Genomic DNA, 217,618 nt, shown 5'->3' with positions numbered 1-217,618 from the left:
GTGCTGAAAACTATCTTTATTTTGGTTTGGGTTTAAAGCACAGCACTTAGGTTCCAGTAAAATATTCCTGCTGGTAGAACCCACACATTTTAGGAATAAAGCCAGCATTTACTCAAATGTAATTGTAACCCACTGGTTTGGGTATGTTATGTTCCCCTCTGTGTCCAGACCAGGTAAATCTGTAGCAGCTTTGCAGAGTCTGTCCATTTAGTTCAAGCTGCAGGGGTAAGTGTCTAGTTCTTGGTGATCCCTGGTTCTATCCCCAGAGGTGGCTGTCACCGAACATTGAGACAAATTAATAGAAAGACACAAAATGCAAGTCATTTCTTGTGGGAGAAAAAATAGTCAATCTTTATCATCCAAAAAATTAAAATGGATTATTTTCAGGGATTGCTCTGTCCCAGCTGTCTGGTGTCACTCCCCTCCACACCAGCCTGTGGAAGAGGATCAGCAAGGGAGCAGTGTAAATCCAGGGTGTGGTGTTTCAGAGACATTCCTCTTGCTCCTGGGAATTCAGTCAAGGAGGCTCCAAACTGCCCCTTAATCTAGTCTGTGTCTAAATAACATGATCTAGCCAAGCATTTCTCAAATTTGGCCACTGTAGCCGCATGTGGTCACCAGCAGATTTTTTTTGTGGCCAGGACAACCTCCAAAGCCTAGGAGGCGATTGGGAGTGGCAAGAGCCCTCTTTGCAGCTCCCAGCTGTTGCTACTGAATAGCTGTTACCGAGGGCAGAGAGATGTGCCATGGTTGGTGTTGGCACCGCCAGCAGGGATCAGTGTCCTGCACAGTGCAGCCTCCTCAGTGGCTCTGGGAAGCGCCTCTGGAGACACGTGGAGCCAGTGTGGCGTTCGGTCACCAGAGTGCTCCCTGGATGGTTCCCCTGCTGGGGCACAAGAAGCCTGCAACTCAGCAGGTGGCCAGTGAGTTCCCGACTCTGAGGCAGGCTCTCACTGAAGGTCCAGGGGAGGCAGGTACATAGAGATGGATTTGTCAGAGCAGTCATGGCTGCAGTGGCTGCATTCTGAGACCACCAAAAAATTTGTTGTAAGAACCCCTGATTTAGCCCATTTTGGTTTTTGTCCATGTTTCTAATCTTTCTAGGATGCTTAGTGTCATTTCTGTATTTCCACTGGTGTTCAGAATCCTTTACGTGTCGTATGATCTAAGAATTTTATTAGTAAGCTTTTCACACTCTCTTCTACAACATTAAAGAAGAGTCTTGAATAAGACGAGGCCTAAAACAAGCAATACTCCTGTGCACAGCCTCCACCCATACACCAAGATAATACTTTGTCATTTTATTTATCACAAGCTTTTGTTGATAATACTTGTTTTCTGTTCACATGATTGTGTTTCAATTCAAGCCAATTTGAATGAATTTTGAAAGAAAGATTTTTGTGAGATGCTATATCAAGTACATCACTAAGCCAAACATATCAGACACTTTCCTTTACCTGCTCATTTTATAATTTTGTCAAAGAGGCAGCCGCAACGTTATCTGGCAAGATTTGCTTTATAAATCCATTTTGCTTATTGTTAGGGTTCTATTGTCCTCTCAGAGCCTCCGCCCAGTCCCATAGAAACACAGAGAAATTTTGGTATTGAAAGCGTGGTGTTTGTGGGTCGGTCCTCCTCCAATATTTCTTCCATTATTTAACTAGGAATATTAAGCCTTGATTGTGTCCCTTGGGGGAAATATGTTTAAAACTGAGCATGTTCATAAGTGTTTGCAAGAATGGGACTTAGTATTCAAATTTCTTTTCTTATTGGAAAAACCAAATGTAGACTTCTGTTTTGTCTCAGTGCCCTTGATTTTTCATAAATAATCGTAAGCAGTTAATTATGTCCATTTCCCTGTTCTCTTATATGTCTGTGAAAAGCACCTAACACAATGAGGCACCAATCTCCATGGGGGTTTGTAGATGCCTCTTTAATACAAATAAGTTATAACTGTGCTGTGTTAAAGTGTAATTTAAAAATCAATCCAGTAGCTTTCAGTTATATGCTATCATTCACCTTCATTTAATAATAGTTTTGGTCTTTGATTGTCTCCCAGTTGCCGTGCATGTAGGTACTCTCTCTTCTCTCCCAACCCAATGGATGATGTTGCTGACAAACACAGATAGTGCAAGAGAAAAATGAACAAAGACACAGTCACAAGGTGCTACTTTGCTTGTTTTTGTAGTTTCTCGTTCACAAACACATGCAGTCTGTTTCTTCTCACCACATGTACCTTTTATCCTCACTTTCTAAACATGGCAGGATGTAGGACAGATATGCAGCAGGTAAAGCCTTTCACACAGCTTTCTCTCCTCCAGCCTGTTCAGCCATCAAGCTCCCTCCCTGGTGCATTTTTCATTCTAGGCCTTGCCCATGGCTTGCTCCTCCTGAGAGCAGACTGAGCCTCTGCCCTCCCACTCTGCTAGGTGGCTCTGATCTGTCACTACTGGATCCACCGCCCTCTTCTCAAGTACTTTTCTCGCCGCCCCCAAGTCCTCTAGTGTGTTGATTCTCTGAGCTTGCTGTGATATCATTAAACAGTGCCTCTGGAGAGTTACCTGGAGGGTCTACCATCAGGATTTCTTTACACAGACCCCAAAGTTGAAAACTTCCTCGCTGTCCTCAGTTCTTTTTACTTAAGGGAAACTGAGTCCAGTAGTACAGGGAGATTTTGATGGCCCATTAAAAGAACCAAGGACCACTACCGACAGTGTAATATTGATTATCATGCTTGCTGCTAACAGCATCCAAAATCAGTAGGTCTTGGCAGCCTCTGCAATGGCCTTAGCATGACTAAGCCAAGAGGGAAGGGAGCTTCTTGCTCAACCTTTACCTGAGCCTCCATCCCTCTAAGAAGAAATCTCTGTTGAACATGCTGGGGTCTGTGTTTTAGGAGAAAAACAAGAAACTTATCTATATTTGCCTTCTGGGAGGTGTCTGTTGGGTCCTCAAGGCATGCAGACTCTGCAGGAACACATCTGGCTAATTAGTGATCTGAGGAGAACTCGTGCTTAGCTTTTGAAACGGTTTGCCTAACAAGTTTTTTACTGACGTATTATTGTCTACTAACAAGGATAAATATGGGGGGAAGAGGTTTGGACAAGTGGGATCACTTCATGGACACAGTTTGGGATTCCCAACGGCAGCTGAAAGACAGGCCAATTGGAAGGCTGCCACTGTACTACTCAAGCACCACACCAAACTTGGTAATTATTGAGGGTGTTTTACTAACCTGTTTTGGACATGTGTAAGTGCTTGAGACTAAATTAAGTATAGCTTTGAGTGATAGCACTCTTGTATCACACTGTTTGTGCCAGTCATCTATCGGTCAGACAGACAGGTCACCATTGATTTATTTCCTGGCATCACCTCACACGGAGTAAAGTTACCAAGAGCTTTGGGTTGAAAGAACCACAGGTAACACTGTCAGTTCCTATCATCACTGCAGAGTGCAATGACTTTACCATACCCACTCTAACAAATTTTCCTTACTTCCAATGGAATGACTGCCATGGGGTATGTATGCGTTTCCTCCCCATGTACACAGTGGATCATCATTCTCTCCTGCTTCTATTGACACTGCGATCTAACCAAGGTGCTCTGTACAAGAGTACATGCAGCTGCCGAAAACATACCCCTTCTGGTTCTCCAGTCTACTTTTGTCTTTATCCCACCCCTGCCTTTTATATTCGCTCACCCATAGAACTTTGCCAACCCACAGTCCATGCATGGGTAGTTTTCCTAGTGTTGGAGCCACTTCAGCACCTTGTCACTACAGCACACTGTCACAGACACCAACCACAGGAAAGAGTCACAGTCAAGGTATATGCTTCCTAAAGAAATCACTATAGACTACATTGTTTCTTTTAAAAAAAGGGGGGGGGGGGGTTGGCAAATAATTCCCTCTTTTGAAGACTCTACCAGTGAATATGAAGATCTGATGAGCCATACCGTTAAGGATATAAAAGAAAGAGGTCAAGTCATACTTGGAGTTGGAGCTGCTGTCAACTCCTGAATCTCATTAAATTGTATACTTTACAGAGAGTCATAATAAAGTGCTGATGACAGAATCAAGACTCAATCTTTAGTTTTTGCCATGTAACAAAACATACCAATAGAGTGAATCACTATTGGTATAATTAGATTATAGCTGATTTATAAATACCAATTATTTTCAGTGGGAAATTTTGGAAAAAATTATTTAAGGGTCCTGTGTAAAATCTTAGATTTTTTTAAAATATATACTTTTTTAAAATAGGGTTTGGATACCATTTTCAGTTTAAAAAAAAAAAAGCAAAAACATGGGGCTTTTTTTGTTCTGTTTTGGGGTTTTTTTGTTTGTTAAGGGGAGGGCGCCAAAAAACTAGAAAATCTCATCAAATGAAAATTTGCAATGAAAACAATTCCTTTCTGATGAAAAGCTATTTGACATAAAAAAAAAAAAAAAAAAAAAAAAAAAAAAAAAAGTTTGACCAGTTCCACGTAGGCTCAAGCAGCCTGATTTAGAATAAATCCTTCTTTGATCTTTATGATGGCAAAAGGACGTGTATGGGAGAGAAGTGAATGAAGCCATGGCATAGTGGGTCATTTTGGTGCCCAATGCAGATTGAGGCCTTGTCTACACTAGAAAGCTAAATCAACCTATATTAGGTCGACTTACAGCCACCACAGTAATTTTGTGTGGTGCATGTACACACTACCCTCCTTAGGTCGGTGATGTGAATCCTCATGAGGAGGATTTCCACCGACTTAAGAGGGGCAGTGTGGGAAGCTGAGAGACTGGTCTCTGAGCTCCCTGCCAGGAGCCCAGCTGCCCCACAGGCTCCAGAGCTCCTGGCAGGCTGCCACCCTCCACTCCCCATTCCCCAGCGGGAGCCGGGAGAAGCCACCTAGGGCTTCTTCCCTCCATACTCCCCTGGCTTCTGGTGGGGAAGGCTCCCGGGGCTTCTCCCCTCCCTGTTCTCCCCAGGAGCTAGGCAGCCCCTGGGGAATGGGGTCCAGCTACCCCGGTTTCTCACTCCTCCTCCCCCAACTGGCTCCCCATCACTGGGAGCCAGGCAGCCTTTAAATTGACAAGTCTGTCCTGGCTCCCGGTGGTGAGTGGGATGAGAAGCCACCTGGGGCTACGCCGCTCCCTGTTCTCTCCTCCCCTCCCCCCCCCCGCACAGGAGCCAGGGGAAGCCGCCCAGTGCTTCTCGGTTTTTTTATGTCAGCATAGCAAGGGAGTTACATCAGTGGGAGGAGCATTTGAATGTGTACACCACCACTGTTTTGTCCACAAAAGCTGATTTTTGTGGACAAAACTCTAGTGTAGACCAGCCCTAACTTGCAGTGTCCATAAGGGCAGCTCTGGTCATTTTGCTGAGTGGCATCAAAACCTAGCCTTCTCCCAAAGTTTTTTTAATTACACCACACTGTAGGAATGATTGTTTCAATTTAACTGAATGAAAACAGCTTGCTACAATTCTAATAATGATTAATACCACAGCATGGTCATTTTTATATAGAAAAATTTTTTGAAAATGTGATTTTCTGTGTTGTCATTGTAATACAATGTTACAAATGCTATCATTTTCCAGACAACTCAGATGCCACAGTAAAAGATTACTGTACAGTAAAACCATGTTTTTTTCAAATCAGCCCCATCTCACTGAAATTGTGTCCATCAGATGAATAGGAGAAAATTAAAATTAAAATAAATAAATAGAGAAAGAAAAAAACTAAAAATACAATGAAATGCAGAAACAAAGTCACTGGTTGTGTATTAGTTTCAAAAACAAGAAAGTCAACATCTTTTTTTCCTTACTAGAATAAACATAGGCCAAAATTCAGCAAATTTGCATCAAAATTCAATTACAACAATGGATGTCAACACTAAACATCTATTTGCAGTGTAAGACACCATATTTCGTGGTCCGGGTACAGTAAAGGGCTATCAGTTGCATCTACACACATGAGAAGTGAATGAAGCCATGGCATAGTGGGTCATTTTGGTACCCAATGCACCATCACATCTGTAGTCCAAGAATATTGAAAAGTTGCTTTTCAAGTAAAAAAAACTAGTTGCAGGCATTACAAAAAAAACTTAGCTCCTGAGCCTGTGAAGCAGTTAAACACATGCATAATTGTCTTCCCATGTATGACTGATGAGATTGCCTCTTGTTTTCTTGTACTTTGAGCACTATTACAGCCATGTGATAGGTTCCTGTAATTTCTCAATAATGGGTTGCTGTTTTAGACCCCAATCCTGCAAAACAGTTCTCATGGCAGACAAATTTATGCATGTGCTTTCCTGTAAAGCACCCACTCAACTCAAAGTTATGTATGTGTTTAAGTAATTTGCAAGATTGGAGACTAAGAAAGCAAGACTGTATTGAGCAGTTACAAGAATTTATCCCTTGTATAATTACAACCATAGAAGTCCTCAAAGCACAAGAGGCAATTCTTCTCATCCAAAATATAGAAAATAAAGCTATTATATTTCACCATCTCTGGAGGCTGTGACAGAGTCCCTTCATTGTGCTACATAACTCTTAAAAGAGGACCTTGACAAGGGTTCCCATCAGAAGGAGTTAGATCCTGACTCCAGATACATCACTACATTTTCCACTCAGGCCTCTGGTTACCATACAGATAATCAAGGACAGATCATTGTTTGCCTAGTAACCACTGACAGCACAACTTGTATGAAGTCACAATGTATAGATGAAAAAACAATGAGAGTCCTGTAGCACCTTAAAGACTAACCGATTTCTGCGGGCATAAGCTTTCGTGGGCTGCAATTCACTTCATCAGATGTATAGATGACTTTGCTTGCATGAAAAAAATGAAGATGAGGAAACACTATCAGAGTGCAGGAATAAAAGTTGCAAGCTACTTGATAGTAAAGAATAAAAATGTAATCTAGTTTAAACATAACACTAGACAAAATGAAGGTGGATGATTCATTATCTGCAATAAGAGTCTTGGCAGACAGATCACAAGGCTTTTTTCTGTTCCCCTCCCTTTCTTGTAATAAAAACAATGTATCACTGTTCTATATATATTTGGTGAATTGAAAAGCATACTGTAATTGTGCTATTTGACCTTTTCAGAATTCTGTAACTTGCCTGGCTTTCCGTTACATGTCTGCATCAGTTTTTAGCCTGTGTAGAATAAATAATTTGGAAGGTCTATCAAAATAAAATATTCTTAAAAAGGTCAGGATAATAAGGCAGACCTCTACAGTTCAGAAAGTATACTTGACATTAAAAAAAGAAACCCAAAATGGCACAGCTTTAATCCACTTGTCCACTAGGAGGAATTGAGGAGCAGTGCAAAACAAGCCTGCTTTACTCCTAATGAAATCTTACCCTAACCCATCTGGGAAGTTGGATAGAATGTTTTTCTTATTTCATGGAGGAAGCCATTTTACCATATTGAAAAGGATTACATTTTCAAAGTGTGCAAAGTGTGAAAGGCACACAGAGCATAATTTCCTTCAGGCTCTGCTGCATCTAAACCCTGTATCAAAACTTCACTCCTGCCCTACAGTGGTTCATTATGGGCCTGATATTTCTCATTGATTTAAATGAGCTTTAGATCAAGCACTAACATAGGAGTGTTTTATAAGCATTAATGAACACACTCAAAATATGGATTTCCCCATAGGGAGGAAATAAGACACAGAGAAATTAAGTCACCTGTGATTACCCAGGAAGCCTGTGGCAGAACTGAAATTAAAATATAGATCTTCTGACTCAAAGTTCTGTGCTTCACATACAAGATCATCCTTTTCCCGAAGCACTGAAAAAGAGGAAAAAAAACCCAAGACTCTATCTGTAATGTATGCTGAAAGAGAACTCATCTGGATGTGCCTGCCTTTCCCTTTATTTGAAAATGAGCCTCCCACAGATGTGTTAGGGCCCAAACATGAAAAGTGCAGGGCTTCCTTAGTTCCCACTCATAAGTGCCCTCAGCACATGGCAGGATTGTCCCACTAAAGACAAAATGAATGGAGTTAGCTTTAAGTAAACACACGCACATTCCAACTACAGATGAGCAAATGGCAGATGTATTTGCTTTGCATATTTTTAGAGAGTTGTGCTACATAATTTAATATCTGAGGTTCCTTTGTGAGCTTTTTTTGTCAATGTTATGCAATAGGTTATGCAAGGAAGGAGCAAGAAGGCTTTTGAAAATCCCACTAGGTGTCTATCTGCATCTTTAGGTGCTTAAATGCCTTTAAAGTTGGATCCAAGCTGACTACCCAAGGATTCAAAGACACATCCCCAAAACTCCTCTCCACACTAGCGCAAATCACGATTGCTTGATTTCACCCACTGACCCATGACCAAAATTTCTCATCTAGAGGTGGAACGGCTGTGCCACTTTGAGTATTTAGGGTGGCTTGAGCACCTAGCTCATCCCACTGTTTCCAATTAGTCCCTATTTTCTGCCTCTGATTTTCTCATCTAATCTAAATGTTCCTCTTGTTTTCTTATTTTCTTCACTGCAGGATCCTAAGATCCTAGGCAGCAAGAGCTATTCTCCTTTCCCCAGAAGCGGCAGGGTGTGTGTGTGGGAAGAGGAGGCATGGCATTTGGCAGCATTGTATTTCACAGTTCCTCCCACCTAGGGCTGGATGGATCCCAGTGAAGGGATCTCTTCCCAATTACTTTCATTGTGACTATATGTGGGGGTGGGGCATCAGTGCATTCTGTCATTATTCAGACAAAACACGAACTGGTCCATAGTGAGCAGGTTTCTTACTGTTTGAACCATCACCATCTATTTCTCCACATATTTTGCTTTCATCTCAAATGTTTATGTAGCTCTGGGAGGTCATTAGTCACCAGGGCTTTGTGGTGGGAATCCATAACTTCTGTGCATAATGGAACTGGACTCCATGGTGGCTCCTAGCATCCCAGTGTGTAGGGTGGTTTTGTGGATGAAGACGACCAAAGGGTCAGGGCTGGTAAATCTGTGCTAGTCTTTCTACACCACTCACTGGGGTACTCAGGATGTATGGCAAACTTATGGCTGCAGTAGCAACCACAAAGTGTCTCCACTATTGCTTTGCGGCCTGGGAGAGAAGATTAATTGTCCACCACCCACACAGACACCTCAGATCCTAGAGCTTAGCATTTGCCTCATTAGCATCTAAATAAATCAGTTTCTGACCTGAAAAGATCTGATAAAACCAATTCAATTTCTTGCGTGAAATTCACAAAATATAATCTACTGATTGCTGTAACTTCTTCGTAAGTGAATTCTGTATTATCGTTTAATTAGACAAACAAATTACCCTGGATAAAAAAATATGTATTGACTACAGAAAAATAAATTAGCTTTTGATTAGAATCAATTGATATCCCATTTTGTCCCCAGGTATTCAGCAGGATCAAATAATCTTGCCTTGTAAACGACTATATAGAAAGAAAAGCACTGTAATGAAATGAGAGATGGAGAGAGAGAGAGACTATGAAGCTGCAGAAGCAAAACAAAATTAATAATACTTAGAACTTTTAGAAATAAGTGGAGTTGGGGGTTAATAATGGACAGTAGTGGTCTCTTTCCTCCAGGGAAAGCTCACACTTTCCACCATCTCTCTCTGGCTTATAGAAGCCCTGCTCCCCTTCCACTGGCTCATGAAGTAAGATCTCACCAGACAGGGGAATCTGAAGTGGAAGCAGTAGGATGAGTTGGTTCTTAACTGGGGATCACCACTTTGCTGCCAGTAGGTGGAACAGCTGCAGCACCTAGTGGGAGAAAAAGAGCTCTTCCATCTGGAAGTCTTCTGTCCTCATCCACTCTTCTATGTGAAGGAGATGACCACAAACACCAGCTTCCCTGCAGGGGGGAAAGGAAAAAACAGCACCCTCCAGTCTCACAGAGAATATATCTGACCCAGAGGATGTAATACGAGCCTATTGGTTAAGACTCACCAGCAGCTCTGCCCAACATGGACAAGTTACAAAAACTCAGTAAATAGTTTGATTAGTATAGTGGACTATAGCATGTGGTAATGATTTCCAGTATAACAGATCTCACCCAAGCAAACTCAAAAAGACTGATAAAGGCTTTTCTCTCAACAGTCCCTGGATGTCGCCTGACAAAGGTAGGAAGGCAACCAAGGAGCAGTTATTTTTCACTGATAACAATATCAGAGTATTACTAACAGAGTGAAGTTTAAGTTATGTTTACACAGTTATTTGAATGGAATGTTAACAGCAGTATAATATATTCCTTCCTCCCTTCTCCACACTGCTCCCACTTTTATTTCAGAAAGCAGAACAAATAAATAAATCATACAATCTGAATGTCAGTCTTTACTCAGCCACTGAATGAATGCCTTCCGCTCATTCGCATACACCCTGGTCGTACTATAGAGAGACAGGATCTGGGTCTATTAATAATCTGCCTGAAGTTTCAGTCTTTAAATTTAGTTTGTTTCTATCTGCAAGCATAGCTTCTGCTAATATGGTATTTTCATTGAGGACTGTCAGGATTAACATTAGACCATCTGTTCAGTAAATTGAGTACCATGTGATTGACAAATATGATTGACCTAAACTGGACTCTCCCGTTTAATGGGGCATGCAGAGTAGAACTGCGTCACTCCATGTCTAATTCCTTCTTCAAGAAGCTGTAAATCAAACCCATTACCTGTATGATGTTAAATTGTACTCCAGGTCAATACGGCAGAAAGGCCGCAGCAAACTGCAAGAGGTCCAGACATTTGCCCATGTGTGTAAGGGAAGACGTTAACTCTATGCTGTTGTCATTCAGCGCAATGTTTGGAATTTGCTTCTGTTTCCTAGTTAAATAATAGTGCTTTTCCAAGAAAGCTCATTGTGGAATCAGATCGAGGAACAGCTCTTTATAACAATCAATATGGAAGCAATATTTGCACCCCTTTAGGGCACACAGCTATAATGCAGACAGTTCCAGGAAAAGGAAACCCTACAGAATGAAAATGAGGAAGACTAAGGAAGCCTGGCAGCTTTTTAAGATAAGAACAAGCCCAAAGTTATCCAAACGTCTTTAGGGAATAGGAAAAGGGAATGTCTGAAGAGAATTAGAAAGCATGGATATGTACATTCACACCAACAGAGTGTACTTGTCACTTAGAAGTCTCTCATTTAACTTTCCCTTATTACGAGTCTAGTCAGCTGCAATCTCATCTCCAGCATATGTTGTAATCGCAATGAAATGGAACTGATGAGTTTTCCCCCAAATTTTCAGGGGTTGCTTTCAAACAAATTAAACATAATTGTTTCAGGAAAAAGGATTACGCTTTCAGGAGCTAATCTATCGGAACAAATTGAGGGGGAATAAAATGATGTATGGCGGTCTAGGAGAATATATAGTAAAATAGAGAGATCCTGATTTTTTACTGGCATTACACCAGATGTGTTCTGTTCATACTTGTCAAGAATATAGCCTGGAGGGAATGTATGAAGACAACCTGGTACATGGGGTGTTTTCAGATATGGGGTAATACAGAAATCACTCAAGGGTGTAATATTAACAATCCTTTTGTAAAACTGCAGAGCTAAAGCATTTTTCTTTAGTTAAAAAACAATTCCCAGAGGTGATAGTTGTCTGCCATAGGTTTGAAAGCTGACTGAGGGTGTGAAACAACGTTATCCCTGAGGAGTGTGGGTGTGAGTGCAGTTGCAGAGGAAAAAGATGGGGAAGAAGGGTCAAATCCTTCTAGCGCTCTGGTGCAGTTCCACGGCATTGTAGAGCAGACAACTTGGTTCCTGGAACACATGCAGGGAATCCATACCTTCTTTGCATTGCAAAGCCCACTTCATTGGACTCACCAAGCACCACTGAGGCAGGAGAGAGTTTGGAGACAAGATGTAACGGAGTGGAGCCAATAGATCATGGATGAAATAGCTGTTTCCATAGTCAATGCATGTCCTAGACTTATATAAGTTAGAGGTGGAAATGGCTATTATATTATCCATTCCATCTTCCTGGGGCCAATGCAGGATTGTTCCCTACAGTATATTTTCCTGTCTGTTATCCAGACCACGACCCAAGACCTACACAGCCCAAATCTGCTGCTGTATTTTCTTGTAAAACTGATGCCCTCACTATTGTTAGTCATGTAAGAAAATGACTTATACTGTCAACAATTTCATTTACCTACAGTACAAATACACAGTAACTAAACATCCCAAATGTTAGTGCTTCCACCACTTCCCTGAGGAGGCGATTCTACAGCCTATGTCATCAATGGGAGGATGCTTTTCCTGGTACTCCGAAAAAAATTTTCCTATCATAATTTCATGTCGTTATTCCTAGTTATATGCCCACAGACCAGTCTATTAATTATTATTGTAGTGCCTAGGAGCCCCAGTCATGGACCAACATTCTGGTAGCATATCACATATTTGGGAGCTATTAAAGCTTGGAGGCCACAGCAGCAGTCAGAGTTATTCCACAGGCATTTTGTGCCCTGGAGAGAGAAGAATTCCTTCTCTCTAAGCCTACAGAGAACCCCCTGTGCTAAGCCGATGTACTCTAGCAGGGCACAGAGTTTGACACATAAAGGTTTAAGTCTTCATATATGATAACAGAGCTATTATCGCTAGTTAGAATATGATCTTTATTAGCCTGCAACTAACGTTGATATCAAAAGGAGTTGTCTGTTCAGGCACTGCAGGGTTGGATTTTTTCAGTGATATGAATGTAGGAATTCCCATCGTCACAGATGGGAAACTGAGGCATAGAGCCATTAAGTGGCTTGATTAAGGTCACACAGCCTGTGGCTGGGCTAGGATGTAAATCTAGATTTTATAAGATTCAAGACCAGCCCTCCGATCCTCAGGATAGGCCAAGTCAGGTTTTGGTTTTGTTTGTTTGATTTCTACAGTGACACTGAAGTCTATAGGAAACTATAGATGATTTCTCTCTGGTAAAAGCTTGCAATGATACTTATCATTAACTAATTTTTTTTTAATTCTCTTAATCTGGTTCACTATTGTTTGAAAAGGATAATAGGACTTCGGAGTTTGATCAGTGCTATTTTGCAGTGCTCACTAACTCTTGTTCTTTTTCCTTGCTCTGCCAAGACGTGTATTTCAGCCTTCAATGAGTTCTCAAACTTTATTCTTCCTAATGTGAACACTAGATATTTCTAATGCTAAACTGTCATATGATAAACCATTTAACAAATGGGACTTAAAATCAAAATGGCTCATGAGCAAGTAGTTTTTATATATTCTTGCTGATGCTTCCAAAAAAAAAAAAAAACAAAAAAAACCCAATTAAATGTATTTGAAAAGTGCTAGGCACCATTTAAAATACTCATTGTGACACTTCAATTAACTCTGTGAGCTGTTTATTTCTAGACTTTATTTGCAAGTGCTTGAGAATTCTTTCCCTGACATGTTTTGCCATGACAGTCTTGTAAAAGCGCTGACAGACAGAAGGGAAACTCACAAGAGAATAAGTCCCTTCTTGTCAGTCTCACAAGAAAGGTGAGAGAAATTATTTCATCTAGCACCTTCATGCCAATTCTGCTGTGACCACGAAGTGTGGCAGAGTCCACTAAACCAAACTACAGCCCACAAATGTTACATTGCAAAAAGGTTGAAGGAGGTCAGTTAAAATTCTTCTAGCTACAATATTTGGTTTAATTTATGTTAAACAGAACACACTGTCACAATGGAGAATCTTTAGAAAAGGAATGAGATTTCTTGGAGACAACAGTCTTACATTTTCATTAAATGTCCGGGCTACCACATATAGCTAGGACAGCATTATTTATTTTCCATATATTAGTTACTGAAGTTATGATTTTGAATACAAGTTAACTTGTGGTTTAAGTTTCCAATCTGAAGCCAAATTGCTCAGCTTTAAGTGAATGCCACACCTGGAAGGTGGATATTTATACACAAGTACAGATACGGACACAGTGGACAAGTACAGATATGACAGCAGCAATGGAATCTCCCTCTTCTAGTATTTCTTACCTGCTTACACCTCTAGCCTCCTCTGAGTCAGCAACTTCTTCACTGAGTTGTGCCACAAAGACGAATGTGCCAGAGAGTGGGTACCAAGAAGATCAATGTGCCACAGATTGGTGCATGCCACAGATGAGCAAAGATGTGAAATGGTATCAGCACTGGTGAATGGAGAGGATCCTCCCTATAAATGGCTTGATCATGCAAAAGGGATTATTCAATGGGAGATTGCAGGATACACCCCATAATTAGGAATCCAGATTTTAGCTTGTAACCTTTTTAATCACCACTCTGACCTTGGCTGTCCCTCTTCCACATCAGAGTGCGGCTCAACTACATCAGCATCGCCATTTCCGCCTTGCACAAGTCTGTGTGATCTGAGCTGTACTTGGGGAACAAGGTGGAAATTGGGCAGGTTACTAGAGAGATGAGTTGTATGGGAGTGGAGCCAGAGAGAAACGCATCTCTTCCTACCCTCACCTCCAGCTCCACAGAAATCAATCAAATGATACTACAGCTTTGTGAGTTAGCTGGCTCATCACACCTCCTTTATGATGAATGATAAATAGCTTACAAGCAACCTGTGACTGAGAAATGTTCATCCAAATTATCCAGGAAGTAGTTACAAACATATTTGCTGGAATTGGGATCAGTTCACAATTCAAGAACAGCAACAACAACAACAAAAAAAGGCAGCAAAATTTACAACAGATGTTATCTGCAAAGAATATGCCAGCTGTAACAATGCTTGCTCTTTTTGGTACAACACTTTAAGATCTTCAGATAAGGGCTAACTGTTTATTCATTATTGGTCCCATTTAAGTCAGTTTTGCCATTGACTTTAAGACCAGAAGAAGGCCTGACACTTCTGAAACATGCCGTAAATTTAGCCATTCACTAAATCACACCCATGTAGGTTACTGTGTCAAGGTATTTATTTAATTAAATGTTTCCTGAAAGGTATAACTTATTAGATCCACAGGATTTCTTGAGTGTCATAACATTGTGGATGATGATAGAAACTTGCTAAACACCAAAGTCTAGCAAAAACACACCCATGTCCATCCTAGTAAATAAATACTGGGTTTGAGTTAAACCATGTGCAACATTGTTTTGAACAGTCAAGTTTCTCTTATTTCCATCAAATTGTTTTGCCAGAGACACCCAAGAATTGCAAGCTACATTTGGGTAGACTCAGTTACTTACCACCTAATGGTCTTTCCTTTTACCAATCACAATTATTCTTTTTGAGCACACCAAATTTCCTATGCATGTGTGATGCTTTCAAGTTTTATCCACAAGCAACTGTGTTGCAGTTGAAACCAGGCTTCACAAAAGAGGGCTAGAGGAATTATGTGGAATTGATCTGGATATTGACATATGGGTATCCAATGCCTTAATAACTTCTTTAAAGACACAGGGTATTTATAGGTAGGAAAATGGATGATGACTATACTAAGTGGCTTCTAGCTTGAATTAGGATAGGAGGCAAAACAGTATGTAACTGATTTTAGAGACAAAGTTACTCTTCCTAGGACCAAAGAAAATTAAATTTTCTCTCAAACTGGTGACATTTTCATCAATTTTCTTCTGTGCAGCTAGGACTGTATATTTTCTACAAACTATCCCTTCACAGCAAAGATTTAACTTGCCATCCAAGTCATTTTTCTTTGTTAAAGAGTTTCTCCTGGCTATTTTTAAAGGACTACAGAAGTCGTCTGGGATCAAAAACTTACAGTGCCTGCAGCATACACTAGACTACAAATATGAGTGGGCACCTATCTTGTAAACAGATAGGTCAGGAGGACAAAGGAATATCAGCCTGCTAGGAATGGACAAGGGAGAATCCGGCAGTGGCTGATGCAACATTAGGGGTCCAAGATTTCCCGAAGAGGCTTAATTAATTACTGTTCTAAAGTTCTTTGAGATCCTCAGATGACAGATCTTTCTATGAAGTGTGAAGCAGTATTAATTCATGACATGACCTTTGATAATTACAAGGATCATATGGGCTGTAATAACTCTCTAACATTCAGTTTGGGTTCAAGTCACACATTTCAGGATTTTTATCTGAAGTAGGAAGGGCCTGTAAAAGAGTGTGTTTTCCCTGTAGGGCCCCCAAGGGCTGAAAATTGCTCTGTGGTGCCCTGCCTCAGTTTCTCCTTCACAGGTTCCCAGGAATAATCCACAGAGGTTTATGAACAATGCTACACCCCCTTTTGGGGAACTGGGTTATCAACATAAAATAAACCCAAAGTAAAGTTTCTTCCACCTCAGATTCACACTAGGCACAGCCCCTCCTCCCTAAGGTCTGGCTGGCTCCAAGCTTCTCCATTAGGTACAGCTATTAGCCCTTCCCAGGCTCTGCTGATTCAGTCTGTCCCCTGGAGATCAGGGGGTTGCATAGTCCCTTTTCTTGGGCCTGTGTTTGTTGAACTTTCAGTCTGCTCTACCAGCTGCTTCCTTCCTGAGTATTTCAGCAGCAACTCTCCTCCTCTCTTTCCTGACCTCCCTGGGCTGAGAGAGGTTCACAGGTAGCAGCCCCTCCCTGCTGCTGTCTCTCCCTTTGCAAGGCCCAGGTGCCTTTCCTTAAGCCCAACTGGCAGCAGGTAGGTAATCAGTCACAGGTGGATGGACCCCCCTGCTCTCTCTTAAAGGGGCCAACCACCATGTGGCGAGGCCATTTGCTTAATTCTAGCATACATAAATATCACAATCATTTTTCATCTGAGGCCCTTTTCATTCTCAAAACCTCTAAAAACATTGGGGCACAATGTCTTCCTCAGGCATAGCTCATTAACTTCAGTTGGAGTGTTTTTTCTGAATAAGTGAATGAGCAGGGCCTAAATTAAACCTTATAAAATCCTTATGAGATGACTGTGCCTCAGTTTGCTAAGTGACTTGTCCAACGTGACACACCAACTCAATAGCTATGTTGGGAACAGAACCCAAGCATTTTGAACTCAGCTCTTACCACTTAGTTGCAATCCCTGTACAGATAGATTTCCAACACACTTTTTGTCTCAGTGTGCTCTGTATCCCAATGTATTCCAGTCAAGTGAAACAGTTTAATTTTAGCTCCTTAAAGAGTGATGATGCACTTTGATCTTTCGTACTTCTGTCTGAATGCAAGAGCTGAGGTTTAGCTTTATTCAGGAATGATTCTATTAGGCAGAAACAAAGAGAGAGCTCACCCCAGTTTCTTTTTTTAAAGCTATTCTACAATTGCAAGTACAAAAAAAATTAAACAAAAGACATTTTGATTCACAAAGGCTTTTTCTGTAGCATCAAGAAAAACTGTTAGGAGAGATTTTAAGACTATATGTACTGTTCAAAGTAGCTTGAGAACCTATAATAATTATACAGGCTACATTTAAAAGGCAATTTCTGCATAAATAGTCACAGGAATAACTTATGCACATTAATGGGCAGAATACTTGCATGGTGATAAAGTGAAAGTTATCAAACCTTCAGGACCATTTTGTACAAATTTGCAATCTTGCTTTTTTCCCAATTTTGTGATTGATGTACTTTATCTTTGCAATAATTCTCTCCTCTTGCCATGTACCTTTGAAATATAAATATGCTAAATCCTTAATTAGGATAATACTGTCAAAGAATGCAAAAAATATAACCCTCTTTCATGCTAATTCAGACTTCTGAACAAGACTTCCATAAATTATTCAGCAAACCATTCCTAGACTGGCCTGTATCAAAGGGGTTTATGTTTTCATGACCATAAGCAGGCCTATTTAAGTGAAACAAAATATCATGTCAGCTACTGAATTCCTCATTCAGCCTCAATTCTGAACTGACTAACCATGGGTTATGGAAAATCTAAACATTCCTTTCCACTAACATAGGGAAAGGGAAGCAGGAATCAGCAACATTGAGTTAATTGTTGGGGGAAGGTGGGAGATCAGCAGCTCTGCTGCTTCTTCCTGTCTTCACCCTGAAACCATTGAAGTCCCTCCTACCTAAGTCTGCCTGTTGAGCATCCATGAGTCCATGGCCAGCCAGTGGATAAGCCACACTGTGTGGCAAGCTCCTCAGAGCTGGGTAGATGGCTACAAGGGAGTAAGTTGTGTTCAAGGAATTAAAATCTAGTACCTTTGTGTATGTCCCATTCCCATTCCATCCCCCAGGAACTAGGCCAGTTTTATGCCTTCTGCTCCATGTCAGCTTTACACCAGCCAGGTATTTCTCTGTGACAGGGAAATTCCTACCTGCCTTGGTAGGGTAGCTTTCCATCCCCTTTGCTCTGCCAATGCAGTGCCACAGCAGTGCAAAGGGTCCAGAATAGGGACCAAACATACGGGCCATTCTGCTCTTTTTAATGAGTCATTTCAATAGCCAAAGCAAAGATGCTAGGCAATACTTGCTTGTAAGCAACACACTTTGGCTAGTAACTGCTTTCCATGAGCCTTACAAATATAGCACCGGATTTCATTTCCTCTGTCAGATTCTTTCCACAGCAATTCCATAAATATTAGGGGAATATAGGTGCTGAATTCAAGCCATTATAAGCTTGACCAGCACATCTCAGCAGTGCTCACTCATTTAGTTTAATAATATGGTGCCCCTTCCATCCCATCTATTTACAGTTTAAAATTAAAAAAAAAGATGCATCTCCATTTGCCTACTCAAAAGAAAAGGTGCAAGGAGAAACAGGAAATTCTAACAACAAAAATCTTAGTTTCAAAAGCTGTTAAAGGTTGCTTAGTGACAGCTGCATATATACCTATCACATCATGTACAAGGTCAGAGCGCTGGAAAGCCAGGAAATGAAGAGTTAAGGCCACCATAAATCCTACACAGACCACACATTAAGTGAAAACACATTATTTAGATCAAGTATAAGGAAATACATGTCTTCACAATTGAAGAACCTTAACTCTGAGTCAAACTGAATACTATGCTTTCATCAATAACCTCAAAAACAAAGACAGCATGAAACATTTCTGAAGAAAAAATTAAAAAGAAACATTACAATTTTCACAATGATCAGCCTTAGTGCAAGTATAGATACATATAAAATTTCACTAATTATACACAAATTATTCTAAGGAAAGAACCATTATAAGCACAACATTTCCACAATCAATTGAGAAATGTATTAACTGACTACAATAGACCGGCACTGCTTGCCTGACAACTCCATCCCATTAGAAGGGATGATCTTGCTGGAAAATGTTACATTTGTTTTGCTCACTTACTGTGTCAGGTGCTTCATTACCCCACCCACATATTAAGAAGCTGGGAGTGCCTCTCCAGAAATTGAGATCTAAGGTGTGGGCTGACTAGCTCACATGGAGGAATGTTAAAACCAGTCAAGTCTAAGGGAATGGCTTGGCCCAGATTTTGTCTCATTAACTTTTCAGTTCCTTCTGTGAATGAAACCAAACCCCCAAAAGAGGGCAAGTTTTGGTCTTCTATAACCTGGCCTGCATTATATTTTGGAGCAAAGTGGGGAAGTCACTTGCTCACAGTGATATGTTCTGCTTAATTGTATTCATTAAAGAAAAATATTTAGACACCAAAGTCAAGATAACAAGATCAAAAATCCATAAGTCACAGTTAGGTTGTTGTGTTTTGAGGAAATATAACCTTATTTATATGTGAATAACAAGCCTGGCCTTTACTGTGAGTGATGTCATCTTTATGATATCCTTAACTATTCATTTACATGTTTTCAGTGCTTGTTTTTTGTAAATGATGTGTTAGATTATTGTCTCTTATTAACCTTAAGAGATTTTTTTTTTTTTTTTTTTTAAAAACAAGAGCCCAGATCATACTTCTCACATGAACTCTCTTATGGAGTTCCTCACCAATCACTCACATAAAAGGAAAGTTTTTATGACTTTCAGGCCTCCTAGGGAATATGCTGTGCAACTCTGCAAAGGGTGACCCTCACAATTAGTGCTGCCTAGTGGTCAAACAGGGAAGTGGTAAGTGGTCCCCCCTCCCTGACATCTCCCCTTTCCATTGCAACTCTGTCCTGTGAGGCCAGTCCCTTCTTTTGCAGCTCAGCCCTCCAGCTGGGTCCCACATCCAATCTACTCCTTTTATACAAAAGAAAGTCCAATAATGGAAAAGTTTTTGGTGCCCACAAGGGCTTCAGGGCTTTCTCCTTAAACTCAGACTCATAGACTCTAAGGTCAGAATGGACCAATATGATCATCTAGTCTGACCTCCTGCACTATGCAGGCCACAGAAACTCACCCATCCACTCCTGTAATAGACCCCTGACCAATGACTGAGTTATTAAAGTCCTCAAGTCATGGTTTAAAGACTTTAAGGTACAGAGAATCCACCAGCGAGTGAGCTGTACCCCATGCTACAGAGAAAGGCAAAAAAACCCCAGAGCCTTTGCCAATTTGCCCTGGAGGAAAATTCCTTCCCGACCCCAATTATGGCAATCAGTTAAACCCTGAGCATGTGGGCAAGATTCACCAGCCAGATACCCAATAAAGAATAACTGAGAACCCACCCCATCAAACGTCCCATCACAGGCCATTGGCATATGTACCACCAGTAGTCAAAGATCAGTCAACTGCCAAATTAGGCTGTCCCATCACACCATCCCCTCCATACATTTATCAAGCTCAGTTTTGAAGCCAGCTAGGTTTTTTTGCCCCCACTGCACCCCTTGGAAGGCTATTCCATAACTTCATTCCTCTGATAGTTAGAAACCTGTGTCTTATGTCAAGTCTAAACTTCCTGATGGCCAGTTTATATCCATTAAGTCTTGTGTCCACATTGGCGCTGAACTTAAATAATTCACCTTCCTCCCTGGTATTTAGCTCTCTGATGTATTTATAGAAAGCAATCATATCTCCCCTCAACCTTCTTTTGGTTAGGCTAAACAAGCCAAGCTCTTTGAGTCGCCTCATAAGGCAGTTTTTCCATTCCTCGGATCTTCATAGTAGCCCTTCTCTGCACCTGTTCCAGTTTGAGTTTATCTTTTAAAATATGGGGGACCAGAACTGCACATAGTATTTCAGATGAGGTCTCACTAGTGCCTTGTATAATGGTACTAACACCTCCCTATCTCTACTGGAAATGTCTCATCTGATGCATCCAAGGACCACATTAGATTTTTTCATGGCCACAGCACATTGGCAGCTCATAGTCATCCTGTGATCAATCAGTATGCCCAGGTCCTTCTCCTCCTCTGTCACTTCCAACTGATGCATTCCCCGGCTTATAGCAGAAATTCTTATTAGTCTCTAAATGCATGACCATGCACTTTCCACTATTACATTTCATTCTATTGCTATTACTCCAGTTTACAAGGTCATTCAGATCTTCCTGTATGATATCTTAATCCTTCTCTGTATTGGCAATACCTCCCAACTTCGTGTCATCCACAAACTTTATTAGCACATTCCCACTTTTTGTGCCCAGGTCAGTAACAAAAAGGTTAAATAAGATCCGTCCCAAGACTGATCCCTGAGGAACTCCTCTAGTAACCTCCCTCCAGCCTAACAGTTCACCTTTCAGTATGACCTGTTGTAGTCTCCCCTTTAACCAATTCCTTATCCACTTTTCAATTTTCATATTAATCCTCATCTTTTGCAATTTAACTAATAATTCCCCATATGGAACCATATCAAATGCCTTACTGAAATCTAGGTAAATTAGATCCACTACATTCCCTTTATCTAAAAAGTCTTATCTTCTCAAAAAAGGAGATCAGGTTGGTCTGGCACAATCTACCTTTTGTAAAGCCATGTTGTATTTTATCCCAATTACTGTTCACCTCGATTTCCTTAACTACTTTCTCTTTCAAAATTTTTTCCAAGACCTTGCATGCTACTGAGGTCAAATTAACAGGCCTGTAGTTACCTGGATCACGTAGTTCCTTTTTTTAAGACAGGGAAAAATGTTAGCAATTCTCCAGCTATACGGTACAACCCCTTAGTTTACCGATTCATTAAAAATCCTTGCTAATGGGCTTGCACTTTCATGTGCTAGTTCCTTTAATATTCTTGGATGGATATTATCTGCCCCCCCGCGTTTAGTCCCATTAAGCTGTTAGAGTCTGGCTTCTGTCTCGAATGTGGTAATTTCTACCTCCATATCCTCATTCCCATTAGCCACCCTACCACTATCCCTAAGCTCATCATTAGGCTCAGTAAAAATGGAGGCAGAGTATTTGTTTAGATATTCGGCCATGCCTAGATTATCCTTAACCTCCACCCCATCCTCAGTGTTTAGCAGTCCCACTTCTTCTCTTTGTTTTATTCCTATTTATATGGCTATAGAACCTTTTACTATCGGATTTAATTCCCTTTGCAAGGTCCAACTCTACTTGGCTTCTGGCCTCTCTCACTTTAACTCTGCATGTTCTGACCTCCAAGAGGTAGCTTTCCTTGCTGATTCTTCCCATCTTCCACTCGTTGTAGGCTTTCTGCTGTCTCTTAATCACCTGTCTGAGAGGCTTACTCATCCAGTTTGGTCTACAAGGTCTTGCCTATAAATTTGTTCTCCTCCTTTGGGATGCAGGCTTCAGATAGTTCCTGAAACTTTGACTTGAAATAATTCCAAGCCTCCTCCGCCTTTAGATCCATGAGTTCTTCAGTCCAGTCCACTTCCCTAACTAATTCCCTTAATTTTTTTAAAATTAACCCTTTTGAAGTCAAAGACCATAGTCACAGATCTATTTTTGTTTATCCTTCCATTTAGTTTGAACTGAATTAGCTCATGGTCGCTCAAACCAAGGTTTTCCCCTACAACCAGTTCTTCTATGAGGTCCTCACTATTCACCAATAGCAAATCTAAAATTGCATCCCCTCTTGTTGGTTCAGTAACTATTTGGTAAAGGAATCCGTCAGCTATCACATCCAGGAAAATCTGGGTCCTATTATTACTACTAGTACTTGTCCTCCAGTCTATAGGAAGTTAAAGTCTCCCATAATCACAGTTTCCACTAGTATTTACTTCATTAAAAGCCTTAAAGAGGTCTCTATTCATGTCCAAATCAGATTCTGGTGGTCTGTAGCACACCCCAAACACTATCCCAGGGGAAGCTCTAGTAGCTTTCTTCACCAATTTGATTTTCTCCCAGACAGACTCTGTCTTATCAATTCCATCATTTTTTTACAGTCTACCTCTTCATTGATATACAATGCTACTCCACCACCTTTGCCTTTATATCCGTCTTTCCTAAATAGCACATACTTTTCAATACTTGTACACCAGTCATGACTACTATTCTACCTTGTTTCTGTTATCCCTATATCATCTGGTTTTACTTCCTCTACCAGTAGCTCTAGTTCCTCCATTTTGTTACCCAGGCTCCTTGCATTGGTATACAAACATCTTAATTTTTGCTGTTTGGCTTTGCTCACATTCCTTACCTGATTTGGCACAGTCACTCTACTGACAATATTGTCTATTACACTGGTATCTACACTACCCTTCCTCTTAATGTCCATTCTGCTCCTCACTTCTGTGTCCTTTCTTACTTCATTTTCCTCCCTCTCAATGCTAATATCAGGCATGGAAATTACCAGAGCATCTCCCAACCATCTAGGACTAGCTGCTCTTCTCTTCTTCCTTGCCCTCCCACCTTCAGCAACCACCTTCTGTGCCCCTTCCTCCTTTTCCAACTCTGCAAAAATATTTCTGAGCTCTATTTCTCCTTCACTAGCCTGTCTTTTCTTCTGCTACGTTCTCGCAGTCACGTGCTTCCACTGGCCACTTTCCTCATCCAGCATTCGCCCCTCAGAGTTCGTTGGTCCTGCTTACATCTGCAGGTCTGGGTTTTTCCCTTCAGCCTCCTCATTCCTTTGCTCCATCATCTGCCCAAACCCCTTTCTAAACTCAACCAGAGTTTCCACCTGCATCTCCAACTCTCAAATCTTTTCTTCCATCAGCTCTATGAGGCGGCACTTTATACAAACGAAGTTCTTTTGAGGTACCCCCTCCAAGATCATGTACATCCCACAGCTTCCACATCCAGTCATCTTCATTGTCTCTTTCATTGCGTGAGTGACTACCATTACTGCCTCTTTATCTGTCATAGCCTTTCCCCCTAGTTCCTGTCAGTGAGAGACACAAAAACAAACACCCCACCAAAACAACCCCCAATGAGCCCCCCAACAATACCAGAACACCACACCCCTCTCCCCAAACTCCCCTTGCAAACTCCCCTGTTTTCAGCTCTTTTTGCTGGCTCCTGTGCCACTGCAACTGTGCCAGTGACTGAGTGGCTGCCTTTATAGGGCCCCTAATTAGGGAAGTCCTGACCCCTAATTAGGATCAGCTGATCTCAGTACACCACCCAGTACCCACTCCTGCAAACTGAAGGGAAAAAAGTTAAAAAGAAGAACAAAACAAAACCAAAACAAACACACACACACAACTCTACAAAGTTCACCCACTGCTCCTAAGGCCCACTCAAACTCCTCCGTTTTCAGCTCTGTTTGCTGGCTCCTTGTGTATCCACAGCCTTCTCCAGCTGGATTCCCCTCTGAATGGTAGACTTCTAGCTGTCCCATCTCTAAGGATTGGGAGGAGCGCTCAGGCCCACCCTCTCCACCAGGCTCCAATGGTGTGCAGGCGAGTTCTGCACCTTGGGAAGCTAAATAGCTGCCTCCCTGGATCACTCCCTAGCTGAGCTCCCCTCATTCACCACACAGAGTAAATTAAAGAACTGAATCAAAAATTAAGTTTCCCACCTCCCCTGACAGTCACCAGTCTCTCCTTTGCAAGCTTGGTCAGGTCTCAAGCAAAAAGAATTCCCGAGCTATGATTTCCTCAGCCCAGAGATCCGTTTCCTTCCACTACTTCCCTTCTTCTGAACTGCTCTGCTTCCCCTTTAAAGCTCTACCTCCAGCTTGTGCAGGCTCTGCAGGTGCAGCCGGGCAGAGACGCCTGGGCTCAGAGCTACTCTTTAACCCCTTGTTCCCCAGAGTTGCATTTGTACACTCCATCACAGACTCAGCCCCAATCCTGGCAGATTTTTGGCTCCAGTGACATCAATGGTATCAATTAGGGAAAAGGTCAATGTATATTAATCTGTCATGCGCCTCTCGCTCCTTTTTATACCTGCCAACTCTTGTTCTTTTAAACAGTTAAAGTTGGTCATTTAAAAGGCCTCACCTCAGTAAACCAGGTGTCTGTAGCATGTGACTTAGGCCCTAAACAAGAGGGCAAAAAGAGTCACTCAGTTTACATCCAGATTCTCTGAGCATGTAGTAGGGCAGCTCATTCCCCAGTCGAAAGATTCATATGTGTCTCATGGTCCTGAATGCCAAGGATGTTTCTTCAAAGTGAAGTTTCCACTGGTTAGTTGGAATATTTGAGTTTGGACATTGGTTGTCATATGTTATAACTGATTGCCCTTCATGGAGGTCCTGATTAAATAAATCACATAAGCATGTGCTTAATGTTAAGTCCATGAGTAACATATGCTTCAGTGCTTTACCTGATCAGCACCAGAGCGCTTACGTAGTATACTGAGCTATCAAAATCTTACAACCCCAACCCCTCAAATCATCACATTCGCTTAATGTCTTTAGTCTCTCAATGCCTGATTTAAATACAATCCTTGGTTGTAAACAGCTACATATACAAAAGCAAAGCTCTTGTGGGTTCTCGCCATCTTCTCCAGCCCCTTGGGGGACGTTAGTATTAGCTACTGCAGATAGAGAGGTTGATTTTTGGTCTCACCCTGGCTCCTGTACACTATTCTGACAGAATATTGGGGCTAACATGAGCCACAAGGGGCAGGGAAGAATTCCCCTAGTTCAGGAAATAGGACCAATGTAAGTGACCCTACACTACTTTCCCCCTCCTATCCCCACATAGACACATGCATGCAAACAAGTCCTGGCACAGGTGAGACAGTATCCATAGCACCCAGTGTTATGGACGTTTGGGCTGCAGTACAGTTCAGGAAAGGAGACCAGAAGTTAGATCACATTGGACATATTTCAGCTCTGACAATAGCCCAGAACCCAGGTGGACTAAAGCTACCTTTGTTCCCACAACCCAACGGTCTGCATTTCTGTCGTCCATCTCTCAGAAGCCACCCAGAATTTGGCCTAGAACCTGTAGGAATGTACTTTGTGTGTTCTCTCATGGTTAGGGAAATACTGAAGCGTGTTCCAGCAGCAGCCATGATGAGAGGCACCCCTGACAGAATGATTCTAAGATCATGTTCAAAGATATGTGTGTGGCTGAGCAGCTGTGAGGAAGCAAAGGCCCTCTTGACTCCAAAGGATCCCTTAAGATACATGTGGATCTCAAAGGAGACATCAAAGACACTGCCTCTCATTGAAAACTAAGGGAAGAACCTCAGCTGGCAAAACTTCTCATAGCTCTGTTGACATCAGTGGAGCTCTGACTATTTATACCAGCTAAGGATCTCCGCCAAAGTCTATGACAAGTATGAAACAATACAAATACAATACAAAACACTGTCTTTTCTACTTCTGCATAATGCAAATATGGTTTAAATGTAATGAACTCCCAGTTTCTTTGTGTGTGCATGGGGAGGGGCAGGGGAGGCATACCCTGCCAATCTATCCCTAACAGAAAAAAGATCAAGAAACCCTGCTAAGGGAAACTTAAGGAGCTGCCACTCTCCTATGCACACAAAGGGGAGAATTTGGCCCATTATCATCGGTGTTGTTCAGTTCAGTCATTCTCTTAGTGCTTAGCGTTCTCTTAGAATCTGCAGTGCTCACTTTTCCCAAGCATTATCTTAGCTGCTCTTTATCATTATCCTGACAGGATCTTCTGTATTTCCTGCGGTGTTACCAAATTTGCCTGTCACCTTGGGGTACACTCATTTTTTAGGATTACTGTCCTGGAAGGGGGTGTGTGATTCTGTTAATGTACTGCTTGTGTTACTTGTGTGTTCAGATGGCTACAAGTCCCCTCCCAATAGAGCTATCCTGCAGAACCTAAGAATTTCAGGGCTGGGTTCCTCTAGCCCCAGATTCAAATAAACCCTCCACATACACACACACACGCTAGATTAACAGAGTGCCTCTGAGCGGACCGAGCTATCAGCACTTTCAGCTGACCCCTTATATGTCCCTGACCTCAGCAGGCTGGGTGACACAGCATTTTCAGAGGCCACCCTTATATGTCCCTTTGCACCGCACCAGAATAGAGCACACTTCTGAGCAGGCTGGGTCCAAACAGCACTTTTCGCTACCACCCTTATATGCCCCTGGACTCCGCAGGCTAGGCAGAGCAGCACTTCTCAGCTGCCCTGCCCCCCCATACGCCATTCAGCAAGTCGCTATTCCCATTCTCACTCTACAATTTTTCTAATAGTAACCCCCTTGATGAGCAAACCCCATAGGATTTTTGGGCACTCCAGGGATCTTTGGCTTAGGTAAAAGAAGCGTGGCTGCAGAGCAAGATAGGGAAGCCAAGAACACAAAGGAGTAAATGAAGTGTGAAGAGAGAGACTGGCAACCAGCATGATTATAACAGTTTTTTTATTGCCAGGTATATAAAACTTATGATACTAATAGTAATAACCGTACAAGGAGAGAAAAACAATCAAACAGTTACAATATTACACAATTTCAGTTGTGGTATTGGAGAAAACTAGCCCAGGTTTGATTACAAAAGTCATGTGTAGAAAGTTATACCTGGACTAAAAGAGAGAGAGAGAGATTAAATTAGATCTAATGGGAAGAAGTAGGCTTAACCGGAGAGAGAGAGAGAGAGAGAGAGAGAGAGAGTTGGAGGAAGAGGGGGGTCTCATCATTCCATGAAGCTCAAAGGTTCCCAGGAGACAGGGTCCAGAGCACTTGAGACAGGCAGAGCCCCCAACACAATCAGTGAGAAAAAGGTGAAGTCCAGTGGAACTGATGCAGCATTTGGATCCAGGCATCAGAACCGAGGTTTGAACTTGGGTAGGGTTTTGTAGGGCTGAAACAATGGTTCAAGGGAGAACACTAGGTTTGTTTATGGGTAAACGATGACTCAAGGGAGTATACCAGAGTGGTTTTCTTTATGCTGGACAATAGGAACTGATCATTCCTGGCTATGGGCAGTGTTCCTTCCAGGGAGCTCACAATGCAATCGGGCAGATTCAGTGTTTTGGAGATCAATAACTAGAATGGTCTGATAACTGCGGAGCTGGGTGTGTGCAGGGGTGGATTCATTAACATCAGGAGCAGAGATCTCCCATCATGCAGCGCGTCCCTGCTTTGCCAATGCCAGAGTTCAGTGCGGTTCCTGCTTTGGAGCTTGGTTCTCCATTCGGTATGCTAATTCTTGTTCCATCTTCGATGTAGATGAGGCTTCTGTTCTCCATTCGATGTGCTAATCAGGATGTCTCCTTTTTTACATCTTTGATGTAGATGAGGCTAGGGGAGTTGCCTTAATCCTGTCACACTTGTTTGGAAGGTTTTAGGTGTATCTCCCACTGCCTTTTCATTGCTTTTGGTTTCTGGTTCAAGCAGAGGCTGGGGGAGGGGGGATTCAGGTGAGCCAGAGAGAGAAGGGGTTTTGTGCCCTGGTTCCCCAAGAACACAGAGCTGACAGGTAACAGCAGGAATCATTCAAACTTCTCTTTTAAACATGTTAAAGTCACATTGCAAGGCAGAGTTCAGAATCACACTGGGGAGACAATAATGTGGCTTTGTTGTGTTCCTCCTGCCAGACTTCACCGATTCTGAGTATTCCTGTTTGTTTGCCTTTGCCTTCTGCTTTTTAGATTCTGCTATAGTTTTTTAACCTCGAATCTTTAAGCACTTCCTCATTGGCTACTGCTCATCCTATCAGTCTTCTTTTTCAAGTAATCTAGTATATTTCACTGTAGTTGTGGTGTCTTTTACTGCTCTCCAGCCACCTCCCACATGAGTGAATTATACTTCCTCCCATTGCACACACCTTGCTGAACTGATTGATTTCAGACATTTTGGGAAATGAGCCTGTTCTTGCTCTCATTTAAGTCAGTAGCAAAACTCCCATTGGCTTCTGTGGAACAGCAGCAGGCTCCAATACCCTTGTACTGCTAAATTCTGTCGTTGTGTTTTCAACTAATTCTTTGCTGTGCTAACTTCAGGTTCTCAGGAGCACTGGTTCCAAAATTGCTCTGTTATTTTCATTTTCTGAATAAGCCCTTCCCTAACAGGAGTAGAGCTGGGATAGCTTCTGCTTTGGTTGGAGTCTACTTTCTGGATCCAAAATTTGACATCCTGTTAATTTAGGAACTTTATTTAATAATGTATTTGGCTGTATTTATTGCTTATCAGCTATTTGAGTAGTTAAAATAGTTTATTCTGGCCCAGAGAATTGGTCTAGAAAATGTATATCCTACTTCTCCTCTTCTCTTGGTGATCTTAAACAGATACCCATCATTTCCCTTTGCATTCCTTGTGTGCTTAACCAGTGATTTTCACCACTATGCTCTTTGTTCCTGTTGTCACTGTAGATACTTTTGTAGTTCCTCCTCTGAATTTCTGCCTGTACTTTCTCACCTACGCAGATTATACTCATACAAATTGATATTTGGTTATGAGAATAAGCATTGCAGGTACGCCCAGTAGAGCATGAAAGGATATATTGTATACATCTACCTGTTCGGATTTAATTATATGAAAGATTTTTATTATTTTTTTTCCAATTAGCTATGAAAAGAGAAAGTGCTCTGTTCTCCCCTCCATCAGCACATAACTCCCATGGTATTTAGAGGAAAAGAGGCCCCCTAGCAGTACAAGAAGGAATAGTACGATGGCATAAAACTTCATTAATCCTCAACTGATTTTTCTTCAGAATTTAAATTGTAGACCAATAGTGACACCTGCTGGAAGTTTGTAATAAGGGTTATTTAAATTAATAGCATAATATAGTCCATGAGCTGTTCTCTAACAGTCTTTTTCTTTATTGTCAGATTTTTAAAGTAAAAAAGGTGTTTTCTGACCATATTTTGCCAAGATCTTTACTATAATATTTGATGCCATTAGGGCATTCTAACAAAACTTTGCAATAATAGGAGAGTGTGTTTTAAAGAATCTTAACTTAATCTACAAAGTTTTTTAATGGTCACAAAATCCAAAAAGGAAAATAAAAAGGGTAGGGTGCCACACATGAATATAACAGTTTTTAAAATATAACTGCATTACATATTTTAAACTATTTTATTTATTGAAATGAATACACAAATAAGAACTTACAAATTGCTACTAAACCTATCAGGGCTTCTATTTTACAAATATAGGAAATGCAGTGAAAGGAATAATATTTTATGGTGTTGTACCTAGTCAAAGATTCAAATTTTTAAAAGGCTCTGGGTGCAATTTCTCAGTAGACAATCATCTCCTGAGTAATCTAAACTGCAGACTTTGGGGTTTTTCTGTCAGTCTGCCAGATGCCTGTATTCAATCAGTATTTAGCACCTAAGCAGTTCCATGAACCTGGCTTAAAGTTATTTCCATACTGAACTGCTCAGGACTGAGGCCAGAATAAGTAGCACAATAATCATCATCATAGATCAAATTAACTCTTCCATTCTAAAACCCTACATTCGCTATCCATAACATTCTAAAATATTTGTCTTTTGAGGTGATGTTTCTTATAGTTAGTTTCTGGTCAAAGGTTTGTTTTGTAAATTTCATAATCTATTTGTGTTCTGCAGAAGTGAGAAAGACACTATTTTGTGACTGAAGACAGAGAGGTTACTTCTCAAATTTTGCACTTGCCATAGACTTTGGGAGAGATGCCCCGCTGGTGTAAATTGTCAGAGATCCGGTGAAGTCAACAGAGTTATGATAGTTTACGCCAGCTGTGGCTCAACCCTTAGTTTTCAGTGCAAGCTAGTGTTTTTGATGTATCTAAATAAATTTGTTTTACAAGTGACAGTTAAAGATGATTAAAAATGCACTATTATAATTATTATGTTGAATGCATGATGTGTGCAGATTTGCATCTTCCCATACCAATCTCTGGATATCAATCTCTGGAGCAAAGGCAAATTATTATGTAAAAAGAAATTGGTAAGCAAGAATAACAGAGATTGCTGACTTTGACAGAAATGTTTAATTGGGGCTGGTCTACACTGAAAAACTACCTAATGCTAGAACACAACCTTGAAAATTCATGGCAACTAATCTCATGTTAAACACTCAGGGTAACATCTTGGCCCTAATCAAGCCAATGGCAGAAACCCCTGTCTACACTGAGTGCTAAATCATGGTTAACATAATAATAGTTACTATGATTCCTCAAGGTCATGTGCTAACACAATGTAATTTCCCAGTGCAGACAAGCCCTTAGGGTGAAATTTACCCTAAGCATTGGCCTAACACAAGGCCTATGCATCACATTAGTCCCACTTATGCCTTGTTTTGAGACCAGTTGGCCTTGCACTTGGCTTCTGCACAGGGGGTGAATTTCACCCTTTGAAAACAAAAGGTCTTTTTTCTAAATAAGTCCTTATTCCAGAATTGATGCATTGGTTCTGGTTGTTTTTCTTTGTGATTACAATGCTTAAGAAAGTAAATTCCTCAGGCATAGTGTAATCCCTAGGTGTGCAGACTACCTCACATAGTTCTGCTGCTTGACTGTATAGGCTAGATCATTCAATCCATTTGCAAGATTCCTGTTGAGTTTAATGGGAATTTGGGAGTTCCACTCTAATATAGTACAGATTTTAAGATTATTATGATCTCTGACTCAGGGTTTTATACCACCAACCATCATTATTGTATCCAAGTGCCTTCCATGTAAAATCAGTTAGCAATAGATCCATTAAGGAAGACAGGACACTCTGAATGTTACTAGCTTTGATGAAATGCAAATGTTAAATACACTCAGAAAAGTGTTTCTCGAATTATCACATGCAGTTATGGTAACTTAAAACACACTCTTAAAACTGTACTTATATTTTATGTATTTATGATTTCACTCATGAACAAAGTAACACATATAAGAAAGAATTGCTGACACACAGAAAGTTCTGGATTCAATTAAAATACCTTAGAAACAGATTTTAATTCTGAAAGCTTTCATTTCCCATTTAAAACCTCATGTCAATTGTTAAAGTGATTTGTGATAAAGGCACTTTAATGTCTACCTAAATGGACAAAATCATGGCTCCTTAGTTTATGTTGAAATAGTTACATAAATTCACTATGAATCATCTTAAATTAACTAATCTAGCCAAATAAGAAATATTGAGAACTGGCTAGTTCCTGCAAAGACCCAGTCTTGTTCCCTTCATTCAGGCACAAGCCAATAGGGAGAAAGGGAGAAGTCAGGTTTGAGCCCCAGGTAGCTATACTAAAACTATTAATGCAAAAACTAAGGATGCTATGCTGTGTCTTGAAGTGTGATGGATTGAACATTAAAATACATCAGAAAGTAATACAGTAATTAGAATTATAGATTCAATTTCTGTATTATCCTATTCAGGATCATCTTGATTTTAAGATTTTCAGCTAGCGACAACCAAGGGATTGTATATATACCATGGAATAATAATAATTACTGAGATTTGCAAGACCAGGAGGAGCTAATGATGAAAATATATTGACAGTTTCACCTTTTGTGGACTGAGCCAGATAGCCTGAGTATAAGGAAAACATATACTGGTGTAGCTTTCAGTCTAGTGATAGACCATTTGTATCTGTTCCAGAATAGAAGAACAGGGCTGTATCCTAAAACAAAATTAAATTCCAAGTTATTTTCTAAGTGTGTATCACTAGCTTGTGTGAATTTAGTTGTTAATGTTCAGCAAAGTTTTACAGAGGGATTTTCTAATACTCTTATAGAGCTGTTCTTTATTATTCATTAATACCGATGTTGAAACTGAGTCCTGATCTAATATTTACCTTGAATCTTGCAAACTATCAATATTGGATTATGATGATGTTTTAGTAAAAATACAATCCATGTGTGATGACTCCATTTCTAAATCTTAACAATCTAATAATGCAAATGGGGGCCCTTGGTTCCTGGATATTACAGTAGATGGAGAGCACCACCAAAGATGCACCATTACTTCATTGAAGAGCTGAAACCTGAAGACAGTAAGGGTCTATCTACAATGGGAGAATGGGTAGCCTTTCAGGACATATTAACGAACATCTTTCTATGCACTAGGTATAGTGTTGACAAACATGTCTTGTTTAAAAATGTGTTAGCTGATGATGGTCCACCCTAGGAGAAAGACTAGGATGAAGTGTGACCAGCAAACACATTTTAAAGGTGTTAAAACTTCTTTACACCAGTATTCTTTAAAGCAGATTAGCTAACGTTTAAAAACACAACTTAGTTTCTGAGGCCTTATCTACACTAGCACTTACGCTGGTAAAAAGTTTGTCACTCAGGGGTGTGAAAAAGGCATCCCCCTGAGCAACATAAATTTTGCCAGCATAAGTGCTTCTGCTACTCATTTAGGTGATTTTATTATGCCAGAGGAAGAGCTCGCTCCCATTGACATAACACGGCTACCGATACAGCTGTGCCACTGTAAGTTTTAAGTGTAGACTAGCCCTTACTCTGGATAGGCTTAAGTGAAACACTTCAGCTAGTGCTAAATGCCACTGTCCATGAATGGTCCCCACAGGTTGAGTGGGGATCTGATTCAAAGTCCAGTGATGTCAGCAGGAGTCTTTCCACTGGCCTCAAGGGACTTTGGATCAGGCCCTAAAATAATCTCTAGGGCATATTTGCTAAACCTTTCCCTGTTTGTTTTTCCTCACCATCTCATCATACAGGCTGTGTTATTTAATCATAGATTCACAAACTTTAAGGCCAGAAGGGAGTATTGTGATCATCTAGACTGACCTCCTGCACATCTCAGGCCACAGAACCTCACTCACCCACAACTGTAATAGATCCATAGCCTCTGGCTGACTTATTGGAGACCTTAAATCATTATTTAAAGACTTCAAATTACTGGGGCTCTACCACTTACTCTAGTTCAAACCAGCATGTGACCCATGCCACATGCTGAAGAGGAATACAAAAACAAAACCCACGATCCCTGACAATCTGACCTGGGGGAAAATTCCTTCCCCAACCTCAAATATGCCCATCAGTTAGACCCTGAACATGTTGCTGAGATCCATTAGCTGGACACCCAGAAAAGAATTTACTATAGTAATTCAGTGCCCTCCCCATCTAGTGTCCCATCTTCAGCTGTTGGAGATATTTGCTACTAGCACTCACAGATGGGCCACATGCCACTGTAGGCAATCTCATCATACCATTGCCTCCATAAACTTATCAAGGTCTGTTATCACTGGTGTCAAGCAACCCTAAGTGCCAGTAAAAACTCTCCATGTAGGATCAACAGGTGACAAGTAGGATTTAATAACTGTGGAGAGAGGTGTGATTAACATCACAATGGTGAGCTGTGCTCCATATGAAGTAGACATTATGGAGGGGTTTTACAGAGGCACTTTATAGAGAGCAGAGTTTCTTTGGGATCATAAAGGAGAAATATTAACATGGTTAAAAAAAACAAGCTCTATTATTTTCTCTGGGGAATATAGTCCAACCCATTCTCCCACACCCTTTGATAAACGATGTATTGGATTGTTCACTGTAATGCCCAACCAAAAAGGTATGGCCAATATAGTGGTGCAAACCTACCACCATTCTCTCTCAGAAAGATAACTCAGAGCTACTTTAGTTTCTTCACAAGACATGCACAGCAACACCTCTGTGGAAGGCCTATGAGCTGGAACAGCATTTTGAGCCTTAACACACAGATGAGTTCACCAAGCATCCCTCTTCTGTTACTGCCTTTTCCTAACTACTCCAGCCTGACAAAGAGAGATTCACTATAATAACCAACAAACGTTTGCAGATTTAGGAATATTAGGTCTCTCCTTTCCACCAGCTCAGGGGTCCTTAAGGAGAGTTCCTCTCCTTTGCTAACAGATTGTCTGGAGTTCAGCAAATTGGGGCAGAAATCAATGGCTTAAGTTTCTTGTAGCCTTCTTCAAGCTGCTTTCTGTTCTCAGACACTTATTCTGCCCATTTGAAGGCGTTCTTCCACTAGTTTTCGGCCTCATCTGGGCTCCCAGAGATGGGTCTGATTACGGCTGATTCAGCAGTGTGGGTTTTTTGTTGTTGTTGTTGTTGTTTTCAATCTTAGCCTTTCCCATACCTAGAAGAAAAGCTTTGCTGCTAAGCAACCACAGGGTTCCTGTGAATGTGAGAATAGCAGCTTTCCCTACAGTTCTCAAATCTGGCAAGCAGCTTTACCTTGTAATAACAATATCGCAGCCATGTTCTCCTGCCTCATTAATGAATCGATAGGCTTTCGATGTTCCCTCTGCGCTGAAAAAGGGTAACCCTGAGCACATATCCAGGTTTGTGGGGAGCTTCAAGTGGTGACTTCACACTTTAAGGAAGTTAAGTTTCTCCAGCTCCAACAGAATATGTGAACACGAGGATCAGGATTGAGGAGGGGTTTCCTAAAGCACTTCTAGGCTTTGACACATTCGGAGCTCGGATTAGGGAAATACAAGAACTCTCTGCTACAAAAAGAAGAAAGCTCGGATGTCACCTGGTGATGCAGCTGCACAAAAATAAGTCATTATAGAAAAGCCCCATCCCCTACCCTTATAGCAGAGATCTTAGTTAATTTGGTGATCCAATGCTATTTCAAGGCTCCCAAAAGCAGGATATAATGAGTGTTTGTTAAAGTTTTAACCCTGAAGCAATAGCATAGGTAGCAGTTTTCAGCGAAGAGCAAATAGGCATGTGCCATGTGTCAGCTTCAGGACCCTGGATAGCAGCTCTGCAACTCTGCTATTGCTGGCAGCATTCAGAGCGGCCTAAATTCCTTAACTCTGGTTGCTTCCTCCTCTCTTTTTATTCGCCTTTCTCTTGCTTCCTTTTCATGGCATCATTTCCCATTTCTCTTACCTTTCCACTGCGGCTTAGCATCAGTTGCGTTGTGTCAGGGAAGGATTGTCTATAGCGTTGTGCCAATGTTGACCACCCATGAGGTTCAGTGTTAGTACACTCACTTCTGGAACAAGCATGAGACTGACTTCTTCGGATGGTTTTGCAAAGTTTGTAGTTTCTTGATATATGTAGCTATCCTGAGAAAAAGTTATCTTAGAAAACGTCAGTCCCACAGGTCAGAAAAAGGCAGCGTTAATTATATTGTGAACTCGGTGTCTGCTCCCATGCGCTTGTCCAGTGCCGAGCACAGGGGACCGAAGCTGAATTGGGGCCTGTAGGCGCTAGGGCGAAGAAAACAATGCTAATGGATAGCTAGAATAACATTAAAGAAAAAGGTGAGGCCCTATTTCAAAGCCTCAAACCCAGCTGGAAAGTCAACCCTTCACGACCTGCTCACGCCTGGATTTATCTGTAAATACAGTGGAAAGCACAGGAGGAAAGGCCTCCTCTGCTGCCAATTCCTCCGGCTGGTCCTGAGCGGTTGTAGCCCGTTTGATGTGGCACCATCCGACCCTTACCTGTCCGACCCACAGTTCTCTCCCCAAAGCCGGGCACTGGGGGGTGGAGAAGGGGTTGCAGAGGCTCAGGCCGGATCCCCTTTATATTCTACAAACTAAAGCTGAACTAGAAGCGAAAAAACCAAGGCGCGCGAACGCCCTGCAGCCTTGCAGAAGTGAGGTTGCAATGGACTAACGAAGGGGGAGGGGGTGTTTCCCCTGCCGATAAGTAAACGGCGTTTTGGGGGAGGGTTAAACCGAAATCCGCTGACTGGGCGCTTGTCTATTGGGACGTGGTTGGGTGATCCCCTTAGTCATCTTTGTTTTGTGTTTCTCTCCCATTCCCCTCCCTGCTCTAGCCTCCAAAGCCTCCCAGGCCCCTCTCTCTACTTCCCGGTTTTTCTCTAGTCTCTAACCCCTTCTTTCATCCTTGGCTTGCCGCTCCCAGGCTCTGCCCTAACTTTGACACCGCCCTTTCCCCAGCTCTGCCAGCTGCCGGATCTCTAACACCAGCCTCTTCCACACGGGGATTCCCGCGGCAGCCCCGGGCCAGCTGTGCGCGTTACTAGAAGGCCGCCGGGCAGGGCTGGCATTACACAGCTGCGTCTGAGATGCCAGAAATGGAACGAAGCCGCGGTCAGGAAACATGGAAGTTTCCCACCTGCGTTCAGGGCTGTGAGTACCACTTGCTCAGACAGGTTCCCCTCCCTCTTTCTCCTCCTCCAGATGCCTAGCTGCATGGGCAGACCTTTGTCTACCTTTTTTAGAGGAATCCCTGGCCGCTACTGCTAACGAGACGTAGCACTGCGATCGCTGACGTGACTGGAAGAGCGAGGTGGGGGCAGGGCGGTGCAGAGGGAATCACATAAACATTGGAAGATAAGAGCGAGGACAGCTTCAATCCTTCCCCGCCCCTTACTGGCCAATGGCAGAGGCAGGACTCCTGTGATCCACCGGCTGGCGCAGGCAGCGTCCCCTGTGGTCTGGGTTTTGGGGACAGAAATGAAAGCTGTTTACGATGGCGCTTCTCCTGTCAGGATCTCGGCTCCTAGTGCCCGTGAGAACGGAAGGGGAGCTGTCATAATTACCAGGGCTATTTGTGATCTCTCTCTGTAACCAAGGCGCCCTGATTCCTGCTCCTGAGAAGTGGGAGGAAGTGACGTGCATGTTATTTATGTATCAGATCAATTTCGGCTTCAGGGAAATGTTGCATCCTCCCCTTAACTGCTGCCCAGACAGAGCGGTCGCAAAGTAACAACAGATTTGCAAGTCGCCAGCAGCCAGCCGCAGAAGGCTCTCCGTGGCGAGCCTTTACATCGGTGCCTTCTTGCTACTGTGGTTTCCTCCGGAGGGAACGGTGCCTGAATGAAATCTTGCACGTACATATGTACATGTTTCCCTGGGACACACACAGTCTAGAGCAGGAAAGATCTCCACATTTCCCTAATCCGGCTGCACTGCTGCCTGGTTTAGCGCTTGCCGTGTCTGCACAGCACTTTGATATATTCCGGCCGGCATAAGCCTTTCTTTAGAGCCGATTGATCTCGAGTTTCCTGCTCCAGGGTAATGTATTCGAATAGAAGAGTTCTTTTACATACAACTAGGAAGTGAGATGAGGGGGGAAATACACCCCTGCAATTACCTGAAGGAGCCAATCCATACCCATGTAAAGACGAGCCAGATTTAAGAGGGCCTATTAAAAGGAAACCCAGATGTCGAACACACAACCGTCTCCTCCCCGGGCAGCCCCTCCCGCCTGCCCCCAACACACCCGCTTGTCTATCCCCGCCTATCTCCCCCCTGCAACCGGGAGGAACAGAAGTTGGATCCGTGGAACTCTCCACCCCCTGGCCTTCCCCCTCCCCCAATCTGTTGACACAATGTGCTTGTTGCACATGTTGCCCCAGATGTAGACTGCCTGTGATTCGCACAAACACGTGTGTGTGTCACCACCTGGGAACTGATTGGGTTTAGGGGAAGGGGAAGGTCGTCTTCCAGCCAGCCAGCCAGCCAGGCAAGGTGTTGTGCAAGGGACTGAGCGAGGAAGAGACGCTGCTTCCGAGAGGCGCCTGCTAATCAGCCTCTCTGGCGTTCACGGTTCATTTCTCCTTTACTCCGGTCTAGTCCCTTCCACCTTCCCGTCCTGTGCCGTTGCTCTTCCCGACACACAGCAAGATCAGGGGAAGGCCGGGTGGACGCATATCCCGGGCATTTTGGTGGCTGGAAGGGGGGAGGGAGAGAGACTCAAACCAGGGGAATAGACAGTAAAACAAGCATCCTATAAAAGCTCGGGACGCATGCGCATGGCTGGCGAGCCGCCGTCCCTGGGTGAGGAGCCCACTGCGAACGGATGTGATCAAGGCAAAGATTTCCATCTGGCTCCCGGGACTGATGCTGACATCGTAAGTACTCTGCAGCAGCCCTCCCGGGCTGGCTGTGAGCCTGGGCGACCCGGAGGCTGGGCACGTGGGGGAAGCGCCAGAGGCGGGCTTGGCCCGGCTGGGGTTGCAAATGAGCGTGTTTTGGAGCGTGAGACAACCACCATCGCCCCTTTCCTGGTCTGTGCGACCGAGGGGCGCTTCTGGGTGGCACTGGCGGTCCCTCCCTACACCGGGGGCGGGGGGGAGGGAGGAGAAGGATGTCTCGTTTGATCACTTCCCTCCTCCTCTCCCCCACTGGAGTTTTGGGGCGTTCACGCCTTTCCTCCCCTGTGCGCGCTGGCGAGTCTCGCTCGGCCCGGGATCCCCTGCCGAACTTGGCACTGGCCCTGGGCGCAGGGGCACTGGGGAGGGGGGAGAGGCGGGGGAGCTTGTCTGCGCGGCTGGGTGTGATCTCAGCCGGGCGGCGAGGGCCGGGCCAGCATGGAAGGGCTGCCCTGGTTCCTGGGCATGGGGAGGAGGGGGGGAAGCTCCCTTCAGCATCCGCTGGTGGCGGTGGCTGGAGCCGGCTGTGCTGGCCAGGCGGGCTCAGCAGCCGCGGTGGGCGAGTGCCAGGGGTCGCTGCCCCGAGTCCGCCCCGGCGGGCTGCAAGTTTGCTGCGGCGAGGCTGAGACGGGCGCGGGGCAGGAGTGGGGGGTCTCCCGGCCAGTCTCCACAAGCGGGGGAGGGGCGCGAGGGCAGCGGTCCCTATGGGAGGCTCCCAGGCAGTGCAGCCGCGGCCAGTCCCGGGGCTGCCGCGGGCCGCTCCCAGCGCGCGGCAGGGAGTCCGGGGAGCCTCCTGCCTGGCGCAGCCCGGCAGAGGCGAGGGTTCCTCCGGCTGGGGAAGGCGGGACCCGGCGCGCGGCGGAGGGGACTCCGGCCGAGGGCGCAGCCGCGCTGCCCTGGACAGGCGCCGAAGCGCGCCCCGCCGACTGCAGGGCGGGGGCAGGGGCTGAGTCCGGGCGGGGGCAGCTCCCGCGCCCTCGCTGTGCCCCTGGCGCGCGCTAGGAGGGAGGCGAGCCCCGCGGCGGGAGCGGTGCGCGCGCTGTCTGGCAGGCGCCCGCCACACGCCACTCCTGCGAGGCGCTGGCTTTTCGCGCCACCCGCCTGCCTCCCCCAGCTCGAAGCCAGCGAGGGCGGCCGGGCACAAGCGCCGAGTCTGGGGCTGACCCCGAGCCCAGCGTCTTGGCTCCTCTCCTTTCCTAAAGCCAGGGGGCGGCGCTGAGCGCTGCTGTGAAGCAGCCAGGGACAGGGATTCCCCTGCGATCCCCCAAAGTAGCGGTTTCCAACCTTTTTGGCTGGAGGGTCACAGATATCATTTTTTTACAACCCTGAAGGGCCAACAGTCTCAGCCACTGCAGCCAGACTGAAAGAGTTCAGCCAGGAAGCTGCAGCCTCACTGATCTCCCATCCCCCTGGCTCCAGCAGGAAAACCACAAGCCTCCTCTAGCCCCATGAGCTCCATCTGGGTCCCTAGGTAGTGGCTCCCTTCTGCAGCCAAGGGGACAGGAGATCCGTGATCCCCCTCCCTCTGGATCCAGCAGGGACCCCCGCTCCTACCCACCCAGACGGAGTACTTAGCCTTGCTCTCTGGTGGTGCCAGGAGAGGGAATGCCCATCTCCTGTCCCCTTGGCTACAGTAAGGAGCCTGCACTGCTTTTGTACCCAGCAGCAATGCGCTCTGCCTGGGTCCTTAGGCAGCAGCTCCCTTCTGCAGCCAGCAAGAGGAGTGGCAGGCCACTTTGAAAGACCCCCAGGGCCATGGGTTGGGAACCACTGCCCTAAAACCTAATGGCTATAGCTGGGGGGAGGGGTGGAGTCTTCTCCTCCCCCTGCCCTCTCCCACCCACTGCTTTTCATTGAGTTTCCTAGGAATGAGGGAAATGGTTGAATTACACGTCCCCTCCCCTAGAGATTCCTACAAACCCCAGCAAGCCTGATCCTTCAGTCTTTAGCCTCCTCTCTCCATGGATTTCAGTTCACGTCAATAGGATTTCTGTCCCATAAGGACAGCAGGACTGGCTCATTACCGAAGTGCCCACTCACTGCCTGAGCCCCAAACTAAGGCAGTTCTTACTAGGCATGTCACAAAACAATCAAGTAATAAAGTAAACATTTGTTCCAGGGCAAACAAGTGTTTCCACCATCACAGACCCTTTAAATAGGATTCTGACATATACATTCTGTGGGCAAGAAAAAGACCGCTGAGATCGGTCATTTCTATGTCATTAAACAGAGGGAAAGGGTAATGAAAATTAGTCGACTGCAGAAGTTCAATATGATTATCTTTGCACATGCCAGTAGAAATTACAGTAATTTAATATAGAGGTAATTTCTTCTTTACAATCACTCCATTATTTCATGTTTGTTGTTGCAAAAGAGATGCCAAACAAAAATATATGCTAGATTGTCATTTGTACAACTCAAAGGCAACTTGCCTATCACTCACTTTTCTGTATACATTGTATCCACAATAGGGCTAAATACTGCGTGTGTCGGTATTCTACATTATAACTATGTAGTATGATGAAAGCCAGCACACAGTACAAAGCATCACCAATATGTACTGATAGGAGCCAATTTAAAATTAGGAATGACAGTGTGTTTCTAAACTCAGAGTGAAATCCTAATTGAGAAGTATGTTCAAGCCTCCTGTATAGTTTGATTTAAACCATAGAGCTATACCACCCTTAAATATTATGACATGCTACAGAAATAACAAGATATGGGCAATCTTATTTAGCCTTTATGCTCATGTCTACCTACCCCATCAATATCTATATTCATAGTACCACCTGCATTTGAAATAATTATGCATGGAAGCACTACTTTTTCTAAATCTGTGGTTTTACTTCAGAAATGTCATTATACACACACACATATCCTTGGAGTCAATGGTCTAAATTTTCAAAAGTAACTTGTGATTTTGGGTGCCTCAATTTTTGGCTGCCCAACTTGAAATGCCTTAACATCTAATTTTCAGGGCATAGAGTTCTCAGCAGGCCTGAAAATGAAGCCTCTTTAAGACATCTCAAGCTGGGCAGCCAAAAATTGAGACAGCCCAAAATCACTAGGCACTTCTGAAAATTCAGGCCAATCTTTCAGACACTAAGGAAATTTTATCCTCGCTGGAAGCAGTGCCTCTGGGAATTATGGCTGAAATATGGCAGCACTAGACTGGATAAGAAAAATCAGAGTGATCAAACTCAACAGCGTTTGGATAGTGTGACCCTAAATTTTTGTTTACAGGTTGGATTTTAAACTCTTTCTAAGGTTACCAACCATTTTTTTGTATGAAGCCTACAAGGCATTATCACTTGATTTATTTTCTTGTATTACACAAACAGTAATTCTGATCCTGATCGCATATCAGGTTTACACTGGTAACTTCATGGACTTCAATGATGTTACTCCTGTGGTCCAGTGGTGCAAGTGAGATTAGAATTAGGCTTTGTGTGTCCAATGTAGCTGTAGACATATATGCAGGAATTTTACAGGGTGGTCAGATTCCAGTATGGTACAATCTGAAATGGACTGCAACAATCGGATCCAATAGGGAATGGTGTGTGAATCAGTATTTAATGCACTACAAGATGAGTCACCCTGCTGCAAACCAGCTTTCAGACCAGTACAGTGTCAGTCAGTTCCTAACACAGTTCAATATGAGTCAGATCCAAGCACCTAGTACAATATATGACTCACTGACTAAAACAGCACCATGTGATTCCAGTACCCAGTATGAGCTGTCAAAGCTGTGTGAAGTGAGTCAGTTCATAGTACAGTAGAATGGGCTTTTTTGGAGGCCATTCATAATTAAGCATGATGTGACTGAGTGCTCAGTAGGCTCTGGTGTGATGGGAGTCAGCAGACTAGATCAGGTTGACTAGCAATCTACTGCATGCAAGAGTTCCATCCTTTGTATAGTAAAGTGGCTTGTCAAATATCAAGCCGAATGAACTTCTTTTAGCCAACTGTATTAAAAAAAATTGAGGCATATGCTTTCATCGGATATTCAAGCTGGAAGTAATAGGATTGGCCAATTGCTGTATTCTCTGCATTTGGGATGCTTGGTTCCTTACTGTTTTACTACCAGTTGTCACATGAGATAAGTCAATGGAACTACGACATTTGATACCAGCTGAGGATCTGCCCTGCGATGTATAGTAGGGGCCTGATTGTGATTTACCCTTAAGTCAGTTTACACTGCTCTGGTATTGTGAAAAGGCCTTGAAGTGGGAGTAAATTATATTTCTACTTACTCTAAAGCCTCTTTGCACTGCTGGAACAGTGTAAAGTAGCCTTAGTGTAAATGAGAATCAGGCCATAGATATTTATCATATACTTTACCTATGGGTATATCAGCATACATTATTTTTCTGTATGCTCAATATATGTAAGATTCTATCTCCAAAAGCAATAGTAATTTCTGTTCATTCTCGCTGAACTGGTATGTAAATGCCAAGGTAATAAGTGTGTGACAATTACATACTGTATCTGAGGTCTCATGCCACAGCTGTACCCCAGAGAGAAGTTCTGAGTTTACACAAAGCTGGTGTGGTACATACGGGGCATCCTCTGAAAAAAGGAACACTGACACATGGAGAAAAACCTGGTCTACATAGGGTAACATGTTTCTTAGAAAGAATGGTAGGTTTTATGTAGAGGACAGTGTCAATAGGAAAATTTTTCTGAGGCTATCAAACTGATCATGCTTAGGTGCTGAATATCTCCTGTGCAGTGCTCTAAAGCAATGGAAACAGAGGACACTCAGACCATTACAGGATCAGACCCTAAACTATAAATGAAATGAGCCCTGAGTTCCCTGTTACTCTGTGTGTGTGTGTGTGGGGAAAGGGGGAGTGTTACATTTCTAAGTATTCCCTTTGAAATGTAGAGGAATGCTTTAATCTGTATGGATGAACAGAGGTTTTTTGTAGCTGCTGCTGCTCTGGAAAACTAAGCCACAGATGAAGGCAAACAACTTAGTTTCTCTCCATCTATAAATCATTATATATAATACTTCTGAGTTTCCCCTAAATCCCATGTAGAGGGAGACTACTTTATTTTGTAATCACAGTCACTGATCTCCTATTGGTCTCTGATCCAATTCTATTCCAACACTCTCTGTTTCAGCATGCTAGGTAGCTGCTAATATCACCTCTATGGAAAGCTGGTCTTATTTTCTTCCCTTCCCACCACCTAATTATCACTACAGCATGCCGTAACTCCAGTTGTACAAAAAGAGAAGGCCCAAGTGTTTTACCAACCCTAGTTCGTCAAAGTGACTCAAGGTGTGTGTGTGTTTATTAACATTAATTATAATTACTCTCCATTTAAAACATTGTCCTTTTTGATGCAGAAAGCCTATTTGTCACATTAATCAATGGAGAGGCAGTGGAGTCAACATCAAGCTTTCTAAAGGATCAGTGCTGCTCCCATTATGATCAACAACAATCTTCCACTGACTTCAGTGAAAATATATTCCAGCCTTAAACACTCCCACATTGCAAGTATATAAAACAAGACTTTTGAATGCAAGATTTGCCTTGAACCTACACCCACTCAACTTTCTTGTGACAGTGGTAAAGAATCTCTTTCTTCTAACTCATTGATGAGCAGCGTGGAAAAGACTATGAATAAAAATAGTGAATGACAATAGAGAGATTTACATAATATTCATAGTGGGCCTAATCCAAAGGCCATTGAAGTCAACTGGAAGTTTTTCATTGTCATAATGGGCTTTGGATCAGGCCAAGTATAATTACTGAAAAATGACTGTACTGTGATTATGGAAATCTATGCACTCTGATTGGCTATCAGCCATTATTAGACACACAGAGTGCAGAGATTCACATACTGTATAATTATAGTAAAACAATCATACAGTAATACTAATCAGACCCCCAGAACCAATCTGAGTTCAGGGAACTGCATAACTAGGGAAGGAGTGGGGGAGGAATATTGTACTTCTGCTTAGGTAACTGTACAACATCTTTGCATTGTGGCTAGCTGAGAAAACTCTGTTTTGTTGAAATCTGAAACATGGGAAGGAATATAAAAGCCTCAGTCAATTTTAGGGCAATCTTGATTTTAAAAATCTGACCCTGACTATTTATAATTCACATATCCCTCCTTTGGGTGGTGATTGCCATTGTAGGAAGCTCACATTCCTGATACAGAGATTAGTAAACATTCTAAATGTAATAACTCTCTCAACCAAACGGCAGTTAAGCAGCTTTTAACTAAGGATATAACTTTCATCCCTGATCTTTGTACTCATTTATGTCCAAAACGTTAAACATAGAAATGCCTTGTAATCTGAATGCCATATAGGCATGCACTGGGGATGGAGAGGGGTTCATATCCAATATCTCAGCATTGGAGTTAGGGCATACATTTTAGCTTTCCATTATTTTCAGATATGTATTTTGCTCATTTTAACCCTTGACTGATTTTTAGCAACAATGAGCAGCCAGCAATTGATTACTGTTAGTTGCACATTTATACATGTTACACACACTACCTATCTTGGTAGGAAACAGGTATCTATCCGATTATTTTTTTTTATATGTGGTTCATTGTTTTTGGGGGACACTTTCATGATTGAGTAGGCCTTTTTTAAAAATCCATGCTTGGGAAGGTGCCAGATTAACAGGCCTGGAAACTAAAATCTTCCACTTTTCTACAAAGCAAGCACACTATGACCAAGACTGTCAAAAATAGCTAGACTCCAAAATCCTTATTTAAGCACCAAATGCATGATCCCAAGCCAATTGAAATCATTAGAAGTCGTTCCCTGGGCTTTGGTTCAGACCTAAAATGGCCTGATTTTTCAACAATACTGAGCATCCATCAGTGAAGCATTTGGAAGTGGTGTACTACACTTTTGCAAATCAGGCGATTTACTTACCCTCCTAAATATGGATTTTAGGAGCTTAATGGTGGGCTGTTACTTTTTGAAAATCTTGATCCATGGCATTGGATCCCCAAGCTTCACCATCTTGCCAGTCAATTTGCCTCAGCCCTGACCTGAGTTTTAGCTTGTCAGGTCTAAGACTGGCTAATTAGAGGTGAGGGTTTGTGATGTGGATACCTCTCTACGAATTGCCCGAGTCATCCAGTCTCTCCCAGCAAACATAAGATGCTGGATTAAATGAGAACTGTTTTGATTGATTATATTGGTAAAATTGAATACAGATGTTTAGAATATTTGCTGTGACATTTCAAAGCTGATAGTTTGGATGAAGAACAGCTGGCTGAAAGACAAAGGTGATGCTGGTAGGCAGAGGAAAGCATTCTGAAGAGTTTGCAGCCATAATCCAGTCTTCTTTGGTAAAAGGTACATCTCCACAATTGGTCAATTTGGCCTACAGTTTAGGAATCCTCTTGGATTTCTTGCTGATGTTAAGCTTTCACATGGCAGCATCCATGGAGAAGGGCTGTCTATGCTCTCCAATTGTTTAGGAGACTTTGTCCCATCCTGGAAGATGATGACCTGGCCCCAGTTATTCATGCCTTTGTCACGTCTCAGCTGGACTACAGCAATGCAATATATCTGGTCAGCAGGCCTTAAGCACTTAGGAAACTCCAACTAGTACAAAATACCACAGAACATCTCAGCAGGAAAGGCTACCAGGTGCACATCAGGCCTGCCCCATCACTCTGTACACCGGTTTCCTAGAGGATGTCAAATCAAGTTCAAGGTCTTGGTCCTTATCCTCAAGACACTCCATGAACTGGGTCCAGGATACCTCAACAACTGTCTAAAGCTCCAGGATGAAAACTGTGGTTGGCAACTTGGCTCCTCTGGCACAGTGGAACTCTCTGCAGTAAGGGTACAGCTCATCTGTGTAGGAGACAGGGCTGTCTTGGGAGGGTGGGGCAACAGTCCTTGACTGTGGAATGAACTCCCCTCAGAACTAAGGACCATCCCAAACCTCACCATCTTCCACTCCAAGTGCAAGGCACGTTTCTTTGACCTGGCCTTCTCCACCATAAATACATAGCAACGTGTATATTGAAAGAAAAAAACCCAACCGCTACCAAAACAAGTCACTCCACTGCACATACTTTTCCCCTGGGGGAGAGGATGAGAGAGCAAACAACATGTGACAGTCAGTCACATATCTTAATACACCGCTGGAAGGTACTCAGACACTACAGTGATGAGCATGGTCTGAGAACCTGTATAGAATAGACTAGCTTCCCCTTTTCTTTTCAGATCTATTTTGTTGGGTTGTATCTCTTTGATTGTTCAGCATGTAAACTTCCATTTAGCTAAGAGAAAACTTATTTTGTCAAACTGTAACCAGCATTGCTGAGTCTTCTGTTGCCTACGAAAAACTGCAGAGTAAGGTGTATTCTTTTCAGGTCACATTACAGTAAGTCTTACAAGTCTTATTGCCTTGTAACCCTTTTTAAGGAATATTCCACCGTGATTGATTCCAGCCTCAAAAAAAAAAAAAGTGTTAATATATTGTTTGGCTGTGTTCCATATTTTTTAGAAGCAGTCCCAGATTCACAGGCACGTTCCAGCTGTTCTGTGTTGCTTTGTTGATGCAAAGCAACTGTAAAGACAGTTTAACTGGCCAGTTAATAGGGGTTTACAGCTGTTTGGTGTTGCATGAGTAGAACAAAGGAGCTGGAGTGTACCAGTAAATCTGGCCGATTGTGTTCAGTGCCACTGTGAAGAGAGTACTGCGGTTGTGTTGCATTTACTGACACAGAACATCATTCTGTTATTTGCAGTTTCCCCTAAAGGAATTCTATGCAAGGGAGGGTTTGATGAACTCCAGGAATATTTATGTAGGGTTTGTTTACACTTCACCCTGTAGGTCTTACACAATACTCCCATTGACTTCATGACATTTTCCCTTTGTGTCCATCCTCACCAAATCTGTTTACATTAAAAACATGAACAAACTCTAGAGTAAGGAATAGTATCCTATAGATCCAACAGCAGGGTATGGATGTCCCCCTTTCCTATGGAAGGAGGTCTCATCCACCTTTGCTACACCATTTCTTTCTTCTTTCAGAACTTTGTGACATTTCTCCACTGCTCTGGAGATCTGTGTGGGAGAATAGGGCAGGGACTAGGCAGAATGGGGACAAGGCAGTGAGGTAATGTCATCACTTTAGTCTTGGGGAGATTACCTGTGGAGGAAAACTGGAAATTGAGATGACTGTGTCCAGATAACAAGGAAATGTTCTGACGAAATAAGGGGATTTTATAAAACAACTAAATGAATTTCAAAGAAAGGGGATCCACAGCCTTGGACTAAGACAATAAAACAAGAAAGCATCCACAATCCCTCAGGTTAACATCTTTTCTGTATTAAGTCTGGCCTATGAGATAGGTTCACTTTTATTTGCAGAGTTAACTCAGGCACTGGGTCAGATTCTTAGATGATGTAAATCCCCATAGCTTCACTGACTTTCAATGAAGCTACGTTGCATGCCACCAGCTGAATATTTGGTCCACAAGCAAATATAATCATTGTTAATTATTAATATTTCATGTATGAAACAGAGTGGATTTTTCTCTAATCACACAGGATACAAACATTCATGAAGAAAAACACCTTTTTTTGTTGTTGTTGTTGATGGACATGTACTTCATCAGTCAAAAAAACAAAAAACAGACAGCATTGCTGTTAGCCAAGACTACACCCATGTAAAAGCAGATATTAATAAGTAGCATCTAGTAGCTTTGCAGATGAACACCTCATGTTTTAGTTCTAACAAGTGTCTGATGATCAAATGAATGCTTATTCTTGGTGTGCTTATGTCACAGAAAGCTGTATTTACCGATTGCTATTTTCAGAGCATGCACCTGGGAATAAGTAACCATAATGTTTTAGCTGAGGGAGCCACATTTGCACTGATATTTAAGGAAGCATGAATGTGGTTTATTCATCTGCTAACTTCATTGTGTGACTTTCGTATGAACAAGAATCCAGCAAGTGTTGATTACTGATTCTTTCCCATTTCAATGGAAAATTGTCTAATATATATTCTTCTGTCAGGTTTATGTGTAATCCATCCTTCAACAAGACCAGGTGCATGAGGATGTACGTAAATGTTATTTTCTCAGGACTGTGGGCTATGGATCCAAGCTGTGGCATTGAAGATGCCCTCTCCCACCCTTACATTCACTCTCATGCCCCAATGCTCAAGGCCATTCCTGTTTAAAAATGAGCACTGAGAGGGCTGAGCTCTTGGCTGTAGTGCTTCAGTTAGCCAGAGATCATGACTCAAACTTGGATCTGCCACATAAGGCAGAGTACAGCAACTAGTCTGGCTGAACTGTGCCGGCCAAATTTAAGCCATCATTGGTGCAGATGTAAGAAAAGAAGCAGCCAGCAGGGGAGCAACATTTGGGCCTCACTCCCTCTCTCCCACCTTCTCCACCTGTGGAACTGACATATTGTCAGTAGCCAGAGTGCTGGAGAGGATATTCTGAACTGGAGGTGAACAGTATTTGTGTATGTTAATGTTCCTTGTCTTGTTAGGATTAGTCGTGTCCCTGGGAGGAGTAACATCCACAGGAGATTTATGGAAAGGTTGTGTGCCTACTTTTAAATACAGGCCCGGTCAGCACTAATGAACACTACCTGGACAAGTATCACCTAGGGTCTGAACTTCATCCCTGACCTTTCATTTAGTTGTAGTTCAGGAGCTTAATAATACAATTGATTTCCATGCTTGTTGTGCAGTGGAAGGCACTTAGACCATTTGTCTTACTCCTACTGTTCATACATTATCTACCAGCAAAAACTTGGCATGAGATTGTGAGGTATTGTTATTAGGATTTGTCTGGGAGACTAGGAAGGGAATAAATCAAAGCAAATGAAATCTAATATAATCAGTGAGAGCTATGCTAAGATTTAGACCCAAATCCAGCAAGGCTCCTAAGCAGATGTTTAAATTTAAGAACAATATTTTCTGTTTTTGTAAGAAGATATGATGATGTGCTATACTTGTGTGACTGTGCCTGTACTAAGTTCAGCAGCTGAGATAAATTTAATAAATAGGATTATTCAAATTCTTAAATTTAAGCCTGTACTTGAGCACTTTGCTGGATCAGGCTATAGGGCTAAAAACTCAGTGGATCATCACTGAGCATAAAAACAAAGCCTGGTCAAACATAGTGTTCCAATCCAATACTGAAGAGTTGAGTGCGACAGCAGTGTCTATAGTAAATACAAATTTGTTCTGTACCGAGGGGTTTGTTTGCTTTCTTTTTCTGACTGTTTGTATGGGAATGTAATGTTTGAAAATGGTGCTGGACTGACAAACTCTGAAGGCTGAAGTTTGCGTGAATTTCCTATACCTCCACTGCATGCTGCATTTCTCATAACATAAGGGCTAGGAGTCACCCAATGAAATTAATAGGCAGCTTGTTTAAAACGAAAAAGAGGAAGTATTTCTTCACACAATGCCCAGTCAACCTGTGGCACTCCTTGCCAGAGGATGTTGTAAAGACCAAGGCTATACCAGGGGACAAAAAAGAACTAGATAAGTTCATGGAGGATAGGTCCATCAATGGCTATTAGCCAAGATTGGCAGGGATTGCTGTTTGCCAGAAGCTGGGAAAGGACAACGGGATGGATCACTTGATGATTACCTGTTTTGTTCATTCCTTCTGAAGCACCTGGCATTGGCCACTGTCTGAAGACAGGATACTGGGCTAGATGGACCATTGGTCTGACCCCATATGGCCATTCTTACATTCTTATGCAAAAGAGAGCTCTGGCTTGTAATGCAGGGACTATTGACCAATTCAGAGACATGGATAGGGACATAACCAGTGGGTGTGTGTCGAGTGCAGGGGCACAAATCCCACACCCTCAGAAGTGAGGGAGGAGGCACTACTACTCTTTCAGATAGCTAGGCTACAAATGCTACTGGGGGCTAAGGCCGTTATTGCACTGTTGGGAGTCAGGAGTGAGAATTGTATCTCTCATCTCTGCACTTCTTGTGCACATAGTCATTTTTCTTAGCATATAATCCATTCAATTGGTTTGTATGCTGATCTCCAGGGTTTAACCCTATATGCCTATAGCAAACGTGTGCTTTCCCTCTGAGGGCTATAAAGTTTTCAGAATTCCAAGCATCACAAGCTCTTAATCTTAGTCATAGGGCTGAATTTTCATTTAAATCATTTTTAGCTTTGCTATGAACAATTTTACACAGAGAAAATTGGCATTTCCATAGTGCTGCAGGGGCAAGAAAGACAGCAGGCAGACTCTTGAAACCGTTACGGCTGTAGTGGTGATGATTCCTGCTGCTTTCCCCACTTATGTGTTATAGTTGTGTATGAAATTCTAAGGCTAGAGTCACACACTGCTATATTAGAAACATTTTCTGCACAGTGCTTTGCATTGTTCATTCTCTGTTCCACTACATTCTCCTTTCCTCTCTACATTTTAGATCATGTTGAAGTTGCATATTATGCTAGTTGTATTTAATGTCAGTTTTCCATAAACTATTTATAAAGCCAACAATTTACACAAAACACAATTTCTAATTGAATTTTTCATTGTTCAGAAGATCTGAGGTTGGCAAATAAGCATTCGGGCCCAATCCAGAATGCAGTGGCAAAGTTTCTATTGGACTTCAATGACAGTAGAATTGGGCCCTTTGACTAAACTATTTTTTCCCCCTGAATACCCTTGTGGAAAAATAACCTTTACAAAATACCAGCCATTGATTCTGGATATTGTAGCAACATTCTTCATAATTAATATCTACTGCTAGTTTCATCACTGATTAAAAGATCATAAACAGTAGCTTATCTGCTGATAAAAAGCTTAATCCTTTCACACCAACTGCATAATCCAGTCAACATCAGTTGATACCCTAATTAGCAACTGTAGCATTGCACACAAATATAACAAAACTGCATGACATAACAGCAAGAAACACAAACTTTCCATACTGTCTAGACTATCTTAGTTTACCAAAGTTAAAATATGAACTGGCTCAAAGTAGTAAATGCGTAACTTGTAAATCAGAACATGTTCTGAAAATATATCCCAAACAAAAAGAATATATACATTTAATTCTAGACAATGTTGTGGCAAAGCTCTTCCTCTACCTTGGAGGGTCCAGCACTTCCTTCTAGCTATAGGTCAGGGAACTGCTTCACCCTTTAGTGTTCTTCTACCCTCTAGTGGTGGGGGAGGGTAATACAACCTCTCTACGATGGCCGCTCCCTGCTGGCTCCCAGTCCTGTCTCTGGTTCTCCGAGGCCCTTGCCTCTTCACTGGGGCTCTTGGGCCTCCAGTGAATGGGCAGTATGGGGGGTGGGGGGTGGTCCCACTCTTGACTCCAGGCCTCAGCCCAGGGACCTTACAAGTAGCAGCCTTGCACTGTGGCTTCAGGAAGGCTGCTAAATTCCCTGGGTTGCTTCCCTGTGTCCCTTGACAATGTTCATACCCTGCTCAGACAGGGGTCCTTCCTGGCCTCCTTGCCAGGGAAGGCTCTTAATCCCTGACAACCCCACAGGTGTGGTAGTGCCCAAACCAAATGTTCAGTTCAATCTTTCCCTTCTGGCAGGGTTTCTTCCCTTAGGCCTCCAGACCTGGGAAAGGTCCTTTGCCCTCTTGGGGCAGGGTTTTTCCCTCCCCCAGTCTTTGCACCTGCAGGGTTCTCTTCTGCCAGCGTTCTGCTCCTTCTCCAAAACCCTCCTGGCTCTTGCTAGCATCTTGCCTGCTCTCACACACTGGTAGCTCACCTCACTCTCACAACTCCAGCCACCCCCTTTCTTTGGAGGGGAGACTTAACAATTCCTGGGCAGGGCCCTGATTGGCTCCAGGTGTGTTAATTAACCAGGAGTAACCCCTGCTCAGCTAACAGGGGAAAAGGGACTTACTGATCCTGGGGCTGATATAGGGGCCGTCTAGCACTCTCCAGTAGCCATCCGGTCTGACCCTGCCACAGTGTTCAAAATCTTCCTGCAGCCAGGCATTCTATCACAGAATATGTTTTTATAGGCCTGGCTCAAATCAACCGTTCCTATGGTGAAGCCAACAGAGGGGGCAATGGGGAGGAGAAAAACTCTTGGTGCTCCCCGGTGGTTTAATTGTTCCTCTGGAAGTAGCTGTGGATCCCTAGAGCCTATGGGTTCTGCATGGATATTAGCGAACAGAGCAGGTATAAGGGGACTTTTGCAAGTGAGGTCTCCAGGTGAAGGAGGAGTGACTACATGACCCTTGTGGTGAGTTTGTTGTCTGTAGTGTGTGTCTGTGGTGTGCTTGCTGCTTAACTGAAGTATACCATGTGGTCTGTTTGGGGGACTGATTGCTGATCCTAGAGACTTGCTAGGCAAGGTTAAGAGCTTCTTACTGAGGCTTTAATCCCCAAGTCCTTTAGCTCTCATCAACCCTTAATCAGTGGATGGGGCGATTCAGGAAGAACCAGGGTTTTAAAAGCCCCTCCTAAGCAACCAGTAGCAGCCAACAGGGGAGTTTTGCAAGTGAATGGAGTGGGGGAATGGAGAGGTGCGGGGAGAAGATACACTTCATTAACATTCTGTAAACTGAAAACAACACACACACACACACACACACACACACACACACACACACACACACACACACACACACACACACACACTAAAAAACAAACAATAAAAGAAGGAGCTGCAGGAGTGAAAAGAGAATGCAGGAAAAAGTCCAGCAACAGAGTGGGGGCTTTCCATTTTATTGCACTGAATGCATCATGTATGATTACCTGCCCTATGGGCAGATAGCGCATGTGTGTATTCAGTACAAGGAGCTCCTGGTCCTCAGAGACCTCATAAGGGTGTTGGAGACCAGGTGGCTGAAATAGAGTAGCTAAGGAAGACAGAGATACACATAGATGAGACTTTCCAAGACACAGTAGAATGATCCCACCACCAGTACAACAGCCTCTGTACTGTTGAGAAGGATGAAAGTCTCAGGGAAGGAGAACATCAAACTGGAGCAGAGGGAAACAATCCCATAGTTGGGACTCTCCTCCCAGATGATCACACCAAGGATATCTCTCCAGGGGAGGGGACGCCAGTTATTAGGAAAAGACAGGTAATAGTAATGGGGGACCCAATCATTAGAAACATAGATAGCTGGGTTTGTGATGACCGGGAGAACTGTATGATGACTTGCCTGCCAGGTGCAAAAGTTGCAGGTCTCTTGAGACATCTAGCCAGACTTATGTGTAGTGCTGGGGAGGAGCTGGTGGTTGTGGTACATATAGGTACCAATGACATAGGGAAGGATAGGAGAGAGGTCCTGGAGGCCAAATTTAGGCTGCTAGGTAAGAGATTGAAGTCTAGAACCTCCATGGTAGCATTTTCTAAAATGCTTCCCGTTCCACACGCATAGCCAGTTAGACAGGCAGAACTGCAGGGTCTCAATATGTGTATGAGATGGTGGAGTAGGGTTTAGATTTATTAGGAACTGGGGAACCTTCTGGGAAAAGGGGAGCCTGTATAGGAAGGATGCATTCCACCTAAACGAAAATGGAACTGGATTGCTGGCATGTAAAATTAAAAAGGTCATAGAGCGGTTTTCAAACTAAAGGCTTGGGGAAAGCCAACAAGTGCAGAGGAGCACATGGTTCGGATAGACACATCCCTTAGGGGAGAAACTAGTAATTGAGATTCTCTATATCCTAGTAAGGAGGAGAGGATGGAAGATGATAAAATATGGGTAGGATCTGATGAGAAACAGTCAAATGAAAAGTTCCAGAGGGGTAGCCATGTTAGTCTGTATACAGCAAAAACGAGAGTCCTGTAGCACCTTAAAGACTAACAAATTCCTGCAGGCATAAGCTTTCGTGGGCTGCAACCCACTTCGTTTCCATTTCATGCATCTGACGAAGTGGGTTTCAGCCCACGAAAGCTTATGCCTGCAGGAATTTGTTAGTCTTTAAGGTGCTACAGGACTCTCGTAGTCAAATGAAAGAGTCACATTCAATTACATCACATAATGGCAGACAGCTAAAAAGTGACAATGTTTTAAAGTGATTATATATAAATTCTAGAAGTTTAAATACTAAGATGGGTGAACTTGAGTGCCTTGTATTAAATGAGGATATTGATATAATAGGCATCAGAGAAACTTGATGAAATGAGGATAATCAATGAGACACAGTAATACCAGGGTACAAAACATATCAGACTGGTGGGGGGGTGACATTATATGTGAAAAGAAAGCATAGAGTCCAATGAAATAATCTGAAATGAACCAAACTGTTCCATAGAATCTCTATAGATAGTACTTCCATGCTTGAATAATAATACAGCAGTAGCAATATACTACTGACCACCTGACCAGGATGGTGATAATGACTGTGAAATGCACAGGGAGATTAGAGGGGCTATAAAATAGATAGATAATAATAATAAATGGGGGATTTCAACTATCCCCATGTTGATTGGGTACATGCCACCTCAGGACAGGATGAAGAGATAAAGTTTCTTGACACCTTAAATGACTGCTTCTTGGAGCAGCTAGTCCTGGAACCCACAAGAGGAGAGGTGATTCTTGATTTAGTCCTCAGTGGAGCACAGGATCTGGTCCAAGAGATGAAAATACCTGAACTGCTTGGTAATAGTGGCCATAACATAATAAAATTTAATTAAAAAAACATAGTAAGAGGACCAAAGAAGTGTCACCCTGGCTAAACAACAAAGTAAAAGAAGCAGTTAGAGGCAAAAAGGCATCTTTTAAAAAAGTGGAAGTTAAATCTTATTAAGGAAAATAGAAAGGAGCATAAACCCTGGCAAGTGAAGTGTAAAAAGAATTTGAAGAATATCTAGCCAAAAACTCAAAAAGTAACAGCAAAAAAAATTTTTAAGTGCATGAGAAGCAGGAAGCCTGCTAAACAACTAGTGGGGCCACTGGACAATCAAGATGCTAAAGGAGCACTCAAGGAAGATATGGCAATTGCAGAGAAACTAAATTAATTTTTTGTATCGGTCTTCACGGCTGAGGACATGAGGGAGATTCCCAAACCTGAGCCACTCTTTTTAGGTGACAGATCTGAGGAACTGTCCCAGATTGAAGTGTCATTAGAGGAGGTTATGAAACAAATTAATAAATTAAACAATAAGAAGTCACCAGGACCACATGGTATCCACCCATGAATTCTGAAGGAGCTCCAATGTGAAATTGCAGAACTACTAACTGTGGTATGTAACCGATCATTTAAATCAGCTTCTGTACCAGATGACTGGAGAATAGCTAATGTGACGTCAATTTTTAAAAAAAGCTCCAGGCAATTACAGGCCAGTAAATCTAACTTCAGTACCAGGCAAATTGGTTGAAACTATAGTAAAGAACAGAATTATCAGACACATAGATGAATACAATTTGTTGGGGGAAGAGTCAAAATGGTTTTTGTAAAGGGAAATCATGTCTTACCAATCTACTAGAATTCTTTGAGGGGATCAACAAGCTTGTGACAAGGGTGATCCAAGGGATATAGTGTACTTAGATTTTCAGAAAGCTTTTGGCAAGGTCTCTCACCAAAGGCTCTTAAGCAAAGTAAGCTCTCATGGGATAAGAGGGAAGTCCTCTCCTGTGTCCTCAGTGACTGGTTAAAAGAGAGGAAACAAAGGATAAGAATAAATGGTCAATTTTCAGAATAGAGAGAGGTAAATAGTGGTGTCCCCCAGGGGTCTGTACTGGCACCAGTACTGTTCAACATATTCATAAATGACCTGGAAAAAGGGGTAAACAGTGAGGTTGCAAAATTTGCAGATGATACGAAACTACTCAAGATCATTAAGTCCAAAGCAGATGGTGAAGAGTTACATAGGGATCTTACAAAATTGGGTGAGAGAGCAACAAAATGGCAGATGAAATTCAATGTTGATAACTACAAAGTAAAGCACACTGGAAAACATAATCCCAACTATACATATAAAATGACGGGGTCTAAATTAGCTGTTACCACTCAAGAAAGAGATCTTGGAGTCATTGTGGATAGTTCTCTGAAAACATCCACGCAATGTGCACCATCAGTCAAAAAGCTAACGGAATGTTGGGAATCTAGTCTATGCTGGTGACTGAATCTCTCCCTGGGTGGCCTTCAATATAGTTGAACTAGAGCATACATAGCTGTTAAACCCAGAACTGATCCTCTGAGTTCCTGCACTGTCAAGGTAGTTAAGCACTGGAATAAATTGCCTAGGGAGGTTGTGGAATCTACGTCACTGGAGATTTTTAAGAGCAGGTTAGACAAACGCTTGTCAGGGATGGTCTAGATAATATTTGGACCTGCCATAAGTGCAGGGAACTGGACTAGAGGACCTCACGAGGTCCCTTCCAGTCCCACAATTCCTATTTTATACTGCCAAAAAGTGAGGCTGGAACAGAGAATTGCACCCTTATCTTATTTACCAAAATAACTTCAAATATGTCAAAGACTCTTGTACGCAGTGATGACTAAGGCAATGGAAAGCATGATGTTGTCATTAAATAAGCATTTTTGAGTACTAGGAGCACAAGAAAGTTACCCACCCCTTGAATAACCTAAAAGAGACCAAAGGGAGTTTAAAAAAAAAAACAACCAAAACATTCTAGCCCCCTCTGCATTTTTGGTATGAATTTCAGCCCAAAGAGTAACTCTTTCAAAAAGTTATAACTGCATGTAAATAAGTTAATTCACTAGGATGTCTTCTCAATAATAGATGCCACAGCTCCGAGTAATCACGAGTGAGCCTTTAGCACAAGCGTGTCAGATTCTCAGCTGATGTAAGTCAGAACAGCTCCACCAGAGTCAGCTGAGAAGCTAACTCAGCATTTCTATTTGACCTGTTTGACCTGAAAGACTTATACATTTTATATGGCTGATCACTGATCTTTGAAGATGGAGTATAATGGAGCACACATCTCCCCTCCCTAAAGTGAGATACCTACTCTTTTGAACCAACAGAGCATAGGAGTTTGAAGAAGAAAGAAGGACTTGACTTTCCCCACCTGGGGCTTTGTGCAATCATTTACTCCAGTACAAACTGGGTGTAAAATGCTACCAAGTCAGAATGAGAACATTTTACACCCACCTTGTTTAGGTGGAATTGATTGCAGCAAGCTTGGAATGCACTAGTAGTTTGATGGGTTGTACATTATTTGGGTCATATTTTGATTAGAAATGGGCTTGAGCTTCTGCATTCAGATCCAGAATCAAAGTTCTTCAAAATTTAAGGTGTTCATATGTAAGATTGGGTGTCTGGCTCATTGCTAATATTGACATTTACATAGAATCATAGAAGATTAGGGTTGGAAGGGACCTCAGAAGGTCATCTAGTCCAACCCTCTGCTCAAAGCAGGACCAACCCCAACTGAATCATCCCAGCCAGGGCTTTGTCATGCAGAATAGAAAAATTGGCTCTTTTGCAGATTCCTACAAGCAACCCTTGGTGGAACAACTGATATATCTATCTGGGCCCCATCACTACAGTAGCGGAGAATCTATATAAGATCAACTTTTCTCCAAAAAATAATAGAGCAAATGGCCAGAATCATAATGGTCCCTTCGACCTTAAAGTCTATGATCAAGGCATTCTGACGTTGATATGGCTTGGAAGCATAATTGCTGCTCTATCTCAAAAGGGTCTGATTGTCTCTGTGATAGTAGTGAGAATCAGCATGGTCCAGTAAATAGGGCATGAGACTGGGAGTCTGGAAGCCCTGGGGTAAAATCCTGGCTCCATTGCAATAAATCATAAAACTTCTATTGACTAATGGAGCCAGGATTTAATTCCTGGAGTCTATTCCTAGCTCTTCCACTGACCTGCTGTGTGACCTTGGACAAGTTACATGATCTCTCTGTGCCTCAGTGTCCCCTTAGACTCTCATAGTGTGTAAGCTCTTTGGGGCAGGGACTGTGTTTTAATGGCTCTGAGCACAACAGGGCCCAATTTCAGTTTAGGCCTCTAAGCACCACTGTAACCCAGACTAATAATAAATACTGTGATAAGGTAATTGTGGGCATTTTGTTTCACAGTGAGGTTATGATCAGAAAAGTGACTATGAAAAACAGCAGTTTTAATTTAAGAAATTTGCTCCCTGCCTGTATTTAGAATGCTTTAGTGACCAAAGTAAGTGTGAATGAAGTGATGTACTACAGTACCACCTGCTTTATTACAGTTTAGTTCATTTTTAAAGCCAAAGTGAGGTTAAAAAGAATATTCAGGAGCCCAACCATCTTGTCAGTTGCATGCACACAACTGAAATTGATTCCCATAGTAGCTGCAGGGGGACTGTTCATTGGACTTTCCCTAAAACAAAGTAACTGCTTTGGACTGACTACCTTTAAATCAAGAGATTCATTCTTGCAGGAACTTCCACCTTTAGTCTCCATATGTTTTTTAACACTTTTGTTTCAGCTTAAAATGATGTTTTGTAGTCTAGAAACATCTACAAAAATCATTATTTAACTATGAGTAAGAAAATTACTTCATATTTATTAAAGAGGAAGCCAATGTTCCAATATGTACATCTGCTAATGAAGTGTAGAAGAGTTTAAATGAGCTGTCAAATTGTGCCTTTATTTTTTCCTTCTTCGTAATCTATAAACTGGGATAAAAATCATATATGATGAATATTGGCTTTATGTTCATAAACCTCTACAGCTTCCAAATAGCCTTTGTTACAATGAGCGTTTCCCTCACTCTAAAGCATACCAGAAAATATCTTGCAAAAGAAATCAATCTGAAAGTATAATGAATCTAAAAATATTATATAATAAAAATCCAAAACTATAATTTTATAAATATAATGGATCCAAATGAGGATTTTTTGAAATAAGAGATATTTAGGGTGGGTGAGTGGGTACACTTAACTTTCCACCTTTTTCTCCTAAGCCCCTCCAAACAAAAAAACAAAAACAGAAGGCTAGCTCTGCTAATCTGATCATATATCAGTTCAGTTGTAAAATGGGTTAGACATATTTATGTGCACAGAAGCCACATAAACCATCTACTAAATGAAGCTGGATGAATTATATAAATAGCACTCATTTGATTCCAATTATAAATTACACAGTTTTCTAATTGATGATAAGAAAATGTTTACTGTCTACCAGGAACTGGGAATATATCAGATATACTATTGTCTCCTGTGATTTTGTGTATATAGTTACTTTTTATTGTAAGCACAAACATGCTTTATTTTTTAAAAATGGTTCTGAGAAGGAAGCTGAAAATATTCAATATTCCTTCTATTGTAAGGAACTTGAAATCTAAACAATAAAGAAACCGGAATGTACAGATGTATTTTCCTTTCCATATTTGTTCTTCCATATTTTACAGCTATCAAGCTGGTATTTTAGGAAGTAATGTTCCTGCTTATGTTTTAGATTTTTGGTCACTTAGGGACTGGTTGTCAAAGGGGGCAGATGCATAATGGGGCATCATTTTGTCTTTTCTCCCTATCATAGTATAGCTATGCTGGTCTGATGTTATCCTGCAAAATAGGTGCCTCTTCTGCTGTGCATGACATGCACATTTTCTCTTGAATTGGGGATGGTTCTAGCCAAAAACAAAACAAAACAACTAACCTATATAATACCATCAGTAAAAGAAAGATCAGTAGAAAAAGCATTGAGCATGAATCAATGCTGCGTTGAGTTGGAATAATCTGCAGTCTTCTAAATACATGATTCTGTAGTAATGCCTGCTGCCTATGACTGGAGCACCTTTCTTGCCACCAGTCATGCAGAAACGTATCTGAACACATATAGAGGGAGATGATTTTTAACATGAGGCTCTCCAGCTCATTAGTTAACGTCTCATACCTGTTATTGAATCAGGAACAACTCAAAAATCTGCCATTGTTAATGGTGTTTAAACGCCTCTGCAATTTTGATGGACTCAAGGAGCCACCTACAATGAATACCCAAAAGTATCACTTTTCACAGGAGATAAAATAGCTAAGTATCCAAAGTTCATCTAAAATCATAATGAAGTAAGGTGTACTAGTCCCGTTAGGATTTGATAGTTCATCAGTATAATACATGTAGGGTATAGGTCAATAATCAGCAAATCATTCACAGGGAGCACACACACCAAATTCTGCAAACCATAACTTCAGTCTGCAGAATGTTATGTACTTACATAAGAAATTGCAGTGACTCCAGACAGACCAGTCACATGGTTTTAAATTGCTCATGTATCTACAAGTTTGTAGGATTTGGGAATCAAGCAGTTTTTCTAGAACAATCTAGAGGCATCCTATGCTGTCCCCACTATGAACTATCACATGTAGTCTGTGGTTATGATGGGAATAGACTGATTAAATCTTAAATGGTGCCTGGCTCACATCTGTGTCTCCTCAGCAAGTAATTTCCTTTCTCCTCTCCCCAAACCATGAAGCTTCTGATTCTTCTTTGAAAGAAAATCTACGTTAAAGAAATGCAGAGTCAGACCCATGACCAATCAACTCCTAGCCTTTCCCCTTTACTATGGTCTAAGAAACAGATTTTCAAAATTTTTCAATATCCACAATGGAAGCCAAATTCTTAAAAGAGCTTATCTCCCATTTATACACTCTAAGGCAGCATGCACATTCACCAGCTGGGGACAGAAAGGAGGCAGCATAAAAGTCCCAACTACAGGTCACTTCACCCCTTTTTCCTTAGAAGTGGTTTTATTCCCAAAAACAAAACTCAGAAGCGCAACAGATCAACACCACTACTGGATAATAGCCACTGGGAGCTTCCCAGCTACAGTTAGCTGAGAGAAGAGAGAACACACCTATTCCTCATAATAGCCTTCTTTGAACCCACTTCTACTCAAATCAGCTACATCATAGGGAGGAATCTGTTAACCCCTTACATGCTGGAGTGCCTTTACACCTTGTCACAGAACCTCAGTGACGTGATGGATTTTCCCAGCGGCTTCCAAGAAGAACAGTTCAGAGCAATCTGATTCGGAGTTCTTCTGAAAATCTGGCCGTAATGACACCTGGTGAGTTTTTTTTTTTTTTTGCAGAACTTAATTTTTTTCCCTTATTTTGGTTTTTGCAGCCCATGGGATCGGAGCGGATGGAGATGCGTAAACGGCAGATGTCTGTGACCCAGGAGACACCAAGCTCCACACAGGCACAGCATGGCATTGGGAATCGAGCTTCCAATGCCTGCTGCTTCTGTTGGTGCTGCTGTTGCAGCTGCTCCTGGTATGTCTTTTGGTCTCTCAACTCAAACCTGCAGGGGTGAGTGACAGCCAGTGGTCAGGACAACATAAGCAATACAGCACTTGGGGCAATAATACAAGCCTAGAAGAATAGGAAAAAGATGGTTATGCTGAGCCCTGGATGCAGTCTTCAGCTCCAGTTCTTGTGAGTTTTCCACTGAAATAATGAAGAACGTAAAAAGAGTTCTATATACCAGCATCAGCTGGGGGGGAGGAGGGAAGAGGAGTTAAGACAGCACTTGAAATAAAAAGGTATGCAATTCTTTTCTTAGCACTGCTCTAGGCTGCACTCACATCAAGGTAGCAATTTCCTTGTTACTAAAGCACCACTCATGTGCTTGATGTTGTACAAGACAGAACAGTCCCAGCACCAAAAAAGCTTACAGTCTTAGTAAGAGTACACAAGACACACCAGGAGGCGCAGAAGAGGGAAAGACTAGCATTTAAAAATTATTATTATTTCTAAGTCATGTATTTTGGGTACCGCACAAGAAATGAGTCTTTAGAAGAGATTTGGAATGGAACAAAACAAAGACGACATTGATTTTCAGAGGTACTAAGTACCTGCAGTTCCTGATAAGTCTATGGGTCAACTTCAGGTATCCAAGTCTGAAAATGCTGGCCTCTATACATAAGGAGCTGTGCTAAAAAGGCTTGGAGATGGTTGTAGGAGAAATGGAACATTAAGGTTGGCATCATTCATGAAGCAAGAAGATTCCTGTAGTGAAAGTAGATCTGTTAATGAGCCCTTATTTACTTCAAGAAAAAACTATATTTAAATCCCTTGGAACAGACCATTTAAATTTTGCACCCTATATGATATAGTTAGATCAACCTAACCATTGGTGCAGACATGATTAGGTTGATGGAAGAATTCTTCTGTTGACCTAGCTACCACCTCTTGAAGAGGTGATTTAACTACATCAGTGTAGGAAGCACCTATACTGAGGCATTACAGTGGCATGGCTGCAGTGCCATAGGGTATGTGTACACCCTAAGAGATGTTCTAGCTCCAACAGATGTTATGGTCTTGAGGCAGAAATTACTGACTGTGTTCTATGGCCTGTGTTATAAAGAAGTCAAACTAGATAATAAGGGTCCCTTTTTACCTTTAAAATCTATGCATTTTGGCCCACTAAGACAAATTGAAATTAGTCTGAGATGTTAGGTTCCTAATTTTGCTTCCTTGCATTAAAATTCTATTCTCACTCAAATGTAGAAAAAACATGGCTCAGGCATGGCAGTATTATCCCAATTTTACAGACAAAGAGACTGATACACAGAGACACTGAGTGACTTGTCCAGTGTCACAAAGCAAGTGGGATAGAGGTAGGAATTCAGAACCCAGATCTCCTGGCTCCTGATTTTGTGCTTTAACCAGGAGACAATGCGCCAACTCACTTAAAAATAAAAGAGCAAATTGTTTGTGAGGGGTAGAGATAGATGTGAACTAGTGCAGGGTCTTTTTCTATGAGAATGATTATGCTCATGTTAATTAGCATTGTAAAGTATAAGATTCTGGCAACTGCAGAAAGCTTTTTAAGCCATCAGATCTTTATATGCTATGTGCACTAAAGGAATTAGATACTAATGCTAAACAAAAATAATCAGCTGCAGGCAACTATAACATTGGGCTACTTTCAACTATGGCTTTTTGGATTGCTAGAAATGGCCAAATTAAAATTATTCCTCTAGAACCGAGAGGAAGGCAACAAGTGCAACCACCAATGGAAGCGTGTAAGATGGGTTCAAATCAGTCAATGAGGTTCTTATTTTCTCTAAGAAATCTCACTGGCTATTAGATTGACCTGACAGAATATCCAGTTTTGCATTTAAGGTCCAGACTCACTAAAATAGAATAATTACATAGAGAGGATCACTGCAGAGCTTTGGGACATTTGGTTCCTGGAAGGTGTCATAAGAACAGGTTAAAAATTAATTTGTACAGGGACAGTTCTTGCAAGATGGAGAACTACCAGTGGGAGTTAAGGGCACTCAGCACATCAGAGGATTAGACCTATATTTAGTTTTTCCACTTACAATAGGTTTTGCTTTCTTGACTAAATATGAGGCTGCCATCCCCTTGTTCATTCCAGGAATTCATATTTTAGTAGTGTGTCAGTCAGTCTTATCACAAACTAAAATAGCCATCTTTTTTTTTGAAGTTGGTATTTTCCTTGATAAGTCACTTGTCAAATTATAGTGGAACCTTACTGTACCTTTAGTGATGAAAATTGATTGTCAGTGAATCTGCAGCACTGTATACCAATCAATGGAGCTGCATGCGGCTATGACCCCACTACACCCATTCATTTTTATGATCCACTATTTGTGGACACAGTAAATCTCTGTTGCTGTGCATAGATTTGCAAGACTGAAGTCTTTGTTCTTGAAGTTTCTTTATCTCCACATTCAGATAGAAGTGGGTAAACTTCTGGGTCCAAAAGCAAAGTGGCCAGCCTGTATACGAAACAGTTACTTAGTTTAACAGTGATTCTTCGAGATGTGATACAGATGTGTATTCCACCTAGTGCATGCACACCAGAGCCAGAGAATTTTGCCTAGCAACACTGAATGCTGTGACTTCAATGGACCTCTGTAACTTCTTCGGCAAACTCAGCCCATTGCAGCGGTGCAGCTGGAGCAGCTGTCAGCCCCTAACCCAGTAGTAGAGGCCTGGGGGCAGAGCAGCACCTGACAGTCAGCCCCCGGAGTAGGAGCAGCAGCCCCTGGGAGTGAGGCTGCGGTCAGCTCCCGATGCTGCTGGAGCAGTTATTATTGAAAATTGTATTGTATTTTGTTAGTTGAACACAAAATGATGGCTAATCCTGAGAATTTTATCTGATGTAATTTACCTCCTGCAGTGTAAGAATTACTGATAGAAAACCTCACTCCGAAGGTTGAGGTGGAGGGAATGTGTGTGCAAAATAGTGTATTAGAGAATATAGGCCACCTATAAATTTAATTTTTTTATATTTCAAATGTAACATTTTGATTAGCTTCAAAGTCAATTTCTATTAAAAGGAAAAAACTACTTGAGAAGGGAAAAAAAGTACCTATAGAGGGGCAGTGCTTGCGTCTTGTAGCCACCCCTCTCCCAGTTATATGAGATAGCACCGCCCCAACCCCCCCTCAGTTTCTTCGCAGACCTGGAGACTAGACTCTGATGCAGAGGAGATGGAGGCTGGGTCATGGAGTACATGTCTGCATCACATCTCAAGGAACCACAGTTACAGTAAGTAACCATTTCTTCTTCTTCGAGTAGATGCAGTCGTGTATTTCACTTTGGTGACTCACAGGCAGAACTCTGGGATGCTGGGCTCAGAGTCTACCTAAACAAGGACTGCAGGACCACCCTCCAAAAACTTGCATCCTTTGTGGAAGATGTGATGGTGGCATAATGGTTCGTAAATATGCATATGAACAATCAGGCAGCAGTCCTGCAAACATCCAATATTGAGACATCACTCAGAAATACTACTGATGTAGCTTGCACTCTTATAAAATGAGCTCACACCTGCTGAGGAAGCAGAGCTGAAATTGTTTCATATGCAGTCTTGGTACAGGATGTTACCCATTTAGAAATCATCTGTGAAGAGACTGCTTGCCTCTTCATATGATCTGCATATGACACAAACAGGCAAGGTGAGGCATGAAATGGTTTAGTCCTGTCCAGATAGAAGGCTAGATGTTGCCTGACATCTAATGTATGGAGATGCTGCTCCTCCGGAGATGAATGCAGCTTAGGAAATAACCCAGGTAAATATACTTCCTGGTTCAAATGAAACAGAGACCACCTTGGACAAAAAGTTTGGGTGTGGTCATAATGTCACTTTGTCTTCACAGAACTATGTATAAGGAGGCTCTGCCATCGGAGCTTACAACTTTCACACACTTCTTGTGGATGTTATCACTATAGGAACAGAGTTTTCTGACATAAAAGTGGAAAGGGACAAGATGCCAAGGGCTCAAACGGAGGTCCCATTAAAGCTGCTAGGACTGTGTTAAAGTCCCACAGAGGAACCAGCTGTCAGACCAGAGCATGGAGATGAAGCCCTTTTAAGAAATTTGCTTCCATGGCATTGGAGAAGATGGATTGTCCCTGAATGCAAGGATGAAATACCAATACTGCTGCCAGATGCCCATTCAATGAGCTAAGCCCAAGTCCTGATGACTTAAGATGCAGCAGGCACTCCGAGATATTCTGGATAGAAAGCAGTGTTGGTTGAATTCCGTGGGCCAAAGATCACACCGAAAACCACTTCCATTTTGTTGAATAGGCCATTCTGGTAGAGAGCTTTCTACAGTTCAGTAAGACCTGTTGAACTAGCAATCAAACACCACACTTCCTCCTCATTTAGCCACAAAGCAGACATGCTGTGAGATGCAGGGAGTTGAGCGTGGGCTGCAAGGTGTGACTATGATTGAGTGAGCAGATCATGATGGAGAGGAAGGGGTATGGGTGGCTGAATTGCCAACACAAGAAGGTCAGAGAACTAGCACTGTCATGGCAGGGCAATGAGAACAATCTGTCTTCAGCTTGAGGATAACCTGTGAGTTGATCAGGATCAGGTGAAAAGCATACAGGAGACCCGACTGCCAGCTGAGATGGAAAGCATCAGTTAGATAGCATGGACTAAGACCCCCTGAAGAGCAGAACAGATGACATTTCCCATTGTCCCTCACAGCAAACAGGTTAATCATCGGTATGCCCCAAGCTGCGAAGATGATCCGGAGGATGCTTGTCTTTGGAGACTACTTGCGACTCAGAAAAATTCCTGCTGAGATGGTCTGTGAGAGGATTCTGGACACGAGGCAAATGGCTGGCTGTTGGAGAAATGCTCCCAGTGATACAGAACTGCCACAACCTGATAGCCTCTCAGCAGGGCATCCTGGAGCGTGCTCCCCTTGCTTGTTCACGTAATAAGTATGTGAACAGTTGAGCCCCGATATGGTCCAGAAAAGCACAACATACATTGTGGATGGCCCAAAACTCCAGCATGTCGACATGCAGTGAGGACTCCTGCTCCAACCACAGACCCTGAACTTTCAGCAACCCCAGGTGTTCTCCCCAACCCATCAGGGAGGTGTCAATGACAACAGATATGTTTAGTAAAGGCTGGAACCCCCAGCAAATCTTCTCTGGAAGTGTCCACCTCTGAAAGGAGTCCAGGACCAGTTGAGGGGGATGGACCAATCTGCCCAGGTGATGAAGAGTCAGATGGTAAATAGCCCTGGGTCACATTCGGAAGGGGTGAAGGCGCAACCTTGTGAACTGGACCACCTGCAAGCAAGTGGACATGTGGCCTAAGAGCTTCGGGCACAACTGAACTATCATGGAAGGCTGAAACTGGAGACTGAGACAAAGGTGGTGAATTACCTGAAAATGGTTGGTCAGCAGAAATGCTCTCAGACTTGTAGAGTATTAGAGCCCTAATGAACTCAATTTTCTGAGTGGGAACCATAGTTGACTTCCTGGTGTTTAGCATGAGACCCAGATGGTGAGGAAGCACAGTATAGTGTTGACATGAGAAAACTTCCTTTCTGGATCTGTCCCTCAGTAATCAGTCATTCAGGTATAGGAAGATGTGGATTCCTTTCTTCCTGAAATATGCTGTCATGATGACCATGCATTTGAAAAAACCCAAGAGGCAGAAGAGAGTCCGAATAGAAGCACCATATACTTAAAATGGCGCTCTGCTATGATGAATTGAAGGAATTTTCTGTGACCTGGCAAAATTGCCACATGCAAGTAAGCAGCCTGAAGGTCCAGAGCAGCAAACCAGTTGTTCTGAGACTATGTGGGGTTGATAGTTGATAGAACAATCATTTGGAACCTCGTGTATTTGATATATTTGTTAACACCAAATGTGGTTGAGATAATGAAGATCAGGAATGGATCTTACCCCTCCCTTGGATTTGGGCATCAGAAAGTACTGGGAATGGAACCGGTGACTCTGGTGTTCTGATGGAACCTCCTCCACTGCTTCCGAAGCCAGTAGAGAGAAAACTGCTTGAGAAGCAGTATCTTGTGAGAGGAGTCCCTGAAGAGGGACAGAGAGGGATAGTGAGGAACTGGATTGTGTAGCCTGTGACATGACAGTGCTTAGGACCAAGCTGCCAGTGGTGATCGAGCCCCAAGCACTGTGGAAGTGGGCCAGCGTGTCCCCAAATGGTGGGAACGGGGAGAACGGAGTGATGATTGGAACACTGCTCTGGACCAAAGAATCAAAAAGGGTGTTTGGGGGGCACCAAGGGAGGGTGGGTAGATTGGCCAAACCCCAGACTTGACTGTCTCCTCCTATGGGATCTATGCCCCTTTCTGGGATAGTGTCACTGTCTTGAGAGAGAGAAAGGCTGTCCGAATGTGCACTATGGATGATACTACTGCTGCTACTGTTGACCATCGTAGTGGTGCCTCTGCACTGCTGATGTATTCACCCCTAAGGACTGTAGGATATCCCTAGAATCTGTGAAGGAATGCAGACTCTCATCCATCTTGGCCAAAAACAGTGCTTGGCCATTGAAGGGCAAATTCTCTATGGCCTTCTACACATGGGGAGCAATGCCTGAATTCTGTAGCAAGGAGGCCCTTCTCATGGATTATCACTGAGACCATCTCTCTGGCCAAGTATCCACAACATCCAGTGCGGACTGAAACAAAGTCTTAGCCACCAAGCAGCTTTTAGTGACAAATGCCTGAAATTTCTCTCTTGAGGCTTTGGGCAGCTGGTCTGCAAACTTAGACATAGCCATCCAGTTCATAAAGTTGTACTGAGACAGCAATGCCTGCTGGTTAGCAATCCACAAGGAAGAAGAGGTGTAAATATTCTTGTCCATCAGGTCCATTCATTTAGAATCCTTATCCTTGGTAGAGGACTTAAACCTGCTCTGTTGGGCTCTATTGTTCACCACGGTTATGACCACAAAATTTGGGGATGGATGGGAATAAAAACCCACAAATCCCTGCACTGGAATGAAGTAGCACTTCTCCATGTGCTTTGCTGCAGGTGGTGCCAAAGCCATTGTGCTCCAGAGGACTGTAGCAGGCTCAAAGAGTGCATTGTTAATATGGAGGGCAACTCTGCCAGGGGTAGAGAGCTACAGGATTTCCACTAACCTGTGGGCATTCTCCTGCAAGAATTCCACTTCAACACCAGGGATGCAACCACATGTCGCAAAAGGTTCTGGTATGCCTTGAAATCCTCTGGTACTGAAGAGGGAGGAGAGCCCGGCACTGTGGAATTGTCTGGGGATGAAGATGAAGCAGCTAACTGTGCCAGAGCCAGATCCTGCTCCAGGACTGATAGACCCATATGGGACAACTCTGGAGGCTCTACCAGGAGAAAGCTCACCAGTGCCTCGATCTGTGGCACATCAACAGTCACCACCACAGACCGGGTCAGTGATCTCGCCGTTGAGCGAAATGATGAATGGGATCTCTATGACTGAGAAGTATCCCACAGATCCCTGGAAGTCACTAGTGTAGATAAGGCATTGATGGCCAGTAGGCCTCGGGCCAGAAGCCACCATCCCAACCATGAGATGAACGCCAATCCTGGTATCCACAGCACTCCTTGATGACCGATGAGGGTCAGGCAATGGAGAGTGAGAGGAGGAAAATCCCAACCTGGATGCTGAAGAGTTCCAGGCTTCAGGGAATAAAGGTGGAGCCATCCACGAAGGTGCCAAAGACTGTCCAGGTGCTAGGGTCGTCCCTTGTGCTGAGCCTGGCACCAGCTCCACTTCCACTGACTGGGAAAGGGGAACAACAGGGTACGGTGCCATCAGACCCATAGGTTCGGCAACCTGCCCAGCCAATGGGCCTATAAAGCCAATGGGATGTAGCCCTGGTAAGTCCTGGAACAAGGGCAAGGTTGGGACAGAAAGGCAGAGGAAGTCCGTTGCTGTCTGATATGCGGCCAGTGCAGAAACACCTGGTGCCAGCATTGCCCTTGCTGGTGTGAGGCTAAATGGATGCCCTAGGGCTGGAGCCAAAGTTAACTATACGGGGTCTCTGACCTCCTTGCACAGTACCAGGGAGTGGTTGATGGGACCTGCTCCATCCCATGCACCAGCATTCACTCTGTGCTGATTCATGTTCCTTTTGGAGGAGGAAGACAGTCCCCATGTGACCTGAAGCAGCTTCAGTCAGTTCTATGCGACCTTTTCCTCAGGACACTCAACAGGGAACAACTCCTCCATCTCCTCAGAGAAGTTGCAAACTCCAGGACACAAAGTGGCAGCACTCTAAGAACCTGAGGGCAACTTCCAATCTGATAACCTGTTCGAGCAAATGCTGCTTCAGACGAAGATCCCTCAATACCTGAGTCTGTTTGGTGAACAATCTGCAAATTGAACACCATTTCTTGACATGGGCTTCACCAAGGCCCAACAAACACCATGTGTGGGGATTGCTCCCCCACACGACAGACAGTGTTTAAACTCTGGTGAGGGCACCACCAGGAAAATACTTAAACTACAGCTAACTAACATTAAATCTAATTAACCCTGTCCTAAGGGTACTAATTAACTATATATAACTAGAAAAGTCACTAAAAATAGAGGGACACGGGGGTAGGTGAAAACCACATAGAACTCTGACTCCAGCCATGGGCAGTAAGAAGAAACTGGGGGGTGGGGGAGTGTCAAGGCAGCACCACCTCATATTGCCAGAGAAGAAGTTATGTCATGAAACCCAAATGCCACCTGCTACAGGTACTGGTAAGCAAAATTCTCTGGCTCTGGTGTGCTGGACACACACACACCTAAATAGAATACATGGCTGCATCTACTTGAAGTAGTTCCCTCTTGCACCAATTTATTCAACCTACAAAAGAACTTTGGTGCACGTATAAAGCATTAACTGAGCAACTCCAATTAATATAAATGGAAACTGTGCTGTTAACTTTTCACATGTCAAACAGAAAATATCCTATACAAATTTTTTTGGTGCTCACCCAGCACCTGACTTCAGAACAGAAGCCACAATATGCGTATCAGCTATCAAATCAATCCCCCTGAAATGAGCAAAAAGAAGTCCGGCAATTATACCAATAGTTATTAGAGGATATGGAAATACTTTATTTATTTTTATAAATAATATTTTTTAAATACTTACATTGTGGTAATGCCTAGAGGTCAACCAGGCTGGGGTTCCATTGTGCTAGGTCCTGTATACATAGTATAGTATAGTTTAGTAAATGACAGCAAAAGGAAGTTTCAACACATTTTCACAAGGACTGATTGCGGGACATATGGATATGATCCTAAAAAAACAACACTACCAAATGAGTAATTTCAACACAACACAATTTCAATAAGCCTCCAAATGCCAGCTGTATAATATCGCTAAGATCAAAGACTCAAGGGTGATTTTAATCCATTGGTGTATAGTATACATATACAGCCATAGCTACAGATTTCCCAAAAAAGGAAATAAAAGCACTTTATATACACTGACTTAATGGATTAATATAAACCTCATTTCCCACTATTTCCTTTGAATTGCTGATAACTGCTCCTCCGCTCTTTTATCTGATGTTCTCTCTGATGTACACAGAAAACGCAGCATAAGTGTTAAAATGGTACAAAGAAAGCTATTTACTCAATGGGGTGTTGAAATCATTCAATTTTGATGGCACTTAAAATTCCTATTGGTATTTAAGAATAGCCTGGGAACTGGAGGCAGGCTACAAACAGAGCAGCTTTTCTCTGCCTTAAAATCACTTCTAATTTTCTGAGAGCAACTGTTTTATAGTAGCAAGGAATGCGAAACAAACTGCAATTAAATGTTCTATTTATAATCCCTATTCACAGAGTATCTTTCCTCAAAATAGCTCAAGTGCTTTCCACTGAAAAATTATGAATAGAAACAAAAATAACAGTCCACATGAGTCATGTGGTTGGGAGGCAGCACCTCCACTATTCACCGCACTTTCAATACTAGAATTGGAATGAACCATTATGGGACCAGAAAACAAGTCCCAATGCCTGGATGCCCAAAGCCTGTGCTGCAGTTATAACTTAAGTCACATACTTGTTACCCTTTTGAAGCCTAAGATACAGCTATGTAAATAGTTTGTTCTCTCTGCTCTGCACTTTTACATTTTTAGGGAGTCTTTCTGTCTGCAAGGGTAGCTACCATTTTGTGAAGCACAGTAAATATTGCGTATTACAAAGTAGGCAGCATCCTATCCCATTTAGACATTTGTTCTGTTGTCTCCTTCAATCTAAAATGTCATGGATGAATATTCTTGCTGTTTACAGAATGCAACTTTAAAAAAAAAAAAAAAGCCATGATCAATGGTCACTATTCTGTCCTGTTCCACCTCTCTCAGGGCTCCTCTTTCAATCATCTTGAGATCCAGGCGATAAGATGATACTATAGTTTTCATAATTATGCTGCTTCTTCCTTTACAAAAAGTGAACTAAGATAGGCCAGTGATTTGAAAGTATTCTCCAGGTATTACACAAAATGAGCAGCAGTGGGTAGTGTGATCATCGTACCTGACTTGATTACAGCAAAGGTTCTCCACATTTCCATTGTGTAGATTACTTTGTAAGAGACAGAGCATCCTTCTCAACCTTCAATTGCACTGCTCGGTCCTTAACATTTTTAAATTCTAGACCTGCAAGGAGGTCTCCGCAGACAATAGACAAATACTTGAGAAAGAAAAAGGTTAGAACTAATTAAGGTAGTGAAGTTGGAGGTAAAGATATAAGCCATATGTTTAAAAGGAAGTGAGCAAAGGAAATCAATAAACCTAAGTGATAACCATACCTTTCTTTCATGTAATGGAGCTAAAGATATGCCAGTACATTTCTTTTAAAGTTTCCCCCCAAAATTCTGTCAAGCTGCCTTGTTTGTCAGGTGTGGTAAGAGCCTAGAAATCCAAATACACTGTGGACATGCTTTATAAATTTACTTGATGCCTTTTTCTCCTAACAAATCCAAAAGTGCTTTACAGAGACAGAATATAGCAGCCATTCTGTGTAAGGAAAATAAACAAGCTTTGGAAATTTTAGGTCTAGAAACAAAGGATAGCTTCTTTAACTGAAAGCACTGGAGAATTTGAGCTAGATAATTACTGCTACACTGGAATTTGACCAGGAACAGGACTTGACACCGTTTTCCGGTCAAGAGTGCTGAGAGCTTTTAATAAGCCTAGGTGGGATGACTTTGGCCTGTATTTATGCCTCATATTAATCCTGAAAACACTTTGTTTAGTGCTTATTACTAGGAGGAGTCCCATTAACAATGCTAGTCACACTATGTGAAGACATATACTATTATGCATAGTATTTATTACCATGAGTAGCCCCATTAAGAAAGCTACTCCACAATAATAGAGCTACTCAGTGTTTTCTGGCTTGCACCTTGCCTTTTGAAGCACATACCGAACTCCCTCTAGGTTGCGCTGAGAAACTACAGTGGATGATCAGATTCTCCTGGCAACTGGAGTAGCTTTGTTAATGTTGCTGACTTATACCAATGTAAAATTAGTGCACAAGGAGATTTATGAAATAAAAGGGTACAGGTAATTTCTATCCCTTTTAGGTAAGGTAAACAAACAAAGTGTGTGTAAAATATTAAATATCAGCAATTTGACATAGTTTCAAGCTCTTCCTTACCTAAATTTGACTGAGTTATTATCTGTTTGCTACCTTGCAGTCTTACTGTTAGGAATCAAGATGAAGAGAGAGCAAGGAGGACATCCCATGAACTCAGAGCAGAAAGTATTCCAAACTGTGAGGAGAGGTATCCTTTCTTTCTTTGTGCATTATATATAAACAGCTAAATCTGCAAGGTAAATGGTTTGAAATGCACAAATTACTATCCTGTCATTCATGCACCATCTGTTTAAATTCAATTCTCAGTCATCTCTAGCTGAATGCTGCTAACATTCCCACACTAACCCTTTTGTTAATTCAGGGCCTGATCCAAAGCTCATACTTAAAAAAAAAAAAATTGTATTGGGATAGCTTACGTTATATGGTGGTACAATAGCAACAACAAAATAAAGAATGAATCTCCCATTCCCCTACAAGCCTAATGTTTTCATCTCTCATTTCTATAACTTTATGAAAAACTTAACCAATCCAACTGGTAGTGCCCAGCTTTAAATAAAGAGTAATAAACAAGTGAGAACATAGATCCTATCACTAGTCAGGCAACTAGTTAAATTTTGCTATCCTCTCCTGGGTGCTCAGATGCTATCATGGGGACCTATACAAACCAAGATAGAAGTGAAGCTTTTGTGGTAACAGCTATAAACATATTAATGTCTGGGCCTTCTCTGTATGCATATTTCTACCATAATGGTGACATTGACTGAACAAAAAGACTACTGTGCATTTGAAGCCTAAAAATATGTTCAGGGGTTGCATAAAGGTTTTTTGTTGTAAGTTAGCTTCAAGCATTTCTTTAAAATAAAGCTAGTGTAGTCATCGGCATATTTGATCACATTTTCAAGAGTAGTTTTATCTTCCACAATCCTCCTATCCTTAAGTTTACTAGAGCTTCGCAGCAGGTGACGTATTGGGTATCAGATAACAGTCTGACCTACTATGCATTAGACTCATGTAAAGCTCACTTTTTTTTCTTTCAGTAACAGCAAATGCCTTGTGTCTAGTGACTGTATTCTGAGTAACTAGCATCAATATCTCCTTTTCCTCTCTCTCATTCAAGTCCAACTCCTACTCTTGAAGAAGTAAATGCCTGGGCTCAGTCATTTGACAAGTTAATGATCACTCCAGCAGGCAGAAATGCTTTCCGAGAATTCCTCCGAACAGAATTCAGTGAAGAGAACATGCTTTTCTGGATGGCTTGCGAGGAGCTAAAGCAGGAATCCAACAAGAATGTCATAGAAGAAAAAGCAAGGCTGATCTATGAAGATTATATTTCTATTCTTTCTCCAAAAGAGGTGTGTGACCCTCCCCAGCTCATTCTTTAATTCTGCATTGCACACTGGTGGTTGTAACATGACTTAATAAAGGCAGAGACAGCTAAACCCAGAAATACAGGTCTTTTGAGGTTCATTAGTAATAATTAGGCTTGGCAGAATTTGATTTGTTTGTTTATAACTGACAGATGAAAATTAATATTAAATTGATATTTAATTTTCACATATGCAAAATCATGGATATTAAGCTTCTTTCAATTTTCATCCATTTACATTTTCATGGTTGGGGAAATTAGGTCAGGATTATTTAATGACAGTAGATCCTGGGGTTCAAAAGGCTAAAGTTTTATAACTATTAAAACACGTCAATATACAAGTAAATATCCTTAAATCCAACTCTAAATTCTGAAGCAGCATTTTTCTTACTTTGCCTATCTGTAAATTTTTACCATAAATTAATGGAAATGTTTTTGTTGATTTGTGTAAACAGGGAAATTGATATTTACCAATAAAAATCTAATCCTTCCAAGCCTATTAATAATGGAGACTTAGAAAGTGAAGGCTTCAGGATGTTGAAACTATCCTCCATCTTTCCTCTTAACAAACAAAGCAGCTCTATAAAGCACTCATGTTAGAGGCCTGTAATTCCTAGGCATAACAGGACAAAGAGTATTGTCTTTGCTTAAATAGTCATGTTTCCCAAACAAGCTAGTTTTTTCTTAGCAGTAAAAAAAAAAAAAAAAAAAAAAAAAAAAAAAATTGAAGCCCTTAAAACGTGTTTAAAATCTTTAACTGTAATTTGCCATGAAATAAAGGAATTGCTCAGATATAATGTTTGAGGACTACTGCTATACAGCAAAAGTTCAAGTGAAACTTTCATTTATGATTAATTTAACAGATATACAAAGCTATCGGTCTGATATTGGCAAATATTTCATCCACTGAACATAACACTGGAACACGGTTGAGTTTGTTTAGTTGGTTTCTTGTTTAAAAGGACTATAAACTCAAATACCAGTCAAAAGCTTATTAGCCACAGTGGTGCAAAAAGCACTGCTTGTATACAGATACAAGCACTATTGAAATCTAAATGTCTGTTAACATATCTTTCAGACTGCCAATTCACCAAAATTTAAATTTTCACAACATCGCTCTCATATGGAAGCATGATATAACTAATTGCAATTCATGTGTAATTCTGTTCTTTAGCAAAGGGATTTGCTTAAACTACATTTCTGTATATTGCAGCTTCTTTCTAAGTCCTGCGGCTATGAATTTAGCCTCTGAGACAACACATATTCCCAAGGAAACAAAACCTATTTACACAAAAATTAAAAATTCACTGCACTATTAAGAACCTAAGAACGCCCATACTGTGTTAGACCAATGGTCCATCTAGCCCAGCAGTAAGCAGAAAGTTAAGCTGGAAAAAAAAATTCCAGCAGTATCCTCAGAATTTAGCATTAATTGGATTCCAGACTGTATTGTTTAAAGTAAGGCTGTCCTTGTGTCCTCTGCCATACACAAGGAGATAATTTCATCCAAAGTTGGAAGTGATAAATATACACAGGCAGAGAAAATGGTTAAGTGAAACCCTTTACACTTTGTTTGATGAGTGAAGATTGAGGGCAGGATTACACTACTGCTTAAATCAATCTAACTTGCGTTGCTCAAGGGTGTTAAAGACACCCCGAGCAATGCAAGTTACAGCGACCTAAGCGCTGTCCAAACCGATGCTATGTTGACAGGAGACCTCTCCCACAGCTGCACCAATGTAGTACTTCTAGTATAGACCTGCTACGTGATAATAAAAAGAACATTTTTAAGTGGGTAGAGCTGGAAAAGTGTGTGTGCTATTACCAATATCAATAAATGCTTTTTTAATACACAGGTCAGCCTGGACTCCAGAGTAAGGGAAGTTATCAACCGAAATATGCTGGAACCATCACAACATACTTTTGATGATGCACAGCTCCAGATTTACACCTTAATGCATAGAGACTCCTACCCACGGTTTATGAACTCTGCTATTTATAAGGACTTGCTTCAGTCCTTATCTGAGAAATCCATCAAAGCATAGTATTTTTATTAATGTATTTATTTAAAAAGCAAACAAACAAACAAAAAAAACCACAAATGGAACTCTGGGCTACATCAACCAACAGGGAATTTAGAGTTAATAGGCTATCTACCTGAAAACAACTCAGGCACATTTTAATATGGACTGTCAATGTTTTAGCCTTCAGAGGGCTCTGACACCAAAAACTAATTGCGGCCTCTGATCAACCTAAGTGACTTCGTAAAGGAGAATGTGGAGATAGTTCGGTGTTAAAAAAGTAGTATTTTTACAATAGCAGCATGCACTCAGACACAAGAACTCTTATAGGGGAAGTTAAAATTACCATTCGGGGAAAGAAATAATGCTCCAATTTATTTTTTTGAAATAGTGTTAGTTGTGACTGCTCTTACCCTCCCCCGCCACCATAGGGAAATCACTGTAGAAATAGTTGTGCTGTTGAGACTTGGGCTACACTATACTGAAGCCTCACACTTTATAATAGTACTACCTGGCCATTACTTAAGTAGAGATGGTACTTGTCTTGGAGTGGGTACCTAATACATATAAGCAGTGTGCTCATGGAAATCAAATACAACCACCTCAAGTTTATGGAAGTAGTGGTTGGAATAATTCTGCCTATAAAATTATCTTATTGAAAATTATTATTTTACTCTCAGTCGACTGAAAACATTTTTAAGTTGAGACTATTCATATTCATAAAAGCTAAAGAATTTAGGAGAGGGAAGAGTCTGGGCATTTATAATCTAAATAAAGCACAAGAATTCTCATGTGTTGTCCTCTTCATTGTACAGGCAGATGCGAATAATGGTAATTAATATTTCAGTATTTAGTCTCAAGAGATCTGTAGTTGCAGTCATTTTGTGTGTTCATAGACATTGAAAATCCTCCTAAATTACAAGCCAGATTGTTTGGGGGTTGCCTACTTCACAGGTGATATTCATATACTTCATAAAAAAATCAAGATAAAACAAGCTTCCAGGGATATGGCATTACTTCAGACTCAGCAAATCAGTATTCTTCCACAAGCTTCCTACATGCATTTATAGTATCTCTAATATATTGCACTTTGTATGTGCAGCCTAATGCTTTTTGCCAAGTCTCATATCTATTAGCATACGGCATTTCAACACACCTCAAAGTTGTTAACATAACTAAATCTAGAAAGAAGTTAAACAAATTACCTCTAAATACCAGTTTATAGAACTATTTTTAACAGAGTTGATTAATCTATAGTAGTTAAGAAAAAATACACTGCAGTTTTACTGTAGACTTCCCTTCAATGGTACTTTCCTATGTATTGATTTAAATGAATGCAGTGAGATGTGAAGCAGAAGGCATTGGGGAGGAGAAGCATGGTGAGTGAAAAAAAATCACGTCTTTAAAAGGGATTCATATAGATAGTTTTGCATTGCTTTTTCTAGAAAATCTATTGTAATCTTTCTCCAGCCTATCATCAGTTCTCCCATCCTGGCACTATAATACAAACATTAAACTGAAACTCCTCCTCACTGGGGGAAATTCAGACACACACTAATTTATTTGCTTATTCAATGCACCATGCAGGAGATGTGTTTTCCTCTTTCTGCATTAATCCTATTAAAAAATAATGAGCTTTGTCTCTACAGACTATCAAGGGAGAAGACCTGATACAAGGTGAGCTGTAAGCAACAGCTGTGGCCAAATAGTTTCCATCATCTATTTCTTTGAACACAACAATAATTAAGGTCAGTTTGAAAAAAAAAAAAGTTAACAACATTTAACAAGTGAAACTGAAAAACACTGCTGCCAGCTCCTTTGTAGGATTGGATGATTCAGTTAAAAGGAAAAGAGGTCTTCTAGGTCACTGGTTAAAATCTGGTCCAGGTCAGTAGTGACTGCCAGTTGTTACTAATATAATACATTTGGCTGCTAGATGTCAAATTAGAGATCTCAGACAGTTCACTGACATATCCACAGCCAAAATCACATTAATAGCTTGCACTGCCTATTAACTGGAATGCTGGCTAGTAGTCTCAGTGCTAGCCAAAGATCAAAATAGGTGTGTTGGTGAGGTAGCACTGGGAGAACTTGAACTATCACTGACTACGTTGTACTTAAGCAATGTATTAATTTGGTTAGGTCAGGTCTTTCAGAAGCACCAAGCTGACAGAAGAAGTTAAACTAGGCCACCTTCAACTTGCTAGAGAGATCAGACATGCATCAGAAAAGTTCAAAGCTGTGTCATTTCACGAAACTGATAATGTAGTTTTGTTCAATGTTTTCCCCCATCTTTTTAAAGATACCTTATTAAGAGCTAGGAGACAGAGCAAATGGGCATCATATCAAATGCAATGGGTTCCAGCCTATTATACTAAATGGAAGAGATTTACTCAAATTAAAAGGATACTGTCCAGAATTTTAAAAAAAAATTATCAGATTATTAAAAGTGAAAGTATTTTAAAAATCTAATTTGCTCATTTCTACTCTTGTTTTTACTTTTTGCATTTCACTTCACTTGGACAATAAGCGAGACTGTCAGTTTCCTGGGAAATTAAAAGTTCAGGGGAACATTTCCATTCATTTCAGGTGCGGTTAAAACACACCCTTCTGTCATGCAATAATTCCAGGATGTTGGAGCTAAGTCTCTTGACACATCCCTTAAAAGTATTAAATATTTAGCATTTCATTTTAACAGAATGTTATATGTGATTAAATAAGGTTAATTAAATCATACATAAGGCTGCTTATTCCCTGTATTTTGTTTCACTATTCATAACTATGTCCATAAACTCATCTCTGGTGAAATACACTAACCTTTTCTAAGGATCAAGTTTTGGTCCCATTGAATTAGAAAGTATTAATTATATTATGTATATAATTGTTATAATAGACAATAATTGTTACAGAAATATAAGGACAAAGTGATCATATCTACATGAGTTATACAGAATAAATGAAGTTAAAACCATTATCACAGAATCAATATATCCTGGCTTGAAAAATAAACACTGCTGTTTATCTTGGCATTTATCTAGCAGCAGGACATCATTAAGCTGCAATAACCTTCTATTCCACTGGTACTAGCTTTAAATGGCTGTACTTTATATACCAATAATTCCCGCAGAACATTCATGCTGTTAAAGTGTATTCTTTTCATGACTCTGCTAAGCAATATTAAAATTGTATGGACCCCTTCAGCCAACACATTAATTCCAAATTCATTAGTACAATATAATGAAATACAATACACTAAACTTCTGTATGTTACACATTTTAAATCACAAAAATTTGTTCCAGTAGCATGGTATATCTAAGTGTCCTTTCGAGTAAGAGAGGGCACTTTGAGACACAAAGAATGACCATTAAAGCCTTCTTAATATGAAATTTTAAAACAAATAATTAACCCTGAGAAATTGTTTTTTAAAGAGGTTCAACAGAGAAAAATCTTGTTTGTGATGAGACGGATGAGCACTAATAGTTTTAAACTTGTTTTAATATTAAACACATTACAGTAGCTTTAAGGGGACTGGATGACTCAATTTTAATCAGCAACCTATCTGTTTCAGTAGAGAGTAAGGCCCTCAACTTGTCCCATTGAGGTCAATGGAAGTTTTGCCCAAGTAGTTGCAGGATCAAGTCCCAGAAGCTGTTTCTACCTATTGACTGTAGCTTTAAGGCAAGTGTCTCTCATTCCAGTTCCCACAGGATATCCGCAAATCACCAATGCCAGTATCACAGTTCAGATTCTTGTGGGAAGTTTCACAAAACTGAACAGGCATGGAAAGTGAATTATTATTGTATCCTCAATCCTTACATGTTGAGGGTAGACAGAATGTGAGGAAGTTCATACACTCCATGATGTGCCTCTTCTGTAACCAACTTAGATTTTCATGGCTGTCAAAGTCTAGTTGGCACCCAAGTCACAAGGACTACATTTGTTTAATACCATTTGTTAGACTTGTCCTTTCAGAAGTGCCCCAAAACAAAGGACAGACACACTGACACTAAACATCTATAATTAAAGTCAGTTTGTTGTTGTCTAAGGCAACTTGAAATTAAGATATTTTCACAGCTACATAATTAAAGTAGCCCTGTAAGTTTTCACTGTAGGTTAGTCTGTTCACTTTAAAAGGTCAGTTTAATTTTAAAGACCTTTCTGAATTAGAGCAGAAATATCAAGCAGAGTCCAAATTCTTTCCATAAAATTATGCAATAACCTTTGAAACATTTGAATAATTTCCTCTTTTATAAGCAGATGTATCGGTACGCTAAATTCTTATCCAAATTTATTTTCCCTTCCAAAAGAATAGTCTATTTTTCTCTTTCAATGGGAAATACTTTAATTTTACATTACAAATCAAGCTATTTAGCAAACTGTGTTTTTGGGGGGTCTCACAACTTGAGCGTTTTCAGAATTTAGCACCACTTCATTTGAAAGCATGTCTCCAGCAGAACAGAGCAAATAATCAGCAAAAGAAAAATTCTGTCTGCCAATTCCAGTTAAGGAGTTTATTCTCCAGAAACTAAATGGATTTACATGAGTACCTACCCACACATTCCTCATGCACTGACAACACAGACCTTCCCCACCCCAAAGCTTAGATGAATATAAATATAGAGGTTGCCAAAAATGTAAGAATCTTATGTCCTCTAACAATGCTAGATTTTTGCTAGATAGCACTTGCAAAGTGTTTTAAAAGGTACACTGTCAAACAACGGATTCTTTAAAAAAAAAAAAAAAAATCTTTCTATCATCTTGGGTAGTGAAAGACTTTAAAGACAATTTTAATGATTTATTCTGGTCTCTGGTTTGATCATTGGTATCAATGATTCTACATATCAAAATAAAGTTAATGAGCAGTTCACAAGAACTAATGCCATTTATATGAATCGATGTAAAATAATATTACTTCCCCAACCACTTTATCTTTTTATCAACTGGTTTACTGACCATCATTAAAACAGCCTATCACAAAATGTCTTTGCTCATTCAGAAAGTCTAAAATAAACTCTGGTATCAAACACATAAGCAAAACAAAACAATTAGATCAAATTTAAACAAACTATTTAAGTAATTTCTCCAGAAATAAAATCTAGTAGTAGTAATATACAGGCTTTAGGGCAGCACAATAAATTGGACTGATCAATGCTGGTTACATAAGCAAACTTATCCAAGCATTGTAACAGAAGAGGTCAATAGATCCATTAACAAAGTTCCAAATTTCATGATCTGATTTTAAGCACTACTTTGTAAATGGTATATACAAACCAGACAGAGCCAACAAGTTGGAATTTAGATACCACAGCAGATTTGGTATAATTAAAATGAAGTTAGTTGTCCTTCCTCCCCACAAAATTAGTAGGAATATGCCAGTAAGAAACAAATGCAAATTTCATTCATACATTTTTAACAGAGTTGAGAGGTAAAATATGTCTGGTGGTATGTTTCAGACTGTAAAAAAATATACAGTACATTGTTCACAAAGTTAAGAAAAACAATTCCATTACCAAAAGTTTATTGATAAAAGTTTAATGTCAACTTACTTATAAAAATGAAAAAATATTTTAAACATACACCATACAATTGAGCATCCGGGCCCTACTGACTATTAACTATAGGAAGGCATTTAGGAAGGGATGGTTGTGTCAAAAACCAAAAGGTTAACTCCAGGGTTGTATGCTGTTTAAAAAAACCCAAAAAAAAAAAAAAAACCCAAAAAAAAAAAACCAAACTCATTTTCAGGAACCTAGATGCTTGGCCTAGTTCTTAAAGCTAATTACAAAATCCTCTTTCATACTGGTCCAGATGTCTTGAAACTTGTTTCTTCTAACAGAACTGTCAAAAGAAAATAAATATTTTATGAAGTATCTGCATACAAGCTTATTTCTAGCTCTTTGCAAGAAGGAAGAAAAGAAGAGACATTGTGCTCTAAGATTACTAGTTAGAGCATTTGCTTACATCCCTACCAGAATTTCTTTATTCAAGAATCTCTACGGGGATTGAAAATCTTTTTATGTTCATTAATCCACAGTGAGTGCTAAGAAAAGTTTATTTGGTCCTGAAGCCATTTGTACTGGTATACACGAATTTCTAAACTTGGCAGGTTGTTAAATACCTTGAAGTGTGGGTTGGATCCAACAGTAAATAAAAGGGCAAAGAAGTATATGTTAAATATATAAAACTTCAGAAAGATGCAAAAAAACAAAGGAAGCTTTTCCCAGCAATTTCTTTCCACTGACATGTTTAGCATGGCAACATGCTTCTTGGGTGCTACAATAGCCTAAGAGTGAAGAAATCAGTATTAGGGGGAAAATAGAAGTCTGATGTTCACAATTCACTGTACAATGGCCCAATTAAGGTAAGTAATTAGGAGGGAAAAAAATTTCTCTTTGTAGTATTGTCTTCACTTTACTGGGCCCTTGTAACTCACCAGAAACATTTGAAATAACCTTCCAAAATACAAGAAATTGTATAAATCAATTTCAGAGATCTCTCACCAACCCTTCCCCCTTACCTATCAACAATCTGGCAGCAGCAGGTCTTTTTGCCCTCTCCATTGAAAGGGAGAAGAAGCCAAAAGGTGTTCAAAGTCTCTTTATAGAGTGCAAATAAATGGAGCTCCTGGCTAGGTTTCTCTTCCTCCTCTTTCAGCTGCTGCTAGGAAGTTTGGGAGCTCCATAAAACTCCCCACAGCTGGGCACCAGCTCCTTCTACTGCTCCCATTTCACATCCATCTACTTAGCTAAGATACTTTTATGGCCACCGTTATTGTAATATCTGACTGCCTCACAATCTTTAATTAATTTAACTTCACAACACCCTTTGGGAGGTAAGGAAGTGCTGTTATCCCCATTTTACAGAAGGAGAACTGAGGCACAGAGAGACTAAGTGACTTGTCAAAGATCACACAAAGTCTGTGGCAGAGTAGAGCATTGAACCTAGGTCTCTAGGGTCCCAAGATAATGCACTAAGTTCTGGACTATCTCATTTTCTTGTACTACTTCGTGCAGGCCCTCACATGACCAGCCAAGAAGGAGGGGGAAGCCTACTGGCAAGGTGTTCCCACAAGCCATTTAGAGGATAATAAGCAGAGGAAGGGGAATTGTGCTTCCGACTCTTACAGATCAACGTTAGTTAGAAAGTTCAAATACTTACCTTCCAGTAATTGTAGTTTGTAATTTTATAGTCAACATGGATCTCGCTTTAGATACGCATGTGTCTCATGCACATGAGAATAGAGTTTTTTGAATAGCAATGTCCATCATGGCCCTATATACACCCTTTGCCTTCCTGTACTCCCACATGAAGGCATACAGGACAGGAAAGTTGTGACCCTCCTTCATTCACCTCACAATTCCAAGTCTGTGTATCTGAGAACTCTGAAAAATTTGTGATGAAATGCAGGATATGTGGGATCCACCTAGCTACAACTTCTCAAAGAACTACAGTAACTCTAGGGTCAGTAAACTTGCTTTTTTCTTTGAGTATATGTCAGTGTGGATTCTACTGTAGGTGACTGGGAGAAGTATCTTCTCCAGATTGTGGGAGTGAAGAATCATGGGTGTATCAGTCAAACAAGGATTGAAGTACAGCTCTTCCAAACTTGGCATCTGCCCTGGCAATCATGTCAAGTGCACAGTGCTTCCACTAAGGTCAGTGGGTTGCTCTACAAGTCTGTCTTACAGATCTACCCCTCTGGAACTGTTTTACAGATCTCAGAGATCAGTATATTTCTGAAGCAGGCCAAAGACACTGATTGGGCTCTGAAGGAGCATGCCTTTATGTTCAGAGGGAGAGGCTTGCTAACCAACTGATAATAGTCAGAAATACACTGAGTAATCCATGTTAAGATTCTCAGAGAAGAGATGGCTTGGGCTTTTGATTTGCTGGATAGGACCACAAAGATTCTGACAGGTTTGATCCTGTTTATTTAATAAAGCTGGACCCTAGACAGAGTATAAAGGATGGATAAGGCTGCCCACACTTTGCCAACTTTGCACTGATGTGATGGCTACAAGAAAGACCAACTTGATGGTGAGATGGTACAAATGAGTATTTTTGTTAAATATTCAAATGAGAAAAGGTCCACAAGTTGTAAGAGAACCACATTAAGCTTCCAAATGGGAGCAGGGTCACTAACTGGAAGGCAGGTAGGGAGAAGGTTCTTGAGGGATCTCAATACCATAGGATGTGAAAAGACCAAGTGTGTCTGTATCTGAGTGCAGCAAGCTAATATTGCTACAAGATGGACTTTGAGGGAGCTACAGGCTAGTCCTGCTTTCTTCAGGAGGAGTATTTAGTCCAGAATCCTTGATCTTAGGGCCTCGACTGCCCACTATTTTGAGCTGCCCATAAGGGAAATCTTTTCCAAATCAAGGAATAAATCTTCCTATTAGAGAGTTTCTGACTCTGTAAAAGGATTACTGGGTTTGCAGGAAGCAGTCTGTCTTTCAAACACCAACATCCAGACCATCAGATGCAGCAACTGGCTCTATGATAGCATGTCCAACCCCAGGGGAAGATGTGCATGTGTGTACAGTGGGAGATGGCTGGCTGGACATCAGATGGCCAAAACTGCCTTGGCCAGTAGGGGATATCATGTTGAATGTAGCTTTGTTTTGTCTAATCTTGGATATGATCCAAAGGATCAGTGCAAAACACACACAAAACTCCCTGAAACCAACAAAGTAGAAAGGTGTCCAGAAGGAAGCTGGGGTTTGTACATCCCTTGGAGCAAAAGTCCTTGTACTTGGCAATGTCTGCCATGACAAATATGAGAATACCACACTGGTGAAATATTGGGTCTAGGATGGATTTCCACAGTGACCACTTATAGTTGGTTACTGTCTTCCTGCTTAGAAGTCTGCCAGGTAGCTCCCAACCCCTAGTAGGCATACAGCTATCAGAGTCACTTGATGCTGATGGTACCATTCTCAGGATGCAACCACCTCTACACAGAGTGGAGATAACCTCTTAGACCCTGTCTACACTTACCTCCGGGATTCAGCAGCAGTCGACGGGAGTTATGCAAGCTATGCAAAAAACTTGCATAACTCCCATCGACTTTTGGGCTCCTCTTCTGCACGCCAGCTTCACTGCATTGTGCCGACAGGAACTGCATCAGCTACATGCAGCTCTATGCCACTTGCGAAGGTGATTTTAATAAGTCGATTTCTGGATCAACTGAGCAGGTCTTCACTGACCGCTCAGTTGATTCAGAGCAATCATTCTGATGGCGGCAACTTTGCCGCCGGCAGTGTAGCCGTAGCCCTAATCTTCAAAGTATCCATGACCTGCACTCAGCTCCTGAAAGGTCTTGAAGTTGTCAAGTGCCTGCAGTGGCACCAAAGTTACTGTCTTGTCCCAGGATGATGAAAGGCCCTTAGAAAGTGAAAGGGGTCATTTGGCCTCCTGCTGTCATTTCTCTCTGTAATCCAGTGACTGGGATCTTGCTAGCGAAGCTGCAGGAGAGAGGCACCTCCTCCTCTTCTGCCAAGGCAGTAACTAACTCCTACAAGCCTGAGAAGGTGGGTCCCAAAAGCCCCAGTAGTGTTCTGTATATGCACAGAGAGGTAGCTGGTTTCTGGCTTTACCAGTGCCATCCTAGTGTGCCAGCAATTGGGGTCTTTAGAAACTAGAGGATCTCTACATAGTGGTACTGCTCATAGATCTCAGCAGTAAATCATCTTTGCTGGATGCCAGAGAAAAGGCATGGTGATAGGGATGGTGAGGAATACACTTCTTCCAAAAAGTGGTATCTGTTCTGAGGACTGTCAGTGCACGTGTCTCTCAATACTAAGCGTGGCTCGGGTGTGCTCTGAAACTGTATTATCAGTGCTAAAATTAATACCATTGGGGGTATGACTAGTACCAGAGTCGTACTGGTAGAATCTGCAGCACCCGCGACAGCTCCTTTCTGTGCATCTTCAATGCTAGATGTGACTTGCCTTCTGACATCTTCCTGTGTCCCTCTACATGAAAGAGCACAGAGCTCCTTCCCCACCATTTAAAGTGGCCTCCTTCAGCACCATTTCAACCTCTGAGGTGTCAACTTCAATGCTGGGCCTGTAGATGGCTTTGGTGCCGGTCATGGTACTAATGCTGATGTTGATGCCAGGTCTGGCTTTGGCACCACTTTCTCTACTGAGTTCTTCAGCACCACTTGCCTGCCTGTTAGTTGTGGCCTTGATCGTTAAAAGGATCTTTGAATTCAGCTCTTCTGTATTTGATAGCATTTTCATAAATTGTTCCGGAAGATGGAGCTTCAGTGTTGCATCCCTTGATTTGTGGGTTCTTTCCAAGAAGGAGAAGCAGACTGAACACCTACTTAGAATGCAATTCTCTGCCAAGCAGAACAACATCTCTGCAGGGCCAATGTTTCAGAGAAATTAGATAGGCACAGGATGGACATGGCTCGAAGATTGTGGGGTTTGAGTCCACGATTCTAAGTTCCTGTTCAATGGGGGTTGTGGAGTGTGTGTTCACACACGCAGGTGGGGGAAGAGGCTGCAGGCAGCTTTCTATTTGACAAGCACTAGAAACAAACTAGGGTAATAACATAAAGAATGAAGATGGTTCTAAAGAATCTCAGAAGATTTGAAGGGAGGTTTTTTATATGTTTAGCAGGAGCTAAAGTCTAGCAGGTTGAACACAACCTAGGTTCCATCTTGTTGTTTACAGGGAACTCAAGGAGGGTCTCAGACATCTCAGCTTTTATACACTCATACAGGAACATGAGGAGCTACAGAGTGCATGTGCGACCCTTATGGACACGGACATTCAGAAAAATCCAGTCCAACATGCATGAGGCTCATGCACACTATAGCAGGATCCATACTGACACATACTTGAAAAATGAATGCTACACACTGTTAGAAAGCTTGGGACCTTTGCTTTCCAGTGTATTAATTTCTAACCCTATTTATTCATAATGTGTTTGACCTGAACAGTCATTGTCTTCTAAGACCAGCAGTACTTTTTTGGCATTGGTCCAGTACATAGTAAATTGCAGACCTCAGTACACTGTAATTTTTTAATACAAGACATTTAAATGCAATGAATAATGGTATTTATTGCACAGTACAGTAACATTTTGCACTCTATCTAAACTTCTGGTTTAGAAGTGATATTACTAAATCCTATTTGAGAATCTATCCTGAGTTACACAAGTGACTGTCTAAATCAAGTAGTTACATCTTGCTTTCCTCTACATCTTTCTGAATTAAAATTCGAGCTGTTCTAAAGTGCTTGCAACTCCTGTACATTTTGTTTTACCCTACAGCAATCCTTAACAAAACTTGAAAGACAAAACAAGACTACAGGGAAATATGAAAGCTAATTTACTGGACGTAGGTAACTGGATGGCTCAAAACCCACAAACTATAAAAGTTTCTCCCCCAAATATATTTCTAGCTTAAAGGTATTTGGCAAGATTTACAATGATTTATCAAACTGGTTTGAGAAGAAAAACAAGAGATTGAAAAGTGAAATAGGTTTACTGTAATCAGAAAAATAAACTAGATATTTGACCATCTGCTACAGAATATAGAGAAGAGAACAGAAGCTTTACCTTCCATCTGTTTCCACATTCATTACAGACAACGAATGTTGTCATAGGTTCATCAGCACTGCGGGTTTGAACCTATAGTAAAGGGATGGGGGGAAGAAAGGGAAACAAAAGAAAGAAATGTTATCACCATGATTCTGTTCAATTTATTTCACTTCTGTTCAAAGTAAGATTCTTAGTCTTTATGCTAAAGTAAAATCTTTATAGCCTAAAAAAATTATTGCAAGATCTATCCAAATCTGTGATTTGAACAGTTACCATATTTGAAATCCATTGTATAAGACAAGTTATAGTTCAGCATAAGTGTCTTTACAAAGTTTAAGAATGCAGATTCTTAGCCCCCACAACCCACTCCAACCCACAAAACAATTACATCATCACATGTGAAATTAAACTAGATAAATTAAAATTTAAGTACTGAATCAACTGTGAACACAAGAGAGAACAAATAAAAAAGCTAACAAATTGGAATTACCAGATTTTTAACAAAATAATCAGGACTATTTCATTTTGCACAAAAAAAGTAGTAAAACTTTCGTGTCAACACATCAATAGGGAACTCCCACTGTTTGGCTGATTTAAGTACTGAAAGCAGCCATTTCAATAATGAAGATCAACATAGAACTGTGCATATATTTTCAGTTTTGTTTTTTGTGGAAGTAGCAATTGTACATTCTGCATAGATTTACATAAATATAACTATGATGAAGTGGCCTAGAAGAATCAAAATTGAAATGGATTTTTACTGAAAGTGTTTACATCAAAACATTTTAGATACTAGAAGCATAAACTTAATAAATTAAGCAGCAGAGCATGGCTTTGAACAGTACCAAAATCAAAATGGATTTGATTTTGCAAGCTTTTTTGCACACAACTCCCAATTAAATTAGTGGGAGTTACATGAACAGAAGGCTTGTAAATCAGGCCCTATGTTAATAAAACCTTAATTAATGTTAATATTCAGAGGTCTTCTACATATAACATTTACTATCATCACTCAAATACATAGATAAAACTAGTATTTCTATATGCTTGAACTATCAGTTTATCTCCTGAACATCACAATTTTACAAATATCTAAAAATATATTTTTAGAAACCCAGAAAACCAGTATTGCTGAAATGGGGGGGGGGGGGGGGGGGGGGGGGGGGGGGACACACTTGTCAATGTTAAGGAACTTCTAATGCATCCCTGGAGACAGTTTAACTTGTATTAGGTTAACTGCTGATTTCTAGGGAGACTACTTCTAGTTACAGCTAATGAAGGACATAGGAAAGAGTAGCAAAGTAATAAGATGAGTATTTTCTCCAAAGAAGCAGATTAAAATCTATGACATACCAACAGAAATAAGCATATTCATAAAAATTCACTATTCATAACTGGCAACAAAAAGCCTCTTTTTATAATCAATGTTTAACTGCTATTTCTTTAAGAGTAGAATATTAATTTGCTTTAGGATAACTTGAACCAAGAAACATTTAAGTGCACCTAAAGTACTGGTATATTATAAAAGCCATAATTTCCTTCAGCTGTCAAGTTACAAGGTGCTGAAATAAAAATTATTAAAAAAACCTAGCAGTATATTTTCTTAAAATGGAGATTCAGCCTTGACAAGACAAAAAGGGGAATAAAAAGAATGATTATGTACCTGTGTGTAAGTGCAATTCTTCTTTTTACATTTGCCACATGTAAACAAGTCAGTCTGGGTGCCTCCTGTCTTAGCCATCTGGTGCTCTCTGATAGCTTCTTTGGTCAGATTTTTGCGCATCTCTTTCAGCTCATCACTTGCCATCTCCTGTTATGGACAAACAGACTGTCTACCATAGCATTCTCAATTTGCTATTGGATCTTATCTTCTTACAGCTTTGATACACTATTGCTCATATGACCATGGTATATAGCAGCCTAAGAAATTGTATTTTAAAAAATGTATATAACTGTTTTGAAGATACAAATTTGTTTTTAAATCCATGAATACCTATCTTATTGAGCAGCAAAATCTTTCTAGGAATCTTGGATATTTTATCTTGGCTAAATTCAAACAGATAAGCTTCAACTTTAGCTATCATAAATTCCACTAAGTTTTGTCAAAGATGCTACCTAAAGTTAAAACATTTCTTCACTCCTCTATACTGCTGGTTAAATGGCAGAAGTTACATAACCACCAAACTTGCAAAATTTGTGCTGAGAAATTTATGCTCAGTTTCTTTAAAAATATTCTACTCCGGATACCAGTTAATTGTTTTCACTTCAGTTTACTTGGTCAGCTGGGTGCTCCATGCTCCAGGTAAGGGGAATCCTAATTTGTCCACTGTTCCAGTATCTGCATAGGAGTTAGCAGTTCAATTATCTTCTCTCCAACAGTTCTCTTTACAGATTTTTAGCTATTTAACTCAAAATCTTTTTAGTCCAAAATGAATTTAAAATCCAAATAACGATTGACCCTGAAGTATTACTTTCATATAAATGTAGTGATCAGAACAAAACAGAATCCCAAAGAATCAAGATGCTATTTGAGCTTCATTATACACATATAGCGAGTGGTCTGCCACCCTCAGTTTGCTTGTGCATATGCCCACAAAGCTCACCGTTACTGATAACCTGTAAGAATAGCTTAGCTTCTGATCTAGTTGCAATCTTTTTTTTTCCTTTGCCTGTTTGACCTCAACAAGAATTCAAAAATGCCAAACACAATTACAAAGTAGGTCTAAACTCTTAATTGTTTTTGTTTTTATCATAACCTCTAATTTTATGTAATCAAGTTTATTGCTGCTGCCTCTTTAGAAACTACACAAAGGCACTGACCCTGGGAAATTTTATTTCATGTTTCTTGGGCACAAGACCCATATTCTCCTCTCCAATTATTTCCATATTGGCTTCCTAAATCCACTCTGAATAACCATCATTTTTTTCTGAAACCCTGTGCTATGTAACACAAACATTTTAAGTCACAATAAATTGTTGCATGAACTTCTATGGTCAATTCCCTGAACCTTATTCAAAATGACACAAAATAGGGCCTCTGAGTAGGATTGATTAAGCTACTGCACTTAGCAGATATTAGACTGGACAGGGGTATACTTTTCATTTTCTGTTTGCAGACAAATTTCCAATGCAAGTTTCCCTTTTTAAGCCTGTCTGGAGCAAAATTTAACTTTGGGAAGTTAACCAGGGGGGTCTTGTCCTTTCTATTAACAATTCTGCAGTAAATTCCACTTTTACCAAGTTTTAACTTTCTGCCTTGGGTTGGTAAGCCATCCCAATTCATTTGTCTAATAAGATTTTTAGTGTTTTGTCAAATACAGAGACACGTATGAATTTAATACATTTTAAAACTTTCCCTAAATATTGTGCCAGTGACATTTTAGTTGTCTGTGCCTCCTATGTTCCTTCTTTGTAATAAAAAACAGAGCATATCTAGTCAAGTTTCTTTCAAAGACATGTTTTAAAACAATATTTAAAAAAACCAAATATTTATTGTTATGGTTTAAATATAGTTTGTTTTTCTTTAATATTAGAATCTCATTTTATTATCTTAAGGTCAATTTGCCTAACCTACTCTTTCCCTCTTATTTTGTCTTTTTGTTAAAAAAACAAATATACTTGTGTTCTGCAAAGTGGCTTTTTTTTTTAAAAAGATAATTTTAAAATTTGTGGTTAGTTACTAAAAGTACGTCTAAAGGAGCTCTCTGCTACAGAAAGAGGAGACTGACCTGTAAAAAAAATCAGAACGATACACCTACCTTAGAAGTAGTCAAAATGCTTAAGCTAGCACTTACCAAATACAAAGGTAATGCTGTTTAATGCTGCTGCTGATACAATATACCCAAAGAGGGGCACAACTGGGCAGCCTGGGATCACTAGCAGAAGTCCACCTCCCCTTACTTGAAGGCTCGTGCTGGTACAGGCTGCATGTTTTTTTAAATGCAATATATTCTATTTCTAAGCATTCTCCCTGAAGCACTCTCAGAGACATTCTACCTGCCTCTCGCCAGCATCACACTTTATGGAACTACACCACTATCTCTGTGAGTTTGCAAGCCATTATACCACAACCCACAATTGAGACCTAAGTGCCTATGCTTATGAGAGTGTGCAGATACAAAGTATAAGAAAGCTAACAAATTAAAATTAACCACTAACCACCAACGAAAATTAAGTCAAACAGATTAATGAAAGTTTCAAGAATGAATACTAACTTACCTCTGCTGTCATTTTGGCAAACCTGTCAGGAGGTATGTTCCCACATAATACATTTTTTCTTAGATTAGGGTTCTTTGTGTCCTTGAGATTTGCTATCCTACTTCGGACCCTATTTTTATATTTCATGTCAGTGTTTTTCAATTCTTGATATATAGGTGCTTAGGACTTAAGGAACACATTTATCAACAAATAATATGCAGAATAAAATATATTGTTTCACTGCTTCATAAATATTTGCCCAAGGTGTGTCTTTTACACAGGTTTGGCAGGATTCAATTTTTTAATCTGTAAACGTCAATTTTATCATACACATGCAGCTAAATGAAAAAATATCTCCATCAATAATAATCAAAATTTACAGATCAGCACAGTGAGAAAAATGCTGCCTGAGAATTTATTAGCGTTTTAATAAAGGATGTTTACTTCATATATTTTGACATCTGAGGTTGACTATTTATGTTTGAATGGTTATAAAACTAACTTTTTGAATCTCAATGTCTACTGTCATTAAACAATTGTTTCTCACAACTGTGAAAATTTAAATAGATAAAAATAGAAAAAAATGCTTAAAAACATTCATACTATCCACCAAAATTTAAAAAAAAAATAAAAATCAAATTCTGATAAGCCTACTACTACATTATTGATCAGTTTCTTTCTTTAGAAACAGCTGACAGTGCTTGTATTACATTATTTTCTCAATTTCTTCTGCTCAACTGATGGCAACTGGATCAAAACACTAAGAAACAGTTTTGTTAACCATTTGATGGACTACAAGTGTGAAACTGCAGATCTCCCAGACCCTTTGACTTGTGGAAGTCTCCCACAAGTGTGCAACAGGCATCTTTAACTCATTCTGCTGATTTTACAAAATAATGCACTGTTGATATCTGAGCATAACTAGGTTACTTACCAGTAACTGATGTTCTTCGAGATGTGTTGCTCATGTCCATTCCACTATAGGTGAGTGCATGCCACCGTGCACAGTTCCCGGAACCTTTTTCCCCTTAGCAGATCCTGTAGGGCCGGCTCCAGCGCCCCCTGGAGCCCCGCGCACATGCCATGGTATAGGAGGTGCTGCCGGACCTACGCCCCCTCAGTCCCTTCTTTCTGCCAACTCTGGCAGCGGGGATGGGGGGTGGATTGAGGAATGGACATGACCAACACATCTCGAAGGACATCAGTTACTGGTAAGTAACCTAGTTTTCTTCTTTGAGTGATTGCTCGTGTCCATTCCACTATAGGTGAATAACAAGCAATACCTTGGAGATGGGTAGGAGTTACCAGTTAGCTGCCCTCAGCACCACTCTGTCAAATCCAGTGTCCTCTCTCGCCTGCTGGACGATGGCGTAGTGGGACATGAAGGTATGCACTGATGACCAGGTGGCAGCTTTGCAGATGTCCTGCAGGAGCACTCTCTGTAGACGAGGCTTGAGACGCTGTAGACGAGGCTTGAGCTCTGGTTGAGTGCGCTGTGATGGATCCCGGAAGTGGCATCCTTGCCTGCTTGTAGCAGAACTTGATGCACAATGTAATCCACGAGGAGATGCGCTGGGTGGAGACAGGCGAGGCTTTCATCCAGTCAGCCACTGTGATGAAGAGCTGCGTCGATTTCCGGAACGGCTTTATACGCTTGATATAGAAGGCCAGGGCTCGTCTCACGTCCAGCGAATGCCATCTCCTCTCCTCCTCCAAACCGTGCGGTTTGGGAAAAAACATGGGGAGAAAAATATCTTGATTACAATGAAATTGGGAAACCACCTTAGGCAAGAAGGCTGGATGCGGCCTCAACTGCACCTTATCCTTATAGAATACTGTGTAAGGGGGCTCCGAGGTCACCAGTGTGCTGAACCAGTGCTGTCTTGGCCAGGCCAGAGTGATGAGTATAACGTCTGCCCTGTCCCTCTTTATTTTCAGCAGGACCTTGGGCAGGAGCGGAATGGGCGGAAACACATACATGAGGGTCCCCATCCAATTCATGAGGAACGCACTGGAAATCGACCCAGTCTCGCAATCCTGGAGTGAACAGTACCTTGGACACTTTGCATTCCAGGCCAACACAAATAGGTCCTGTTGGGGAATGCCCCACTTCTGGAAGATCACAGCCACCACCTCTGGGTGCAACAACCAGTCGTGGCAGGGTAGAAATGACCTGCTGAGGCGATCCGCCTCGTCGTTCCTCACTCCTGGGAAGTGAGAGGCAGTCAAGTGAAAATCATGCCTCACGGCAAGGTCCCACAGATGGTAGCTTCCTCGCAGAGGGCTGAGGAGCGCGCTCCCCCCTGCTTGTTTATGTAAAACATGGCTGCGGTGTTGTCCGTCAGCACCTGCACCATTCTGCCTGTCAGGAATTGGAGGAACGCTTTGCCTGCTAGGCGAATGGCCCTCAGCTCCTTCACTTTGATGTACAGGAGCCTCTCCTTCCCCTAAGTTGGCGCTGATGTGGGCTCCCCATCCTACATCTGAAGCGTGGGAAATTAGAGTGACCGATGGGACCAGTTTTTTGAATGGAACGCCTTTCATCACTGCCCTGGGAGTCCGCCACCAGTTTAGGGAGGCTAGGACGAGCAGGGGAACTGTGACCACACGGTCCAATGGGTGTCTGCTTGGCACATATACTGAGGCCAACCATGCCTGAAGTGGCCTGAGCCTCAGGTGAGCTAGTCTCACTATGTACGTGCAGGCCGCCATGTGGCCTAACAGCTGTAGGAAGTGCCTGGCTGTTGTCATGGGGTATCGGTGCAGCTGGGAGATGATAGAAACCATCGCCTCGAAACGCGGCTGAGGCAGGAAGGCTCTGACCTGGGAAGCGTCCAGGGTGGCCCCAATGAATTCTATGCTTTGCACGGGGTTAGTGTGGACTTCTGCTCATTTATGAGCAGTCCCAGCCTGCATACCAGTCTCCTGGATCCAGGGAAGGGATAATGGAGGCTAGGGAGACCATGTGAAACCTGAGTTGTTTGCTGAATTTGTTTAGATAACACAGGTCTAATATGGGTCTCAGACCCCCCTTCCCCTTGGGGATGAGGAAGTACCTCGAATAGAAACCCTTTCCCCTTCTGCCTTGAGGGACTGTTTCCACCGTTCCTATGTTGAGGAGGGTGTTCCATTTCCAGAAAGAGGAGTTTCTCGTGAGAGGGGTCCCTGAAGAGGGACGTAGGGGGAGGGTTGTTGGGGCGGGTAGATGTAAACTGTAGGGCACAGTCCCCTGAAACTATCCCAAGGACCCAACGGCCTGAAGTGATCTTTGCCCATTCGGGATAGAAGGGCCGTAACCTATTTAGGAGGGGGCAGGATGGATCCAGGAGAGCAGTCATGGCGCCACCCTGGGGTGCCGAATCAAAACTGTCTCCTCCGGTTGCCTGACCCCCTGGGGGGCTCTACTGGGGGGTTGAGAACGAGCTGGGGGGGGTGATTTCTCCTTCTAAACCCCCTATTCCTGTCCCTAATCCTATAGGATTGAAAAGGCCTGGGCGGAGGTCTTAGCTGCTGCTGCGCCTCAGGCCGCGACTGACGCATGGAAGCCTGGGGAGTGTACAGGACCAGGGAGTGAAGTATGGCCCTGGAGTCCTTCAGATCGTGCAGCTTCGCATCGGTCTGGTTGGAGAATAGGGCTGACCCATCAAAGGGGAGGTCCTGAAACGATTGCTGCACCTCTTAGGACAGGCCTGAGGATTGCAGCCACGGGCACCTTCTCATGGAGATGGCAGAGGCTATGGCCCTGCCTGCTGAGTCAGCAGTGTCACAGGTCGTCTGGATGCTGCCCTAGCCGCTGTGGTTCCTTCCTCCACGATGGTGTTAAAGTCTGTGGCCTGGTCCTGGGGCAAGGCCTCAGTGAACTGCCTGAAGGAGTCCAACAAGTTGAAATTATATCTACCCAGGAGGGCCTGATGGTTGCCAATCCTGAACTGCACGTTTTCCATGGAATAAATCTTTCTCCCAAACAAATCCAGCTTTTTGTTGTCTTTGTTCTTGGGAGCGGACCCTGGCTGACCTTGCCTGTCTCGCTGGTTAGCCGCATCTACCACCAGGGTTCCTGGGGCAGGGGGAGTGAACAGATACTCAAACCCTTCGGCCGGGACGTAATACTTTCTCTCGGCCACCTTTGACGTAGGGGCGACTGAGGAAGGGGTTTGCCACAGGGTCTTTACAATTTTAAGGACCCTTTCTTGGACTGGGAGGGCCACTCTCGCTGGGGCAGCTGCCACCAGCACATTAAAGAGGCTATCTTTGGCCTCTTCTAACTCTTTTACCTACAGCCCCAAGTTGGAGGCCACTCTCTTGAGCAGCTCCTGGTGCGCCCTGAAATCCTCCAGTGGCGCCTAATGGTCCTGGAAGACTGCCTCATCTGGTGAGGAGGAAGAGGACTGCCAAGATGCATCCAGCAGGTGTGCCCCCTCCTGCCAAAGGGTTGCACCCACTGAGGGTCCCTCCATAGGGTCCGACTCCTTGTCCGAGGAATGGTGTCTATGGGCCCTCTCCTGTGCCAGAGGCACAGACCGTACCCCCAATGACAGGATGGATATCCCATGGGACCCAACAAGGCCATTGTTGCGGCCATTGACCCTGGGGCCAACCTGGAGCTGACTGCGCCACAGGCTGTGACGCTTTGTGACTGGGAGACCCCGAGTCACTGGACTGGCAATGCCGTGCACATCCTCGGTTCCAGGCACCCTTCCGTGCTGGGGACCGCCCTCTTGACGCCTGCAACCTGGAGGATGACGAGGACTGCCTCCGTCGCCGTGAACAGTGCCAACGAACGGAGGTGTGCTCCGAAGAGCTAGAGGTACCGGAGCGTCGTCTTGGTACTGATGACTTCCAATACCGCTTGCCGTGCAGCCCTGCAGACCCTTTCAGTGACCGAGGTCGGCGCTGCTACGAGCTCCTCGATGCCGAGTCAGACTCCAGAGACCGGGTTCTGTGTCGTGGACTGCGTGGTGCCAGGTCCTCCGATGGCGACTGGGTTCTGCGCCGCCTTGGTGCGGGCGAACTCCTTGATGCCGAGTCCTCTGATGGCAACCAGGTTCTGCGCCGTCTGGGCACGGGCGAACTACTCAGTGCCGGGGAACTGGGACAGGAGCTGTCTGAGCGCCGCCTGGCAGTTCTCGACTGGTGCCGCCTCCTGGCCTGCGCTGCCTCTGGTGCTGGGGATCGACGTTGACACCAAGAGGGAGACTCCGCATCCTGAATCGAAGCAGGCTGGCTCGACGACGCTGACCTGAAGCAACTGCTGGGGGAGCGTCTCTGCTCTATCCTCAGTGGCCGTCCGGCGGGAGATCTTCCTCCCCGTACCAGGGATCTCCACTGCCCTTCAGGGGGACCCAATGCGGGTTTCCCCCATGCCACCAGCCCCTTCTCCCTCAGCAGACGGGGGGAGGGAGGGGCGCGGAGGTGGCATAGGCAAGGCCAACAAGGCTCTTGCCGCCTGAAAAGCCTCCAGTGTCAACAGCATCGGCAGGGCCACTCTCCCACTCCCAGGCATCAGGGGAGGCTCCCTGATCCAAGATGCAGGCACCGGAGAAGGCTCAACAGGCCAGGTCCAGTGCATCTCCGTACTCAACCCTGTCCTCCTTCTTCCTCGGTGCCAGTGATGTTGCTTGGTGCTGAGTTGAGGCCGGTGCTGGCGGTGCACTCTGCACCGAGGTCACGCTCGGTGCTGAGGTGGAGTGGGCTGGCTTGGACGCCGGGAGGGGGGGGGGAAGGAGGGGAGCGCTGCCTGCATCAGCAGGGCTTTTAACCAGATTTCTCGGTCCTTCTAAGTCCTTGGTTTAAAAGCCCTGCAGATCTTGCACTTTTATTTTCTGTGTGCCTCCCCCAAGCACTTAAGGTTGTGGGGGTCCCTGAGTGGGAAACCCTTCCCGCAGGAGGCACACGGCTTGAATCCCAGCGACCAGGGCATAGCCCGGCCATCCTAAGTCCCCGCAGGGACTTGCCTTATCTCTAACTACTCTTCTTAACCATACTTAACAACTACTTAACTAATTAAACTATTTAGAACAACAAATAAGTTCAAAGAAGGGGAATAGTACTTGCTGACAGCAAAGCTAGTTCCAGCAACCGTCATGGGCAGAAAGAAGGAACTGAAGGGACGTAGGGCCGACAGTGCCTCATATACCACGGCATGTGTGTGGGGCTCCAAGGGGCAACCGAGCCGGCCCTATGGGACCTGCTAAGGGGAAAAAAGTTCCAGGAGCCGTGCACAGAGGCTTGCACTCACCTATAGTGGAATGGACATGAGCAAACACTCGAAGAAGAACAATAATTTCTAACAAAAAATTAAGCTTCCAAAGTTTTCAACATGGCTACCCGATTTCTTTACAGAAGACACTCTCACCTTTTATGGTAACTGTACATTGACAGGGTAGCATTAGAAAGCTCGGATTGTTACTACCTATATAGTATTTGCTCTATCTGCTAAATAGCAGATACTGTCTGTTGCCAATTTGACCCTTTGAAAACACTAAATTTACTTTAAAATGAAGTTGAGAAAGGGAAGACTCCTCATCTGTGTAAGCCGTAACCACATTAGAATTAAAAACTAAACAAAAAAAACATCAAAACCTAAGCAGTTAAAGTAAAAGAGTAAGCACTTTGATAATGCCAAAAAAAATCTGTAACTAAGATTTCATCCAAGATTGTAGGAACACAATAACAACACCTAGCTCTAATACAGCATTTGTCATCCGTAGATCTCAAAGCTGAGATACAGAAAGGAGAAGTAACTTGCCCATGGTCACCCAACAGCTCAGAGGCAGGGTGGAAATAGAACCCAGTTTTGCCGAGTCCTAATCCAGAGCTCTTATATACTAGGCCAAACTGCCTCTAGAATTTCACCACAGGTCACTTCAGTAAGGTATCTGCTAAAACTGCTGCTTACAACTGTAACTTAAGTAAAAAGAGTTCTGTATTGTAATTTACTGTTCACATATTGTGAGAAGTGCTTCTCACACTAAAAACTTTCACACTGCCTTATTGAACAAAATGAGTATTCCCTACTGAATAAAATCAATATTCATTACATGGAACAAACAATTTTTTTTATTTAACCAGCAATATAAATCCATCAGCAAATACGAATTCAAGAGCCCATAGATATACCACAAAGGATATCTTCTTCAATCTGAGAACCCAGCTCTTCCTCATCAGCACCAATAGCAATGTAGTCATCTGAAGAAAAGAGAAGTTTGATTATTAACATTGAGGTGCTAAGGAAATCTGACATCCACTTAAACGTCCATTGAGAACCCTGGAAAGAGCAAATTATGTCACAACCACAGTGTACATTTTAAGAAAAATTAATGCACTATATACTTTTATGGTAGCAAAACCCTGTTCGCTCATTATTTTACAGAGCACACAAAGGCAAAACGACAAGATTGAAGACCAGTGCTTTTCTGTCAATCTTATTTCATCAGGAGGTAAACTGTAGATGTAGGTACTGTTGAAAGAGCTTTCGTGTTATCAGTTAAGTCTTGAAAATTCTACTCAGTTTGACAACTGCCAATCTCTGCTGTGAAAGAAATCACTTTAATGTCAGTGATAAAATTCACTCTCAAAATAGCAGGGGTACATTCATTCAGCGTTAGAGGAAAAGAGAATCAGTAATTAAGTTATAGAAAGGAGTTTAATGGACATTAAAACCATAAGGAAAGCAGACAAACTGCAATGCAAGAAAACAGGAAAGTTAAAGTGATAAATAAAATAGGTAAAATACTAAAACTCTAAAGACAGCATGAAAAGTTTAGATTGAAATGCCCAGCCTTAAAAATCTTGGAATAGAGATTCTGGTGAGAAAAAAGTAAAAAACATGTACTTTCTAATTTAACATTTGACTTTCTAGTTTGACAGAGAACAGGCTAGCCAGTGCAAGCACACTATCAACATTTTCCACCATTCTTCCCCTCACCTTCCTTTTCATTTTAAAAAGATCAAGGAACACCATCAACTAGAAATTAAGTCAATTTCATAAAATGAATTAAAAATAGTTTCGGATACCACATCAAATGGCCATGTCAATTTTTGTGTTTTACAGTCATATATTCCCACTAAAAAATTATTTCTCCCCTTTTGCGGTGTGAAAGATGAACAAAAACAGGAGAACGTGACTGATTATCTATGGCAGTGGTTCCCAACCTTTTTGGCTCAAAGGTCAAAGATATCAATTTTACAAGTCTGAAGGGACCCCAGGCTCCACCAGGAGCCCCCCACCCTGCAGCCAGATGGAAGGAGTTCAGTGAGGAGGCTGCCTCCTTCCTGATCTCCCATGCCCCTGGCGGCAGCAGGGAAACTGCATGCATCCTGTAGTCCCGTGCGCTCCACCTGGGTCCCTAGGTAGTGGCTTCCTTCTGCAGCCAGGGGGAGAGGAGATCAATGCTCCCCTCCCTCTGGCTCCAGCAGGGACCCCAGCACCTATGGACCCAGGTGGAACACTTTGCCGTGCTCCCTGCTACAGCCAGGGGGAGGGGAGAGCTGATCTCCCATCCCCTTGGCTGCATCAAGGATCCTGCACACGGCAACGCACTCCTCCGGTTCGTAGGCAGCAGCTCCCTTTTGTAGCCAACAGGAAGGAGTGGGGGGCCACTTTGAAAGACCCTGTGGGCCATTTTTGGCCTGCAGGCCATGGATTGGGAACCACTGATCTACAGGAAAAAATAGTGAAAATGTCTACACTTAAAGTGCAGTCAAAATGCACAACACAAGAAACCTGAAGAGAAGAATACTCTCTCTAGTCTGTTAGAGTTACAATAATTTTAGGTACATTTCTAAAGACAAGTATTATTTAAATTGACATTGCATAAAATTTGCAAGGTGATTTTGGAGAATAAATTACATTTTCACAAGCACTTAAGTCAGTTAGGTATCTTAACTTTCACTGACTGCCAGTTGGACTTAAAACACATCTTAAAAACATTACTCGTCTCGCTGCTTTCTGCAAGTGAGTTTGTATACAATTTCAAAGTGGACTACGGGGTATTTAGAAAGTGAGCCCTACTATGGAAGAGTTAGTGTTAATCTGAGTGCAGGACTTGAACCTACGTATAACATTGCTCTGGGGCACAAAGAAAAAGGGACACAGGCTCCATTTTTGAAGGAAGAGACAAAGTAGCAGGAGGGACCAAGGCTGCTTTGAGCACCTTCACTTTTTGTATATATTCTCTATATGATCCCATTTGCTATTTTCACTCACTTACACTTTGTAGTACCTTTATAACAAACTTAACAAATACTGTGTGCCGTGCTCAAAAAACCGTTAAAAAATAAATAAATACCCATTTACTGTCCTTTTCTCTTCACTACACAAGCCAGTTTGAACCAAACAGAGGATTAATAATGAATAGATTAGGTTCCCACTAATAAGGGGCTATGTACATTGCTGGAATAAGTTTTGCATTTAGTTTAAAACTGAGATATACATATATATATAGTTTGGCTAAAGGACAGCTTTAGAAGGATGGGAGCATGAAACTGTACTGTTATTTGAAGGGTGTAAAAATGAGCAGTAATAAAAGAAGCTTTATTATGAGGATCTCATGAAGATGTACAGATTAATATGCACAAAATGTATAGGTTATTTCTGTATTTTGAAAATTAAAAAAAAGGAGAAATGGGGAGAAGGGTAGATGTACGAACAGCAGGAAAACAAAAGACTTGACAGTGAGATCTATTAGTATAATCTCCCAAAGGAAGTAGTGGAAGCCTTATTTTTCAGGAATTCTTTTTAAAAGGCAGACCAGATAAAACACAAAGATGTACTGGAAGATAACTCCTAACACTGAAAACAAGACGGAATAGATCATTTCATAGGTCTTGTCCATCTCCAAATTTTATAACTCTCAAAAGACAGACGTTTCACCCCTGAAACTTGATGAGAAGAGAATGCTGATGACATGGATTGGATACTTAAAGAACTTGAGATATTTAAAATAATCAAAATACCAGGGCCAGATGTATTATAACAAAATTAATTGCAACTGAAATGAAACAGAGCTTCTGGCAACCAGAATTTGAAAGGTCACAGAACCACTGGGGACAATGTGATACTCTAAAAAAACATCACTGAAATGATACCTTTCATGGAAACAGATTCAACTGATGATACAAGAAGGTAATAGCTAAGTTGTATCATTAAGACGGTTCTCTGCTGTTAGAAAGCAGGGCTGCAATATGAAATGGCTCTGGCATCAACAGTACTGAAAATCAATTTCCTATGCTTGCAGGTTGCCAGGATTACTGGATTATATTAATTTATGACTATACCCGACTAGCTGCCCTGCTTGTACAGGATACAGACTGATCTGATCACCAGCATACACTGGAAGAAGAAATAGAACCAAATCTAATACTACAAATAAGTTCTACAAAGCTCACCTCCTGTTCTGAGAGCAGCAGCCAGCATTTCTCTACACTTCACTCGTACAGAATCTGAAGTACTTGGAGCCCGAGGAAAAGAAGGGATGAAGGAATCTGAGGGAGCATTAGCCTCCTCTTTCCTGATGCTGGAATTGCTACTGGAACTGCTAAAAGGAAGTGAAAAAAGAAAATTGGTATGAAATGTCTCTCCTCCAAGCGTTTCACCCTGGATCAAAACAAACTTTTTGTTCAATCTTTACATCTCATTAACAATATTCCCATAACAGAATAAAGGTAACATTCATGCAATTATTTAAAGCTATAGAAATTATTACCTTTTGGTAAAAAGGATCTTTGAAAAACAAGGTTACTTACCAGAACTGATGTTCTTCAAGATGTGTTGCTCATGTCCATTCCACTATAGGTGAGTGCATGCTACCGTGCACAGTTTCTGGAACTTTTTTCCCTTTAGCAGATCCCGTAGGGTCGGCTCTGGCATCCCCTGGAGCCCCGCACACATGCCACGGTATATGAGGCGCTGCCGGCCCTATGCCCCCTCAGTCCCTTCTTTCTGCCAACTCCAGCAGCGGGGACGGGGGGTGGGTTGTGGAATGGACATGAGCAACACATCTCAAAGAACATCAGTTACTGATAAGTAACCTAGTTTTCTTCTTCAAGTGATAGCTCATGTCCATTCCACTATAGGTGAATAACAAGCAATACCTTGGAGGTGGATAGGAGTTACTGGTGAGCTGCCCTCAGCACAGCTCTGCCGAATCCCGCGTCCTCTCTCGCCTGCTGGACGATGGCATAGTGGGACATGAAGGTATGCACCAATGACCAGGTGGCACCAGCCACTTCTCCCTCGGTGGGTGGGGAGGGGGAGACGGAGGTGGCGTAGGTAAGGCCAACAAGGCTCTTGCTGCCTGAAAAGCCTCCGGTGTTGACGGCGTTGGCAGGGGCACTCTTCCACTTCCAAGAGTCAAGGGAGGCTCCCTGCTCAGAGATGCAGGCACCGGAGAAGACTCGACGGGCTGTGGCTGGTGCATCTTCGCACTCGACCCTGCCTATACCAATGGCACAGGGGAGCGTCCGCGCTCCGTGCGTTGTCTCTTCTTCTTCGGCACCAGGGATGTTGCTCGATGCCGAGTCGAGCCCGGTGCTGGCAGTGCACTCTGCACTGAGGTGACACTTGGTACCGAGGTGGAGCGGGATGGCTCGGACACTGGGCGGAGTGCTGCCTCCATAAGCTGGGCTTTTAACTGGCTCTCGATCCTTCTGAATCCGTGGTATAAAAGCCCTGCAGATCTTACATTTATCTTTCCTGTGCTCTTTTCCCAGGCACTTAAGGCACTGACGTGGTGGTCGCTGAGTGGGAAAGCCTCAGGAGGCACATGACTTAAATCCAGCCAACCGGGGCATGGCCCGGCCCCACTAAGTCCCTCAGGGACTTCTTATCTAACTACACTTAACACTGCTTAACACTACCTAAAACTAACTAAATACTTTGAATAACAGAGTTCAAACAAGGGGAATAGTACTTGCAGAAAGCAAGGCTAGTTCCAGCAACCGTCACGGGTGGAAAGGAGGAACAGAGGGCGTAGGGTCGGCAGTGCGTCATATACCGCGGCATGTGTGCAGGGCTCCAGGGGGCACCAGAGCCGGCCCTACAGGGTCTGCTAAGGGGAAAAAAGTTCCAGGAACCGTGCACTGTGGCATGCACTCACCTATAGTGGAATGGACATGAGCAATCTCTCAAAGAAGAATACTTGTTTCTATGTGATATGGGGCACAACAAGAATTTTACTAAAGAGGGGACCCAGGTCAAGTGAACCTACAGGCTCCCAGGTACTGGCCACTCCAACCCCTCCAGGTCCCGCTGACCCTTTCTCTCCCTGCACATGTGCAGTTTATAAGGAGTGACATTTGGGGGAAGAAACACATCAGTCCCTCACAGTATTTCCATTGTGGGGGCAATGGCCCCCACTACCACCATTGTTCCACACCTCTCCTTCGCCCCCTGGAAGTGTTGGCCCCTCCACATGTTCCAGCCCGGCATAGCACATGGAGTTGGCCCAGTCACCGGAGTATGGGGTAGGGGGTCTCTCCCAGGCCAAGCCTAGTTGCAGCCCAACTCGGGGCAGCAGGGGAGACCCCGAGTTAGTTTATGCATCAGTGCAATGGTGCCCCTCCTGGCCAAGTGGGGCGTGACCACTGGCTCACTCAGTGCTGTCAGTCTATTCCTGGGTCCCCTGAAATCTGGAAAACCCTCTGATCTCAGGTCTGTCAGGGAGTTGATAGGGGAACCAAGGCCCATCCACACCACTAGGTTCCAGTTCAGGGCCCTCAAGCTAGACCAGCATGAGTGGGTTAGCCAACTCTGACACCATCCTGAGCTCTTTCCCTCTTCCCCCTGCAAACTCTTCAGTCTGCTCAGCTGTTCATCCCTTTTTGGAGTGCTTTTATGGGGCACTCTTCAGCAGTTTACTGACTGTTAGCCACCCCATCCTCTGCTTCCCAGCCCTTTTATCCTCCCACCTGCTGTGAGGCTGCCAATTACCTAGCAGTACCTGTATTATTGTACCCGGCAGTACCTAGTGGCTGGCAGTGCCTGTATTACTCTTCTGTTGCTAGGCCAGAGGGAGTACATTTGCCCCATGACACCCTCCTCCACACCCCCGTGTCTCAGCCCGCTTCCTATGTTATGATGTGCTCAGATATGCTAAGGGGCGGCTGGTTTCCAGATGCTGCCTCTGCCATCTATGCCAAGGGGTCAGGAGGCTGATCCCCCTGGCCCGCACACCATCCTTGTACCCCTGTATGTGACACAGCAGCTGGTATTTCATCCAATTATCTGAAAAGTTTTAGGCCAGATCTATGCTAAATAGTTAGGCTGACCCAGTTATTTCACTCAGGGGTGAAAACTCTGATGAAGGAAAAGCCCTATGAAGGTGTATACACTGACTGCTGCCAAGTGGACCTGTAAGAAGCTGATGGACAAACATGCTGTCTTCAAGGAAAGAATACAATCCAGAAAAAGAAGAATATCTGTTTCTTCTAGCAGTATATGTCTTTGATGCCCCCAGATAGAAAAATGTTTCCACTTAACTAGCTAACATTTTCTAGTTGAATCCATCCTAATATTAGAAAGGATGTTCTGTACAGCATCAGAACATGATTGCTCTAAGAATACCTATCCAAAAACCAGGCTCTGAGATGAAGTGGATGTGGATTTGGATGCTTGATCTTGCCATTCCCCTGGGTCAGCAGTTCAGGAAGTGCTGATAAATGCCTGAGAAAACATAAGTAGGATGTTCAGGAACCAACACTGTTTGGGCCAGCTGGGGGCAATGAATGACTCGTGCCCTGCCCTGCTGAATCTTGCACAAAACTCTAGCCAGGAGTGGTAGTGAAGGGAAGGCATGTTCAGAAGGTCCGACCGTGGAAAGAGTAGGGCATCGCCCTGCAGTATATGTTGCGTTCCCTGTTTGTTTGGGAGGCGAACAAGTCCCTGGTGGGGATCCCCCATAAAGTGAAAATATTGTTCACCACAGAGTCACATTGCTCCCACTTGTGATTGACAGTGAAAAGTCTGCTGAGTCTGTTAGCACATTCTGGTATCATGGGAAGTAGACTGACGACAAGATAATTTGATTGTTGATGCACCAGTTCCACAAACTGACTGCTTCTGCACACAGAGGGATGTCTATTGATGCAAAGGACAGCTGTGATATTGTCTGAAATTAGGAGGGCATAGTGACCTTGAATGAACAGGATAAAGGCTTCACAAGCCCTTCAAACTGCTCACAGCTCTAGAACATTGATGTACATCCTGGACTCGTTATGTCCAGGTGTTTTGTGCTGTATGGCTGTCCATATGGGCTCCCCAACCCAACAGAGATTGAGTCAGTAATGAGCACCCTGTCCGGTGTAGAGGCCAGGAAGGGAATATGCCCATGCATACCTGGTAGGGATTCTTCCACCATAACAGGAACACTAACACTTTGGTGGCAGCAGTTACTATGATGCTCATGGACTGTAAGTATGGCAAATACACAGTTTGGAGCCATGCTTATAAGCAAGATGGAGTGTTGCAAATGGCGTGAGATTAGTACATGAGGGCACATGGCCTAGGAGAGGGATACAGGTCTTAACAGGCACTTGAGGGTTGCTTATGAACTGGTCTATGATATTGTTCATAGCTTGAAAGCTGTCCTTCCACAGGGGAGCCCTTGCCATGATTGAATTTAACAATGCCCCAATTAAGTCTAAAGCCTGCGTAAGTGTGAGGATGGATTTTTTTCAGTATTTATGCTGATCCTCCAGAGGAGAGCAGTTGCAGCATTGTCAAAGTCGACACATGGTCCTCTTGGTGTGACCTGGTGACAAGGAGCCAAATCGTTAACGTAGAAGAAGGCTGTGAAACTACAACAGCTGACAGAGTCTGCTACTACAGAGAATACCTTGGTAAAGACCCTGGAGGTGATGGCAACGCCGAAAGGGAGTATTCAGTATTGAAAGTGATCAGAGCCCATGAATCTGGGAAAGCGGCTGTGAGCAGGGTGGATGGTCAAGTGAAAGCTAGTGTCCCTCATGTTGAGAACTGTAAAGCACATACCCCTTTTCAGGTATGAAATTATAGATACCAGCATGACCATGTGAAACTTGAGTTTGCAAATAAAATAGTAGAGATAACAGAGGTTGAAAGAGTTCTCCAACAGACCTTTTTAGGCACTAGGAAGTATGTCACGTAAAAACAACTCCCTTGTTACTGAAAAGAAACCCTCTCTATCGTGCCTCACTGTAAGAGGGATTTCACTTCATGATTAAAAATGTTCTCATGAGAATGCCCCCGACAGGGGGTGGGGAAAGTAGGTAGGGATGCAAACTCTGTTGAATAGCTAGAATGGATGATATTCAGCATCCATTTATCCATTGTTTTTGCATTCCAGATGTTGAAAAAAGTATTAGATGACCCTCAAAGGGTGCATGGGTGTCAGGAGGCATTGCACTTAGATACACCTACACTGCAATAAAAAACTCACAGCTGGTCTGTGAGCCTGGAAGTCTACACTGCAATGAAACAGCCCTGCAGCCCAAGCCCCATGAGCCCAAGTTGGCTGGCACGGGCCAGCCGTGGGCATCCAGTTACTGTGTAGACTTATCCTTAATGGTTTGCAAATCTCAAGTTCCTGTAAAAAATAACATTTAGCTGAGGGCTGGGATTGTGATAAGAAACCTGCTGAGGAAGGTGTGGGGAAGCTGGCCTTTTGAGCCTTTGCCTCTTATAGGGTGGCTCATAAGGGCTCTGGTGGAAGAACTGTTGAGCCACCAGTGTAGGCTTGTAAGATTGCCAGTGGAATTTTCTCTTTGGGGCAGGTGCATATATATTCCCAAGGAATAGAGGATAGCCTTGGAGTTCTTCAAAATTTGAAAGAACTCATCAATCTGGGGGGGTTAAACCCAGGCGGCTGGGACATAGCCCGGCCACCTTAAGTCCGTCAGGGACTTCTTCCTAAGCTACAACACTTAACAACTACTTAAACTAACTAGGTACTTTGATTAACAAAGAGATAGAAGGGGAATGGCACTTGCAGGGAGCAAGTGCTAGTTCCATCCGACCGTCACGGGCGGAAAGAAGAGACTGAGGGTGCGTAGGGCCGGCAGTGCCTCATGCCGCGGCACTCCAGGGGGCACCAGAGCCGGCCCTACGGGGGCTGCTAAGGGGAAAAAAGTTCCGGGAACCGTGCACTGTGGCGTGCACTCACCTATATTGGAATGGATATGAGCAATCACTCGAAGATAGAATTGAAAGAACTCATCAATCTTCTGATCAAACAGTCTCCTTGAAAGGTTGGTCCTGAGTGGTGCTCTGGCCCTCCCTGGGAAACCCCGAAGCATGGAGCCATGACTCCTTGCAGCAGCCACAGCCCTGGAAGATGCATCAGCTACACCTACTGCTGAGTGGAGAGCAGTCCTGGCACCATTTTGAGCCTGGAAACAAGCTCTGTCCTCCTGTGGGAGTCTGTCAGTAAATTCTGTAAATTTTGAATAGTTCACCAAGTTGTACCTAGCCATTAGTGCTTGGTAGCTAGCGATCCTGAACTGGAGTCAAGAATAAGAAAAGATCAATGGACACGGCTTTCAAAATTCTCCAGCTCCAGGCACATGGAGCACATGTGTACACCAGGGTGGAATACATGCAGAGACCAGCACTCAAAGAAGAATTACACCTTCATGGGCTTACTCCTATTACAACACACACACACACTTTCAGTTTTTACCATGAAGATGTTGTGAATGAAAAGTTGTTTAATAAACACTAAAAGTAAGACAAAATAACTGCTATTACAATTACATTAGATAGTTTCTACCTAAAATGCAGGACACTGACTAAAATAAGCAGTTATTTCTATGACTCCTAATATTGTACAGTAAGAACGTTAAATAGATGACATCACCAGGCAGGATAGATATTTTGACTACCTAACCCATATTGTGGCCAGTGACTTGCCATTTTTTCATATTAGCAGCAGCAGAACGGACTTACCTTCACCCCCACCACAAAAGACACGGACGACTATTTTGATCTACGATGACTGTCCAACCTTGATGACAGCACAAGCATTGCTACTTTTTAGACACTGATTAGGTGTTTGATGTAAGAACACTGTAGGCCTCCCTAGTATCAGATATACTTATACAAAAGCAAATATTTAGGGGAGCACCTGTGAAGAGATTGATTCTTCAGGTTAACAATTCGTCTGTAGTGCTAGTTCAGTTTATACATATATAGGTTCAAATACCTTTCTTCTCTTGCTTCAGGACTATTTTGTGATGAAGATGCAGGTTCCTTTTTCTTGTCTTCAGAGTCTTTATCAGTTGAAGGTCCATCTGGAAATGTACAAACCATGAAATAAGCTTTGCCTCTTATAGGACAGAAATGGCAATTGACTAAGTAAAAGTTAAATACAATGTAGTTTGTTTTCATTACATTCAAGTAAGTTCTACTGAAAGATAAGCAATAGTTAACTCTGACCTCCATAATTTATTATATCTGGTAACCTAAAGAAAGATATCATGGTCAGGCTTCCCTCTTCTTCCAAGGCACTTGCCAATGCATGCATAGCAATTTCTGCAACTGTATCCATCAACATTTCTTTGAAGTTGAAAATTTTCAGTTTGTCTTCCACACCTATGATATCCCTCTGACAAAGCATCAAAAAGAATCTGAAAAACCTTTAATCATTAAATAGATTGGTCACTAATACTGGCTAGTGTTCTTCCCATTTTGTAGGTGATATTACAAGCACCAGTGAGCTTACAAACAAAAAAGAAACCAAACAATAGATCATACACAAAACTCTAGGACTGAATTTTCAGGCCAGGGACCCATAACCAAGCACATCAATCCCTATTTACGCACCTAAAGAAGTGCCCTGATTTTCATAAGGGCTAAGTATCCACAATTCCCATTGGAATTTGAGGATGCTCAATATCTCTGAAAATCAAGCCATTTATTGAGATATCCAAGTTTGAAAACACTGCCCTTATAAGGATGAAACTACCACATGTTCTGTGCTTTTTTATTTAAATACATACATTTCTATAGTTAAGTCTACACAGACAAAACCAAACAAAAAATGGGGGATCAAAGGTTTAAGAGCTTATCAGATCAAAAAATGAATTACTTGGTTAAAACTCATCACCCTGAATGAAAACAAAAAAGAAAACATAAAATTATCCAAATACAATGGATGCTGCATTAAAAAAGAAGTGGTACTAAAAAAGTCCTGAAGGTTAAAATAAAAGAAAACTCACAATATATACTTATGTTTAACTATCTAACATTTGACACTTTTACAAAACTAAAATCATTATAAATAGTCACTATTCAAATACACTGTTGACACAAAATTTGCATTTCTCAGAAGGAAAATGGACACACATACCCTTTTCTCATGTATGAACAGATAAGTAATCATCATAGCAATTAAAGAACACTTATCTGTTGCATAATACAGAAAATAGCCAATATATGCAAAAAACCTCACCCACTCTCACATTCCTACCTTCAACTGCAAGAATATTTTCACCAGGAATTTCAGAATAGTATTAGCACTGTGTCATCTTTTTCCACCAACTGACCTACAATTTCTCTAGATGAATCTCATATTATTGATATGGAACGAACAAAGTCTAGGAAAGCTGTGGAAGCTCCTTCGCTGCAGGTTTTCAAAAAGAGAATGGATAGCCATCTCTGTTGGATGGCAGGGAGTTAGACTAGATGACCCTTGCGATCCCTTCTAACGCTACAGTTCTATGATATCATAGGTTGCTCATTCACACATAATTCTCACCCCTACCTCTAATACATCAGCCGCAGACTGGGAAACTTTCTTAACACTCAGTTTACATAAGGAGGGTGGGTGGGTTGGGAGTGGTATGAGAACAAATCAGAGCTGGAGGGGCGGAGAATTTTAAAAATGCCATCCATATTTTAATATTCCCCAAGCAGTAACAAAATCTTGAAATAGACAATATACATCCAATGAGGAAAGATACTGTAGTGGCACTTTAAGAAATCAGATAAGAGAAGAGCTTCGTACAGAAGTAGTAGGAGTAGAGCAAGAAACTCCAGATTATGAAGTATGAGAGTCAAGAAAGTCACTCTGGTATAATTTAAGATTTTCTTATAAAAAGACTAACCAGGAGAGATGTTTTGACCAAGAGTCCGGAACTCAACACAGCAACAAAACTCTGCAGCCTAAGTCAGCTGGCACAGGCCAGCCCTGGGTTTTTCTTTGCTGTGTAGATATATCCATCGTTTACAGGAATATATAGTATGTTTCCACACTGGAAATTCAGACCATATTACTTAATGATTCTTTTTTCTATTTAGACTTTTTAATTTACATAGGGTAGTTTGCGGATGCAATGGGAGGTGCAAAAAAGGACTCAAGAATGCTGGGGAAAAACAAAGATGACTATTTGTTATGTGTGCCGTGTTGCAGCCATGCTGCCAGAATATTAGAGAGACAAAGTGAGGTATTATCTTTTATTAGCCCCAACCTCTGTTGGTGAGAAAGATAAGCTTTCGAGGTTACACAGAGCTCTTCTTCAGGTCTGGGAAACTAAGGCCAGGTTTACACTACAGGATAAGGCAAAAAATCCACACTCCTAAGTGATATAGTTATACCAACCTACCCCCCGGTGTAGATAGCAGTAGGTCAACAGACAGCTATTGCCTCTTGGGGAGACATATTACATATGCCAAGGGAATTAACTGATCTTTGATTACTAGCGGTAAATATGCCCAATGGCCTGTAATGGGATGTTAGATGGGATAGGCTCTGAGTTACTACAGAGACTTCTTTCCGGGTGTCTGACTGGTGAGTCTTGCCCACACGCTCAGGGTTTAACTGATTGCCATATTTGGGGTTGGGAAGGAATTTTCCCTCAGGGCAGATTGGTAGAGGCCCTGGAGGTTTTTCTCCTTCCTCTGCAGTATGGGCCACAGGTCACTTGCTGGCAGATTCTCTGTACCTTAAAGTCTTTAAACCATGATTTGAGGACTTCAATAACTCAGTCATAGGTAAGGGATCTATTACAGGAGTGTGTGGGTGATATTCTGTAGCCTGCATTGTGCAGGAGGTCAGACTAGATGATCATAATGGTCCCTTCTGACCTTAAACTCTAGGAGTCTAAGAAGGTAAGAGTACCAAACTTGTCTTGGCCATATAGATACTAGCATTGTTACAGTCACCCTGTTGGTATCTTGTGGATGACTCTGGGTATCATCGGAATGGGTGGGAACGCATTAAAGGAGGTCTCTGTTCCAGTTGAGGAGGAATGTATCCCCCAGCGATCAGGTCCCTAGATCTGGTCTCAAGCAGAAGTGGGGACATTTGCAATTCTATGGTGTCGCAAAGAGGTCGATGGTTGGGTGACCCCCATTGTCGAAAAATGTTTTGCAGAATCACATTGTTCAATTCCCACTCATGCTTTCGTCCCAATTGTCTGCTGAAGGTATCTGCAGTTGTGTTCTGATATTTTGGTAAGTATGTGGCTGATATATTGATGTTGTGATGGATACACCAGTTCCAAAGTCTCATCGTCTCAGTGCACAGGCAGTGGGATTGTGCTCCGTCAGTTCATGTAGAACATGCATGTGATGATGTCTGTCATGATTTTTATTGTTTTGTTCTTTATAATTGGAAGCAAGTGGGAACATAAGTTGCGTACTGCATGGAGCTCTAACAAGTCTGTATGTAGGTGTGTTTTGGTCATTGGCCATCTGCCTTGTATGGTATGGTTCGGTAGATGTACTCCTATTAGGGATGTGCCTGTAGTGATCATAACTGAGGGTGGTTACTGTGAAAACGGAACGTGTCATCATGTTGGTGGGTTGTGTCCACCATCATAGGAAGGTTTTAATTCTGTTGGGCATTGAAAGTATCTTGTTTAGTTGTTACTTATGTGGCTTGTGGACAGTTGTCAGCCATACCTGTAGGCAGCACATGTAAGCATGCATGTTGCACTATGTAAATAGTGGCTGCCTGTGTCCTAATAGCTGGAATCATCTGTGGGCAGTTAAGGTCAGGCTGTTTCTTATTAGTGCTATTAAGTTTATTATGGTGAGAAACCTAGTTTTTGGTAGCGATGCCCTGGCTCATAGTGAGTCCAGGTGTGCACTTATAAATTCCAGTTTTACTAGATTCAAAGTGGACTTTTGGCTGTGTATCATGAGTCCTAGTTCCTGAAAATGTGATCATTTGTTTGGTGGCTTGTGTTTGACTTTGTGCTTTTAATCAGGCAATTGTCTAAGTACAGGATTATTATTAACCCCTGCCTGCATAGGTATGCTGCCACCATGGTGAGCCTCTTTGAAAAGGCCCTCGGTGCAGTAGAAAGGCCAAAAAGGAAGTACTTTGTATTGGTAGTGATGGTCTCCCAGCATGAATATGAGAAAACGTCTGTGTGATGAGTGTATAGTGACATGGAAATTGGCATCTTGCAGGTTGAGGGCTGAAAACCAGTCTTCCTGTTCCAGTGCTGGTATTATCATGGATAATACAACCATCCTGAATCTTTGTATTTTTATCAACTTATTTAGTCTTCTGAGATCCAAAATGGGTCTCCATTCTCAGGTTTTTTTTTGTGTTAGAAAGTATCGGGAATAGAAACCCTTCCCTCTCTGTTGTTATGACACATGTTCTACAGCACTTAGAAGAAAGAGACAGTCTACTTCTTATTGTAACAGTTGCTTGTAAGATGGATCCCTGAAGAGGGACAGGGAAGGGGGCTGCGTAGTGGGGATGGAAGTAAAAGGGATGGAGTATCCTGATCATATGATCTCCATGACACATTTGTCTGATGTAATGGATGCTCAGATGTGCTAGAAAGGGCGTAAACTATGACCAAATTGGATAGTAGATGATGTTAGCACTGGGTGGGACCAGGGAGGTCGTTCAGACCCTCAACCAAATGTTCAGAATTGTTGTTTGGAAGGCAACGGTTGTGATATTGATGGCTGTTGATTTTGTCACCTACTTTGCGGTCTCCATCTGTTACATTGTATGTCATATTGTCTTTGATGGTGAGTGTATTGATAACATTGTGTTGGTATGGCTGATATCTAAATTGTCTTCTCCTCGTTGCAGGAGTGTATATGCCAAGTGTGCACAATTTGGCCTGTGAGTCTTTCATGGTGTGTAGAATCTCATTGGTCTTTACGGCAAACAACTTGGTCTTATCGAAGGAAAGATATTCTATCATGGACTGCAAATCCTTCGGTAAGGCTGCTGCATGGAGCAACAAAAGCCCTGTGCATTACGACTGCCATAGCCATCGTTCTCACTGCTGTGTCACCAATGTCAAGGGAAGTCTGTAAGATAGTCTTAGCAATAAGCTGACCTCTGTTAACGAGTGACCTGAATTGCTCTTGCCTTTCTTCTGGGAGAACATCAATAAAATCCATGATTATTGCATAGTTAAGGTCGTAATTTGATAACAAAGCAGTGTAATTGGCTACACAGCTGCACCGTAGCCAATAAATATACTTTTTGACCAAACAAGTCCATTAGTTTCCATTCCGTGTCCTGGGGGTGTGGACTTATGTTGAGGGTGTTTGCCTCATTGGTTGGCTGCTTCTGTAACAAGGGAGTTAGGATGGGGATGGATAAAAAGAAACTCCATATTCCTTTGAAGGGACATAGTATTTTTTGTCCGCTCTCTTACATGTTGGTAGAATCATGACTGCAGATTGCCACATGTTGTTGGCAGCCTCCATTAGTGCTTCATCCATTGGTAGTGTGATTTTCACTGGTGAGCAGAATTCTGAGGAGTCTGTTTCCGAGACCGCCTCGAGTGATATTTCGAGATCTTGTGTCACTCTCTTGAAAAGGTTTTTAAATTGCTTCAAATTGGTATTATTGCTTCGTCCAGTGATGATGAAGAGTTTTGAATTACCAGTGATGTCTCCTGCTCAGTTGTGTCCTCCATTTCTTCTGCGCTTTCAGGAAGCGGCTCTGAAATAGGCAGGACAGAGTGAGACATAGATCTGTTTCTGTCTCTATGAGAGCTGGGAGGTCTGCTATAACCTGGTGTAAGCAGACCATGTGTCACAATTGGGCCATTATATAAGGTACGGCATAGGTGGTCCAAGCCAGGGTGGTCCATACCATGATTGTTTGTCGTATCTGGTGCATGCCCTGTGTTTTGAAGAGATGGGAGTTAGTCTGTGAGGTGAAGAGTGTTGAGACGAAAAGGCCCCTTCCTTTGCATCATCCTCATCTCTGCTGGAGAATGATATTGGAGAAAGGGCTTCATCTAGAACTATATGGGGTGGGGAGGTATAAGTATCAAACAGTTGTAACTGAAGGGTAGAGGTCACCAGTATCTCTCCCTGGTGGCAATAATGTAATTTTGACTTATTTTTTTGACCAGCTACCAATGTCGGTAACGTGGTTTCACTTGGTGCCAATGTAGTGGTTGGTGCCACACCCAGGGTCGGTGCTGAGGCTACCGATAGTTCGGATTGCTGCAGTTTTCTCTGTGATGGTTTTTTCCTCAGTTTTGTGGTGGAGGTCGTTTTGGTCTTGACTCAACTCCGCACCGGAAGGTTGGGTATCCTTTGTCACTGTTGATCAAGCAGTACTGGAAGAACCTGGTGCCTCGTAAGTGCTTAGTTTAGACACCGTTGATCTGGCTAGTGAGCTCCTCTTTTTTGGCAGGTTCTGAGAAGAAGCTGAAGCTCTTTTCCATTACGATTTTTCAACAGATTGAGGTAAAGTTTTATGGCCAGGGTCAGAAACGGGTCTCAATAACTTCTCCATTATGATCAGTTAAGTCAGAGATCCCTGACTCTCCTGGCTCCAGCCTTTAGGTTTTTACAGTGGGTACACTTTTGGGTTGTGTCCCCCTCACTGAGGCATCGAACACACTAAGTGTCCATCTGATGCTGGGATAGTGTCCCTACATGGCATACATTTCTTGAAGCCTGGTGAACCAGGCATAATGGTTAGTTTCCTGAGGGACAGAACTATTCCACTGTACGAAGAGTAAGAAAAATACCTTTTTAAAAAAAAAAAAAAAACTGGGTAATGGGGAAAGGCTAGGTGACTAACTATTGACTATAACTAATGCTATCTATAAACTATATAACTATTAAGACAAGCTAAAGTTGTAACTGCTGCGGGCTCCATCTTGGACTGCGGACGGTTGAGAAGGAACTGAAGTGCTCAGTTTGAGGCGTCAACGGCGTTGCAAGATGGGAACTGCACATGCACGACCCAGACGGGCACTGCTGATGGAAATCTTTGATCCAGGACACGAGAACATGACAATGCCTAGAGTGGAGCATCCACAGGGACACCACTTAAAGAACTATTTGCGCTAAACAATCTGTTCAAACCTTGTATTAAACTGTGACACTCTCATTACGTTTCCCAGACCTGAAGAAGAGCTCTGGGTAAGCTCAAAAGCTTGTGTTTCTCACCCTCAAAAGAAGTCGGGCCAAGAAAAGATATTACCTTACCCACCTCAACCCTCTTATGTAGTCATTCACTTGAACAACATTCAAAACAGGCTCTTCTCTCCGAAAGATAAAACATTATATAGGAGTTCAGAAACTTTTCTGAATTTTTTATTCTATTTGATGCCCACACACACACACACACACACACACACACACACACATTGGCAATAGTAAAAAAGCTATAAAAACAAGGATATATAATTAGCATTTAGTTTTGTTCATAACTAAAGTTACTGGAGAAAACTGATGTGTCCTCCTAAACATAATCTAGACTGCTTCATAGCATAATGTAAGGATCCTATACACAGAATGCTTTTGTCATTAAATGTGATTTGGTTAGTGCTATAATTATTCTTCTGCTTACATCCCTGAAGAAAAACTCAGCAAAAACAAAACTAATTTCTGCTAGCTCATAAACATTTAAGCTTTTATTCTGCATTCATTTCAAAAATGTTTTTCCCTCCCATCCTTAGTTTCATTAAGAGCAATAAAATGATTCTAACAATTATACAGTAATGTGTATCTTCAACCCAGTAAGTAAATAAACAGAGGCCCTAGAAATGCATTCTAAAAGTTCCAGCATTCTTTTCCAGATTTGTACCCTCAGGATTCAATAAAAATGACTCTGAAATTTCAAGCTGCATTGTAGAATATTTAGATTTTACACATTTTTAAAAGTCTGGATTAGAACACATCCTGAAATCCTGACATTTGCTACATGCTCCAACTTACTTTATATGAAGTAATATAACTTAAGTTGTTGCTACCTGCAAAGAATTTTTTCCTCTCATCACATGGCTGAAAGATGTTATGACTTCTACTAGTAGAGTTTGCTTGTTCATCTGAATTGTATCTACTTGGCCGGTATGACTTTTAAGATCTTTCAAGAATTATTTGCACTTTGTAAAGACTAATCTTGCTCTGTAGCTCTCACTAAGTCTTCTTTCAGAAGATGCTCGGAAGCCACCACCTCTGAGTCTATTAACACAGGTGCAAAAATATTGTAACCAGTTTTTGTTTCCACACTTCCATGTGGTTCTCATCAAGTGAAGTTTTAATTATTCTCTTGATGTTCTGAACCTCACCTGTTTACTTTTCAGTTCTCTCTGCATTCTTAAAAGTTCCAAAAAATGTTTAATTTACACAGTATACACAATCTGTCAAGTAGAAAAATGTTACTTAAGTTCAAAACTTCAGTTATAAACTCACAAAAGGTTTCAGAGTTCACGGTTAACAGGTGTCCACCTGTTTCCAGCTTCGATCCATACCCTATTTTACAGGCACTACAAACAGCATAATTGAAATGATTTACAGTATTATGTAAATTCTGATTTACAGTATTCAGACTTCTGTAAAAGTCAAAACCAAGTCCCTATCTAACTTTCCACCCCCTTGACCCAGTTGCACAACTCTACAGTGAGCTACAATCTAATTAATTTTAAATTCTAATAATGTGTTGGTGTTTATAGCAATGAACCAACATTCATCCTAGTATGCATGAGAAACAGATCTACACTGTGGTCAAGGAAATCGGCGACTGAGTCAGTTCTGGGCATGATCCATGCTATGTTTTCATGTATAGAAGTTATTTTAACAGACCAAACAGGATACAAAGGTGCAATTACACACATTTCTCCTAAAATAGTAACTGGGGTTCTGGATACATTGTGGTCACATCCCTTTGTATCAGGAAAAAGTTTCAGTTTTAATTACCACCAACACAAAAAACTCTTACTACCAGTTTTCCAATTCTTGAAAACTTTAGTGTCACTTGATATCAGTACAGTTACATGCCAGAGTTCTAGCCAGATAGCGCTTTTAATTGGCGTAAGAATGGTCTTTTATTGATCATATTCAAAGTATATGTAGAAATAGATTAATTCTTACTCTAAAGAGAAACACTTTTATAGGTCTCAATATATTCAAATGTTTAAAAATCAGTCAATGTCAAGGTAAGGATTGATTAAAACAAATAAAAAATGGAGATTACTACTGTAACTGGAGGTTCTTCGAGATGGGTGGTCCCCATCTGGATTCCAAACATGAGTGTGCATGCGTGCCATGTGCTGGAGCCGGAACTGTTCGTAGCAGTGTTCGTTGACCCATATGTGCGTTGGCCATGTGGTGCGTTCAAGGTCTTATGAGGCTGCCACTTCAACGCCTCTTCAGGTCCCTCTTACTGACAGGCACAGAGCCTGTAGCAGAGGGGAAAGAGAGCTGTACCAGACTCCAGATAAGGACCACACACCTTGAAGAACCTCCAGTTACAGTAAGTAACCTCCATTTCTTCTTCGAGTGCTGGTCCCTATGTGGATTCCAAACGTGGGTAGTGCAACAAGCAGTACTCAGCATGGAGCTGGCGAGCCATTGCTTCCACAAGTGAGAGTCTGTAGCACTGCGCAGCCAACTGCCACATCCATTGCTGCCGATGGGACTATGGTGTAGTAAGCAGTGAAAGTGTGGATAGAGGATGTGGCTACTTTTAAAATGTCCTGCCACAGAACATCTGGGAGGAGGGTGGACATGGTCGCTTGCACACGTGTGGAATGAGCAGTGATGCCAGGTGGTTGGAGAGACTTGAAGGAAAGGGTGCAGCCCCTGCAATGGCGACGAAAAGCTTGGGTGAGGTGTGAAAATCACGTGCGCGCTAGAGGTAGAAAGCCAATGCACAATGGACATTGAGGGAGTTCAGAGTGAGCTTTCTCTGTGAGGTGTGCAGTTTTGGTTAGAAGGGTGGGAGATGAATGGATTGGTAGAGATGAAATGGAGTGATTGATTACCTTAGGTAGAACTTGGGATGGAGTCATAAGGACACCTTTTCCTTATAAAAGGCTGTGAAGAGCAGGTCAACCATCATATAGCTGCCAGCTTACTAACCCGTCAGGCAGAAGTGATTGCCACCAAAAAGATTACCTTCATGCAGAGAAGGGCGAGGGAGCAATTAGCCAGTGGTTCAAAGGGCAGCTTGGCAAGTGTCAAGAGGATGAGGTTCAAGTTCCGGAGGGAAGAAAGGGGTTTCAGACCGACGGGAACATGTTGATAAGACCACGGAGGTAAAGCGGCTAAAGACAGAGAACCCATCCGCTGTTGGGAGGAAGGTACTAAGTGCCTCTAGGTCAACCCAGAAGGAGGAGTAGGCAAGGCCTGACTGTCGAAGGTGGAGAAGGTAGTTGAGGATAGCTGAGATGGAAGGCAGGGTTGAGGAGGTGATGGTGATGCGCCACCTACACTGTGAAGGGTTTCCACTTCACCTGATAACATGAGCTCAACTGGATGGGCACCTACTTTGTGAAAGAACGTTGCGTGCTGGTATTGAGCACGTCTACTCATGAGCCCCATCAAAATACCAGGCCATGAGGTGAAGCAGTCCTGGGTTGGGGTGTTGGAGCCAGCCATGTTGCTGCATGAGAAGATCTGGGAGAGGAAGGAGGAGAATCAGTGAGTAAACCGAGAGAGAAAGGAGGTCAGTGAACCAGTACTGGCGAGGCCAGAAGGGAGCGATGAGGATGAGAACTGCACAGTCTCATTATATTTTGCAGAGGATTTATAAAGGAGTGGTATTGGTGAGAAAGTGTACCAGAAGTCGGGTGACCAAGGGAGGAGAAACGCGTCCCCAAGAGCCCCATCCGAGAATAGTCCTGGAGCAGAAAAGGGGGAGCTTGTGGTTGGCAGGAGTCGCAAAGAAGTCCCAGCGTGGTGTGCCCCACTTGCAGCAGATGGACTGGAGAGTGGAGTTGTAGAGCTCCCACTCATGGTTGTGTGGAAGGAGCAACTAAGAGCGTCTACAAGGGTATTGTCGCTATCCAGAAGATGGACAGCATGAAGCGTTGTGTCGTGCATGAGGCACCAGTTCCACAGATGAATGGCTTCCACACAAAGGTTTGGGGACTGGGCTTCGCCCTCTGTTTATATAGATGATGGGTATTACGTTGTCAGAGAGGAATTGCACATGATGGGATCGGAGTGAGGGTAGGAATACCTGACAAGCGAGGCAAACGGCTTGTAATTCCAGGATGTTCATGTGCATCCTGATATCTGGGGGACAATAGACCTTGGGCAGTGTGGCCCTCCAGATGAGCTCCCCAGCCTTCAAGTGAAGCATCTGTAGTAAGGGCAGTAGTGATGTGGGAAGGATGAAGGGGATGTCAGCCATGACCTTGACAGGGTTGCACCCCCATGCGAAGGAAGTCAAGACTGGAGGGTGCAGCGGGAGAAGAGGGACATACCCTTTTGTGAAGGTGGTCTATTTGTGGGTTGTAGACTGTACACAGCCACAGTTGGAGCATAGTTGGAGCTATGCATGTGCAAGTGTACATGCAGGGTGACAGAGGTGCAGGCTATCATATGGCCAGGAGGGAGAGGCACTGTTGGAGATGTGCAGTGAGAGCTACAAAGCAGTTCGACAGCAGAAAGGCTCATGCTGCAAGAGAATTAAGCTGAACTCTTATGAAAAGTGAACGTGCAGATAGGTATGGGGATCGACTTGTCCTCTTGAGCACAGATTTCCAGGCTTGCAAGGAAGTTTCATAGGGTGCGGATGGTGGTTAGATGATGTTCCCAAGATGACTTGACTAGTAGCCAGTCATCTAGATACGGGAACAATGAGTAACTGAGACATGTCATATAGGCCGCCACTATTGCAAAAGCCTTCATGAAGACGCTTGGAACAGTGACTATTCCAAATAGCAGAACACGGAACTGATAGAATGCATGACCTGACATGAAACAAAGGAATTTGCAATGGGCAGGATGTACGGCCACATGAAAATAAGCATCTTTCATATAAGAGAGCCATGAACCAGGGTCCAGGGGGGAGGCAGATCATGCGAAATCGGAACCTGTGGATTAAGCAGTGTAGAGCCTGGAGGTCTACATTTATAAGAATTTTTAATCTTCTGCTTGTGTCTCTTGTCACACCAAGAAACCACAATATAGGTGTCCTCTGAACTATTTATCTATCTTAGGGATCCTCTTAAAAATATGGGACAAAAACATAAGATACATGGTATTCAGACAAGACTGGGGCAATGAGAATTTTGGTGCAAAGTCTGAAATTCAGATAAATTTTATCTTCACCTACTGCACTGTAATTTGAAATCCCATCTTGTTTACAATTAAAACCTTTGCTTCACTGTCAGAATTGCAATGTATTAGTTTATTTGTAAAGTTATAATCATCAGGCCATGAACTGGTGATTAAATCGGCATTTTTATTATCTATCCAAGATCTTCCCTCCATTTCTAGGGTATGTCCAAGACCTTTCCCATTTCTTCAAAAATCTCACTAACAAGAAAGATCTGCTACCCCTACTTGTTAGTGGACATTCAACTATATACTTCTGGAGTAGTCATTTTAATCTCTAGTAATTAAAGACGTCAACGTAATTTAAAATTCAGGAGAGATTTGGACAACTCTAGCTTGTCCATGGTTTGATTTTAAAGAGATTTCTTCAACTGTATGATCCTAAGGAGAATACCAGTGGAAGCCATCTGCAGTTCGTTCAGAATATTTTCCAATTAATTATTTGTATTAGGTGGAAAACATCTTCACAATCATTGGAAAACATTTCTCTCCTCAAAAAAGTTTGGTTTTCCAGGATATTTTGACATTGTTGAAATGGGAGAAACATGTCACTGGAAAAAGTAGATTAAAATTAAGATGGTTGAAATTTAAAAATTAGCCCATTCTATAGGTTGTCACTGAAAATTATAAAGAAAATATCATCTGGTGCCTTAATGATACTGATAGTTTATTGATAATTTGTAACAAGTTTTGGGAGGAAGGGCATATTATTAATTTATTTACATCAGAACAGCAGGGTATTTACATTTTGAACAATAAACAAAACCATTTTGTATTGTACTCTTAGTATTTGCCAGCATTTTGCTCAGTTGTTTTTATATGGAATCAAATTCCAGTTTTACATAACAGGAAGACAAAGTACATGGAAGACTGTAGACTTGAATCTTAAAAGCACAGTAATTAAAACAATATAGCTCCATGATAAAGTGGAACAACACACTTTCAACATTTATTTTGAAAACAATGTATTTCAATTGTTCAAAACTTTGATTCAATACCCAATAAAAACTGAAACATGAAAATCCATGTTTTCTTACTTAGTTTCGCATTCACTGCTATGAAATGTAAATGTTGAGAAGGAAACATTTCACATTATACATACACACACTTGACAATCCTCAGAGGGCTAATATCCAATTGAACTGTACAATCTGAACTGTACAGTCTGTATTAAAATGTATAATTTGCATCCAGCTATAACCATGACTTGTTCTAGCACTAAGCTCATGTCATAGCAATATCATGTTAAATGACAATAAAAAATATTTCCACTGTTACAGAAATTCAATCAATACGTTTTGGTCAAAGAATAGAGGTAAATAGTAAGGCTACTTCTAATATAAGAGCTTTATCTGGTGTTCTTTAAATAATGTTAACATATTAAATTAACATTTTGTGGTGAATATAGCAGGATTCTTTGTTTACAAGTACTTATGTCATGCTCTAACGGGGTGAAGTCTTCAATTCACACAAGAGTCACCAAGAAGATAAAAGATCACATATTTTAATTCTCTCCCAAACTGTACACCACTTTCTAGTTCAAAAGAAAAAACATTTAGATCACAGGTTATAGAACTAATGATTCTGTCCTAAAGTCAGCATTGTAAATATAAACCTATGAGCTATAGAGCATCCATGGAAAAACTGAAGGTTTTCTAAAGGTGCTGCACAACTACATTTTTAGCTAAAGTAAAAGGGAGGTGCAGATTATCAGAATCTCAGAAAATCAGACCCTATATTAAAATTATAATTTTAAGAAAACAAAGAACAGGTTCTTCTAAAAAGCACGACTTTTGATTTCCTCCGGTCATAATGGAAGAGAGTCTGACATCATTCTACAGTAGTCTATGCTGTCTAATGAGTCTTGCAGGACTCTAAATGGTTCAACATCACTTGGTTATTTAGATTATAACACTACTGTCTTCATACTGAATGCATTCTACAAACGTTTCCACTCCATATAGTCTCAAAAAGATATTCTTATTACATTTAGAGCAAAAGTGTGGGAAACACTACCTCTACCTCTCCTCAAACAAAGTGACTAGTATTTTGCTCCGTTTTAGCCTCTTAGAACTATGGTTCCACTGTGGACTGATTTAAATAAAGGCAATTTAAATCACCGATTAAAATCATGATTCAAATCACCAAGAGAAAATAATTTATTTAAAAATCAAGTTTCCCACTGATACTTCTTCACATATTCCTTAAACAATGGTGCAAATCTGATCACTAAAATATGTTAATTTGCAACTCAATACAGCATTTTACAACATCTAGAAGGGTATACTTTGTGTAATTTTTTAGACAAATTAATAAAAATCAAGTTAGGAAATAGCACAATACTCATTACCTGTGTCAAGCTGCAGGTGCAGCAGCAGCACATTAGGAATGGTAAGAACTAAATCACATACACAAACATAATAGCACATATTTTATTAAACTAAATCTTAAATGTTACATAAATGTTTCACATTCGCAATTGCAGCAATCTCCTGAGTTGCAGGCTGATGGCAGTCCTTAAACTTTCTTTTTTTTAATTTTCAAATTTTATTAACTCTAACAGACAAGTCATCACAACACTAAACATACATTGTCCTTAAAGCTTTTACAACCAGCTCTCATCTTCCCCACTCCCACTGTCATTTTTATTCATAGACTGAAACAGAAATACGAGTTTTCCTGCTTTTTCAACTCCCAGTCGATTTCTTAGCTTTGAGTGAATAATACCAAATGATGAAAATATTCTCTGTGCCTGCAGAGGAAGCTACTACTGTGAAAAGTTGGCTTAGCAACTGAAGGAACTCTGTTTCAAGGTGCCTGTGTAATGATTTCCACCAATTCAGGGGTGTGACTTCGTTGAAAACATCATTAGTAAATATGTACTGTTTAAATGGTTCCACTCCAGCCCTGAAATTTATTATGACTGGCATAATTGAGGAGTGATTTTGAGATGCCCATGCCATGGCAGCAGCAGCATCTTCTTCAGAAGTTAGGCATCTACCTTTATATCTGGGGTCAAGAATGTTCACAAGAAAATGAGGTGGAGTTAGTAGTGCTTGATCCATTTGCTTCTTTATTGCCTGCAGTTTAACTTTCTGGTGAGATATTTCTTTCTTCAATGTCTCTTGAAGTGCTTCCAAATTTCAACAGTATCAGCAATGCAGCAACAATTTATCTGAAGTTTAAAGCTATGGATATAGGCTTCAGTATACTGAGCATATCCTCTACATTCCTCTTTAATCCAACATTAGATACTTTGGATGAGATACTCCCGTCTATTTTATCACGGTTTTCTTCACAAATTTTTATGAGAATAGGCCAGTTCTTAAAAAATTGTTCAAAACAATCAACCTCAGAATTCCATCGATCATCTTGAGGGAGAATTAGTTTGGATCCTCCTGCTCTCTTTAATAAAGCTGAAGCAAAATGGTTGTTACGGAAGTATTTTGCGACTTCAACAACATTTTATTTTATTCCTGGAGAAGACGTACTTGGCTAAGAGATGCATTAAATGGTCACTGTAGCCATATGTTATTTATTAAGGAGCATCCTTCCATTTCTTCTTTTAAGTATCTTCTCATCTTTGTCACGTTTGCAGCATTGTCTGTGACAAAACTGCACAGGTGACAGTTTGAATTTTCATTCAGTTTATTACAGCTTTCAGTGCCACTTTTTAAATATTCTGTTGTGTGGGCATTTCCCGATGTATCTACTGTTTCTGAAACATATGCAACCCCATCTTCTGTTGTCACACAGGCAAACATTACTGGATCATTATGTACACTGCTCCACCCATCAAGACTTAAACTGGCAAATTTACCCTCAGGATTTCTTGCACACTGATCAAGTTCCTTCTCATACACTGTATCTAGCAATCTTCCACCAATGTCTGCTCTACCAGGTGGAGTGTAGCCTGATCGTAAGGACTCAATCATGTCAATGAAGTGTTTATTGTTAATGTGAAAAGGAGAATTTGTGGCATAAATGAACCGAGCAATCTTTTCATCTGTGGTGTCTTGTTGGTATTTGCTGGTCCTCGCTACAAACCCATCCATGGTGGTGGTTTTACTGGATGATTGAAAACTTTTGCTTGCTACTGATACTTTGTTGTCTGAAATACGTTTAGTTGCTGCACTGCTGCTAAAAGTACCAATGGATGACTCTGAAGGTGTTGCAGATAGACAGTCACAGTCAAAGTCTCTTATGCTTAAACAGGATTCTCGAACAAAATTCAAAAGTGATTTTGAATAGTCTTTCTTCTCAGTTCCTCTCACTCTATTATTCAGTTAATCATTTACATTTTTTTCAGCAAGGATGCAGATCCGATTCCAAATTACCAAAAAAGCTAAGACTGACTGCACTTAATTTTGGAGTAAACCCCATAGAACTCACTAGCACTTCTGTTTTTTAAGGAAACAAGTATAAGATGGGGCTCTCTTGGGAAAGCTGAGTTATGCTGAAGTAAAATAGGGAATAGATTTATGGCATAACCATTATGGTCTGTGTCCATGATGTTCCAAAATAAGGGGCACAAATTGTGTAATATAAAATAAGAAAATGACACCCTGTGGCAACTGGCAACTCTAGATTTCTCTTACTCCAGCTTTCTGTACCGTATACTTGGGTGATAGTTAACTAGATTTAGAATCTAATTAAACAAGCCAAAAGGATTAGCTAAACTAAACTTTTTTTTCTAGCAACATCCAACATAGCAAACAGCTTGGGAATATACTTGTTAAATCACACTTATACTAAAAGCCATAGAGTATTGAAGAATGATGCATTGCAAAGTGATTTATTTAAGTTACTAACCAATTGATCCACATTGTTCTTCAGACATATCTATATCTTCATCCACATCATTTTTTCCCAATAAGCAGTTTTCATTCTGATGTTTCATTCTTGCAACTAGGCCCTGAACCTCTTTCTTGCACTGCTTACACACTTGACACATTTTCCTTTTTTACCCAGCAAAGGAATTTCTACAAAATATCCCCAGATAAGGTCTCTCTTAAGCCCAGAAGCCATGACAGTTTTTCTATGGCAAAAGTGTGGAGGAATATAGGAAGCTGTGTGTGTACTGAATAATGTCTTCCCTGTTTCTTTCCAGTCCACTCCACTGTTCTTTTCTACTCTGCCTCTGTCCTTTGTCTCACTGTCTTTAAGAGAGTGTCTTAACTCCTTTGCCTTGCTTGGCCCAGCTCCACCACCACATAAGCACAGAACAACAATGATCCTATCCAGCCTGTGTCTTTCTTTGCACATATGGGTTTAGTCTGCTGAGAAACAGAAAATGAAAGCCCAAAACTTTCACGAAGCAAGAGCTGGTACTTAGGCTGGACAGACTAGAGCCATTTTTGAGACTGTAAATGTAGGTTTAGCATGTTTGTGATGAGATTTAATTGTAACTTATTTTTAAATGAAAAATTTAGTATTTTATTGATCATTGTTTAAAAAATAAAAAAAATCTGATTTAAATTTAAAAATGCATTGATTTTTATTCACGCTGCATGGTTCTCAATCAGGAGTACACAGAGGTGTTCTAGGGGGTACGTCAACTCACCTAGGTATTTGCCTAGTTTTTACACTAGGCTACATAAAAAGCACTAGCAAAATGTCAGCATAAACTAAATTTTCACAGACAATTACTTGTTTATACTGCTGTATATACTATACACCGAAATGTAAATATAATATTTATACTCCAATTTATTTATTTATGGTAAAAATGAGAAAGTAAGCAATTTTTCAGTAATAGTGTGCTGTGACACTTTTGTATTTTTATGTCTCATTTTGTAAGCAAGTTGTTATTAAGTAAGATGAAACTTGGGGTATGCAAGAGAAACCAGACTCCTGGATGGGGTACAGTAGTCTGTCTGTCTCTTAAAATTAAGAATAGTTATAGCAACCATTCATATGGTATTTTCTAACTTTTGAATGTTCAACTTTGCAACCCAAGTTATATCTGTTACATTAAAATGAGAAGTATTAGCTACTTGCATGTGTACACTGTGCTCTGTTAGGTCACTGAAATCATCATTTCAAAAGACATTTGACATACAGATGCAGTTTAGTGCACTAATAGGCAGTCTTATTTATTTAAAGAGGATAATACCTCATGTAAACGTTCATGTTTATCTTGCTCCACTTCCATTGTCTGTTCTGTCTATCATTTCCAGCTACCAAAATATACTTGTTTGACTTCACTAAACTTCATACTGACAAAGTCATACAAAAATATATCCATTTGGGTTTATTGGGTTACATTTACCAGTGACACTAGATCAAATTATTGGTAAAGTACATCTCTTGGTAATAAAACAGAACATGATTTCAGAAACTTATTCACCAGTACACTTACTGTACGTCTGCCTGATGGTTTCAGAAAATGTCTGCTCAATCAGGTATAACCAGGTATATTTTGTTTCATGCTTTAATTCAGCATATACAAGTCTTTACTTTAGAAACACACACTAAAAACACTCCCACTCTCATTTTTAATTGAAACCCTTTGCTCAAATGGATGCCAAATCAGTCCTGCAAGCATTTAGAGAAGAGTGAAGGTGATGAAATTAGACTGCCTTGAAATGTATAGCTAGCTAACTTGGATGACAGCAGATATAGCACACTTTTCTAGACTGAAGATACTTCTATTAATCAGCAGCACTTGTAATTTCTGTAAAACCAAAAGCAGACCTTATATTTTAAAGATTAAGCTACCAGAAAGAAACTCCCTAAATTGAAGTTTAATGTGATTGTGAGATGAAGCCAAATATAAATTATACGAGTAATCAGCAATGTTCCAAATAAACCCTGTTCATAAGCTTCAGATTCAGGTGTTTAGAACTGCACTAAGATTGTGGTGATATGATCTGTCCTGGATAAGAAATGCTGCAAGAATAATTTCCTCAACTGCATTAATAATTAGTATGCAATATTTAAAGGAATACTATTTAAGTTCCATCCATTCGACTCATGAGCTTTTAATAAATATTGAGATTTCAAAAAGTGACCAAAAGGCACACAGTTAGCTAGTCTTCAGTGTTCTTACTGTAAAATTGGTGATATGTTATAATACTAACAGCATTAAGTCAGCTTTTGATGTTTGTATTTTCCTTTCCTACAGTTTATGACCTACTGACATCCAGATTAAAACTCTTTAACACTTTGATGTAAAGGTAGTGTAAAGACTTCAGAAGGCATAGAATACTTGATCCAAACAAACACAAGGTCAGTAGATTTTAATGCTGCAGTAAGGCCACACTGTCATTTAGTTCAGTAGCAATCAGTGAGATTGTCCAATAAATACTAGTCATGTCACAGAGATGTGCTTCTCGCTGCTCTGTTCTTAGCAACTCATTTATCCCAATGAATACTGACTGACTATGGCCCTGAAGGGGACCCATGAGTAATGCAGTGATGGAGGGCAAAGGAAAAATGAAAATGGTACAGGTGATGCAGAAAAAGATTCAATGCTGAAACGGGAGAACTGGTTAGCCAAGAATCAAATGATGGTAATAGTTTATAATGCCCACAATACAAACGATTAAATACCGGAGGGAGAAGGAAGATCATTAAAAACCTTTTTGCAGTCATACCTAACAGCTTTTTCCAAGACTTGATGAGAGATTTTGCTAAAGATGTAACCTCCTCATCTGTGCTTTGCTTGCGTATTGCATTCACTGACATTCCAATTCTTGTGGACTGCAACAGAAAAAGATATACATCACAAATTGTGAAAGACATTTAACACATACAAAAAGGTAAGCTGTATTTTGACAATGCAAGGTAAAAATCCGTTTAAGCATCCAGTCGGCTGTATCGTTATGAAGTTGATTGAAATTAAGTTATGAAGCTGCAAATTCTTACTGAACTGATTTTCACAAGACACCCTGCACATTTATATTGATAATACACATTAATAAACGTTTTCCCATGGGAGCATGCAACCAAAAGAGGTTCAGTTTGAACAAAATATGTGTTTTATGGTGTAAGTGGGGGGTCATTCAATATTCATATTAGGTAGAGGTCCATTCTAAAGAAGGAAAATAGAAATTGCATCACTTGATGTTATCCTATAGGATAACTTTTTTTTTTTAAACTGCTACATTGCCTGAAACATTTCAAGCTCCTTTGATGCAATGTTAGTGTATTAGAAGTTTGCTCTCACAGCACAGGATTCTGCAATATCTCACTACCTTTAATATTCAAAAGAACGGTACAGACAGAGTACAAGAGATGGGACAACATGCGTAGGTATACCCATGAATGTAAAGAAATCCACCTTTTCTATGAGGCTGCCTGACAACTGCTGTTCTCATTTTAGTGAGCCAAGAAACTTCTCAGGAACATGTCATTTAGGAAACGTACATTTAAAATGTTAATAATGTCCCCAAGTTTCAATATTTATACTTGCGAGTAATCAATGGCATAATGTAGCCGCCAACAGATAATTCTCACCATTTTTCATTTCCACTGGAAAACTGTTTTTAAAAGACCACATTTATTGTCTGTTCACCCTCCCTCAAAGACAGCTTAAGAGCTATTGCCCAAATTTCCCAGAACAATTCATCTTCAGACAGACTATTGAGTATTTCAGCCTGAAAAGAGGAAAGTTATAGAAATTTTTAAGAGAGGGCATTTACAATTACAGCAATGGCTTGCCAAAACGTTAATATTAAAATGCTGTATAGATGTTTGCATGGTGTTGGAAATTTTAAATTTCATAATTATGATCAATTAAGTTCAGGAGATCTTGGGTGGGATTTTCATAAGCACCTAAGTAACTTCAAAGCAAAAATCCCATTGACTTCCCATGAGACTTATGCTCCCAAATTATTTAAGATGCCCTAGAATAGTGGTTTTCAACCTGTGGTTTGTGGACCCCTGGGGGGGGGGGGTCTGCAGACTATGTCTCAGGAGTCCACAAAAGATTACTACGAAAATAAAGTTTCATATCCCAGAAAAGGCATTCTGTTTTTCTGACCTATCAAAAGTATGTAAATATCCCCACCTACAGGTCAAACCCAGGAAGCATTGTTACCATAGAAGCCCACAGTTTAGCACCCACCCTCTCTCACACTGCATCAAATGCCGTGCTGAGCATGTTCAACATTTATAGTTGAATTCTGTTCAGTCAGTTTTCAGTCTAAGACTTCTATGGCAGGGGTCCACGGACCACAGGTTGAATTTCCAAAGGGTCTGCACCCCCATCTGAAGTTTTTTTAGAGTTCTGCAAATGAAAAAAAAAAAAGGTTGAAAACCACTGCCTTAGAAAATCCTATCCTTCAGCAAACAGCTCTGAAAAAAGCTAAAATATTGATGGATAGAATCCTAAAACATGACTACCAAGAATTTTATTAACATTTTGTTCTTTCTGTTGTATATATTATATACACAATAAACTGGTTTACTGCTTTAAGGCTACCTGCTTGTTAGTAGCAGCAATTAAACTCAGTGTGCTACTGCCACCTACAGTATTAGGAAGAGATTCTTCTACAATCCATTCCTTTTATAATTTAGCAGGTGGGGTATAAACTCAATTTAGCACAAAAATTTGTTGTTTCTTACTTTAATATACTCCCAAGTTATTCAGGGGTCTATCCATGTAGAGGGATTTTTTCCAATTTCCCCTCTTCCTCCTGCTCCAAAATTGAAACATCTGCCAAAAAAAATTATAGAGTTTTCTAATTTGATTTCAGAATACTTTCTGCTAAAAAATAGTAACCTTGCTTATATAATGCTATCCTGTCTTTACTGCCAAATTTTAACAAAGGCTCAGTTACTCTTATTTCAAGTCATTTAAGACACTAATCCAATATGTATTTTTCATATTGCTTTAAAGAGGCTCACCTTTTTTTGCACTCCTTTTTTATCCTTGTCAAAGAAAAAAAGGACTCCAAACATCTTAATATCTAGCTGCTATGACTCTTTATTCTATTTAACTTTGCAATGGTATGATGTTAATTTTCTCTTTAAAGAAAAATAGTAATAAGTTTTTTTTTATTTATACTAGAAGTTTTACACATTTGTTCCTCTACCCCATGACCTCCACCCAATCAAAATCCCAGTAGTGCATTTTTATGAGCAACTAAGAATATGACAACTGGCCAAGTTACTAAACAGATGATTCTTGCAAGGCTTTAGTGAAGGAAATCCATCAAAAATAACCTCAGGCATCAGAACTTGGAAATCTCTGACTTAAAAAAAACATGTGATTATTAAATTTTAGACTAAAGGAAATGAAAGGCATGCTTGGCGGAAAACACGTTGGTCAAATATAGTGTGATATGGCTTATACAGAGCACTGATGAAAATCTTAATCGATCTGGCTTGTTTCTTCAAAGTCTTAACAAATTAAGCATTTTATTATTTAACCAATGAAGTAAACTATTCACCATTTTAAAAGATATTCCAAGCTTTATACTCCTCTTGGGGGGAGGAAAGAGTGGTGAGAAGGAGCTTCTTTCTTTTACAGATCCCACAAGTCTCTCAGAAGGAGTCTACACTGTTACAAAGCATTAGGCAGAGTAACGGGAGGAGAGGCAGAATCTATTGGACAGTGAAACGTAGCTCCCTTTCTTAGGGAAGGATGGCACTATTAGCTCAGGGAGCAAAGAACACAATATTATTTTGTTTGGTGGATTTTTCCAATATCTTTTCCAGTATCAAAGATTTTTCTTTGGTTTACATATAAAAATTATGAAGTCAAACCTGAAACATTAGCTTAACAAAGCTACAAGCAACAAGAAACTGAGAATTATAAATTATGTTTTGGCCCAAAAGATTGGCATTTTTGGCTTAAAGTGTGGCATTTCCTGCCTTGATGATTTAAGCCAACCTATAGCAAGAGAGAGGTAAAGGGATAATTTAGCAATGTAGATATCAGGTTTGAAATCTAGATTTCTTTGGAACTATGGATTGGAATCCCGGTAGTCCATTTGTTTAATCCATTTTGATGCAGTTAAAACAGAGACCACTCTTAAACCACATGGACCTTGAAGGTCTCATGCACTAAGCGTGGGGTTTGTCCTGCTGTTTTTAATCAAAGTTCTTCTTCCCACCTCATACTTTCATTTCCCCTGTGCGTGCACCAATTACCTACGTAGCTACCACCTTCTCACTTCACAGATGGCTGGACTTTGGTAGTAGAGGAATTCATACATCGCTGGAAAAGCACTTTTGGATCCTTCATATAGAGACTTCCATAGCCAATAAAAATTCTTTGCATTTGGTATGTGAATAGGTGGCAAATATAAAACTTTTTAAAAATGGACAGCATTTTTCTACAACATTAACTCAAATCACATTGGATGCATGTAGTCTTTTCAAATCCCTTTTCTATACAGACTAACAATATAATTTATGATAAATGTAGTCCACAAAATACACAGGATGTACAATGTAGCAAGACTAGCACTACCATTGAAACCTTAAAATTAATGAGGAAATGCAAACATCTGTGCAATCCTAATGTTGAAGTGTCATTAGGAAAGGCTGTATTTCACACACAACACCTCTAATTCACATCATCACAGCAGTAGCCAGGCTTCACAGGGACAGTGTACGCTGTAACATCACAAATGAGACAGCGCTTCATTAAGCTTTGTTAAAAGTCTTAACTGCTTATATAATAATTGTGAAAAACTAGTATCAAATTATTTTGGCCAAAAAGCTTGCTTACTGCTGAACTCCAAGATGAGCACTACTTACATGTCAAGTTTCATAGTCCATCTGCTTTTAATCATATTAATAAAGTGTGGCAGTCTTCTCTTAAAAGAGTGGGGAGGGAGGGGAAATTCAGCCTCATAACTCAGACCCAGCTAGAAGGGTTTCCTTCAAACTTGTAACCACCAAAAATTCATTTTTGGCTGAAACTGGATTACTGAAAACACACCATTAAAAGGTTATAAGCAAGCAAAAACATATATACCTGTTTGCTTCCTCATGGGACAATGCCAAGAGTTCTGCAGATTCTGGCAAATTTCATTATCATAGATTTTTTTTCCTCTTTATGCAAGATTATTTGTGATCCAATTAAAAACCTAGCTTTCCATTACAAAAAGACACACTTGGATACAGGTAAAGCTCAAAAAGAGCTAGATTGTACTCCACCCTCACCTCACCCAGATGCAAAGGAGAGCAAGGGAATGTTGCGTTTCTCCACACCTTACCTGCACAGCAGTGTAAGACCTGCCCTGTTCACAGACTTAGACACAAGGGAAGCAGAAAGGTGCTGCGTACTCAACATATCCCGCTGTGAATAAGTGGGCAGGGCAGAGCAGGGCGAAACTATGGCTTCACTCACTTATGATCTGGTCAGTGGAGCTGATTAGATCCAAGAGAGAGGTAGCATGCTACACCTGTAAAGGGCTGTAGCAGGTCTGTCTCCTTCCTTAGTGCAGGAGCACAGTAGATCTGAGCCTCTGATATCCATCTCTGAAACACCATACTAATAGGCTGATATAGTTTATAAGGTGTCTTTTGCTCGTGCTGTGCCTCAGTGCTCAATCTTTCTAGCCCATATAACTAAAACAGAAAAGTTTTAAAAGCATCTGCAAGGGCTTGCTCCTGGACAACACTTAATCTAAGAGTTGCCCTAAGTGGTGTGGCGGGATGAAATGGTTATTTACCACAGTAAATGTGGTTCTTTGAGGTATTTTTTCTGTGTGTATTCCGGTTACGGTTGTGCAGGCAAACTGACAAACATTCAGTCTAGGTAAATGGAAAATATATTTTGTTGTATTATTTGCAAAGCAACATAGTGTACAGTTCTTGACAGGCAAAGAGGCAGCTCCCTAGCCCAAAAATCTTGTAATCTAAATGAAACCTTTTCCACTGTACTCCAATGCAAGGAACGGAGACTACTCTGATGGACCTCAGATCTGCATCAAGAATCTCTTAGGTTTTATTTTTGCAATTTAAAAGCTCATATTTAAAATATAACAGCAATACAAAAAGTTTACCTGTAACAATTCAAGGGTCATGGGAATATTCTTAAGCTCCTTTAGCAAATCCAGTGCCCCAGCCTGTAAAACATGCATAAAAGTATTATTCAAAACATATATTTATTTCCTACACAGTTAACTTTTAGAATGTTTAGCAGAAAACAAGTAATCTCTCTTTAAAGTCCCACAGTATAAATTTTAGTTCTGTGAAAGGTACCAGATTGATGTTAAGAGTCTGGAGCAACTTGCACTGTCACTTCTTGTGCTAAACTTGTTCTGTGGATAAACAGGATTTAAATCTTCAGCGTTATCAATGTGCCTCAGCCCCAATCTGGAGGTACTATCTTGGGGGTGAGGGCAGTTTAGTCCCATTCCATTTAGTTCTTGGTCTCTCTACCAAAATTACCATTTAATGCCATTTGTGGGGGTGGTTACAGTCACATCAATACCTGTACTCTGGGAAGTGAACTTACAGCAGACCCATTTCACTCATGTTCATCAGACAGACATCACACAGCAGCAAGTTTCAGTCCATAATAACTTGGGCTAGATTAGAATAAGCAACCTGAAGACAAAAGGCTCTATATATCCCATTACCAATCCTAAAGCAACCAGTTCCTCCACTAGAAATATTTTTAACTGGATTTATGTTAGCATGGGTAGAATATGAAAAAATAAATAAATATATATTTCTTTAAGGGTATCATATATAGATAGCCAGATTACAGTATTTTACTAGCCACTGGTGTAGCTTTCCCCTCTGGACAAAATGTTTATTTTTTCTAAATCACTCAAAAGTTGTGAAAGTGAAAAAGTTGAATGAAGGCTTCTTTTCAAGCTATTTGTATCTGCAACCACTCTTATTAATACATTCATCTCTAAAGTAGTACATAGGATCCCATGCATATGCAGCAAGTGGATCTTTCAGATGAGATCTTAAAATGAGGTTCTGCGTTTAAAAGTTAAAAATTGCAGAGCATGTATCCATACTTTTCTCAATCCCACTAAATCAAACCTAACCAGTTTACATGTAAAATCTTCTTTTTCTTGCTAATTGACAACACCACAAACTGGTTCTTTCTGGCTCATGTGTCACTGATGTAGATTCAGCACATAGTTAATTTTGTAGTTGATGCATAATCCAGAACAGAATCTAATTCACTGAAATAAGATGCACTGGTTAGGCCTATTAATGACATTTAAACCCTTAAATTTTAGTGAAGTCGATACTGTAAGCAGCTATTCTGAAAACTTTCAGAGTGTGCAAGGGGAGTCCTGAGTAAGTATTTCTGCCTAATCTCCCATATTCCTATCAAAGAAGACCTCTGGTCCTGCAAAGTTTAGAAGCTCTGCACTGTTGAAAATGAACTCCTGTGAAGCTTAGAGGCTTCACAGAAATGGATCCCCAATTATTCAACCCCTGCAAATACCTGAATGTTTTAATAAAGTCTTGTGTTTTCTTCAGGATGAAAAAGGCTAAATACATGTAAAGTATGATAATCAACAGCCAACATTCGTTAACAAATTGTCTAACAAACTTCACGTGATACAGATGTTATACTTACTGCTAATTATATTAAATTCCATGTGTTTCAGTTTTTGAGTGGGAAGGGGAAGGAAGGAAGGAAGGATGGGGAAAGGAGGGAAGGCCAAACTCTCTCTCACCTCTGCATTCATGATTCAGAAACTTTAAAAAGCCTTCTGAGTCTGCCTACCTATACACTTAACCACCATCTCCAAGCAATTCAGTATTTTAAAATGAATTCTGCTCCTGAGAAATATCAGACTGGCTGCCTTGGAGACCAAAAGACTATCTGTCAATACAACACAGCACAGGAAGCGATAGTGCAGTCTGTCTCCCACACCTTCTCACCATACCTCCTTCCTGAACCTGAAGGATCTCCATGAATGTAAATGTACTTGAGTTTTCCTATGTAGATCAGTGGATATTCAGTTTTGTTTTCTGCTAAGATAAACAGCCAATTAGTGCAATCTTGTTCACTAGGTACTAGAAAAATCAATTAATTTCAAAGAATCTAATAACTGTTCAGTCTAACAACTGTCACTAATAACCTGTCACTAATAACTAATAGCTACCCAGTACCTATAACAATTCACTTTTTACATTATACCCTCATTATTTCTCATCCCCTTTGGATTGTGGGCCATTTTATTTTAACCACCACTCTTATATACTTTGGCAAGTCTCCTCCTTTTCTGACACCTACTTTTCTTTTTAAAAAAAATAACTTTGGGCTTGTCTACTGCTGTGCCGCTGTAGTGCTTTAATGAAGACACTACTACACCAACAGAAGAGCTTCTCTTGTCAGTGTAGTTAATCCATTTCCACAAGAGGTAGCAGCTATGCCAATGCGGGAAGACATCACACTGTCTATACCAGGGGTTAAGTCAATATGACTACGTTGCTCAGGCATGTGGACTTTTCACACCCCTGAGCCATGAAGTTATATCGATGTAAGTTTGTAATGTAGACCTGGTCTTAGACTGTTTAGAGCTCCTCCCTGCATTTAAGCAAACCTCTAACAATAGCTCCCTCCGCTCCTATGTGGTGTGGTTATACAGTGGCCGCTCTACAAGGCCAAGTACATCACCTTCCCACTGCTCCCAGACCATAGTAGTCCAGAACTGTAACCTACAACTTGCCTTCCTTCTAGGTCATTAGCACAATCCCACTCTCCTCTCAGCCTCAATCTCCCTTTCCCATTTGATTTTGTTGACTTTTATTACAATGAAGCCTAAAAAAAGTAATCATAGCGACATGTTTAATTGAACATTTAACTTTTTTACACCTCGTTGCTTTGCTTACAAAAGTAAAATTTTATTTCTTGGTGCAGCAGAGCTAATATAGCTATAGAAAAGCAAGTTGGGTTTTATTTAGCATCTACCCATTAACAACAAGATGGTCAGTTAACTTCTGACTGCAGAATCATTTAGTGATGATGATGCAATAGGCAGAAATAATTCAGTTTGTTTTCAGCTACCAAATTTAATTTAAAGCCCTTACAGAAAAACATTTTGACATGTAAACTGCAGAAGTAAAACACAGTATTCTGTGTTATAACTTTTCTGAATATACCCATGAGAAAGCAGTACTGAAAGAGACACCCAATCCAGTGAATACTGTGTAGTGAAAGTGTCTGCTTAAAATGGGATGATAGGAAATTAGTAAACTGTATCAAGCCATCCACTTTGTGATGTTATCCAAGTATTATTAGTAACTGTATATTGTCTGTATGAGTTATGATTCATCCCATCCCACATAAGCCAATATCTGAATCTTTACTAAATTATTCAAGAAATGAACTGATTTAAGTACCAGTACCTAGTAGTCTGCATTTGTATACTGCCTTCCATTCTGTGGTCTCAATCTGTTTTACTAACATTAATTAATTAAGCAATCTACAACCCGCAGAGGTGAGGGAGTATTATTCCTATTTTACAGATGTGGAAACAGACAGAAACTTTCTAAAGTCATACAAGACATATATGGCATTGTTAAGAATAGAGGAACGCGTTTGTCTTGACACTACCCCCCCATTCTCTGATTTAACCAGAAAGCCTTCTTCTCTTCTACTGATTTTCTAATATTAGTTCACTGCACTGAAACTACATTCTACTTGCCACAAAAGGCAAACTTGTCCTGAGCTTTAGTTATTTAGAAGCCAGCACAATAAACAGGTATAGTCTAATTTAAGAATAGAAAAGGCAGCAGCAAAGAATACATAATGTAAAGAGTATTCCTTAATAAATAGATCTAAAAGTTACATAAAGATATAGAAGAGTAGTAACGCATGTAACGTTATTAACAATTTGCTTGGAAATGGACAGGCTACTTGAAAATTATTTTTTCCCTGAAATACTATAGGTATGGGGAAAAATTCCACTAGCCATCCTTAAACAGTGGGATCTAGAATTATTTCTAAACACAATACTTACTAGACTAAAATAACTGCAACAATATTAAATATTAAAAATCCTATAGAAAGACAATCTTTTAAGTTAATAAATATTTGCTGATGTAAGATTGTATTTTTGAGAAAGAACCTACCCTAAAGAATTATTTGAATAAAATAGTGACCACAGACTATGCAGAGAGGCCTGCTAAAAAGAGCCAATCAGCAATTTCCCAATGAAACAGGGTATCATCACAAAATTCCACAAAACATTTCGGCTTAAAAAAATCTTTGTTGAATCAAAGGTAGGATTTCAACAGAACCCTGCCTACGAGACAGTTTCCAATGGAAACCTGCTTGGCAGGCTGCTAGGAACCTGGAGCTTCCACAGTCCATTGCTCTGGGATAGTCCTCCTGGCTAGGCTGTCCAATGGCCTCCAGTTTCCTTCCTCCTATGGAATCAGAAGCCCAGAAGTCTTCAGTAGGGAGCCTGGAAGGCTCCAGGTCCACAGCTCCGGGGCAGCCCCACCATGTGGATTCCCTCAGAGTCAGGGATCCTGGAAGTCCTGGAAACTGCTAACTGAAACTGATATGGATCCTTGTCAGTTTCACCAGTACTAAGTAGTGGTGGGCAGGAGTGAACCTGATAAGAATGCCAATTTCAGTTAGCAGCAGCTGGATTCCCAGGAAGCATATTTCCTTTCAGAAACTCCATATGCTGGTGTTCCCAAACCATTTTTTTTTTTTAGAATTCCCAGTTGTAGGAAAGTCAAAATCTCCCATGAAATTGAAATTCCAAGTTTCGGCTATCCCATAGAAAAATGCAACCTGAGACCATAGCACTAAAGAATGTTTGTAATTACACTGAGTGCAGAGACTTTTCATTAGATAAGTCTGATCCCTGAGTCCTAAATTTTAGGATGTCAAATGTCTATTTGTCATGGGTTCATGCTGCACAAAAGATAGGATTTGCTAGCTGCGTGTGGAGGTCTGTTTATTTTCTATCTATATTTCAAAGACAAAAGCAGAATCCATGAGGATAGGAATACTCTCAAATCCTACAATTTAAGGGACTTTGCACAAACTGATTGTGAGTGCTAATGGAATACAGCTAACAATGCGCTAGGTAATGTACACACAAACTAAAAAGTTTGCAGCTGACATTTCTACCAAATCCAACTTTCAGTTTTAAACAGTTTTCCTGGGTTTTTGCTGAAGGTTTCAGTTGAAGGGCCTGCAAATATGAACTGAAGACTCTCTCAGACCTTTAATTGTCAAAGTCCCTCCCTCCCCCCCAAACTCTTTGATTAATGTGTGTTAAAAAAAGTAAAAAAAAAAAAAAAACAACAACAACCAAAATCTTTTGTGAATTGAATAAAAACATTCTTGTCAGATTTCATAGCTTTGATATCTGTTCTACCACAGACCTGCTGCTCAGTCACCCATAGGGCTGATCTTCCAAGGAAAACAGGGCAGAGTATTTTGTCACAGCAACTCATTTGTGAAGTAGTGCCACAATGTTCCGCACACACAAAAAAGCAGTAGTTCCAGTAATATTGCAGTTGGCTCTAAAAGCAGGTGAAAGCATCTATCTTTACGACGCACAGCCAGTCACTTGAAACTGCAAATAAACGTTTAAAGTAACTTTATTCCCATGTAAAATCCTTCAAAATATGCTCCATTACTACACTTGATTTGTTGCCCCCCTCAATAACTGAGAAACAAGTCTCAATATTTAGTCTCAATAGTGGTGCAGATTACAAAAAAACCCAAAAAACTCACTCAGATTAATCAAATCACAATTGGAGGAAAAATTACTGCATTCACTAATTTTAAAGTTATAGGTTATAAAAGAGTAATTTTTAAAAGAATGTCTATGTAAAGTTAGTTACAAAGTAATAGTCTGTTCTATTTATGGGAACTACAATTTAAATGCAGTAAGATTAAATACTTCCTCTTACCTTTTCTTCTCTAAACTGTCCTTGATTTTTGAAAATTCATATGTGCAACATTACCTCTGCCCACCTGCACCTACGCATTGCAATAAGGACATTCATTATTCTGATGAAAATATAAAATAAAAATGGTACACATTTTCAACTTCAGCTACAGGTAAGGTGCAGCTGAATAATGAATAGTACACATTTCAATTTAATTACAATCTTATTGGAGGAGCAATACCTGAGATGTGTGTCAAATGTGAGATGTAATAAAGTGTAGTGTTTCAATACAATCTTGTGTGATCACTGCCAGTTGAAACAAAAGTACATTTTATTGCTTTTGACTGGGCTGAGTATATGAATGCAGTACAGTAGTAATTTAACTAGCCAATTTATTATTTACAGAGCACCAATAGTCTGGTGCAGGAACGTCCATGTTGATGTCATACTTTTCAATTCATCACAAGTAAAATTCTAGACATCTGGGATACTGCAACTGTACATTCTGTTATGAGCCAGATTTTCAATGGTAGGTTAAACAGAAGCATCCCTTCCCATCTGTTCTTTGACAAATTCAGGGTTGAAAAAAAGTCCTTGGAAATGTCTGCACATTGACACGTACATCACTCAAATCATTGTAAGGCAGCAAGGCACCAAGATTTTATTCAAATACTACAATGAAGTGTTTTTAAAAAGGGTTACTGTTAGCATAAAACACTAAAACTGACTAAAAGATTTTCCACAAAGAGCTGCTCGTACTGTGGAAACCTAGGAAAATGTGAAGTCTGTCAGAAACTTATCTAATGGGGGGTGAATGTGTGTGAATACTCATCTATCCAGCCTCATCCTCCAATAAAATCATAATCTTATATGTGACAGCTTAGTACATTTCCACAGGAATGGTCTCTATAGTATGCCATTAATTTAGTATTCTAATTATACTGCAGGGTCAAGCAAGGATGTACTGCAAGATTAGAAAAGAAATGCCTTATAATTTCCACAAAAAATGATAAAGGAAAACATAGAAAAGACATTGCGTTGAATCCAGGTGCTTTTCTTCTAATTGAAGGTGGTACTATGGCTACCTGAGCTTCCTGCCCTTGGAATGAAATAAGCAACGAAGAGAAAAAAGAAAACATCAACTGAACAGAGAGAGGAAAAACTGAAATTTTCTAAATACTGTTAGAAAAATGTCAAAGTCAGGACCACAGGAGCCTTGTCTATCATAGATGCTGGAACTAGGGGTGTTGCTGCATCCCCTGGTTTGAAGTGCTTTCCAATATAGAGAGGATTTACAGTGTGGTTGAATGGCTCTCGGAAGCCCCACTATAAAAATTGTTCCAATACCTCTACTGTCTATGCTAGGAAAGCTACAAGTTGCCACCAATGGGTGTCAGCAACGGATCTAGCTATACTGATGCCGAATCTGGTTTAACTGATAGTGTTGACTAACACTATCAAAGTTTCTGAAATAGACCAGGACAAATTATGTTCAGCACTACAATCACTATTAGACTGGGTTCAGCACCAGCCAAACTTAACACACTTTCTGCAACAAGTATTTTTTCTAGCACAGAGGAGTCTAGGAGGAGCAACCATAGAAAGGATTTAAAAAACAAACAAACATGCCTGAGAAAATTTTCCACACTGCATCTATAGAAAAATTCTCTGGAGTGAATTCCCAGACAGCTCATTTCTGAACACATAATGAGATTTAGTTTTTAACAACCTCATTAAACACAAAAATCTGACTTTAAATACTGCTTGAATTACTAGCCCACACAGAAAATATGGCTAATTGAAATAGCAAGGATAGTATGTTTCTCAAAACTTTATTCGTTCATACTTCACTTGAACAGGTTAACACATTGTCCCTGAATCTTGTAGTGACTTACAGTGATGTAGAGGGGATAAGCATTCTGTGTGACTTGCACTCACGTGCATTGCTTCACATGAACAACCTGAGGTCTCTAACACGCAGCGTTGCCTTCAATTTGAACTAAACCATTGTAAAACTCCCGCTCCACGCCCACGGTGGCAGCTGCTACTTGTTTTTATTAACATAGCAAATACGTCAGGCTTTATCATTGGTACAGAGTAAAAACCATGAAGTGGCTCAGCGGCCAGCCTAGGTCGCACGCTGGGAACCGTTCCAGAGGTCCCCAGAGGGCTGGTACGTCTAAACCCCAAGGCAGAGCTACTCTCCATGATCCAGTCCAGGCTGTAACACCTCACGTGACACGGCTCCATACTAGCCGGCGCCGGCTGACTTACAGCAGTGTTACCCGTCTGCCAGCCCGGGGCTCCCCGACCGACCCGCCCCGTGCCGAACGCCCCCTCCTCCAGCCCATCGAGCGGTTTGGTCAGCGGAGAGCGGAGCCAAGCCCCACAGAGAGCAGCTCTCGCTCGCTGCCGTGCGAGGGGCTCGTATCACATTCGCTAAGCCCAGCAGCGCCCGCCGACACACGGCCCCGGCCCGGGCTCACCCCCACGCGGTTACCCTGGGAAGGGGAGAGGATTCCCTGATCCGCACCTGCTCCTCCCGCGCAGGAACAACACGCCCCCCCCCCCAAACTGCCATTCTGGAGGGACAACAACAGTCACAGCGGAGGCGCGCAGGGCCGGCCCGAGGAAAGACCGGTGCCAGAGCGCTGCGGCGGCTCGGGCTTAGGGTCCAACCCCGCCCGAATGGGCACCGGGAGCAGGCCGAGTTCACTCAGCGGGAGGAACCCTTCCCCCCACCCGACCCCACCGAGCGCGAGGCACCTGCGGGGGACGGTTGAGGGCGTGCGCGAGCCCGGGGCTTCACAACTGGGCGCGAGGCACCGTCCGTCCGTCGGGCGGGCAGGGGGGAGGAGGGAGAACAGAGAGTGGCGCGCGACCAACGCCGGGGCCCCAAGCTCTGACAGGAAACGAGGGGGGGGGCGTTCCAACGGGCCCCGCGCGGGATAAGAGCGCAGCCCGCTCGCTCGCTCACCGCATTCTTCTTCTGCACCATCTTGTCCATCTTCTTGGCGATGCGGATGATCTCGTCCTCAGTGCTCATGGCTGCTGCGGCCGGAGCGGGGCCCGGCGGGACACGCAGTAGAGGCGAGAGCGGACCGGCCGCGCACGGAGCCGTTCAGGGCCCTCAGTGCAGAAACCAAGCCAGCCAGGCCGCCGAATAACAAATGAACCCAGCAGTCCGAGCGGCGGCGCCGGCGCCAGGCAGAGCTCATCGAGCGCCGGCCAAGGGAGCCAGACCTCACTGAAGCAGCCGGAAAACATCTACCCGCGCGTGGGGGCCGGGCAGGGAGAGGCGGAGTTAGCGGCGCGGGCCCTGCCTCCACAGGCGCGGCAGGTGCCCGGGACAACTCTGGGAGCAGCGGGCTGGGGCTGGAGCCGCCGCCAGGACTCCGGGCTCGTTTCGTTTAATGCCTCTGCCGGGTGGCGAGCCCCGCTCAGGCAGCGCGGATCGCGCTACACAGCGGTAAGCCCCGGAGGCTGCTCCTCACGGCGGTCGGGTCGGGTCGAGACTCTCCTGTTACCCTCCGTATCCAAGGCCCGGCTCCGCCCGCTGCGGTGCGCTACTGGCTGGCTCCGGCAGGTGTCATCCCCCAGTGGGGAAGAGCGAGAAGCTCCGCCCGCTCGTTCGCTGACTGCTCCTCTCAACGCTCTCGTGTAAAGCCCGCCAGCTGCTGCGGGTCCCCCTTAGCTGATGCGCTGTTACTGCAGAGGAGGGAGGCTCGCCCCAAGCCCGAACTTTCTTCCGTGTTGTTTGGTCACAAGCAGGATGCCCAACAAGACACTTTCACCTCCCCTTGTTCGTTTCGTTCACTGCCCTGAGACTGGAGCTTGTGTCCAAACGCGTCCGGAAATTGCCAAGATTAGCTTTTGTGTAGACTAACCTCATCCTGTTTTAACTCATCCACAGCTGCACGCAGGCCTGGTCTACATTACAAAGTTAAGTCCAACACATGGCAGCCTAGGTCAACCTAGTCATGCATGCCGCTACACTTAAACAGGTCTCCCACACCTGTAAGCACCTCCACTATGCTAGCATAATAACACCACCTCATCCAGCAATGGAGAGCCATTGTCAACATACTTAAGTCGATGCAGTATGAGCAAAAATACTGTATTACTCACCCGGCACTGGCCATCTAGCAGTTTTGGCAAAAGCCAGAAGGCCTGGTCCACTCAAGGGCTAAGGGGGCCAGTCTTTGTGAAAAAATAAAACAGCAACTGTAGTCAATGTCACAATAACAACCACTCTATCCCCTCCTTGTTTATTTTTATTCGTTCTGCTTTGTATGTGTTATTTACGCTCTCAGTTGTCACACTATGTTCTCTTCCTGATTTGGCAGCCTATGACTTAGCTGGGTGGCTAAATCGCACAAAGCCTCATCTTTCAACAAGACTTCCTCTGTGGTTTCCACTGATTAATCAGTTATCTGATGATAGGAAAAACTGGCTAAACCTAAACTGGCTAACCTTGAACACGCCATTACAAATATGGATAATAAACTGCCCCCTTTTTTTGGTGGGGGGGGAGCGGAGAAAATCAGAGAAAAAAAACCAAAAGACTCTAGAAGCCAATGCCGCTAAATGTGTGAAAATAACTGATTTGTTCTGTCCTCATCCTCCAAGTCAGAACATTCCTGGGCCTAAAGAGAGCACATCCGCTGACGAAAAAGGTTCTGACACAAAATGGATCAGCAAGATGTTAATGTTGTCATTGAGGAAAGCTTGCCAGAATCGGATGGTAAAATAGGGCAGGATTTAAATGAAACCAGTTGCTCTCCCTCTAGACAAAATGTAGAGTCCACGTTCAACTACTTTGCTTGCCCTAATACAAGTCAAATCACTTTGTTTTTTAATTACCACCCAAATCAAAACACCCGTGATCTTGTAATAAAAAAAGCTTTCAATCACAAAGATGGAACAAACCGCAAGTGGCTGATGTACTGTGAGAAAATAAATTCTATATGTTGCTCAGTCTGCCTGGCATTTTCTAAGAACGCCGTAACAAATCCATCCATTGAAGGAATGAAAGACTGGGGGCATATCCATCAGAGAATAGAACAGAACATGAAAAGTGTCATGAACAGAGCTTGTGCAGAAGTGTACTTTTTTGAAGGCCAGCAGTGCAGATCAACAGTTTACTGCTTTGTAATCAAATGTCTGTCCTCCGAGAACAAGTGTGAAAGATGGCAAGTACGGGAGCGGGTGATGGACATTGTAAAAGTGATAGGCAAGCGTGGACTTAGCTACAGTGGAAAGAAATCAGAGGCTGCATACACTTTAGAAGACATCTCTGTCGATCATGACAATTAAGCAAACGCTTGCTCAAATTTGACAAAAGAGCCAAATTTGAGGTATGAATTAACTAGTCTAGCTTTGCACTGGGACAAGCTGAAGCCATCAGCACTAGAATACACTATCAGGGTAGCAAGAGAAATACCTGTGGAAGACAAGAAGAGTAAAGAATGTGATGACATGGAAATGGAGCTGGTGAATAAGATATGCTCAGCGGGTAAGAACTGCACTATATGTTGCTATCAAATTCTACAGTGATACAATTTATTAACCGATGCCTATAATGTGATTGGCCTGGCCTACGAATTCCTATCGACTATCTTTCACACAAGTTGCCTGTGAGAGAAGCTTCTCTCCTTTGAAGTTCATCAAAAACCAGCTGAGGAGCACTGTATTCTAGGAGCACTTTGACTCTTTCATGCTGATGGCAACAGAAAAAGACATACTTTTGATTTGGATGAAGTAATCAACAGAGTTGCGGAAAGGAGGGAACTCCTGCAACGCCTGCTCATTCCGTAAGGTAAGATACAAGTATTTTTTTTTATTAGTGTGGCTTGCTTATAAGTATGTATGCACAGTACATGGCATTGTAGTCATTGAGTATGGTGGTATATAAAGAGAACAAATGTTTCATAAATAATGAAGCAAGTGTTATTTAAAGTATATTACTTCGTTCCAGTAATGCATACAGGTTGAGTCCTGTTAAATTATTTTACATGTTTTTGTTTCATTTAAAAAATCGTAAAAAATATAAATGAATTTTTACTATTACAGATAGCCCTACATACTATAAAATAACTAATAGGTGAATACAAATAAAAATAAAGTATGTTTAATAAACATACCTTTAAATAGTTAAACACATATTAACGCTTAAAAAACACATGACATAAGCACAGAAAAATAATTTGGCATAGAGTCCACAGCCTGAAATTGGGCTGGTGTGCTTTAAATGCCAGGGCCGATTTTTAATCCCAGTCCGTCACTGGCATTACTTATGTCAACTCTAAGGCCTGGTCTACACTAGAGTGTTTTGTCAACAAAAAAAAAAAAAAGTCAGCTTTTTCAACAAAACAGTGCTGGTGTACACACTGCAATCACAACTCCCTCCCTCCCCCCAACAAAAGTGCCCTGTTTTTTCAACAAAATAAAAGCACATCAAGAGGTCAGCATAGTTAGGGTGACGCGGTGTCAATGTAGACACTGCGTCCCCTTCCATGGGTGGTGTGGCTGTCATACTTGTCAATTTGATAAGCAAGCCCGGTCAGCTGATTCCTAGGCAGGGCTGGAAGGGGCAGCCATGTCAATTTCATGGCTCAGCCATGTAATTGACAAGGCTGCCCCTGGGAGGAGCAGGTTGAGAAGCTCCCTCATTTCTGGCCCTGGCTCCCAGCCAAAAACTGAGATCAACAGCCTCTGCTTCTTGCCCCACTCCCACCTGGGACAGGGAACCAGCCACTCTGGCTTGCAGCAGCTCAGGCTTCTCGCCCTGCTCCCAGCTGGGAGCAGGGCAAGAAGCAGAGGCTGCTGATCTCTGCTCTCAGCTGAGAGCCAGGGCCAGAAATCAGGGAGCTTCTCCAAGGCTCCCCACTGGGGTAGCCTTGTCAATTACACAGCCGAGCCATGAAATTGACATGGCAGCCCATTCCAGCCTACAGAGGAAAGGGAGAAGCCCTGTGCAGCTTCTTCCCCCACCTCCAGGCAGGAAAAGGGGAGGAGAGAAGTCCCCATGTGGCTGCCCCTGGCTCCCAGCTGGGACACACTCCACCGACCCAAGGAGAGCAGTGTGGACATCACCCACCACTGTAATTATAGCAATGGCTCTAAGTCGACATAACATATGTCGACTTATGTTTTTAGTGTAGACAAGGCCTCTGTCCTCCAGCAGCTGTTCCCACATGGACTACTCTGGTCACCATTGCAAACTCCACTGCCTCTTTAAAGTCCCATGAATTTTTGAAACTGCTTTCTCCTGATTGCTCAGCTTGGTAAGCACACCTAGCAGCTCTCCACTGTTGAGTGCAACTGCCCAGCTGACCATGCTGGCTATATGCTTCAGATGCACTCTTGTCTGGAGTAGACAGGAGATAATTGGATTTCTCAGGCCTGTGGGGAAAAGAGGATGTGAAGGCACAGCTGCAAGCCAGCTGTAGAAATGTTAACATCTATAAGCAGATTGTTCAGTGTATGCAGGAGAAAGGGTATGACGGACTAACAACAGTGCCACCAAGGAGCTGCAGCAGGTATACCAGAATGCCAGGGAGGACAATTGATCCAATGCCAAGCCACAGACCTGCCACTTTTACTATGTACTGCATGTCTTACTTGGCAGACACCACCCCCACAGCAGCGTGGATACCTCTAAGGAGTCAGACTCTGACTATGAACAGTGAGGAGGAGATAGTAGTGAATGAGGAGAAGTATGGAGGACAGGCAACCAGCAGCTACAAACAGGCAGCAAGTTGGGCCTGTTTTTGACCCCACTGCAGTCCAGCATGTCCCATCGATTGATCCCGATGCAGGGGAAGGAACTTCGGGTATGTGCAGATAGATTGTCAGTTATAGAGATGTAATCCCCAAAGTAGCAGGATACATCTTTTGACTTTTCATTAATTTATTCATGCTAGAACAGGTAGTGGTACAATCAAAAGAGGTTGAACTGCTAGCTGCTTTTCGTTGCCTTGTAGGCTTATACTGGGGGGAGGGGACCGTCACACAGAGCAGTTTGTTTACATACATAGGATATCCCTTGAATTCTGAGAGATCTCAAACTTCCAGAGAGATACTCTGCAATCCTCTGCCAAAGATTTCTAAGGGGGACCACCTTATTTTTTTCTCTGTGGTAAGACACTTTCCCACACCACTCAGCAATAAGTTCAGCAAGCACCATGGCAGTACACAAGCTGATAGCAGCTGTGCTCTCTTTGCCTTTGTTACCCTCAGGTCTAAGATATCAGCTAAAATCACCATCACCTGTGGAAAACAGTGCCAGCATTCAGTACCATTGCCCTCTACTATTAGAATCATGCAACCAAGCAATTCCCCACATTTCCCCAGGCAGGAAAGTCACTGGGGCTGTGACACACTGTGCACAAACTATCCCAAGCAGAAGTGAGAATGTAGTGCTTAAAACTTTAAGGGAGAAAGTGGAGTGAGTTCAGAATCTTAAGTTTTGCTTTCTGTAATAAATATGCTGACAATGGTACTGCTGTGTTTTATCTTCAGCTGCTGCCATTGCAGTCTTCAGTGTCTCCCACTCTATACCTGCAGAGCACCCCAGTTAGATAAGGAGGAAAGAGAAGAGGACTTGAGATGATATGTTCAGCAAGCCAGTGCTGCATTTGACAGTAAGTACAGGGCCTGTAGGATAAACATTGTGGACAGCCTTGAGAAGGAAAAGTGGAGAGAAGAAAGTCCCAGCAGGAAGAGAAGATGGAGATGCATTGAGACGTAACAAGGTGCTAAGGCAGCAAACACAGATGCTGTAGACTCTGGTGAACCTTCAGGTTCAATAATCCTGGGCTCACTGCAGTCCACGAAGAACTCAATATCAGGACCTCTTTACACACACCCCTAACATTTCACAGGGCATCAGGGATTGTTGCACTACCCCCTACACCCCAGGTGAAATTAAAGACAAACGCTGCTTCACATACACTGACCTGTGAAAGCGACAGTTGGGGTATGTGTAACTGAAATAGACATGAATGTTTTCCCCTTCATTAAGTTCTCTTCTCTTAATAAAACTTAAGTTTTTAATGTCTTAAAATTGCCCTGTTTTGTACTAATTTTGTTACAGAATAAAATTCTATTTGGAACATAACATCTTTATTCACAACATATCCTGCTGAGTGATCTGATTGCTTTCAGAACTGCTATTACCTGTTACTGCACAGCATCACACCATTCAGGATCATTCACAAACAAAATCAATAAGTACATTGACAATGTTATATTCCTACATATAACAGCAATTACCACACAATTCCTACCAGGCACCAAAAGAGCAGGGCCAGGTGGAGCACACTACAACCATCACACACTACTCTGGCCCACAGTTAAATTGGTCTTTCAAAGCCTCTTTGAGCAGTATAGCTCCACCTTGAGGTCTTCTAACAGCCCTTGTATCTGACTATTCAAATTCAGCAGATAGCTGCTGTATCTCAACCCTGGCAGAAACTTTTCCCCCTTTGCTTCACATATATCATGCAAGACAACAGGCAGCTATAACCATGGGGATATTTTTCTCACTAAAGTCCAATCTTGTGAGGAAACAACGCTAGTGTTCCTTCAAAATGGCCAAAAGCACATTCAACTGTCATTCTGCACCTATTCAGCTGGTAGTTGAATTGTTCACCTAGTTCACCTGGTAATTGAGGAATGTCTACGGGCTTTGTCCAGTGCGGGAGGCGCAGACTGAACCCCCGATGATAGGATGGACTATGGCCCCGCTCCCAGCTGGATGCCCCATGAGGCCCGATAAGGCCATTGCTACGGCCATTGGCCCTGTAGCCAACCAGGAGCTGGCTACACCACCTGCTATGGTGCCTCGTGGGGGCGTTGGCTGTCCCAACAACCGCCCCCCCTTATGGGACCCTGAGCCATTGGAGCGGCTGTGCCGAGCCCTCCCTCGGTCCTTGGTGCCACTCCATGCCAGGGACCACCATCTCGACGCCTCCAACTTGGAGGAGGACGAGGACCGCCTCCGCGAAGGGTGCCAGCGAGCGGAGGCATGCTCCGAAGAGCTCAATGTACTTGAATGCTGTCTCATCACTGACGACTTACGGTAACATTTGCCCTTTGGTGATCGGGATCAGCGCCGCTCGGAGCTTTGCGGTGCCGAACCAGACTCCGGTGACCGGGTTCCGCATGGGGGATCCCGCGGTGCCGGATCCTTTGACAGCGACCAGGTTCTGCGCCACACAGGTGAATTCCACGGTGCTGGGCTCTCTGATGGCGACCGGGTTCTGCGCCGCCTCAGTGCAGGCGAACTCCTCGGTGCTGGGGATTGGGAACTGGAGCTGTCCAAGCGCCACCTGGCGGACCTCGACCAGTGCCGGCCTCTGGTCTCTGCTGCCTTTGATGTCTTCGGTGCTGAGAGAGGGACTCGTCCTGAGTTGATGCAGACTGGCTCAATGACGCTGACCTGGAGCGACTGCTAGGGCAGTGTCCTCGCTCTACCCCTGGTGGCCGTCTGGTGGGAGACCTTTCCACCCTTACCTGGGGTCTCCACAGCCCTTCAGGGGAACCAAGTGTGGGCTTGCCCCAGGACACCAGTCCCTTCTCCCTCAGCGGAGGGGGGAGGAGGTGGCATAAGCAAGGCCAGCAAGGCTCTTGCTGCCTGAAAAGCCTCCTGTGTCGACGGCACTGGCAGGGGCACTCTCCCGCTCCCAGAAGTCTGGGGAGGCTCCCTGCCCGGAGATGCCGGCACCAGAGAACAGGCTGCACTCGACCCTGCCCTTACCGGCGGCATAGGGGAGTGTCTGCGCTCTGTACGCTGCCTTTTCTTCTTCGGCACCAGGGATATCACTTGGTGCCGAGTCAATCTTGGTGCCGGCAGTGCACTTTGCACCAAGGATACCCTTGGCACCGAGGTAGATCTGGACAGCTTGGACACCAGGCGGCACACTGCCTCCATTAGCAGGGCTTTTAGCCGGATCTTCCGGTCCTTCTGGGTCCACGGTTTAAAAGCCCTGCATATTTTGCATTTGTCTGTCCTGTGCTCTTCCCCCAGGCACTTAAGGCACCAATTGTGGGGGTCGCTGAGCGGGAAAACCTTCCCGCAGGAGGCACACGGCTTAAATCCAGGTGACCGGGACATAGCCTGGCCACTCTAAGCCCCACAGGGGCTTCTATCTAACTAAACTGAACACTACTTAACAACTACTTAAAAACTAACTAAGGACTACAAATAACAGAGTTCAAACAATGGGGAATGGTACTTGCAGAGAGCAAGGCTAGTTCCAGCAACCATCACGGGCAGAAAGAAGGAACTGAGGGGCCGTCGGGCCAGCAGTGCCTCATATATCACGGCATGCGCGCGGGACTCCAAGGGGCATGAGAGCCGGTCCTACGTGATCTGCTAAGGGGAAAAAAGTTCCGGGAACCGTGCACGGTGGTGTGCACTCACCTATAGTAGAATGGACATGAGCAATCACTCGAAGAAGAACTTGCATGCCTCAACAGCTGCAGATACAATCTTACTAATTCTGTAATAGGTAAAGAAATGATAGTAAAGTAACTTAAATGCTATCCACTGCTAATTAAAAGCCAGCTGCTTTGATGGAGAATTATATGCATACAACTTATATCCAGACTGGTGGACAGGAGAAAATTCCAGAAAATAATTCAAAAGAGAATGGGAAGAATGACTAGTGACCAGAACGCTGATTGCTGTAGCAATGCTCCTGCCTACATACATCCCTTTTCAGAAGATAAAAGAAAAGAATAATCTAGTCAAGCCCAGCGGAGTCGCAACTCCCATTACTTGTGCAATCTGCTGCAAAGATTTCTGGATGATACATATCTGTACAATTGCTAAATCAATGATTGTTGCGGATTGGCTATTATCTGCCTCATATTTAGCCAGTAACTTTGTACTGCTGACAAACACAGCATATGCAACAACTTTTTTAGTCTGCTTCTGCTGCTGCTGCTGTTGAAATAGGTTGTTTTGCACCAGCATCAGAGTCCTAAGATAGAACAAACTGTCAAGGAATAGCTGAAGTGACAGACAACAGATTTTGCATACAACAGCAAACACATTTTTCACATTTATGGTTTTCTAGAAAAACACAAGATGCCACCTTAAGCTAATGCACCAACTAGTCGAGAGAAGAAAATGAAGACCAGAGGCAGGGGTGTTATTAACACTTCGTAGAGCCAAATCTCACTGATAGAGGCCTTACTAAGGATCAAGTAGTGGAGTTCCCTACTCTTGCTGGGCTTGGGACAAGGTGGCTGAGTGGTATTTAATGGTCTCTAATATACAGGAGGTTAGACTAGGTGATGTGGTGGTCACTTTTAGTCTTAAACTCTGTGACTAAGTTCCAATAAATTGTCCCTGCTGCTACAAAGACAGCATACTGAGGAATTACTGCCGTTTCATTTCAATATGTAAACGACTTGATTCTAGAGATTTCTAACAGATGATGCTCTAAGAACAGTCACGATACGGCTAAATCCAACAATTTCACTTTCCTCAGGACTGACTGATTCTATTTATGAGAAACTACTGTAATAGGAAACTGTTCAGCATTCAAGGCAAACTCCAAAATTTGGTTAAACATGAAACTAATTCCCCTCTCATGTGCATCTATGTTAATAAGTCTAATTGCATGATCACATCTCAGAATTACCCTATGCCATTTTTCCAACCTCAATTTTTTTTCATATACTAATTGAACTGGCAATTGTCCATTTTATGTTTACTGATCTGGCCTTGATATAAGCTCTCTTCTTACTATTATTTATTTCACATATCTTTTTTTAAAAAAAATATTACACTATCTTTTTCTCCCCAGCAAAACAGATTTTATTGGATACAATTAAGGAGATGAGAAACTTAAATACAAAGCTAAAGCTCTGCTCCGCCCACTTACTTGCACAGGTAGAGAGGCCTCACGGAGAGCTGGGGTCTGCAAAGGCAGAGCCCTCTTTGCAAGATCAGACCTTATTCTGTCAAATGTTGGTGAATATGATTTACTGTATACTTGTCATCTGAGCATCACATAGAGAGAAGTTACAACAAATGGTATTGAAACTGCATACTATAATGTTTTGTATTAAAGGAGTAGTATGTGGTTTTGTAATGACATATTGCATCAATTTATATACAAAAGAAGGCCTAATTAAGGTTACAATATACAATTTTGGCACTAACTTCTAAGCACAATGTGTAACATAGCATCTTATAAAAGACGGTTACTTACCTTGTAACTGCTGTTCTTCGAGATGTGTTATTCATGTCCATTCCATTATAGGTGTGCGCACGCCTCCATGCAGAGTTACCGGAACTTTTTTCCCCTTAGCAGACACCATAGAGCCGGCTTCGGCACCCCTTGGAGCCCCGTGCACATGCCGCGGTATATGAGGCACTGGTGGCCCTACGCCCCCTCAGTCCAATCTTTCCGCCAATTCCGGCAGCGGGGAAGGCGGGGGTGGGTCATGGAATGGACATGAGCAACACATCTCAAACAGCAGTTACAAGGTAAGTAACTGTCTTTTCTTCGAGTGCTTGCTCATGTCCGTTCCATTATAGGTGACTCACAAGCAATACCTTGGAGGTGGGCCGGAGTTATGGACGAGCTGCCTGCGACCCTGCTCTGCCGAAGCCTGTCGTCCCACGCCTGCTGGACGATAGCATAGTGGGATGTGAAGGTGTGTACTGATGACCAGGTGGCAGCTCTGCAGATGTCCTGCACAGGCACTCTTGCTAGGAAGACTGTAGATGGACGCTTGAGCTCTGGTTGAGTGCGTTGTGATCGTTCCTGAAACGGCACCTTTGCTTGCTCGTAGCAGAACTTGATGCAGGAAGTTATCCACGATGAGATGCGCTGAATGGAAACAGGAAAGCCTTTCATCCAATCAGCCACCGTGCCAAAGAGCTGCATTGACCTCCAGAACGATCTCATGCACTCAGTGTAGAATGTCAGCTCCTGTCTTACCTCTAGCAAGTGCCACCTTCTCTCCTCCTCCAAACCGTGCAGTTTGGGAAAAAACACGGGGAGAAAAATATCTTGGTTATAATGAAATTGAGAAACCACCTGGGGCAGGAAGGCCGGGTGCAGCCACAATTGAACTTTATCTTTATAGAATACAGTATAAGGAGGCTCCGAGGTCAGTGCCCTAATCTCGGAGACCCTCTTTGCTGAGGTAATGGCAACCAGGAAGGACACCTTCCAAGAAAGCAAGAGTAAAGAGCACGTAGCCATGGGTTCAAAGGGGGGCCCCATGAGAGGACCAGTTTGAGATCCCAGGGAGGCACCGGGTCACAGACCTGTGGAAAGAGCCTCTCCACCCCTTTCAAGAACTTAACTGTCATAGGGTAGGAGACCAAAGGCTCCTATCTTGAGTGTGAGGCTGCAGGTACCACCTCCAGCATCCCCCTAAATGCCCCCTCCCACTCACCTCAACTGTATCCCCCCTCCCCCCCCATCTCCCTCTCCCCAGCAGTGTCCTATTTTTGGGAACCTGAAATACAGTAACCCTATGTATAGCATACATTTTATTTAGAAAAGATAACACTCAGGAAAGGTAAATAAGAAGGCCTCATAAAACAATGCTGCAAATAGTGATGTTATTTTAGACTTGACAGAAGTCCAGTGTTAAAGTTTAAAGGAAACCTGCACTGAAATATTAAGCAGAGTAAGAATTACAGTGTACTCTTAATACATAATATCACCAAATTTTTAAGTATCAAATACAACAAACAGACAGGAAGCCAGCGTTGTGCCAAGCTGAAGACAGGAGAGTATTTGGGTACATGAGATTTTCAAAGCTTTTCTTAAAAAAAATTTTTTTTTTGCTAATTTATTTGCAATTTTATATCCATCTACATTTTCAGTTGAAAGAAGTCCGTTATCAGATACTGTAAGTGTATAACCTTTACTCTTATTATTCTGGATCTTTCTTAATAACGGATGCACATTTATAGTATGATACATTAACATTTCCCCTACAAAGACTACTTGAATTTTTAAGTATGCTGCTTTGAGATGGCAGGGTTTAGAATCCCATTCAACAGACAAGTTATGCTTCTGTACTGCTTTTTATAAGAGCACAAAACTAAGTGTGTTGGATGAACTTCAAGCTACCCCCCCCCCTTTTTTTTTTTTTTTTGCCATTACTAGAAAGAGTATACCCACTTATGGTCTTTAGGAAAATAGCATTACCACCACGTCTGGAGTATCATATCAGTGGTTCTCAATGAGGGATATATGTAGCCTGTAGGTATGCAGAGGTCTTCCAGGGAGACATCAGCTCATCTAGATATTTACCTAGTTTTACAACAAGCTACATAAAAAGCACTAGTGAAGTCAGTACAAATTAAAATGTCATACAATGATCTGTTTGTACCGCTCTATATACTATACATTGAAATGTAAGTACAATATTTATATATGAATTGATATATTTTAAAATTTTATGGTAAAAATGAGAAAGTAAGCAATTTTTCAGTAATAATATGGTGTGACATTTTTGTATTTTTATGTCTGATTTTGTGAGTAAGTAGTTTTTAAGTAAAGTGAAACCTTGGGAACACAAGACAATACAGTATACACAAGAGAATACAGAAATACAGTAGTCTGGAAAGGTTGAGAGCCACTGTCTTATATCAGCTTACTGTAAATTGGACAGTAGAAGTCATAGCTCTTCTCAAAGCAGGAAGATGCATATTTTCCAAGGAATTTTCCAAATGAATGAATTTTTTAGCTCCAGTAGATCTAGCAAGTCAAATTTTAAGGTAGAACTAATAGTTTTGTCCCTGCTTTTCTTTACTTTCTTTTGTAACAGAATGATTATGTATCTGAACCAATTTTGTGGATAAGGGAGTACTGTAAAATTAGCTCTGACAGCTAACATTTGAAGACTTTCATAAATAAAAAAAAGACTTCAATCTCTTAGATCATCTTCAGTGATTAGTTGTTTTTGCGGTTTACCGAGTCAGTATTTGCCTTTAGGGACAAAGAAGATTTTGGGCCTCATCCAGTATCTTCTTTTTAAATTTGTCCTTAAATAGGAAGCTAAGACACTTTTTTTAAGCAGCAATTTAGTACCAAATGCTGGAAAGGGGTGTAACAGTAATAGTGTAATAGTAGTGCTTTTACCACAGTATTTACATTCATTAAAATAGTGGTCAGCGCTTAAGTATAAGTGGTATAATTTGAGTATAAACTGCTTATTGCTTACACATACTGTACTTTTTTAAAATGTTACAAAACATTTAAAGGACATACACTATTGTATTGTCACTGTCAGTTGTTCCTATACTCATAGCTTCTACTAGGTATCAGAGTAAAAAAAAGTGGACTTGTCACATCCTAGTGCTGAATACTCCAAACAAATAAAAATAGATTTCCACACATTTTTAACTTTATCTTCAGTTTGTTTTTTTCCTTTTTTTCAACTAATGTCTCATCACAGCCTCCCTCCTTATGATTACGAGACTTTCCTTCATATAATGCCTCATGATATAGTAACAACATGGTACGTACATCACTGAACAGCCCTAAAGAATGGAGCCAACCACTAGGAACACTACAACCTCTTACTTCGCAATTTTTTTTTAAAATTGAAAATGCTAATTCTAACTGTTAAAGATGTTGAAAACTGCATTACTGGAAAAAATGCCTTCCCTAAGGCAGAGAAGTGCCTGGAAAAGCTGTGCCAATACAGCAGGTTGGGGGAGACTGAAGTTATTGTCTTCTATTCAAAAAACCAGGCAGCTAAGCAATTCTCATAACATTTAAATAAATTACTTTATTTAATTTTCTTTCAGTTTCCTTCCTGGAAATTTGAAGATGAAAAAGTTAGATTATACCTCAGGACTAAGGTGACAGAAATATGTAAATTGTTGCTGATTAACAATTTTATATCCAAATAGGGGGAAACAATTTTTTGGTATGATATGGAGTGGAAATTACACTTAAAATAACAAAAAAAACCCAACCATCCTGGAGTGACTGCTATTACATGTTGTTAATAAAATCTGGCTTTCTAAAGACTACCACCACACAACTATTATCTGAAAAAGTACTTTTTCCAAACACTTGATAGTTTGACATTTATTTCACAATGATAGAAACTGAAATATTTGTACATTTTCCCACCACAGAAATCATTTCAGCAAAGCTTAACATTTTTTACCATAAATAAACGAGTAAACTAAGTAATAACATCTTGATTTTTATATTAAATAACATCCATTTATACTTTATCCGTTTAGGAAAGCTAAGTGTTAAAATGATTGTTTATAAAATTTAAGATACCCAAGCCTTAAAACATATGGCTTCATTATCAACATCCTATACAGTACATTCTTACAATTATATCCATTACAGTCAAGTAATGCTTATATATAAAAGATATATTTTAACTGTTTAATGAAGTGCAATACACTTAATTGAGAGAACGTATTTAACAGCTCTACTATACCAGTTTCAGTATACAGTACTTTTCAGCAACCCTCTGTATTGTAATTATATAATACTTACAAGGTAGGATCTAAAGACCAAATCTTCCATCTCTCACTATGGCAATGTTCCCAGTGACATCAATAGTTTGCCATAGCAGGATGTGGGCTATAACGCACAATCCAGTTTGTGTCTATGAACAAACTGAACATATTTAAATAGCAGTTCCAAGGCTTCTGATTGAGCAAAACATTTAATACTAGTCATTTTTTTCAGTTTGAACAAAAAATTTGGCATGTGTTTGAAATTAATTTGTGTCAGGAAACTATATAACTGAAGTCACAGCAAAAATGTAGGTCTCTTTACTTCTTAGGGGTAATATGTAGACAAGAAAAAACAAATTTTGTTTTCAGTAGCTTAATAGTGTTTGTAGATGTCTTTCTTCCCTCTGAGTGAGAAGAATAAAATCTAAGTAAACAAAATGAATTATAGTAATGTGCAGTACTGATTTCAAATGTGCAATCTTGGCATTTACTATCCCATAGGTCTAACTTCTATCCCCTAGTAAAATAATGGAACAAATATTGAGAAAAATCACCAGTCTGATCTTACATTCAACCTACTGCATACTACTTAATACATTCTTGGTGTGACCAAAGCTGGAATACTGTACTCTTCTGCGCAACTCATTACCAGAAAGACAAATTGGAGGTGTCTAGAGCAGTGTGGTTGGGGACAGGAGGCATGACTTATGAGCAAGTCTTAAAGTTAAAATATGTATATATTGGCTAAGAAGGCGGCAATGAGTCTCTAAATAGTTGAAGTGTGCAAACAGCAATTTGAGAAATAGCCTAAATTTTTCCTTTTAATTTCATCCCATTACCCTGGTAACTATATACATCTCAGCACATCAAACTAAATAGGCTATCTGGAAATAGTTTCCCAAAATAAGATGTATTAAGTACCCTGTAACATCAAACACTTACACCTTGATTGAACAAAAACACTGATAAGTAAACTAGGAAGGAATCCTATATTGGCAGAAAGATGGATTGGATGATCAAACAGGTATCTTTCACCTCTACTTTTCTATTAGCAGGACACCATTTCAACACAGTTAAGCTGTTGCTGAACTTGCATCATCACTTTCTATTATTCCATGAATTCCCAAAATTGTAACTTCCATGAAATATAGAATTCCTTTTGTTCCAGAGGTTTGTCAGGACCCATTTTCATATTCTTAGAATATTCTAGGGCATTGGAGGAGAATGGAGCACAACTGCATGCAGAAAGTCATACATTTCATATTCTCTTTTTAGACAAAAGCTGAAGTCCCATGATGAACATGCAATAAAGGTAAAGAAAAAACAGTTGGCAGTTTCTCATTATAATTACTAAGTTATTTCAGTTCCATATTACAGTCATATGGCAACACTTAGGAAATAAAAGTTAGTAATACCAATGTTGTAGATAAGTCTGTTCAACAATACCCATAATCTGTGCAACAACTGCATTGCTTTTCCAATTGATTACTCTGGAGTAAAGCAGGAAAATAAAAACAAGACACTTGAATTGCCCATGTAAAATACATTGTCAATATTTCTACAAAAATTTAGTAAGCTATATAAGACAAAACCCATGAGGATTCAAGTGTAGAAGAAATATGCAACATGAAAAAAATAATCTTAAAATGAAACTATAGAAATGTATGGGGGGTTTTTTAAACCTGTTTCATGAATCAGCATTTGAGATCAATTTACACTAATAAACATGAGCTATCACCAAACTGTGATGAGTGGTAAACACAGGTCTAGTGACAAACAGCTAAGTCCTCTTAAGTTTCTGTGATGTCAACCCATTTTTGGAAAGGAAGGGGTGTATGAGATAGTGAGTGTTTTCTTTCCTGACAGACACTATTTCAAGGTTAAAAACTAGTCTGGAATAAATGCTATAATTAGGGTCACTGGTATGTATTCATTTGTAGGTAAGAGAACAACACTTTTCACATGCAGTAGCAATGTTTATACCATTAAATTTAAAGTTTTATCCTCACTAATATTCATTCTACCATCACATGCCTCTTCTGTTTTACATGTTGCATACTTTATGTATAAGATATATAACAGGATGTCTTAATACACTTTCAACAAGTATTAGGAATAAATCATATCCAATCATACCAATCTGGTCAAGTTTAAATGGCTCATTTATCCAAAACAAGTTTTTAATTACCATACAACTGCTTTAAAAATTGGGTAATCAAAAAAATCAGAAATATCTTAAAATAGCATACTCGGTTACATTCTGATATGCTATCTAACTGTCTCATTTCCTACCAGTGTATGATTTACTTGAAAGATTGCTATTTCTTGTGAAATCTACTATTTAGTCCTTGTTCTTGGTATATATTTGCAACACAGTAACACTGCAGGCGTAGAAATAATGCTTTTTAAGTGGGCATTGAAAACATTAATACATTCTACCACAGTTGATGCTGGTGTATTTATACAGAAGGCATCTCATCTTGTCAATCAACTGGAGGTAGGTATTTGTCAACGAACTGCTTTACATCCATCATCTCCTGTTCAAGAGCAAAATTATGCATTAGATAAATATTTAACTAAGGTATTTTTCAGCAGTTAGCTATCTCACTACATTGGAATTTCAATATTTCTAGAGCTATAAATTGAGCATATGCTTAGATTTCTTATACCTCAATGTAATTCTTATCACTCTGCAGAATTCAACTAACTCAGACAGGTTAGTTCATCAAGAACATAATTTTTTTTTAATTACTTTACTCACAAGAAGCAAATAAAGAGTCAAAGATGAAAAGATCTTCTCTCCATAAAGTGCTAAGAGAAACTAGCTATCATCAGTTTGGCTACAGAGAGCCATCTGACCTGAAGAATGTCACACTGTTACTCATTAATTAATCCACCACAACAAAGGCAAACTCGGTTAGTGAAATTGTACATCAAGAGCTGAGATAATTAATTTTGTGCTTCCCACTAGCCTGTGTGGAACACCTCCCCACAGTGGTCTTCAATATGGCTCTAGAAGAAGCTCTATTAATAACTGGATGAGTAAGTTCTTGTTTCTGGGAAATAGGGCAGACATGGGGTATGTCTATATTGCAGAGTGAAGTTGATTTATTTTAAATCAACTTTCACCCGCCGAATTTTAGAAGTCGCAGAAGTGTGATCACACCATACTCACTGCGTCGGGGTTTTGCGTCCCCACTAGCTGTGCTTGGGTTGGCAATCAAAGCAGTGCACCGTGGGTAGCTATCCCACAGTGCAACTAGACGCAGAGGCTTTTGGGAAGGTTGTCGTCCTCCCATGATGCAGTGTGCTCCCTCCCCATCCCTTCTTGTCCCAAACAAACAGCAAACGCTTTTTCACACCGTTTTTCTCTGCCACGCACACGCTGTTGCCAGAGAGGCATGGAGCCCCCTCAGCTCTGCGCTATCATTGTGAGCGTCACAAATATCTCTTGACTTATCCTGCAGTAGTTTCAAGGGCAGGACAGGAGCCGCAGCGTGGAAAATTGTGATGTTACTGAGACCGCCCTGCTACAAGCCATAGAGCAAAACAATTCCCGTTTGCTGCAGGCTGTCACGCACCATCTTCAGTCAGTGGAGTGCCAGTTCTGGTTCCAAGAAACAAGCACAGACTGGTGGGATTGCATCATTATGAAGGTGTGAGATGATGAGCAGTGGCTGCAGAACTTTTGTATACGAAATGACACTTTCCTTGACCTTTGCGCAGAGCTGTCCTCAGCCCTGAAGCACATGAATATTCGCTTGAGACCAGCTTTGACAGTGGAGAAGAGAGTGGCCATCGGTTTGTGGAAACTGGTAATCCCAGACTGCTATCGGTCAGCTGGAAATCAATTCTGAGTCAGTAAATCCACTGTGGGAGCTGCTGTGTTGCAAGTGTGCAGGGCCATTAATGGCCTTCTGCTACGAAGGGTAGTGACTTTGGGAAATGTGCAGGACATAGTGGACGAGTTTGCCACAATGGGGTTCCCAAACTGTGGAGGGAGGCGATAGATGGCACGCATATCCTTATCTTAGCACCAGACCACGTTGCCACAGAGTACATAAGCAGGAAGGGATACTTCTCAATGGTGTTGCAGGCCCTTGTGGATCACAAGGGACATTTCACTGACATCAATGTGTGGTGGTTTGGAAAGATGCATGATGTGCACATCTTTAGGAACTCAGGTCTGTTAAAGATGCAGGCGGGCACTTTCTTCCCTGACCAAAAAATAAATATTGGGGATGTTGAAATGCCAATAGTGATCCTCAGGGATCCTGCCTACCCCCATGCTCCCCTGGCTAATGAAGCCTTACACCAGGCACCTGGAGAGCAAGAAGCAGTTCAATAATAGCCTCAGCAAGTGCAGAATGGTGGTGGAATGTGCATTTGGCTGCTTAAAAGCAAGATGAAGATGTCTACTCACTAGGCTTGACCTCAGTGAAAAAGATCCCAGCAGTTCTCTCTCAATGCTGTGTGCTCCATAATGTGTGTGAAACAAAGGGGAAAAAATTCCCTCAGGGTTGGGTCATGGTGGCTGATAGGCTGGGCGCAAATTTTGAGCAACCAGATTCCAGTGCTACGCTGAGATCTAATCACGGAGCGCTAAGCCTCAGGGAAGCATTGAAAGAACGTTTTTGGAATGAACTGCAGTAATGTACATCTCTGCCGGTGCTGTGCCTTTCTTTCCCATTCCCCACCCTCGCACCATCTGCCCCCTCCCCTTCATTCCCCATCAACAATCCCCAAGCTATGAATGAATAGACTTTTTTTTTTTTTTAAAGCAGAACAGTTTTATTTGTGACCCATTTCAGTGGGGGGAAAGGAAGATAAGTTAACATTGTCATCAGGCTGCTTAGCCATCCAAAGCAAAGTGTGACTGTGCAAACAGCAATGGTTGTGTGCATTTCTTAAAGGGGCTGTTGCCTCTTTCTGCTCGCCTCCACCAGCATGGAGTGGAACACATACTGCTCAACCTCCTCCTCCAGCGCCTGGGGGTGGGGGCTGGTAAGAAACTGCTTGTTGGTTGAGCATTTTGGAGGGGCTGCAGAAGCAGTCTGTCCTGCCACTGCTTTTCCTGGAGCTCTACCAGATGCCTCAGCATGTCAGACTGATCCCTCATAATATGCAGATTTCCTGTTACTTTGCATGCCACTGCTCCTATGCTGATTTTCTGTGCTCCATGTCCATGAATAGTTTTTTTGACAAGGACATCCTCCAGGCTCTGAGATCTGTGTCAGCAGCCGCGGAGGCATTCATTAGTTCATTGAACATGTCATCCCAAATTTTTTATTCCACTTCCTAAGCTGGTAATGGCGCTCTGTGGGAGTACAAGATGGGGTGAAGGCTGAGGTGTCCACTGTAAGGCAAGCAGAGCACAAAGTTGCCATTGTTAGCTGACCTCATGGAGTAAAAGAAATGTTACAATGTAAAAAACGCCCTTTCATATTCACAAGGTGAAGCCAGACCCTCATTCCAATCTGTACGCATCGAACGGGTCGGAGTGGCGTTCCAGACATCGTAAGTAAGGGGCCCTTGCATCCATTACATTGTGCTCTCAGTAGCACTAAATTCCCCAATCTACACATAAGGAGAAGGATCATTGGGCTCCCCTTTACCATCCCAAAGACAGGTTTGGGAGGAGGTGGTCAAAACGGATTAGAGGAGACTGTGTGTGAAGTATAGCTGGAGAAAAGATAGGGCAACCAGTTCCTGGACCCATAATGGCCACGCCAACAATATCATGACTAGCAATCGTCTGTGTAGAGGCCCTGTGTACCATCCACAGCAGGGGAATAAGACGCAGTGACTATATTGGTTGGGTACTGTAAACTTGCGCCATCTTCCCTAGGTGACCATGTATGATATCAATCTCCTGAGGGTAACACAGGCGGAAAGGGAAGATTTGCTCCAAGCATTGGGGTACAGGCCTGGCTCTTATGATGCTATGCTGTGTTCTGCGATGATGCCTGCTCATTTAATAGCCGAGGACAGGGTAAAGTTTCCTACTGTGATGGAAGAAATAAGCCTGCCCTCCCCAGAAACCTTCTGCAAAGGATTGCAGAGTACCTACATGAAAGTTTCCTCGAGCTATTCACAGAGGATTCTCAGAGCATCCCTGTGCACATAGTCTGTTCCAGGGGCAGCCCTCTACTGAAGTTTACCAACACCCAGGAAGCCTATCCCATCAAAAACACATAACCACAGAAAAGAGATTTGCTATACACACCCACCAGAAGTCCCTTCCCCTGCATCTCTGTCAGTACAACTGTCCTGTGTCCAGCTGGGCTGCTCTGGAATAACGAACAGGTCCTAGCTATCAGGGAGAATGGCCCCGCTCTCCTGCTACCTGTTCTCCTCCTCATTCAGAGTCCTCCTCATTCATCCTGGACTGGGATTCTTCAGAGGTATTATTGCTGCATGGTGGCACAGTGGTGAGGTCACCGCCGAGAATCACATGCAGCTCTTCATAAAAGCAGCACTTCTTCAGTGACGAGCCAGAACAACTGTTTGCCTCCCTAGTTTTCTGATAGGCATGCCTCAGCTCTTTGATTTTAACGCAGCACTGCTGTGCATCCCTGTTGTGGCCCTTCTCCAACAAACCACACGATATGTTCTTGTTCATATCTAAATTTCTTTCGCTGGCTCGGAGCTGAGCCAGAACAGACTCTTCGCCCCACAGGCTGATGAGATTCAAGACCTCAGGTCGACACCATGCTGGAGGGCATTCGGGGCGTGCCGTCGCCATGAGCAGTTCATCTACAAAGTTCTCTCCAGGCTGACCAAACAGGAAATAGGAATTCAAAATTTCCTGGGGCTTGAGGGAAGCAGCTATTTCCTGTTTACATGGCCATGGTGCAGCAGTGTGTGAATGTCCAGAGTGGTCACAACAGAGCATTATGGGATACCTCCCGGAGGCCAATGACGTCCATTTACATTGTGCTCTGCCTACACTGACTCTGATTTGACCCATAGAATTTGACTTCAGCGCTACGCCACTTGCAGAGATGGTTTTATTAAGTCGAATTTACCACGATTTAGGTCGGCAGAACTGATGTGCCAGTGGAGACACATACTTCAGGGGGCTGACGTAAGCGGCATCACGTCGACCTACCTTGTCAGTGCAGATCAGGCCTCAGTGACCTTGTGGCAGCTCTGCTGATGCCATTGACTAAAAGAATTACTAGTGGCCTGAACAGAACAGTGAAACATTTAGAAAGGCTGCTTCTGCTTTTTTCATTTTTGTTTTGAAGTTAACATAGTTTGATTTATTACCCTTAATTCCTTCTCTCCCTCCTACTCCCACTCACTGCATGTAGGCCAGCAAGGTTCTTGCTCCCAGAATAAGTAATATAGTGTTTACATTGTGAGAATTCCAACCCCTTTTTCAATTCACTTGAAACAATGTAAACAAATATCCTGAAATCATTCTGGGAAGAAAAATCCTGCTGACCTGCAGGAAAGGAGAGGGAGGTAGAAAGAAAGGCCTATGAGGGAATTTAACAACTCATTTTGTTTCCTGTAGTTTTCATTTCTTCCATTAAAAAAAAGGGGGAGAAGGTATTTTAAAAATTCATTTTAACAACTGACTAGTGCTGAGAATATGATTTTTGAAGGAAATTCCTGTTAGCTAAGAACAAATTTTGTTCAGCCCATGGTTATTAGTAATTGAAGCAGCATCCTCAAATTAGTCACTCAAAAAAGCATTTGTTTTCCTTGAAAATATGCATTGAAGTTCACCTTTTTTCCTGCTTTGAAAGAACATTTAAAAAGGAAGAATTCTCTGAAAACAATTCTTGTTTTAACTTTAGAAGATTACCTCGATACACGAACTATGCATCATGCCTGAATAAGTCTTGAAGGTTACATTGGCTGGATTTATCAGACTCTTTAGCTTCTCAACAGTGAGAGAACCAAACATTAGAGGAACCAAAGGGTCACAGTCCCCATGGCACTGAAGAATAGGAATATCTTTGTTTACACCACTGACAGTACCCTGTCAAAAAAAAAAAAAAAAAAAAAAAAAAGGCAAGGAATTGCATAAGGTTAATGCATTCTGGGTAAAATGAGACTATACAAAAAACAATATCATGATAGTGGGCACAGTTTGCACTGATTTAAACAAATACATTAAAGAAAAAGAAATACTGAATGATCTGCAAGTTCATGTTATTTTAAATTTTATATATAATCATCTAATAAAACAGAACAGTTACAAATATGTTAGTACTATGTTTAAATAATCATTTAATTGATTACAGAATTAGAGTTCTTTTAGAGCACAATTTCTAGGAAAGTAAAACATTTTACAGAGCTCAAAGGCAGAAATTGTGTACAGAAAAAGGCAGCAGACTGTAGGAAGAGAACAGATGTCTCCTAAATGAATTTGGTTCTATCCTACAGGCTTGTCTTATGACACTAGGAAAGTCACTTAAATCAGAATTTTTGTAAGTGGCACTAACTGTGAATTCCTTATTTCCTGAGTGTCTACCTACAGATACCCAAGGACTGATTTCCAGAATTACTGAGTAGTCAACTGCCACTGAAATAGACTGCTGCTGAGGATGCTCAGCAACCCTAGGAGCAACATAGTATTGTCTGGAGGAATGAACACTGAGTTGGGATTCAGGAGGTCCTGAGTTGTGATTCTGTCTCTGCCACTAAGCAACTTATGCAAGACCACACACTGAGTGTTTCTGTCTCAGTTTCCCATCTGTAAAATGGGGACAATATGGTGTCTCATGAGGGAATTATGAAGATAAATTTATGTTTGAGAGACACTCAGATACTACACGGAAGCTAATGAATGCTCAGCTTTTTTTGATTTTAACAGTCAGGAAGCTGTTTAAGCTGGGGATTGTATGTACTCACACTGATAACACTAAACTTCCCAGTATATCCTTGAGTTAATGTAATCACATAGGGATAATGTATTCCATTTACACACTGCTTCCTCCATGCCCCCAAAATATTCTGTACAAGGAATTCATACTAAATACATATCACTTGCAGAAATGTTTGTACAAAACTATTTTAGGCCATAAATACTGTTATTTCAAAGATAAATTAAGTAATATATTAAGTAACAGCTTTAAAAAGAATATTTAGCACAAATGTTTACATAAGCAAAACTATATTGTTCTCTAATGCTGAAACGGGAAGCATTTTCTGGACTGATATCAATAAATCTGGCTCTTGAAGCTCAAATAGTAGCCACCTCATCTGGTAAAGGTTATCTAAACATACACATGCCATTTAATTTTTGTAGACTAGAAGCACACTAAAGAGAATATCTCCTCTCCTGTCTGTCCCCATTCCTTTATTCCAAGAAAGCAACTGAAGTGGCAGGAAGTGGTAGAAGGATTTTGAATCCCAGAAAGTTGCGAGAGTTAGGGGAGGTGACTAGATAACCCAGCCAGCAAACATGCAAAAGTTTAAGGAAAAGGGTAAAAGAAAGGAAAAGGCTGCTGCCAAACAAAAGAACCACTGAGGAAGCCTGTAAAGTTTAACCATCTGCTGGAATGGATGTTGGATTAGCATGTTTGGTGTCCAACAATTTCTGAGAGTGGAATCTCCCATATACCTGTACCACAGCCACCTGGAGGACTGGAGCAGTTAAACACCTACCTGTGAGCTCCAACAATAGACCAAGGGCACCAACCCTAACAATAGCTTTGATAAAGGACTAGTCTTCACATGATGCTTCAGTTGTCTGACAGCACCACTTTCTTAGTGTATGGACACAACTTCAATTATCTCATTGAAGATTGACTTATGTTTGAGAAACAGTACAAATACCTGTGGAAAAGAGGTCCGTAGTGGAAGCCAACAACTGAGTGCTATGACGCCTGCTAATTTCTGATGTGTTGTAAGAGCTGTATACAACGACAAAGCACCTCCCTAATCAAGGAAAATAAAAACTATTACAATCTTGAAGTTAAACTTTTAAATTAAACTATTATCACCATTACTTCAGGATTTATGGCCCCTCATATTTTCAAACAATATTTTCCAATTTCAACTGATTGCTCTGACAAGTACTTCTAAAAATATCAGGTGATTTCATGATTGTGTTTCAATTACTCTACTCAAAATGTACTCAGTTTACAAGTAAAATGACATCTTTGTTCTAACTGATAATTGCAAACTAAACCTGAAATCCTGTATTCTTCCTGATTCATGGTAATATTACCTTTTCTTTTTTGTTTTAAAGGAGACTGCAGAATAAAATTTATTTAAATACCCTTGATGATATGCGAGCCAAAAGAGAATTTCACTCCTCATAATGATGGTTCTCTTTTCTAGTCGTCACTTGTCTGACCACAGTCACTTTAAAACTTTATTATTTACAAGTAACATACAAGAGTATGAGACCACCATATAATACAATAAGGCAGGTGACAGCAGTTAACAATTTCAGTCCTCTACCTGTTAACATCTGAAGGCAAATGAAAAGGAAAAGCAGGATGGTAGCTTTGTTCACATTAGTTTTTGGACATGCTTATTAACCATTTTATCACAGGACAACAAAAAAAATCTACTGCAGACCTTTGACAACGCCTTCAGGAAATAACAATTCCTTCCTTCTGAAGTTCAGATTTTCTATTTACTACAAAAAATTCAGACCCACATTAAATTTATTTCTGTATTTTGAAATACAGAGTGCAGATGCCTTACATAATCAAAATGACATGGACATTTTAGAACCAACCCCACTGAAGTTACTATTCATCTGAGACTATTATTTTAGTATTACTTTATAGCAGTTTTGTACAATGTAAACTCATTTTTCACTAAGTAGATTTTTAGAGTTGGAAAAGAATTACTACTGTGCTTTTGTGGCCTTTTGGAAGTAAGTAGAAACTAATGGCCTTAATTTTCAGAAATGACTAGCATTGTCTGCTCTTTAACAGGATTTTCCAGTTCCAAGGAGACAACATCCCTCTAGCAAAGAAACTGAAACTCCCTTCCTGACAAGTACCTTACCTGAGAAAAGCCTCCCAAAATTATTCTGTTAGAAGGAATTCCATTCTTCACTTCCTGGTCTATCAGTACTTTAACTGCAAGTCAAATGAAGTCCAGTAGTTAATATGTAGCCGGTTCCTGGGGGAGTTCAGAAGAGGAGGTGCTACAAGTGCTAAAAAGGCAGTGTTAATTTCCCCTGTGTCAAGGGAAAGCTGGTAGATGGGAAGCTGATGGAGTGTTGCCCCAACAAAACACTCTGTACCAAAAGTTCTGAGAACAGAGTCAAGAATTCTGGTGCTATGGACACCAGCAGTTCTTGCAAGGCTTGGAGCACTGGTATCAAGAAAGAAGCAGTTCACAAAATTCATCCACATAATTTAAGAAACTTAAAATCATTTAGTTAACAAACGGATAATATACTATCAGTGACTTCATCATTTTAAATCCTCATTGCCAGCTTTGGCTAATTTTATTAGCCAAGTTATAAACTGACATTGAAAACAGCTGAAAATGAAAGAGCTGTTTCATATATATAGCACCTGGGAAACACCCATTTAAAAAAATTTGAAAGATACATTAAAAATACTCAAATGTACCATTCTCTGCTGCCTGCTTGATTCCAGCTTCATCTTCCTGTGCATCAGGAGAGAGTCCAATAATATCAAACCTTAAAAGAACACAATTATATAAAGTTTATTCATTAGGAAATTAAAAGACCTTTGTACACTGACATAACCATACAAACAGTAATGAGTTAAGATTTACTAATGTCCACTTTGTGACACTTTAATGTTTTATTATCCTTAGCATTATCCATTACTAAGAATAGGCTCAATCCTGTATTAAGCTATATAGGCTCAAATCGGTTTACACCTTGTAAATAGTAGTTATGCAAGTACTCACACAGCAGAGCCCAGAAAGGACTGATCTTAAGAAGAGTTTAAGCATATTTCATTTATTTAATCTTATATTTTATGGCACAAGGAATTAGATGCTTAACTATATCATTTTTATTTTAGTTGCTGCACTATGTAGTAGAGTTGCACCTGTAATTTATAGTTTTTTATTAAAGTGAATCTTTCAAAAAATAACAAATAGGTAACCCATAAAGTTAAAGAGGCAAAGTTATAAAACATCCAGGGATAATATGCAGGTTATGGGGAGACACAGGGAGTGATTGGAAGTCGGGGGGAACAACAAAGGGATAAGCTGCGGTATCCTGGAACAGACTGAGGAATCTGCTAGTGCGAATGAAAAAAACCCTCAGCTTCTCAGCCAATTAAAATCTCTTATGAATTTTGCCCTCTTCTAACTTGTTAAGAGTAAAACAGCTCAGTATTTTGATATTTAAGAGGCAGTGTTAAATTAAAATATTCTTTGCTATATTTTTGACCAAATATTAACAGGCACATGCTTAGAATTAAACCATTGTTTCAGATGGTCCAGGATAGCTAAAAAAAAAATTAAAAAACCAAGAGGAAAGATTTACGTAACATTTCACATCCTCACTTTTCTATTGGAGCTTCCATTCTGAAAGAAATTAGAGCTCATTTCTTTTTTGTAAAAGTTAAACAGTTAATTGTCCACAAAACAATACCACCCTTTACTAGTAGTAAACAATAATTCACATAATTTTCATTACTCTGTTATCACAACAAATTAAAGGAAAGTTACTTACTTTTAGTAACTGGAGTCTGAGATGTGCTGTTTACATGTGTTCCACTTCTGATATGTATGCACTCCATGTGCTGGAGATTGGAACATTTTAATTAGCAGGGTCCATTGGCTGCACCTGCTCCTTTGATGACCTTAAGCCTTGTCCCCCCCACCTCCCTCATAAAGAAAAGGGGGAAAACAAACAAGCAAACCTCACTTCCCCTGCTACTCTCAAGCCCAGGCTACTAGATTCTGCAGTAGTGGGGAAAGGAGGGTGGGTCGTGGAACACATATATACCATCTCTCAAAGAACTCCAGTTACTAAAGGCAAATAACTTTCTTTTCTTGTTTGAGTGCTTGTTTGTGTGTGTTCTACTTCTGGTGACTCCTAAGTAATAGACAGACTCTAGTACCCAATTAAACGAATACTGCAACACAGCCCTCTCAAATTGGGCATCTAAACAAGATGCCAGAATGAAAAAGTAATGGCTAGGGAAAGTATGTATTAATTCTCCAAGTAGAAGCCCTACATGTATCAGCTATGGGTATGCCGCTAAAAGAAATTCCAGAAGTGGTCTGTGCTTTGGTAAAATATGAGGTAACATGACCTGAGAGTTCTAAATCAGCCACCTTAATGAAATTTTACAGTGTCACACCCAATTAGAGATTCTCTGAGTTGAGACTGCATGACTCTTGGATCTCTCAACAACAGAAATAAATAGACTATCGGAGTGCCTCAATCATCTTGTTGTAGTTAAATAAAAGGAGAAGGCACAGAGGACATCCAGAATATGAAAAACAGCCTCGCCTTTGGATGAACGAAGCTGCAGGGTGGTGAGGGGTAGCACTTAAATTGATGGACTGATTTAAATGAAAATTAAGGTGTACTCTAAGTAGAAATGTAGGGTGTGGCTAAAGTGTAATTTTATCCCTGTGAAAAGTCACATACTGGGATCCTTTTATGACAGCTTCCAATTCAGACCCTAAGTGCCAATGTGATTAGATCCAGGAATGCAGTCTTCAGACAAAAGGGAGCAAGGAGCATGAGGCTAATGGCGCAAATGGATGTCCCCATCAGGCTGGTAAATACCTCATTAAAATCACAAGATGGAAGGAATTTTAATCAGAAGAAAAACCCTTAGGAACTTTTATAAACTTTTAAATTCAAGGATGAACAAGCTGTATGGGTTCTGATGGTGGATGATTTGCTGAGATAGCAGACAAATGAACATGTAATGAGTTTAACAAGCAGAGTTTAAGGATAATAGATACGCCAAGAGACATCAATCTCTCATATATTCGAGAAAGATTATGTTGGTAAGCCCAGCATGAAAAACACTTCCGTTTTCCAGTACAAGTTGTCATCAGACTGCTTTCTGCTCTGAATCAATAGGCTCTGTACATCCACAGAACACTCTGTTAGCCCTACAGTTATGAGGTGTAGTGAGGACACATCTGGATGAACAACTGTCCCATTGTTCTGAGTAATTAAGTTTGTTAGAAGAATCAGAAGTATTGAAGAGATTTCTTATTTCCATGAATCAGTATTACCTGGGCCAATCTGGTGCTACGGGGATGAATGAGGTCTTGTCCTGATGGACCTTCCTTAAACGTACGATCAAAGGATTTGGGAGATAAGCATACAACAGGCACTGAGTCTAGGGAATTAGGAAAATGTCTCCTTGAAATCCCAGACTCTGCATTTCTTGTTCTGTTCAGTTGCAAACAGATCTACGCAACTGAACAGAGCAATCACCCCACTGATTGCAAATTGGTTTGATGACCGAATCCTTTATGAATCATAAGTGATTCTGAGAAAAATGCCTACACTTAAATGTCTGGCCATGTGTTGTGTAGGACTGGACAATGAAGATGCAGATAGTTGTATATTTTGCCAGATACACCAATTCCATAAAAGGATTGCTTTCCTGCATGGCAGCATTGATCTGGTTCCTCCTTGTTTGTTTACATAAGAACTCACAGTAACACCATGTTGTTTTAGCTGTAAATTCAGAACTTCGTTATGAGGTAGAAAGGACATGCAGACAAGCTGTGTTGCTCTGAGCTCCAGGATGCTGATATGAAGCCAAGCCTTTTTGAAACCACTGACCTTGTACTGTCAAGTTGTCAAGCTGGGCTCCCCATTGGTCACTGCTGACTTTGTGAGAAGAGCTGGGGAGAACGGAACTCCCTTGAAGACCTGATGTGGATCTTTCAATAAAGGACTTCAAAACTTCTTAAAGGATACATATCCCATATAGATCTTGTGAAAAGCAGGGCAACAGACTATTCATAACCACCCTTGAAGACCACAAGGATGCAGTCTGGTGAATGGGGTCAGAGTACATAAAGCTCTGTGACCTAAAAACACAGCTGAAGACATGTCCTTCCTCTGGATCATGAATTATTTTCAAGATGATTTATCTCTAGTATGGTGTCAAACTTGGTCTGCAGCAGGTATGCTCAAGCTATCATGGAATTGATTACAGTCCCAATGAAATCTACCTTTTGTGTTGGGATTAAATGAAACTTTCATGCTCACACTCAGCTCCCATGTGCAGAACAGACGTATGATGTACTGAATGCTGTTTATCACCTGTCTGAAAAAAATATCCTCTCAATCATTAAGAAATGGGTAAAAACAAATTTCTCTTTCTGCATTGGGCTGCTGTCACAGCCAGAAAATTTCATGAAAGCTCTCAGGGTCATAAACAAACCAAAAGGCAGCACTCTGTATTGTTAATGTGTATTGCCCACTATAAAACACAAGTATTTCCTATGTGCTGTATGGAAATATGCATCTTGTAGACTGAGAGCTGCAAACCAATCTAGAGGATATGGGGAAGGAAGCATGAGGGATGGGGTTATCATTAGGAATTTTAATTGGCAAAACAAAGAAATTCAGATATCAGATCCAATATTGGATGCCAGCCTCCAAATTTTGGGGGGGGGACTAGAAAATATCACAAATAGAAGCCTTTTCCCCAATAGTTGAGGGAATCTCCTCTATAGCACAAAAAGCCAACAGAGACTGAACCTCTTGTTGAAGAAGATTCTCATGAGTGGGGTCCCTAAAAGGAGGATGGGGAAGATGATTTGGGGGTGGAAATGTCTTGCAATTGAATAGAATTATTTCCTTTTGGAATTATTTCCAGTACCAGCGAACTACTCTATGTTCCCTAAAATAATGCAAATGATCCCCAAAGGGGGTAGGGAAGGGATAAAGATTCTCAAAGACAGGATGGCAGCTCTCAATATACACATCAAAATGACTTTAGAGACAGCCTTTGCAGAATTTGAAATCGACGACGCTCTCCTTCCATGTGTATATAGTTTCTTAGAGAAATCTGATGTTCTCTGATAAGGATGGTAAGGAGTAGCGACAGGCTGTTTTGCTTGCGTATGATATCAAGACTGCTTCTTGTACTTCTTGCCTAATATGTGGCATGGTATGAGACAGTCTTTCAACGTAGTGATTCATCACAGTTTTAGAACTGAACAGATGATTCCCAAAGATGATTCAAGATCTTCCGGTGTAGTTTGAACCTTGTTTCACTCTGTGAAAAAGTAGATGGAATATGCTCTAGGATATATTTCAGCAACAGACTTCTGAAACTATGTTAATTTAGAGACTGATGACATGGACAAAGGTTTGGTTCAACAACACATACAGATCATTGTGACTGCTTTTGCATGACAATCGATCCTGGGGTAAAAGATCGAATCCTGGAAACTGAAGCTGAGTAGTTTTGATTTAAGATATAGCTACATGGACCAGTGAGATGAAGCAGTTGGTCCACATGGATGAAGAGAATGTGGCCAGGGCAGGGGATACTATCCAGGGACTTTTGAACTAACATGCCTTTATTTACTCTATGTATGACCTGACTTTCAAACACAGAAATCACAGAAAGCTACCCCAAAAGGGCAAGAGGGTAAAACATCCCCATTATCAGAAAAGGAATACCCATCCTCCTAGGGGGATGAGGTGCTGCTCATGAGGAATTCAAAGAATTATCCACTGAATGAGGCTTATCACAATAACCCCCCAGTGACTTAAACATCCCCTGACTGAAAAATCCCGACTGACAAAAAAGCATTAATTAATGGGGAGTCAGGCTACATGGAAATTACCAAATCATTGTGCCATATACTTTGGCACTAAGTAGTGCTGCTCCATAGGTTGACCTGGCAGTAACAAAGCCCGCACCAGAGATACTAATGCTGGCACCAGTAGCTATGCTGCTGCAGGAGTCAGAACTGATTTTAGAAGCAACAGGCTCTGAATGAACAGGCACAAACAGCTGCTCCTCTCAGGCCACCTGCATTGAGGAAGTCAGCACTGCAGGGGCTGTTACTGAACTAGCACCAGAGCAACATACTCAGAACAAACCCATGCCACAGTCAGCCAAGAAAGCTGACTTGGCACGGGAGGAGTATGCTCAGAATGGGCTGGTGCTGAAGACAGCTGAAAGAGCTGACCCAGTGCTAACAACACAGACACCGGTGAGTCTTTCTGGGCTACCTCCTGCCGAACTGATGAGTGAGGAGTTGCTTTCAGAGATCCATTCATCCTGGAGACAGCAGGGAGTGAACCAACCTTCTTTCTTTCTGAGATCTTCCTCTGCATTCCTGAGAAGAGTGATACTTGTTACTGCCTCAAAACTGCCAAAACAAAAGCAGCCGGAGTCCCAGAGATTAAGGCAATAGCCAGGACATTTTTCACTAAGGATTGTCCCAGACTGGAGGATCCTGTATTCCATCTGGATCACAGACTAGCCTCATATCTTTCTCAAAAAGGCGCAACTTCATCCTGTTGTCCTAGATGTACCTACCCTCCTGGGGAGGGTATTACAATCCATGTTTTTTCTTTACACATCCGGCATCTAAACAGTAAAGAGAACTTAAATGTGTGTCATTCACAGGCATATCAGCCCACAGAACTCAATGTAAAGTCCAGGGGTTTCTGTCCTCACATAACATCAGACCCTCCCCCTTTACAGGGCAGAAAATAAATCTAAAACCTACTAAAAACATTACACTAAATACCTAGTCTAAACGACTATTTACACAATCCTAACAACATAGGCAACTGGAAAACGGAGTGGGGACACTGCTATCTGGGTCCACCTCAGAGTCAGGAGCAGTTGAAAGGAACTTGGGAGGAGGGGCTCAAGAGAATCAAGGGAATAGGTGCGACCAAAAGATAAAAGCAAAAAGATAAAATGACTAAAGCATTTCCATCTCCAGCACATGTACACCAGAAGAGTAACACATGCAAACAAGCATGCAAAGAATACAAACTTTCAAGCGGATTGAAGACTATGACTATAAATTTGATGTTTTCAATTGTAACAGTTGCCTTTTCCCTGTTTAAGGGCTTTTCTTTCTTCTCAGAGCTAAAACAACGAGAGTCCTGTAGCACTTTAAAGACTAACAAATTTAATTTCTGCAGGCATAAGCTTTCGTGGGCTGTAATCCACTTCGTCAGATGTAAGGAATAGAAATCTGACGAAGTGGGTTACAGCCCACGAAAGCTTATGCCTACAGAAATTAAATTTGTTAGTCTTTAAAGTGCTACAGGACTCTCGTTGTTTTTGCTGTATACAGACTAACACGGCTACCCCTCTGATACTTCCCAGAGCTAGTATTTCTTTTTGCATCTGATGAAACAATTTGACACTATTAATGAGAAAACTTTGTTAGAATAGTTCTAAACATAAAAAGCCTTCTGCATTTACAGTTGATTAAAGCTAGCAATTTAAGCATGTCCTTAAGTTAAGTCCAATCAACATAAACACTTAGAACTTTATACATTATTATTTCTAATTCAGAAAGTACTTACCAAGATGGCATGGCCATATTCATGTTTAGAGAAACGGGCATAACTGGCCTAGATTTGAGAAATAATATTGGCATAATTTAATGCAAAAGTTTGTTGACACAGCAACACACACCAGCTAACTATTACTGTATTACTGCAAGATTTCAGGTTACATTATAAAGCTAGATGTTTCCCATATTTTAATCCCATTTTTAAAGCACGGCCAGTGTCAGCTTTCCTATTTTTAAAATCCAAGGTAAACATGAGTGAGACCAATTTTGTTTTTTTTAACAGAACTGTAATGGGTTCTCAGGTAACAGATGAAAGTAATTAGGGACACAGAGACTTCCTTAGGAACAGAATGAAGGCTCCGGTACTTCAGAGAAGATGAAAAGTACAGACAATACAGGCATACAAGTGACACGGAGAAGACAAATTGGCTACTTTTACTTACATGTTCATGAAAAGAATGGGCACGTAGAGCATATATTCAGAGCCAACAATGTCCAAGAACCAGTTAAAGAATAGTTATTTGTGCTAGTAAGTGGCCTTTGATCATTCAGAATTATGAGAGTCCAGCAAACAGTAGAACCCCCAGAAAAGTGAACTAAGAGTTCTAATTAAGCAGATCTAGTCTCCCAAAGCAAACCTCAGATCTAGATACCAATTTGAGAGCTGTGATGTACATATGTATGCAAAGAAATTCAGATAGTACCCCTGCTAGTGGTTTATGATGGAAACATTATGGAGGCACATCATGGATATTTTTGTCCTAACAGAATGAGTCTTAAAACCCTGATGCACTCTCACCTTAACTGAGTCATAACAGGTTCTATTGCAAAAACTAACACACTTTAAGAGTTGTAAAGGAAATGCCATTTCCACTTTACACTGATCCCCATTGCTAAAAGAAGTCTTGCTGACTTCCCAAAGTCTTCAGTTCTAGCTATATAAAAAACCTCAAAGTCCTCTTTACATGTGGTGTACAGAGTCTTGTTTCCTCCAGAAAATAATGACGTTTTGGAAAGAACTATGAGATTGTCTGATTCACACACAAATCTCCATTTTTATACACATTTGAAGTGAATTTGCAAGATGACTGTCTGAAGAAAAGGGCGAAAATAAGATAAATCATTAAAACTTGTGCAACTCTCTTCTCACAGATGAAGTCATTCTGCCCTTAGTAAAAAGTAGATTTCCTTTTAAAGGCTCAAACATTAGTCCATCAGCCTTGTCAATAACAAATTAAGATTCCATCATAGAACTGGTTCTCTGACCCACATGAAGAAACTAGGATACCTGAAAGGTCTGGGCTGCAATAGTGCGACACTTGAGAGACAAGCAGAGATGGTAGAGGTAGATTCACCTACTTGAAGGCAAACCGATGGCCCTTCTCCGCACAAAAACTTCAGCATTAGCAAGGAAGAATCTGCAATAGTTTGTTCCAAGAATACAACCTTTTTGATGCCAAGAAATTCTCTAGCCTCAATAGGTCACTAGATGCTTCATTAGTACCAGGTTTCCTAGACACCTACCAATCGCCATGCATTGAACAAAGACACAGGCCAAAGAGTTCCTTAGAAGCCAAATCAGGATAGGCACTAATGAAATTCTGGCACCAAAAGGCTCAATTCTTGGACTTAATGTGATCTTGCTGCCTATAAGAGTAAGCTAGCCACCAACCCTCATTTGGTACAGAATTTTCCGGTGGTGGATTGCGTCTGACTTGCCTGGCAGCCAACTCTCTTCCAGTGCAAGGGCAAATGGTCAACCACAGGTGAGATCTGAGGACTGGAGTCACAGGGACTCATCAGCAAATGCCCAGAGGAATGTTGTGTGAAAGTTCTACTTACCAAACAGTAGTATAAGAAATGGGCTTTTACAGTCTAAGAGAGAGCTCGTGTGCATACCCACCTCTGTTTACATGGAGATGCACAATGTATAAAGTTTAAATCCCATTCTTATCGAGCCCCTGGAAGCCTGTCTGGCTATCAGCAAAGGGCCCAGAATAAAAACTAAGTTTGAACTGGCAAATCAAAACCTAGCTATAATACGACATTACACTAGAAATGAAGGGATTCTTGGATCTGAAACACAAAAGTCACTCTTGGCATAGAAAATAATATCCTTACACCTATAACTGGCTAAAGAAAGCAAGAAATTAGGGAGACATGCCTTTACAAACTTGGCAGCAAAAGTTCAATTTCACAAGAAGTACTTGTGATGCACAGTGTTCCATGAAGTTTCCGAAGCTCAGTGCCACAATGGGAGCATCCCATAAACAATATGTAGAGGCCACCTCAAAGGAGCGGCAGACATTAATGAAATTGAAGGCATCAAATTTAAAACTGACAAGGATGATGCCTGTTAGATTATATTTTTTAAACAACATACTGCATAATTTACCACTGGACGTAACTGCCACAATGTGTCAAGGCATATGCATGAGAAAATACAGTTATTTTAGAAAGGTTATACAAAAGTGTTTGCAAAGGACATATACATCCCTCTTTCAGGAAATAAGCCAACTGCTAAATTAACAGAATTTGAGAAAAAACTTAACCGTTCATTATGTGGTTTCTTCCATATTTCTCTGAACAATGTGGTACTGGCCACTGTCAGACAGAGGAGGCTATTATAGATAGCCCAATGGTCTGATCTGATAGGATCATAAAAATTGACTCGTGTTTTATTATGATTTTGGATAAATTGATGCCCCCTCATCCAATTCTTCTCTTCTGTGCCACACTGCCCCACCCCGCCACCTGCCAAAATTCTGAGAGCATGGGAAAAGAAAGACTTCCCATTCTTTCCCCTCCTCTGGAGGGAAAAAAAGCTGGCAACTAAAGAATGGGAAAGGCAAAGAAGCAGGTCTGAGACCACCACATGCTCTATGACAGTAATAAAAACACTTGAGTCTTGTCTGTGCTACAGCCTCCACTGCTTCCACTGACAGTGAAACCATGATGAACTATAGGTTCTAAGTTTGCCACTGTAGATGCAGATGTAGCCTTAGGTGCCCATCTGCCTCTGATGCCTACCATGCTGTATTCTGCTTTGCCAGGTGAGGAAAAACTGACCCATCTTTACTTCAATCCACAGGCTTTTTTTCTCTACCCCACTGAAGATGGAAGATTAACTGTTTGTAAGATGTACTGAATGTGGGCCAGGAAACATATTTATCTCATTTAAAGTGAAAGAGCAAAAGGGCCAGCAGGGAAGTGAGTACAGAGGCTGCTGGACTATCATTCAGATGGCTCTGAAGAGCAGTATAAGGACCTGGCTTTACTGTATAGAAATCAGTTGCTGAACTCCACAACAGCGCTCACTTTTCCCCCCCCAACCCTGCTACAGATCTACCAAGACTGCTGCTGCTTAATGCAACATGGGATGCCTCTCCAATACTTTACCCCCTAATGAGGCAAGATGATATTTTTTTCTAGAAAGAAGAACAGTTACATTATAGGATGGACACAGACAATCGGTAGCCAAACTGTGGCTTGTGAGCCGCATGTCGCTCAGAGCCCTCTATGCCCCCCTCCCATTCTCCGCCTACCACACTGGGGTGGGGAGCTCAGAGCCTCTACCCTGTTGCAGGGTGGTGGAGCTAGAGAATTTTTTTTTGGGGGGGGGGGGGGGGGGGTGTCAGTAAGTATGGCCACCCTGAAATAGACCAAGATTGCTCTTTTATTCACCCTGATTTTGAGTGTTATAGAGATGTCAGCTACAGTTTAATGCCTTGTTTACTGGGTAAAGTCCTCATGCTTGCTATCAAGCATTTCAGCTGTCTTTTAAAGCAAGCTAGCTGCGGAAATAGGCCGGAGGCATCAGCTTTGTACAACTGCCATCTCTCCGTAGAACCCAAAAAAGGCTTTGCAGACCACAGTAGTGATCCATTGACAGAAATTTGAGAACCTTGATACTAATTGCATGAATAACCAACAGTGTGCATTTTATATTATAAAGGAGTGCATACAATTCAAAGACAAGTAAATATTCATTCTTAAAATTAGTTTCTTAAAAATATTCATGTAAGTAAAACTTGGGCATTCAAAAGGTTGCAGAAAGCAGAGACCTACACGAATAGTCAAACTGAAGTTAGCTGTTGAATTTGAGCAATTTTCAGATAATTTTTTATTTATTCACTCATCTTAAATTATTTGCAACAAAGCAAACCATGAAGCAAAAGTTGATAGTGTCTTTAAGTAAGTTATATCAATACTTCCTAAAACTGTTTTTAAATAAGCATATATCTGCACTTTTCTTTTTCAGCAAGCAGACAGAAGTTATCTTTTAACTGGCTAAAAGCCTAGTCAACTGAAGTGATGAGTAACCACAAATCCCACTGACTTCATCTTCACATCTGTCTAATTGCCTTACAAAACATAATCTACATAGTGGCTTTGCATTAGAAAATAGTAAAAAAAACTAGTAACAACGTAGGTGTTTTCGTGATGCTCACTCTGTAGTATGGTAATATCGAGTTAAACAGGAATATATGATGACTAGATTCCTGGATAATGTGTCTAAACAAAAGCTAACTGTTGTAATGATTGTTTTGCTTCTGATATTTACATAGCAAGGATTTATAAACTTGTTAAAACATCCTATATAGTACAAAATAGTACAAAATAAATAAATAAATGAAAAAGAGTGAAAAAGAAGACAAAAGAAGTTATAAACTTACGCATGTGGGCAAATATATTTTACATGTGGACTTCTGATACCTGCAAATGCTTCTGCCCAGCCATGTCTGTTGGAGAAAAATATGTTAAATGGCATTCCCATGTGCTAGTTTAACTCTGTTAACTTTAATAGTTAAGTGTTGTTGCCGTAACAATGCTAAATAAGAGGAAGTTTCAGGTCATTATAGGTGACATTTCTAAAAGAAACTTTTAAAATAAAATGTATTACCAATGTTAAAACAGATATCCTTCCTTTATAACCAGTAGCAAATGCATCTAAAGAAAACTAATTTCCTCTCCTACTAACAATAGTTGCTATATTTTTATATAAGCATCTGCTGTAAGCCTGTCAGTGATACATTTACTGTGTCAATCCATCCTAAGACACACAGACAAAGCCACAATTGTAATTGTTTTCAAAAAATTGTTGAATATTGCTTTAAAAACATTTATGCTGCATCAAAAAAAAACCCCACAACAATTAAACGAACAGTTACTTACCTTATAGTAACTATGGTTCTTCAAGATGTTTTGTGCATGTGGTTCTCACTCATGGCATGGTTGCACCTTTTGCAGAGGAGTTCTGAAGCTTCAAAAGCAGTGTCTAAGTAGGAGACGCATATGTGCCTTTCATGTCCTTGCACCCCCTTCCCATGGACATAAAGGGCACCACATCTCTGCTCACCCCTTCAGGTCCACCCAGGCTCTCATTCACTCTGCATACAGAAGTGATAGTTACCTAAAAGCTACTTTAACTGATAAACGCTGGAGAGAGCAAGATGAACAAAGCTCAGATGGAGGAGCCAGTGAAGAGAGAACTAAGTTCAAATTCCAGAGGTGGTGGCATGTCGTTAATTGGTGGAAAGATGTGCAATAACACTTTCAGAGATCTTTTGACTATAAGATCAAAAAATGCTGAAGAACCCAGAAGGATGAAAGGCTGAAATCAAAGCTAGATGAACTTTGATTGAATTGAACAAGAGTCCTGAATGGGTTAATGATAATAGATAATCTAGAATGAATGGAACAAACATTTGTAAATGATTGATCTACATCTTCTCTGATAAGGAAAAATGCTTCCTTTAGCAACATACTATTAAATGTAGAAAGCCATTCACTAGAAAATTGTAACCCTCTGAATTTCACCAGAACATTCCCTATCCATGGAAGCTAACCAAAGAGCCTCCATGCTGTGAGGCGAAGGAATTTTGGATCCAAATGGAGTGTGTGTCTGTAGTCATGAGAGATGATATATCTGTCAAAAGGGGAATAGTTATCAGTTGTTGAACAGATAGCTGCAATAGGTCCAGATACCAAAATTGACATGGCTGTGCTGGAGCCACCAGAATCATCTGAGCTGTCTTGTCTCACTTTTCTTAGTACTTTGGGGATTAGCAGAAAGAAAAGAAATGCATGTAGTAGGTGATCTGACCATGAGACTGGAAATGCATCTACTAGAGCACCTTGATTCTAACCTCCTCAAGAGCAAAACAGGGGACATTTCTTGTTGTCATTGGTTGCAAAAAGATCTATTTTTCAGAATCCCCAGGTTTGAAATATTTTTGTTAACACAATCTCCTTTAGGGACCATTCACAAGAAGACTTTTCTGCTTAGCTGGCCCACTAATGCCCTAGATTCCCCCAAGAGATGTAGAGCTATCAGCTCTACACAGCCTCTGACTGATGTACCATTCCCATTGCAATATATAGTAGTCTCTTGACAGAGAGGGCTTGATATTGCTTTGAGTTTTTATCAGGGGAAGCAATGATTTGCAGACTCTCAGTTCTAAAACATTTATGTGGTCTGAACAAGCCACTGGATCTGGAATCAAGTCAGATGAGCTTCCCAACCCTTTGTGTATGTCTAAACACCCTAGCATGGTCTGGTGCTCCTGCACTACGACACCAGCAACCTGCTTCCTCAGTCCTCACTCAGACAGCATCAGAAAGTTCAGTTTTGGTGGCATTGAGAGCACCTTCTAATAAGGTTTGGAGGGCAGTTTTAGTACTGAGCAAGCCTTCCCCTCTTATATGTGAGGTCTCTTTAGTCCTGAGCCAGGTCAGTTTATTATCCAAACATCCACAGCATGAACACCCTTCACTGGAGGCTAGAAACAGGCAATGTCTATCAGGGGATGCTTTTCATTCTGATATCTCTCACACAGACATTAGTCCTTTTTGTACCATGCTCCTCATCTGAGAGGATTTTCTCCTTGCCACTTTCTGCAGCTTCTTTGATGCAGGGGATTCTGCCCTCCTCTTTTGTTGTACCAGGGAAGCTTCCTTGTGGGAGATTTTAGAGTGGTCTTCAAATCTGTGGGAGGCAGCAGGGATTACTGACTGCTCCAACAGACAAACCTGAAAGAAAGCACTTAAAAGAGCAGCACTTGCTAGGGGGTATGGAAAACAGAATTACCTCCCTAGTTTGTGGGGCACTTACAGGCTGAATCCCAGACTGTGCACCCAAGGATCCCTGAAGCTGCTGCAGTTCAGAGTCAGACTGATGTTTTATTGACTTCTCCACGAGCAACAGCCTCAGTCTATATGGCCTAGACTTATGAGTGTGTTTTAAAAGGCCTGTCAATAGTGCATTTTAATGGAAAATGAGCTTCTCCTACACAAAATAAGCAGAGGTCACGTCCATCTGTAAGTAGAACAACTCTCCGAACCATTGTGCATGACTTAAATCCTGGTAAATGGAGATCTGGCATAAGATTGTACTGGCACCCTATCTAAAACACTTTTTAAAAAAACTAGCTAACAAATGAAATTGACTATCCTAGCAGGCTAACAGAGGAAATTGACTCACTAATGTAATTAGCTAAAAAACCTAACAAACAAGGAAACTAAATTACCATACAGTAAGAGAAACAGTTACTAGCTAAAGCAGATTTTACTTTGTTCTGACTCTCTGCCAAGGGCAGTTGGAAGGAAATGAGAGATTGCAGATATGCTGCCCTTTATGCAGGGTGCATGCACAACCCCTACTGGACATGGCTTTTGAAGTTCCTGAACTCCTGTGAAAAGGACACAACCACACCATGTATGGAAGCCACATGCACAGTAGTTTAAGGATTAAGTTTGATTTATTAAATCCAAAAAGCTAGGAGATTTGAAACTTCAGCTGGGACACCATCCCAATTCCTATTATGGTCCCTATAGATGTATAGGTCTGCATAGAATGGATGTTCCTATGCTCTTTAGGGTGCAGTAATGCAAAACAAAACCAAGTAGATTAAAGATTAATTTCCTTGCTTTCAAGTAATCCAAATATCTTTCCCCTCATCATCCCCATACAATGTGGGTCAGTGAAAAATTAAGAGTAATTCTCCATTTAAACCTGGCATATAAAACACAATTCAGTTTTTGACTAGCTCCATGTAGTTCAGCATACTGGACATAGCACCAAATTTCAGCGCTTTCTTATTCCCACAGCTACCACAAACCCAGAAGATGGCATGGGTGTTGCCAGCTCATTTAGTAAGCCCAGAGCTCATTAGCACAAGTCCTGCAACGTTAAATTTAATAAAACTAACCCCAAGACAGGTGAAAATATCATCAGACAGAAGCTCAATACCTGTGAAAGTAAAAAATAATTAAACAAGGGCAAGGTTTTGGTAAGGGGGAAAAAAAAAGTAAAGTCCCTGTAGAAAACCTGAGGTTTATTTTATAATTTGACAGCTGAAACCTCTTATCAATTATTTTCCACTGATGACTTGGTCAGACAGTACACACCGAAACTGCAGGATGCTGGCCTGGCTGCTTGCAAAACTGAACACCAGATTTAAGAGCTAAGTCTACAAACTCATGTAAGTAGTTGTTCTGACTTCACTAAGACTATATGTATGAGTATGGCTTTGCAAGACTGGACACTTGGTGACAAAGGAGGCAAAAAGTAGTATTATTTACCTGTAACTAGTTCTGTGAATAAATCCACGCTCTTGAGGTGGACTTACTCAAAGAACCTCCACCCTTAAGTCTTACCTCTCAAATACCACCTCCGCACTTAAGTCTTAACCCTCTCAAAAGCCCTAATCCATTAGGGTTTGCACATGTTCCCTTGAGGAACTGAACATTTGGTGGAAGATTACATAAATAAAAGCCTCAAGTTTCCTCTATTCCTTCCACCTAATCAGACTCCATACTATAAGCTCCAAAGTCTGAGTCTGTTTAAACTAGAGTTAACATTTAGTTACTATTTTCTCCTTACAGTATGTCCATACTGGAAACTAGCAGTAGTAACAGGCCAAAAAGAAATTATGTCTGAGGAGAACTAATTAAATAAGGATTTTGAGATTATTTCCAACTGGGCATCAGAACTGCCAAACTGAGAAAGAAATGTTACATAAATATACAGGTATGTACTGAAATCTTTATATCAGCCATATATATTTCTTTTGACCCAATGATAACCAATAGGAACCTTTGACAAATACATAAAAATAAAAAAGCCACAAGCCATCAGAAAATCTCCAGCAAAACTCTACCTTTAAACCTATGAGACATTTTGAAAACAAGTGAGGATGTACTGAACATGGTCTAATAGATCTTAACTTGATAACTAAAAGGAAATAACAGGTGTATTTGAAAAGTAGAAATTAGAAGAGTAACTCAATCTTTTTCTTCTCCACAAAATCATCCAATTTCTTGCAATGACCCACTTCAAATCCTACAATCCTTCCTTAAATAATTGGTGCTAAGAAGAGGAGTGCAAAAACCAGACAATTAACAACAAACACTAACTGCAAAATTTATCAAAAAACTTTAACCATATGACCATACTCACTATAAATAGGGGTCTACTTAAATTGCAGAGAAATCACATTTTTCACAGATTGGTCATGGCATAAATAGTAACTTTCGCAAATGTGTTAAACTTCTGTGAAATTTGCTATTTATAGCATGACCCAATCCATAAAAAATATGTGATTTCTCTGCAGCGTTTCTCAAACTGGAGGCCCCGATCCAAAAGGGGGTCACAAGCCTATTAGGGGGTTGCATTATCGCCACCCTTACTTCTCTACTGCTGCTGGGCTTGGCAGTGGCACTGCCTTCAGAGCTAGGCACCCAGCCAGCAGCAGCAGCTCTCCACTCTGCCTTCCAAGCTGGGTGGCCGGAGACCAGATTTCACAGGGAAGACCAGATTTCATGGTCTGTAATGTGATTTCCAGGGCTGTGAATTTGGTAGAACCCTAACTATAAAGCTAAGTTGCAATTGGCTGTCAATGAGCAACAAAGGGAGGAATATATGCAGTTACAACCTGGAGGATAGGTTGGAAAGAACCAAGGGAACTGAGAGCCACAACTCCTTATATAACCTCATGTATAGCTAAGGAATCTATAGGCATTATCAATAAAAGTACCCAAAGGAAAATGCCACTGTCAATGCTTACTTATACTGCTGTTAAGCTTCGATGATTTTAAGAGTCCTAACACTATGGATCTTCAGAGATTTTACTTAAGTTATATTGCACACACAAGAAACTGAAGGGACTGAATTCTCAGAATGAAGTGCAGTCATTTGATGTCCATGAATAATAAAATTTTAGAGTGCATTTTAAAATGTATTAACCTTTCGTAACTTAAATAGCTGACTGGATTTTGTTCAGTCCTTCAAGAAAGTTCACCTCTGGATTAAGACAATTTCAGACTAATAGGTGAAGATGTCAGAGAGTTCTGAGTAACTAAAAGCAGGGTGTCATTTTAAAAGTTTGTTGTAATTTTAACCATAAAGCAGCATAACACTGTAATAGACAAACCCATCATGCCAATTATTTTCCACTGCTTAACTAATTCTAATTAGTTAAGCAGCTAATTCTAAAAAGACTGATTTCAAAAACTTAAAAGACAGACATACACACGTCTAACTTTAAGTAGATAAGCAATTCTGCTGAAATCAATAAAACTAAGCACATGCTTCAATTTTTGCATGAATTAAACTTAGGAGTGAATATCAAGTAGAACTTAGAATACTTATAAATGGACATTCCCTCTTCCCCCACACAAACTTTTAGGGAAAAATGGGGACAAGACCACTAGTTCAACTCAATGATTACTCCCAGATGTGTGTGATCTTTTTTAATAGGCTTTATCTGATTTCACTTTTGTATTAGGTTAAAACAAGTTAAATAAAGAAATGGAAGGCTTTTGGGCTTGTAGTTTGTGTGGGAGTTTTTAAAAACTAGCATAGCCACTTCTTCAATAGTTGGCATAAACTCTGCAACTCGTGCCAGTGTAATTACTTGGTGGTGAAACAGCAACTGAGTTGAACCCAGAAATCTCAAACTGTATGATAAACTAGCTACAGATCAGGGAACAATTATACCTACCCAGTATCTCCCAATCCATGAAGAAATATGACCTAAAATTTAAAAAATGCAAAAGTTAAAAATAGTTGTTTAATGCCTAACTTCCTTGTTTGTTTTTCTTTGAGGAAAAAACAGCTGTGACACATTCACAGGTTCTAAGGCCAGAAGGAACTATTACCATAGTCTGACCTCCTGTACAGCACAGACCATAGAACTTGTCCAAAATAATTCCTAGATCATATCTTTTAGAAAAACATCCAATCTTGATTTTAAAAAGATCAGTGCCACCACATGACTTTCGGTAAATTATTACAAATTCACATACCATAAAATTCGTGCAATATCAAGGGCAAACATTATTACGGATCCAAGTTTCTCAAAACCCTTATACAATCCCTCACTGCATTTTTATCCCCATTTCCCTTTCCCTAAAAAGCGCTGCCCCACAACTTAGCTGATTAGGTAACTGCCATAATAACCAAGTTAGACCAAAAAAGTCATTTTGCTTTTGCTTATTTTGGGGGTGAGGTTTGTGACAGACCTTGATTGCTCGTGCCTTTTTTTTCACTAAAATTTTGGAGGTAACTCCAGATATTGTCGAGCATTTGTTGGATGTGTTTTCTTGCCAAACATCCTATTTATTAAAGGAGACAACAGTTACAGCCACTTGTCAGTCCAGTGACATCAACGACCTTCATCTCATCCAACATCTGAAGTTAATTATGAAACATTTAAAAAAAAAAAAACCCCAACCAACAAACCACTGTCTAACACGCACGGAAAGTGGCAAGAAAAGACTAGAGCCCCTCTGATTGCACGTGGAGAGCATAGAAGTTCCCACCCCCCCCAAGTGAGAAGAACGAGGCAGCAGCAGCATGGCCGGGCACCTCTATTGAGCGCTTGCCAGCTGCCGGGTGCAGTTCGCGCCAGCTGAACTCTACGCGCGATCCCCACCCACTGCCCTCCCCGGGCCGAGGCAGCCGGAGGGCCCCGCCCAAGCCCCCGGCTCCCCTGCCTGACTGTGGGGGAGCCGCTCACGACGACACCCTGCCGAGGCGAGTCAGGGGCCTCCTACTGACCGGCATGGGCCGGCTTCCCGGGGCGGGCGGGGAGCAGGTGGCGGCCGGAGCACGAGGGGAGCGGATTCAGGCCCAGGGCGGTCACACAACCCCGGCCCGTACGCCAGGGCGTGCGCCTCACCCCCGGCACGGTTCAACCCCTGCTCTCCCGGCCGGGGCTCCGGGCCGCCTGCCCGGACTCACCGCGGCGGTTGCCTTCCTGGCGGCCGGGACGATGGCGGGGAGCGGCGCGGACATGTTGTTGCCGCACATACACCGGGCTCCGGGGCGGCCAGCGGCGGGACACACTGGCCGGGAGGAGGCGGGACAGGCAGCGGGCCAAGGGGAGGGGAAAGGCGGGCAGGCGCCAGGCCGAGAGGAGGGGCAGCAAGCCGCGGGGAGCAAATGCGGCGACTAACAGTAAGAGTCGGAGGCAGCCCGGGTCGGGCAGGGTCTCGTGTCATCCGCCCCTCCCGCCGCATGCGCGGGCACGCCAAGGGAGAGGCACGAGCGCGATCGCGGCCGTTAGACTAGGCGCGCAGCGCGGGGTACCCGCCGCCCCCTCCCCTTCGAGACCCGTCCACTGCCGCTCTGTACCCCGATTGGCTCTCGGGCGCAGAGGATCTCCCGTGTCTGATTGGACGTTGCTCTCGTCATTTTGGTTTCCTGACGGCTGGGTGAGGGAGCGCGAGAACCCCGACCACGCGTGCGCAAAGGAGTTCTGGTCTGGTGAATGGTGAGAAGTGTGGGCTCAGGCGTCTTAGGCTACCGCTGGTGGTTCCCGAAGCCCGCCCTCAAGCCCTTACCTGCACTACAAGCAGCGTGAAGAAGAGCCTGCGCGGAGGGACATGTTGCTATCTCCAGTATTGGGTACTACAAGCTTGTGGCTCATTCCTCGGGTTGCACCATGGCACCTGAGTGACACCCAGACACTTGTGCTGACCCCACTTGCCTGGCTGGCGGTGAACACCCTTAATTCCAACAAGTCCCTAGTAGGGATGGTTTGTGTGAGTCTTATGGTGGCACATGAGGCTGTGGCCAGGGCACTGCCTGATGCAGCAGAAATGGTCAGATCTGCCATGTGAAAGGTGTGCAGCTTGGTTCTTTTACAGCAAGGGGCAGAAATTACACTGTGGCTGACTGGCCACAGGCTATTTGAAGCCTCCCTTAGTTGTCCTTTCCAGAGCCTCCCTATTACTTTCCTGTTACACTAGGGAAAAAAAACTTGTTCTTTCCATCTGTTATTATAGAACACACTAACAGGAGGCAAAATCCTAGTGAAGACAAGGCAGTTTGTAGTTTTCACACATTAGCAGGTCAAGATAAAGAGAGCCTAAGGTTTATTTGTACGTGCACCGTAAAAACTACAAACTGCTTTGGTCTTCACTAGAATTTTACCTGGTGTTAGTTATCACGTTAGCTAATGTGGCAAGAACATACCTTTTATCCTAATGAAAATGGGATGGGAATCAGTGTTTTAAGGAATAACAACAGATGCACACTGCTATATTTTTCTGTTACGTGACAGGTGCAGAATTGTTAAATCAAGAGGTTTCCTATGACTTGGCGTGGATCTGCACGTCTTGATCATTAAAAATGGAAAAAGTGTAGCGGTTGCATTCCAAACACAGAGCAAAGAACTGAAAAGCATATTGGTTTCACTTGATACCTCACCCACTTATTCTAAAACCTAGATGTGTTTGTGTTTTGAATGTTTTTATAAAACTCCCAGTAAAATTTATTTTATTAGAATTATTTACAGCTTTTTTTAAAATAAGAAAAGTTAAAATAGAATTCCTAAATGGGTAGATACTAAACAGTACACAGCATGGGAAATGGAGAGATTAACAAAAAAATCTATACAAGCAGCAATCTTATTAAGATGTTATTCAATCTATTTGTTCTCTGTTAATGATATTCAGATGTCCCTCGTTGCCTTCTTGGCTGAATTAAAGAAATCCTTTGGCACAGACTCAAAAAATTAATGCTCCCTATTCATCTTGATATTTGTTATGCCATTCAGTCTCTTTATTCTAAAATTACTAGAGTACTCCAGACCATTCTGAACATTTGTATTAGCTCTGTATAAATATAGCAAACATTACTGCCAATGTGAAACAGTTTGTTCTTTGTCCTCTAATCAATCAATTTGGAAAGATCATGTAATAAAAGATTGTATCATAATGCAGATGAATAGGGTTGGGGATTAGGTTGACCGAGCCCGGTCTATACTGGGAGCTAGGTTGTCTTAACTATGTTGCACAACATTTTTTCATATCCCTGAGCAATGTAGCTGGGTCAGCTTAACTTTTGAGTGTAGACCTGGTCTTGAGCTAATTGAGTAGCTGCTGTCAGGCCGTTTTCCTCTATGTGAACCAGCATTAGAAGGCGATGGGACACTTTTGTCAGTTGGTTTCACAGATATTTGCTGACAGCAGAGTATCTCAGGTATCTTGGGATCCATTCTGTGCTCTCGAGGGGAGTGTGCTGTAGTGGACACAGACCTTTATGTCCATTTCTCTCCAAGCTTGACCTCTCCCTTCTGGCCCATCCTCTCTAATTTGTTCCTGTCCTACTCCTCACTCTGTCCCACCCCTGGCTCCTCATCTCATTCCCAATCTCCTTGTCCAACCAGTCTCAGTCTCCTTGACCAGCCAGTCCCAGTTCCCCTCCAGCTCCTGGTCCCTAGTCTTCTTGCCCAGCCAGTTCCAGTTTGCTTGCACCCTAACTCTCAGTTTCCTTCTTCCACCCCATGGCTAGGAGCAGCCCACCACTCCAATTTTGCTATGAAAGCCCTGCTGAGACCCAGGCTGGAATATGCTCAGTGTGGTCAGAATGTTGGGGAAGTTAGCTGCTAAGTCTGTACTGGAAAATAGGAATTGTTATTTTTCAAAGGTAACTGAAATTTGGACAGATTTTCACAGGGACAGCAAAAGCTACGTCCCTGACACAAAGGCCACTCCCTGCCAAATTTCAAGCCTGTGCTCCAAACATGGGGTTGCTAGAGCTTTCCAAAGATAGGGTGGGCAGAATTTTTAAAGGGGCAAAACAACATATTTTCCCCTAGATTAGTTCTCAGAAACAGCTGAGCCATTCTGGCTGAAATCCCTCCCCACAAAAAAACCAAAACAAAACAGCCTGAGGAAGACATGCAGCATGGAATACCCAAATAGTTAAGTTTTGCAGAATTCTAAGCAACTGAAAACAGAGTCCTGTAATGGGAAGTTTGGGGCAACCTTGGTAATAGGCTATTAGCCCAGCACATAGTTACTCAGTGGCAGCCTCTATAACAATTCCCTTATCTTCCCTCAAATCCTACACAACTGCTTCTCTTGTGAAAGAAAATAATAATTTCCAGTTGGCCCATCATGCTGGCTGTAATTCTATTCTCTGGTTATAGAGTAGATAGGCACAATTTCATTAGGTTAAAGTAAATTACATGATTGAGGAGCACAACCATGTAGGGAAAGTATCTGTAATAATAACGCACAAAATTTCCATAAGAATAGCAGAACAAGGGGAAAAGGCATCCTTCTTTAAACTTCTCATTTTGGTTTCCAAACTGCCACTGCATTTGTATTGCATCAACATCCTAAACTCCACCAATTAATATTTTTAAGATACAGCTCTATGCTGTTAAGTCCTGGTTGCAGCATGCCCACAGAAGATCAAGTACAGCTAATACAAAAGCAGATAACAGCAAAGGAAAAGTAATTTTAGGCATAAGCAAAATAAAGGGTATTCTTAGCTGAGAAGCAGTTTTGCAGACCATTCCATTTTAATGTTGACCGCTCTGGCTCTTCCCCACATTTTATATATATAGCCAATTGACTTAGACACTCCATGCCAACCTGGTAGATGATGTCTTGTCCTCAATTGTAAATACCTTCATCACTTCCCATCTGGATATAACAATACAATATACCTGAGCGTGAGTGCATAGGAAATTCCAGCTACCACAGACTACCGCAGCGTATGTCCTCAGTAACACAGGCTACTGCAAGCACATCTCTCCACCAGTCTCCTTTCTCTCTACTCCTCCAGTCTGTACCAAAAGAAAATTGAGTTAACTTCAAGATCTGGGGGCAGGTCTACGCTGCTGGTAAAATTCAGCGGTAGTCGACAGGAGTTACGCAAGCTATGCAGAGTAGCTTGCATAACTCCCGTTGTCTTCTTAACTTCCCTTTAGCGTGCCATCTCCACTGCGCTGTGCTGATGGGAAATGCATTCCTATTGATGCAACACTATGCTTTTTGTGGAGGTGGTCTTATTAGATCGACTTCCGGATCAATTGAGCATGTCTTCACTGCTGCTCAATCGAACTGGAAAAATCTATCTGACGGCGGTGAATTTGCTGCCGTCAATGTGTACACAGCCTTGGTCTTTATCTTCAAGCTGCTCAACGGCCTGGACTACAAAATCGCCTGAAGCTCCAAGCTGAGAACTGTGGTAGACAACATTGCTTGTCAGACTCAATGGAACTTTCTACCATGAGGGTAAAGGGTTTTGCCAGCACAGGAGATGGCACTTTCTAGGGGGCTGGTCCAAGACTCTGGAATAGATTTCCACAGGAACAAAGGGCCATCACAGACCAACATCCCCTTATGCTCTAAGTGCAAGGCTCTTCTGTTTATTCTATCTAACCTTTGTCTTTGTTCTGTATCCTATTGTTCTATATTGCACCTTTTCTCCCTTCAGGCTGTTAAGCTGTTTAGGGCAGGACTTGTTTGGCATGTACTTCAACTGTTCTACAGAGCTGGGATCACCAGAGTTAATATCTGAATAATACACATACATGAAAAATATGTAATATATAATTATAATGGAAGGAAGTAGTAATAACCATTTATTTAGTGAGTGTATAACTAACTTTTTTGTGTAATTGTGATTCATGGGCATGGCTACACAGGAAAGTTTTACCAGTTATACCAGTATAATAAACTTAGTTATGCAGATATAACTGCCTATTTGGACACTCTCATTCTGGAACTTTAACCCCTTCCAAAGCACATAAACGAAATAAATTAAAAAAAAAAAAAAAGAGGCTCGCTATAAGCGCATCCACATGGGGAGTTATACCAGTTCAACTACATCCCTTTTAGATTCACACCTTAGTTTATGCTGGTATAACTTTCCCACATAGACAAGCTCATCGGGTGTACAGCATAATCTTATGGTGCAGGAGTAACATTATGCTGTTGCCTGTTTTGTATAGTGAAGCAAATTATTTATTATTTGTGTTATGGTGGCGCCTAGGATTCCCAGTCATGGACTAACACCTCATTGTGCTAGGTGCTGCACACAGACAGATCAAGACGAAGTCTAAGTCGAAGAGATGAGACAACAGACCGGTACAGGCAGATGCGGGTGTGCAAGGACACAATATTTGCCAGCATGCCAACCAGTGTAATAAACTAAAATGCGTTTGCTGTTTTAACTGTTTGTATTATCCCAGGCAATGGGCGCACTCACAATGCACATCATCACTAGACACGGACGATTCCGATGGCGAGCTAAAAAACAGCATGAGTCCAGCAACCCCTCCCGGCCCCGCCCCCTTCTCGCCAGCTCCGCTTCCCTCCCCCCCTCCCTCCTCCGCACTCGCTCCGTTCTCCGACCTCCCCCGCCCCGCCTTCCTCCACACAGCCGCGGCGCGACAGTGGGGAGTGGCGTTCCGGCTGCCGTAAAGCAACGCGCGCTGTGACGGTTGCTGCGGGGCACGCTCTCCGGACCCAGGCTCCGTCCTGCGCCCTCGCCTCTCTCCTTGTCGGCACCGCGCAACGTGCCAGCGGCTCGCTCGGCCGGGCGTGTGTGGCGGCAGCGGGCATGGCAGCCGCGTCGCGCGGTGGCGGCGGCGGCGCCAAGGCGCTGGAGCTACTCCGGACACTGCCCCGGGTCAGCCTGGTCAACCTGCGACCCAACCCCGGCGCCAGGAAAACGGTGAGTGCCGGGAGCTGGAGGCGCGGGGCGGGCTCAGCCCCGGCCCCGGCCCGGGCCTTGCCTTTCCGCTAGCGGGCAAGGCCCGCCGTGGGCCCGCTCGGACGCTGCGGCCCCCTCCCCGTAACGCAGGCCTCTGGGAGGCATCCCCGGGCCGCCCCCGTTCTGAGCGACACAGCGCTGACCTCCGGCTGTTGCAGGAGGATCCCCCCTCCCCGCAACCCCCGGTACCGAGCGTCCCTCGCGTCCGCCGCAGGCTGGGCCCGAAGCTCCTTCCCGCGGTGCCGGGCCTTGGCGTTCCGAAGCCGTGAACCCTGACTTCTTGTGGCCCGTCGGGTTCGTGGTTTTAGGGTCTTCTCCCCAGCTTTTCCCCGGTGAAAGCTGAAACTCTCCTGGATCGGCTTGACTCCAGCAGGATCTGGCAGGCTAACAGATACATGCCGCAAAATACCAATACCAATAACACTGACAGGGGCCAGCGCTGTCTATGTTGCTGGCATGTGTTGGAATCTCATTGATTTATTTTGCAGTAGCAGACCCCTGCAGTGTTTTTGTGAGTCCACTAATACTAACGGGATTGAGTAGCTTCTTGGGTAGTTGGGTCCTTCGATGGCAAACAGGTTTGATGAGGATTTGTAGCTTAGAGCCTTTATTTCTATTTATTTAAGGCCTAAGCCAAAAAGGGGCACTCTTAGTTAGGTCCGTGACATTTTTGTCCTGAATATTTATTTGTGATCAGTTGTTGTCACTGTACCTGTGCTAGGGTCATGTCTACTCTAGGAGTGCTTTGCTGGTGTAGGAATATTGGTGTACTATACTGGCAGTGCCCTACACCTGCAAATTTGCACTTTTACCAGTACATCTTATTTCACCACACCAGAATGAAGCAAGCTATGTTGGTAAAAGTATGGACTAGCAGGTATCAAAAGCTGTTAAGTCAGTTTGGGAACACACTTCTTCACACCCCTGCCTGTAATATGATGTAATCTAAGGGTCTGTTTCAATTTGAGAAAATTGCACACTTGAAACTGCTTCTCAGTATAATTACACCAGTGCAAACCTTTCATGTAGATATTTTACTTCTGTGCCATATGCCCACATCAGGGGTTTGGACTGATTTAACTACCTCAATATGGTTGCACTGGTGTGAACTTTTGAAACTTTCCTAATGTGGATGGGCACAAAGGCCTCAATCCTGCAATTGGATCAATGTGGGTGAATTCTTTTGACTTCTGTGAATTCTGCACAGGGATGCATTTGTTTGGATCCAGTTTCAGGATTTGCACCAAACACTTAAAATAAAATTTAAAAGAATAGCTATACTAATAACTTGACTGTTCCCTCCTGTCTTCTCACCTCTATTAGTTCCTCTTAGCGGGAAGGAGGGACTTGCAAGAAGCTAAAATAGGAAGTGTAAAATGTTATTACTTCATATCTTTGACAGCTGTGATATCTGACACTTTCAAATGGTTAGGGATCAAAGCATATGAAATAGATCTAAGACCCCAATCCTGAAAAGTGTTCTGTTCAGGAGTCTAATTACACAGAGCAGCTGATTTTTTTATAGTATTTAATGTTGTGCCGTCTAAACTTATTGAATAAAATTAATGTGAAAACACTAATTGCATCATTTAATGGTGGATTTTTTAAAATTGCTACAGTCCACATTTTTAGATTAAAATAGCCTGAATTAGCTAAGGGACACCAACTAAAAATAGCCAAATGTTAAAATAAGTTGATTTTTCCTGGTTCCCTGTGTAACAGATGCAAACTGAGGAACTCAATGAAAGAGAGTAGGAGAATGTGAGATGAATGACTAATACCCAGGGTAAAAGCTTTTATTTATACCAGAAATGCTATTTATAAAATAGCTCCATACTAATAAACAGTGAACAGCAAGTCTGTGACACAAGGGAAAATGAGGTTTAAAGTGAGTGACATTCCTTATGATGTGCACTTAATCAGATTATTGCTGAGGAGTATGGGGCAATTATTCTTTTACATTATATATAACCTTGCTTTTAAAATAATTCTCTGAAGTCAATCAGTTTGTGTCTATACAGCAAGTTAGTACATGGCAAGCGGTTGGGTAAAAATACAGCATTCCAGCTAATTATCTTTGTAGGTACAGTTGCTGTACCTTAAAAGTTCCTTGGTGCGCTTTGGCCTACTGCTGAAACAGTAGTGAAAACTACAGATTCTTGAACCAGTCTGATTCCATCCAGATACAATAGATATATACACATGCTAATCAATACATGTACAAATTATTTTCTTTTTTATTGGGAGATGGAGGAGGCGCTCTCTTCCTGCTCAACTTCCAAATAAAATCCTCATTAAGTGGGGGGGGGGAATCTCAGTAGTTTATTATTCAAAAGAAAGTATCTAACTCAAATACCCACAATAAGAACCAGTCTCTTTTACATAGCACTTTTCATTAGTTGATATCAAAGGGCTTCAGAATGTGTTTATTTTATTTATTCTCACAATGCCCCTGAGAGGAAGGGTACTGTTATCCCCATTTTACAGATGGGGAATTGAGACACACAGAGGCTGAGATTTTCCTGAGGTCATCCAGGAAGTCTGTGGTGGAACAAGGAATCGAATGTGGATCTCCCAAGTCTTAGAATAGTGCCCTAACCATTGAATCAACCATTTACTTGCTCTCTAACAAAATATTAGACGTGAGAGGAAAATATAGTGTAACTCTAGCTTTGCACATATCCATGTAGACTTTCAAACCATTTGATTGGGCACCTATCTAGAATTATGTTCTGTTCAGAACAGATACTTCTTATCTGATTAATATTGACATCTTTAGTTAGAGAAGTTGAACAGCTTTTAGTTTTTCCCTCTAGTCTAACCTAGTTCATTGGAGAATAGTCTTATATCTCCTTAGAATGTACAGTGCCAGAGCTTATGCATCCATCATGTAATTAACTGAATGTATGGATTATTGCTTTCTAGGAAAGAAGACGTGGCCGTGGAAGACATGGAGGTAGGAAATGTGGTCGAGGTGATAAAGGACAAGGACAAAGAGGAACTCGCCCCCGATTGGGCTTCGAAGGTGGACAGACTCCATTTTACCTGGTTATTCCAAAATATGGGTATAATGAAGGACACAGGTGAGTTTGCTTCCTAGATTTGTTTCAAGTAGAATGTCATTTGCTTTCATCTCTTTTTCTTCTGACGTGGCAGTCAAAATCTAATTTTGTGAATGCAGCCTGAACACGAGACAGTCTCCTCTTTCAGTTACTTTTCCCCCAAAGTCTTCCACTCTCTTCTTCTTTGGTCTCTCTTTCTGTAACTTTCAGTCCACTGTTCTCTCACTTCTCTGTCACCTTTTGAACCCCTCTTCCTTTTATCTGCCTTCCATGGCCATCACTCCCTGGTTACAACACTCTACCTTTTCTTCCATACTTGACTACTGTGTCTGTTTTTGTCTTCCATCTGTATCTGCCCAACTGCTCCTCGGGCTCAGTACCCTCTCTCTCCCTCTACCTACCTGCCTTTATCATCTCCACTCCTGCTCTCACTGGGCTTAATCTGAAGCCTATTGAAAAACTCCCAAGGACTTTAGATCAAGCTCATTGGGTTCAGCATCTCTGTAAGATCACCTCCTCTTCCTTCAGCTCTTGGCCAACCACTCCTACTTTTCATATTCATTTCCACACCTGTAATCTTGATAACTTTTTTTTGCCACTTTTGGCTATAGACCATAGAAATATAGCGCTGGAAGGGACCTGGAGAGATCATCCAGTCAAGCCCTATGCGTTGAGGCAGGACCAAGTATACCCAGACCACACCTGACAGGTGTTTGTCCTGTCTGTTCTTAAAAATCTTCAGTAATAGGGATTCCACAGCCTCCCTTGGAAGCCTATTCCTGTGCTTAACTATCCTTACACTTAGAAAAGCTTTTTGGAATATCTAATTTAAATCTCCCTTGCTACAAATTAAGCCTGTTAGTTCTTATTTTACTGTCCGTGGATGTAGAGAACAATTGATCATGATCATCTTTTTATAACAGCCCTTAACGTATTTGAGGACTGTTATCTGGTGTCATCTCGTGTCCCTCTCCTACCCGGTCTTCTATTCTCAAGACCAAACATGCCAAAGTTCTGTTTGTCTGTTTTGGTTTTTTTTGTTTTTAAAAATTTTTTCCTAATTGGTTCAGTTCGTCTAAACTTTTTTCATTTTTGTAGCTCTCCTTTGGACTGTCTCCAGTTTGTCCACATCTTTCTTGAAGTATGGCATCCAAAACTAGACACTACTCCTCACTGGAGCCAAATAGAATGGAATAATTACCTTGTGTCAAACTTAGCACACTCCTGATATTAGGTTTTTTCACAACTGCATCACATTGTTGACTCATATTCAATTTGTGATGCGCGATACCCCCAGAGCGTTTTCAACAGTACTTCCACTGGCCAGTTATTCCCCCATTTTGTAGTTTGCACATTTGATTTTTTTCTTCCTAAGTATAGAACTTTACACTTGTCTTTTTATTGAATTTCGTTTAGTTGATTTCAGGCTAATTCTCCAACTTGCCAAAGTTCTTTTGAATTCTGATCCTGTCCTTCAGAGTGCTTGTAAGCTCTCCTTGCCTTATGTTATCTGCAGATTTTATAAGCATACTTTCCACTTGAATAACACTGGACTCAGGATAGATACCTGGGGGCCCCCACTAGATAGTACCCCCTTCCCCCCCCCTCCCCCCCCCCCAACGTCCCCCTACCTCTTCGTTTGACAGTGAACTGTTAACTACTCTTTGAGTATGGTCTTTCAATCAGTTATGCACCCACCTTATTGTAACTTAATCTGCACCACATTGCCTTAATTTGCTTATAAGTATGTCATGTGAGACTGTCAAAAGCTTTACTAAAATCAAGATAAATCACATCTATAGCTTCCTCCCCATCCACTAGGCCAGTAACCCTCTCAAAGAAGGAAATTTGGTTGGTTTGGCATAGTTTGTTCTTAATAGATCCATGATGGCTATTACTTATAACCCTATTATACTACAAGTGTCTACAAATTAATTGTTCAGTAATTTGTTCCAGTATCTCTCCAGCTATAAAAGTTAGGCTAGCTGATTTATAATTCCCCAGGTCCTCTTCCCCCCCCCCCCCCCTCTTTTTAAAGATAGATACTATGTTTGCACTTTTCCGGGCCTCTGGGACATCATGCATCCTCTGATTTCTCAAAGATAATTGCTATCAATTCTGAGGTTACTTCAGCTAGTTCCTTAAATTCCCTAGGATGAATTTCATCAGGTCTTGCTGACTTGAATACATATAACTTATTTAAATATTCTTAAACCTGTTCTTTACCTACTTTAGCTTGTGCTCCTTCCCCCTTGTTATGTTAATTATGTCAAGTATCTGGTCACCATTGACCTTTCCAGTGAAGACTGAAGCAAAATAGTCTTCTTGATGTCTGTTAAATAGTGGGTCTGCATATTACATTGTCTTTGTCTTGCTCCTATCAAATTGATAAAACTTCTAATTGCCTTTTATGTCCCTTGCTAGGTGTAATTCATTTTGGGCCTTAGCCTTTCTGATTTTCTCCCTTCACACTTGCACTACTTTTTTAGTCATCCTTAGCAATGTTCAAAAACTTGTCCTTGTCGACTTCTGCACCCTTCTGACTGCCCATAGTCTTGCAAGCTTCCTTAATGGGAAAATTCACTGGATCCAGCTAAAGTGTTATACTCCATACTTCTTTCATTTCATCTTACACCTTATGGTCTGCCTACACATCCTGCTTTGCTTCTTCCTCCATTGGCACTTGTGTGCCTTTTCCATGACTGTTCTTGCTTTTGGAACACTCTCCCTCTTCCAGTGCGGTAATTGTCCTCACACTCTACAGATACTTTCTCAGAATCCACTTCTGTCATTCATTGATCTACACTCCAGTACTGTCTGTTTTATCTTTTGTCTTTCTTTATTGCCCCAATTAAAAATAAATCAAACTTAGAAGTTTTCATGCACAACATGAAATTCATGTCTCTCCCTGTATGTCTTCATTTCTTGTTTAATTTGGAATCTGCACACTTTGCGTCCATGACTTTCTTTTAATTCTGTGAAGAGTAATGCGGATTTATGGCACTAATACTCATAACAGTGGCAAACACATACCATAGTTTTTGCCATTAAAGACCACGTGAATTATATGTGTTTACAATAGGGCTGTCAAACTATTTAAAAATTGTAATTAATTGCAAGATTTAAAAAGTAAAGATTAATCACAGTTTTAATCGCACTGCTAAACAATAATAGAATACCAATTTAAATTTATTATAAATATTTTGGATGTTTTTCTACATTGTAAAATATATTGATTTCAGTTACAGTACAGAATACAGAGTGTATAGTGCTCACTTTATATTTTTATTACAAATATTTGCACTGTAAAAGATAAACAAAAGAAATAGTATTTTTCAGTTCACCTCATACAAGTACTGTAGTGCAATCTCTATTGTGAAAGTGCAACTTACAGATATAGAATTTTTTTTCATAACCACTCATAAACAAAACAATGTAAAACTCTAAAAGTCCACTCAGTCTTACTTCTTGTTCAGCCAATGGCAAAGACAAAAAAGCTTATTTACATTTACGGGAGATAATTCTGCCTGCTTCTTATTTACAATGTCAACTAAAAGTGAGAAGAGGCATTTGCATGGTACTGTTGTAGCCGGTGTTACAAGGTATTTATGTGCCAGATATGCTAAACATTGGTATGCCCCTTCATGTTTCAACCAACATTCCAGAGGACATGCTTCCATGCTGATGATGGGGTTCTGCTTGATAACGATCCGAAGCAGTGCATACCAATGCATCTTCATTTTCATCGTGCTGAGTCAAATGCCACCAACAAAAAGTTGATTTTCTTTTTTGGTGGTTTGGATTCTGGAGTTTCCACATCTCAGTGTTGCTGTTTTAAGACTGCTGACAGCATGTTCTAGAACTTGTTCCTCTCAGATTTTTGAAAGGCACTTCAGATTATTAAACCTTGAGTCAAGTGCTGTAGCTATCTTTAGAAATCTCATACTGGTACCTTCTTCACGTTTTGTCAAATCTGCAGTGAAAGTGTTCTTAAATCGAACTATGAATGTTGGGTAATCATCTGAGACTGCCATAACATGAAATATATGGCAGAATGCAGGTAAAACCCCAGAGCACGAGACATGCAGTTCTCCCCCCAAAGAGTTCAGTCACAAACCTGCAAGGCTCAAGTAGTGTTTCTGCTTTTGCAATTTTTCAAAATCATTACCTATGGGCTTTTAGATAGATTGTGTTTTTTGAAGAACTAATGTGGCTATGATAGCTGCTTTTGTTTCTAAGCAGGCGCTGAACCGTACCCAATGTGGAGGTCCATCTAGTTGAAATATCTTGTACAAGAGGTTCTTGTTTCTGTCTGTGCCATAATGTGCCATTAATTTGCGGGGGCAAAGCTGGGACCGTGGCAGCAGCAGCCCCCTCTCGCCTGGTCCAGGCGCAAAGTTTGGGGATGGGTAATACCTCCCATATCCCCCCCTTCCCCCCCTGCAAACTCCACCCATGCCATGTGCACCTTGTATTTCTAGTTCTGTACTTTTAGGTTGACTGTGTTTGAAATGGCCCACAAGCTTTCTACATTTTGCCAGCACATTTTCAAAATCACATCACTGAGCGCTACTGTAATGGATTACTGCAGACTGTGAGCAGTGCACATCATGCATTCAAAAGGCAAATGACTGGCTGCTGCTATCCTATTATGTGCACTGTCAGTACTAATTGTTATCTTTTCTTGACTATTCCATTCTTTCGCAACATCCAAAAAACGCTCTGCATATGTTTCAGCATAATGTCTCGTCAGTATGCGTTACTGTTAAAGCAAATGACTGCAGTGTCCATGAAACATCAGTCTGGTGTGCCATGACTCCAAGTTAGCTGTGATTGCTCAAGGATGTCCAGAGCTCACAAGTCAAAGCAACAGCTAGTGCATTTTTCAGAAGCTTCAATTTTGTTGTGATATAGATGACGTATTCGTAATACAGTGATTCCTTGGCAGAGCAAGGGGTGTGACTGATTAGAAGATGCAATTTGAAAAACATCTTACCCCTCTGTCATTTACAATATTGACTGATCTGCAGTCCATAGCTATCCACTTTGCAATAGTTTTGTACTTTGTTTGATCCATGGGCTTGTAGCGATCCTGAAACTCTGTAAGCATACTCTTATCGTGGCTGACGATTCATTTGCTGTCTGTGGGTTAACTGTAGCACAAGAACTGGAGGCAAAAGCATGTTTAGTGTGTAGGTGGTACTGCACACTTGAAGTACTTCAATGGTTTTGGAACTCAGCCTTGCAATAGCTACAGATAACTCTTTTTATCCAGAGAGCCACCAAGAAGTTTTTTAAAAATAAACTTCCCATTCGAAAGACCTGAACTTTTGTTGCTTTTCTCCATTAACTTTTTCTGTTGTTTAATCACTCCAAATCATGAGAACACAATAGAACTGTGCCAATGTCTGCCAAGTGATGAAGTACAGTAAGTGAAGATGGTCAAAACAGAGGTGTGTGATTAATGCTTGGTGAAAAAAATGCATTAATTTGTTTTGCGTTAATTGCTTGCATTAACTGTGATTAATTAACATCCCTAGTTTACATACAGCTCAAGGGTGAAGGAGTTACTCTATATGCTTGTGTATAAAGTATTAAATATATAGTTTGATTTTTATGATATTTAATACATCAATGAATATCCATGTTTGTTTCCATTCTGTGGAATGAAGTGTAAATAACCTTTAGTAATGAAAATAAGTCTTTCTGTGTATATGTCAGAATGAATTTAATATATGGTTAATATTGAAACTTGATTAGCATTATGAAAACTTGTTTTATGCAAGTTTCTTTATTTCCAAATATTGTAATCTCCCTCCTCCTAACTTCCCTCACCATGAAAGTGGATGAGCAGCTCTTTCTGCAGGTGGTTAAACAATGACTTCTTCAATCTGCAATCCAAAACTGCAAATGCTGAAGAACATGTAAAAACTAGGAGTTTCTCATTAAATTTATCTAGTTAACTGCCTTTTAATGAAAAATGATCCAAACTTCTACAGTGACAGAAGATACAAAATAACTTGTGTTGTACAGTAAAACAATAGAAAAGCAAATTAGCAATCTAGTAAAGGAGCTTGGTTTTGTAACTCTACAGCTGTTCCAAGAAACATATCTTGTACTTGGAAATATAATTTTTGCCCAAAACAGGTTAAATGGCCTCTTTGTAGGTTGAAGTAAATGTATTTTAACCACATCTATCAATGTCCTCTAACAAAAAGGTATTTTGTAATCTTGTATAAATGTTGACACTTGCCTAAATCCAAGCCCAAACTATTGGAAAATGCCTTTCCAGTTTACTCTTACATAATAACAAAGGCCAAACATAGTTAAGTTGTTTGTATATATCTATGGGTGCCTGTGGTGTTTGATATATACTTATTGTGCAAGTATAATCAAACAGAATTTCCATCCCATATTTACAGTCTTCTTCTTAATCTCTGTCTCAGTGCCAATGTGTAAAAAAAGGAGTGAAAATACTTCCAGGACTTCAAAAATTTACCTGATGCCTGTTAGCCCTACCAGCCAGAGTGAAAAATATTTGTGCCACTATATCCCCTGTAGTTTACAGGAATAAAAGGCTTTTATATTATAAATACTTTGCTTCATTTAATTGTAATACTCAACTTTCTATTTAATTTGTTTTTTAAAAATGTAACTTTCTACTATAAGTTATCAAATAGCCAAAATCTTGAATATATTATTACATGAATTTCACAGGTATTTAAATATATCCATTCAAGTATCTGTCTGTACAACTCACTGAATAACAGAGACAAATATTTGAATAAACTGTTTGAATTCAAGTGAAATTCAAGTTACTCAACCAGCCTGCTATACTTTCTTTACCTGTTAGCCCCTTTCTTTATTTTAGGTTGATGGCTGTTGACTGTAATCTTCCTGCTCCCTATGTGTGGGGGAGTAGACTTGGCAAACTGGTCAATTGACAAGTTGTATAATGTCAGTTCAGTGGTTAATTGACCATCTATTGTTTAATTTATCAAATATTCCAGCAAGAATGCCCTGATATAGGACCTGGCATATTTTTTTGATTGCATCATGGTGCTATTCTTTAAATTTTTAGAACTTCATTACATTTCGCTTCACATTTTTTAAATAAAAATAACTCGGTTAAATAACTTGTTTTTTGTAATTAGACATAAGTATTTATCTAAAACTAATCTTATTGGAGACCATCTTACTCCTTTGTTACTGTTATTCTAATAAATTTAGTGCTTTAAAATATTTGACCGTTTTTTATTTTTTTTTGACTAATCATTATGGAGAATGGGTATTTACTCAATATTTCCTTGTCTTGTAGGGTGATATGAGGGATAAATGCATTAATATTTATAAGGTGCTTGCTTACAATGATAAGCACAATAGAAAAGCCGTCAAAAGCCCAGGAAGAGCTCACACTGCAATAGAATAGTGAGGATTCTTTGCGTATGCTTGGCTGTGATTTGAGTCAGATTCTCATGTCTCAACAAGGCTGCTGAGTCCGACTCACTGGAGAAAGTGGTTGTCTAAAATCTTCTTCTTGACTTGCCAAAGAGCATTTGAGCTTTCTGATTTCCTCTTCAGAATTACACTTAGCACTAGCTCCCTCTAGAACCCAGAGAGTCTGTGCAACTGCTGCGGATGTTGTTTTGATGTGAATTGAACCCAATAAAAACTTATATTGTTGGTTTCCTATTTTATGAAAGGTGAATAAAATGTACTTATGGATAGGCCTATTCTTCAAGAAAATTACTTGGAATTTATAGAAAGGGTAGAAAACAGAAAAAAGTATTGTTCATTTGTCTCTTAACTCATTAACCAGTTCCTCTTGAAGCTTGTTTCACTTTGCTTACTATACTGAATTTCAGTTTCATGTTTTGAAATCCTAAATTTCTTTGCCTTTTCTCCAGCCGCAGGCGCCAGTATCACCCCCTCAGTCTTCAAAGGCTGCAATACCTTATTGACTTGGGTAGACTGGACCCCACTCAACCGATCGACTTAACCCAGCTCACCAATGCCAGAGGTGTGACAATACAGCCACTCAAAAGGGATTATGGTGTCCAACTAGTGGAGCAGGTCTGTCTGAAATACATTATTATTCTGGTGATAGTGTAAAGCCTCTTTTTTTTTTTTGGTGTCCCCTCCCTGTCTCCTCACCTGGAAGCATCGCTACTTTTCTAAACTTCAGTTTTATGTTTCCAAATGGAAGACTAATTAAATTTGTAATGCAGAATCCACTAGAGGGCACTATGTATTCATGAAATGATGGGACAGTATGTTATGGTTAGCAAGATGTTATTTTTTTCACTGGGAATAGTAATTAAAATTGTTAAACCATGTAATGAGATTTGTGACCCAACTTAGATTTTGTACTTTGTGTTTGATACTCCTGTAGAGATGGATAAATATAGCTACCGAAATACTCAATTTACCTTTAGCTAATCTAAGCACATGCTGAAATTTGCAGGGTGCCGATATCTTTTCAGCAAAAGTAAATATTGAAGTACAGATGGCATCTGAGCTAGCCATTGCGGCAATTGAAAAAAATGGTGGTGTTATTACAACAGGCTTCTATGATCCAAGGAGTTTGGGTAAGAATTCCCCCTCCTCTTCCCACTTCTTTTCTTTGGTGGGACAGTTTTTTGGGTTTTTTTAATGTAGATCCTAAAAGTAGACAGCATTGGAAAGACTCAGTCATTCATTCTTTTGAAGGTTAGTAGGAGCTCTGTTAAATCAATGCAGTCTAAGAGAGATCTGCTAGAAAGCTATCCTCCCTCAAAAGCAGTACTCATTCAATCTTCTCTTACTTACTGTTTAACTATCACTCCTATCCAGTTACTGATACTATAGAAATTATTCAGTTTAGAGGAAAAACTACCTTTAAGGGATTTGCAGATTTGGGGTGTAAGGCTACTTTTAGGTAAGGGGGAACATGTTAAACCTGCTGAGTTCTCCCATTTTTTACAATTGTATCTGATGAAGATTATGTCCATATTAGATGTGGGAAAAATATCAACAGTGATGATAGAAGTGCTTGAAACTTGTTTTTCTGTTCTTTAAAAATTCATAAAATGCAAAAGTGGGTTTATTTGGCCTTTTCCTCTCCCCCCCAAAAGTCCCAATTTAAAGCAAGATATGGATTTGAAATGCTTTTTTAAAATTTATTGACATTTGATTTTTAATTTTTTTTTGAAATAGCCATTTTATTAGGAAAGCAAACTTTGAGGAGCAAATACAGCTCCTCCAAATAAAATAGCTATCACTTCCTTACAAAGTTTAAGTGAAGAGTGTGGTTTCTGCTTAGCTTCAGTCTGTACACATGAATGCTGAGCAAGATACAATCTCCCATATTAATTGTGGGTGGAGGCCAGACATGATGCTCATTGAGTGAATTGTATTATGTTGATCTTGTCCATTTTTCTAAACCAACAAAAACCAAAACCCAAAACATTTTAGTTAAATAAATGATGGAATATTCTTAGTGTGTTACACAGCCTGGGGGATGTTTCCAATAAACTGTTAAGAATTTGTCTTGACAAATGCCAATTAGGGGGCAGTACGTTTGAGAGAGTTCTTCATAAGATGAAGATAAAATGCCCTGATATATGCACTGTTGTAGCTGTGTCAGTCCCAGAATATTAGAGAGGCAAGGTGGGGGAGGTAATGTCTTTTATTGGACCGATTTCTGTTGGTCCACCCACCTTGTCTCTAGCCCTGAGATAACAATCCTAAACTACAAGCGAGGCCTTTAAGCATCTGATGATCTTACAGTTTAGATTACATACCATATCTTTCTTTCCAAAGCAGGCATGCTGTATATGTTTTGAAATATGTTTTCTTTAACCCGTGGTTCGTGCAGATTGTTATAAATCTGGACTATAAATCAGTTTTTCCTTTTAAACAGTATTTTAACTGATTCATTTGGTTTATTGCATTTGTATAAACTAATTGATGTCTGGTATCCCAGAACAAGAAAATATGGAGTTATTTGTCTCCAGTTTTCTTCCTTTCCCCTGAATGAGTTTTTGGCAAGTGAATTTAGCAAGAGACTTCAGGTATATGGTATAGTTGTCTTTGAGGAGAGGAGTGTCATCTAATGCTTTTGAACCTTGGTTATGAAATCCTACCACTAATTTTTTCTTTCTCTATTTTCCTTGCACATAGAGATTTTGTGCAAGCCAGTACCGTTTTTTCTGCGTGGCCAGCCTATTCCAAAGCGAATGCTTCCACCTGAAGATCTGGTTCGTTACTACACTGATGCCGTGAATCGTGGGTATCTAGCAGATCCATCAAAGATTCCAGAAGCCAGGCTTGAACTCGCCAAGAAATATGGTTATGTTTTGCCAGACATAAGTAAAGATGAACTTTTCCAAATGCTAAGCACACGCAAGGACCCTAGACAGATTTTCTTTGGTCTTGCTCCAGGTTGGGTGGTAAACATGAGTGAAAAGAAAATCCTGAAACCAACAGACGAAAGGTTGCTAAGATACTATAGTTCATGAATTCTGAGACAACTGCAGATGTACAGGAAACATCTGGATATGAAATAATGGATTAGAAGTGGTTGTTTTTTAAAACACATTCTTATTGTACTAGTCAAACATTAACATACATTTGTGACTGTATAATGCTACAGGTACATCTCTTTTCTATATTGAGTTATAATACTGTGTAGTGAAGACAATAGTCTTTCAAGAATAAAATACACATTCAGTCTCATTTTGTTATTGTGATTTGCCACTTGTTTCTTTGATTTAAAAATATTCTAATACTGAGCTTATTCTAGAGAGTGCTTGCCTAAGGAATAGGTTGTACCAATAATAAATTTAGTTTTCACTTATTCCTCAATCCCAATTTTTAACCTTGACTTTCAAGTAACGTTTTATTTTAAGGCGTCTAAAAAATAAAAGTGAAATGCATCTTGCTGTAAGACACTTCAGAATTCTTAGTATTTTAATCAATGTATTGTACAAAACAGAATCCTTCTCGTCTTCGTGAGAAAAATCAGTATTATTCCCATTTTACAATTAGTGCTTTTGAAGCACGGAGATATTAAATAACTTTCCCAAGGCTGTAATGGTGACTTGATTGGTCAGTGGCAGAGATGGGGTTACAACATGAGCTATTGACTATTGATTTAATCAGATATTTATTTATCTCTACATTTATGTCTAATCAGGATTTTCTTAATTAAATTAAAATACTATAAATAAAATATTCAGGCACAAGGAAAAATGTGCAGAAAAGCCATTATCAGCAAATGTTGCTATTCTTATAACCATTGGCTGTAGGTAAGGTACATACGTATTAAATTTAGGAGTTTAAGGATAGGGAGGATGGTATAGTGGACAGGACACTGAACTAGGACTCCATTTCCAGGTCAGCCACAAACATAATTGGACAAGTCACTTAATCTGCCCTGTACCTCAGTTCCCCATCTCTAAAATGGGAATAATTTTTCCCTACTTCCCAGGTTAGCGTTGGAATAAACTCCAGTAAGTGTGAGGCATTTGGGGACTATGACGATGAAGGCCAGAAGTATCTAAAATAGAAGAACAAGAGATGGTATCGGAAGTTCCAGAATTTCAAATGTCAAACAGATAGGAAGACAAATATTTGAAGCTACTTTGTTCTTAGGTTTCAGTATTTCACTAGGTGATTTTTACATCATCTCAACATGCGTTTTTTGAAAATTAGGATTAAATGTAAAGCTAGTTAGCTAGGAAATGGAATTTTGATCCTGTGGGAAACCTGACATTTTTTTATTTCTCCGTATCCTGAATTGGGACAAAAAGACAAAATATCAAATGATTTGTGGTATGAAAATTTCTGAACAATTTTGATATTTTCTTGGCCAAGATTAATTTTAAATGACAATTATACAGGTTGAAATGGGAACAGCATTATCACAAACCTGCTGGCTTATAAATGGAAATCTAGAAGGGAGTACCATTAGCCCTACTTTGTTTTCCACTATAATTTTCCAGTAGGAAAATTGAAAAACTTCAACAAAATCAAAATCATTTTTCTTAATGATTTTTTTTGACAACCACATTTTCCAACAAATGTTTGTGTGAAAATCTTCAATCAGCTCTATTGTAAACAGTATATACTAATACAAAGTAGTAGTTTTATCTGGATGCAAAGCACTGGGAATCCAGAACCCTGGGCATAATTTCTGGAGACAACAGATTATGAAGACTCCAGACTCCTTACGCTTTGCTCAATAGAGATGAGCAAAGCAGTACATTGGGATGCAAGTACATCAATAAAGGCTTGATCCAACTCTCACTAAGTTGATGGAAAGATTCCCATCTATTATAATGGAAGTTAGATAGGGCCCTAAATTGGGAGAAGCTGTTGGATATCTGCAGAGAAAAAAAGGAAACAGATGTCAGAAAGTCTGGAAGACCAAGAGATATATGAATAACATCCTTCTTCCTCCATCTAATATTCAGGTGCCTGTGGGAATCCTCCGTATAGCTTCCTTCAGCTATCAGACCATCCCATATCCTAGGACAAGCTTCTGATTGCCAAAACCTCCTATGCTCCTCCCGTAGGTTCCAAGCCCCTGCTGTTTGCTTTAAGAAAAGCTTCTCTTTCCCCCTACTCCCCCCTTCCACATTTCCCCCCTTTTATTTAAGGGTGGAGAGCTGAATGAAACTTGGTGTTTCTCAACACAGCTTTTTGGGCTGCTCGATTAATAGGACTAGGTGGAATCACAAACTAAACTAGAAAAACACTTCACACCTTCCCCACTCTCCCAGTAAAATCTCATGGGCTTTCACAAAATCCCTGGTGGAATCAAGTTGCCATTACCAAACTAACCTGCAGGTTTCCATTGTCCTGCTCAATGTCCTACATGCTAAGAGAGCTGATTTCTAATCCTCATTGCCATGTTTGCAGTTTGTTAAAAGAAGCTGGAATATACCAAAACACTGGTGTAAAACTGGATCATTAATAGCAGGAATTGGGCCTCAATGGTGTTAACATGAGCATTTTTATAAGGTGCACAACATTTTTTGGCATGTTCTTAAAAGTAATACTTGGTGCCAAAAAAACACAGTTTCTGCTGTTAACGTGAATGTGGAGTAAATAACTTTCTCATTTTAGAGGTATCCTGTTCTGCATCCTGATGATTGTTGATTTGGAAACTTAAATGACAAGTGACACCTTTTTATTATTCCTACAATACTAGTTGCTCCATTTTTGGGGAGGGAAGGCGGGTGAGATAATATTTATTGCCTTCCCTTATTTGTGCCATAATGTTTCTGTTTTTATGAATCAATTCACAATTGTACTTTGTGGAGATGGTGGTACTCAACAGGAAAGCTACTTCACTGGAAGTAAAGAAGGAAGTTAGTCATTTTAGTGAAGACCAAAGTGTTTATGTACCATTGTGTATTTTAAAAGTGACTGTTTCAACTTTAGCTTTTTGTAAAAAGATGAACAAGTTGCTCTTGGCAACAGTGATTTTTTTTTAAGTCTGTATCTGATACAGACATGCATACACACTTCAATTACAGCAGATTTCTAAATAGCCTTCAGGTGAAGGGGTAACTCGGATAAAATGATAACAGTGAAAGAATGAAAACAGGAAACAGATGTCTGGTGACGTATAGTGATTGGATAGCACTTATTCAGTGAACGTCGTCTTAGTCACAAGGCAGCTGTATCCTGGCCCTGATATTATAATGCTGCAAACACCTTGGAGCCAAAACAGCCACGTTCCACAAAATCCGGTCATTCTAACTTTTAAAGGTGATCTTCTATCGACTCACATTGGGAGAGGGCTGTAAGTTGCCTTATTTAAAATATGCACTGCTTGTCTCTTTTCTGTTTACGGTAGCTAGTATTTCATAACAGTGGTTCTTATTTTATTTACTAACTAAAGAGTGACAAGGCTATAAAGGAATTCCTGTTCATAATTTTATCTCATCAGAAGCACAAAGCTCCTGGCAACATAGTATAGACTTCTCAAAAGCACAAGTGAGTTATCAACAAGGTCTCTAATAAATCCGTAACAAACTGCTCCCCAATGGAATGTCTTTCATACACTGATCAAATTCTTTTGCACAGGGAGAAAACCAGCAGTGACATTTATGGCCATTATAGTTACTTATGTTAAGAATGTGCACAGTGTTTTTACATTCATAAGATAAATGATTGCATTGGGTTTCCTGTTTTGTTAGGCTTTTTCAGATGCAACAATGTGTTGCACAGCAAGTGTATTGACTCTGCCATAACAGGAAAGGCATTTATCAGGTAGCCCTAGGATAAAACAATTTCATTTGTGCCATAAAGTGTTGAGGGTAACATTTTATTCCTGTATACTTCCTTGGAAAAGCTAGTCTCTGACAAAATACTGAAAATGAAGATTTCTGAACAAATATGTACTCATTTTCCACTTACGAAGCATCTGGCTCTTGTGAGATAAGATGGACTTCACTTTATTAACCTTAGTCAATCAGTACTGTACCTGCTGTGGACTTTAAGTGAAGCTGTAGCTCACACATGCCTCTTCCTCTTTTGTGCATTTGTATAATGAAGGCCCACAGGAGTGTTATAAGGCTTTATTGGTTTGATTATGCAATTGTTATATTTTGCAACAAAAAATTGATGGGTGATATGTAATGTTTTTAAGGAGTGGGTAAAGATATGTAAATTTATAGACTAATCCTGAATCTTCACTGGCAATATGCCAACATCGTTTTGACATACAAGCACAAATGATGTTAAAGCTACAGGAAGTTATACAGAAGTGATCAGTTAAGACAATAATTTCCCATTGCTACTTAATTTTCTTTACTATAGGTAAAAGTTAAATATGCAAAATTATAGATCAAATAAAGTGCTAATGCAAAGTTAAGTCTGAACTATCAAGCGCTCAAAAGTTGGGATATCCCACAAATTAAGGTTGTCCTGGCAATGTTAAGTTGGCAGTGTTATGCCTCTTATATGTATTGGACATTTAACAGCATTAATATATCAAATGTTGACATTTTAAAAACCATAATACTGTGAGAGAAATAGCTAACCTTTGCATTCCAGAACCAGCTTCAGCATTTGACCCAAGGTTGAAATATTACTTTATGTTGCATTAATACGAATCTCTCATTTTAACTTACCCTGTTGTATTTTATATGTTCAAAACATATAGCTAGAGCTATATCCTTTACACAATTCCTTGATCCTTGCTCAGTGTTAAAGGCTCCTTACCCCATTTGCTGGCTGCTGGGGAGACCCTGTGAGCTGACCCTTGTGGAATAATGCAGTCCACAGAACTTTCATGTTTCCTCATCAGAATAAGGCATCCTTAAATATAGTCTGGGTGGCTGCACTGATTTTTAGGCCTGAAAACTCAGGTCACCAATTGGAGGACAGTGTCTGCCTAACGCTGCAACCCTCTGTGCTGTAGCTGCCCCTTCAAGAGTGTCATCATTCCTCACCTCTTTAGCAGCAGTTGTGGTTTTTGGAGCATCTTCATGCCTGTGTGTGGTGCTGGTGGTGGTTGTGGGGTGTGGTTGGTTTTTTAATCTCCCTGCCTGCATTGACAAGATTGCCAACTGGAGATGAGTTTATTTGTGCATCTGGCTGTTTTGTGTGCCTTTGGGGCAGGAACAAGTTCCAATTCTTCTTTCAGTGCTTGCTCATGTCAATTCTAAGTAGGGGTGTGTGCGCCACCTGCACAGTCCCCGGAAGATTTTTCCCTTAGTGGTATCTGTAAGGTCAGCACTGGAGCCCCTTGGAGTCGTGCCTTCATAGCACCCTATATCGGGCTCTGCTGACCCCCTGCTTCTTCAGTTCCTTCTTATACCACCTGTAATGGTTGCTGGAGCATCGATATGCTCTGGTTCAGCAAGCATCCCCTTCGCAGTGGTTACTGTCTGTTACCTGTAAATAGTTAATCTGAGTTGTTAGATAGGACCCCTGTTGGGGCCACACACACCCTTTTCCCAGGGCTGGGCATGCCTTCCTGGCCCGCCCCCCCCCCCCCCCCCCGTTCTATACCATATGGGGCTTATGAAAAGCTCATGCCCAGGAGTGATCCTACCACTTGTCTTAAGTGTCTCAGGGAGACCCATGAGAAGAATTGCTGCAAAATCTGCAGGGAATTCCTCCCAAGGACAAAGAAAAAGGAGTCAGAGACCAGAGTTGATTCTTATGGAGACTGCTTTCTGGCCTACACCAGGCCCGACTGAACCGGTATCCAGTACATCAGCCTTGGTGTGGAGTGAACTGTGAGGGACAGTGCTGAGGAAGGACTGTGACTAGAGACTCTTGGCACCGTCACAGATCACTGGCACCAGGGGCCACCTCATGGGCACAGCATTGATCCCATTTCCCTGTCTCGCACAAGGAGCAGAGGAAGACAGATGGGGTGCTTGCCAATGCCCAAAACAGTGGGGCAGAAGGGCTTGAGTGGAGTGCTACCTGCATCAGGTCACTCAAGCGTCGCAATCACAGTGCCATTGACTCTGGCCCTGGGAAGGTGTCCGTTGAGTCTGGTGCTATTTGACTCCCTGCCCAGGGAGATCCATGAGAAGGAGCTGCAGCTCCCCTCCACCCCAGAAACCTTAAGGGAGCCAAGGATCTTATTAAGAGCACAGCACCGCTGTCTTCTGCAAGACATGAGAGTGCTCTGCACACTAGACCATTGGTACTGAAGAAGCACTCGGTGCCGTCCAAGGGGAAGCTGGCTATGATGCCTTGACCACCATCTTCCCAGCACAGATGGGAACTGCATTGCCCTGGTGCCTGAGGAGCGGGTTTTCAGGCCCTGACTTCGAGGCAGACTCCTCTCTCTCAAGGCAAAACTGACACTGAGAAGGAAGGTGATACTAGAAGTTGGAGGCTGGTCAGCCCTTCCCCATGCCTTGGCCGTCACATCTGCAACTGCTGGCCCAGTAGCTTTTTTGGCCCCTTGGGCATTCCACCAACCCCAGGATGGGGACAATCATTGTCACTGACCTCTAGGAGCAGATACCAACCACCCCAGTCAGAGGATGTGCTGCCACTCGGCACTGAAACTGGCACTGAGTACGATGACATACCCGGCACTGAGCACGACATTGACCTCCAGCATCAACCTCAAACAACTGGCACCATGGGACCTCCTAGGAGCAGAGGGTCAAATGACTGCCCTGGTTAGGGCGTTATCCTTGTCACAGACAAGGCAGTTGCAGGGTCTTCACCGGCACCAGTCGCAGAGGATAGCCGGGCCCACCAGGAACTCTTAAGGAAAGTGGCACAAAACCTGGAGTTTCAGAGCAAGGAGGTCTCCGACAACACATACCCCAGGGTTGACACCATAGCCCTGGCAGGCCCATCCAGTGTAGCATTGCTGCTAATAAAAGCCATGTGGGACACGACACAATCACTATGGCAGACTCCCGCCTCCCTACCATCAACTGCAAAAAGGGTGGAGAGGAAATATTTTTGTCTCCTCCAAGGACCACAAATATCTTTTATACCATCCTCCAGGGTTGCTTGCTGTTGTGGCGGCCAACGAACGTGAGAGGCAAGGTCAGCAAGGCCCCACACCTATGGTGAAAGACACAAAAAAACTGGACATCTTTGGGAGAAAAGTGTATTCTAGTGGGGGGCTTCAACTCCGCATTGCAAACCAGCAAGCGGTGTTGAGTAGATACAGCTTTAACTCTTGGGGACTCATGTCGAAGTTTGTGGACTCTATTCCAACAGACTCCAGGGCAGAGTTCACAGTCTTAATAGAGGAAGGCAAGGCTGTTGCAAGGACCTTGCTTCAGGGGGCACTGGATGTGGCAGATGCAGCAGCCCGCATGATGGCCTGAGCGATAGCGATGCAACAGAGTTCATGGCAACAAGCCTCGGACCTCTTCCATGAGGTCCAACAAACAATTCAGAAACTCCCCTTTCTGGCTCTGTTTTTCAAGGAGGCAGACTCAAAATTACACAGTCTTGAGGACTCTTGAGTCCCTAGTCCTCTACAGTCCAGCACCACAAAGGAGGCATGTCAGGCCTTAGACCCTGCCTCAGTTCTACCAGCCTCAACAGAGGCAGTACAGCTGTAAGAGGGGCAGGAATTACAGGAGGAAAACCTCTCAGCCTTCTACCAGGCATGCGGCAGGTCTGGTGAGACAATCCTCCAGCCCCAAACAGAACTTTTGAGGGTGTGCCCAAGAACAGCATACTAACAAAGGACTTGGATCCTCTACCTCTATTCTTCTTACACCAGTTATCCCACTTCTACCAGATGTGTGCCCAGATCACATTGGATCAGTGGGTACTACATACAGTAGAACTGGGATACTCCCTCCAGTTCAGCTCCTTCCCATCTCCTCGTCTCTCTTAAGGGGCTACTTTCATGAGCAACTTCTAATCCAAGAAGATAGGAATGGTGGAATAAGTTCCTTGGGAGCTAAGCGGTAAGAGGTTCTACTCCCGCTGCTTCCTAATCCCTAAAGCCAAAGGCGGCCTCAGACCCATTGTGGACTTACAAAACCTCAACAGATTCATGAAGAAGTTGAGGTTCCACATGATCTCTCTGGCCTCGATTATTCCCTCCTTAGATCCAGGGGATGGGTACACTGCCCTTGATTTGAAGGACATAAATTTTCATGTGTCAATCATTCCAAGACATAGAAGGTTTCTTTGGTTCATAGCCAACCAGACCCAGTACCAGTTCTTGGTATTTCCATCTGGTCTTTCAGTGGCTCCCAGAGTCTTTACCAAGTGTATGGCGGTCATAGCCACATTCCTCAGAAAGCAGAAGGTACAAGTCTATCTGTACCTCGATGACTGGCTGATCGAAGGTCTCTCCAGGGAACATGTGGAAGCAGACATAAAATTGATTAGGTCAACCTTGGTCAGTTTGGGTCTCCTAGTCAACATGTACAAATTGACTTTGGCCCCCCACTCAGAGAATAGAGTTCATAGGAGACGTGCTAGATTCAAATCAGGACAAAGGCTTATCTCCCAGACTCTCGATTCAGGACCATATGCTCCATCATAGAAGAATGGAAGTGATACCCCACCACCATGGCCCAAAACTACTGGGGCACCTAGCTGGATGCACATATGTTGTCCAGCATGCCAGGCTATGTCTCAGACCATTACAGGCTTGGCCAGCGTCAGTTTATCATCCATCCCAAGACCATATTGACAGGGTAGTCTCACTCCCCCTCTCTGTGATAGAAATGCTCCACTGGCGGCTCAACCTGCAGGCAGTCTGTGCAGGAGAACCCTTTTCCACACCTTCCCCCACTGCCCTGGTCACCAATGCCTTGGCAATGGGCTGGGGAGTTAATCTAGAAGGTCTCAGGACCCAAGGCCTCTGGTCCCAGGCAGAGCTCTCATGACACATCAATGTGAGAAAACTGAGGGTGGTACGCTTAGCCTGTCAGGCCTTCCGAGCCCACATGGAAAACAAATGTGTATCGGTAAAGATGGACAATACAATAGCAATGTTCTAGATAAACAGGTGGAGCATGCTCCCCTATCCTGTGTCAGGAAGCCTTCCAATTGTGGGACTTCTGCATAGCCCACTTGATTCACCTAGAGGTGTCCTACCTGCCTGGGTCACAGAATGAGTTGGTGGACCATCTCAGCAGGTCTTTCTCCAACAACGAGTGGTCTCTCCCCCCGGATGTGGTGAAAGA

The 217,618-nt window shown here is 41.6% G+C and overlaps 3 protein-coding genes and 1 pseudogene across 7 annotated transcripts; 2 read left to right on the top strand and 2 right to left on the bottom strand.

The window, feature by feature from the left end:
• Positions 1-36,965: 36,965 nt before the first annotated feature.
• On the top strand, positions 36,966-76,951 carry RGS20 (regulator of G protein signaling 20). Of its 3 annotated transcripts, none has more exons than XM_067553776.1 (5): positions 36,966-37,039; positions 61,801-61,949; positions 73,641-73,727; positions 74,658-74,892; positions 76,763-76,951. In XM_067553776.1, the coding sequence occupies exons 2-5, from the start codon at positions 61,804-61,806 to the stop codon at positions 76,949-76,951; spliced, it is 657 nt and encodes a 218-aa protein (XP_067409877.1). In that variant the 5' UTR covers positions 36,966-37,039; positions 61,801-61,803. The 3 variants fall into 3 exon arrangements, with proteins under 3 accessions (XP_067409877.1, XP_067409876.1, XP_067409878.1); XM_067553775.1 differs by lacking the exon at positions 36,966-37,039 and adding an exon at positions 38,488-38,766; XM_067553777.1 differs by lacking the exons at positions 36,966-37,039; positions 61,801-61,949 and adding an exon at positions 38,687-38,766.
• Positions 76,781-189,601, bottom strand: LOC137156760 (acyl-protein thioesterase 1). Of its 3 annotated transcripts, XM_067553780.1 has the most exons (17): positions 189,145-189,601; positions 187,904-187,935; positions 181,577-181,642; positions 176,911-176,958; positions 170,006-170,076; positions 169,431-169,504; positions 168,243-168,344; positions 166,264-166,440; positions 135,136-135,198; positions 129,769-129,874; positions 109,857-109,944; positions 103,069-103,217; positions 99,811-99,867; positions 92,701-92,855; positions 90,146-90,292; positions 88,501-88,572; positions 76,781-82,766 (listed from the first exon to the last, which is right to left on the bottom strand). In XM_067553780.1, the coding sequence occupies exons 1-17, from the start codon at positions 189,211-189,213 to the stop codon at positions 82,758-82,760; spliced, it is 1,485 nt and encodes a 494-aa protein (XP_067409881.1). In that variant the 5' UTR covers positions 189,214-189,601; the 3' UTR covers positions 76,781-82,757. The 3 variants fall into 3 exon arrangements, with proteins under 3 accessions (XP_067409881.1, XP_067409880.1, XP_067409879.1); XM_067553779.1 differs by lacking the exons at positions 76,781-82,766; positions 88,501-88,572; positions 90,146-90,292; ... (4 more) ...; positions 129,769-129,874; positions 135,136-135,198 and adding an exon at positions 157,731-160,984 and having other exon boundaries at positions 189,145-189,599; XM_067553778.1 differs by lacking the exons at positions 76,781-82,766; positions 88,501-88,572; positions 90,146-90,292; ... (4 more) ...; positions 129,769-129,874; positions 135,136-135,198 and adding an exon at positions 163,253-163,803.
• A 5,006-nt stretch (positions 189,602-194,607) lies between these two features.
• On the top strand, positions 194,608-208,820 carry MRPL15 (mitochondrial ribosomal protein L15). Its single transcript, XM_067553773.1, has 5 exons — positions 194,608-194,880; positions 197,845-198,002; positions 205,889-206,054; positions 206,446-206,569; positions 208,143-208,820. Exons 1-5 carry the CDS (start codon positions 194,767-194,769, stop codon positions 208,478-208,480), a joined length of 900 nt encoding a protein of 299 aa, XP_067409874.1. The 5' UTR covers positions 194,608-194,766; the 3' UTR covers positions 208,481-208,820.
• LOC137156859 (E3 SUMO-protein ligase ZBED1-like) lies at positions 201,443-203,328 on the bottom strand (annotated as a pseudogene).
• Positions 208,821-217,618: the final 8,798 nt, after the last annotated feature.

The sequence above is a fragment of the Emydura macquarii genome, unplaced genomic scaffold (assembly GCF_026122565.2).
Source record: "Emydura macquarii macquarii isolate MOO-44397 ecotype Brisbane River unplaced genomic scaffold, CSIRO-AGI_Emac_v2 contig_1477, whole genome shotgun sequence".
NCBI classification, from domain to species: Eukaryota; Metazoa; Chordata; order Testudines; family Chelidae; genus Emydura; species Emydura macquarii.
The sequence above is the reverse complement of the archived record's forward strand: the minus strand, read 5'-3'. Positions and strand labels throughout refer to the sequence as shown.

Excerpts from the sequence above, each read along its gene's own strand:
- RGS20 (XM_067553775.1), top strand. The coding sequence starts at position 38,662 with ATGCGCATGGCTGGCGAGCCGCCGTCCCTGGGTGAGGAGCCCACTGCG. Across the intron at positions 38,767-61,800 it reads CCGGGACTGATGCTGACATC|CCCATGGGATCGGAGCGGAT; the intron begins GTAAGTACTCTG and ends TGGTTTTTGCAG. Across the intron at positions 74,893-76,762 it reads CTATTCTTTCTCCAAAAGAG|GTCAGCCTGGACTCCAGAGT; the intron begins GTGTGTGACCCT and ends TTTAATACACAG.
- MRPL15 (XM_067553773.1), top strand. The coding sequence starts at position 194,767 with ATGGCAGCCGCGTCGCGCGGTGGCGGCGGCGGCGCCAAGGCGCTGGAG. Across the intron at positions 198,003-205,888 it reads GGGTATAATGAAGGACACAG|CCGCAGGCGCCAGTATCACC; the intron begins GTGAGTTTGCTT and ends CCTTTTCTCCAG. Across the intron at positions 206,570-208,142 it reads CTATGATCCAAGGAGTTTGG|AGATTTTGTGCAAGCCAGTA; the intron begins GTAAGAATTCCC and ends CCTTGCACATAG.
- LOC137156760 (XM_067553780.1), bottom strand. The coding sequence starts at position 189,213 with ATGTGCGGCAACAACATGTCCGCGCCGCTCCCCGCCATCGTCCCGGCC. Across the intron at positions 187,936-189,144 it reads CCAGGAAGGCAACCGCCGCG|GTCATATTTCTTCATGGATT; the intron begins GTGAGTCCGGGC and ends TTTAAATTTTAG. Across the intron at positions 170,077-176,910 it reads AATATGGCCATGCCATCTTG|GTTTGATATTATTGGACTCT; the intron begins GTAAGTACTTTC and ends TGTTCTTTTAAG.